The sequence below is a fragment of the Oryctolagus cuniculus genome, chromosome 20, assembly GCF_051225735.1.
Source record: "Oryctolagus cuniculus isolate XC-2025 breed Fujian yellow rabbit chromosome 20, ASM5122573v1, whole genome shotgun sequence".
Taxonomy (NCBI): Eukaryota; Metazoa; Chordata; class Mammalia; order Lagomorpha; family Leporidae; genus Oryctolagus; species Oryctolagus cuniculus.
In genome coordinates this window covers 41,673,893-41,921,662 of record NC_142886.1, presented here as the reverse complement: position 1 = coordinate 41,921,662, position 247,770 = coordinate 41,673,893, and the positions used below count along the sequence as shown (strand labels likewise).

Below are 247,770 nucleotides of genomic sequence, written 5' to 3'. Positions count from 1 at the left end.
ATCTGAAGCCAGGAGCCAGATGCTTCCTCCTGGTCTCCCATGCAGGTGCAGGGCCCAAGCACTTGGCCATCCTCCGCTGCACTCCCGGGCCACAGCAGAGAGCTGGACTGGAAGAGGAGCAACCGGGACTAGAACCCGGCATCCATATGGGGATGCCGGCGCCGCAGGTGGAGGATTAACCAAGTGAGCCACGGCGCGGCCCCTCAAGTGAACTTTAAAAGTGGATGCTAGGATTTTATTTGGTAAAGATTATATAGCTAGGAACTTTAATGACTGCACTTGGCAAAGATTTTTTTCATTTTTTTAATTTAATTTTTTTAATTGAGAGAGAGAGACATATACACAGAGAGAGATCTCCTAGCCACTGGCTTCCCAGATGCCCACAATAGCTGGGATTGGACCTTTAAAAAAAGCTTATATGAATTGTGAAAATCTTTACACCAGAATAGCATTTTTAATTCTATTTTTTCCATGAACTTTTTGAAATGCCCTCATTTCTCTGCAAGATCCTGATTGTCAGTTCTTTCGGCTAGATATCCAGAAGTGGGATTGCTAACTCATGTGACAGTTCTATTTTTAAGATTTTTTTTTTTTTAAAGATTTATTTATTTGAAAGTCAGAGTTACACGGAGAGAGAAGGAGAGGCAGAGGGGGGGCAGTCTTCCATCTGTTGGTCCACTCCCCTACTGGCTGCAATGGCTGGAGCTGCACTAATCCGAAGCCAGGAGCTTCTTCGGGGTCTCCCACGTGGGTGCAGGGGCCCAAGGACCTGGGCCATCTTCTGCTTTCCCAGGCCACAGCAGAGAGCTGGATTGGAAGTGGAGCAGCCAGGACTTGAACCGGCACCCATATGGGATGCTGGCACTGCAGGCCAGGGCTTTAACCCGCCTCACCACAGCGCCAGCCCCTATTTTTAAGACTTTTAAAAATAATCACCATCCCAACAGCTATGAGGTGATAATCAGTACAGTTCAAATAATATGTTTTAAACAAGTACAGATATAGTATTATAGTTACACTTCAATAAAACTGTAAAAACTTTAAAAAATAACCTTTGAGGCTCCAGTGACTGGGAGAATTCTAAAAACACCACCCTGGGTGGGCTTTTGATACAGTGGTTAAGATGCCTTTTTGGGGTGCCGCATTCTATTTTAGAGTGCCTGGGTTAGGTCCAGGCACTTCACTGCAGCTTCCTGCTGATGCAGACTCTGAGAGGCGGCAGCGATGGCTCGAGTCCTGGGTCCCTGCACCCACATGGGAGACCTGGATAGACCCCTGGTTTCCGCCTGACCCAGCCCAGCTGTTACAGGTGTTTACAAAGTGAACCAGCACGTGGGAGACCTCTCTCTATGTGATTTTGCCTTTCAAATAAAATAAATGAATTAAAAAAATTTTCAAGACACCAGAGAAATAGTCTTTAAAAATATTCCTTTTCCCTTGATATATGAAAGTGGGTTGATGAATAATGCATGAAAAATCACTAAGGAACAAAAAAGCAAATAGTGCTGATGAGTAACATTAGGTTGTATTTCTTTTGTTTTCTTTGGTGTATTTTGGGCATATACACTATTTTCAGCCTAGTGTCCTTAAGTCTTAAGCCATAGAGGAATGTATGGGAGGTTTTAACACTGGGTATGTTTCTTTGGAAACATAAATTGCTGATGCCAAGTTGAGTAGAAGGCAATTGAATTTTCTCTTGGTTCACTTCTGAATTTTTAACAAATTATTTAAGTCCAGTTACTGCTTCTTGGGAACCCGATTTTATTCATTGGCTTTAGGCAAAATTGAATTTAGGAGAAATAAGATTACAATGAAACAATACCCCCTAGTTAGCACTTGTTGTCAGAACTCAGGAAGCTCAAATTGACACACATTACAAATTTTAAGATGTCAAAATTTGAAATTCTGTTGACTGTTTGGTGGTAACAAAATTAATGCTAGTTTGTGAAAAGTGCAGTGTTCAAGAAGAGGAAATAGCTGTGCCTCTCACTAGCTGACAGAAATTTCAGTGAAGTAGACCAGAGACAAGCTGGCACAGAGGACGTCTGCCGGAAGTGCGTGTTTGGCCTGTTCCTTCTGCAGGGACTTGTTCCTGAGTAGCTCACTAGCCTCTCCTTCTTGTATTCTGAATTATTGTGATAACTTTTTTTGCACCCATGTATCAAAAAGAATTGAAGGGTCAGCGCTATAGTGTGGCGGGTAAAGCCATCGCCTGCAGTGCCAGCATCCCATGTGGGCACCTGTTCAAGTCCTGGCAGCTCCACTTCTGATCCAGCTCTCTGTTATGGCCTGGGATAGCAGTAGAAGATGGCCCAAGTGCTTGGGCCCCTGCACCCATGCGGGAGACCCTGAAGAAACTCTTGGCTCCTGGCTTTGGATCAGCGCAGCTCCGGCCATTACGGCCATCTGGGAAGTGAACCAGTGGATGGAAGACCTCTCTCTCTGCCTCTGCTTCTCTGAAACTCTGTCTTTCAAATAAATAAATAAACCTTTAAAAAAGTTTTAAAAAAAGATGATATACTTTGAGCTCATGCATTCTTGTTTTTGTTTTTTAAGATTTTTATTTATTTATTTTTTTATTTTTTATTTTATTTTATTTATTTGAAAGGCAGAGCTACAGAGAGAGAGAGGCAGAGAGGGAGGGAGGGAGAGAAAAAGAGAGAGAGAAAGAGGTCTTCCACCTGCTTGTTCACTTCCTGGATGGTCACAACAGCCGGAGCTGAGCTGATCAGTATCCAGGAGCTTCCTCCACATCTCCCACGTGGGTGCAGAGGCCCAAGGACTTGGGCCATCTTCTACTGTTTTTCCAGGCCACAACAAAGGGCTGGATCAGAAGTGAAGCAGCCCGGACTCGAACCAGTACCCATATGGTATGCTGGCACCGCAGGCGGTGGCTTTACCCACTATGCCACAGCGCCAGTCCCTCACGCTTTCTTTAGTTTTGCATAGTTTTGTGCTTCATGTCAAGAAAGAAGAAATTAAATTCCCCAGGGTTGGACCAAGTTTTATGAGTTTTCTTTAATAGATCTTTGGGCTGGGTGTAACACCATTAACAGACTCTGGTCGTACCAAATATGTGCAAAGGGAATTTGTACATGGTTTACTTGAAAATTCTATTTATGGAGGACGTATAGATAACTATTTTGATCTTAGAGTTCTTCAGTCATACCTGAAGCAATTTTTTAGTTCTTCGATAGTTGATATATTAAACCAAATGAACAAGAAAAGCATTTTTCCTTATTCCATGTCTCTGCCAAAATCCTGCAGCTTTTTTTTTTTTTTTTTTTTTTTTTGACAGGCAGAGTGGACAGTGAGAGAGACAGAGAGAAAGGTCTTCCTTTGCCTTTGGTTCACCCTCCAATGGCCGCCGCGGCCGGGGCACCGCACCTATCCGAAGGCAGGAGCCAGGTGCTTCTCCTGGTCTCCTATGGGGTGCAGGGCCCAAGCACTTGGGCCATCCTCCACTGCACTCCCTGGCCACAGCAGAGAGCTGGCCTGGAAGAGGGGCAACTGGGACAGAATCCGGCGCCGCGACCGGGACTAGAACCCGGTGTGCCGGCGCTGCAAGGTGGAGGATTAGCCTAGTGAGCCGCGGTGCCGGCCTTTTTATTTAATATAAATTTCCAAAGTACAGCTTATGGATTACAATGGTCCCCCCCCCCATAACCACCCTCCCACCTGCAACCCTCCCATCTCCCACTCCCTCTCCGATTACATTCGCATCAAGATTCATTTTCAATTATCTTTATATACAGAAGATCAATTTAGTATATATTAAGTAAAGATTTCAACAGTTTGCACCCACACAGAAACACAAAGTGTAAAATGCGGTTTGATCCTGCAGCATTTTGGACTATCACGCTGTCATGAAAAGCTTCCTAGTTCATGACAAACCTGGTTCTTTGGTCTTCCTGCCAGTATTGCTCACTCAGCACATGATCAGTTCTCAGGTTATTTCACCCTTGAGGATCTTGGGCAGGTCAGTTACAGCCGCTTGCAGATCTGATAGAGAAATCTGGTCTAATGAACTTTCTCTTTTCTCAATCTCTGGAAGAAATTAAACCAGAATTCAAACCTGATCATCAGAAAGTGTCTCCTGGTGATCGACAAGGATCTCGGATCTTAGCATCCGTTGTTCTTGAACAATTCAGTGCCATCCGTGTGCTCCGAAGTGTTCATCAGTGTCGCGCTGCTCTCAGCGAAGTCATCAGAGCAACTGCCTCATTGAGTTCAGAAGTACAGAAACTGGCAAGTGCTTTATTAAACAAAAGTGTCCCCTCACATGGCAGAGTAAGTGGGACGCCCTGAGAATCCCTTACAAAACCTTAGAGGCTGTCACTCGTGTCCTTGCAATACGGAACTGGGTAGATAAAGCTGAAAATCAGACTCTTCTCTCTGAAACACTTGACCTATAGAACTCTTGCACCCAGGCACATTTCTTGATGCTCTTCGCCAAGACACTGCACGGGCAGTGGATCATTCTGGGTATAGCCTCATAGAAAGTCGACTTTAAGGTCAGTGGCTTGTTACTGGGAGGGTGTAGTTTTGATGGAAATTGACTTTCTGGAAATTAGCGTGCTTCTCCAAGTGTGTCATCAGTTCCTCCGTGTTTTATGGGCTGGATTCCACAGGGCGTGTACAGCTCCTATGGCCTTGATGAGGGCATCTCTGCCTGTTTACACAGTGCTGAGAGGGGCCTTGTGGTAACCAGCATTGATGGTCCATGTGGAGGCTACCAAGACCAATAGGTTCAGTGCGGAAAAAACAATAAAATCTAATGACAATAAAAGCTGTCTTAGCAAAACAAAATGTGTATTGTTTCAGTTTTAAATAAAATGTGGTCAGTCTACATTTAATGTTAATTCAGATTGAAGGACCCCAAAAGCGGTGTCCTTTTGTGACGACCCCAGAAACACAGACTCCAGACCAGACGATGCAAAAGGCAGGAGGCAATTTTATTTCATTTGCGCAAATGGGCCCTCTACTGCTGCAAGCAGCGAGCAAGCGAGAGGAGCCCTGAACAATCATTTTACACAGTTTTTAAAGGGCAAAACCACAAAATTAACATACCATAGGGTGGCGTGAGTTTATTGGGCAACTACAAGGGGAGGAGGTCGTCGAGGAGGAGGAGAAACGGGGGGGGGGGGGGCTACGTGCCCTACGTGTCTAAGCTTAGACAAGGGGAGGGGGTCCTTGAAGAGCAGAAAGGGGTGGCTACGTGCCCTACGTGTCTAAGCTTGGACAAGGGGAGGGGGTCCTTGAGGAGGGGAAAGGGGTGGCTACGTGCCCTACGTGTCTAAGCTTGGATATGGGGAGGGGGTCCTTGAAGAGCAGAAAGGGGTGGCTACGTGCCCTACGTGCCTCACAGTTTCTTTGTTAAGCTTGAACAAGCACAGGGGAGGGGGCTTAGGTGCATACCAGGATGTTCTGTCGCCCTTATCTCTGGGTAGTAGCTATCTGCTTTCTCTGTGAACTTAGTTTACTCCCCATTTCCCAGGACTGTTTTATTAAGGCCATTTTTTATGGCGGCTCTTGGCTCCTTTCAAGATATTAGCATATTGTTACCCTATGTTGATCTCATTTGGCTTTTATTTGAAACAGTACTTCACACATCTTAAAATGCATGTTTTGCTCAAGGTAAGAAATTAAAATAGTGTTTATTAAAAAAAAAAAGAATCACATTTACTCCCTGCTCTGTATCTACCCTTGACATAAAGAGCAAGCCTCTCTGGCCTGCAGCAGCTGAGGGTGTGGCGATGCATGAAGTAGCAGGTGCTGCATGGCGCAGTGGGGCTCCACCACAGGCACACACACACAAGGCTCGGTGGTGACCCAAAGGTCTGTTTCTCAGCTTTCCAGAAGTCAAGGGAAGAAGCTGTTGTGACTGGAGCAGAGGAAATTTGAGGACATAAGGTGGGACAGGCAGTTGGCCCAAAACACAAAGAGTTTTGGCCAGCATCAAGAAGTAATGGGAAGCCACTAAAGAATTATAAAGAAAATAATAATGATAATATTTGTATACTAAAGAGGCCCAGGGCAGGGGCCAGCGCGGTGGCATCCCATATGGGAGCCAGTTCGAGACTGGGTTGCTCCTCTTCCGATCCAGCTCTCTGCTGTGGCCTGAGAAAGCATTAGAAGATGGCCCAAGTCCTTGGGCCTCTGCACCCACATGGAAGACCTGGAAGAGGCTCCTGGCTCCTGATTTCAGATCGGCACAGCTCCAGCCATTGCAGTCATCTGGGGAGTGAACCAGTGATGGAAGATCTCCCTCTGCCTTTCAAATAAATCTTTAAAAAAAAAAAGTCCCAGGGCAGGTGTTGTGCTGCAGCCAGTTAGGCTGCGCCCCCCCCAACCCCCCCCGTGGCTCTGCCATCCCGTAGCAGAGTGCTAGTTCGAGTTCTGGCTACTCTGCTTCCATTCCAGCTTCCTGCTAATGTGCCTGGGAAAGCAGCCGAATGGCTCAAGTACTTCAGTTCCGCCCACTCATGTGGGAGACCCGAGTGGAGTTCCTGGCTTCTGGCTTTGTCCTGGCAAAGCCCTGGCTATTACAGCCATCTGGGGAATGAACCAGCGGATGGAAGAGCTCTCTCTTGTCAATCTGCCTTTCAAATAAATTATCTTTTAAGAAAGAATCACTGGTCATTATAGTCACAATGCCTAACCTTCAGTAACACTGTTCAATGAACGGAAAAATGGCAAAATCTATATTTCTGAAAGGTCACGGACAGCATTATGAATAGACCCCTTGAGAGTGGAATTGGAGGACACTGATCCGGAAGTTACCAGGAGAACTTGAAATAAGCTGCAGTGTCGACAGAGGGAAGAGAGATTCAGGGATGGAAACGTGAGACTGGGGACAGTTTGTAGTAAGGGATGCCACAGATGGGTTAGGGGGAAGAGTCACGAGGGATGGCCAGGTACTTGGTCTGGTCTGAATGCTCATGTCCCTCTGAAGTTCATGCGTTGAAACCTCCTCCCCACTGTGTTGCCATTAAGAGGCAGGGAGGGCCCTTGGGGAGGGAGGGAGTCAGGAGCAGAGCCCTGGGGGTGAGGGGTTCCCTTTTAAAACGGGCCCCTGGAGAGCTTGTTTGTCCTCCGTCTGCTGTGTGAGGATAAGACTCCACCTTGAGGAGCTGACCCTCACTGGACACTGCGTCTGCTGGAACCTTGACCTAGGCTTCCGAGCCTCTAGAAACGCAGTCTGCTTATGGACTACCGGGGTGTGAGGTGCTTCGTTAGAACAGCCTGCATGGGCTGAGACGGGACTTCATCAACTCATTCGAAGGCCGTCAACTACAGCTTGAAATTGGAGAAAGTGACTTGCAACTGCTGCACTTGGTGAGACTCCTTTCCTTGGTTGGGCCACAATGCGTGGAGAGTAGGACTTTCCCCAGTTGAGGTCTGTAGGTTGTTGTACCTGCACGATGTTCAATCAAGATAACCAGATCCTCCTCTTGTCTTCACTGCAGTCTTCTGCACTTGTTGAACTTGGGTTCCACTGAGTCACCAATGGTCTCCATAGCAACAGCATGGGGGGTTCTTCTCCATGTTGCTTGACTTGGTGGCAGCAACTGATACTGACTGCTCCCTGAACATGCCCTCCCCAGGACTTCCGGATGCTTCTCGGCTTCTGCTTGTCTAGCCCCAGGGCTCAACCCTGAACCCTCAGTCTCTTCCTTTTCTCTGCGTTTTATTCACCTCTTCTGTTTTCAACAAATCCCTGCTCTACACGTAAAACAGTCTCGGCGCTCCAGACCTGATTATGTAACCAATACTCAACAAAAGCACCTGAGTCTCTTAGATATTCCAAGTGCAGCATTTCCAAAATGTATCTCTCCTCTTCCAGTTCTGATCTCAGCCATGGTGGCTGCCAAGACAGGAGAAACCTGGAAGTTGGCGCGACCCCCTCTGTCTCCCTCATTCCCCAGTCTTGTCCAGGCCTCCCGATTCCCTGAGCATCTCTCACAGCGGTCTCTGCACCTTCAAGCCACTCCCCAAGTCCAAACCACCTCAGCCTTATTCAGAGTCCCTCAGTGACAGCTGCTGGCCTGCAGCCTGAGTGGCCTTTCCGAAAGCCCACCTCAGCACCATGGGGCTGGGGTTGTGGCACAGCGGGTGAGCCGCATCCCATGTAGGCACCGGTTCGAGTCCAGGCTGCTCCATTTCCCATCTGGCTCCGCGCTAATGCTCCTGGGAAAGCAGCAAAGGATGAGTCCTTGGGCTCCTGGCTTTGGTTTGGCCCAGCCCTGGCTGTTGAAGCTATTTCGGGAGTGAACCGGCAGTTGGAGGATCTCTCTAACTTTGCCTTTCACAAAAAATACAATCTCAGGAGAAGTGCACCACGACCTGTTTCTAGGTGCGGCATCTGCACCCATACTTTCCCTTAAGCTTCATCAGGCCCCCCCATCCTCCCCCTTCCCACTTCCCCCTCCGGTGCCTCTTGAGGGCTGGGGCACCTACACTAGTGATAAGCTCCCTGATCCTGGATGCTGGTAAGGCAACTAAGGATCCGACCATGGACGCTGCTGCTCTTAGCTAATCTGTGCCTCAGTTTCCTCGTGAGTATACCAGGTGTAATAACGGCTACATCAGAGGTCACTGTATTCGTTAATGCCAAGCACTTAGTGTCTAGCCCAAAGTAAACCCTATCAAAACAATTTCCACACAAGTTAGGCATTGGGGGAATACAGTATTGCCTTCATGACAACTACTTCGATAGGGGAACAGCAAGTAATAGTTAACAATTATATGCAGGTTTCATAAGCTGAAGGTGGAAAGTACAGTGGAAAACAACATGGGACGGCCGCGAGCCGCCCTTATCACACCTCTGGAAACCTAACAATCCATAGCAATGGGTGGGAAACCCAGGAGATCCTCCAGACGGCAGGCGGCGCTGTAGCACCCCACCCGCCCCACGGCTGGGTAGGAGGACGCACTACCGAGATCACGTGTCCCCGCGTCTACCGCCTGGGCGTCCACTTGCTTTTTTGCGCCACGTGACTCACATTCTCGGGGGTGATTGGTCCGCGTAATGCACGTGGGCAGGGGCGGGGCGGGGTGGGCTGAGGGGTGGGGCCGAGGGGGCGGAGCTGGAGGGGGCTTGTTCGGCGCGGGGGGCCGTTGGCTCCAGACAAATAAACATGGAGTCCATCTTCCACGAGAAAGTGAGTGTCCGCGTTCGGTGGTGGCGACCGGGGGCCGTGGTGTCGTCGCCCCCGGCGGGCTGGGTGGGGCCTGAGGCGCTCCCCTCCGGCCCGCGCCGGGCGAGGGGCGCCCCTGGAGCGCTCCGCCTTCTGAGCGTGGAGTGCGGCTTCAGCGACTCCCCCGCCGCACCTTGCGCCCCGGAGGCCCCTGCCGGAGCAGCCGGGGCCGTCGCGGGGCGCCGGCGGGGGCGAGGGCCGGGCCGGGGGCGGCGCGGGCTCCCGGGGCGGGTGGGCGTGATGGAGGATGCTGCTCCCCCGCCGGCTCGCTCACACCCGCGGACGCTCCCCTTCGCCCTCCGGCCCCCGGCCCGCTGGCCTGCCCCTCGCAGAATGAACTTGGCCTTGCCGGGGCTTCTCATTCCATCTTGGAACCTCGCAGGCCCCTGGATCTTTGGGGCCGTGTCCGGGAGCCCCTCGAGGGCGGGCACCGTGGCTCGCCTCCAGTGGGGCCTGACGCTTCGGACGTGGAGACCCCGGCACGCCCCGGCGGGGGAGTCCCCGCGGGAGTTGTGATGACAGGATGTTTGGGTGTGCTGGGGTGTTTGGGTGTGTTTCGTGTGGCATGCCCAGATTTCCGGATCGGGCGGCCAGCTCTGTTGTTAGGGGTCGGGGTGGACTGGAATCTCGTTGCGGGCTTCCTGTCTGGCGCTGCTCCGCGGTGGCCGTGCACCTGCGTGCACTGTTTGGGGCGTGCGGAGAAACTCGCCCGTCCTCAGAGGCAGCGATCGGGCGCGAGTGCAACCCTCAGGACAACTTGGGCGCATTCTGGTTTCGTAATAGTTTCGTGTTTGGGAAGGTGGCAGGTGTGGCTGTTAGTAGGAGCAAAGTTTTTGTTTTATTAAATGCTTGGGAATGTTCATTTATCCAAGCTGGTTAGGAAGTCACGTGCGCGCGCACACACACACAGATAAATCCAAGGTGACAGAGGCATGGCGTGAATCTGCAGTGTACATCTAAACACATTCTTGTTCCATGCGGTGCTTTTCTTTATAGGAAGCCGTGCGGCATGTCTTGGAGCTGGACCAGACCAATTTGTGTGTGGTGGGGGGAGACTCAGTGCTACGATTACCACTAATATTTTGGCTTCAATGACGATTTATGAATTTGGACATGATTTAGCTGCTTGGCTAAGGAGATTGGGTGACAAATACACATGTACTTTTTAAAAAAATTATTTAATTTGTTTGAAAGTCTGAGAGACATAGCGCCCATCTTCTGGGTCACTCCCCCAAATGCCCCAGACAGCCAGGACTTTGCCAAGCCAAAGCCAGGAACCAGAGACTCAACCTGAATCTCCTGCATGGGTAGCAGGGACCCAGCAACTTGAGCCATTACCTGTTTGTCCGGGGGTATGCATCAGCAGGAAGCTGGGACTTGACCCTGACACAGCAGTATGGGAGTCGGTGTCCCAGCAAGGTCTTTGAGTGGAAGTGGGGACACCTGAGCCGTGTCAGCTGCTGTCACATGCCCACTCCCTATTCTTATTCCTAGTTTTCAAAAGTTTGGGTGTAGGAACAATTTTCAACATGGAGGACTTTAAACCTCTCCACCTGACTTCTTCTTCTTCTTCTTTTAAAGATTTATTTTATTTATTTGAAAGAGTTACAGAGAGAGGTAGAGCCAGAGAGAGAGAGGTTTTCAATCCACTGGTTCACTCTCCAAATGACCGCAACGGCCAGAGCTGCACCAATCCGAAGCCAGGAGCCAGGAGCTTCTTCCAGGTCTCCCACGTGGGTGCAGGGGCCCAAGGACTTGGGCCATCTTTTACGGCTTTCCCAGGCCACAGCAGAGAGCTGGATTGGGAGTGGAGCAGCCGGGACTCGAACCTGCACCCATATGGGATGCCAGCACTGCAGGCTGGGGCTTTAACCCACTGTACCACAGCGCTTGCCCTTTCACCCTACTTCCTGAGAATTTTACAATGCGCATAATTTTTAATTATATGAGAGGCAGATAGACAGAGTTCCTGTCTTCTCTTTCACTCCCCTAATGCCTGCAATGATTGGGTCTGAACTGGGCAGAAACTGAGAGATAGGAACTCAGTCCAGGTCTCCCACTTAGGTGACAGGAATTCAATTTCTCAAGCCATTGCCGCCTCCCAGGATCTGCATTGGCAGGAAGCTGGAGTCAGGAGCCAGATCTAAGCATCAGACCCTGGTGTTCCGGTATGGGACGATATGTCTTACCTGACATAAAGATTTACTTAAAAGGCAGAGTTTACACACAGAGAGAGAGAGAGAGAGCGAGCGAGCACATGTGTGCAAGCGCTTCCATCCACTGGTTCACTCCCCAAGTGGCTGTAATGGCTGGCTGTGGGCCAGGCCAAAGCCAGGAGCTTCGTCTGGGTCTCCCATGTGAGTGGCATGGACCCAAGTCAGTACCTGGGCCATCTTTCTCTGCTTTCTCAGATGCATTAGCAGGGAGCTGGATCAGAAGAGGAGCAGCCATGCCATGAGCCAGTCCTATGGGATGCTGGCATCACAGGCGACAGCTAACCCACTGAGCCACAATGCCTGCTTTTTTTCTTTCACCTATTTTTTTAAAGGTTTATTTATTTATTTGAAAGGCAGAGTTATAGAAGCAGAGGCAGAGAGAGAGAGAGAGAGAAAGAGATCTTCTATCCGCTGGTTTACTCTCCAAGTGGCTGTTGCTGGAGCTGGGCCAGCCAGTCCAAAGCCAGGAGCCTGGAGCTTCTTCCAGGTCTCCCAAGTGGGTGCAAAGGCCCAAGGACTTGGGCCATCTTCTGCTGCTTTCCATAGCAGAGAGCTGGGTAGGAAGTAGAGCAACCGGGACTTGAACCAGCGCCCACATGGGATGTCCGTGCCTCGGTCAGAGGCTTAACCTACGATGCCACAGCGGCCCCAGTACACTGCTGCTTCCTAACTGACATCCTAACTGCTGGGCCAAGCATGTGCCCACCATGTGTTTTTGACAGTTGTTACGTAGTTTGATAGCTTTCAGTGAACCATGGTCTCAAAGGAAGCTGGGCACTAGGCTGATGGAAACCTACCGAGCAGACCAGGACTCTCAGCATTAGCTTTGGATGGGCTTAAAGGTGGCTCAGGCGCACAGTCACCCTGCGCATCTACTTCCATGGAGGCTCTTAACAAGTTCAAGTTCTGTGGGCACCTGAACCCTGGCGCTAACTTAATCGTGTTCACAGTCCATTCTGGGACCACTGTTCTCCCACGCTCTCTGTTCCCTCCTGCAACACACTCAACCCGTGAACCAGAGAACCAGCTTTGGCTCTTGAAGAAGCCGTGTCGGGCGGGGTGTCCGCCTACAGAAGGCAGTGTCATGTCCCGTTTCCACTTGAAGCAGCCTGAGTTTTCAGCCGGTTGTCCGCTAGTGCGTCGTCAGGGCCTGGCACGTGACCGCATCAGATTTCCGTTAGTGTGTAAGGTGGGTGTGGTGCTGATGACTGAAGTAAATGACTTTCCTGTCAGTGTTAGGAGGCCTCGCAAGGCACATGTATGCGGATCCAATTTTCTTGTTTGAGTGAGTGTGTGGTTTTCCCCTCAACTATTTAGAAACATCAAAGCCATCATGTAATGCTGGGGCAGGTGGGACTTGGCACACGGCTAGAGTTTGCCCACTCTAACTTTAACTTAAACTCATACTAAATGCTGCTAGCGGGGCTGGCGCTGTGGCGTAGCAGGTAAAGCTGCCACCTGCAGTGCTGGTATCCATATGGATGCCGGTTCAGGTCTTGGCTGCTCCACCTCCAATCCAGCTCCCTCTGCTGTGGCCTGGGAAAGCAGTGGGAGGTGGCCCATGTCCTTAGGTCCCTGTACCCATGTGGGAGACCCGGAAGAAGCTCCTGGCTTTGGATCGGCACAGCTCTGGCTGTTGCAGCCAATTGGGGAGTGAACCAGTGGATGGAAGACCTCTCTCTCTCTGCCTCTCCTCTCTCTGTGTAACTCTGACTTTCAAAGAAATAAATACATCTTTAAAAAATAAAATGAAATAAATGGTACCAGCTGCTGGTTTTGTGGATGTTTTCAGTTCCTTTGACCACTTTCTGTCATTTTTGTTGTTCCTTGTGGCTACTCTTGGTCCAGTCACAGTACAGTCTAAATTGGTCATAAAAATCTAGAAATTTTTATTCTTATTTTATATGAAAGAAAGATACAGAGATTGCCCGTTCACTGGTTCACTCCCCAAATGCTTGCAACAGCCAGAACCGGACCAGACTGAACCAGGTCTCCAGTGTGGGTGGCGGGGACCCAAGCCCTCGGCTGTCATCCCCTCCCAGGGTGCGCAGTAGCAGGAAGCTGTTTCAGAAGTCCGGGAGCTGGGGCTCGAGCCAGGCACTCCTGCTCTCTGGGATGCTGACCTCTCAAGGGGCCTCTTACCCACTGCTCCAAACACCCACCCCAAATCCCTGTCTCTCTCTTTTTTTAAAGATTTACTTATTTTATCTTTGAAAGGCAGAGTGACAGGGAGAGGTCTTCCATCTACTGGTTCACTCTCCAGATGGCCACAACAGCTGGAACTGGGCCAAGCTGAAGTCCAGATCTAGGAACTCCATCTGGGCTCACACGTGGGTGTCAGGGACTTGAGTAGTTGAGCCTTTTTCTCAGGTGCATTAGCAGCGATGGGATTGGAAGTCGCGTCACCAGGACTTGCATTGGCACTACTCTGAGAGATGCCCATGTCCCAAGTAGTGCCGGATGCCCACCCCTTAAATTGAAACTTTTTAAAGTTTTGTTTATTTGAAAGAGTGACACAGAGACAGAAATATTCCAGCTACCTGTTCACTCCCTGAACGCCTGCAACAGCCTGGATTAGGCCAGGAGCCCAGAACTCTATCCAGGTCTCCTTCATGGGTGGCAGGGGCTCAAGTACTTGAGCCAACATCTGCTGTCTCCCAGGGTGCACATCAGCAGGAAGCTGGATTGGAAGCCGAGTGGGTAATTGAACCCAGGCACAGTGACATGGGATGCGGGTGTCCCATGCAACGCCTGCTCTAAATGGGTGCTTTTAACGTAACGACTGGGCGTGATGACTGCTAGAGCAGTGAGAGAGGCTGAGTGTTGACTTCGTGACGTCCATTTTGCTCTTCTGTGGTTGCTGGCTTTAGCCGTTGTTAGGACATCTGGGCCTTAGGAAAAGCCACATCCTGACAAGTGGCTCTAGGACAGACAGCCTTTGTAGCCTCTGCCTGGGTTGCAATCCCAGCCCTGCCGCTGACTGCGTGCGCGATCCTGGGCAGGCTCCAAGCTCTGATCTTCATGCCCCCTTTCCTCCGTACACCGTGAGGCCCCCTCAGAGTTGTGAGGGCAGATGGCGCTGCAGCAGAGCAGACCGTGGCCCTATCACGGTGCTTGTTCCCTGAGCCTCGTCGCAAGTTGAGTTGGCGAAATGTTGGGGGTTTGACGTGGATCCCTGGCTAGTCCATTTCTGACAGTACACTTAGGTTATACCTGGTTTCTGTTGTAGTTTATTAATGGTGTCCCTGGGAATTTCAACTTGTTTCAGGTTGGTCCTGAAGTTGGTGTTAGAGAAATGGTTTGGTCACAGTTACCTTTTATGATTTGATAAAACACCTTGTAGGGGCCGACGTTGTGGCGTAATGGGTAAAGCCGCCACCTGTGACCCCAGCATCCCATATGGGTAGGAGTTCGGGTTCCTGCTGCTCTACTTCCAATCCAGCTCTCTGCCAGTGTGCTTGAGAAAGAAACCGAAGATGTCCCAAGCGGTTGGGCCCCTGCCACACAGGTGGGAGACCTGGATGAAGCTCCTGGCTCTGGCTTCAGCCTGGCTCAGCCCTGGCTGTTGCGGCCATTTGGGGAGTGAACCAACAGGTGAAAGATCTCTTTGTCTCTCCTTCTCCCTTTGTTAATCTGCCTTTCAAATAAATAAATGAATCTTTAAAAGAAAAAAAAGTTTGGGAGACCTAGGAATGCAGTTTGTTCCTTTAAGCGTAGCACAATAAAGTCTGTGCCTGAAATCTTGGGATTTCGACGCCAATAAACTTTATGGCAAAGGCAATTTCTGTTCCACTTTGGTAAAGTTCAGTGAGAATGAGATGCTTGGGGATAGTTGGGGGCAGGAAAATGTGTTATCTTAGGACCACTGTACATTTGGGTGGGGGAGTACATGTAGATGTTAATCTGTCTTGTGACTTGAAGTCATTTTTAATTTTGGACTGAACAGTTTGTTCTTTACTTCCATTAAATCATTTTGTAAGTAAACGACTTGGTTGTATAATTTCCCTGTGGCAGGCATGTTAACTTGGGCAAAATTTTATTTCAGTAGCTTTTTTTCTGTAATTTAGATATTTATTCATTTATTAGAAAGGCAGAGATCTTCCATCTACTGATTAACTCACCAAACGCCTTCAACACTACAAAGCTGGGACTGAGCCTGCCTGAAACCAGGAACCTGGAATTGAACCAAGTCTCCCACATGGATGGCAGGGACCTAAGTATTTGAGTTGTCACTGCTGCCTTCCAGGGTATGCGTTAGCAGGAAGCGGGAATTGGAAATAGAGCCAGATTTCAAACCTGAACTCTTCAGTATGGGTGCGAGCTTCCCAAGCAGCGTTTATTTTTTAAAGATTTATTTATTTATTTGAAAGAGATACAGAGAGGCCGAGAAGGAGAGAGAGGTCTTCCATCCACTGGTTCTCTCCCAAAACGGCCAAGCAGCATTTTAACCACTGTCCCAAATTGCGTTCCCTGAAGATAATTTTTTTATGGAGAAGATTTTTTAATAAAATATCTGGAGGTTGAGTGTGATGGCCATTGTTTGCACGGGACAAAACTAGAACTATTGCCTGAAAACCCAGTGTCTGTTATTGTGTTAGGTAGCCCCTGAGGTACAGAATAGCTGTATCTTAGCAGAGGCTTCTTTCTTGTCATTTGGATTCTTTTGTTTTTTAAAGATTTATTTACTTATTTGAAAGTCAGAGTTACACAGAGAGAGGAGAGGCAGACAGAGAGGGGTCTTCTATCTGATGGTTCACTCCCCAGTTGGCTGCAACAACTGGAGCTGTGCCGATCTGAAGCCAGGAGCCAGGAGCTTCTTCTGGGTCTGCTTTATTTTTAAAAATTATTTGACAGGGGCCGGTGCTGTGGCACAGCGGGTTAAAGCCCCGGCCTGAAGCACCGGCATCCCATATGGGCGCCAGTTCTAGGCCTGGCTGCTCCACTTCCAATCCAGCTCTCTGCTATGGCCTGGGAAAGCAGCAGAAGATGGCCCAAGTGCTTGAGCCCCTGCACCCGAGTGGGAGACCCGAAAGAGGCTCCTGGCTTCAGATCGGCGCAGCTCCGGCCATTGCAGCCAGCTGGGGAGTGAACCAGCGGATGGAAGACCTCTCTGTCTCTATCTCTCTGTAACTCTTTCAAATAAACAAAATCTTTTAGAAAAATTATTTGACAGATACATTCCTATTTTGCAGATAGTTTTAATTAATTCATTCTCATTGTTATATTGAATTCCTTTGTGAAAATATTTCAGTTTACATTTGTACTGTGACCCAAACTGTGCATTTATGTAGTTTCCAATTTGGGGACCATTACAAGTGTTGGTGTTATGAACGTTCTTTTGCATGTCTGTTGATGAACATGTGTTTGCATATCTGGTGTTTGCGTTATATGCCCAGTAATGGAGCTGCTGAATAATACGCTATGTGTATTTAGGCTTCAGTAGATACTGTAAATAGTTTAATAGTTTTCCAAAGCAGTTGTGTTAGTTTACACATCCACGCAGCATATAACAGTTTCAGTGTCTGTAATCCTTTCCACCATTTTAGCCATTCTGCCGTGGTAGAAATAACACACTGTTTTGTCTGGTTAATTTTCTTTCTTCTTCTTGTTTTTTCTTTAAATAAAAGACAGAGACAGAGCGAGCTCCCATCAGATGGTTCACTCCTCGGCTGCTTTTGGTGATGGAGGCTGGGCTAGGCCAAAGCAGGGAGCCCAGAACTCAGTCCAGGTCTCCCATGGGTGGCAGGAAACCCAATTACTTGAACCCTCACCACTGCCGTTCAGTATCCGCATTAGCAGGAAGCTGGAGTTAGGAGCCGGAGCCAGGAATCGAGCCCAGAAACTGCGGTGTGGGCCCCAGGTGTCTGAGCCAGTGTGTGAATTGATAGGCTCAGCAGCCATGCCCAGGTAATGGGTTAGTATAAGTACTACGACGAGTAGTGAAGCTGAGCACCTGCTTAGTATTTTTCGCTGTTTAGCACTTGGGATGTGCTTGTCTGTCTTGCCTGTCGTTGAGTACAGTGGTAAGTGACGAGTAGTGAAGCTGAGCACCTGCTTAGTATTTTTCGCTGTTTAGCACTTGGGATGTGCTTGTCTGTCTTGCCTGTCGTTGAGTACAGTGGTAAGTAGAGCAGCTTTGTACCCCATCATTTAACACATTCCTCAGTGGGCGTTGCTCTTTGACAGTAGAAACCGGGAGGAAAAAAGAGGTGGAGACAAAGAAGTTGCTGTGGCTTGAAGGATAGTGACTTCTCAGCCCCAAGCTGCTTATTCCTTACCAAACCAACGAAATAAACTGATTACACCCCCTGCCCAGACTCAGACAGCCTCGTGCTGCCTTTCTAAGTTTTTATTATTATTATTAACTTTTCTTTATTTAAAAGGCTTTTATTTATTTGAAAAAGATCTTCCATCCCTTAGTTCACACCCCAAATGCTTGTAACAGTTCAGGCTGAGCCAGGCCAAAGCTGAGAGCCCGAAACTCCATCTGGGTCTCTCATGTAGCTGGCAGGCAGCCAAGTACATGAGCCATCACCACCATGCATTAGCAGGAAGCTGGGTCGGAACGGGAGCCAGGCTTGAATCCAGGCCTCCAAACTGGGATGCAGTGTCCCAAGTGGTGGCTTAACCATTGCACCGCAGCGCCTGCCCCAATGCTGCCTTTCCACCCTAGATCTTTTCAGCAGCTACATTTTGTTCCTAGAAAAAAACGATTCATCAGGAAAATGTGTGTGTTTCAAGGTGACGCTCTTTTGGGGTCACCGTATGCCGTGTGATGAGGTTCAGAAGAAGCTGTGTGCTTCCCGACAGGTTGAGTGAAGGAGCAGACCTCGCTGGGGCAGGGAGGAGCTTAGCTGGCCAGGGTTAGCAGGAGAAGAACCGTTGTCACATTGGCCATTGTCTCAGAGCGGCAAGCCCGGGATCCGTGTTCAGGGGAGAACCTTGCAGCCCCTGAGTCGCCCTTGTCGCTGGGCAGCCTGGGAAAGCAGCAGTGTTGGGAGGGGGAGAGCGTGACAGGCAGTCTGGACTTGAACTCAGGGTTCAGTTGTATGAGAAAGAGTTGGGCCCATGGGCGGTTGTAACCTCCTCACCCCCAGCCATGAGGAGGAAGCCAGTCGTCCAGTGGGGAGCTAACCTGGATACAGACCCTCCTCCAGGCGTGGCCAGGAGTCAGCGCCGGAACCCAGTTGGAGAGTTCTGCTCGTTGACTGCACTCTGTGTGCATTGTCTGGAGTTCTCTGAAACAGGCGCCGGCTCTAGAGCTCTAAATCCCTTACTTTTTACATTTTGTATTTATTTTATTTGAAAGGCAGAGAGGTCTTTCATTGGCTGCTTCACTCCCCAAACGCCTGAAGCAGCCAGCAAGGAGGCAGGAGCACAATCCAGCTCTCCACGTGGGCAGCAGGGGTCCAGGCTCCGTACTGCAGGAAGCTGGAATCAGAAGCCGGAGCGGGGAGCTGGTCCCGCCCTCTCTGAGGGAGATGACCTAACCTGCGTGCTGACCGCCAGGCCAGACGCCGGACGCTAGAGCTGCACGTCTTTTTTTCTTTCTTTAAGATTTATTTTAATTATTTGAAAGGCGAAGTTAGACAGAGATGGATCTTTCATCTGCTGTTTCACTCCTCAAATGACCCAACCACTGGAGCTGGGCCAGACTGGAACCGGATTCTTCAACTGGATCTCCCACATGAGGGCCCGGACACCTGGGCCGTCTGCTGTTGCTTTGCCAGGCACATTAGCAGGGAGCTGGATCTGATGTGAAGCAGCCAGGACTCGAACTGGCGCCCATATGAGATGCTGGCATCACAAGCAGCGGCCGGCCCTCAGCTGCAGCTCCTCGTGTGGAATAATTTTTCTCACCTGTGTCAGTTCTTGAGCTTTGAAATACCAGAAACAAGTATATAGAACCGTAGAAAAAAAGTCCAGGGGCTTCAAATTCCCTTTAAGCATAATAATTTGCCATGAATATTCAGAGGTGAATTTCTTTGAGGAACTGAAAATGAGAGGTTAAATGTTTTTGTAGAGTAGTTTTTATCAAAGTGTGAGATTTGATATATTTAATAGTGTTAAATATGAGTCATTAAGTTTTTGGATTGTATAGCTAAATAATTGTTGTTTCATTGATGGTAACGTAAAACAAAAATTGACAAATCAAAATACATGTGCCTGTGGGAGTCACGTTTTTCTAAGGCTTCAAAGGGTTAGTGTGACCATATTGAAAAGTTAATTAAATTCTTTAGTGGAAAATACTATACAAATTAGTTCCTAAGTCACATCCTAATGAATCACATGTGTATTTTTTCTTCTGGAAATACTAGCAAGAAGGCTCACTGTGTGCTCAGCATTGCCTGAACAATCTGCTGCAGGGAGAGTATTTCAGCCCTGTGGAGTTATCCTCCATTGCACACCAGCTCGATGAAGAAGAGAGGATGAGGATGGCAGAGGGAGGAGTCACCAGTGACGACTACCGAACTTTTCTACAGGTTCTGATTTTGAACTCCAGTTTTTTTATGTTCGTACATTTTAGAAAAGGATGAGATTTTTCCTTCAGAGATCTGACTTGTTAATTCTAACTCCGCTCTGGACACTGGAAGTGGGGATGCACAGGATGTGTTAATTTAAATATCCACACTAACGACAGTTCTTATTCTTCTTTCTCTTTTGGTGCTTCACTTGTCCGTCCTGACGAACAGCAGCCTTCTGGAAACATGGATGACAGTGGTTTTTTTTCTATTCAAGTAAGTGGTCCTCACCACATATTCGGCGGTGTCTGTGTCTCTGGTGCTATTTGAACTCAGCTTGTAGTGGATACGAGGTATCTTCTCACAGCCACTCCGAGTCACTGTGATGACGGGACCTTCAGAAGTTCCTCCAGTAGGTTGTGCCCGCAGAGGTCAAGGTGATTGTCTAGAGCAGATGTTTATATAGAGAAACTTGAAAATCAGGGTCACCGCATCTTCATTAAAAAATAGGGCTTTAGGGGCCAGCGTTGCGGCGCAGCAGGTGAAGCCACTGCCTGCGATGTCAGCATCTCATGTGAGCTCCTGTTTGTTCTCCCAGATGTCCTCTTCCAATCCAGTTCCCTGCTAATGGGCCTGGGAAAAGCAGATGATGGCCCAGTCCTTGGGATCCTGACACTCACATGGGACTTGGCTCTTGGGTTCAGCTTGGACCAGCCGTGGCCATGGCAGCTATTTGGGGGAGTGAACCAGTGGGTGGAAGACCCCTCTCTCTCTGTCCTTCTCTTTCTATAATTCTGCCTTTCAAATAATAAATCTTTTAAAAAGATAGGGCCTTTAAAAAATCACTTTTTGGGAGAGGTGGTTTAATTTGCATCTGATGTTAAAAACCTTAAATCTAGTAGATCACAATGTTACCTACTTATTATATCCTGGGGAAATTTGAAAAGCCGCAGTACCCTGCTGCCTTCCGTTTAAGTCAGCCGATCAGGGTCGAATGCCTTTATGATAGGCTGTGGATTTTGATGAGTTTGTAAACTTAGAGCGCCCTTCTAGTTCTGTGATGATGTGTACAGTCAGGAATTGCTTGATGACAAGACACAGTCCGAGAAATAGGTCATTTGGTGGTCTCCTCACCGTGCGGGCGTTACAGAGTGAGCTTCCACAAGCCTCGCTGGTATTGCTCACTACACAGCGAGGCTACGCAGCAGATACACACACATGTTGTAGCCCGTTGCTCCTGCGGGGCCAAATCAGCAAAAGAGAGTGACGCGCTTGAGAGACACAGTTAACGCACAGTGTCTGAGGCTGAGGCTGACGTGGCGTTGCACACTGCGTTACAGTAAACTGTGTTAATGCATAGGAGGAGTACATTCTAAATAGCATAGCACATACTGACAGTCATCTCCACGGTCAAGTATTGCGTGCTGTACGCACGGCTGGAGGCACCGTGGCCTCTGTGCCGCCACACCGGCCCGCCTGGGAGTGAGACACTGGGCTGCAGCGTCACGGCGGCCGTGGGCGCGCCGGGTCTAGAGGTGTCGGCTCTGCTGTGACCTCACGCAGCACCGTCACGGGCAGTGCATCCGACTGAAACGTCGCTCTGTGTGACATGATAATCTGTACCTGGGAGATTGTTTTAGGACCTTTTCTGTGAATGTCCTTATTTATATTTCCCTTGTCCTGGACTCCTCAATCACCAGCACTCCAGCCAGGTCCTCATTGTGCTGCTGTTACAGCTTCCACAGGGCCAGGATCAGAGGGCAGAGCTGGCCCAGCACTTGCCATTTCCGGTTTGTGTGGTGCCAGCTGTGCCGTGGGCTCACGTGTGCCTACCGCGCTGCGTTCTGCACTTGCCGCTGTGTGGTGCCGGTTCAGTTGCCGGGTAACATTTGCCTGTAATATTCTGCACTTGCCGCTGGGTGGTGCAGTGCTGGCTCAGGTATGGGGTCATGGGTGCCTGCCACGCAGTGGTCTCCACTTGCTGCTCTGTTGGCTACTTTGGAAGATAGATAGTGATGTTGCAGAAATTTTCCTTTTTCTCAGACAATTTGAAATAATCGGGTGTGCCTTTTGTTCTGTTGTTTTTTTTTTTTTTTTCAAACTGATGACCATAGAAGTCTGAAATCTAGTAAAACCTCTACTTTAAATCCCCAAAGAGACTAATAGACACATCATTACTTAGGTTGCAAATAAGGAGTTAAATGTAACTTTTCTAAACCAGCGACCTTGCAGCCCAGTTATCATGTGTAGGTGTGGCTGGAATTTACATCTGCATCTCTGAGGATGTTTTATCTAAGAAGTGTGTGGTTCTCTGGAACATCTCAGAAACCTGGTGTGAAAGTCACTTTTAATATGTATGTGTGTTATTTATTGATTTAGCAATGTAGCTGAACAGATACACTTTTTAAAAATCATAGCTGCCTTGGGGCAGCATCGTGGGGCAATGGGTTAAGCCACCGCCTATGCCAGTCCCAACTCGGATCCAGCTCCCTGTTAATGTACTGGGAAAGCAGCAGAGGATGGCCTAGGTGTTTGGGCCCCTGTCACTCCTACAGGAGACTGGATGGGGTTCTGGGCTGCTGGCTTCAGTCTGGCCCAGCCCAGGCTGTTGGAGCCATCTGGGGAGTGAACCAGCTGACAGATGATCGCTCTCCTTTTCTCTGTAACTCTGCCTTTCAAATAAATAAAGTGAAATCTTTTAAAAAAATAGCCTTTTAGGTAAATTTATATATGAAGTACAATTGCTTGCTCAACTAATATGGTTACACTACTTAAATTTGGAATAATGATTTAGTTCATGGAAAGTTGCTGTTTTTTGTTTGTTTGTTGTTTGTTTGTTTTTTAACAGGTTATAAGCAATGCCTTGAAGGTTTGGGGGTTGGAACTAATCCTGTTCAACAGTCCAGAGTATCAAAGGCTCGGAATTGATCCCATGTAAGATTTGTTTTTGTTTTTTTCTACATTTCTTTTCCTAAATTCAATTTTTTTTAAATTATAATTTTTTAAAGGAGAAAAACACGTTTCCCACCTCCCCTTTTGATGTCCGTGAGCACCTGCACATCGCTGGGCCTCCCAGACTGCGGTCGTAGTGCGGTGCCAACCCTGGCTGGCGCCTCGGGCGGCTTGTCTGGGCACCGCATGTCTGAGCTGCTGCACACTGGCTCACACCATCGTGCCGTTCTTCAGAGTCAGTGGCACAGAACTGCAAATGCAGTCCTGCATTAACGCAGATTGTGTATAATGCTTGCTAGTTGGCAAAATAAATGAACATAAACTCCTGAAATTTCAGCCTAATATTGTATATGTGTGTTTGTTTTGCTTTCCAGAAATGAAAAGTCATTTATATGCAATTATAAAGAACACTGGTTTACTGTTAGAAAATTAGGAAAACAGGTAATATTTCTCTTCCTTTTATCTTTTTTCTTATTCTGTCTTCCATTTGAAGTAGAGGGGATTGGTGCTTTTAAAATGAGGAAACTGACCAGTAATGTGTGTGTGTGTGTGTGAGGCACAGTTTCAGTTTTAATAGAAATTTCCCATTTTAAAAGATAGCATCAGTTTCCTTTATAAATTTATGTGTGACAGCTGTGTACAATTTAGGTATATCACAGGGGAAATTTCATATTTAAGGTAATACAAATATCATTACCTTTAAGTGGGATTTTATGTAATGAATATGTCCTGTCAGTTAATTATTAACTTTTAGAGATTTGTGTTTAGCATCATACTGTCACAAAGTCTGCGACAGTGTCAGGCACAAATGAAAACATTCAGCCATGTTTCCTTGATGTAACAAGATCATTCACAGAATTCCAAAATGCCATATGATAAAAATATATGCATATAAAGTAATGTCCATTTTAGAAAACTATGGAATATGTCTTGAGCAGACTTTTTTCTTTAAGCAGAATCATTTAAAATTCTTCTTATTAGAATTTTGAGTCTTTGAAAGAGGGCTGTGTGAGATTTGGCTAGTTTAATAGAAAGGAATGAACTGTTGATCATGCTACCACATGGATGAGTCTCAAAACTTGTTGAAAGCTTTGTTTCCTTTTATATAAAAGACCAGCCAAATTCAAACCAATCCTTAGGAACAGCAAGTGTCTGAACCAGCAGTTGCTGGCAGGTGAAGAGGGCAGGGAAGAGAGAGTCGGCAGTGGGCAGTGGCCACAGAAAGCTGGGCAGGGATGGACACGTTCACCTCCTTGGCTGTGATGGCTTCATGGGTGTATACAGACGTGAAACTTTTCAAGTTACACATTGGAAATAGGTTCAGTTTTTGCAGGTCAGTTACATGTATCAATAGAGCTGGTTAAAAAAACACAGTAAATAAAAAACAAGAAGGTGAAGTCAAGAAAACGTACATTGAATTAAAACATTAAAATAGAATTCAAGACAAAAATCTTACTGTAAATTTTTTTTTTTTTTTTTTTTTGGACAGGCAGAGTTAGACAGTGAGAGAGAGAGACAGAGAGAAAGGTCTTCCTTCCATTGGTTCACCCCCAAATGGTCGCTATGGCTGGCGCACTGCGGCCAGCGCACTGCACCGATCCGAAGCCAGGAGCCAGGTGCTTCCTCCTGGTCTCCCATGCGGATGCAGGGCCCAAGGACCTGGGCCATCCTCCACTGCACTCCTGGGCCACAGCAGAGAGCTGGACTGGAAGAGGAGCAACTGGGGCAGAATCTGGCTCCCCAACCGGGACTAGAACCCAGGGTGCCGGCGCCGCAGGTGGAGGATTAGCCAAGTGAACCGCGGCACCGGCCCTTACTGTAAATTTTTAACTCTGCTACCTGGAAGCAGATTCATCTTCAGTGGGGGTTCCTCCTAAGGAGCTCTGAGCAGGTCAGGAGGTGGAGGGCAGAGGCTCAGCCTAGGCACCTGCCTGAGTGGGTGTTAACATGGGGAGAAGCCAGGCAGGGCACTGCCAAGGTAAGTTAACTTCTGGGTTTTATTTATACCTTCAAATAAATTATGATCCAGTGTTCTTTTCCTGTATAATTGCTAGACGTTTAGGTCTGAAGACTTAGATTCCACAAATTTCTTTGTGTTGATTTGTTAAATTTTGATCTTACTATTTTAAGAGGTTCTTCAAAATCAAAATTTCCCATCATAACTATTTTTATCTTTGACAAGTATAGAAGACATCCAATTTTACTTTATTGTCTGTGGTTCTAATTTATAGTTTTGTTTAAAATTGCATTTTTCACTATAGACTCTTCTCCGAGAGACCTGTATAATGAGAGAGACGACTGCAGTGTCAGAATCCAGCAAAAGTCATTGGTTATGATGTTGACAGTAACTTTTGAAACTTTTTGAATCTTGTGGGTTGAAGTCGGATCCTTAAGAGATAATGTCTAGATCGGGGTGGAGAACATCCAGCCCCCAGGCTCCACAAGACTGGCAAAATCACTGGGTCTGGCCTTGCCAAGGCAAGTGCAGGCAGCACTCAAAAAGCAATGAATCTGTGGCAGGCCAACTTTTGAGTCAATAATTTTGTGTGGTCCATGAATATTGTTAAAAGTATCCGAATAGCCCTTGACAGAAAACAGTTCCCCACCTGGCCCTGGTGGTGATGTTAATTATATGTGACAGTGGGTTAGTGATCTTTGTAAAATGAGTTGGTGACTATAAATTGTCTTCTGGAAATGGCTGACCACCTCAAACTGGAATATTTTGACCACAATTATCAGTAGTGGGAAAATTTTATGTAGTGTCATTTCTCTTCCATATCAGTGTGATGTGATTAGTAATGTTGGACTGATGGTTTGAAAAAAAGTTCAATTATCGCTATCAGTAAGAAGACTTTAAAGTACATTTGGTCCCTAACTTAGGATGGTTCCACTTACAAAATTTTTTCATATCTATTCATTTTTACTTATTTAAAAGGTAGAGAAACAAACAAAAATAAACAGAAAAAGAAAAAAACATTAAAAATAAAAAGCAGAGAGAGTTCTTTCATCCATTTGTTCACTCCCCAAATGGCTGCCATAGCCTGGGCAGGGCCAGGCTTGTGCTAGGCACCAGGAGCCAGGACTCATCCTCTGCCTCCCACAGGCATTGACAGGAAGCTGGATCTGAAAGCAGAGGCGGGAGTTGACCCCAGACACTTGGATGTGAAATGTGGATGTTGCAAAAGGCAGCTTAACCAGCTGCACCACGGTGCCTGCCCCACTTAGCATTTCGTAATTTTTTGATGCTGTGAAAGCTATCCATGTTGAATAGAAGCAGCATATTGAACGCTGGTCTTTTCCCCAGGCTAGCGATATGCAGTGCAGTCCTTTGTCACGGTGCCAGCCAGAGGCAGCAGGCTGAGGCTCCCAGACAGCCGTGAGGTCATGAGGGTAAACCCTGATTCTCAGTGCCCCGAGTCGCTGTACTGATGATGGTATCCTGTGGAGGCCGGGGCTGCTAACTGCATCTTCAGCTTAGAATGGTTTGATTGGGACGTAGCACCTTCGTAAGTTGAGGTGCATCCGTGCTTGATTTACTACTTTATAGGGGGATTTAGAGTTTATGACTTAAAACTTTTTTAAAAAGCATTTATTAGTGATAAATCTGCAGCATTCTATTTCAAGACTGTTGTTTTATATGATGTGTTTACTGAAAGCAGAGCAAGGTTGACTGGCTTTTTGAAGTTACATTGTTCAGTTGTTTTCTCCTGAGTCTGGGTTCATTATATTTGCATTGTTCAGACGCCTCACCAGCTTTTGCTGTGCTGTTTTTAACATGTGAAACTTTCTTCCTTATTACTATAATGCACACTAAAATACTGACTTTTATTTTTTTCCAGTGGTTTAACTTGAATTCTCTCTTGACGGGTCCAGAATTAATATCAGATACATACCTTGCACTTTTCTTGGCTCAATTACAACAGGAAGGTAAATAAAGAATGAAAATTTTGTGATACTGTCTTTCAGAATAACTAAATAAAATGAGCGCGTTAGTTGGGAGCGTGGCAGTGGAACGTCTGTGTTGTAGGTGGGGACTTTGGGCTGTGCTCTGCCATGCTGTTCACTGGAGTTCTCGGACGCCCGCGCTCCTCTGTGGGTGGCGCTTCCCTTGGGCGCCCTTCTAAGTGTGGCTTTTCTCTTGTCTGCCCCGCACCGCAGGCTGAGGGCAGGGGCCAGTGTTCTTCTCGGTCCTCCTTGCTCCTTCAGGTCCTGTTCTTCCCTGTAGACCGCAGCTCCCTGGAAGTGCATGGCTCCAGATAAAGCGGTCGTCACTGAGCCGCCTTCCTCGTTGGCGAGTTTATGACCTGTCTCGCTGCCCCCTTCTCTCTCTCTCTGCCTCGGTTCTTGTATCATGTTCCTGATTTCTACATGATCAACCCATTGCCTCCCTTTTTACTTTCACAGATCACTTTCTTCACCTGCCTTGCGATTACCAATATCCATCACCACCTTCATGTCCAGTTACCACCTTCTTCTGTTTGACACCACTTCCTCGCTTGATTCTATATTTTCTGTTTATTTTACATTCCAATTTTTTTTTAAAGATTTATTTATTTATTTGAAAGAGTTACAGAGATCTTCCTCCTGCTTATTCACTCTCCAAATGGCCACAATGGCTGGGACTAGGTTGGGCCAGAGCCAGGGGTTTCTTCTGGATCTCCCACATCGGGGGCAGGGACTCAGGTACTTGGGCCATCTTCCTTTTTTGTTTATTTTTTTAAGATTGATTTATTTGAAAGGCAGAGTGTTAGGGTGAGAGAGAGAGAGTGAGTGAGTGCATGCTTTAGTCCTTGGGTTCTCTGCCCAGGTGGGTACAGCAGGTGGGGCTGTTGCAGAACCAGAAGCCAGGGACTCAATCCAGTTCTCCCACGTGGGTAAAGTACTAGGTTCTAGGACTGTCGTCTGTTGCTTCCTGGGTGCATTAGCAGGAAGCTGAATTGAAAGTGGAGATGGGACTTGATGTCGGCCACCCCAGTGTGGGATGTCTGTGTCCCAAATGATCACAGGAGGCACTGTACCAGAGTACCCGCCTCTCCCCCGACACCCTTAACACTTCTTTACTTACTGTGCTTATTTTCTGTAATTTGTCATTATAATCATTTCATTGCATTCTTCAGCTTCTTTCCCAATTTCTCCCCCCATCATTCTTTAATGACAAAAGTCCTAACCTTAACCTTGACGTTATCAGTTCCTGTACCACACACCAAGGTGATCATGTCAGCACTTACTTTTGTAAACCTGTAGGCACTTCTCCCACTCCCTTGCACTCTGCTTGTGACCTGCCTATATAGTCTACTGAGAACATGGAAGCAATTGAGAGAGAACCTCGCTTGTCTGCCAGTAGGCCCGTCAGCTTGCTGATGCGTCTGCCCTCCACTCCGGGACCATCAGTTTCCACCCTTACTTTTTGTATTATTCTTATCAGCAGAGAAAGATCTTTATCGCCACTAAAGACTGAAAGGAAAACACTGTCTTAACTCCTGGAATGCCAGCTGTCTCCTCACTTACTTTCAGAGACTTGTCTCCTGTGCTCTCTCCTTGTGTTGACCTCAGGCCAGTCACTCTGTCCATGGCGGCACCGTGCCAGCACTGTGCCAGCGTGCGGCTTTCACGGTGCCTTTCACTGCATCTCCCCATGTGAGGGTGTAGCTGACTAGACCCTTGCTTAGGGAGCAAACAAGCTCTCTTATCTGAACTTTCAAACAAACCAAGAAAACACAATGGGGCAAACCCCCGCGCGGCCTTTATGTAGCTTCAACAGTAACCTCGTAGCCTGTTTGTTGTGTCTGTACCCTGCTCCCTTTTTTCTCCTGGTAATTTTGAAGTAAGTACTAGGCATCTTGTGATTTCCTCTGTAAATATTTTAATAAAATCTCTTATGCAAGGGCTTTTCAGAAATACAGCCCAGGCAGCATGATCACTCTTGAAGCTACAACCACGGCGAGCGAACCACGGTGCGTCCAGAGCATCCGCTCCCCCGCCAGCTCTGCCTCACTGTCTGTCTCGGGTTGGAGTTTGATCCAGGGTGAAATACGGTTCTCTCAGTGCCTGTGGTTAGAGGTGGAGTGTCTCCAGAGGCTAACTGAAGGTGTCCTTTCCTTGTTTTATTTATTTATTTTTTTTTGAAGAAAATATTTCTCTTTACCAGTTTTTAAGAGAGAATTGGTTTCATGATAGCCTCTAAAGATGAGCAATTAACCTCTTGGGCCTGGAGTGTTTTTTTTTTTTTTTTTTTAAAGCAGCATCATAAACTAGTCAATTGAAGCAGTTTTGTTTTAGTCCATTGTAATTACTATTCCTATTTTTTAATTTATTAGAAGAGAGGAAAAGGACAGATGGTGAGAGAGCTCCCATCTGCTGGCTCATTCCCAAATGCCTTGGATGGCCAGCACTGAACCGGATTGAAACCGGGAGCCGGAAGCGCAGTCCAGGTCTCCGTGTAGGTGACAGGGACCCAGTCAGTTGAGCTGTTACTGCTGCTTCCCGGGATCTGCGTTAGCAGGAATCTGGACTCAGGAGCTAGAGATGGGAATCAAACCCAGGCTCCCTGTACAGGCATCCTAACCAGCGTCTTCACCACCAGGCTGGACACCTGTTCCTTGTTGTTCATACTGCTACTCCAGTTGTCCCATGGTGGGCCAGGAGGGACATTTTGAAGTTTACTCTCAAGATGCTGACGTGACTGTTGTAGTTTGTTTTTGTTTTTGCTTTGGAAGGTGTGGGGACAAAGAAAGGTGATGGAGAGGGGGATTGGTTTTTCATCTGCTGACTCACTCCCAAGTGCCTACAATAGCCAGGACCAGCCCAGACTGGAGCCAGGAGCCAGCACTTCCATCCGGGTCTCCTTTTCCCACGTGGCAGGGACTTAAATACTTGAGGCTTCATTTGTGGCCTCTCAGGACGCACATTACCAGGAAGCTGGGTTGGAAAGGAGGAACCAGGCATTCTGCTCTGGGACTTAAGCCACCAAGCCTGATGCCAGCCCTGCATTGTGGTCTGTTTTTTTAAAACAGAATTTTTTTTAAAGATTTATTTATTTTTACTTGAAAGAGTTACACACAGAAGGAGAGGCAGAGAGGCGGGGGGGAGGGAGAGAGAGGGAGAGAGGGAGGGAGAGAGAGAGAGAGGGAGAGAGAGAGGGAGGGGGGGAAGGGAGAAGGAGAGGTGTCTTCCATCCGCTGGTTCACTTCCTAATTGGCCGCAACAGCCGGAGCTGCGCTGATCTGAAGCCAGGAGCCGGGAGCTTCTTCCGGGTCTCCCCTGTGGGAGACCATGAGCCCCCTAAACCATGGCCCAAGGACTTGGGCCATCTTCTACTGCTTTCCCAGGCCATAACAGAGAGCTGGATCTGAAGTGGAGCTGCTAACTTGAATCAGCGCCCATGTGGGATGCTGACATTACAGGCAGCGGCTTTACCTACTACGCTACAGCGCTGTATTTGAAAGGTAGAGATACTGAGAGACAGAGAGAGCTTCCATTCATAGTTCCCTCCCCAAATGGTTGTAATGACCAGGACTGGGACAGGCTGAAGCCAGGACCCTGGAACTCCATCTTGGTCTCCCACATGGTTGCAGGGAGCCATCTTACACTGCTTTCCCAGGCACTTTAGCAGGGAGCCAGATCTGAAGTGGAGCTGCTGGGACTCCAACTGGCACCCATATGTGATGCCGGCATTGCAGGCTGCAGCTTAACCCTGCTGTACCACAATGCCAGCCCCCATTGTAGTCTTTTGAAGGTTTGCTTTCTCCTGTAATAACAAGATTTTGCCAGCTTATCTTATATATTCCCTGCCCTGGACTTGAACTCATTTCTCTAAAAAAACCTGGTTCCTTTCAGTAACAGTATTTAGAGATGTGGGCTGGTGCTGTGGCATAGTGGGTTAAGCCACCATCTGCAGCGCCAGCATCCCAGATGGGTGCCCATTCAAGCTTCAGTTGGTGCACTTCTGATGCAGCTCCCTATGGATGTGTCTGGGGAAGCAGGGGAGGATGGCCCAGGTGCTTGGGCCTCTACACCCACCCAGGTGGGAGACCCAGGAGAGGCTCCTGGCTCCTGGCTTCCCATCTGCCCAGCTCCGGGCATTGCAGCCATTTGGCGAGTGAACCAGCAGATGGAAAATCTCTCTGTCACTCCATCTCTCTCTCTCTCCCTCTCTCTCTCTCTTCCTCTTTCTCTCTCTCTAACTCTGCCTTCAAATAAATAAATCTTTAAAAAATAATATTTAGAGATGATATTCGAAGCCCTGGCATGCTTCTTGCTGCTGAGTTAGTTATCATGTGAGGTGGCCCTCTAGCTGTGGATTCCACCAACCGTGGACAGAAGATCTTAAACATAATTGCATCTAGGGGCTGGTGCTGTGGCATAGTAGGTTAATCCTCCACCTATGGTGCTAACATCCCATATGGGGGCCGGTTCTGGTCCCAGCTGCTCCTCTTCCGATCCAGCTCTCTGCTATGGCCTGGGAAAGCAGTAGAAGATGGCCCAAGTGCTTGGGCCCCTGTAGCTGTGTGGGAGACCCAGAAGAAGCTCCTGGCTCCTGACTTTGGGTCAGCTCAGCTCTGGCCATTACAGCCATTTGGGGAGTTAGCCAGTGGATAGAAGACCTTTCTCTCTGTCTCTCCCTCTCACTGTCTGTAACTAGCTTTCAAATAAATAATAAATAAAATCTTTAAAAAAATTATATCTAAACTGAACATAGTTGTTTTTTTTTAAGATTTATTTACTTTTTATTTGAAAGGTAGGGTTACACAGAGGCAGAGAGAGAGAGTGCTACCATCTGCAGGTTCACTCCACAAATGGCCACAAAGGCCGAAGCTGAGCCAATCCAAAGCCAGGAGCCAGGAGCTTCCTCCGGGCCTCCCACACAGGTGCAGGGACCCAGGGACTTAGGCCATCTTCTGCTGCTTTCCCAGGCCACAGCAGAGAGCTGGATCAGAATTGGAGCAGCCTGGACTTGAACCAGCACCCATAAGGGATGCGGGCACCACAGGTAGCTGCTTTACCTGCTATGCCAAAGGCACTGGCCCCTGAACATAGGCTTTTCTTTATCATTATTCCCTAAATGATACAGTGTAACAACTATTTACATGGTATGAGATTTCTTCAAAAGTCCATAAGGGGCTGGTGTTGTGGTACAGTGGGTTAAAGTCCTGGCATGAAGTGCCGGCATCCCATGTGGGCGCTGGTTCTAGTCCCAGCTGCTCCACTTCCAATCCAGCTCTCTGCTGTGGCCTGGGAAAGCAGTAGAAGATGGCCCAAGTCATTGGGCCCCTGCACCCGCGTGGGAGACCCGGAGGAAGCTCCTGGCTCCTGGCTTCAGATTGGCATAGCTCCGGCTGTTGCGGCTATCTGGGGAGTGAGCCATCAGATAGAAGACCTCTCTCTCTCTGCCTCTCCTCCCTCTATATAACTCTGACTTTCAAATAAATAAAATAAATATTAAAAAAAAGTCCATGGAAAAATAGAATTAAAAGATAAGTTTATTTTACTGCAAAGTATTGTGAACTCCATATAGTTTCTTCATAATATGCCTTTTCCATGAACTTTTTGAAGACCTGTGATATTAGGTATTATAAGTCATTTGGATTTGATTTAAAGTATATCCGAGAATGTGCACAGGTTATATGCCAATACTGCTCCTTTTTTTTTTTTTTTTTTTTGACAGGCAGAGTGGACAGTGAGAGAGAGAGACAGAGAGAAAGGTTTTCCTTTGCCGTTGGTTCACCCTCCAATGGCCGCTGTGGCCGGCGCACCGCGCCTATCCGAAGGCAGGAGCCAGGTACTTATTCTGGTCTCCCATGGGGTGCAAGGCCCAAGCACTTGGGCCATCCTCCACTGCACTCCCTGGCCACAGCAGAGAGCTGGCCTGGAAGAGGGGCAACCGGGACAGAATCCGGTACCCCGACCGGGACTAGAACCCGGTGTGCCGGCGCCGAAGGCAGAAGATTAGCCTACTGAGCCACGGCGCCGACCAAAAACTGCTCCATTTTATATAAGGGACATGCATCTGTGGATGTTGGTGTCTGAGGGCAGGTAAAAGTGGGGGTTCCTGGAATCCATCCCTAGGAATACCAATAGCTACTGTAGTTATTTTTAATTCATAGTTGGGATGGCAGTGTTTTATTTCACTCTTATGATTTTACACTTTTGTATCTCTTTTATACTTCAAACCTTGGGGGTCCTGATTATATCCTTCCCTGTGTGTGTATGTATGTGCGTATATATGTATTAGCAAGGGAGAGAGAGAAGGGTTCCTGTCTGCTGGTTTGCTCCCCAAATGCCTTTGGCTAGCACCAAAGCCAGGAGCCACAGATTCTCTCCAGGTCTCCCACTCGGTGGCAGGAGCCCCGTCACTAGAGCCATCACCACGGCCTCCTAGACTGTGTTAGTCGAAAGCTGGTGCCAGGAGCAGAGCTGGGTGTGGAACCAAGGCACTCCGTCCGGCATGGGAAGTGGGCACCTTCACTGCTAGGCCCACGCCCCTTGTCGCCTCCCTTTCCGAAACACTGTGCACGGGCTTCTTTCAGATAGATTCCTGTAGTGGCTCTTACTCTTCCCAGTCTGTTAACAAATGATCCAGGCGTCAGTTCTTGGACCACTTCCTGATGTGTGTCGTCTCATTACTTTAAATGTCTTTAAAGGAGATCTACTTGTCAGTAATTCCTCATCGTGTATCTTCAGCCTGCACAGCCCCCCTGCTGCCAGGCTCCTAACAGGGACGTCTCCACTCCTGGCCTAGACGTCTCCACTTGAAGTGCAGAAAGTGTTTCAAAGCGAGCGTGGCTGGGAAGGCAGATCGGCTCTCCTCCCTCAGGTTTCCCGGGCCAACACTCCGGTCCATGCGTGTCACGCTGAGACCGCTGCCCGGTGTGCCCGGCATGTGAAGGGCAGCAGCCCGAGGCTTGAATAAAACCACCATCCTGACCGCCAGAGAATCTGCTCTTGATGGAAACTCATGTTTGTTAAAGACCTGGAAACAGTTTTACTGGCAGCAGACATGTTACACCATCTGAACTCTGATTATATTTGCCCTTGTAGAAACTGTTAAGTGTGTTGTCTTGTGTCCTTTTGATCTTTGTTTCTTTGTCTGTTAATGCTTACAGAGGATACCCTGTTACAAGGAACAAAGTTTCAGAAAAATGTGGGAAAACCTGAATTGATTGGGCTGACTTAGGGTCTGCCCACTCTCACTTGGTTTTGTGTGGGACGTCCACCTGGGAAAACCCTGGGTTTCCAGGATGGTGTTCATAAAAAATTACACTGGATCTGTGTAATTCTCTAGGAGCTTGAACCACACATTTTTTTCAGTTATAAGGTGTGTGTGTGTGTGTGTGTGTGTATGTAGGTCGCTGTTCCCACAGGTGACTCATTGTTACACACATCTGATTGTTTCCCTACAACAGCCCTGTGAGGAAGGTGCCAACTGAAGGTAACAGTTGAGGACACCAGAACACATGGGTGAGGTGATTGCCAGAAGCTGTGCAGCTGGGAAGTAGAAGAATCGAGATTTTTTTTTTTTTTTTTTTTTTTTTGACAGGCAGAGTTAGAGAGAAAGGTCTTCCTTCTGTTGGTTCACTCCCTAAATGGCTGCTATGGCTGGCGCGTTGCACCAGTCCAAAGCCAGGAGCCAGGTGCTTCCTCCTGGTCTCCCATGCGGGTGCAGGCCCAAGGACTTGGGCCATCCTCCACTGCCTTCCCGGTCCACAGCAGAGAGCTAGACTGGAAGAGGAGCAACCGGGACAGAACCGGCGCCCCGCCTGGGACTAGAACCCAGGGTGCCGGTGCCTCAAGTGGAGGATTAGCCAAGTGAGCTGCGGCGCCGGCCAGAAGAATTGAGATTAAAGCCAGGTAGACAGGTTCCAGATCCCTTCTGTTCCCCACCCCTTGGCCTGCCTCTGGTGCCACTGGGTGAGTGGCTGTCCCCGCCAGCACTGTCAGCAGGACCCTCAACAGGCCTCGTTGCCTTCATTTCTCATGGTCGCCTGTGAGGCACTAGGCAAGTCGCACAGATGGAGAGGGTGAGGCTCAGAGACTTCCTGTCCCCTGCCCGATCACTCTGCTAGGAAGAATCCTTCTTTGAATCCAGATCTCTCCGAGTCTTCGGCTCATATTCTTCCACTGTACTGTGTTGCCCGTCTGCTATCATTGTAAATCAATTTTGAAGTTTTGACCAGATGTTTCAGTTTATTTTTGCCTTTTTTAGGTTATTCTATATTTGTTGTTAAGGGTGATCTGCCAGATTGTGAAGCCGACCAGCTCCTGCAGATGATCAGGGTCCAACAGATGCAGAGACCAAAACTTATTGGAGAGGAATTAGCACAACTGAAAGATCAGAGGTAAAAATTAAGCGTGCTGTATAGAAGAGAAGATATTTGTGTGTGTTCCCTACAGGAGTCAGAAATCCATGTCACCCTGAGTGTGAGGTCCTGTCGTTGGTGGCGACTCTTGTAGACCTTATTTTTTGTGAAGTTGACTGAATCCATTTGAATTAATTAAATATAGAACTTAGATTCACATTACTACGCGATCTTTATATTACTGGACCTTGTTTGTTGGTGGCCTCCGTTTTAACTTAATGTAAAATCTTTAGTTTACAGATGCCTTTTTATTATGTCTGAAACAGAATGGTCTGCAATCACTGTGAGTGCTTTTGTTCTTTAGAGTCCATAGAACAGACCTGGAACGAGTCTTAGAAGCAAACGATGGGTCAGGAATGTTAGACGAAGAGGAGGAGGATTTGCAGAGGGCTCTGGCACTAAGTCGCCAGGAAATTGACATGGAAGATGAAGAGGCAGATCTCCGCAGGGCCATTCAGCTCAGTATGCAAGGTATAGACATTCCGCTGTGTGCTTGCTTCATTGTTGGAGAACTGATGCAGATAATTCCTAGTTTGTGGAAGTTACTGTACTGCTAGTAGACGTTCTTAGGCAGTTACTGCAGAAGCAATGGTTGTATGCTGTCAGCTCTTCTTTTAGATATTTTGAAACATAAATCACTTTGGACAACCTGTATTATAGAACTGTATTGGCTATATTTAACTGATACAGTTATGTTTTTTTACTTCTGGTTGTTTTAGTTGGTTAAACTACTGTGCTAACACAGCAGTAAGTTACAGAGAATCCTTGTGTGGGGTCAGTTGACCCTTCTCCCAGCCAGCTGTTTCATAAATGTATGTGATTAGAGAATATAAATTGATTTGACAAAAATCCAACACAAATTGGCTATACAGCTTAAAGCTTAAGCCTACTCTGGGCCTATATTATTAGTTCCTTTTTTTTTTTTTCTTTAAGATTTATTTGAAAGTCAGAGTTACACAGAGAGAAGGAGAGGCAGAGAGAGAGAGGTCTCCCATCTGCTGGTTCACTCTCCAATTGGCTGCAATGGCCAGAACTGCGCCGATCTAAAGCCAGGAGCCAAGAGCTTCCTCTGGGTCTCCCATGCGGGTGCAGGAGCCCAAGGACTTGGGCCCTCTTCTGATGCCTTCCCAGGCCACAGCAGAGCTGGATTGGAAGCAGAGTAGCCAGAACCTGAACTGGAACTGCGATGTGGAGTGCTGGCACTGAGCTATGATGTTAGCTCCAAATTTGTCTCTACTATTTTTTTTAAATGTATTTATTTATTTATTTGAAAGGCAAGAGTTAGAGAGAGACAGAGAGAGAGGTCTTCCATCTGCTGGTTCACTCCCCAACTGGCTGTAACTGCCAGAGCTAGGCAATTCTGAAGCCAGGAGCCAGGAGCCTCCCCCAGGTCTCCCATGTGGGTGCAGGGGCCCAAGCACTTGGGCCATCTTCCACTGCTTTCCCAGGCACATTAGCAGGGAGCTGGACTGGAAGTGGAGCAGCTGGGGCTCAAGCTGGCACCCATGTGGGGTGCTGGCACCGAGGCAGCGGCTTTACCCGCTACTCCGCAGCGCCAGCCCCGCTTCTACTTCGTAATGAAGTCATTCATCAATTGGATTCCTTAAATGCTTAAGTAACATGGAGATTCTGTTAACGCAGAGAACTCTTGTGGCTCTGGGGTGCCTCCGAGTGTTTCATATGCCTTGCACTCCCATTTTGGATTAGGTAGATTAGCTAATCTGCTAGATAAGCCCAGGGAGGGACAGACACCAGCTTTGATGATTTTAGGTATTTTTGTGTAATTTGTGTTTTTAAGATTTGTTTATTTATTTGAAAGGCACAGTTACAGAGAAGCAGAGGCAGAGAGGAGAGAGAGGTCTTCCATCTGCTGGTTCACCCCCCAGATGACCACAATGGCCAGAGCTGCACCAATCCGAAGCCAGGAGCCAGGAGCTTCCTCCGGGCCTCCCGTGCGGGTGCAGGGACCCAATGACTTGGGCCATCTTCTACTGCTTTCCCAGGCCATAACAGAGAGCTGGATTGGAAGTGGAGCAGCTGGGACTAGAACCGGTGCCCATATGAAATGCTGGTACTGCAGGTGGCGGCTTTACCTGCTACAGCACAGTGCTGGCCCCCACATAGTTCTTTTTTAGCCACTTTATTTCACAATTTGTGCAGAGTGGTTGGCACAGTTATCACGTGTGACCATAGCAACATTGAAGCTGTGGTAGTTCCGGATGTTTGAAGACAGAGGGGTGTGGAGACTGGGTTCAGGGAATGATTCTCCTCTTGCAGTTGCCTTGAGGGATACCATGCCCCTGAAGGCACAGCTTCGTTTCTGCTAAGTTACAGAGAGCACAAAAGGATGGTGCTAGTGCGTTCTCAAACCAGGCTGGTCACTGGACTTAGGTTCCTACGTGCTTACAGCAGCGGTGGGTGACGACTTTGGCTGTCAGGGACGTATGTCCATGATTAGATTTGGATTGCCTTCATCAGATTCTTCAGGACTTTAGAGCCTTTCTTAAATTTACCGAATAGTAGCAGAATAAGTCTAAATATATTCCTTGAATTGGTAAAGAAAATTACTTTTGTTTTGGTTTGTGTTCAGGTAGTTCCAGAAATATGTCTCAAGATATTCCACAGACGTCAAGTACAGATCTCACCTCAGAAGAGCTGCGGAAAAGAAGAGAAGCCTACTTTGAAAAGTAAAGTAGTTGGTACAAATTAAAATTTCACGTTAAACATTTCTTTGGCTATTTTGTGTGTTTGCAAATGACTGGCGAACATGTGAATGTGTTTTTGGAAAAATTTACAGCAAAGTGAATCATCAAGCCTAAAGCCTTGTGTTGCACCTAGCTTTATATTTGCTCGCCAAGTAGAATGTCACCCTGTACAGACACCTGCTAGTAACTGTCATCACAAATCCGCTTTCCTTTTCTTTTTCTCTCTCTCTCTCTCTCTCTTTTTTTTTTTTTTTTTTTTTTTTTTTGACAGGCAGAGTGGACAGTGAGAGAGAGAGACAGAGAGAAAGGTCTTCCTTTGCCGTTGGTTCACCCTCCAATGGCCGCCAAGGCTGGAGCGCTGCGGCCGGCGCACTGCGCTGATCCGATGGCAGGAGCCAGGTACTTCTGGTCTCCCATGGGGTGCAGGGCCCAAGCACTTGGGCCATCCTCCACTGCACTCCCTGGCCACAGCAGAGAGCTGGCCTGGAAGAGGGGCAACTGGGACAGAATCCGGCTCCCCGACCGGGACTAGAACCCGGTGTGCCGGCGCCGCTAGGCGGAGGATTAGCCTATTGAGCTGCGGCGCCGGCCTTCCTTTTCTTTTTTAAGGGAAATAAAGCTCCATCTTGAAGATTATAAAATCTGTACTAGATATTTAGATCCTGGAATCTAGGTGTCAGAGAACAAAAGGCTGAATGCAGTTGCTATTACTGCCTCCCCGCAGTGGCAAGGTGCACGCACTCCCACATCAGCATCTCTGAAATCTAGAAACATCTTGGAGGCACAATGGGCAGAATTTTCGCAGTATCCGAAATACTGGAGCATTTTACATCTGATTGTATAATGAAGATCGTATTACCTTTTCTGTTTCTGTGGTAAGTCACAGCTCAGCAGTATTTGAAGGAGACTTCTGATCAGCTGGTGTCCCCCTGATGTGAGAGACTTCCAGTCTTTATTCAGTGACTGATAGATGTAATTATATTTAAAATTTCAAAATAGTACTTACGAGTGCTTTTTATTTAAGTTCTTCTCAAATTAACTGTTTCATTTTTTAGTTATGATGAACTTTAGATTCATGCAAAAGTGGAGAATCTAGCATAGTGAACCCCTGTCTATTACCCAGATTTGACAAATGCAACATGTGACCAGAGTTTTCTATGCTCCCACTTGGATTATTTTGCAACAAATCTCAGTCATTATATCATCTAGTTTATAACTGTTTCACTATGTATCTATAAAATGCATAAGCTTTTTATTTTGACTTAGCCAAATGCTGTTGTCACACAACAGTAATCACATGAAAATTATTAATAATTCTATATCATCAAATACCTAATTCCGTGTTAAAGTTTTATTTAGTGTTAAAATGACATATAAAATTAATGTTCTAGAAAATTTATCTTGAGATATCAAAATTTATTTATTTTTTAAATATTTATTTATTTATTTGAAAAGCGGAGTTAAGTTACAGAAAGAGGGAGAGGCAGAGAGAGATCGTCCATCTGGTGGTGACTCCCCAAATGGCTGCAATGACTGGGAATGGGCTGTGTCAAAGCCAGGAGTGGGAGCTTCACTGGGCCTCCCACGTATGTGCAGGGCCCCTAGTACTTGGCCGTCTTCCACTCCTTTCCCAGGTACATTGACAGGAAGCTGGATCAGGAGTGAGGCAGCCAGGACTCAAACCGGCACCCATATGGAATGCCAGTGCTGCAGGTGGTAGCTTAACCTACCGTACCACAGCTCCGGCCACAAGGTACCAACATTTAAAGAAAACATTTCCAGTATCCTTCAGTAGTTTATATTTCTGTTTGGGGCGCATTCTCTTCTAGTCACAAAGTCACACATGCGTTCTATAATAGTTACACTCATTTCCCAGTTTACTAAATATTATTTTTATTGGCTGCATATTTCTTTTTTTAAAAAAAAGATTTATTTATTCAAAAGTCAGAGTTACACAGAGACAGGAGAGGCAGAGAGAGAGAGAGGTCTTCCATCCAATGGATCACTCCCCAGATGGCCGCAACGGCCAGAGCTGCGCCTGTCCGAAACCAGGAGCCAGGAGCTTCTTCCTGGTCTCCTACACAGGTGCAGCAGCCCAAGGACCTGGGCCATCTTCTGCTGCTTTCCCAGGCCATAGCAGAGAGCTGGATGGGAAGTGGAACAGCTGGGACTCTAACCGGCATGCATATGGGATACCAGCACTGCAGGCCGTGGCTTTACCTGCTACGCCAGAGCGTTGGCCCCAAGATTCTTTTTGTTATGAAAAATGTCTCCCAGCAAGGAGGCATGCAAATACCTGACTGCCTAGCACTCTAGTGGCATGGTCTAATTTATCACTTAGGATTCAGACTTCTAGAGGTTATTTGAAAGGAAGAGAGAGAGAGAGCGTGCGAGAGAGCGCGCGCGCGCGCGCTTCTATTCTCTGGGTCACTTCCCAGATGCCACTAAACAGGACCAGGCCTGACCTAATGGGTGGCAGGGACCCAGGTACTGGGCCCTCACCTGCTGCCTCCAGAATGTGCATTAGCAGGAGGCTGCCTCAGAAGGAGGTGGGATTTGAACCCAGCACCGCAACATAGAATGCATGCATCTGAAGCAGTGGCTTACCCACTGCACCACAGGGCCTGCCCCACTGGAGGTGTTTTATACAGAAAATTACTTGACACAGAAATTAGGGGGTTTAATAGCCTCAGGACAAGCTGGAGGGGCTGGTCGAGGCCAGCTTCTGGAATTGCACAAATTGCTTGCAAAACAGCTGCAACCGCTGCCCAAATTGTGATGATCGGGAATCAGGCCTTGGAGGTTAAGAAGGCGCTGCCCCAGCGGTGACTTTGGGAGTAGGAAGCCACCGCCGTGAGTGTTCAGGCCTGGGAACAGGAATCCTGGCCCTCCTGCAGTGACTGCCGCAGCGCTCAGAGACTGGCCTCCCGCGACTGCTCGCCGGCCGAGGCCAGCCACTGCCTCTCAATGCGAGCACTTCAGTGGAAAGCAGAGTTTCTGCAAAGCAGGGGGAACGTCCATACAGTGCCGGTGAAATCCCTGGTCTGGGCCTGCCAAGGCAACCCAGGCAGGACTCGCAATTCAGTCCTCAGGAGGCTCATTTTTAAGTTGGTGATTTTGTATGGCCCTGAATAAGGTAATAAAATACCCAAATTGGCAGAAGTCGGGTTCCTCAGCCGTGCTGTGAAGGACACGTGACGCACGTGGTCTTCCGTTGTGCAGCCCCTGGCTCGCTGAAAGACACGAGAAGGCACAGCGGGAGCGGGTGCTGCTGGGACAGATTCTCAGCGCATCTCAGCTGCAGGCGTCAGAGTTGTTCAAGGTTGACAACGATTTCTCATTTTCCTAAATTGAAACTGGAATGATCTTGGGTTGGCATTGCAGCACAGATGGTTCGGCCACCGCCTGGAATGCTGGCATCCCATGTGTGCCCCGCATCAAGTCCAGCTGCCCCGCTTCCAATCCACCTTCCTGCTAGTACACCTGGGAAAGCGGCGGAAGATGACCCAAGTGCTTGAGCCCCTGCAACCCACATGGGAAACCCAGAGGGAGCTCTTGGCTTTGGCCTGGCTCAGTCATGATTTTTAAATCTTTTTTTAAAAAAAGTAATCCTATAAATATGTACGATTATCTAAAAAAAAATAAAAAGTACAACAGAAGTTATCCCTCTACAGTTGCTGCATCACCTGCCTGCCATTCCCTGAATTCTGCGTGAATTTCTCCAGTGGAGTGGGAGGAGGGCATGGAGGCACACCTGACGTGCCAGAAATCCCTTCACTCCCAGTTGTCTTTGTCATGCCACATTCCCGAATCAGGACATGCCAGTGGGCACACACGACCTGCGTGTGCACCACTAACCCAGTACGCGAGAACCTTACACCCGTACAAATGTCTGCTTGCCGGCTGAAAGGCCAACAGGGGGACCTTGCATTTTCCACCAGTTGATATTTCTTGGTCGCTCATCTTTAAGATTCAGGATTCAGAGGGATCCTAGAAAGAAATGTGCTGTTCTTTGAACAGTGAGGCGGTAGTTTTCAAATTCTGGTCCCTTTTTTTTTTTGTTAATCCCTACATACTTTTTTTAAGTTATGGCTTCTTAAGCAGGTTGCCATCTGTTTTAAGTTTTCCTTTTAGTTTTCTGTGTGTTATATATAGAAATCATTTCAAATTATGTTTTTTAAAGATTTACTTATTTATTTAGAGGTAGAGTAGCAGAGAGGGAAAGACAGAGAAAGAGGTCTTCCATCCACTGGTTCACTCCCCAAAATGGCCGCAACAGTTAGAGCTGAGCCAGTCTAAAGCCAGGAGCTTCTTCCAGGTCTCCCATGTGGATGCAAGCGCCCAAGGACTTGGGCTATCTGCTGCTGCTTTCCCAGGCCATTAGCAGGGAGCTGGATCAGAGGTGGAACAGCCAGGACTTGATCCAGCACCCATATCAGATGCTGGTACTGCAGGTGGTGGCTTTACCCACTGTGCCACAGTGTCAGCCCCTCAAATTATTTTTTAAAGATGTATTTTATTTATTTGAAAGGCAGAAGTACAGAGAGGGACATTAAGAAAGAAATTTTCCATCATATGGAAACCAGCGCCCATATGGAATGCTGGTATCACAGGCAGTGCCTTAACCTGCTGTGGCACAGTCCCAGCTCCATCACGTATGTTTTCTAAGTACAAGCTTTTTTCTCTGCATGTTTACATCATAACCATTTCGTTTAAACTTTCTATCATGTGGATTTTGATGACATTGTTTTTCCTTTGGAAAAGCATGTAAATATCTCTTAGTGCGATAGATACAACCGGAAACTTCAAGTGCATGTTGAGTAGCTTTCTTTCATCAAGTTGTGGTAAACACCGTGCGACAGTCAAGCTTCTAGGCACTGGGGAAACTGAGAAACAAGACTTGTGTTTTTGCAAGCTTACACTTTAAAGGAGGCAAACAGAGCAATACCTGCTGGTGAGGGTTAGTGCTGAGAGTGGAAAGCAAGTGATGACACGGTGCGAAGACCACGGCCTCTCCAGGTGGACTGGGCAGGGGGCGCCTCTCTGGGGAGTGCAGGGCACCCAGCATGAAAGCTCGTGCTTTGAGATGCTTCATGTCCTCAAAGGTGCTGTTTCAGTGCCTTCTAGCAGAATCAGCTATGTGTAAACCAATGCCCCGTTGCATAAGAACAGCTAACGGTGACTCCTTTTGTACAGTGGGTGATTTTATGGTGAAAAATACCTGTTGATCTGTCAGATGAATTCAGATTCTGTACCTTAGCTTCCTAGGGTCAGAACTGCTGTCCTTCAAGTAGTGCGTCTCAGACTGCTTGCCGTTGTGTTGCTGTCCATGCAGTGACTGTTTTATTTGTAGGACAATTTATTTTCCATGTGAATAGATTTTCCCATAATGAATAATGAATTTATCCCTAGGTCTTGGTTTTCGTGGTTTTGGTTTTTGTTTAACACGCATTCACTTTTCAATGTTGTAGGCAGCAGCAGGAGCAGCAGCGGCGGCAGCAGCAGCAGCAGCAGCAGCAGGTAGATGCCCCAGGACAGGTTTCCCGTCCCTGTGAAAAGCCGGCCACGAGTTCCGGAGCCCTTGGGAATGACCTAGGTACAGCCCTCTGACCGCTCACGTTTATAACCAGCATGCTCTGTTTGACACACAGGTTCCGTGTGATTTTTGGCTTGGAATTGTTGTCTTCCCTTTTCAATCATGTGGACACTCCTAAAGGAATTTGTAATCTACTAAGTTTTCCTGGATTGAGGAGCAAGCAGACTAGGGAATTCAGTGTTTGACTTTAAAATTATAGCATAATACTTACAATCTCACAGTCGATACAACCAGAATTCCTCAGAGGTCATGACTATTAGTAGGTACAAAATAAGTACATTTGACCACTCAGAACACTTTTCAAACCCTTGGCTGTCAGGAAGTCCAGGGTGACGGAGCAGGCCTTGCTTTAGTGGTCTTAAACTTCCGGGAGCTCCTGGTAGTGGAGCCGAGTGGAAGGAGACCATGTCAGCGGAATGTGTCTAGCGCTCTCCAGCTGAGCAGTAAGCAAACAGCTCAGCAGACAGGAGGAGGCTTCGAGTTTCTCACCAGGTGAGGTATGGAGATGAGAAACCGGCACATGAGATGCTCAGCCTCAGTCGCCTTTAGACAAATAGGCGTTAGAACACCTATGAGAATGGCTTGATGAAATACAAAGCTTAGAATACCAGGTATTGGCCAGGGCCAGAGCAACCGGGAGTCCCGTGTACTGTTAGTGGGGGTGTAAAATGGCTCGTTGACCTTAGCACGTACTCGTAACCCTGTGACTGAGCAGTCCTACTGCCAGGTAGGCAGCCGAGTGGAGAGAAAACTCAGCTACATGCAAATGCTTACAGCTGCTTGATTTGTAATTACCAAAAGTTGGAAATTGCCTGTTAACTTTCACTTGGTAAGTGGATGCACAAGTTCTGGTCCATCCAAATGAGTGAGTAAGAATCTCAAAAGAAAAGAGAAGCCAGGCTAGGGACCCCTCGACCAGAGGGACAGCGTTGAGGAGGCTCTCCTGGGATTTTCTCTCGGTCTCATATGTATTCTAGACTTGGTGCAAGAGAAGCCACTGGCACAGACCAAGAGAAGAGTGCTCTCTCTCGAGTCAAAACGGGCTGCTGAGCAAAACAAGAACTGAAGAAATCGTTGTTGTTTTTAAATGTATATGTTCTGTTTACTTGTGAGGCAGAGAAAAGGAGCTCCCGTCTGTTGGGTCACTCCCAACATGCCCACAACATCTGGGGCTGGGCACGGCCAAAAGCAGGAGCTGGGACTAGAATCCAGGTTTCCCACGGGTGGTAGGGACCCAGCTACTTGCGCATCACCTTCTGCCTCCCGGGGTGCATATCAGCAGGAGCTGGAGTGAGGACTAGAACCCAGGCATTCCAGTGTAGGACCTCAGCGGTCAGGCCAGATGCTGCCCTACAATGGAACAACAAATGCTCTAGTCCAGATAAACAGTCACGGAATTGACTGCCCTTGGTTCAGTGCACCCCTGTCAGCAAAGGCCAGAAACAGCCTACACTTCTACCCGAACCTCTCCACTTGGCCAGCTGGGGTGGTTCAGAGAGCTGGGGGAGCTGGGATCTTCAGTCCCTTTTCCATGGTGTCAGGGTTCCAGGGAGTGCGAGCCTCCCCTGCCAGTAGTAGGCATCACGCTGGCTTCCCACGTGGACGGTTTCAGATAGGAACCCTGGTGGAGAGTCGAGATAATTGGTGGTACCCAGCAGTAACAGAGCCACCCCTTCAGCATCGGGCAGCCTTGTGGGGAGCGGTCATGAGGCGGTCCTCCCCGTCCCAGTCAGGATCCGCAGCAACGAGAGAGGTGCCGGAGCTCCGAGGTGTTTCGCACTCATGACTCAGGACCACCGCAGCGTGTTATCAGGAAGGGCGCCTGTGTTTCCCTGTACCGCGGGTCGTAAGCAGGCAGCACGCCTTAGCCTCCGGGGCCGTGTCAGGGGAGGCTGCTCCCACAGAAGATGTGCATGAGATCCACAGTCTCCAAGTACAATACTCACGGTGCCCAGGGTTCACCTGCAAGTTGTTTGTCATACCAAGAACCAGGAAAAAAAAGACCTCCCACAGACAGTGCCCCCTAGAGGGTCCTGATGGGTAGTTACCTGATGAAGCAGCCATCATCAGAATGCTGCGTTAGCAGTTAGGTTGAATGTGCTTGAAACAAATGAAAAAATAAATCTCGGCAAAGAAAGGGAGGTGCAAAGAAAACCACTGGATATTTTATTTTATAACTGAAAAATAATAGCGTTTAAAGTTCAGTGGATAGAGTCAACAGCAGAACAGAAGACAGAAGAGAGAATCTGTGAACTTGAAGAGTAGAAACAGCCCATTCTTGCAACAGAATAGACTGGAAAGAATGAACAGGGCCTTAGAGCCCTGTGGCACTAAAATAGAAGATAGAACATTTGTGTCATGGAAGTCTTAGGAGATGAGAAAGAGAATGGGGCTGAAGAAGTATATAAAGAAATATTGAATAACAGTTAAAGAAATAAACATTCCCCAAATTTGACAAAAGAAACTGAGTGAACCCCAAATGGAATAAAGCCAAAGCAATTCACACCGAGACAGACTTCTGAGGACTGAAGATAAAAACTGAAAATCTTGAGAAATAAGCTTTGCCTGCAGCAGTTTGCAGGATGCAGCTGTCTCGTGCAGTCCTGGAGGCCAGCGCAGTGGCACAGCACTTCTCAGGGGCCAAAAGGTATGCCGGAAACTCAGAGTTCTGCATGCTGCGAAGTGTCCTTCATGAACGAAGGGAAAACTGAGAGCGTTTGTTTATAGCATTATACTAATGGCCGACATAAATTCTCTAATTAGGAAAGAAACAATAGAAGGAATTTTGGAATCTCAGGAAGAACAATACAAAGAGTAAAATAACAATAAACATGACAGATGAGTTTCCCTTCCTTTTGAATTTTATAAATTATGGGGTTTTTTTAAGTTTTTTTTTTTTTTTTTTTTTTTTTTGACAGGCAGAGTGGACAGTGAGAGAGACAGAGAGAAAGGTCTTCCTTTGCCGTTGATTCACCCTCCAATGGCTGCCGCGGCCAGCACGCTGCGGCCAGCGCACCGCGCTGATCTGATGGCAGGAGCCAGGTACTTATCCTGGTCTCCCATGGGGTGCAGGGCCCAAGTACTTGGGCCATCCTCCACTGCACTCCCGGGCCACAGCAGAGAGCTGGCCTGGAAGAGGGGCAACCTGGACAGAATCCGGCACCCCGACCGGGACTGGAACCTGGTGTGCTGGCGCCGCTAGGTGGAGGATTAGCCTAGTGAGCCACGGCGCCAGCCATTTTGTTTGTTTGTTTGTTTTTAAGTTTTAAATATTTATTTGAAAGGCAGAGTTACAGAGAGAGGTCTTCCATCACTGGTTCACTCCCCAAGTGACCACAACAGCCAGGGCTGGGCCAGGCCAAAGCCAGGTCCAGGAGTTTCTTTCATGTCTCCCACATGTGTGGCAGGCGCCCAGGCTCTTGGGCCGTCTTCCACTGCTTTTCCCAGGCCATAGCAGGGAGAAAAATCGGAAGTGGAGCAGCCTGGACTCTGGCGCCTACATGGGATGCTGGCGCCGTAGATGACTGCTTTACCTGCTACACCACGGTACCGGCCCCTGTAAATTATGTTTGATGGTTGAAACAATAATAAGGCAATTTTATAAATGAGGAAGGACCAAAGGATGTACAGGCAAAAAAGCTTTCTATATCTCATTTGAACTGGAACAGCCATTTTGGAAAATAATTTGGCTTTTTTATTTTTAAGATTGGTTTTATGTATTTGAAAGAGTTACAGAGAAGCCGGCACCGCAGCTCACTAGGCTAATCCTCCGCCTTGCGGCGCCGGCACACCGGGTTCTAGTCCCGGTCGGGGCGCCGGATTCTGTCCCGGTTGCGCCTCTTCCAGGCCAGCTCTCTGCTGTGGCCCGGGAGTGCAGTGGAGGATGGCCCAAGTGCTTGGGCCCTGCACCCCATGGGAGACCAGGAGAAGTACCTGGCTCCTGGCTTCGGATCAGCGCGGTGCGCAGGCCGCAGCGGCCATTGGAGGGTGAACCAACAGCAAAAAGGAAGACCTTTCTCTCTGTCTCTCTCTCTCACTGTCCACTCTGCCTGTCAAAAAAAAAAAAAAAAAAAGAAAGAGTTAGAAAGAAAGAGGGAGAGACAGAGAGAGAGATTCTACATCCACTGGTTGACTCCCTAGATGGCCACAACAGCTGGGACTGGGTCAGGCTGAAGCCATTATCCAGGAGCTTTTTTGAGGTCTCACACATAGGTGGTGGGCCCAAACACTTGGGCCATCTTCCTCTGCTCTCCCAGGCCATTTACAGAGAGCTGAATCGGAAGTGGAGCAGCCGAAATTCTGGCCCCGATAGGGGATGCCGGTGTCGCAGCTGGCAGCTTTACCTGCTGTGCCACAGGGCCAGCCCCTAGCTGTTTTTTAAAAAGCAGCACACTGACTGTAGGATCCAGCATTTATACCCTTAGCATTAATCCTAGAGAAGTGAAATTTGATGTCCACACAAAAACCTGTGCACAGCTGTTTGTACAGCTTTGATTGTCATAATCACAAACTGAAAACCACCATAATGTCCTACCATAGGTGAGTGGTTAACTGTAGAGACATCATACCACAGAAACCAAGCGCTGATACGTGCAGCCATTGGGAGGGAACTTAGGGGTGTTACACTGCGTCTAGAAAGTCTCAGGGGCGGGCACTGCCAGCACAGCAGGTAAAGCTGCCGCCTGCAGTGCCGGCATCCAATACAGACGCCGGTTTGAGGCCCTGCTGCTCCACTTCCAATCCAGCTCTCTGCTATGGCCTGGGAAAGCAGTACAAGACTGCCCAAGTCCTTGGGCCCCTGCACTCATGTGGGAGACCCAGAAGAAGCTCCTGGCTCCTGGCTTTGGATCGGCTCAGCTCTGGCTGTTGTGGCCATTTGGAGAGTGAACCTGCGGATGAAAGACCCTTCAAGTTCGTTCTCTCTCTCTCTCTCTCTCTCTCTCTCTCTCTCTCTCTCTCTTTCTCATTCGTTCTCTCTCTGCCTCTGCCTCTCTGTAACTCTTTCAAATAAATAAATAAAGTCTCAGCAGGTCTCATGTGATTCCAATTGTGTAATATTCTCACAATGACAGATGTGTAAAGATAGAGAAAATTGAAGATTGCCAGCAGCAGAGAAGAAGGGTGGACAGGGGGCAGGTGTGAATAGAAAGCAGTAGGAGGAGGTGGGTCTTCATGGTGCTGTAACAGTTCTGTGTCTCGGTGGTGGGCACATGGGCCCACTTGTGTGGTAAAGCCATACAGCACTACACACAGCACTGTGCCAATGTCAGTGTCTGGGTTTGGGCTACGCTGGACCTATCTGAACTATCTTTGCAACTTTCTGTGCATTGACAGTTACTTCAAAATAAAAAGCTTTTTTGGAAAGCATGGTGTTGGTAGAACAAATCTCAAATGCAGTTATGCTAAGTCAAAGAAGCTACATCTGTGTCATTGATTCCATTTATATGACATGCAGGAAAGGGTGCCCTCTAGGACAGAGACCATAGAGTGGATGCCAGGGAGCAGCGCAGAGGAATTGGGGAGGAAGGGTAGGGTGGCAATGGGACAATTCTGTATCCGGGTGCTGTTTATGCAAGTGTGCATTTACTAAAATGGAAAACTATAAAAGTGAATTTTACTTTATGTGATTTTAAAAATCAAAGAAGGAAACTAGTGCCACATAGGAATATATTTCCTAAGAATTTAATTCCTTATGGGGACAGACGTTGTGGTAGAGCTGTTTAAACTGCCACTTGGTACCCCTGTATCCATATGGGAGTACCTGGGATCGAGCCCCACCTCTCCTCCACTCTGACTTCCTGCCGTGTGCACCCTGGGAGGTGGCAGGTGATGACTCAGGTGCTCGGGTCCCTGCTGCACACAGGAGCATGGAAGACCCAGTGGGGTTCCTGCCTCCTCTTTGCTCTGACTGTTGTAGGCACTGAGAGAGTGAACCAGAGGAAGGTTTTGCTCTTTCCCTCATCTCTCTGTCACTTCTGCCTTTCAAATAAGTAAGATAAATATTTCTTCAAGTAAATAAGCATTTTGTTTATTTGAAAAGCAGAGATGGAGAAAGAGATCTTCCATCCACAATTCAGTACCCAGATGACCGCAGTGGCTGGGACTGGGGCTGGACCAAGCCAAAGCCAGGGGCTTCATGTGGGTAGCAGGGGCCCAAGCACTCAAGCCATCTTCCACTGCTTTCCTAGGTGCATTAATGGGGAGCTGGATCCAAAGTGGAGCTAAGGACTCAAGCTAGCACTTTGATGTGAGATGCTGGCATTACAGGTGATGGCTTAACCTGCACCACCACGCGAGCCTAAATAAATAAAGCTTGAAGAACTTTACCTTTTGATGACCTTGAGAATTTCCCAGACATTTTTAACAAATGCATGTGTTTTCTTTCCCAACAGATGATGCTATGAGTGAAGAAGACATGCTTCAGGCAGCTGTGACCATGTCTCTAGAAACTGTTCAGAATAATTTGAAAACAGAAAGGAAAAAATAGTACCTTTAAAAAATCATTTAGATACTCATTTTCCGACATGATCCTGTGTGGTGACAGCATAGGATCCTTTTTGGTAACGCATCAAAAAGAACAGTGTTCAACAGAGGCGATGAGACTTTCAGGTGGTTTGCAAACAAAATGATGAAAATGTGTCAGTTGTAGGACTAAACAATAATCCTCCACGTACTAGCCAAAGGCATTCAGCAATTAAAGACATTTAAAATAGTTTTCTAAATGTTCCTTTTTCTCTTCTGATTGTGCAATATCTAACATGTCTAAAATCAGAGCATTTTCCTGGGACCTTTTTGCAGACCAACTCCTTTGCTCTTGCCACAGAACTTTCCCCGTACGGTTTTTCTTTCTTTCTCCTGTTGTAGGTAATTCGGTTCACTTTCATCTAGTAGTTGCTTTATTTCTTATTAACCAAATTAACCTTTGCAGGTTAGTGTCTGTTGTCTGTATGGATAATAGTAATGGTTCCAGAGGATAAGCTGTTCTCCCTCCAATAACCTGTATTGTGAACTTGGATGTTTTCCCATGTCATTTTCTCTAATCACAATTTCTCTGCTATCTAGCTTTCATTATTTTTCTAGAACTCTTAAAATACACTCATCTTTGTCAAGGTTTCACGTTTAAGCCCTCAGTGGTGCAGCCATCATTCATGGCTCTGGTGCATTCCCAGCCTTGCATGGGGAGTTGAGAATACAGGTGCATTTTTGTTTGTTTTTTTAATGTGCGCATGGGCCGTCCCAGATGTTTTGTGAATGTCTTATCAATGACGTCAGAACTTTACAGATTCGTTGTAACCCCTGCTTCTTGGGCCTTATTGTTTCCTAAAATAGAAGCATAGTATGCAAGCAGGTTTCCTTCTGATAGGCGATTTTACACGTATACCCACCATGAATGTATGATAGACAAAATTTGGCCTTCAATTTTAGTAGCAGTTTCATTTTTTCTTTTCCATGTACAATGGAGTCTTTATATTCCATTTATAAGTGAATGTAGACTCTGCTTCACCCCTGTCTATAGTAGGTATAGCTTGCTAGAGGTGGTGATCTGCAACATGAAAATAGTTTACTAATGAAAATATATTTAAATTTGTACTGTGATCTGAAAGTTGCATCATGTTTAAATAACTTAAGGATTATAGAAGTCACCGTACTTAATGTGTGTAAATAAGAGAGTCCTTAGTTTTGATAAGCATTGTATAATTAAGTGCACAGGGAGTTTCTGGCTGGATCAGTGCCGCAGTGTGAAGCTGATGACGCCTGACCGCGTCTCTGAGACTGGCAGGTGTCATTCAGTCTCTGCTCCCATTCCTTAGGAAGCCCTTCTGGATGTTGAGTTGTTTATAAGCTAGAATTCAAGAAGAATTTTCAGCCAACCACTTAAAAAGTGAAAAGTGTGCTGTGTGGCCCTACTGATGTGTGGCTGCACATGTTTAATCAGGGAAAGTTTTCTGATCTATGATTTATTGCTAACTCACTGCAGAGAGAAAATATCTTTTATTTATGACTAAGAAATTTTTTTCTTGGATAGAACAGATTTTTTTAGTTATTATTTTGTGCCAATTAAAGTTTTCTGAAATTCTTTTACATTTACACAAAATTAAGAGTTTTATTTTAAAATGTAAAGTTTTAACAATTGAAAATGTTTCAGAAGAATTATAAAACTTTAGAATTGCAGGGAATGTTGGAGTTTTGTACTAATCCCTCGGGATTTACAAAACTGAGCATTCTAAGACTGAACATTTATGCAAGGATCCCCAGCATGGCAAGCATTTCCATGCATATTTGGCTTTGATCTCTTCCCTTTGGAAAGTTACATCAGACTTTCCAAAAACTTCAGCTGGTGCTCCCTAACATAAAATGAGAAAACGAAAATACACTTGAGAGCTTTTTATCTTCGGAGTCTATGAAACCCCTGTGTGTACACCCTAGTGAAAGCACTTGAGAAAATGAGGCATGCTGACGTGTCTGTTAGGGACGTACGTGTTTACACCAGACCCAAGCACACACTGGATACACTTGAATGTGTTCTTCAGTTTGCTGTGGGATTGTTAAATTGGCAGGCAAATCGGCAGTCACGAGTGAGCTGCCATCTTGCGTGGACGGGCTTACATTTAATTGAATGTTGATATTCCATTTCTTGATTGGACACTGTGAGAAGATGCTGGTGCTTCCTGTCATAGAGTCAAAAAGTAGAAAAACAGGAAGCTGCCGTCCCACATCGGGAGAGGCCGGTCACTGGAAACCACCTGCAGGAAGGCCTGATTGCTGCCTGCCGGAGGACTTTGGAGATTTCCATTCTGTTGTACCAATTGGGAACACCTGAATGTTTAATATTTAAACTGCTGTGTCATTTTTCTAAAGTATAATTTGTATTACTGGGATAAAATGTGTATAGTAGTATTGCAAATGTTATAAGTAAAGTTTAAACCAACTTTGGAAATAACACTTTGATACTTTCAGATGTCATGGATTTAATAAGTAGTTGTGTTTTAAAAATTCAGAGTAACTAAGCTCTGATCTAAAACTTTGCAAAATACTTTTTTACAGTAGTTAACAAATATTTCAGTAAATTGTTTGAAAAGGTCGCTACAGGTAAACACTATAATTAAATTTTAAGATCCTGGCCAAATAATTTAGAATTCTTGGAATATTTTACTTAAGTGTGTGCTTCGCTTTTTCTTCAAACTTGATTTTTCTTAATTAAGGCTTTATTCATGATGCCAAAGTTAATGAGGAAAACAGCCTGAAATTAGTTGAGTCTTATTATTGGCCAAGCTACCAGTAGTCTATATTGTTTCATTTAACGTTAAGTTGAATAATCGGAGCCTAAGTGACATTTTGAATGTCTGCACATCTGATACTGTTTAAAATATCATGCTAGTGCCAAGCATTACTAAATTCTAAAAACTGGTCCAGTGGACTTGGGCAAATCCAAGAAAGGTTTAGATAGTGCACAATCAATCTTCAATTGAAAAATCTTTTAAATTCTTTGGAGGCATCAATTAATTATTGATGACTTCCTATTAAAAATCTGCAGTTGGAAGGGTCTATGGCCACTGTTTTCACAGTAAGTTGTTTGTTGTGTCTGAACCCTAATAAGTATGGCAGTGTGACCTATGTGACCTTAATTAAGAAAAATCAGATTGGATCAGCTAATTTCAGCAATGTAAATAACTTTTCATATTCAAAATAAAAATTTTTGTTCATTCCTAGTCCCTTTATAACTCCCATCTTTTGTTAAAGGAATGAACTGGCTTTTTATTTTTTTAAAGTTAGCCTTATACATATTAAAAACAGTTTTGTTCTGCTTTTATGAAAGAAAAGATTGGCTTGGTTAATTCTTGAATTTTTTTTAAATTGAAAAAAAAATTTTGCTGTTCTATTTTTTAAAATGGTCTGACGCTTTAAGAACTAATGCAATAAGTTCTAAATTTATGGTAATTGGCATGTTTAACAGTTCTCAATCAGTACACTGGATTCCTAGACAAACAGTAGGAAGCATCCATGAAATATACACAAAAAATCCCAGATTCATTTAGAAGACCCTCCAGTTGCCTCTTGCGTAATTCGGAGGGCAATATTTCCTGGAATTTGATGCTTTTTTTTTTTTTTTAAAGAGGAAAACATACATGTGAAATGTGATTATCTAATTTCTACAACACTGGACTACTAGGAATAACTTTTTGAAAGTTACTGTTCTGTATAAATCTTTGAAGTTCAAGTATGAAAAACATCTGAACTAGAAAGCATTGTCTTTTGGCCATGATCCAGGTGCACCGTGGCGGTGCTGTTTGCTCAGGACCCCAGTCTGCATCCCGGTGTGCTCTCTCAGTTCCCTTGCTGGTGGTGCACACGCAGGCCTCCCCTCCTGTCCTTAGAAAGCCGGGCTTCCAGAGCACTGTGGAACGCTGAGGATTCCATTGTTAATGTGGATGTTCCAGGAGTCGTATTTTAAATATCAGATTATTAAATAAAGAGAATGTTTGCTTTTGTATTTCCTTTTTTGTGTTCCTTGTTCCTTCACAGCTGTGAAGTAGTAGGGTCAGAGGTCAGCAGCCTGTGTGGCTTTTGTGCCTTTTGTATGGGGTCCCCGGGGCCGGCGACGACCAGAGCAGCGCTGTTCCTGGGTTCTCCTAACCAGCTGCCTGGTGGCCCCTCAGTACGTGAGCCTCTAAGCTTCCAAAATGACGCTGAGTGCCAAATCTTTATTGACAATCTCGTTGAATGTTTGCTCAATTGTTTTTTCCTAAATATTTTTTTACATTGATTTATTTGAAAGTCAAGAGTTACAGAGAGTCTTCATCTGCTAGTTCACTCCACACGGCTGGGGCCGTGATGGCTGGGGCTGGGCCCGTCCGATCCAAGAGCCAAGAGCTTCCTCTTTTTCTCCTACTTGGGAGGCAGGGACCCAAGCACTTAGGACATCTGCTGCTGCTTTCCCAGGCACATTAGCAGGAAGCTGGATCAGAAGTGTAGCAGCCAGCACAAGAACTGGAACTCAAATGGATGCCAGTGTCGCAGGCAGCAGCTTTATGTGCTACACCATAATGCCAACCATCCTGTGCATCTTTTTAGTAAGGCTTCGGAGCATGGAACAGGACCAATTCATGGAGTTTTGACGGCACCAAACGGCTCTGACCTTGGCACTTCAGCTCCCAGCTGCCAGATGGTTTTTGTTCTGGACGCCCAATGCATCTTAGTTTAGGTTCCCTAGAGGCAGATGTTGCGATGAGGATCCCTGTGAAATGATTTATTATTTTTTTTATTTGACAGGTAGAGTTTAAACAGTGGGAGAGGGAGCCAGCGCTGTGCCAATCCAAAGCCAGGAGCTAGGTACTTCCTCCTGGTCTCCCATGTGGATGCAGGGGTCCAAGCACTTGGGCCATCCTCCACTGCCCTCCGGGACCACAGCAGAGAGCTGGCCTGGAAGAGGAGCAGCTGGGACTAGAACCCGGCGCCCATACGGGATGCTGGTGCCGCAGGCGGAGGATTAACCAAGTGAGCCACGGCGCCGGCCCCAAAATAATTTCTTTTTAATTTGAAAGAATGGCAGGAAGAAAGATTCTGTCTGCTGGTCCACTCCCCTAGAAAGCAGCAATGGCCAGGTCTGGGCCAGACTGGCCAAGAGCCAAGAATTTCATCTAGGTCTCCCATGTGGGTGGCAAGGCCCCCAAGCACTTCCCAGGTGCATTAGCGAGAAGCTAGATTGGAAGCAGAATAACAAGTATTCAAACTGGTGCACTACAAAGGATGCTGGCATGACAAGTCGTGGCTCAGTCTGCTGTGCCACCATGCCAGCCCCCTCCTCCCAATTTTTAAAAACTTGTATTTGAAAAGCAGATCTCCCATCTGCTGGTTCACTCCCCCAAATTCCTGCAACAGCCTCCTGGCCTGGGTCTGGCTAACACCCAGAACTGTCAAATCAATGCTCATCTCCTCCAAGGGTGGCGGAGACCCAAGTATCTGAGCCATCAACGGCTGCATCCCAGGGTGCGCGTTAACAGGAAGCTGTTACTGGGGGCAGAGCCAGGACCTGAACCCAGGCCCTCTGATATGGGATGTGGGTATCCCAAATGCCTGCAGTGTCCCCAGAGAGGGAAAGCCTAGAGGGAGGGAAGCCAGCCCACGCAGACAGGTGGGCGCAGCTTCGCTGTAGACTTCGCAAGGTGCGTGTCCACTCGGCACACAGGCAGGGTGGGCACCCACAGACACAGGTGCTGCTGGCTAATGTGCTTGAAATGGTGTGGTCCAAAGTAGGGACAGAGCGGGCGCTGGGATCAGCCAGGCCAAAAAGCAAGGGTTTGCTGACTACGTAGGGGCAGACAGACTGGGGACCACGCGGCAGCCACTCCCGCGAGTGCAGAAGGGAGGAGAAGTTAATGCAGGAGTGAGCAGAACCACAAAGCTGATTACCCAGTGTTAGCAAGCACGTACGCCCAGGAACACACAGGAAGCATGGCATCTTGGGAGGTGGGGTGAGAGCTGGGCTGAAATCAGGAGGTTTGGTTTACGTCTGCGAGAAGCAAGATTCCCCAGAGAGCAACCACTCATCAGTAAAAAAATATTTTCTCTCATTTGTGTAGCTAAAAGCCGTGGTTTTTGAAAGGGCTCACGGAGTGCCTGGCACAAATCCACACCAAAGCTCACCATGAAGTCCAGAGCATCAGTGATAAAGAGACTGACAAGCTTCCGGAAAGAAACACAGGCCCAGAGAGTCAGAGAGCAGAGAGCAGAGCCTGGGCAGAGAGGATGAGTAAGTGAACCAGCAGAATTCAGTCGAAACTGAATTAGGAGCATGTTTTACAATTCTGTTGGCAAGCTTTACCGACAATGATTTTATTTGTAATGGTAAAACATTGTGCAAGTTTTTAAAAAATGGAATCTGTTAACTTCAGGAAGAACCAAAGCTGAAAAATCAAGGAAACGTAATCTTGGCGCAGCAGCTGGCTCAGCCGCGAGGAACAGGTCAGATCAGGTCGGCCCTGCTGGCTGCACCAGCAGCTGTGCTCTCCCCACACTGAGAGCCCGAGGAAGGGAAGTGGGGACACCAGCGCCAAATCCTTCACTTTTCTCGACAGAAAGCTGGTAATGTTTAAAGGAGAAAAAGGCAATTATAAGCGTAAGATTCTGAAACAGACTAATATGAAGGAGCTTCCAAACTCTGTAGAAAAACAAAGTTGAAAAGTTTATGATGATAGCCGGCGCCGTGGCTCACTAGGCTAATCCTCCGCCTTGCGGCGCCGGCACCCTGGGTTCTAGTCCCATTCAAGGCGCCGGATTCTGTCCCAGTTCCCCTCTTCCAGGCCAGCTCTCTGCTGTGGCCAGGGAGTGCAGTGGAGGATGGCCCAAGTCCTTGGGCCCTGCACCCCATGAGAGACCAGGATAAGTACCTGGCTCCTGCCATCAGATCAGCGCGGTGCGCTGGCTGCAGCACGCTGGCCGCGGCAGCCATTGGAGGGTGAACCAACGGCAAAGGAAGACCTTTCTCTCTGTCTCTCTCTCTCACTGTCCACCCTGCCTGTCAAAAAAAAAAATAAAAAAAAGTTTATGATGATGCAACTTTGCTGAAATTCGTGTATATGAGATGTCTTCAAAAGATTCAGAAAATATGTATTAGGAAAAACTATGCATGGATTTTAAAATTTTTTCTACCAACATAAATTTAATCTCATTTCCATGAACTTTTTGTACCCTTGTATTTTAAAAATGCATGTTTGCTTTACACTTTCATACATAAATCCATTTGGATGGTTTTCCTAGGACAGAGGAACTCCTTTTCCCTAGAGGTATATGGACAGCAAGGAAAACCAGCTTGCAGCTGACAGTATGTGTGTGTGTGTATATATGTCTATATGTTTTATATATATATATAAAATTTTATTTTTATTTTTTTCCTATCCATTGAGGTTTCAGAAGTCACAGGTTCAGCATTTCACCTGGGCAGCCTAGAGCCCGTCACCAGGTGAAGCCCCTGGGCTCTGTCTGGTGTGATATGTGCGACTGTGCTGGGTGAGCTTTGCCACCTGGTGAGGGACAAGGAAGGCCGTCTGTATTAGCCACAGGGATATCTGGCAGGAAGAGGCGTTTTCAGCCCAGATGTTACCAAACTTGGTATCTTTTGTAACTCTTCACCATAAAACATTTCTGAACATACACAAAAGCAAACCTTATTATAAAGAACCCCTACACGCTCAGCACCCAACTTCAACAATGATCAACTCCTAACAAGCCTTTTTTGACGTCCCCTCCCACACCGCCATTATCAAAGACGTGATTTACTGGCACATTTGCAACAGCACAGGAAAAGTTCCCCACGGGGAGGTTTTAGGACATGGCCTTTCCGTTAGCCAGTCAATGAAGTAAAGGCTGTATCTGCATTGGTCTTCATTACCTGCAGCATCTTTGTGGCCTGGGATGAATTCATGGAAACGGAACTTCAGAGATTACGTAAACAAGCAGGAAAAGAGCTCAATTTTCTTTTTCTCTTTCTCTTTTTTTTTTTTGACAGGCAGAGTGGACAGTGAGGGAGAGAGACAGAGCGAGAGAAAGAAAGAAAGGTCTTCCTTTTCTGTTGGTTCACCCTTCAATGGCCGCCGCGGCTGGTGCACCGCCCTGATCCGATGGCAGGAGCCAGGTGCTTCTCCTGGTCTCCCATGGGGTGCAGGGCCCAAGCACTTGGGCCATCCTCCACTGCACTCCCTGGCCACAGCAGAGAGCTGGCCTGGAAGAGGGGCAACTGGGACAGAATCCGGCGCCCCGACTGGGACTAGAACCCAGTGTGCCAGCGCCGTAGGCGGAAGATTAGCCTAGTGAGCCGCGGCGCCGGCCTAAGAGCTCAATTTTCAACAGGTAAAATGCTCAGCATCACTCAGGAACCCAGTTGGGTCCTGAGTTCGTTCACTGCCCATCCCCCTGGGTAAAGCCAGTCCTCACAATGGCTACTCCACCCTGTGCCATCTGCCTCCTCATTGCCTAGAACCTTCCCAGCCCGCTCTCTAGCCATCCTTGCCTTTCTGCAAACCCACCAAGCTACAAGGGCTCTCAGGCCTCAAGGCCTTTGCATCAGCTGCGTCCTTCTGCCTGGCTGCTCTTCCCCGGGTACCGTGCCTCGCTCATTTCCTCCAGGTCTGTGTCCAAAGAGCACCTAACGGGAGGCCTTCCCAGCCCACCTCCCACAGCCTTCCCGTGGTCCTCCGGTCACAGGTCACGCCCTTACCCTCACTGCTTTGGTTTGTTATCTGCAAACCTCAGATCAGGGCTCTCTCTGGCTTCCTTTCCTGCCGCATCCCCGACATCTAGAGCAACAGCAGACACTAATGGTGGTGCACGTCTACAGAAATTAGCATGTATTTTTCCAAGCACTTGAAAATATTGCCTTATTTAATCCTCCTAACAACCACCCAGTAAGCACTGTTGTTATCATTTTCCAAATGAAAAACTGCTGAGTGGGAGTAACCTGCCCAAGGTCACACATCTAGAAAGTGACAGACCCAGGCACTGTAAAAAGGTGAGGGTTAATCCTAGGAGTATAAAGAAAACTGAAAATAGATCTTTGTCAAAAGTAAGCATGGGAACAGGAGAGGGAGCAGGAAGAAGGGTGGGAAGTGTCACTATGTCCCTGACTCCGTACACAGGACAAACATGAAATGTGTGTACCTTAAATAACACTTTTAAAAAAGGCTTATTCAGGGTAGATGATGAGTGACCTGGGCCCTAGAGACACGAGCCCAGCGATGCGTCTTGGCGCTCACACTCATGACACTGACTTTTCATTCGTCTTTACGGGCAGACTGCCTACACTTGGAGATCACTGCCCGTAGAACGCGACTGCTCACAAACACTGGCTCTGAACTGAAGCTGCGGAGACGGCATTGGCTGCGGAGTGACCCCAGGGAGGGCACTTCAGGGAAGAGATAAGAACAAGGGCGTGGCTACTCCGCGGCTAAGATGAAACAGATCTTGCGTGAACATCACGAGGGCAAACTGCCCTGGTGGTCGCTCCTCGGGTCGGCAGGTGTTTCCCTCGGATACATCGCAGACTTGTTAGAGGCATTCGAGTTTTCGAGGCTATGATGTCTTCCGCATAAACACGTGGACAGCACTTAATAAACATTCCCAGAATAAGCTGCACGTTGGCTTTTAGAAGCATCCACGCCCCAGAGCGCAACGATAGCCTGGAGCCACCGGATTCCGAATACCGCAGGCACTGCCCGTAAGAGTGCAGAGCCATCGCATCCTTTTCGGAACACAGAGCCGCGGGCGTCTCCCAGGCTGGGAGCTCGGGTCCCCGTCCCAGTGCAGCCCGCGCTCAGAGGAGATGGCCCTGCAAGCAGGCTGTGAAGTCGGCCTCACGAGCAAAACCCATCGACAGCAAAGAGGCCAGCGTTCCCACCGGAGAAACCGCCGCGGGTCTCCGGGCCGCAGCTCGGCCTTCCCGCTGGGCCCCCGGACCCCACGCAGCCCCCGGCGGCTTGGGCGATCCGTATAGGGTGCGCGTGACGCGTCCCGAGGAACCGCTCGGCCGCATCTCCAACCGCCGCGTTCGCCGGTCCAGTCCGAACGGACACGTTCAAGAACAGCATGACGGCCCTCCGGTTCCCGCGTCCAGGGCTTCGGGCTGGGAACACCGCGGAGGCAAGCGTCGGGAACCGGTGCTTCCGGCCGCTCCTCTCATGGCCAAAGCCCGCGGGCTACGTGGACGCTGACCCTGCCTGGACCTGCAGGCGCCCGGCCCCGCCGGAACGCACCCAGTCCTCCGCGGTCCCACGCTCCTTTGCGCCAAGGCCACGTCCGGCGGCTCTGTGCGGCCCTTCTGCACCGCGGCGGCGCGTCTCTATGGTCCACGGCCGCTTCCAGAGCGAGTGTCATGGCGGCCGGCGTCGAGTTGGCAGGAGTTGCCCACGGACCTGGGGAAAGTCACTAAAGCAAAGGAAGAAGCGGCCCGACTCGGACGGCGGGGAGTCGTGGGGATGAGCGGAGGCTCCTCGGGGTGACTGTGTCACGAGGGCCGGGCCTGCGCGTCCCCGGGCGGTTGGTGGGAGCCCCCGAGCCAGCGTTGCCTGGGAACCCCGCATTGTGCGGTCACGTCCTGAGCTCCGAGTTCTGGCCCAGTCGCGCGGAGGCCGCGGCCGGAGGACGCTTGGCGGCGCCGCCTGCCCCGCGTTGCGCGCTTGTTTTCGGAGCGGACCGAGTCGGCGTCTCAGCCCGCAGCGATGTCGTCCTGGCTCGGGGGCCTCGGCTCCGGCCTGGGCCAGTCCCTGGGTCAGGTAGGGGGCAGCCTGGCGTCCCTCACGGGCCAGATCTCCAACTTTACCAAGGACATGCTGCTGGAAGGCGCGGAGGAAGTGGAAGGTAACAGCTGGAGCGAGCGAGGGAGGGAGGGCTCGCCGGGACCCCGCGGACGCGCGTTTGGTTGCCACCGGCGTCCGTCAGGGGACGCGGCGCCACCCCGCCCTTGCGCTGCACACTCCTCCTCCCCGGGGTCCTGGGGGCGGCCAGGCCCTGCTCCGCGTGCGGACCCTGGTGCGGCTCGGCGCACCTGCGCCCACCGCTTGCTTAGCCCTCATCTGGGCCGGGCCCGATGGTGGTCGTCTAACTGACCACAGGGCCAGTGGCCGCCTCGTTTGGGCGTTTGCTTTGCTGGTCTGTTTGGGTGACAGCTGAAACGACTCCGTGACGCTGGTGACTCTTGCCCTCGGAGGCCCGGGTGTGTGTCTGCTACTGCGTTTTCGGCCTGCTTGGCCGCCCCTTTCTGGGGCACCGCGGCAGGACAGGGGAGAGCCCCCTTCTCTGGGTGGCCTTAGCCCCGTCGCTCGTGGTTGAAGTCCTCTTGTTTTCCCGGTGACGTGGGGACCAGAGGTGAAGTCAGCTGCCAGCTTGGTGTCTTGGCGTGTCCGTTCTGCAGGACCCTCTTGGAGCAGGGGCTCTTCAGTTTCAGTCCAGGGCGGAAGGGGTCCGGTTTATGTTTTGGATGAGAGCGTTTCCTTTGAGACGGGTTTGTTTTCTGTGAATTAACGCTCTGGTTTAGGTCTTTTAAAAATCCCGATTTAACGGAGACCCGATAGGCATTTGAAGCGGAGGCTGCCTCTGTCTAGATTTCCCGCGGTGTCTCTTGTAGAGCCGAGACGGTGGAGCCGCTGAACTCTGCCTTGCTGCTCGGGGCGCCTGCGGGTGGGAAGTGCGGCCGGGCCAGGCTTGGGCCTGGAGTGGACTTCCGTGTGTGCCCAGCAAAGTGTCACGGGCCCTGGAGGCAGGCGGAGAGGGCTGAGTGCCTCTGGCTAGGCATGGCCAGGAAGCAGCTTGCTAGCATCCCTCAGCCAGGGTGTGTGTGTTTGAGGTGGAATTCATTCCGTTCCCTGCCCTGTGTGCTGTGTTCTCCGATCAGCGGTCTCACCGTCCACCCAGTTCCCCGAGTTAGGAATCTCTCCGTCTCCTCCTGCCCGGTGGTCACCAGGTCTTCTGTATCCCAGGTCAGAACTGGCCTTCCCCGTCCACCCTTCCTCTTGGGGTCAGATCCCGAAATCTCTCCCGGGACTGTTTCTCTCATGTTCCATTATCTGTTGTATTGCCAATGACTCTTTCAAAAAAGAAATTGGCATACAAGTAATACTTGCAGATTCCAAAACTCTTAGTTTTTCATGGCCACGGACTTGCCTTGTCTGGGGTCAACTACTGTGTCTAGTCCGGTCCACCACTGGTCACAGGTGCACACATGCTGGGCCCGGAGCTGCCGCCACTCGGAGCCCGGTCAGGTACCTGTGGGATTCCAGGCCTCTGCCCCGAAGGCTCTTCCTTCTCTGTGTCCTTCCTCACCCTCCACTACCTGGAAAACAGTTTCCCTGTGCAACCTGCCCGGCCGTTCTGACTCCCGGCAGGCTGACCGCTGGTGCTCTGTGTTCTGACAACTTTGTGCATCTCTCCCTGAGGCACTTGCCATGTTAATTTCTAATTGATCTTTCCTGGAGGCCCAGGGTGGGCGTGCTTTTTGGTCCTTACATTATCAGTGTGTGGCAACTTTGTGGTGGATAGTAGATACTCAATAAAAATGATGTGAGTGAGTGATTCAAATTCTGTCCTGGCTTGATGCTTTTATTTTTGTTTTATGTTACGCTAGGACTTCCTTAATACCTCACTTATTGTTTTTGTGTATTACTTAAAAGTGGGATCTGAGTGCAGTTCATTTAGTCATTCAACAAGCATTTGTTGTTTACCCTGTACCAGCAGTGGACAAGACAACAGTTCCAAAATAACACTGCTGGTGCACCTTGAAGGCTGGTGTTGGCGTAGTGGGGCAAGCCTCCGCCTGCAATGCTGGCATCCCTTATGGGCGCCAGTTCAAAACCAACCACGTTTTCAGTATTAAAAAGTTGTTCTACCATTCTGTTGATTTAGCCAAGATTGGAACTTTGGGCTTTTAAATGACGAAGATGGGTTGGAATTCCATTTCTGGTACTGGTGCTGTGGCTCAGCGGGGTAAGCCGCCTTCTGTGGTACCAGCATCCTTTGTGGGTGCCAGTTTGTTTCCCCACTACTCCACTCCAGCTCCCTGCTAATGTGCCTGGGAAAGCAGCAGAGGATACCTTGGGCCCTGCACCCACATAGGAGACCCCGATGAAGCTCTTGGCTCCTGACTTGGGTCTGGCCTGGCCTGGTCTTGGTTATTGTGGCCATTTGGGGAGTGAACCAGCGGATGGTCGATCAGTCTGTCTCTGTCTCTCCCTATCTCTGTAATTCTGACTTTCAAATAAATCTTTCTTTAAAAAAAATCCCATTTCTGTGCATTATAAATTGTGCTGTCTTTGGCAAATGTTTAAATACTTAAGCTCTAAAAAGCAGTTTCTGTGTCTGGTAAACAGGGGTCATCCCATCTATCGAACACACACGTACACACACGCACACACACTTAACCATTCATCCACTGATGAATATCGTGAGGTTGTGAGAGAATTAAATGGGAGAGTAAGTGTGAAACGCCTACAGCTGTGCCTGACAGATAGTGCTTGTCAGCGGATGGTAGCGCTTCTGTTTTCCCGCACTGAGGAAGTCAGCATTTTGTCGTCTGCGTGGCACTGCGCCTGTGCTTACGAAGGCTGGGGTTTGTGGAGGAGGGGAGGGACCAGGGTAGATGGGGATCTGCATAAACCTTTTAAGTTGCTCTTTGAAAGAATTGCTGCTTTGAACAGTTCCCTTCCAAGCAGACTGGATTCCACTTTGTCCTCTTCAGAGTAGCAATAAGACCTTTCGCTGTTTAAAGAGAGATGTAAGAACCACAGAAGCAGCCCTACCTGGTAATTTTCAAAACAAGAAATGTGAGTCGCTGTAATTTGTTACATGTAGTGTGTATTTTTTTCTTCCTTTTTTTTTTTTATTTGACAGAGTTAGATGGTGGGAGGTAGAGACAGAAAGGTCTTCCTTCCATTGGTTCACCCCCAAAATGGCCACCACGGCTGGAGCTGCGCCGATCCAAAGCCAGGAGTCAGGTGCTTTCTCCCGGTCTCCAATGCAGGTGTAGGGGCCCAAGCACTTGGGCCATCCTCCACTGCCCTCCCGGGCCACAGCAGAGAGCTATACTGGAAGAGGAGCAGTCGGGACTAGAATCCGGCGCCCATATGGGATGCCGGCGCCGCAGGCAGAGGATTAACCTAGTGTGCCACAGCGCTGGCCCCTGTATTTTCTTTTGATTTAAACTGTAGTTCAGAAATTGTGACTGGGAGAGAAAGCTCTTCAGTCTGCTGGTTCACGCCCCAAATGGCTGCATCAGCAGGGGCTGGGCCCGGCCAAAGCCACGAGCCAAGAACTCCATCCAGGTCTCCCACGTGGGTGTAGGGGCCCTGGGACTTGGGCCATCTTCCGCTGCTTTCCCAGGTGCATTAGCAGGAAACTAGGTTGAAAGTGGAGCAGCTGGGACTAGAACTGGTGCCCATATGGGATGCTGGCACTGCAGGCAATGGTTTAACCTGCTGCACCACAACACTGCCCCAGAAGTTATTTTTAAAATATTTAAATGCTGTAAGTAATTAAAGAAATACTAGTGCCTAGAAAAACATATAACTCTACGGATGATGGTTTTCTGACAGCATCAATGGTTTAATTTTAATACCGCTAGGCTCTGACCCTACTTTTAAAGGGAAATGAAAATAACTTTAAATGAAAATGTACAACAATATACAGAACAAAATGAGTGCATTGTTTTTAAGTATTTTGGTGCATTTTCTTTTTTTTTTCAGATGTATTTATTTTTATTTGAAAGTCGGGGTTACACAGAGAGAGGAGAGGCAAAGAGAGAGAGAGAGAAAGTCTTCCATCCGCTGGTTCACTTCTCAATTGGCCGCAACGGCTGGAGCTGCGCCGATCTGAAGGCAGGAGCCAGGACATCTTCCTGGTCTCCCAATGGGTGCAGGCGCCCAAGGTCTTGGGCCATCTTCTACTGCTTTCCCAGGCCATAGCAGAGAGCTGGATCGGAAGTGGAGCAGCCAGGACTAGAACCGGCGCCCATATGGGATGCCGGAGCTTCAGGCCAGGGCATTAACCCACTGTGCCACAGCGCTGGCCCCTTTTTTATTCTTTGTTTATAGGCTGTTAATTATTTGGTAGTGTTGGAAACAGTTGAATAAGTTAAGTCTTATCTAAGATTACAGCATAAGCTAGCAGGGAAGGAGTTTGATTTTGCAAAACTTCATTTCTCACACAATATATTTTTTTTTAAATACTTGTTTGTTTGAGAGGTGGGTGATAGAGACTGAAGAGATCTTCCAACAGTTGGTTCATGCTTCTGATGGCTTCAACCACTGGTGCTGGGCCAGGCTGAAGCCAGGAGCCAGGAACTCCATCCGGGGCTCACATGGGTGGCAGGGGTGCAAGTACTTGGGCCATCCTCTGCTGTTTTCCCAGACACATTGGCAGGAAGCTGGATTGAAGCAGCGTGGCCAGGATTCACACTGTCACTCTGATAAAGGATGCTCCCATGGCGAGCAGTGGCTTAATCTGCTGCACACAATTCTGGCCACAACCAACAACGAGGATTTAAGAACCCTTCCGAGGGGTAAAGGTAGATGTTGTAAGGTACAGGCAATGGGCAAAATGAACATTCCTAGCAACGGAAGTTGTGATAAATCCAGTGATGTGTCTTCTGAATTGCTCTCATGTAAGCCTGCAGTCTGTCTAAATTCAATGAAATGTTTTCTTAAAATGCCTGTTTATTCCTTCATATGGCGTTGATCAAGATATTCAGTGTATATTGTTTCTTTTATAGCAGATTTATCAAATTCTAGAAGAAATGAAATTGAAGCCATTCATGCAGTCTTAAAATCAGAGGTAAGGAAAATTAAAGACGACTGTGAAGCTGTTCCAGTCCTGTCTTTAAAATGCATTGTTTATGACTTTTTATTTTTTCCTGAGCTTTTTATCATCTTCCCTTAATGAGGAATATATTTACATGATACTGCAGTTTGCTATTTCTTAATACACCTATCTCTGTTTCTGTGTCCTGCAGAGTTGGAATACTGCCAAAGTTAGAAATAATACCGGCAGCAAGTTACATTTATCAAGAGGTTACTGTATTCCAACGGTATTCTAAGTTGTAGTAATGCATTTATTTTTGTGCAGTTTGAAGAATGCAATTCTGTTTAATCTGTAGCTTTTTAATTCCCTAACTTAATATTTGGGTACAAAGAAGTTAAGAATATAGGAACGGCAAATTAATTTTTAAAGGCCAGAATTCTTAGACCTTTTATATCAGACATCTCTTCGTGAGAATCAGTATGTTTCTTAGAATGCCATGCACATAACTACCATTAACAGTTTTCACTTGTAGTCCTTTTGTTGAAAACACTGTTTTCTTTGCTTCTAGAATGAAAGGCTCAGAAAGCTGTGTGTGGATCTGGAGGAGAGGCATGAAGCAGCGGAGCTTCAGCTAAAGCAGCAGTCTGCGAGCTACAGAAGCCAGCTGCAGCAGAAGGAGGTAGAGGTCTCTCCCGTCATTGTCGTGCGTTTAGCAAAGTTATTTTAAGGGTTAAAGCCTTATTTAGATCCATAACGACATTGAAAGGGTGTTGAATTTAATAAGATGCAGCTCAATTTGATATCACTAATTTTAAAAGAATCATGTAAGCTAATTAAATTTATAATATATAAAATAACCTTTATGGAATTTAATTTCTGTTTTCTAAAAGAAAATAAGTTTTGATACAAAATATCTTCAAGTATCCATGGCATGTAATTTGTGACTTTATGAAACCAATTTATTATTTCAATTGTTTTTTAAATTATTTTCTTAAATGCTTATTTAATTTACTTGAAAGGCAGAGTGACAGAGATCCTCTATCCACTGGTTCACTTTCCAAGTGCTTGCAACATCAAGGCTGGGCAAGACTGAAGCCAGGAATCTGAAACCCAGTCCAAGTTTCTCATGTGGGTAGTAGGGGCCTGGACACTTCAGTGGTCATCCACTGCCTCCCACATGTGTTAGCAGGAATCCTTACCCAAAGCAGAGTAGCTGATGCTTGATCCAGCACATGGTGTCCCCTGCGTCTCAACCCACTGTACCACAATGCCCACCCCAGGTTATTAAGTTGTTTTTAAATCAAAGTGTTGCCAGTGACATTTTCTTTTTTAAAAATGCTTTTGAATATAATTTTTACCATTTGTTGGTGTTGGCATGTACTTGATTTTTCATGGAAAATCAATATTAATGGTGGGTGTTGAGCCTAGCAATGAAAGTGCTCCCTGTATCCCGTATCAGAGTGCTTGGGTTGGCATCCTGGCCCTGGTTCCTATTCCACCTTCTTGCTAATGCCTTCTTGCATGCCCTGGAAGGCAGCAGGTGTTGGTCAGGTAATTGGGTTCCTGCTGTCTACACAGGAGATCCAGACTGAATTCCTGGCTCCTTGCTAGGACTTGGCCTTGCTCCAGCTTTTATAGGCGTTTAGGGAGTGAACCAGCAGATGAGCTCGCTCACTCACTCATGCTCTGCCTTTCAGATAAATAAAATTTGTGGGAAATGGAATTAAAATGAGTTTATTTAAAAAAATGCTAAGTATAATTGCACTGCTTTATAAATGCATTTGTTTTAGCTTGATTGAAATAGTTGTTTTAGAATTGGCTTATCTTTTCTGTGTGGAGCTGGTAATAAATATTATGTAATTTAACCAGTGTTTTCCTGAATCCTTTAAAATAAAGACTATGTCCCTATGTGTCATGCTGTTACTAAATTATCTTTAGCTTTTTGTTCATAAGTGGAGTCCAGTACATACTTAAATTGAATTGAGCCATTTCCTATTTTATTATCTAGATCATATCGGTTTTCTTTGCTTGGTTGATTAAATGTTCATTTCTACCATAACTTTATTTGAGTTTTTAAAATTTTTGATGCATAGATTTCTAGTTTATTTAGTCCTGACATGCAAAGATGAAAAATAAAATTTATCAAGGCAAGTGTTCCCCCTAGCGTTTAGTCCATTCTAGAGTATCTGGTTTGATACCCAGCTCTGGCTCCTGACTCCAGTTTCCTGCAAATACAAGCCCAGTGGAGGACAGTAGTGATGGCTCAAGTGACTGGGTTCTTGCCACCCACATGAGAGACCTGGATTGAGTTCCTAGCTCCTGGCTTTGGGTGGGTTCATCTATTGAGAGTATTTGGGGAGTGAACCTGTAGCTGGGAGTTTTCTCTCTGTCTCTCTTTGTATCTATGCCTCTTACATAAATAAACTTATACACACACTCATATTAAAGATAAATTTTTGTGTAAACATTTAAAGTGGAGCTCAAATTTCTAATTTATTGGGAATTGATTTCATAAAATAAAATAAAAATGAATTACTACAAAAATAAAATTAATACAAAAACAAAAACAAAGTTACAAGTTCAAATTAAAGTTACAGGCCCACTGACTTTTTTTTTTTTTTTTTTTTTTTTTTTTTTAAGATACACACAGATGGCCAGCATCACGGCTCACTAGGCTAATCCTCCACCTTGCGGCGGCCGGCACACCGGGTCTAGTCCCGGTCCGGGCGCCGGATTCTGTCCCGGTTGCCCCTCTTCCAGGCCAGCTCTCTGCTGTGGCCTGGGAGTGCAGTGGAGGATGGCCCAAGTGCTTGGGCCCTGCACCCCATGGGAGACCAGGATAAGTACCTGGCTCCTGCCATTGGATCAGCGCGGTGTGCCGGCCGCAGCATGCCAGCCGCAGCGACCATTGGAGGGTGAACCAACGGCAAAGGAAGACCTTTGTTCTGTCTCTCTCTCTCACTGTCCACTCCGCCTGTCAAAAAATTTAAAAAAAAAAAAAAAAGATACACACTGATAACAAACTTATTGCCAAGTCCTTCTCCCATGTCGGTACTTGCTGTGGACTGGTAGCAAACATACATAAGCCCATGGTCAACACTTTGAATAGTGCTAACTTCCATTATGACAGAGCAGTAAATAGCTCCTACCCAGGGGATGTATTTACAGCTGAAGTGTTAGTAATAATTTTAAAAATACACACAATTTACTGGGAAGGAGTCCTGTTGGTATTTTTAAAAGCTCCATAGGCGATTCTGATGCCTATCTCACAGTTAACATGTGGACAATTCTGGCATTTTATTTTCTACTTAACTTGATATTAGCACATTAGGGGCTGGCATTGTGGATTAGTTGGTTAAGCCTCCACCTGCGGCACTGCATCCCATATGGGTGCCGGTTTCATGTCCCGACAGCTCCTCTTCCAATCCAGCTCTCTGCTATGGTCTGGGAAAGCAGTGGAGGATGGCCCAGGTCCTTGGGCCCCTGCACTGACATGGGAGACCCAGAAGAAGCTCTTGGCTCTTGGCTTCAGATTGGCCCAGCCTTAGCCTTTGGGGAGTGAATCAACAGATGGAAGGCCTCTCTCTCTCTCTCTGTAATTCTGCCTCTCAAATAAATTAATTTAAAAAAGAAAGAAAGAAATCACCTGTAAGCAGCCATCAGTATTCAAACCAAGCCTTAGGTACAAGCCTTAGATATGTTTCTTTTTTTTTTTTTTTAAAGTAGCACATTGAACTTTTGAGTTTGGAATGTTTCTTTTAGAAATATGTAATATTTTTTATGAGAGCTTGCACCTGTGTAAATTCACAACATGGTGCAAATATTGTATGGCAACTTTGTATCCTTGCTACATCTGCAGGATGTGGGTTTCAGACTTTTTTACTAGTGTGAAACACAATATTTGACAGTGTAGATCTGCCGTTTTTTGAATCTGCTGCCCTCATTGTCGTGTTCGTGTTCTCCTGAGATGCAGTTTATCGCCTGTTAGCTGAGGAAGAGTGAACGGGAATCCCTGTTTGCTAGGACGTAGAGCATCCCTGTGCTTGGTTTCTGTCGGCCCAGTTTCCTGGCTTCACACACGTGTTAATCCTGCTGCTTGCTGGCAGTCTGTCTCCTGGTCTCAGTTTCCTCAGTTGTGGCAGAATGTCTTCTGGGCTGCTTGGAGTGCAGAAAACTTATTTCAGTTTTCTCTCTCTCTCTCTCTCTCTTTTTTTTTTTTTTTTTTTTTTGACAGGCAGAGTGGATAGTAAGAGAGAGAGACAGAGAGAAAGGTCTTCCTTTTTGCCGTTGGTTCACCCTCCAATGGCCGCCGCGGCCGGCGAGCTGCGGCCAGTGCACCGCGCTGATCTGAAGCCAGGAGCCAGGTACTTATCCTGGTCTCCCGTGGGGTGCAGGGCCCAAGCACTTGGGCCATCCTCCACTGCACTCCCAGGCCATAGCAGAGAGCTGGCCTGGAAGAGGGGCAACCGGGACAGAATCCGGTGCCCCAACCAAACCCGGTGTGCCGGCGCTGCAAGGCGGAGGATTAGCCTAGTGAGCCACGGCGCCGGCCTATTTCAGTTTTCTCTAGATTACTTATTTTTATGTTTTGAGTGTCTTTCACTCAGTGGTTGTGACAGTCGGACAAGTCTCATGTTCATAATTTCTTTGGGGCTATGACTTGGGGTTGCTAGCCTTCAAAGTTCTGCTCAGGGTTTTAGAATTTTTTTTTTTTTTTTTCTTTTTTTTTTTTTTTTTTTTTTTGACAGGCAGAGTGGACAGTGAGAGAGAGAGACAGAGAGAAAGGTCTTCCTTTTGCCGCTGGTTCACCCTCCAATGGCCGCCGCTGCAGCCGGCGCACCGCGCTGATCCTGGCAGGAGCCAGGAGCCAGGTGCTTTTCCTGGTCTCCCATGGGGTGCAGGGCCCAAGCACCTGGGCCATCCTCCACTGCACTCCCTGGCCATAGCAGAGAGCTGGCCTGGAAGAGGGGCAACCGGGACAGAATCCGGCGCCCCAACCGGGACTAGAACCCGGTGTGCCGGCGCCGCAAGGTGGAGGATTAGCCTATTGAGCCACGGCGCCGGCTCTTTAGAATTTTGTATGCTGCTGTTTCCTTAGTCAGTTTCCATTGGCCCCTCTCTGCCAAGGCTAAAGCCAGGGTCTCTCTCAACGCTTAATTTCCTTCTGAGATTCCTGGGCTGGTAATCATGGGCCCACTGTGTTTTCTTACCTAGAAAGACTGGACTTAGGATCGAGGCATTCTTCCAGCTGTGCTGTGCAGGCCCAAGCGGTCACCTCTTGTGGCTGGCACTGAATTCCAGCCGTGATCAGATCCAAGACGTCATGCAGGAGGTATTCTGTGGAAACTTCCAGTGCACAGAATGACATAGCTTTGATTTTTTTTTCCTCATCCTTTAAGATTTGATAGCAAACAGAACGCTAAGAAGTTGCACGTTCTACCTCAGTATGTAGAAGCCGGCAAACTCATATTTACTTGTATTAGTAAACTTATGAGTACAATTCTGATCTTCATGTTATTGGAAGCATTATCTAGGTATTGGTAATCAGTTTTGTTTGAATTTACTTTTTAAAAGCCATTTAAATTTTTTAAAAATTTCATTTGAAAGGCAGAAAGAAAGAGACAGACAGAGATCGTCCATCTTCTGGTTCACTCTAAATACCTACAACATCCAGGACTGGGCCAGCCTGAAGCTGGGAACTCCATCTGGATCTCCCATGTAGGTGGCAGGTACCCAAGTACATGGGCCACATCTGGGACCTCCCAGCATGTCCATTAACAAGAAGCTGGCTGGGAAGCAGAGCTGGAACCCTGGTATGGAACACGGGCATGCCAAGCAGTGATTTAACCACTGCATCCAACGCCTGTCCCAAGTATTTGTTTTTTAAAAAAGTATTGTGGTTAGGATGTTACAAATTCAGTTAATAGAGTATCATCATTGGATAATCTCAAGTTATTATACCTTTTAATGTTATTAATATGGTGAAAAGATCAGTGTGGTCATCTTAAAGTAAATGCCTGCTCTAACTCATGCATTCTGAATGTGCAGGTGGAAATCAGCCACCTGAAAGCGAGACAGCTGGCACTGCAGGATCAGCTGCTGAAGCTGCAGTCCGTGCACTCGGGGGCCGGCAGCGCACCAGCCGCCAGCGCAGCGTCCGCCTTCAGTTACGGGGCCAGTCACCACGCTGCAGCTTTCCGTGATGACGACATGGATTTTGGTGACGTAATTTCCTCACAACAAGAAATAAACAGACTGTCCAATGAAGTCTCAAGACTTGAATCCGAAGTTGGCCATTGGAGGCATATTGCACAGGTAGGTCAAAATTGTCATGAGCTTTTGAAAACTATGCTGTACAGGAAGCTATGGGCAGAGCTTTGAAATCTGAGAGAACTCTGGAGTAGGAAATAGAAAACTTGTGTTCTAATTCTAATTTTTGTGAAAATTTTATTTAAGTTATACAAGTCTCATGTATGTCATATATCTCATTCTACCCATGATTTTGTAAGTGGTTTTGGTCAGATCATCTTTCTTGGCCTGTTCCCTTTTCTGTACAGTATTTGGAGAGAATTTTTTTTTTAACTTCAAGCAAAAGATATTTTTTTTGACAGGCAGAGTTAGAGAGACAGAGAGAAAGGTCTTCCTTTTTCCATTGGTTCACCCCCCAAATGGCTGCCACGGCCGGGCGCACTGCGCCGATCCGAAGCCCAGAACCAGGTACTTCCTCCTGGTCTCCCATGGGGTGCAGGGCCCAAGCACTTAGGCCATCCTCCACTGCACTCCCGGGCCACAGCAGAGAGCTAGACTGGAAGAGGAGCAACCGGGACAGAATCCGGTGCCCCAACCGGGACTAGAACCTGGGGTGCTGGCGCCACAGGCAGGGGATTAGCCAAGTGAGCTGCGGTGCTGGCCAAAAGATCTGTTTTTAAAAATGAAGAGTTACAGAACCAGGACTCAAAAGAGATAAAAACTGAGTTGCTGTAGTTGAACCAACACCTTTCTGGAGTCCCTGAGGACTCTCGGGTGGACACCCCAGGTTCTTAAGGCACTGTGTTTGAAACCACTGCTGGATGTTGCTGAGGCTTTTATTAGCTCTGGTAATATATATAAAAAAATTTGATAATTGCTGTTTAAAATGTATTAAACTATTTTTTTGTTGTTTCTCATGCATTAGAATTTAAATCCTTGTGGAGTGGGCCTTTGGTGCAGCAGATGAGATGTCACTGGGACTCCCCGTTCCACATTTGACTGCCTGGGTTTGAATCTGGCTCTGTTGTCTGTTCCAGCTTTTGCTAACGTTCACCCTGGGAGGCAGCAAGTAATGGCCCAAGTATTTGGGTCTCTGCTACCCACTTGGGAAGGCCAAATTGAGTTCTAGGATCCTGGTTCCGGCCTGGCCCAGCTGTAGTTGTTACAGGCATTTGGAGTATGAAAACAGTGGATGGGTGATCGCTCGCTCTCTCTGTTTCTCTGTCTCTCCCTCACTGTGTCTGTCTTTCAGATAAACAAAAAAGTTATTTATTTGTTTATATATATATTTGGAAGAGTTGCAGTGAGAGGGAGAGACAGAGAGTGAGAGAGATCTTCTGTCCATCAGCCCAATCCCTAGATGGCCATGGCTGGGCCAGGACAAAGCCAGGAGCTTCTTCCGGGTCTCCCATGTAGGTGGCAGGGGCCCACGCACGTGGGCTGTGATCTGCTGCTTTCTCCAGGCCATCAGCAGGAGCTGGATTGGAAGTAGAGTAACCAGGACATGAACTGGTGCCCATATGGGATGCCGGTGTCGCTGTCAGTAGCTTTACTTGCTGTCACACAATGCTAGCCCCAAAATTTTTTAAAAAGGAATTAAATCTTTGTGATTTAAGGCTATAAATTTTTATGTCTGTAGTAGATTTTATGTGGTCTGGAGAGAGTCAGTAGACATGAGACTTAGAATGAGCAAGAATATTGTTCATCTGAATTTAATCTAATCAGTGTAGGAATAAAACAAAGTATATATGTTGAGCTTATTCTATCATTTTGTGAATGTAATCTAGTTACGAAAAGGAGAAATCATCCCAATTAAAATGAAATGCTTACTCTCAGGTTGCTAGACATTTCCAATACCCAAATTAAACTTCATCTTCTCTCCTAAACCAGTAGGTTTGTTGTGTTGTTGCTTAAGATGCATTTATTTATTTGAAAGAGTTACGGAGAGAGAGAGCGTGCTCTTCCATTCATTGGCTCACTCTCCAAATGACCTAAATCTGGGGATGGCCAAGGACAAAGTCAGGAGCGCAGAACTCCATCCGGGTGTCCTACATAGTGTTGAGCTCAGGTACTTGGGCCGTCTTCTGTTACCTTCTCAGGCACATTAGCAGGGAGCTGGATTGGAAGCAGAGCAGCCAGGACTCAAACCAGCTGCTGGGATGGCTGCATTGCAAGCAGCTGCTTAACTCACTGCACCCCACCACCAGCCCCAGCAATAGTTCTTAAATTTTGTATATGTAGGAATGCCTAGGGAGCTTGGTGATATTGTAGATTCCCTGTCCTGCTCTCAGAGATTTTGATTTAGTAACCAATTTAAGGGCCATGGAAACCACCTTCAAACAAATACCCTAGGTGATTCTGACCATCTGAAGCACACTTTTTTTTTTCTTAAAAGATTTATTCATTCATTCACTTGAAAGGCAGAGAAATATCTTCCATCTGCTGGTTCACTCTCCTAATGCCCACTGTAGCCAGGGCTGGGCAAGGCCAAAGCCAGAAGTCTGGAACATCCGGGTCTCCCACATGGGTGGTGGAGACTCAGGTACTCAGTCATCATCGCCACATTCCCAGGGACAGGCAAGTGGATCAGAAGCAGTGGAGGGGCCAGTGCTGTGGCGCAGTGGGTTAAAGCTGCGGCCTGTGGCACCATCATCCCATATACCACTGGTTCGAGACCCGGCTGCTCCGCTTCCAGTTCGGCTCTCTGCTGATGCCCCTGGGAGGGCAGTGGAGGATGGCCCAAGTGCTTGGGTCCCAGCACCCTCATGGGAGACCCAGAGGAAGCTCCTGACTCCTGGCTTCAGCCTGGCTGAAACCCAACCATTGTAGCTGTTTGGGGAGTGAACCAGTGGTTGGAGGATCTGTGTGTGTGTGTGTGTGTGTGTGTGTGTGTATGTATGTCTCTTTCTGTCTCTCCTCTGTCTGTGTGACTCTGACTTTCAAATAAATAAATAGATCTTTTTAAAAAATTAGCAATAAAAAAAAAAAAAAGAGGCAGTGGAACCCGGACTGAAACTGGCACTCCAGGAGGGGGTGTGGGCATCCTAAGCAGTAGCTTCACCCGCAGTGTCACAGCACCTTTCCCTGAATGCCGCATTCTAAGAAATGTTTCTTAAGGCAGATTTTATAGGGAAGCTATGCATATCACAAATGCCTAGTACATAACAGAACTATACTGGAAAATATAGTTGAGAAAGACATAATAATTGGGACCTTTCAGGGGGTTTAATTTCCTAGCACGGTATGATAAAAGTTAATTTTTGTATCATGTTTTGCCAAATGCTTCTTTATATGCTATCCTTAGTAAACTAGGTGACATACTTGTTACCTCTGTTTGGAGACAAGGAAACTAGAAGCTCCTCAAAGTGACCCATCCATTGCTGCAGTTATGGCTCTAATGCTTGTCTTTTTTACTCCAAATTCTGTGGTCTTTCTGTCAGCCATGGAGCAGCTTTGGTTCATTAACATGCTTGAATTGTCGGTGTTCACAGAGACAAGGGAGTGGTGATAGGAGACCTGGGTGAGGGAAGAAGGTTGTCCACACAGACACAGTTACAGCTGAGACTTGAGCTGTGGTGTTCTGATGCCCAGCAGGGTGACTAGATAATAACCATGCAGTCTGTTTTTCAGAATATTCTTACCACAAAGAAGTGTTAACTGGTTAAGAGGATAGATAGTGCCGTGAGTTAAACAGTGCAGTGTGCGCAGGTGTTGAAACATCACATTGTATCCCATAATGTGCCGTTATTGGGTATCAGTTAAAAAATTTAAAAATTAATATAAATGAAAAATACAGTTTGAATGAGAATAATCCAACAGTTCTTTTACTTTTTGTCAGACAAAGGTTATTATGTGTTGGGATAGAGATCTTCAGGGTAAATTAATTTTTTAAAGATTTTTACTGGATCATTAACATTCATATCAAGTAACTTTACACTTTAGGAATTTCCTTATAGAAAACTGCTTATTTACCCTCATGTGCATTTTGTTAAAGTAAGTAAAATAGTGTATTTTTTTTTTGGTCTTTAGATATTTTATAAAACTGTTGTCTCCCCATTCTTGAATATGGTATCTTTTTGTGTGTGTGTATTACTCTCTACTGGACAAGGCTTTTTTTAAAGGATATTTGGCACTGTTTATTGGAGAAATACCCATTTTTTAAAGAGTAGCTTTTAATAAACTTAGTTTGTGGCTTCCTATTTTCCAAGGAAAATGTTTTAATCATTTTCTAATTCTCTTTTTCTAGACTTCCAAGGCACAAGGAACACAGAGTTCTGATCAAAGTGAAATCTGCAAACTGCAGAATATCATTCAAGTAAGTCAGCCTGTTAATTGACAATGGCTACTTTGCATGTAAATGTCTGTGTATTAAAAGCATAAAGAGACAGGCATGTGACACAGTGGTGAGACGCTGCCTGCAGTGCCCTCCACATTGGAGAACCCAGTGCCAGCTCGGCCCGGTTCAAGCTGCTGTTCATTCATGCGCATCCTGGGAGGCAGAGGGGAGGGCTCCATGCCACCTACACGGGAGACCTGATTGGAGTTCCAGGCTCCTGGCTTGTCCTGGCCCAGCTCTTGTTACTGGGGGCATCTGAGGAGTGACTCAGTGGTGGGAGGTGTGCATGTATCTGTCTGTCTGCATTTCAAATAAAATAAATACATCTGAAATAGCGTAAAATAAAACCATAAAGGTCAGACAGGCATCTTGCCTAGTGGTTAGGATGCTCATGTCCCGTATTGAAGTCCCTGGGTTCCATACCCAACTCCTGTCCTGCTCCAGCTTCCTGTTAATGCGGATCTTGAGTGACAGTGTGGTGGCTCAGGTGACTGGGCTCCTGCCTGTTGTGTGGGAGATCTGGATTGACTTCCCAGCTCCTGGTTTCAGCCCAGGACAGCCCAGTGCTGGCATCTGGGGAGTGACTCAGCAAATGGGAGCTCACTCTTTCTGTCCCTCTGCCTCTCAGATAAATGAATAACAGTGTGAAGAAGAAAAAAAAAATGTCTAAGTAAGTCTCGGTTTTAAAAATTATTGTATAGAAAATGATATTCCTTTTTTACTGTCTTGTAGCTTCTTTTTTTGTGTAGTAAGAAATATAAAAATGTCTCCATAAAATCTTTTGATTTTGAATGTTTTTTTATCAGTGATTTGTATTTTTCATGAGTTTCTGCGCTCTACTATGTAATCTTGTAAAACTGTCATTTTTAGGACAGTTCCAAGGTTGCTAAAGTTTCAAAGTTTAGGGTTAAATAAAATGCTTGTATTGTTCACTGTAAATTATTTTATCTTGGTGGGGCTTTTTGTCAGTTACTGGTTTTTTTCGGGCCTTAATTACACATACTTACGACAGTGTGTTGTTTTTAGTGTGTTAAATGCTGTCAGATACAGAATTTTTAACTTTTCCAGCTGTTGCAGTACAAGTGGGGTTGGTTCTGTAGTCAGAGCTGGGTTTGAATCCTGGCTGTTCTGCTTTCTGAGCAAGTTACTTAACCTCTCCAGGCCTCTGTTTTATTATCAATAATGCAGTGTCGTAATACCTAGATTGCAGGAATATTTTGAGATTTTAAGTGTAAAACTTGTAGCCAGGTACTGGCACCCAAGAATAACTTTGACTTCCCTTCTTAGGAACTAGAAACTAGAAAAATTTTTAGATTAGGATTCTTGGTTATAAACCACAAAACCACCTCTAGCTAAATAGAGCCAAAAGTTTACCAGAAGGACCGGGTGGTTCATCCACAGAATTAAAGAGTTGGGCCGTTGCTGTGGTGTCATAGTCTTGAGTCTCCGCCTGCGGCGCTAGCATCCCCTATGGACAGGGGTTCGTGTCCTGGCTGCTCTTCCGATCCAGCTCTCTGCTGTGGCCTGGGAAAGCAGTGGAAGATGGCCCAAGTGCTTGGGCCCCTGCGTCCGCATGGAAGGCCTGGAAAAAGCTCTTGGCTCTTGATTTTAGATCAGCCCAGCTTCTGCTCTCAAATGAATAATAAAATCTTTAAAAAAAGAAAGAGTTGAACATTCTGGCTTGTAGAAGGACAGGAGCAAGAGCAGCACCAGATATCCAGATGGGCAGAGACTTTTTTTTTTTTAAATATTTATTTCAATAGCAGAGTTACAGAGAGAGATGGACATGTACACACATACACACATGCACACATAAACCCAAAGACGGAGAGAAAGATCGCCCATCTGCTGATTCACTCCCCAAATGGCCACAATGGCTGGGGCTGGGCCAGGCCAAAACTAGGAGCCAGGAGCTTCATCTGGTCTCACAGCTGGGTGCAGGGACCCACACACTTGGGCCATCTTCTGCTGCTTTCCCAGGTGTATTAGTAGGGAACTGGATCCAAAGTGAAACAGCCGGGACTTGAATTGGTGCTCATATGGGTTGCCGGTGTAGCAGGTGGCTTAACCTGCTGTGCTACAGTGTTTCAGGGGCAGACTGTTAAGTTGCAGTTTCCTGTCCAACTTGTTGCCCTTTTAAAGGGACTCTGCTCACGAGGCATTTGCCTGGAGGAGACACTGATGGTATCGACATGGGGGCAAGAATCTTGGTTTCCAGATTGGAAGTCCCATCAGACTGGTGGGGGAAAGCTCAAAGGATAGGGATAGTAGGACAAGTACAGACAGCCGGAGCACTGATAATGGCGTTGGTGCTCTGTTACTAGGAACGGAGAAGTTCATGGTCACAGATTCCAAGGAAATGATATTTTTGTTTATCTTTCATTTCAGTGTTTTCTTGCTGCTATTCCCTGATTAAAAGTAAAACAACTGTTTCTAAACCCTAAGAAAGGAAAAGGTAGTCTCTGAGCGTTGTCCTGATTTGGGGACTATATTTAAATGAATTTCAGCCTTAGCATGTTCAGAGAATCACTTTTTTTTAAAGATATTTATTTATTTGAGAGGTAGAGTTACAGACAGTGAGAGGGAGAGACAGGGAGAAAGGTCTTCCTTCCATTGCTTCACTCCCCAAATGGCCGCAATGGCCGGAGCTACGCAGATCTGAAGCCAGGAGCCAGGAGCTTCCTTCTGCTCTCCCATGTTGGTGCAAGGGCCCAAGCACTTGGGCCATCCTCCACTGCCTTCCCAGGCCACAGCAGAGAGCTGGCTTGGAAGAGAAGCAGCCAGGACTAGAACTGCCGCCCATATGGGATGCTGGCACTGCAGGCGGAGGATTAACCTACTGTGCCACTGTGCCAGCCCCTCAGAGAATTACTTTTAATAGAGACTTTTAGACAGCAGTGAGTTACGTTAACTTATTGATAATAAGTGTATTCATAACTTGATTTTTTTTAAGGAACTTAAACAAAACCGAAGTCAGGAAATTGATGACCATCAACATGAAATGTCAGTATTGCAGAATGCTCATCAGCAGAAATTGACTGAGATAACTCGTCGGCATCGAGAGGAATTGAGTGACTATGAAGAACGAATTGAAGAACTTGAAAAGCTGTTGGAGCAAGGTTATTAGTTTTATTAATTTGACATGCAGGTGCAGGGGCTCAAGGACTTGGGCCATCTTCTACTGCTTTCCCAGGCCACAGCAGAGAGCTGGATCAGAAGTGGAGCAGTTGGGACTTTTTTTTTTATTTAAAAATGCCTTTTCTACCATTTTAACTTTCCTCTTTAAGCTCTCCAAATTGTGAACTCTCGTAAATATCTTAGTTAAGTATAGCAAGCTGCTTATAGCCTGGTGCTTGATATTTGACATCCTTGATTTTATGTTTATGTTCTAGGTGGCTCAGGAGTTACAACAGCTGATCATTCTAAAGTCTCAGAATTGCAGAAGTCTGTTCAAGTTCTGCAAACTGAAAAAGTAGAGTCTACTAGAAGAATCAAGGAACTTGAGGAAGAAATAAAAGACATAAATCAAAGGTTATCTTCTGCAGAAAATGACAGGGATGTTTTGAAGAGAGAACATGAACAGCTAAATGTGGAAAAGAGACAAATGATTGAAGAATGTGACAACTTGAAACTGGAGTGTAGTAAATTGCAGGCGTACGCTATGAAGCAAGGTGACGCTGTGGCAGGGAAGGAGGCAGTTCTTGTGCAGAGTCCCGCGACGGAAGAGGTGCTGAGGCTGCAGCAAGCCCTGTCTGGTATAAAATGTTTGGAACTTATTTCCGATTGGCCTTTCATTGCATACTAGTTGTTTTAGAGACAGTCGCTTCAAGAACTGCGTACTTCGTGGAAATGAAGTATTAATGAAAATGACTGTAATTTGAGTAAAATTGTTTGGTGTGGAATCAGTGCTGTAGTTCCTAGATTGACAATAGGAACCTTCTACTAAAAGGGGTTAAGTATTGGCTAGGTGTCTTTCAGCCTCCCTTCCTTGTCCTTGAAGTATTTACATGGAACTCATTGAGGAGACCATGTCGGTTTCTGGGAAATGTTTATGTACCTAGACTTTACAGAGGGTGTGGAGTATAGACCTGTGTAGTTTTTTTTTTTTTTTTGGACAGGCAGAGTGGATAGTAAGAGAGAGAGAGACAGAGAGAAAGGTCTTCCTTTTGCCGTTGGTTCACCCTCCAATGGCCGCCACGGCTGGCGCGCTGCAGCCGGCGCACCGCACTGATCCAAAGGCAGGAGCCAGGTATTTATCCTGGTCTCCCATGGGGTGCAGGGCCCAAGCACTTGGGCCATCCTCCACTGCACTCCCTGGCCACAGCAGAGAGCTGGCCTGGAAGAGGGGCAACTGGGACAGAATCCGGCGCCCCGACTGGGACTAGAACCCGGTGTGCCGGTGCCGCTAGGTGGAGGATTAGCCTATTGAGCCGTGGCGCTGGCTTCTTATTTTTAAAGATTTATTTATTTGAAAGTTACAGAGAGGGAGAGGCAGAGAGAGAAAGGTCTTTCATCCACTCATTCACTCCCCCAAATAGCTGCAACGCCTGGGCTGGGCTGGGCCAGACTGAAGCCAGGAGCTTCATTCAGGTCTCCCACGTGGATGGAGGGGCCTAAGTACGCATTGGTCATCTGCTGCTGCTTTCCCAGGCACATTGGCAGCGAGCTGGATCAGAAGCGGAGCAGCCGGGACTCGAGCCTGCACCCGTATAGGACGTCGGTGCTGCAGGCAGTGGCTTTACCCGCTCTGACCCAGCGCCAGCCCATGCTTGTTTTCATCTATACAGATTGCAGCACTTTGCGATTCCTCAAGGCCCAGACCCTTCATTAGGGAACGTAGCCTGCCTTCTTCAGACACTGTTGCTTCTGGACGTGATCTCCTGAGTTGAAGCCAGAGCCCCACCAGTGATGAGAACCGGGGGCCATCCCTTGTTGCCCATGCTCCAGATGATGGCTAGTTACTCTTTCAGTATTTTGTTCTGGGAAAAATGAGCATTAAACACAATGGGCCAGACACCAGTATTCATTCATGCCAGGAAAACACGGGGGAGCGCTTCACCTCAAAAGATGTATTTTTATTTTGTCCTTTGTCCTCTTCTTACAGTATAAATTCTCACATTGTAAACCTGAATCATTCATTCCTCCTCTGGAGGTTGCCAGGCCTGGTGCACTTTTAACTCCCCACATTAACTCACCCAGTGGTTTGTCATGAACTCCTGATAGGGATGGCCAACTCACTACACACCGCGTGGGCTCTGCAGCCAGAGTCAGGTTCTGGGTGAAGCCAGTGTGCCCTCCCCCTCTTTCCCTGCCATGGCGTGGGTGGCGTTTACCAGTCTCACAGAGCTAAGTTAGAAGTTACCACCAGCAAGCCCTGCGGTTTCTGTTTCCCCTGGTTCAGTGACGTCAATTCTGTCCCAGAGTGCTCCAGGGTGTCAGGCACATCAGTCCAGGTGAGCTACCAGGGCAGCAAAGCAGAGCCGTGCAGTGGCCCCTGGCCCCTTCGATGTGGCTTCAGTTGAAGTAACTGCGCTCTTGTTTGGTGACCAGTGTCCATTTGTCGTTCGGGGTGATCTGTGTGGTTTATTAGGGAAGCACACCTGCTGCCCTCGTCCTTTCCTTCTGTCCAGGGCCGCAGCTTTACTTGTGCTTTGCCTGTGCCGACCGTGGCCGTCTCATAGTGGAGAAGAATGGAACGTAACTGGCTGAACCCCGCTCTGTCCCTAGCTGGCTGATCGCGAGCAAGTGCCTTGGTTTCGGTGGTTGTGTGTGTGTGCGTGTGTGTGCTGTGCGTCTGCAGGGTTTAGGTAATAGTGCCTGCCTCTGCTTGTGGTAAGATTGAGGATTATGTGAGTTTCTACATTTAAGGTTCTATTTAGAACAGTGTCTGGCCCATACTAAGTGTTATAGATCTTGTATTCTCTTGGATCCTTCAGTCTGTATTTTTTTCATTCAACAGCAGAAAAACTGTTGAGAAATGCAGAGCAGGCTACCCCCTGCCTTTGGTGCTTGTTGCGCCCTGTGAACCTCCCCCCTGCACAGAAAATGTCCGTCACGATCGGATCCCTGTCTGCCCTTCAGTGTCAGCGATCATCAATCTTCCCGTTTTAAGCTGTAGCCATCTGTAGCTCCCTGAATCAGCCGTACTGTCTCTTAGTGCTGGTGCCTTGCATATGCTGTTTTCTCTGTATGGAGAGTCTGTGCTTCTTTTAGCCAACACCTAGTATACAGGAAAGAGTTCATGGAATATGGAAGACAGATTAATTTTGGTAAAAATAATTTTTTAAATCCATGTATAGCTTCCTCATAATTCACTTAAAAAAAAAAAAAAGGTTTATTTATTTATTTGAAAGGCAGAGTCACGTGTAGAGAAGGAGAGACAGAGAAAGATTTCTTCTATCTGCTGTCCCACTCCCCAGACGGCTGCAATGGCCTGAACTGGGCCAGGCTGAAGCCAGGAGCCTGGAGTTCCATCCAGGTCTCCCACATGGGTGCAGAGGCCTAAGCACTTGGACCATCTTCCCAGAAGGCCCAGGCACATCAGCAGGGAGTTGGATTGGAAATGGAGCAACCAGGACGTGAACCTATATGGGATGCTGGCATCACAGGGGGCAGCTTAATTCACTCAACCACAATGCTGGCCCTTCATAATTCACTTTTTTTTTTTTTAAGATTTATTTTATTTATTTGAAAGAATGTTACAGAGGAGACATACAGAGAGAGAGATCTTCCGTCTTCCAAATGGCCACAACAGCCAGGCCTTGGCCAGGCAGAAGCCAGAACCAGGAGCTTCATCATGTCTCACACATGGGTGCAGGGGCCCCCAAGGACTTAGGCCACATCTTCCACTGCTTTCCTAGGCGTGTTAGCAGGGAGGTGATTCAGAACTGGAGCAGCAGGGACTTGAGCTGACCTCCACATGGGCTGCCAGGCTTACAGGTGGCAGTTTAACCCATTGCACCACAATGCCAGCCCCAAATTCACTTTTTTTCTAAAACATATAAATATAAATAAATAAATATATAAATATAAATAAATAAATAAAATAATAAATATAAATAATAAGTAAAATATAAACACATACATATTTATATATTTAATACATAATGTATAATTATGTATAATATATAATGATATATAATATATATAAGTATATACATACATATATATGTCTGTGTGTATATATATGTATGTATGTATTTATTTGAAAGAGTTACAGAAAAGGTGAGCCAGAGGCTGAGAGAGAGATCCTCCATTCGCTTTTTCATTCCACAAATGGCCACAACAGCTAGGGCCAGGCCAGGCCAAAGCCAGGAGCCAAGAGCTTCATCCAGGTCTCCCATGTGGATGCAGGGGCCCAAGTACTTGGGCCATGTTCCACTTCTTCCCCGGGCGCATTAGCAGGAAGCTGGATCAGTAGTGGAGCAGCCGGGACTCAAATCTGTGCCCATAAGGGATGCTGACACTGTAGGCAGAGGCTTAACTTTTTATGCCACAGCACTGGCCCCCATAATTCACTTTTTTTTTAACCCAGAAACATTTTATTTGAAGTATACAAATTTTATGCATTCCTTAAAACAATTCACTTTTTTTTTTAAAACAAAAACTTCTATAGTACATTCCTTTTTTTTTTTAAGATTATTTATTTGAAAGAGTAACAGAGAGGAGAGGCAGAGAGCGAGGGCTGGGGGGTCTTCCATCCAATGGTTCACTCCCCAATTGGCCACAATGGCTGGAGCTGTGCCGATGCGAAGCCAGGAGCTTCTTCCGGGTCTCCCACGTGGGTGCAGGGGCCCAAGGACTTGGGCCATCTTCTACTACTTTCCCAGGCCATAGCAGAGAGCTGGATCAGAAGTGGAGGAGCCGAGTCTCAAACTCACACCCATATGGGATGCCAATACTTTAGGTCAGGGCGTTAACTGGCTGCACCACAGCGCGGGCCCCAACAATTCACTTTTTAATGAACTTGTTGGAGACCCTTCTTGGCTTCAGTGCAGATACTACCTCCACTGGGCGCTAGGTAGCACTGGCATCTCCCGGCCATCTTTCTCCCCCTCATCTGGATTCGGGGTTCACTGGTTTGCCTCCTGTCACCTTGTGTTTGGTGCACCACACTGGATCGTCGTCATGGGTTTACTTTTCCCCCTCTGAGTTGTCAGCTCTTTGAGAAGAAGAGCTGCAGTTTTCATCTTGTAGTCTGACACCCAGCCTCTCAGCAAATGCTCAGCATTTCCTGAATGAACGTTAATGAGTTACTTCCGCTGGACTTGTTCCTCTCCCAGATCCTCTTCTGTTTATGGACCTGTTGATGAAGCCAGACTAAATGGTCTTTTTGGCAGCAGTCCTGTCAAAAGATAACTGAGATTATTGTATTATTGGGTTACAAATGTACATTTTTGTACTTTTAGGTTTTTCCTTTCTCCTTAGACCTTTTACTCTGCAACCCAGCTAACCAACTGATTTTGAAAGAGTTGTTAGTGTCTTTATCAAGGAAATAACTTCATGACTCATCCAGTGTGCAGTTGTTAATTGTTTCTTATATCTTTCCACAGAATTGGATGTTAACATGTTTGTTACTGGCATTTATGTTATGGTTTCTTTGATGTAGCCAAAATTAAAATATGAGCAAAAAAAAAGTTATACTTCAAACTGTCAGTGCTTGTTAATTGTGCTTATAAACGCATTTTCTTTTCATTGTGTTGGCCTTTTGAGTTTAATATAATAGGTAATTATTGTTATTCGATGTAATTTTAATGTTAAATTCATTTATTGTTTTTACAGATGCTGAAAATGAAATTAAAAGACTGAGTAATTTAAACCAGGTAAATTGATGATAAGTGAAAAAGCTTTTGTTGGTTTATTAAGAAAAAGTATTTTTGTTTATTATACTTGCTGGTTTTTTTTTCTCTTTTTTTGCAAATTCATGTTAACTTACTCTAAGAACTTTGGTCTCAACAATGTTACGTTTGCTGATTATTAACAGAAACAAACATTTTAGAAAGATTTACTTGGCCGGCGCTGCGGCTCACTAGGCTAATCCTCCACCTGCGGCGCCGGTACCCCGGGTTCTAGTCCCGGTCGGGGCGCTGGATTCTGTCCCAGTTGCTCCCCTTCCACAGCTCTCTGCTGTGGCCTGGGAAGGCAGTGGAGGATGGCCCAAGTGCTTGGGCCCTGCACCCGCATGGGAGACCAGGAGAAGCACCTGGCTCTCGGCTTCGGATCAGCGCAGCACGCCGGCCGCAGCGGCCATTGAGGGGTAAACTAATGGAAAAGGAAGACCTTTCTGTCTGTCTGTCTCTCTCACTGTCCACTCTGCCTGTCAATAAATAAATAAATAAATAAAAAGGTTTACTTATTTATTTGAAAGGCAGAACAACAGAGAGGTCTTTCATTAGTGGTTCACTCCCCAAATGGCCACAATAGCCGGGTCTGGGCCATGCCGAAGCCAGGAGCTCCATCCTGGTCTCCCACATGGGTGGCGGGGTCCAAGTTCTTGGGTCATCTGGTAGATTCCTAGGCTCTATTTGCAGGAAGCTGGATCATAAGCTAAATAGCCAGAACTGAATCCAGCACTCCAATATGGGATGCCCGCGTCACAAGTGACAGCGTAACTCACTGTCCCACAACACTGGCACCAGAAACAAACCTTCTGTGGGATAAATGGACATAATTTTAAAAGTTGCATAATTGAAAAATACAGGTATAAGTTTTTTTTTAAGATTTATTTATTTATTTGAAAGAGTTACACAGAGAGGAGAGGCAGAGAGAGAGAGAGAGAGAGAGAGAGAGAGACAAAGTCTTCCATCCAATGGTTCATTCCCTAATTGACCACAACGGCTGGAGCTGCGCCAATCTGAAGCCAGGAGCCAGGAGCTTCTTGCAGGTCTCCCACATAGGTGCAGGGGCCCAAGGACTTGGGCCATCCTCCACTGCTTCCCCAGACCATAGCAGAGAGCTGGATTGGAAGTGGAGCAGCCGGGTCTCGAACCGTTGCCCACATGGGATGCTGGTGCTTTAGGCCAGGGCATTAACCTGCTGGCCCACAGCGCCGGCCCCAGATATGTCTTCGAAGACAAATGTTACATGTGTAGAGATGGTAGAAACAGGTCCTGTAGCAAAGCAAGGAACATGATTTAATTTTCCTTCATAAATTTTGGGAGTTGTTTCTCTCTGATAATTCAGGTTGTTCTTTAAATATATTTTATATATTTTTCAAATATAATAAGTCCTCCATAAGAACGTCTGCAATGACTAGCTTTAGATGGGCCAGTGTTGTTGCATTTTTATAATTTTTACATACCACTAAAGAAATACTGAGTAGATAATTGTATGACTTGTCTGCTTTTTTTGTGAACTGGGGACTTTTTGTTATCTGGAAACATTGCTGTAACATTTTTGTAGGATAACAGTCTCACTGATGATAATCTGAAACTTAAAATGGAAGTGCAAGTTTTAGAAAAAGAGAAGTCGTTACTGAATCAAGAAAAGGTGAGTGCTGTGACAGCGGGCACAGAGCTGGCGTGATGTGTATGTTACAGTTCATGGCTAAGGGCACAGAGCTGGCGTGATGAGTGTGTTACAGTTCATGGCTAAGGGCACAGAGCTGGCGTGATGTGTGTGTTACAGTTCACAGCTAAAGGCACAGAGCTGGCGTGATGGGTATGTTACAGTTCATGGCTAAGGGCGCAGAGCTGACATGATGCGTGTGTTACAGTTCATGGCTAAGGGCACAGAGCTGACATGATGCGTGTGTTACAGTTCATGGCTAAGGGCACAGAGCTGGTGTGATGTGTGTGTGACAGTTCACGGCTAAGGGCACAGAGCTGGAGTGATGTGTGTGTTGCAGTTCACAGCTAAGGGCACAGAGCTGACATGATGCATGTGTTACAGTTCATGGCTAAGGGCACAGAGCTGGCGTGATGTGTGTGTTAGCTAAGGGCACAGAGCTGGAGTGATGTGTGTGTTGTACTTCACGGCTAAGGGCACAGAGCTGACGTGATGTGTGTGTCGCAGTTCACGTCTAAGGGCCAGTTTCCAGCACATGGAATGCTGGTGATAAAGCTGACCTCATCGATGCTGTCATGCCAAGTTGTAGTACCTGGGCAGGGTTCACCTTTAGAGATAAAGTAGAAGGCACGCAGCTGTGAGCAGAGAGAGAGGGGAAGGCCCTGTGTAGGTTTCCAGAGGAGCCCAGACAGCAGCGGCAAACAGGTGGGTCAGGAGGTCTGTTGTGTGTGCCCCAGAGCGTGTCTCAGGGCGGATAGGAACTTCAGTGGCCAGGGGGTCAGGAGGGACAGTTTGTGTGGTAAAAATAGGACCTTTTTGTGTGTATCGGTACAGCGTTGTGTACAGGAAGAGGTGCTTTTATGTTAGTTACCACTTGATAGTTCCTTGGCTAAGACAGGTGGTTAAACCTAGGACACTTCTAGCTTCTATTGCTAAAGTCCAGTGTTTTAGCACAGTGTAAAGTTTTAAAGTAATACATTTATTGATCGATGAATTAGTAATAAGTAAATGCTGACAAACTTGAGCCAGTGCAGGTGGTGGAGTGGCTTCACAGCTCTGTTTCTGGGCCTTTTTCCCAGTCAGTCTCTTACCAATTTCTGATGCAGCTTTCTAGACTATGTCTATCCTAGTACAATTATATAGATAAATAGCTTTCAAAATACCGTATTTACTAGTCTTACGTACCTTAACATTGTGTTTTCAGTACACAGTGTTTCTCCAAAGAAGGACTATTAGCATTTAAGTGGGTAAATTCTCAGTTATGTGCACTACCCTAAGCATTGTGGATTTTTTTTAAAGATTTATTCTATTTATTTGAGAGACAGAGAGGTCCCCCATCTGCTGGTTCACTCCTCAGATGACCACAATGGCCAGAGCTGAGCTGATCTGAAGCCAGGACCCAGGAGCCAGGAGCTTCTTCCAGGTCTCCCATGTGGGTGCAGGGGCCCAAGGACTTGGGCCATCTTCCACTGCTTTCCCAGGCCACAGCAGAGAACTGGATAGGAAGTGGAGCAGCTGGGACTTGAACCGGCGCCCATGCGGGATGCTGGTGCTGCAGGCTGGGACTTTAACCTGCTGCGGCAAAGTGCTGTCCCCGCACTGTGGAATTCTTGCCAGTACTCTTCCTACCTCCTAACTGCCGCTGTTGTCTCCCAGTCGTTTTTCATTACCATATAATATACATTTCCTGCATTCTGTTTCTGCTCCCGTTGTATTGTGTTCTTTGTCTACCTGGGGTAGGGATATTTGATAGCCTTTAGACCTCCCTGCACAAGTCTAGTAGGGCCAATAAGATTCTCATGTTATTTTTGGCTTTGCGAGTTGAGAGTCCATTGTAGCTGCTCCCTGAGTCTGCTTGCGGATTTGAGGACGCCCGGAGAACCTGCGAGACCGTGTGTGCTCTTCAGATTCACCAGAGAGGACGCTGGTGCTCGCTCCTGAATGGACAGATAACTTCAGAAAGATAGAAGACAATTCCATCTTGTCTGCTTATTTATTTTTGTTCCCTTAAAAGATTTTTTATTCTATCTGAAAGGCACAGTTACAGAGAGAAAATCTATCCACGGGTTCACTCCCTAGAGGGCCGCAACTTGGGCCAGTGCTGGCCCAGACCGAACTCAGGAGCCAGGAGCTTCTTTGATCTCCCACATGAGTGCAGAGTCCCAAACACTTGGCCATCTTCCACTGCTTTTCCAGGCACATTAACAGGGAGCTGGATCGCAAGTGGAGCAGCTGGGACTCGAACTGGTGGCTATGTGGGATGCGGCGCTGCAGGCGGTGGCTTTACCCGCTGTGTGACAACACTGGCCCCAGTCTGTCTTATTTTTAAAGCAGTTTCGCTCTGAGTTGTAGTTCAGAATAAGCGTTTGAACTGGAGGGGAATGAATTGTGATGCAGACATTCTAATACAGCAGCTATTAGTCTCCTTTATTAGGTATATTTAGGCTCTTTGAAGAAATTTGAAATTCTTGTTACTTGGAAGTAGATTCCATAGAAGTTCAATATTTAAATATCTATGAATAAAAGAAGGCTTTATAGCTATATATGTTATATTACAAACATCATAACATAATCAGAGGTTAAAATAATGTGGAAGCACAGCAAATTGTCCTCCTTCTGGGTTTTTGGAAAAAGCATTAAATATCTAGTAATAGACTATAAAATGTGTGTATGTGTCTTTCGGAATACCAGGTTTGAGAGAGGGAAACCTAGTCTGCTAAGGTTAAAGGGAAGGGAAGAAGGAGGGGTACCTTCCTGGGTCAAGAAGAGGTTCCATGTTCTGATAAAAACAGGTAATAGGGGTATTCCATTAATGAGAGAAGAAGCTTTTTTTTGACTGATTTGAAAGGAGGAGTTACAGAAAGGGAGAGGCAGAGAGAGATCTTCCATTCACTCCCCAAGTAGCTGGAATGGCTCAGACTGGGCCAGATAGAAACCAGGAGCTTCATTCGGATCTCCCATGTGCGAGGAGGGGCCCAGTCACTTGGGCGACCCTCCGTTGCTTTCCCAGGTGCATTAGCAAGAGTCGGATTGGAAGTGGAGCAGCTGGGACTCGAACTGGCACTCATATGGGAGCCAGCACTGCAGGTGGCAGCTTAACCCACTACACCACAGCGGCAGCCCCCACCTTCTATGTTTTGATTAGGATAGGACTGTAGAGTGAATTAGTAGTGATTTATGCATTTTTATTTAGTCTGTGGCTGTTGGTGACTGAATATTACAGAATGGAAGTGAAGACTTGGGACATTTTGAAAGCTGTGTGGTTGGCAATGGGGAGAGAACAAAGGGAAGCGGTGGTGAGAGGTCAGAGCAGACTCAGCTGGGAAGGTTCTTGTCTAAGGTGAGGCAGTAGCCCCTGATTTTTAAATTTATTTGAAAGGCAGAGACATGGAGTGGGACGAGAGGGGGCGGTTATCTCTCATCCTCTGGTTTACTTCCCAAATACCTGCAGCAGTCAGGGCTGGGCCAGGCAGAAGCCAGGAGGGTGTGTATTAGCAGGAAACCAGAATTGCGAGTGGAGCCAGTGCTGGATGCAGGCTGGCGTCTGAACTGCCCCAGATGCCTGCCCCAGTTGGCATCGTATCTACAGCTGTGGAGCTGTTTCGTTGAAGCTGCAAATTAAATTGCACGTGACTGAAGGCTGTGATTCGTTGAATTTTTAGACATCATCATTGAGGTATTGTTGAATGAATGATCCAGTAGATTCCCCAGTTGTGTGTGTGTCTGTGTGCATGTGTTTATTTTCATCTTTTGGCTTCTCTTCTTCAGTTATGTTTTTTGTTCTTCCCCTTCATCATTTAAGGAGGAACTTCAGAAATCACTTGTAAAATTAAATAATGAATATGAAGTCATTAAAAACACAGACATGAGAAATTTGGATTCAGAATTACATGACTTAAGATGTAATTTGGAGGCAAAGGAACAAGAACTCAATCAGAGTATTAATGAAAAGGAAATACTGATGGCTGAGTTGGAAGAACTGGACAAACAGAATCAAGAAGCTACAAAGGTTAGACTCTTAAGATAGTGACGTGGCACTTTCTACTCAGGAGACTGAACATTGCATTGACATGAAAAAAATAATGGGTGCAATTTAGTTTTGTGATTTAATATTTTAGTTCATAGAGATCGGCACTTTTTTCATAAAATGTTGGATAGTTAAACATTTTGTCTTTGCAGGCCATATACTCTCAATTGCAGCTGCTCAACCCTGCTTTTTTAAATATGTAAACAAATCTACATGGCTGGCCATGTTTCAATAAAACTTTATTTACAAAAGAGACAGTAGGCCTGATCTGACCCATGGTTTGTTAACTCCTGCTGTAATGTCTCAGAGTTGAGAATACACAACTTAACGGTTTACCATCTTATTTTTTCTTTAAAGATTTATTCATTCATTTATTTTGAAAGAGTTATAGAGAGAGAAGGCAAGACAGAGAGACAGCCAGCTTCCATCCACTGGTTCACTGCCCAGGTGGCTGCAACAGCCAGTGCTGGACCATACCCAAGCCAGGAGCTTCATCCAGGTCTCCCATGAGGGTGACAGGGGCCCAAACACTTGGGCCATCTTCTGCTGCCTTCCTAGGCCATTAACAGAGCTGGATCCAAAGCAGAGCACCTGGGACCTGAAGTGGCACCTGAAGGGGATGCCAGTGTCACAGGCAATGGCTTTAATGCTGTGCCACAACACCAGCTCCCCCTTTTTTGGTTTTAATCCTCATCTCTAAACTGGTAAGAAAGACTTGCTGTAAGTAAATGATTTTGTAGGGGATGTTGGGATAGAAAAATAGTTGTTTTTAAGAAAGGTTAGAAATTTCTGAGGATTCTGTTATGTATGAATTCTAAAATTTGCTTTAGATACTAAAATGAGAAGATGTAAATTTATCAAGCAAATTCATTTTTCTTTCAGCATGTGATTTTGATTAAAGATCAGCTATCAAAACAACAAAATGAAGGCGACATCATCATCAGTAAACTAAAACAAGATCTGGATGATGAAAAAAAGAGAGCTCACCAACTTGAGGATGATAAAGTGAACATTATTAGAGAGTTGGATGTGGAGAAAGAAAAGCTAATTCAGAGTGGGTGGGCACTGAATGATTTGCATTTAGCCAAGCAGAAGCTTGAGGAGAAAGTAGAAGATTTAGTAGATCAGCTAAATAAATCACAGAAAAGTAATACAAGCATCCAGAAAGAGAACCTTGAACTTAGGGAGCTTATTTGCCAAAACGAGGAGGCGCTCTCTAGAGTCAGGAATGAGTTACTCCAGTCTCTCAGTCAAGACTTCCACAGTGATTTTAGTGAGAAGCTCCCTAAAGGAAAGGAAACGGAAGCGCGAAATTTACAGCAGAATCTGTCAGAAATAGAACAGCTCAATGGGAAGTTAAAGAAAGTTGCTTTTGATCTCAAAATGGAAAATGAAAAGTTGCTTTCAGCATACGAAGAGGTAAGACATCAGTTGGAAGAATCCGTTGCTGTTAACCATCAGATTTCTGTGGAAAAAGACAGTGTTGTGGAGCCTCCAAGAAGGGCGGAGGGGCAGGCGGAAGCGGGGTTACGTGGGGCTGAGCAGAGCGGTGAGGGACTGGGTCCCGCGGCCTTGCAGCTGGAGTGTGAGCATTTAATTCAGCTCAGTCAGGAGAAAGACCTGGAAATAGCAGATCTCAAAAAGCACATCGAGCAAATGGGTACCGAGCATAAGGAAACCAAGGAAATGTTGTCATCTAGTTTAGAGGAGCAGAAGCAATTGACACAACTGATAGACGAGAAAGAAAATCTTATTGAACAACTTAAAGAAAGAAGTTCGGTGCTGCAGGAGGAATTAGATAAATACACTCAGGCCTTGAAAAGCAATGAAGTTTTAAGGCAGACGCTGGAGGAAAAGGATAGAAGTCTGGGCTCCATGAAGGAAGAGAACAATCACCTGCAAGAACAGCTGGAGCGCCTGCGGGAGCGGCAGAGCCGGGCTGCGCAGGGGGCCGAGCCGCGAGCCCCCGACGGCGCTGCCGAGCTGGAGTCAGAGGTGTCCCAGCTGACCGTCACCAAGCGCCACCTGGAAGAGGAGATCAGGCAGCACCAAAAGGTCATTGAAGATCAAAACCAGAGTAAGAGACAGCTCCTTCAGTCTCTGCAGGAGCAGAAGAAGGAAACGGAGGCGTTTAAATACCAGTACGAGCAAATGAACGCCACACATGCGCAGCTGTTTCTAGAGAAAGATGAGGAAATCAAGAACTTGCAGAAAACAATCGAACAGATCAAAACGCAGCTGCGTGAGGGACGACAGGACATGCACACCGAGAATTCTGATATTTTCCAAGAAACGAAAGTTCAGAACCTTAGCATAGAAAATGGAAGCGAGAAGCATGATTTATCTAAAGCTGAAACAGAAAGATTAGTGAAAGGGATAAAGGAGCGAGAGCTGGAGATTAAGCTTCTCAATGAAAAGAATATATCTTTAACCAAACAGATTGATCAGCTGTCCAAGGATGAGGTTGGCAAGCTCACTCAGATAATCCAGCAGAAAGACTTGGAGATACAAGCTCTCCATGCTAGAATTTCTTCGCCTTCCTACCCCCAGGACATCCTGTACCTGCAGCAGCAGCTCCAAGCCTACGCTATGGAGCGGGAGCAAGTGTTAGCTGTCCTGAGTGACAAGACAAGGGAAAACAGCCACCTGAAAACAGAGTACCACAGAATGATGGACATAGTCTCTGCCAAGGAAGCGGCCCTCGTGAAGCTGCAAGACGAAAACAAACAAATGTCCACCAGGTTTGAAAGTAGCGGCCAGGATATGTTCAGAGAAACTGTTCAGAATCTGTCACGGATCATCCGAGAGAAGGACATTGAGATCGACGCACTAAGCCAGAAATGTCAGACTCTACTGACCGTCCTGCAGACGTCTGGCGCCAGCAGCGAGGCTGGCGGTGTCAACAGTAACCAGTTTGAGGAGCTGCTGCAGGAGCGTGACAAGTTAAAGCAGCAGGTGAAGAAGATGGAGGAGTGGAAGCAGCAGGTGATGACCACCGTGCAGAACATGCAGCACGAGTCGGCCCAGCTGCAGGAGGAGCTGCATCAGCTGCAGGCGCAGGTGTTGGTGGACAGCGACAACAACTCTAAACTGCAAGTGGACTACACGGGCCTGATCCAGAGTTACGAGCAGAATGAAACCAAACTGAAAAACTTCGGGCAGGAGCTGGCGCAAGTGCGGCACAGCATAGGGCAGCTTTGCAGCACCAAGGACCTTCTTCTGGGCAAACTTGACAGCATTTCACCCCAGCTGGCTCCTGGGCCGGCCCCGGCTTCCGAGGCAGCGGGGCCTGCTGCAGCCGGCGAGGCCGCTGGGGCCTGCGAGGCGTCTCCGCGGCTGCGGCAGGAGGTGGAGGAGCTGAGGAGGTCGCTGCAGCAGAAGGACGCCGCGATCAGAACGCTGCAGGAGGACAACCGCCGGCTGTCCGACTCCATCGCCGCCACCTCGGAGCGGGGGAGGAGGGAGCACGAGCAGAGCGGCTCGGAGATCAGGCAGCTGCAGGAGCGGCAGGACGCCCTGCAGAGCCTGCTCAGGGAGAAGGACCTCCTCCTCAAGGCCAAGAGCGATGAGCTGCGCTCCTCCAGCGAGGAGGTCACCAACAAAGTGAACGAGAACGAGCTCCTGCGGCAGGCCGTCACCAACCTGAAGGAGAGGACGCTGATCTTGGAGATGGACATCTCGAAACTGAAGGGAGAAAACGAGAAGATAGTGGAAGCGGCCAGGGGGAGGGAAACCGAGTACCAGGCACTGCAGGAGACCAACATGAAGTTCTCCATGATGCTGCGAGAGAAGGAGTTCGAGTGCCACTCGATGAAGGAGAAGGCTCTGGCCTTTGAGCAGCTGTTGAAAGAAAAAGAGCAGGTGTGTTCTGGCTGGAGCCCTCGGGAGAAGCTGGGAGGGAGGGAGGCAGGGAGGGAGGGAGAGCGCAGTGCGGTGGCTACTTCTCCATGCTCTCCTTAACAGGATCACGACCCTGTTAACTCGGAAGTATTTATTCCAAGGTAATGTGCTTCGTGCTCAGTAAGTTTTCCTCAGAGAACTCTGGAAGTTTCTCCCTCAAAGTATCAGATATTTCCAGATACTTGGAGGCTTTTGGGAGTAAATTAATTTCTTACTTCCTGCTAACTAGAAAAAAAGAATTTGCTAGCAATTTAGATTTTTCTTGTAAAAAAAAAGATTTTTCTTCAGAAAACAAATTTTCTGCAAGAGGGAGTTCTTAAGTCACCTCAGTTTAACCAGATTTCAGGCATATTTCAGTAGCTGCTCGTAATGATTAATATTCTCGAGCTGCTGTATGGAAGGAGAAGCACTGTGAAGTACACACTGCATCTTTGAACTGCAATAAGAAATCACATGTTACCCCGAGACACGGTAAGTCTGCGTGTGTGTCTGTGAAACCGAGGCACTGCTTCAGGAACCAGGAATCACCCTACCACGACGTGTGATATTCCATGAACATCAACTACTGGCTGGTCTATGAAATTACCTTCTATGGACCTGTTATTAGATGCAGCCTGGAATTTGAACAGCTGTAGCCATGCTGCGTACTTTTCACAGAAGAGGCTCTGTAAGTCATTCTAATCCCAGCTCTGTTACTAATGGCACTTAGTCTAGTCTCCGATGAAGGCAGCAGGGACAGGTACTGGAGCCATCGCCTGCTGCCTCCCAGGGTTCACGGAAGCTTCAACTGAAAGCAGAGCCGAGACCTGAACCCAGATTTTCTTGATATGGGATGCAGGTGTCCCAAGCAGCATCTTAACTTCTGTAGCAAATGCCCACCCTTTTGTGTTTTCATTGACATTATTTTTACTCCCCCCAAAACCTTTTATTTAAGGTATACAAACTTCATGCATTTCATAAATACAGTTTAGGAATATAGTGATTCTTCCCACAGTACCCACAATCCCATCCACACTCCCACCCCTCTTCCTCCTCCCTCTCCTATTCCCATTCTTATTTTTTACTAAGATCTGTTTTTAATTAACTTGATACACATACAGTTAACTCTGTACTAAGTAAAGGGTTCAACAAATTGTGTGAAAAAAATATATTCTTCAACAGTCAAGACAAAGACTGTTCAAAGTCATTGCATCTCAAAGAGTTAATTTCACTTCTATAGGTTACCTTTTAGGTGCTCTATTAATTATCACAGATCAGAGAGAACATAGGGTATGTATCCTTTTGGGACTGGCTTATTTCACTAGTGATGTTTTCCAATTTCATCCATTTTGTTTCAAATGACCAGATTTCTCTTCTCTTCTCTTCTCTTCTCTTCTCTTCTCTTCTCTTCTCTTCTCTTCTCTTCTCTTCTCTTCTCTTCTCTTCTCTTCTCTTCTCTTCTCTTTTCACCACTGTGTACTCCCTGGCATACATATCCCATAATTTTTTTTATCCAGTCTTCAGTTGACAGGTATTTGGGTTGATTTCATATCTTGGCTATTGTGAAATGAGCTGCAATAAACACGGGTGTACAGATAACTTATATGCTTATTTCATTTCCCTTGGGTAAATTCCCAGGAGGAGGTCTGGGTCATACAGTAGGTCTACATTCAGATTTCTGAGGTATCTCCATACTTCCACAGTGGCTGTACCAGTTTACATTCCCACTAACAGTGGATTAGGGTACCTTTTCCCCCACATCCTCACCAACATTTGTTGTTTGTAATTTCTGTATGAAAGCTGTATTAATGGGTGAGGTGAAACCTCATTGTGGTTTTGATTTGCATTTCCCTGATGGCTAGTAATCCTGAGCATTTTTTCATGTGTCTGTTGGCCATTTGGATTTCCTCTTTTGAAAAATGCATGTTTAAATCCTTTGCCCATTTCTTAACTAGGTTGTTTGTTTTGTTGTTGAGTTCCTTGATCTCTCTATATCTTCTGGTTATTAATCCTTTATCAGTTGCATGGTTTGACGTAATTTCTCCCATTCTGTCAGTTGCCTCTTCATTTTGCTGGGTGTTTCCTTTGCAGTACAGAAGCTTTTCAATGTGATGTAATCCCATTTGTCAATTTTGGCTTTGATTGCCTGTGTCCCTGGGGTGTTTTCCAAGAACTCTTTGCCTGTGCTAATATCTTGGAGGCTTTTCCCAATGTTTTCTAATAATTTGATGGTATTGGTTCACAGATTTAGGTCTTTAATCCATGTTGAGTAGACTTTTGTGTAAGGTGTGAGGTGGGGTCTTGCTTCATACTTCTGCAGGTGGGGATCCAGTTTTCTCAGCACCATTTGTTGAAGAGACTGTTCTAGCTCCAGGGATTGATTTTAGCTCCTTTGTCAAAGATGAGTTGGCTGTAGATGCATGGGCTGATTTCTGGTGTTTCTGTTCTGTTCCATTGGTCCATCCATCTGTTTTTATACCAGTACCAGGCTTGAAATCTGGTTTTGTGATGCCTCTAGGATTTGTTTTCATTGTATAAGATTGTTTTAGCTATTCAGGATCTCCTATGTTTCCATATGAATTTCAGCATCATTTTTTCAGTATCTAAGAAATGTCTTTGGTATTTTGATTGGTATTGCATTGAATCTGTAAATTGCTTTCAGGAGTATGGACATTTTGATGATATTGATTCTTCCAATCCATGAACATGGAAGATTTTTCCATTTTTTTGTATCTCCTATTTCTTTCTTTAGTGTTTTGTAATTCTCATCATAGAGATCTTTGACATTTTGGTTAAATTTATACCAAAGTATTTGATTTTTAACTATTTTGAATGGGATCAATCTTAGAAGTTCTCTCAGCAGTAGCATTGTCTGTGTATACAAAGGCTATTGATTTTTTTAAGAAATTCTCTAAGCCCGTCACCTGGGAAGCACACTTACTTTTTTATTTTATTTTTATTTGAAAGCCAGAGTTACACACAGAAGGAGAGGCAGAGAGAGAGGGAGAGAGAGGGAGAGAGGTCTTCCATCTGCTGGTTCACTCCCCAGTTGGCTGCAACGGCTGGAGCTGCACCAATCAGGAGCCAGGAGCTTCTTCTGGGTCTCCTATGCGGGTGCAGAGGCCCAAGGACTTGAACCATCCTCTACTGCTTTCCCAGGCCATAGCAGAGAGCTAGATTGGAAGTAGAGCAGCCGGAACTCGAACAAGCACCCAATATAGGATGCTGGCACTGTAGGCAGCAGCTTTACTCACTTGCCACAGCACTGACCCCAGGCTATTGATTTTTGTGTGTTGATTTTATATCCTGCCACTTTACCAAACTCTTCTATGAGTTTCAGTAGTCTCTTAGTGGAGTCTTTTGGATCCCCTATATATAGAATCATGTCATCTGCAAATAGGGATAGTTGGACTTCCTCTGTCCCACTTTTTATCCCTTTGATTTCTTTTTCTTGCCTAATGGTTCTGGCTAAAACTTCCAGGAATATCCTGAATAGCAGTGGTGAGTTGGGCATCCTTGTCTGGTTTTGGATCTCAGTGGGAATGCTTCCAACTTTTCCCCATTCAATAGGATATTGACTATGGGTTTCTCATAAATTGCCTTGATTTTGTTGAGGAATGTTCCTTCTATACCCAATTTGCTCAAAGTTTTCATCATGAAAGGGTGCTGTATTTTATCAAATGTTTTCTCTGCGTCTATTGAGATAATCATATGGTTTTTGTTCTTTAGTTTGTTAATGTATCACATTGATTGATTTGTGAATATTGAGCCATCCTTGCATACCTGGGATAAATCCCACTTGATCCAGGTGAATGATCTTTCTGATGTGTTGTTGAATTCAATTGGCTAGTATTTTGTTGAGGATTTTTGTGTCTGTGTTCATCAGGGATTCATTGACATTTATACATCGTAAGTGTGTGAATTTTGTGAAGACTCTTCTATTTTCTAGGAAGCTTCCCAAGTTACAATTGGAGGGTGAACCAACGGCAAAGGAAGACCTTTCTCTCTGTCTCTCTCTCTCTCATTGTTCACTCTGCCTGTCAAAAAAAAAAAAAAAAAAGTACTTGTAGATTTATATTTTTTAAAGGCTTATTTATTTGAAAGACAGAGTTACAGAGAAAGAAGGAGAGACAGAGATTTTTTCATCCCCTGGTTCATTCCCCAAATGGCTGGCAATAGCCAGGGCTGCACCAGGCCAAACCAGGAGCCTGGAACTCCATCTGGGTCTCCCATGTGGGTGCAGGGGCCCAAGCACTCAGGCCTCCTTCAATTGCTTTCCAAGGCACGTTAGCAGGGAGTCGGATTGCAAGTGGAGCAGCTGGGACTCAAACCAGCACCCATATGGGATGCCAGCGTTGCTGCTAGCGGCTTTACCCACTGCACCACATACTGCCCCACCCAGCGCTGGTGCTTAGAATATCTATATATCTATATCTATATCTATATCTATTCAGAGTTACAGAAAGGCAAAGGCAGAGAAAGAGTGAGGTCTTCAATCCGCTGTTTCATTCCCCAGATGGTTGCAATGGCCAGAGCTGAACTGATCCAAAGCCAGGAGCTTCTTCCAGATTTCTCCATGTGGGTGCAGGGGCGTCTTCTACTGTTTTCCCAGCAGAGAGCTGGATCTGAAGTGGAGCAGCCGGGACTCAAACTGGCACCCATGTAGGATGATGGCATTGTCAGCAGTGGCTTTACCCACTACACCACGCATTGCGGGCACCTAGAGTATATTTTGAATCTAATAAGTCTTTATGAAATTCTTGTTTTAGGGAGAAAGGGGTTTTCTTAATAGGAGACCTTCAAAACTAACTTTTCAATCATTTGTTTATTCTGTTTAATATGAAAAAAAAATTAAACTGAAAAAACCGTTTTGGAAAATACTGACTCTCTCATGCAGGAGGGAGTAAGTAGATAAAAGTAACAGTGTCATGTTTGGCTTTCAGTTATCCTGGGGATATGTTATATGTTCTTAAAGAAATGGAAAGCTTACCTGAAAACTTAAAATAGATGCTTGTTTAAACCAGGAAAGAATTGACTGTAAATAACCTGACACTTTTTTTGTGCTTTTAAAAATTCCAGCTGTCATCTGAAATTCATAGCCTTAGTTTTTGTAGTAAAGTAGTATTTTTCTGCTGTCCTTACTTGTGTGGAATGCATGTAAGAAGACATTGTCAGCTGGCGCCGCGGCTCAGTAGGCTAATCCTCTGCCTGTGGCGCCGGCACACCAAGTTCTAGTCCCAGTCGGGGCGCCGGATTCTGTCCCGGTTGCCCCTCTTCCAGGCCAGCTCTCTGCTGTGGCCCGGGAGTGCAGTGGAGGATGGCCCAAGTGCTTGGGCCCTGCACCCCATGGGAGACCAGGAGAAGCACCTGGCTCCTGGCTTCGGATCAGCGTGGTGTGCCGGCCGCAGCGCGCCAGCCGCAGCGGCCATTGGAGGGTGAACCAGCAGCAAAGGAAGACCTTTCTCTCTGTCTCTCTCTCTCTCTCTCACTGTCCACTCTGCCTGTCAAAAAAAAAAAAAAAAAAAAAAAAAAAGAAAGAAAAGAAATTGTCATAACTTTCTAGCAAGATGAGTTCAGAAGCTAACTTTTGTTAACTTGTTGCCCAGATGTTTTGCCTTTTTCTCTTTTGGGACCGCTTGATACTGTTGCTTTCTCTGACAGCTGTGGGTGGCTGATGAGTGGACGAAGGTGTGCAGGTGGGGGCGCAGATCTTGGTGACTTTGTGGCCTATGAACACTGGTGTAAAGGGTAAATTTGAAGGGGATTTTGTCTTGGATTCCTTTTAAATCATTTCCCATAAACATGCCTTTTCTTTTAGAATAGTTTAAGATTTATAGAAAAATTGCAGCGATGGTTGAGAGAATTCTCATCTAGCTCACAGCCAATTTTCCTTCCTGCTAATGTCTTGGGTTTCTGTGGCGCATTTGTCAAGACTAATGAGCCAGTGTTGAGGCGTTGCGGTCAACTGTCCGTGTTTTCCCGTTCCAGGATGCCATCCGGGGCCCGCCTTACTGTGTCTGGATGTCCTGTCTCACCAGGCTCTGGACTGGGACCATTTCTCAGCCTGGCCTCTTTTTGTTGACTTTAACATAGTTAACTTATTTTAAAACTATTTAATGAAGAAACTATTTTAATGTATTTTTCTCTAAAGCTAAAGTCATTTTTTTTTCCCTGAAGGGCAAGGCTGGGGAGTTAAATCAACTTTTAAATGCAGTTAAGTCAATGCAGGAGAAGACGGTTACGTTTCAGCAGGAGAGAGACCAGGTCCTGCTGGCCCTGAAACAGAAGCAGATGGAAAGCAGCACCCTGCAGAATGAGGTATGCCGACAGCAGGTGCAGTCTAGCCGAGAACACTGGGAGGATGGGCGGTTAAAGTGGATTTCTCGGGTGATTTTCCTTCGTTTTCTTCTAGTGTGCAGTAGTGGGGTTTTGATCTCCCAGGGTGCCTTTTTTTCCTTCCACTTTTCAAAAATGAGGATCATGGCATATTGTGGATGTAAGGAAAAGTTCTGACTCATAAGTATGAAAAAAACGAGGTTTACTGAAAAAGTATTCTGTCGCAAAGAGCCCAGTACTTTTATGGAATTCCAGTTTCCACGAGAGCCACGGGGAATGGGATCCTACAAAGCACACCTTCCAGATGAGTTTTCAAGATGATTTCAGGGGAATTTTTTCCTAAGTATAAGTAAGCCTTGCAGTATGAGAAATTAATGTACGGTTGATACACTTTAATAATGTGAGAAGAAGTTTGGCAGGAGAGTGACTTGTTGGGGAGGGAGGCGTGTTATGTAGAAGAGAAGTAAAGAGTTGTCCGGTCCTAGGTTCAGCACTTACGTGACAAAGAATCACGGCTAAACCAGGAGCTGGAGCGGCTGCGGAACCATCTTTTAGAATCGGAGGATTCTTACACTCGGGAAGCTTTGGCTGCAGAAGACAGAGAGGCTAAACTAAGGAAAAAAGTCACAGCATTGGAAGAAAAGCTAGTGTCATCCTCCAGCGCAATGGAAAATGCCAGGTAACTCTTTGTTTGTCTGCGTTACCGTTGACAGAAGACGTCTCGAGACGGACTCAGCGGCGTCTTTCACACGCCAGCTGCTTCGCACAGTCGCTCGCTTTCCCCGTTTCACAGGTGAAGGGCTGGGAGTGCAGAGGTGGAGCAGCCAGCCCAGGTCAGGCACACGGGATCTGCCTGGGTCTCACGCCCAGGTCTGTGACGTACACAGACTTGGCGTTCAGACGTTGGGAATCTCGGCCGCTTACCTTTCCAGGAGTGCAGTCTGAAGTTCTGACAGGCTTGATTAGCCCTGGCCAGCTCCCAGAGAACTGGTTTAACTTGTGGTCCTGTTCCCCATCAGCAAATCCAAGGCTGCACTAGGTGTAAGTAAGTGTGAGGGTGAAGTTCCAAGTCTGTGAAGAACAGGGACCGGGCTCTGCTCTCGTATTTTAAATTTTATTTCTCCTAATAAGATATTCTTTCTTATTACAAAAACATGGCATTTTTGACTTCAGCAAAATCAGACAAATGAGAAGAACATATAACAGAGTCCCACCTACCCAGCAGAATCCTTTTTGTGCTTTTAAAATTTATATTTGTGTAAGTATTACATATATTTTTGAAAGCTAAATTGAGATACTGTTCATACTGTTTTGGACTTAATATGCATATCAGTAAGTGTTGAGCCATATATATATCTTCTTTGCAGAATCATGAATTTTCCGATTTCTTTATCCTAGTTATTGTAGGATGTTTATTGTTTGAACTTTTTAGAATCACTAAGTACTGTCATGATATCCTGAGGCATTTTTTTTTTTAAGATTTATTTATTTATTTGAAAGTTACAGAGAGGTAGAGACAGAGAGAGAGAGGCCATCCATTCATTGGTTCACTCCCCAGATGGCTGCAACAGCTGGAGCTGCACCAATCCAGAGCCAGGAGCTTCTTCTGGGTCTCCCATGCGGTGCAGGAACCCAAGCACTTGGGTCATCTTCCACTGCTTTCCCAGGCCATAGCAGAGCGCTGGGTCAGAAGTGGAGAAGCCAAGACTCAAACGGGTGCCCATATGGGATACCAGCACTGCAGGCGGCGGCTTTACCCACTGTCCCGCAGCACCGGCCCCCGCGTGTGTTTTTGTGGATGACAGATTATTTCTGTAGTGTAAATTTTGAGAAATGAAACTTGTAGGTCAAGGAGCATTTTAAAACTTTTTTGAGATTGTACTGCTGACTTATTTTCCAGAAAAAACTTTGATTCACTCCTGTTTCCATTAGTGGTGCGTCCCCCATTCTGCATTCTCACTGTGCATGTTTCTGAGGGAGGTTTAAGGAAGCAGTGGAGACATCTCCGAGGGTGAACCCCTCTGTCTTCCTTTGCCACATGGATTTTTTTTTTTTTTTTTTTTTTTTTGACAGGCAGAGTGGACAGTGAGAGAGAGAGACAGAGAGAAAGGTCTTCCTTTGCCATTGGTTCACCCTCCAATGGCCGCTGCGGCCGGCGCACCGCACTGATCCGAAGGCAGGAGCCAGGTACTTCTCCTGGTCTCCCATGGGGTGCAGGGCCCAAGCACTTGGGCCATCCTCCACTGCACACCCAGGCCACAGCAGAGAGCTGGCCTGGAAGAGGGGCAACCGGGACAGAATCCGGAGCCCCGACCGGGACTAGAACCCGGTGTGCCGGCGCCGCAAGGCAGAGGATTAGCCTAGTGAGCTGCGGCACCGGCGCCACATGGATTTTTATACCTTCAGAATCAGGAAGAAAACATGTTTAAGATGGGAATTAATAACAGTGAACGTTCACTTCTGTGTGTGTTTCACATTGACAGGAATGCCAAAACGTGCTTAGGTTATAACATTACGTATCACAGTTCTTCGTAATTTTCAGGCTCTGATTTTCTCTGATAATTAAGATAATTTCTATTCTCTGCCCCTTTCGTGTGCTCTTCCTAGTAACTTCCAGAACAACCTTCCTTACGCAGAGTTGTGATCTTGTCACTTCTTTCTCAAAAGCAGTCTTGACTCCCATACTGCAGGGAGTGTCCTCACCTGTCCACGCGAGAGGTGAACTTGGAGAAGAGCAGGTACACCCACATCTGTTACAGAGGGCAGTTTACAGCCCCTCCCTTGGTCCCTCACTGGCCGAGGACTGCAGGCGTACAATCTTGGGTGACATGACCTAAGTTACAAAGTTACTCCTCCTTCCTTCTCTGAAATTTGATTTCCTCTTGTGAGCGGGTTACTCCTTAACCTCCGGCTTGCCTAGTGAGTTTTGCTACATCTGCAAGTCCGCTCACAGTAATTCTCCCCTCTGTCTGTGTTGAAAGTGGCCCCGGGCGCTCTGCAACACTGCTGTGCACACTGCTGTGCACGTGCGGCCCAGCCTTGTGTCAGGCCCTCAGACAGAAGAGCTGCTGTTCTCACTGTTGCTGTTTCCCCACTTCTTTTCAGATTATTTCTTCTACCTGAAGAGTATGTCTGATCCCTACTGGCTCTTCTATGGCTCCTGCCTAGTCTTTAAATTCCACTTTCTTCATGCAAGATGCTTTATTCTCATATCCAAACATGAACTGTGGTGTGCTAATTTTCCTTTGCACTTAAATAATACTTTGTATCTTTAATAGGACTTACATTTTATGCAAGGTGGTTGCCCTGTCTTGTACAGACTCCCATCCCATGAAATGTGAGGTTGCTGGAGGCGGGAGAGATGGCGTTCGTTCTGTACCACCCCCACAGCATGTCTTACACATAGTTTAATAAGCAGTATTTGTTGTATGACTAACTCAGATCTGCAGACCAGGTCCTGGTGTGTTGAGCCCTTACTTAATAGTCACACCTGGTATTTATCGGCTTTTTGAGTGCTGTCATAGCTCATTTCATCCTTTATATCAAGCCAGCAAAGTGAGTAAGTCGAGTTCGAGTCTTCTAATTATCAATGTATGCTCTTGCCACAAGAGGGTGCTGTTGGGCAGTCTTTTCAAATAGACTGCCCTTGAATAAGAATTTAACTGGATATTAAAAACCTAGAAAAATCATTGCAATGTTTTGAATGTAATCATTATACATGAAGGAAGTGTACCAGCGATAGAAGCCTGGATAGCTGCTGTATAAATAAATCTGTTAGCAATTTCTGGATTATTCTTTGGGGCGGGGATAGAGGTTGTTGTATTTCATGTAAACAGAAAGAGATAACCAGTGCAGTTCATCAGTGGGTAGCCTCTGGGAAGTTGGGAGTCCACTGCCGTTGTGAGGTGTCAAAATCCAGGTGGTGTTGAAATGCATTCCTGCTTAGGTTGGAAGCTGGACACAGTGACATCAGAGGTCCCTTGCAACCTAAAATTTTTGACACTTTACATCGTAGAGTTTAGCCTGGAAACACTAAAGTTGTAAGCTGTCTGTAAATTAGGCTAAACATTTCTCATTTACCTAATTCTTAATTTTTTAAAAAAAATTTATTTCAATTTTATTTGAAAGGCAGAGAGACAGAGATAGATCTTTTATCTGCTGGTTCACTCCCCAAATGCCTGCAAAAGCCAGGACTGTGCCAGGCCAAAGCCAATAACCAAGATCTCCTTCCAGGTCTCCCACCTGACTGGCTGGACCCAAGTGCTTAAGCCGTCACCTGCTGCCTCCCAGGATGCACATTAGCCCACAGCTGGATTGGAAATGGAGTCAGGACTCAAACCCAGGTGCTCCTGTATGGGATGCAGGCGTCTCGACTGACGCTTCAACTGGTGTGCTAAACACCCACCCCTAATTCTTAGTCTGTATAGGAGTGCCCTGGTCCAGGGTGTGCTGTAGCAGCTGAAGCCACTGCTTGTGATGCCAGCATCCAGATGGGTGCTGGTTCGCATCCTGGCTGCTCTGCTTCTGATCCAGCTCCAGATAATAGGCTGGGAAAAGCAGCATGCCTGCCACCACCTAGGTGGGGGACCCGGAGGAGGCTCCTGGCTCGGCCATCGGGAGAGGGAACCAGCAGAATGAAGCTTGCTTGCTCTCTGTCTCTCCCTCTGCAACTGTGACTTTCAAACAAGTCAATCTTAAAATAAAATAAAAAGTGCTTTGTTCAAAGAAGTCAATTTCACACGAAAGACGATTGAATTAAAACAGGCTACCAGAGAAGGACTTGGCACGTTTGTTTGCAGTCTAATTTGTGTTGAATGTACCAGAGACAGGGGAGTGGCAGTTGCCAGGGAAGGGAGCCTCCGTGAGGGGCACTGCAGTCCGGGAGCCGAGAGAAGCTTCTGGATGATGCCAGTGATGCGTGCACAGCACAGTGTGCGTGTACCTAGCGCCAGGGAACTGTGCCCTTGAGAGCGCTCAGTGCGGTAGGTTTCACGTGCTGTACGCATTATCACAATAAAGAAAGGTAGGAGAGAGCTTTCCTCTTGTTACAGCATCTAGATACTTTGAAATCCAACTTAAATTGACGCAGTGCAGTGTATAAGCTGTTTCTTGTTCGGTGCCTAAGAGATGGAAGCAGCTGACTTTCGCTGTTTCGCTCTGAAGCCACCAGGCCAGCGTGCAGGTGGAGTCGTTGCAGGAGCAGCTGAACGTGGTCTCCAAGCAGAGGGACGAGGCCGCGCTGCAGCTGTCCGTGTCTCGGGAGCAGGTGAAGCAGTACGCGCTGTCCCTCAGCAACCTGCAGATGGTGCTAGAGCACTTCCAACAAGGTGAGCTGGGAGGCGGCCTGGCGGTAGGCAGTTGGCGCGTGTGGGCCGTTCTGCGCCGTTTGGGTGCTGTTTCCGATCAGGCTCGGGGAAGTCTGAAAGCGTACCCATTCGTGGTGATGGCAGGGAAGGGAAAGAGCTGCCGGGTCGATGTAGAACAGAGAGCACACGGCATCCAGCGATTCGTAAAATTTATCTTAGTATCTTCCTGCCAATCAAGGTGAGAATCCAGGCATTATAGGGTGATCAGGTGACACGGGGGAGTGCAGATGTCGAGAGAGCCACCCCTAGAGCAGACAGTGAGGTGGAGGTCGAGCCCCCTCGGGGAGTTCTCACTATCCGTCACTGTGGTGCTTTGAGGACTGACTGACGTGCTCTTAACCCTGCGCCTGCTCTGGGGCAGCTGCTGTTTCAAGTGGAGACGCAGCTGCGATCAGCAGAGCCCTTTGCCCTGAGCCACTCTGCTGCCCACTGCTCCTCCCGTCCTGAGCTGAACCCCACTCCAGTCAGCCGCTCGCCCACACACTTCGTAACTCTTGTCGCGACTTAGCTGCTCGCGGGATGGTGCCCAGGGGATGTGAGGTGATAAATACTAGGGTTTGATGCTGTGGGCCCCGAGGAGCTTAGGTTTATTCCCATATGGCCCTTCAGGGTTACTCGTATGGTTGGAATCTGGAATTTTAAATATAAAATTTTTCTAGGTCTGCTTTATCATATTATCCAGTGACTGCTGTGAGAGTATATACAAAGTGGTATGGTGCTGAGGCTGTAGAGAGTCTTGCCGGAGAGGAAAACCTCTGGTGGAGACCTGCGGGGAGAGAACACTGTGCAAGATGCACAGGGTGGGAGAGCAGGCCGTGGGCACAGGGTGGACAGGGTGGGGTGGGGTGGGAGAGCAGGCCGTGGGCACAGGGTGGACAGGGTGGGGTGGGGTGGGAGAGCAGGCCGTGGGCACAGGGTGGACAGGGTGGGGTGGGGTGGGAGAGCAGGCCGTGGGCACAGGTGGACAGGGTTGGGTGGGAGAGCAGGCCGTGGGCACAGGTGGACAGGCGGGCAGGGAGAGCAGGCCGTGGGCACAGGGTGGACAGGTGGGCTGGGAGAGCAGGCCGTGGGCACAGGGTGGACAGGTGGGCTGGGAGAGCAGGCCGTGGGCTGTGACCTTAGTCCTGCCTCACGTCATTGCCTAGGCATGTGTCGTGTTCTTGTTGAACTGCTTTTGTTGAATTAAAATTTCAATGTTGAGATTCCAACTTTGTCACACATTAACAAAATACTAATATAACTTTCTCTTCTCTTTAGAGGAAAAAACTATGTATTCTGCTGAGTTAGAAAAGCAAAAGCAGCTTATAGCTGAATGGAAGAAAAAGGCAGAAAACCTGGAAGGAAAAGTGGTGGCATTACAAGTATGTCAAGCAGTTTGCTCTTGTAGATTGTATGTTCATGAGTAGTTCCTTGTTTTCTTTTTTTTTAATATTTATTTTTATTTATTTGAAAGTCAGAGCTACACACAGAGAGAGGAGAGACAGAGAGAGAGAGAGGTCTTCCACCCGAGTTCACTCCCCAATTGGCCGCAACGGCCGGAGCTTCCTCTGGGTCTCCGATGTGGGTGCAGGGGCCCAAGGGCTTGAGCCATCTTCTACTGCTTTTCCAGGCCATAGCAGAGAGCTGAATCAGAAGTGGAGCAGCTGGTTCTCGAACCGGTGCCCATATGGGATGCCGGCACTGCAGGCGGCAGCTTTACCCACTACGCCACAGCACCGACCCTAGCATTATTCTATTCTATTCTATTCTATTCTATTCTATTCTATTCTATTCTATTCTATTCTATTCTTTTCCCTTTCCTTTCCTTTCCTTTCCTTTCCTTTCCTTTCCTTTCCTTTCCTTTCCTTTCCTTTCCTTTTTCCTTCCTTCCTTCCTTCCTTCCTTCCTTCCTACCTACCTACCTACCTACCTACCTACCTACCTACAAGCAGAGTGGACAGTGAGAGAGAGAGAGACAGAGAGAAAGGTCTTCCTTTTGCCATTGGTTCACCCTCCAATGGCCACCGCGGCTGGCGCGCTGCGCCGGTGCACTGCGCTGATCCGATGGCAGGAGCCAGGTGCTTATCCTGGTCTCCCATGGGGTGCAGGGCCCAAGCACTTGGGCCATCCTCCACTGCACACCCAGGCCACAGCAGAGAGCTGGCCTGGAAGAGGGGCAACCAGGACAGAATCCGGAGCCCCGACCGGGACTAGAACCTGGTGTGCCGGTGCTGAAAGGTGGAGGATTAGCCTATTGAGCCACGGCGCCGCTCCTAGCATTATTCTTTAAAATATTGCTGCTTTTTTTTTTTTTTTAAGAATTTATTTATTTATTTGAGAGGCAGAGTTAGAGAGGGAGAGACAGAGAGAAACGTCTTCCATCCACTGGTTCACTCCTCAAATGGTCACAATGGCCTAAACTGTTCTGATCCAAAGCCACTGGTCACGTAGGTGCAGGGACCCAAGCACTTTGGCCATCTTCTACTGCTTTCCCAAGCCATAAGCAGAGAGCTGGATCAGAAGTGGAGCAGCCCAGACACAAACCGGCACCCATCCAGGATGCCAATGCTGCAGGCCAAGGCTTAGCCCACTATGCCACAGTGCTGGGTCCTCTTTCTTTCTCTCTTTCTCTTTCTCTTTCTCTCCCTCTCCCCCCTTCCTCCTTTTTCCTCCCTCTTTTCTTCTTTCCTCCCTCCCTTCTTTCCTTCTTTATTTCATTTATTTGAAAGAGTTAGTAAAAGGGAGAGAGAGAGAGGGAGGGAGGGAGGGAGAGAGGTATGAGGGAGAGAGGTATCTTCTCTCTGCTGGTTCACCCTCTAAGTGGCTGCAACACCCAGTGCTTGACAGGCTGAAGCCAGGAGCCGGGAACTGCATCCGAGTCTCTTATGTGCGCGGCAGGAGCCCAAGCACCTTGGGCGTTCTCATCTGCCTTCCCGGGGGCACCAGCCTTGAACCTTGCTCATGTGGGAAGCTGGCGGCGTAGGTGGCAGCCCAACCCGCTGTGGCACAATGCCAGCCCCCTAAAATGTTTCTATTATATTTTATAAATACAGACATTTTATATAAAATGTAAGTGAAATGAAACCATATGAAGAAACCCAACATGAAAGTGACTTGCTTTTAGATTTGGGAGAAGCTTTTCTGAGTCATAGGTAGACTCCAGCTGTAATTGGTAGAAAATAATAAAATCCGTTTACCTGGCACTAGTGGTGAATATGCTGTTCAGGAATAGTGATGTGCCAAGTAAGTGGGGGTATAAGTCCTGTAAAGTCTAAAAGTTTTTATTAAATGGTAAGTGGCTGTAAAACTATTTAGATAAGAGGCATACGTCGAGGGTAGCGATGCAGCAGAGCCCCAGTGTGGGAAGCACAGTGTCCTAAGTGCTCCAGGGGCCCTCTGCAGCTCCCCACCCCGCCCCCGCCCCGGGGTACCGCTCTTTCAAGCTATTGCGGTTGTCACCCTCTTGCTTTTTGTGGGCTTATCACACAGGTTTGTCCAAATAATACATTGTTTGGTTTTGCTTGTTTTTGAAGTTATGTAAATGGAATTTGAACTGTATATAAACTGACTAAAATCTCTTTTGAGATTTGCTTTTTTTTTTTTTTTACTTAGTGTTATGTGTGTTTGTGTAGCTGATTCGATATTTTCCCTGCCATAATCGTTGCATGGACCTGTAATTTATGCCCATTTCACTGACTGATGGAGCGCTGCTCCGATCTCTTCTCTACAGACTGTGGTTGCATACTTGCTTATTTCTCTCTACTAGTGTGCACACACAGGAATTCCTTCTGGGTGTACGTTTTGATGGACACCGCCGAGTCTGGGTGTATGTGGGCAGTGTCAGCACGCTGTTCTCTAGCCTGGCTGTGCTTATTTACCTCAGTTCCTGTTCTGCATCCTCGTCAGCTCTTGGCATTGTCAGACCTTACACTTTGAATTCCATTTTCCATGAGCTTTTTTGAAGTAATCTCGTTTTATCCAACACTTTTCCTGGTTCCCAGTGGGTCAACATTTAGAGTACAGATCTTTTAAAATTAGGGTGTTTTTAAAATTTAAAATGTAATATACATTTTGAAAAATCAGAGTAGATTAATAAAGTTAAAAACTGATTGAGGCCAGTGTTGTGGCACAGTGCGGTTAAGCTGCCGCCTGCAATGCTGGCATCCCGTGTGGACACCGGTTCAGGTCTCAGCTGTTCCACTTCTGATCCAGCTCCCTGCTGATGTGCCTGGAAAGCAGAGGAGGATGGCCCAAGCCCTTGGGTCCCTATACCCACGTGGGAGATGTGGATGGCGGTCCACTCTCTGTACCTCTGCCTTTTTTTTTTTTTCTTAGAGGGATTTATTTATTTATTTGAAAGGCAAAGTTACAGAGACAGAGAGGGAGAGACAGAGAAAGAGGTCTTCCATCCACTGATTCACTCCCCAAATAGCCACAAAGGCTGGGGCTGGGCCAGGCCAAACCCAGGAGCTAGGATCTTCCTCTAGGTCTCCCACATGCATGGAAAGGACCCAAGGACTTGGGCCATCTTCTGCTGTATTCCTAGGATATTAGCAGGGAGCTGGATTGGAAGTGGAGCAGCTGGTACTCGAACCAGCACCCATATGGGCTGCTGGCATCAAAGGCAGCTTCACCTGCTACGCCACATCACTGGCCCCAACTCTCCCTTTCAAATAAATAAATCTTAAAAGAGCAAATGAACAACAACAACAACAAAACCCTGAAACTAGAAAATTAAAACCAAACTAACGGTAGAAAGAATAACAATACAATGCTGATTTTTAAGAAAGCCTTAGTGTAGTTTTAAGCTTTAATAATTTCATAAGTATAAATGCTACAAATATTTAAAAATTATTTAAATTTATTTAAATTTCATTTAAATTTAGTTTTGTGAATTTTAAACAACGTTTTATTTAAAAGTTTAGTTTCTACTTGTCAGGATTCAAACCCTGGAAGCAGAACCAGTAGGGGTGTGTTTGTGTGTAAATGCAAATTTGTCTATGGGATACATGTGGAGACACACATTTGCAGTTTATTACCGGGAATTGGTGACGTAATTGTGCAGCCAGCTAAGCAAATCTGTAAGGCTGCCATCCGGGTGGGAAGGCCACATCAAAGGCAGCTGGGCCTCTGCAGCACGGGCCCCAGCTGCTGTTGTCCTCAGAAGAGTTGCAAGTGGGATGGAGCTCCTTGTGCACAGGCGGGAACTGCTCTGCACAGAGAGAATTTTTCTCACTTGGGGGAGAAGCCCAAGTCTTGCTTTTAAGGATGTCCCACTGGTGCAGGCAGGCCCGCCAGGCTGTCCAGAATAGTGTGCCTTCCTTCACTTCTGTGGAGCAAGGGCTTTGATTATATATGCAGAATACCTTCACAGCAACATCTAGACTGTGTTTGATTGACTAACTAGAGACTATAGCCTATCCAAAGTGACACATCAATCACACTGATTGCAGATGGCCTGGAATTTACGTGGATGAATGCTTGGGAATAGCCAAGAAAATTATGAGAAAAAAATAGCAGTGAGTAGGGGCCTTGCCCACTAGTTGTCAAAATAGAGCCATAAATCAATATGGTGTTACCTAGGTTAGTAGAGCAAGGGAGAACCCAGAAATAGGGATTTTAGACTAAGCCCTGAAGTAAGCTAATTTTAATGTAATGAAGAAAAGGATAGATTATCTAATAAATGACTTTGGCAAACCGTCCATACAGAAGAAATTAAAATTGGACCCCATCTTGCATCATATACAATAATAAATTCCAGTTGTATACAAATGGGGATTCTCAATTATAAGTGTACTAAGTTTTTGGGTATGCTGGTTGGCACTTCTGACATTTAGTGTCAAAATCACTCCCACTGGAAAATGCCACATGAAGGATTTAAGTCTAAGCATTTTTGCAATGGGCCAGCGTTGTGGCATAGCCGATGCACCTGGAAAGCAGTGGCAGATGTCCCAGTTCCCTTGGGCCCCTGCACCCACGTGGGAGACCTGGTAGGAGCTCCTGGCTTTGGTCTGGCCCAGCCCTGGTTGTTGGCGGCCATTTGGGGAGTGAAACAGCAAATGGAAGATCTCTCTCTCTCTCTGTGTGTGTGTGTGTAACTCTACCTTTCAAATAAAATATTTTTGAAAGTTTTTTTTGCAAGAAACTCTAGAAGACTTTACAGCCCTGGGGTGAGGGGATCCTAAGCAGCACGAAACTCACCAAGCTGCGAAAGCACGGAGGGCACGGCTGACTGCACTGCTGTGAGATCTTTGTGGGGCAGAAGACACCGCGCTCAGACAGACGCGATCTGCGACGGGGGTTCACATCTGCTGTCAGAGGCACTCGCGAAAACCGAGCCGTGAGAGGCGGCTCGGTAGGAGCGTACGGGCAGTATGTGCAGAGGTTTTCACAGCAGATCCACTGTCCCGCAAACATGAAGAAAGGGCTCGGGTTCACTAGTAGGGAAATGAGATTTAAAGTGATAAAGTCATAATGAAATATCACCTCCTGTAGTAGACTTGCAAAATTCAAAAGAGCAAGGATGTTTGTTGCCATATTTCTTGCCTTTTTGTATCTGTTCTGTTTTTTTGTTGTTACTTTTTTTTTCCACCCATCCTGTGTTGGGTTTCAGTAGCGTCCCCTCTTTTCCTTCGGTTCCTGTGAGTAAAAGGCAGCCACGTTGGGAAAGCGTGGGGTCCGCGGGGGCTGCTGCTCCGTCCCGTGCAGGCACGGCGGTGCCGCTCCTGCAGCAAAGGTGTACGGCACTGATGGCCGCTGGCTCCCGGCACTGATGGCCGCCGGCTCCTGGCACTGATGGCCACTGGCTCCCGGCGCCGCGGTTTGGGAGGCGGTCTTTGCCTGCTGCTTTTTAACAAGCTTTTCTCCTTCAGGAACGTTTGGATGAAGCAAATGCTGCGTTGGACTCAGCGTCAAGACTTACAGAACAGTTAGACCTGAAGGAAGAACAAATTGAAGAACTTAAAAAACAAAGTAGGTTTGGTTTGTTTGCTTTGTTTCCTCTTCTTCCCCTGGTACTAGTGCTGGGTCAGATGTTGCCTTACATCACGCGTTGGCAGCGTTGGGTGAGGCCGACTGCACCGGGGACCTCCGTCTCCATCTCGGTCTCCGTCTCCATGGCCAGTTTGCCTCCACTTGAGTGGGAGCCTAGTGGAGGTGGAGTCCCTGAGTTGGCCTGACGAGTTTGTTTTCCTGGATGTTGCGACCATGCTGTGGTGTTGCTGTCACTCTGTGGACATGATTGAGGCTGATGGGATTGTTTATGGTGGTGGCCTCTTCCCGATCTGACCTAAAGCCGGCTGATTTGTCAGGGCACGAGTCCCATTTGAGTGAATGTCTGGGAATGGCTCCGTCTTTACGGTTGTAGGGGTGCTCTCCACAGACACTCATCCTGTATCTCGTGAGCTCTGTCAGTTCCTGAAGTTGTCCAGCGCTTAGGATTGAGAGCAGAGGTCATTGGGTAGTTCTGAGCACCTTGTTGCATCGACCAGTTGACAAAATGACACTCCTCAGTTAGTCTCTGATTTAGGTGCAACCAAGAAGTTGAAGCTGTTGTGTGACTGCATTTCTTCTTGGAGCCTAGGACTGTGTCTAGATTAGGCACACTAACAAGGCACAGAATTAAGGAGTTAAGAAATACATACCATATAACATAAAATAAAAAGTAGAAATAGGTAAAAATATCAGACATACTGTCGAAAAGTAGAAACATTCCTGGCTGCTCCACTTCTGATCCAGCGCCCTGTTAATATGTCTGGGAAAGCAGTGGACGACGTCCCAATTGCCTGGGCCCCTGCACCCATGTGGGAGAACCGGAAGAAGAATCCTAGCTACTGGCTTCAGATTGGCCCGGCTCTGGCCATTTTAGCCATTTGGGGAATGAATCAATGGATGGAACACGTCTTGCTCTCTCTCCCTCTCTGACTGTGCCTTTCAAATCAATAAATAAATCTTTAAAAAAAGAAAGAAAAACAGCAACTTAGAGCTTGAGAAGAATGTAGGTAAGAAGCACTGATGCGTGGATGCCAAAGGAAGCTGGCCTAAATCCAGAGGAGAGAGGGGCTGGGAGATGGCTAGCAAGACAAGACAAGACAAGACAAGTAGTAGGCGGTTTCTTTCAAGTTAGTTCTGAGGCAGATGGCTGCCCAGCTGAAGGTTCCCTGCTTGGCAGACTTGGCCAGCCTGGGGCCTGGGGTGCAGTGGGATACCTGGAAACGCACAGCAAGGAGCAGTTAGGTGTGGAGTACCTGTCTGCTGCTCGACATAACCCGTCCTGTGCCTCTCAGCCTTCGTTGACTCGCTGCTCATCGGCAGCTCCAGGTGGTACTAGTTCCATCTTATACGTGAAAGGAAGGGACATTTCAGCTCTGGTCTTTTTCGCGTGACCAAAGCTCGTGATTGGTGTATTCTTGGCAGGAAAGTGGCTGTTTGTAGCCTGACTTGTATTCTGTGCCTTGTGTCTCCGTCTCCTTTGAAGAGATGGTGGCACTCTCTGTGTTGTGCCCACATGTCGAAATGGTTGCCTTCACCAAGAGGCAGTTTTTATCGGGAAGCACTGTGTGTAGATCGAAGGCCATGCAGCTGCAGCATTATCGCAGAAGGCAAAAGGGCGGTGCAAGGGAGAAGCGTGGGCACCTGAAGCAGGTTAGCAAAGGAGTTGCTGTCCCAGGGTTGGACCGGCTAAAGAGGGTGGAAAAGCTTAGTTCTGAACCAGCCCTTGGTCTGTGTTAGCTCAGCGTGTGTGTGTCACACTGCTGTAACATCTGAGGCCACAAGGAGACAGTGAAGAAGTTCTATGCAGTAGTGGATTTTCTTCATTATATCCAGTGAGGCTTAGGTGGTCTAGGTTCCTATTCATGTAAAAGAAAAATTGCAGTTAGTATTTATCATAAATGTATAGAAACACAAATCCATCTGGAGGAGTCAGAATTGCTACAGAAAAATCTCAAATTATGCTTGTACAACTGGTGTTTGAAAGAGCAGGCAAGAAGCCAGTGCTGCACAGACAGGAAGGGGAATGAGGAGACAGTTGGTTCTGTTATGGCTTTAAGTCATTCTTGCCATTTACAGCTCCTCTTGACAATCCGTTTTCTTATGTTACCTAAGTGCTTCGTATCGCTTTTTTATCTCTAAACACAAGTGTGATTTTATTTTCTCAAAGCTACACTCTGGATTTGATAATATAAGCAAAAGCATGATTGGCCTGCTTGTTTCAAAAGAATCACTGTGTATTTTCTTTCCTGGATCATTAAATGCTTTAAATGTTGATTGATGTTGTAATACTGTACTTTATTTTTAACACAAAACTTGGCCAGACAGCAAAAATATTTGCCAGGAGAAACAATTTTGAAAAAGACAGATTGGCTTTTGTTGCAAGAAAGTACATAGAGATTTAAGTTGTAGAGGCAAAGTATTGTTTTATTTCTCAGCGTCTGTAGACTAATGATTAGTTGATATGCTGTTTCAACATTTTAACAATATTAGGAAACACTTTAAAAAGTGGTATTTTATTCAAAATGGTTGATTATGTCACTGCTACCAGAGAAGAGATGATTCAGATTGGTCAGACTTAGGAAGAGAGAACTACTGTGGTGACACCAGTATTAAAATGGAAGATTGTCGATGATTTCAATCTTTCTGTGTAATTTTTAGTGACATATCTGTGCAGCTGTGGTTGTGAATTAAGGGTATTTACAGATCTTGTCTTGAAAGTACAAAGATAGATGCCTTGTCATGCTTCAAGTTCTTAATGAGAAGCAGCTCTCTGGCTTCATGTCAGAAGCTATGTGATACACTAGGTAGGATCCTTGTTTTTTTTGGTCTCATTTTTTTTTCTTTAAGATTTATTTTATTTATTTGAAAGGCGGAGATCTTCCATCTACTGGTTCATTCCCCAAATGGCCGAGCTGGGCCAAGATGAAGCCAGGAGCCAGGAGCTTCCTCCAGGTCTCCCATTTGGATGCAGGGGCCCAAGCACTTGGGCCATCTTTCACTGTTTTCCCAGACACATTAGTAGGGAGCTGGATCTGAAGTGGAGCAGCTGGGACTTGAACCAGTGCCCATATGGGATGTCAGCATTGCAGGTGGCAGCTTAACTCATTATGCCACAATGCTGGCCCCCTTTCTTTTTATTTTATTTGAAAGGCGGAGAGACAGAGAGCTCTTGCATCCACTGCTACACTCTCCAAATGCCCAACTGCAGTCAGGCTGGTCCAGGCGGAAGCCAGGAACCTGGAACTGAATCTGGGTCTCACTCGAGCAGTTGAGCTGTCATCTGCCAGCTCTCAGAGTGCACATTAGCAGGAATCTGGATCAGAAGCAGAGCTGAACTCAAAGCTGGGAACTCCAGTTAGGGATAGCGTCCCAAGCAGAGTCTTAACCACTGTGCCAAGCACTCCCCCATAGGATTTCTTTTGCAGGGAGCTTAGCTAAGGAAATGACATATAGCATAGACGTATCACATGTTAGTAATTTAAGACAGTGTATATCTAGTTCCACTAGAATGCCATTAAGTTGTCAGGTGGTGTTTAATGGAGAAGAGGAACTTGAGAGGAGCCTCATCTCAGAAATACTAAAAACTGTTAAAGACTCTCCCCACCGTGGGCAAGTGACAGTGGCAACAAACCAGTCGTAGGTCCTGTAGGTGCTGTAGTGGATCATCCTGGCCAGTAGAGGGAGTACTGCTGTCCTTCCATTTAGAAATTCAGTATGCCAGCATTCTACCACAAACGCAGGCACATTACTCCCCGTGCCATCCTGTATTTTACTGCCTTTTCAAACTTAATGCACTAGTCTATGGAGCAGACAGGATAATGTCTTTCATTAGCTGTTTTGAGTTATCAGAGTTTAGAATTTTTATGGAATGGTTATTGATGAGAAAATAGGTACCTGCTTAAGCCTAGACTGAAGCTGAACCATGAAAAGAAGTTTCTTGGGGCTGGTACTGTGTTGTAGTAGGCTAATCCTTCACCTGCGGTGCCAGCGTCCCACATGGGCACCAGTTCTAGTCCCAGATGCTCCTTTTCCAATCCAGCTCTCTTCTTATGGCCTAGGAAAGCGGTGGAAGATGGCCCAAGTCTTTGGGCCCCTGCACCCATGTGGGAGACCCGAAAGAAGCTCCTGGCTCCTGGCTTTGGATTGGCGCAGCTCTGGCCATTGCAGCCATTTGGGGAGTGAACCAGTGTATGGAAGACCTTTTTCTCTGTCTCTCCCTTTGTCTGTGACCCTGCCTCTCAAATAAATAAATGAATCTTAAAAAAAAAAAAAAGATTTATTAAAAAAAAGTTTCTTGCTATATATGTAGCCAAATTTGACAGTTTCCTTTTTTCTTTAGATTTATTTATTTATTTGAAAGGCAGAGTTACACAGAGAGAGAGAGAGAGAACGAAACAGAGAGCTTCCATTTGATGGTTCACTCCCCAAGTGGCTGCAATGGCCAGATGAGTAGCCCAGAGCTTTTTCCAGGTGTCAGGGGCTCAAGCACATGGGTCATCTTTCACTTCTTTCCCAGGTGCATTAGCAGGGAGTTGGATTGAAAGTGGAGCATCCAGGATTCGAATTGGCACCCGCGGGGGATGCTGGCATTGTAGGTGGCAGCTCTACCCACTACACCAATTGCTGGGCCCCAGTTTTTCTTCTTTCACTTCTTGTTTTCTACTGTTATCCTTGAGATAAATTTCTGCTTAAATGAAAAGTATTTGATAAATTGAAAGAAAAAGCACAAAATAGTTGTTGCTTCAACCACTCTTAGTCAAAAGGGTGGTGAATTTTATGATACGCAAAGAAAAATAAGTTTTCATAAGGAATACAGATTTCGTTGTAGCATTGAGAAAGTCTCTTAGTCTGCAGGTTTATACCTGTGTTTTAAGGGGCCTTATAACTTATTTTTTGTAAGAAGACTTAGTGATTGCTCTTTTTGAAAATCTGGTTGAGAATGGAAAATTTCCTTAGAGTAGTTCTTTTAAAAACAACATGTAGAAGAATGTATAAAATGAGTCCCAGTAAAACCTACTGTAATATGAAGCATAAGACCATGTTTTAGAATTACAAATATAAAAGAAGCTTAAATTGTGTTTCATGGAACTACCTTATGGTGCTGGATGGTAGAATTTTTATTTTAAATAAAGACATTCCATTTTCCAGGACATGATTTATACAAGAAAACATATAATGTCCTGTTGAACATAGGCCAAATACATTCCCAGACGCTTTGTTACCCAAACCTTTTGAGGGATTTCTTTCTAGATGTTTTTGGCAGAAGTGGCGATTTTAGAGGAAACATATAAGAAGTACCAGATGCAGTTTTCTAAATTGCCATAAATGGTTAAAAGTTATTTGTGATGATAGAAACATCTGGGCATACTAGACAATGCCAAAATTTGAATTAAGAAAAAAGTCTATATCAGCCAGGTAAATAAGCTCTCACTCGACTTGAAAACTTTATTTTTAAAATATGTTTCCCTGATACTGATATTTAAACTGAGCTCTGTTTTAGAAATCGCAGTTTAAGAAAAATAATTCCTCTAGATATAAAGGGCCAAATAAGTTATGTAGTAAGGAGAATGTTTTGAGTTAATGTTTTGTGTGAGCTTCTCTTGTTTCTTTGTGTATGGATGCATAATTCAGAATGTAAATCACTCTTTTTGTCCTTCTCAGATAGTCTCCTGTCCCAAGAAAATCAAGAGTTGTTTTGTTGATTCATCAGATATTCATTGTGTGTCTGCCGTGCACCAGGCACAACAGTAGGAACTAGACGTAGGCAGCCAGGCCCCTACCTTCAGAGGGTTTGCCGTCAGGCAGGAAGAAGAGGGCAACATGGAACCAGAAACAGAAAGGAAAGAACTCTCGGTCCGTTCGTTCTGGTGGTGGTGGTGTGGAGTGGCAGAAGCGGCTAGGAACCGGTGCACGGTGCACGGTGCACGGTGCACGGTGCACTAACCTCCCCTGGTCACGTCTGCGTGCAGGAGCCTAGGCTGGGGGAGGAATTCACATGAAACTGGGTGGCATAATCTGCAAACTGGCTGGAGATGCGATTGCTGGGAATAGGCAGAGCTGTGGGTGTGGGTGTGGAGTGCGCCTGAGAAGGCAGAGGTGGGAGCGGGGGGCCGTGTGGATCCAGACGATTGCATAGAAGAGCATGCAAGGCTGAGTGGAGACTGTGCGTCTCTTCTGGAGGTCGCAGGCTCTCGGCTCCACCAGCAGCTGCCACCGGGACTGTTGGCCTGGTACTGCCCATTCTTCAGATCTTTCGGAAACACTGAAAAGCTGGACTTTTATTTGAAATATATCACTTTTTTAATGCGATGCCTGATTGGAATTTCTGTAACAACCCTGAGAAGGCTGAGGCTGAGTGTGGTCCACGCTAGTTTGCAGAAATGAGTTGGGTTTCAGGCTACAACGTCAACAGCCCTTTGTTGTGAGTACATTATCTGTACTGATGATGATGTTCAGTGTGGAGACATTGCCATAGGTTTACTTTTTGCTGGCAAAATTGTTGTCTTTTCTTCTGGGGAAAAAGGCTGATCTGTGTAAACCTATTCAAATTAAATATTGTATAAATTTATACTATTAACTTGCTAAAAAACTTTTCTGTTTCAGTGTTGAAAAATACAGTACCAATTATCTGAGTGTGTAATAATGGGTTCAGGAAAATAAGTTTGGTTTGGTTACATTAAAAATATTTATATAAAATCTCTTTAAGTACACATAGTATTTCCAATTAACTGTATAAATAATCCAGTATATTTCTGTATCGTGTTTTAATCACAGATTATGATCTACAGAATTCAAATTAATGAAGTCATGCTGTATTAATAAAATTCATTCCCTATGAATTCATTTCCTAAAAGTAGAATTTTGAAAGTTACTTTTGGGGGCCAGATGTCTGCCCCATCTCAGGGGAGTTCCTGATTCCTGGGTTCAGTACTCAGCTCTGGCTCCTGACTCCAGCCCTTTGCTAATGCAGACCATGGGAGGCAACAGTGGTGGCTCACCCGGGTCCATTGCAGGCATTTGCAGTGAGCCAGCAGGTGGGAGCTTCCTCTGTTTGTCTCTTCTGTGTCTCTGCCTCACAGATAAACAGGGTTTTTTTTTTTTAAAGTTTGTACAAAAAAGGAAATAAAAGATGTTTATTTGGTGTAAAAAATTATGAGATCACATATACTTTTTTCATGATACACATTTTCCATGAACTTTTTAAAGAACACTCATATATCATAAGTTCACATTGCAAATAGATATGATAGCTTTTATTTATTTAGGAGAGAACAAAAGAGACACAGAGCTCCCATCTCCTGCATTACTGCCCAGATGCCCACAACAGCTAGGGCTAGGCCAGGGCCAGGATTAGAGGTGGGAAAGCAGTCCAGTCTCCCGTGGGAGTCACAGGAACCCCACTATCTGAACCACCACCCTTGCCGCCCAGGAAAGAAGTTGGAGTCAGGAGTGGAGACTGGATATTGAACCTAGGCAGATATGGTAACTTTTAAAAATACATTATTTTAAAGATGCATTATTATAAACATAAAAGTGATGATATATAAGCTGAACTCGTGTAATAAAAAGATCATGTAATTTCTAACTTTTGATTACATTTAATTAAATGAAGAAGCTAAGTTTCTTTAAGCTAAATATCAGATGTAAATTTACTTTTAGGTAGTCAATGCAAAGGGGACACAAAACCCAATTTTTTTACTGACTTTTCTGTAGTATAAATAAAGTCATCTGTGTAACTCTTTTCTTAATTCCATCCTCTCTATTGCCCTGTGTGTTTTTTTTTTGTTCTTGTTTTTGTTTTTGTTTTTTGAGATTTATTTATTTATTTGAGAGGCAGAGAGAGAAGGAGGTCTTCCATTGGCTGGTTCACTGAAGCCTGGAGCTTTTTCTGGATCTCCCATGTAGGTGCAGGACCCCAAGCACCTAGGCCATCTGCCACTGCTTTCCCAGGCCATAAGCAGAGAGCTGGATCAGAAGAGGAACAGCTGGGACTAGAACTGATACCCATATGGGATGCCGGCCCTCTAGGCAGAGGCTTAAGCTACTACACCACAACACTGGCACCAGGGCTATATTTTTAAAGAATTATTTATTTATTTGAAAGACAGAGTTACAGAGAGGAGAGACAGAGAAATTGATCGATCTTCCGTCTGCTGGTTCACTCCCCGAATGGTTGCAATAGCTGAGGCTGTGTCAGGCCAGGAGCCAGGAGCTTCATCCAGGTTTAACTGCATGGGTACAGGGGCCCAAGTATCCTTGGGCCATTCTCCACTGCTTTCCTAAGTACATTAGCAGAGAGTTGGATCGGAGAGTGGAGCAGCTGAGATTTGAAACAGAACCCATATGGGATGCTGGTGTCTCAGGCGGGGACTTAAGATCAGCTACACCATGTTGCCGGCCCCAGTGAGGACTTTATTGAATGATGGACTCCTGGGGCCAGCGCTGTGGTGAGCAAAGCCACCGCCTGAAGTGTTGCCATCCCATATGGGCACCAGTTAAGTCTCGACTGCTCCACTTCTGATCTGGCTCTCTTCTATGGCCTGGGAAAGCAGAAGGTAGCCCAAGTCCTTGGGTCTCTGCACCCACATGGGAGACCTGGAAGAAGCTCCTGGCTCCATTTTGGCTTCAGATCCCCTCAGCTCTGGCTGTTGCAGCCATTTGGGGAGTGAGCCGGTGGTTGGAAGACCTCTCTGCCCCTGCCTCTCTCTAACTCTGCCTTTCAAATAAGTAAATAAATGTTAATAAAAAAGAAAGATGACTCCTTAGTATTTTAAGAAATCAGATGAATGAGCACTCTCACTTTGTTTAGCATTTTTCTGTTTTTTACAATTGATTTTTTTTTAATTTTATTTATTTAACAGATAGAGTTATAGACAGAGAGAGAGAGACAGTCGGTTCACTCCCCAAATGGCCGCCATGGCTGGTGCTGCGCCAATCCAAAGCCAGGAGCCAGGAGCCAGGAGCCAAACACTTGGACCATCCTCCACTGCCCTCTCAGGCCACAGCAGAGAGCTGGACTGGAAGAGCGGGACTAGAACTTGGCGCCCATATGGGATGCCGGCGCTGCAGGCGGAGGATTAACCAAGTGAGCCATGGCGCCGGCCCCATCACTTTTCTGTGAAGAAGTCACATTTGGGGGCCAGCTCTGTGGTGCAGTGGGTTAAGTCGCCTCCTGCATCACCAGCATCACATATGGGCCCCCGCTGGAGTCCTGGCTGCTCCACTTCCAATCCAGCTCCCTGCTAACATGCCTGGGGAAGTAGCTGAAGGTGGCTGAAGTGCTTGGGCTCCTGCACTCCCATGGGAGACCCGGATGAAGCTACTGGCTTTGGCCTGGCCCAACCCCCGCCATTGCGACAATCTGCGAGTAAACCAGTGAATAGAAGACCTCTCTCTGTGTCTCTCTCCCTCTCTCTCTTGCTCTGGCTTTCAAAATAAATAAATCATTTAAAAAAGGAAGTTGCATTTGATCATTCAGTTGCTCTGACAGGGCAGGTTTTACTGTGCCCTGCAGTCAGAGAGATGTTCTCCCAAACTGGCCTAAACTCAGCCACTTTATTGCTTAATTTTAAAGTGCCCTCCCCCTTTTATGGTTTAACTTCCAAAGAATTATTGTGGCATGTGAGATTATTTCATAGCAATATTGTATTTGGCTTAAAACCCATTTCTGAATAACCATATTTGCCTGCCCATGTAAATACAGTTCTGATTTCAGTTGCGGTTTAAGTTAGTCTTCAGTTTTTGTAGAGAAGTAGTCAGAGCCTCCAAGAATGAGGATGTCTGGAGAAAAAGAGGAGTCTGGGGGGACCCTGGAAGGGGGTGGTTGACTTTCCTTTCTTTTCCATGTCTCTCCTCCTTAATACCGTCCTACCAGCCCCTTTCCCTAAATTCTACGAGTTGTCTTCCCTAGATTTAAGTATCAGAATGCACTTAAACCACCACTTGAATTTGAAACAGCCCTTTGCCTTGACGTCACTTTAGCTCAAGGTCTAACTATGTCTCCTGATAGCGAGTTTAAGAAAAAAAAATGTATTTACCTTTTATTTGAAAAAGAAACACACAGAGAGAGGTCTTGAGTCTGCCGACTCCCTCTGCAGATGCCCAGAAGGTGCAGGGCTTGGCTGCCCAGAGCCAGAAGCACGCGGCGCCTCTAGTGGCGTCCTAACTGTACCAGAAGCCTCGCTACAGAGGTTTTAATCAGCACGAGACCGGCTGTGTGAGTTTTGTCAAAAAATAGTTTTTGTCTTTTTCTTCTTTGTAAGTCCGTTACTCTTGAGACAGCATCCCACAAGCGTGGAAGTGGAGAAGGAAGGAAGGAAGGGGGCGCACGCCGTGGACGCGAGAGCAGGGTTGTGCAGACCTGAAGGAAATTCAGTCCTTTGTCTTTTCTTTCTTTCTAAGATTTATTTATTTATTTGAAAGGCGTTTACAGAGAGGCAGATGCAGAGAGGGAGGTTTTCCATCCGCTGGTTCACTCCCCAAATGGCTGCAGTGGCCAGAGCTGCGCTGATCCGAAGCCAGGAGCCAGGAGCTTCTTCCGGGTCTCCCACACGGGTGCAGGGGCCCAAGGACTTGGGCCGTCTTCTACTGCTTTCCCAGGCCACAGCAGAGAGCTGGATTGGAAGAGGAACAGCCGGGACTTGAACTGGTGCCCATATGGGATGCCAGCACTGCAGGCAGCAGCCTTACTGGCTATGCCACAGCGCCAGCCCCTGTCTTTTTCTTCTTTATAAGGAAATATTCTTTAAAATTTTAACGACTACATGAAAATTTGTCTTTATGGAGTACCACGTGATGTTTCAAAACATGTGTACAATGTGGAATGTCTAGTTTAGGATAAACGTGTCTGTCTCCTCAAGCATTTAAAATCATTCCTTTATGATGAAAAGAATCCTAGCTTTTTATAAAGCACTATCTAGTACCTTACAGCCCTCCTACCATGCAGAACACAGGACTTCTTCTGTCTTTAAGTACCTGCTAATCAACCCTTTCCCACCTCTCCCTCTCCCCCAAGAAAATATTTTTTACTTGAACTTCGAAAGTTTGATTCCTTGATCAGTTTGTCATAGAGCAAAATTAAAATTTTCTAGCTTATTTGACTGAAATAATTTTTATCAAAATCAACTCTTTGTGAACTTTACTCTGAAGATGTTTATTTATCATTCAATTTTGTTTCTTTTTTTAAATGAGAGCCACTGTAGTGCTGTAGCCTGACCCTGTTCTGAAACAATAATGTCTCATAGAAATACAATGTGAAACATGTGTCATTCAATTTTTAGTTGCCATATTGAAGCAGTAAAAAAATAGTGGTGAAATTAACTTTTTGATATACTTCATATAGCCCAGCATCTCCGGGTGATCACTTTGACGTGTAGTCAGTGCAGCAGCTGTTAACTGTAGAGGAGAACAGACAGTGTCGGGAACTGTGCGGGGCTGACAGGAGGGTGGTGGGTAAGCTCGGCCTCTTTCTCTGCTGTCTTTAGCCTTGGTCAGGAGGGGAGGATGGGAAGAGACCAGGTCGTCTGCACTCTGGCTCACGAGTGGGGTGGTCAAGTCAGAGCGGTCACAGGAGATGAGCTCGCTTACTTGCTGTTCCTTCACTGAAGAGTTCAGAGTTCTGTGTACATTCCGAACGGGCTTAGTTCTGGAAAGGCCCGGATGGCGCCAGTGCCCGTCGTGGCTACACGTGCACGCATTCAGAGTGTAGTGTCTCACCGACTGAGACTTTAGCAATAGTCCTCTTTCTCCCCCACCCCACTCCTCCCTCTCTGTGTTCCCTCCCACCTCCCACCCCTTTTTAATGTCCAAGTTTAAATTCCTGACAGGAAAGACAGGAAAGGAAAAGTTTGTAGTAGATTTTCCAAACAGAACCTGGCGTTATAATATGGTTATGGCAACCAGCTCTATTTTGGTAAAGTTAGACTATTCTATGAATGGCATTTTACATTTTTTTTTTTCTAAACGGCAGTTTAGATTTTTGTGATTTTGCAAAACCATAAGCTGTTGCACACAGTTGTGCTAGATATTCCGCAGTTGCATTTACCACTGCAAATCGGAATTGGAGGCGTTGCACAGCAGAACAGAATGGTGACATAAGCAGACAGCCTGGCCTGGTCTGTGAGGCCTGAGGAAACTTCTCTGAGGAGGTGACTCGGGGACTGGGCGTGAAGGCTGAGTCGGAGTTAACCGTGCTGAGTTTTTCCCAGCAGAAGGAAAATCCTTGCAGTGGGGGTTGAGTCCAGAAATACACCATACGTTTATGATCAGTTTATTTTTTGACAAGAGAGCCAAATACGAGCATCGTCACCAAACAGTGCTGGAACAATTGGATATCTTAGAAAAAAAAAAAAAAGAATTGGACCCCTACTTCATAGTGTGCACAAAATCTGATTCAAAGTGGATCATAGACCTAAATTTGAGTTATAACTGTGAAACTTAGAAGAGAACATAGGAGTAAATCATTCAGCTCTTGGGTTAGGTAATAGGACCTTAGATACAGTACTGAAAGCACCACCACCACCAACAACAAAAAACTAAATTGGACTTCATCAAAATTAGTCGAAAACTTCAAAGGATACCGTCAAGAAAGTGAGTATCGACCCATGGGAAACGGTGTTTGCAAGTCGCCTGTCTGATGAGGCAGCTTGTGTCCAGCTATGACCAGGAAAACGCGCCACCACTCAGAAGGAGCAGGTGTGTGGGCCAGGATCCGAGTCTACTGACTTGGGATGTGGTTCTGGGTCTGAGAGGCAGTGCTGTGTTAGCAAGGTGGTCTCCATTTCTCAGAATGAAAACTGCTAGTCAAGCGTAAAGTCGGTGAGCGTCTCCTCCAGCTCACGCCGTCCGCTGCCTGGGGACCAGGTGTGAGCTCCGCGCGTCCTCAGTCCCGGAGGCCCTGTGCCTGGTGCGCTGCAGTGCGGCTTCATGCAAGTCTGGGAGAAAAGAATGCCCACACTGCCCGCGCTCTGCCAAGGTTCACAGCATTTGTGTACTTTTTAAAGCAAGAATATTAAAATAGGCCAAGTATCCTCCTAACTGCTCATTAGCTGTCACTTAACCAGTGTGTTGGAGCCAGCGCTGTTGAGTTGCATTGTGCAGTTCCCTTGTCTGGAATACTTTGCCCTGTCAGCTGCATCTTGGTCTTAGCTGTGTTAGATTCTCTTCTTAGATCACCAGAAACTGAGTCCAGCCAGGAAAATAGAAAAAGGAAAATCTAAAACTGCTGCTTTTCCATTTCCTCCCATTAAATAAGAGTGGCTCTGGAAACGCTTCCTGCAGGAAGGCTGTGATGGAATCCTTCCTTTGCCGTTAGGTTTCTAAAGAGGATGAAAACTTTTTTTGGTTTTTAGATTTTTCTGTTAAAGAACCGTTATTTTATAGGGGATAAACCATGTGAATTAATGCATACCCTAGCTTCTGGGTAATTTCTGTATCAGCCTAGTTCCCTGGACCAAAGAAAAGATGGTAATAGTCGAGTGTTCTCATTAGAATACAGGCATATTTTTAATCATAGTAAAGGATGGTGTACATCTCATTATGTATGCACCCAGATTATTTTAATCAGTTAATGGCTATCTTTATTCACATATTTTAAAACAGATCAGCTCCGACAAGAAATGCTGGATGATGTACAAAAGAAATTGATGAACTTAGTAAACAGCACAGAAGGAAAAGTGGACAAGTATGCTTTTGTCTCTTACTTTTTAGATTCTCTTTATGGTAAAAATAACTTCCATGTGTCGGTGTTTACATGTGATTGTATTTTTTTTTAAAGCCTTTTTCTTTTGGCCAGTGCTGTGGCATAGTGGGTTAAGCCACTGTCTGTGGCGACCACATCCCATATAGGCACTACTTCTAGTCCTGACTGCTCCACTTCCAATGCAGCTGCCTGCTAGTGTACCTTAGGAGGAGGATGGACCGGGTGCTTGGGCCCCTGTGCCCACATGGAAGACCCAGGGGGAAGGTTCCTGGCTCCTTGCTTTGGCCCAGCACAGCTCTGGCCATTGTAGCCATTTGGGGAGTGAACCAGTGAGTGGAAATGAAATGAACCAGTGAGTGGGAGATTCTCTCTCTCTTTCTCTCTCTCTCTCTTTCTCTCGGCTCTGCCTTTCAAGTAAATAAAAAAGCCTTTTTTTTTTTTTTTTTTTTTTAAGATTTACTTATTTATTGAAAGGCAAAATGTGGCAGAAAGGAAGAGAGAGATCTTCATCTGCTGGTTCACTCCCCAAATGCCCACAGCTGGGGCTGGGCTAGGCCAAATCCAGGAGGCAGAAACTCCATCTGTGTCACCCATGTAGGTGGCAGGAACTCAAGGACTTAAACCATCATCTGCTGCTTCCTAGACACACTAGCCAGAACTGAAACTGGCACTCCAGTACGGGATGTGGTTATCCCAGGCACCAGCTTAACACGTTGAACAACAATGCCAGAGAGCCTTTTCTTAACATGAAGAGATGTAGGTAGTTTTACAGAAATTCAGTAGAATAACTTGTCTTTTTTTTTTTAAAGATTTATTTATTGATTTGAAAGAGTTACACAGGGAGAGAAGGCAAGGCGGGGTGGGGGGGGTCCAACCGCTGGTTCACTCTCCAATTGGCCGCAATGGCCAGAGCTGCTCCGATCCAAAACCAGGAGCCAGGAGCTTCTTCCAGGTCTACCACACAGGTGCAGGGGCCCAAGGACTTGGGCCATCTTCTGCTTTCCCAGGCCACAGCAGAGAGCTGGATTGGAAGTGGAGCAGCCGGGACTTGAACCGGCACACCACTGTAGGCGGTGGCCTTACCTACTATGCCACAGCACTGGCCCCATTTTTTTTTTTTTTTTAAGATTTTATTTGTTTGTTTGAGAGGTAGAGTTAGAGAGAGAGAGGGAGAGACAAAGGTATTCCATCCACTGGTTCACTCCCCAAATGATCTCAACGGTCAGAGCTGAGCCAATCCAAAGCCAGGAGCTGGAAACTTCTCCCAGGTCTGTCATGCCAGTGCAGGGGCCCAAAGACTTGGGCCATCTTCTTTCCCAGGCCATAGCAGAGAGCTGGATCGGAAGTGGAACAGCGGGGACTCAAACCAGCGCCCATATGGGATGGCAGCACTGCAGGCAATGGCTTTACCAGCTACACCACAGTGCTGGGCCCCAAAATGGTTTATTTTTAACATTGTTTTCTTCTTCCTTTAGTGAGCATCTTCTGATTATGTGTCACTGAAACTATGTATATACTTGATGTCCCATCTAATACTGAAATTCAGATATTAGCAAGTTTTTAATAAATGAGGACGGGGAAGGAGAGGCACAGGAACAGTAGTTCCCACCCAAGGGTCTGCTCCAGGGACCCTCGGCCCAGCGAGGCGCAGGGATTCTGCAGGGTGCCAGCTGTTCACTCGGCTGAAGTGGGTGGCTAGCCAGTGATGGTTCTGAAATACTCTTAGACTTGTCAAGGTGTTTTTTTTTTTAATTATTTTAAACTATTTTTGTTTAGTCTTTATGTTTAAGTATCTAATTATTTATAACTAAGTACTCATTTTCTGGTGTTTGCGTACATTGATGTTGATTGAGTCTGAGCTGTTCTCTTCACTTTGCAGAGTCCTGATGCGCAACCTCTTCGTTGGGCATTTCCACACACCGAAGAGTCAGCGACACGAAGTGTTGCGGTTGATGGGCAGCATCCTGGGCGTGAAACGGGAGGAGATGGAGCAGGTGACGGGCATCGGCAGCTGCGCGGCAGCCTCCTAGAACAGCATTTGCTCTCTCTCTGCATAGTTCTACCGAACATGATGTTCTTTATAAAGTGGAAATGGAATCGTTTCCTACTACGTCAAAGAGCTGGATTTTTTTTACGTTTATATATTAGTTTAACTGTTTTGTAGCTTAAAAACCGCCTCTTGTGTTAGGATGCTGCAGTGCTGAGATGTGACTGTCCTGCACTGTTTGTTGGGGTGTGGTTGGCATAGTGCTGTATTTGTAGCCTTCGTCAGTAGGAGGATTCAGTGAGAACTGCACTTGCTACCACCTGAAATCATGTGAGAATGTTCTTCTCTTGCATTGATAATGTTTTCCTGTTTTTCTTCAGTTGTTTAAAGAAGATCAGGGTGGTGTGACCAGGTGGATGACAGGATGGCTTGGAGGAGGATCAAAAAGTGTCCCCAGCACACCCTTGAGACCCAATCAGCAATCCATGCTTCACAGTGTAAGAAGGGATTCTGTTCCCGCCGAGTGAGGGTGGGGTATTGCCTAGCACACTTGCCTCCAGACAGAGTTCACGTTCAGGGTACATGGAGCCGTGGAACAGAGCCAAGGAAGCGCTTGCCTTACCGATGACAAGCTGTTTTAGTCATTTTATTGCATGTGGATTTTCTTGAAGTGTTTGTATACAGTACCTTTATTTTTCAGGTTTCTAACTGTTCTTTCTTCGTGTTTGATTATGCTACCACTGGCAGTCCTGCTATTAAATTATTTAATGTGTGTGTGTATGTTCCAAGTCACTGAGCCAATCAGTGATACTTACTGAGTACCTGCTGTGTACAAAATGCCCTGAGTCCTGAGAACACAACTCTGAACCAGACAGACAAAGGGTCTGCCATTAACACTGATGAACACGACACCACGGGGTCTGCCACTAACACGTGATGACATGACACCACGGAGTCTGCTGTTAACACGTGATGACATGACAACACGGGGTCTGCTGTTAACATGCGATGACATGACACCATGGGATCTGCCTTTAACACGTGGTGACATGACAACACCGTGTCTGCCTTTAACACGTGATGACATGGCAACACCATGTCTGCCGTTAACACATGATGACATGACACCAGGGGGTCTGCTGTTAACACATGATGACATGACACCATGAGGTCTGCCACTAGCACGTGATGACATGGCAACACAGGGTTTGCCGCTAACACGTGCTGACATGACAACACCATGTCTGCCTTTAACACACGATGACATGGTAACACGGGGACTGCCGTTAACGTGTGATGACATGACAAGGGATCTGCCTTTAACACTGATGAACATGACACGCTGGGGCCTAGGATGTCTCAAGGGGTGTCACTGAAGAGTTATTAGTTATTAGGTTATTAGTTGGTATTTGGAGCTGCTTTCTTTTATTGTTTTAATGAAAAGGTGCTGAAGGTAGATGCCTTACCCAGAGCTAGTTAAGGATAAAAGATAAGACTAGGGAAGATATAAAACTTAATTTAAAGGAAAGATCTCCACTATGTTATTCCAATGTTCCTGGTGATCTGCTATATTTACTGATTGGGTCTGTCTTTAGAAAATTGTGTTTATTCTTGCTGTCCGTTGGAACCGTTGGCATGTCTATGCAGACAGCTGTTAGGATGCTAAGCCTCGATGTCCGAAGTGCCAGTGATGGCAAGAAATGTGAGCTTTGTTTCATCTAGGCTAATTCTGACTGGAAGGTGTTGGAAATGACTGTTGTTCTCAAAGATTATTGACTAATTATTGAAATTTTATAATGATAATCTGTGTAAGTAATGTGCCAGCATTTTCTATTATTCAAAAGATGATTTGTAAAGAAAATGATTCAAATGATAAGTAGTTTTTAGTTTATAGGTGTATTTTCTTAGTTGCATTAAATATAATTTTATTAATAATGCAATCAAAATACTTTTTCTTAGTCTTTTTCAGAACTTTTTGTTAAATTCCTAGAGACAGAATCTCATCCATCTGTTCCACCACCAAAACTTTCTGTTCATGACATGAAGCCTCTAGATTCTCCAGGAAGAAGAAAACTGGATACAAATGCACCAGAAAGTTTCAAAGGTAAAACCGAACTATTTTTTCTACAACTTAAAAATATGAACATTTAATTTATGAGTATTCTTTATATCGATATTAGCCAAACTGTTAGTGTTTAAGTATGACTGTTCCTAAAATTCTGACATCAGATTTTGGCTTCATATATTCTTGTAGCAATCTGATATTTAATTGGCTTAGGTTAATTTAAATAGTATGAGTTATTTTCCCTTTATATACCAGAATAATTCTTCTCCCTCTACATAAGCCATTTTGAATTACTCTTCTGAAAGTGTGGAAGTGCTGATGAACTGGTTAAACCTTTGCTTGGTCACCTTTTTTTTTTTTTGTAAGTATTTGTTTGAAAGGCAGAGCTACAGAGAGAGAGAAGTCTTCCATCCGCTAGTTCACTCCCCAAATGGCTACAACGGCCAGAGCTGAGCCTATCCGAAGTCAGGAGCCAGGAGCCAGGAGCCAGGAGCCTCCTCTGGGTCTCCCATGTGGGTGCAAGGGCCCAAGCACTTGGGCCATCTTCCAGTTTTCCCAGGCCATAGCAGAAAGCTGGGCCGGAAATGGAGCGGACGGGTCTTGAACCCATGCCATATGGGATGCCAGCACTGCAGGCAGCAGCTTTTCCCACCACGCCACAGCGCTGGCCCCGGTCATCTGTCTTTGTCCTCATTACCAATCTGAGGTAGAAGTGTAACTTACAGTTTGAGACAAGTTTTTTTTTCTCCTTTAAAAAAATCGTAAGTGTTCTACTCAACAACCAGGACTTGACAGGTTAGTAATCTATTTAAGCACAGCTGGTACATGGACTTAAATCCCCAAGAATGCTGTGAAGGACCCTAGGTTGAAAGATCTGCGTGTTCGTATGGGGCAGTGGGGGAAGATATCTTTCATCCACTGGTTCACTCACCAAGTGGTAACAACAGCTGGGGCCGGACCAGGCTGAAAGCCAGGAGCCAAGAGCCTCATCCAGGTCTCCCACATGGGTGCAGGGGCCCAAGCAGTTGAGCCATCTTCTACTGCTTTCCCAGGCACGTTAGCATGGAGCTGGATCGGAAGTGGAGCAACTGGGACTTAAACCAGTGCTCATGTGGGACGCTGGCACCACAGGCGGGAGCTTAACCTATTGCACCACAGTGCCAGCCCCTGTAGTCTTCGTATTGTAATCTAGACGAATATGCTGGCTAGTTGGACTGCATATATGTTATCTACTCTTGTATTTCTTTTTTTTTTTTTTTTTTTTTTTTTTGACAGGCAGAGTGGACAGTGAGAGAGAGAGACAGAGAGAAAGGTCTTCCTTTGCCATTGGTTCACCCTCCAATGGCCGCCGCGGCTAGCGCACTGCAGCCGTCGCACCGCGCTGATCCGATGGCAGGAGCCAGGTACTTCTCCTGGTCTCCCATGGGGTGCAGGGCCCAAGCACTTGGGCCATCCTCCACTGCACTCCCTGGCCACAGCAGAGAGCTGGCCTGGAAGAGGGGCAACCGGGACAGAATCCGGCGCCCCGACCGGGACTAGAACCCAGTGTGCCGGCGCCGCAAGGTGGAGGATTAGCCTAGTGAGCCGCGGCGCCGGCTACTCTTGTATTTCTATCATGTCAAATACTTAAATTTGTAAAATATTTAAGAATTTATTTCTGAAAATTTCAAAACTTTCTACATATGTCTGTTTTTGTACACTGACAGAAGGTGGTAAATTTACCTGTTATTGAGATACAAGACTGGGCTGCTAAATTGAGTGAAAACGGTGACTTTGTCTAAGGGACGTGGGCGATACTGAAGGCATTTTCTTGTTGCAGTCAGCAGACTCCAGGCTCACTGGCAAGGTGCCCTCCCTCTCCTCCATCTCCCTTTCCTCCCCTCACCTCCTGCCCACTTTGACTTATTTGTCAGAAAGGGAAGCCAGTGACAGTCTGAGCTTACACCGGTTTTGCATGAGAAGAACTAAGAAGCTCGCTTCGTCTAATCTTAGACTGGGAAGATGCGCTCAGGACGGCGCTGCGGGAGCTTTCCCAGACTTGAGGAGGTTGTTCACAGGCAGAGCCACGTTGGACGCAGGGGCGGGATGACCAGTGGAAGGATGACCTTGCCACGTGCTCTCCTTGGGTTGAAGGCCTCCTCTGTTGAGTTTCCCATTGCTGAGGTAGACACCTTCAGAAGGTTGCTTGTCTCCTGCCATTGAGGTTGGTGGCAGAGTTGGGTCCCCTCAGACATGAGCTCATAAACAAAAACCTCTTCCAGTAAAAACTGAGTGCCATCAGCCTGACTCCACAGAGAAGTAATCTAGCCAAGCATTGTTCTCCGGCATCAGAAGGCCTGAAAGTTAGCCGTGCAGCAGATGTCTATGTTCCTTTTCTTTTAGTAAGTTGGTAGTAATCCCGATGTTATCACTGTAATGTGGTTGCCAGTGTTTTTCCTGACCACTACAATTGTTTGGGGAAAATGTCAGTACTTGTTTTGTTTTGTTGAAGATTTGTTTGTTTATTTGGAAGGCAGAATTACAGAGAGGCAAAGGAAGAGACAGAGACAAAGAGAGAGATCTTCCATCCGCTGGTTCACTCCCCAAATGGTCACAACAGCTAGAGCTGGGCCAGTCCAAAGCCATGAGCCAGGAGTTTCTTCCAAGTCTCCCACGTGGGTGCAGGGGCCCAAGGACTTGAGCCATCTTCCACTGCTTTCTCAGGCCATAGCAGAGAGCTGGATCAGAAGTAGAGCAGCTGGGACTCGAACTGGCACCCATATGGGATGCCGGCACTGCAGGCGGCCGCTTTACCTGCTGTGCCACAGCACCAGCCCCAGAATGTCATATCTTAAGTCCTTCATCTTTCAGATGGATAAGAGATTCCTTAGCATCCAGACAATACGTTTTGAAAAGCTGTTGTTAGGGGCCAACATTGTGGCGTAGCGGGCAAAGCCTCCACACAAGATGCCAGCATACCGTATGGGTGCTGCTTCGAGTTACGTTGCTCCACTTCTGATCCACTTCCTGCTGTTGCGCCTAAGAAAGCAGCAGCAGATGGCCCAGGTGCTTGGGCCCCTGCACCCACAAGGGATACATGGAAGAAGCTCCTGGCTCCTGGCTTTGGCCTGGCCCAGCCCTGGCTGTTGCAGCCATTTGGAGAGTGAACCAGCAGATGGAAGATGCCCCCCCGCCCCCGCCTCATTCTGCATTTCAAATAAATAAAATAAATCTTTAAAAAAAAAAAAAACTTGTTGTTATAGTAAGTAAAATTCATCAGTTACACAACTGGCGTTTGACTACAGGCAGGGGCAGCGTAGCTGCGAGATGCTTGGCCTGCAGGTTAAGGCTGCACAGCAGAGTCCACATGCCCGAGAGCCTGGTTTCAGTCCCAGCCACTCCGCTTCCAGCCCAGCTTCCTGCTGGTGCACCCTGGGAGGCAGCAGTGATGGGCGCCTGCCACACAGACAGGAGACACCTGGCTTTGGCCCGGCCCAGCCCTGGCTGTTGTGGGTGTTGGGGAGTGAGCCAGCAGGTGGAAGACTTCTGTGTCTTTCTACCTTTTGAAAAAGATGAAAATAAATAAAAATCTGAAAATCAGTAAATAAGTGCAAAACAGCAGTATCATTGTGTTTGGTGAAGTGCTAGGCGTCCGTCTGGCTCGCGTTCCCTGCGTTTCTCGTCCTTGTTCTCTGTCTGCATCTCCATAGGCGCAGCGTCTGTGATCCAGAACCCAGCAGCGTATGGGTTCTATAAGCTGCTTTGTGAGCCCAGTCTAGGAACCCAAAACACATGGGTCACTTGTTGTGACAGAAGGCCGTTTGAATCACCAAGAATGAACTTTAATCAGAATTACAATACAAACTGGCATTTGTATTTAGACATTAAGGCCGCCTGTGCTCTCATTTTAAATAATTAAAGAGGGGCAGCGTTGTGGCACAGTGGTAAAGCCATCTGCAACGCCAGCATCCCACGTGCACAGCAGTCCGTGTCCCAGCTGCTCCACATCTGATCCAGCTCCTTGCTGATGACCTGGGAAAGACAGCAGAAGGTGATCCAAGTGGGGCCGGCGCTGTGGCCTAGCGGGTAAAGCTGCTGCCTGCAGTGCCGGCATCCCATATGGGCACCAGTTCGTGACCCAGCTGCTCCAGTTCTGATCCAGCTCTCTGCTGTGGCCTGGGAAAACAGCAGAAGATGGCCCAAGTGCTTGGGCCCCTGCACCTGCATGGGAGACCTGGAAGAAGCTCCTGGGTTTGGATAGGCCCAGCTCCAGCTGTGGTGGCCAGGTGGGGAGTGGACCAGAAGATGGGGCCTCTCTGGCTCTGCCTTTTAAGTGAGTGGGTAGATCAAGTGCTCCGGGCCCTGCTACTCGCATGGGAGCCCTAGAAGAAGCTCCTAGACCCTAGTGTAGGCCTGGCCCAGCCTCCACTCTTGCAACTGTCTAGGGAGTAAACCAGCAGACAGATCTTTTTCTCCCTAACTCTTTCAAATAAATAAATAAACCTTAAAAGAAAAAAAAACCTTAAAGAATGGCCCAAAAAACATGTTAAATCCCAGTGTTATTACCAGTAAGATGGAATTCTCGAAGCTAATGGTGGTGTAAGTTGGCTATTCATATGTACGTGTGTATGTGGGTGTGGGTGTATGCGTGCTAATCAATGATACAGGGTTAACTTTATGCCCCTATTCAGAGGGTTATTTCAAGTCAGTGTCTTTGCAAAGAGTGAGAGATCAAATCATCCCTGTTTATCATGTAGATCCAGCGGAGTCCAGGTCTGGTAGAAGAGCTGATGTGAATCCGTTCCTGGCCCCCCGCTCTGCTGCCGTGCCCCTTGTTAACCCAGCTGGACTTGGCCCCGGGGGGCCTGGGCACTTGCTCCTCAAACCCATCTCAGATGTTCTGCCCACGTTCGCCCCTTTGCCGGTGTCGCCGGACAACAGCGCTGGAGTTGTGTTGAAAGACCTTTTAAAGCAATAAAGGACCCTCCAGCCAGAGCCAGAGACGACACAGCACTTTAAAGAAACCGTGAGCGCTATGCGATGTCCGTTATCACAAAGTGCCCTTGGGAAGACATTCATGTGTATGTTTGTAGTTGTACTTTCTCTAAGTTTAATAAAAATGTTCTCAGTGCTTTTAGAAATCGGCAGGAGTCAGAGGAACAGCTGTTCTTTTCCTTCTCTGATTTGACCTAATACAAACTAGAAATACTTGATTTACCCTTTTCTTAATTTACATTTTAAAAAGACAAATCCTGGTCGCTGTACTATACATCAGCTTTTTATTTCCTTCTCTGGTTTTCAAGCTCTCCTAAGCTAGAGACAAGTGATTCACCTTTCAAAGCTCAGAGTCTGGGCGCTATGTAGCAGAGAGCTGAGGCACGTAGTGCGTGCGCAGGCCCCGGAGCCCGGGAATGGCAAGTGTGCGAGGGTCTGTGCGGCATCCGCCCGGCTGTGCTCACGTGACCAGCACCCCAGTCAGGGTGCAGGCCTTGGTCCATCGTAGCCTTAACCCCCTCGTCTACCCCCTCCTCGCTCCTGCCGTAACCCCTGGCGGCCGCCCAGCGAGCGTCCCTTCATTGGCAGGTGCATGGTGTGGGCACCCTTGCATTTTAAGGCCTCTGGCGTCTGCTTAGAGGTCGCATCTTAAAGTCAGAGCTCCCTCACGCAGGTGCGCAGAGCCCGCGCCCGCGCCTCCACACCCGCCCGCCCTGCGGTCGCTCTGACAGTACCAGCGCCAGGTGTTTGTGACCTAAGAGGACGAGAGTATTGCTTTAATTTTGTGTTAAACTATCATGAAAAACCCTGACTTGAAACTTAATTGTATCAAGATGTTCAGATTTGTGTTAGTTGTTGAAGTTGTACATTTAAAATGACACTTCTCGTGTATGTTGTGGATTTCAATATGCCTTTAAAATAGCAACATTTTGTATAGCAAGGAAAGGTGAAAATAAGACTAATCCAAGTATGTAAATAGGCCTGGCTCTGGCCAGAGCTTACTTTGGTTGTTTGTATGTTTTGCTGTGGCTCACGGAATATTTCTAATGTATTTGAAGACTGTTGACGGCAGGTGAAACCTGTATCCGCCATCCCTATGTACCCTGGCGGGAAGCTGGTGCACAGATCCTGTGTAAGAACTTCTCAGCTGGCCCTGGGCTTACGCTGAGCAAGCGCCGGCACTCACGGCTGCAAGTGACGCACTGGGCCTCCCAGATACCCCAGCTCAGCGGCACCGGGCCTCCGGGACACCCTAGGTCATTGGCACTGGGCCCCCGGACACCCCAGCTCAGTGGCACCGGGCCTCCCGGACACCCCAGCTCAGCGGCACCGGGCCTCCCGGACACCCCAGCTCAGCGGCACTGGGCCTCCTGCGCCGCGCGGTGCCGCCCCTGGCCTCTGCCTGCACACAGCACGGGAGAGGATCGAGTTTCAGACTGCGTGTGTGGAAGGCGGAAGAATCGGAAGTGGGGGCCGACTGTCACTCCTGGATCCCTGTGTGCTCCTTCCGAGGACGTTCCCGCTGGCCGTCCTGAATCACCTGCTGCTTCGCCACTGGAGTTTTAGTTCAGTGCGGAGCAGCTGAAACACTAGGTTCAAGTTTAAAACAAAAACGGTTCTTCATTTTGAGGACATGCAGAAAATGTTTTATTTTGAAGAGGACGTGCATGGTGGGTATGTAAGTAGTATGTCACCATATTTGAAATGCCTTTTATGACATTTTGAGTATTTCCTTCCCTGGTCAGAACAGCCTGTCTCCCCCCACCCCGCCCCCCAACTCGGCAGTTCAGCGTTCGTTTGAAAGCTGTCGTGGATGGACTGCATATCCACAGAGCACAGAGCACGCTGTTACAGAGCTGCTGGTTAGTAAGTGCGTCCCAGATAGTCTTGTCCTGAAGCTGTGTCCCAAATGCTTCCTCCGTACCGTTGAAGCTGCGGCTGGCTGACTCGCTTTGACCCCAAGCAGACACAGCTCGCCCGCTGCCCTGAAGCCGAGCCGTGTCAGAGGTGAGCCGTCTGCTCAAGGAATCTCTCCTGTCGAGACTGAGGGAGCCTGCCGTCCCAGTGTTCGCCACAGGCCGCTGCTGTCAGTACCTGGGCTGCGGTATCAGTATGCAGCTGCGGTCATTTTACTGTTTGTGGTTGATCTCTGCCTGAGCTGCCCGTTTTTCACAACATTCCTGGTGGTTTTCAGCCGTGTGTAGCTGAACGATACTGCAGCACAGCTTCCCTGCAGGCGTGGGTTGGACCCTTCTGGTGTAGTACTGTGTCCCTCGGTGGTGTGAGTTAGTTCCTACCATTCTTGATTTGAGCAAATAAAGGAAAAAAGCACAACAGAACCATGGGAACAGAGGAATGACTTTCTCGCAGCTAATCAGCTAAAGCTTTAAGTATCCCACCCCAAATAAAGCCTTCCGTTTCGTTTAACCTCCTAATGGTTACCTGAGAGGGACCCCTCCCGAGTCAGTGGTTTGGTGAGAAGTACTTAGAAAGTGCTGTGTGGCATCAAACGTAAGAGCATTTGAATTTGATTTCTAAAGCTAGTGAAGTTTTTCATATGTCCAAGTATGTAAAACATCTTCCATCAATGAAAATATAATTTTGTAAATACCAAATGAGCTGTGATATTTATTTTATATATTCCTATGGGAAAAAAATAATGTTCTGATATTTGTAATTATTTGCCAATCTTTACTTTTTAACCTATTAAGTTATCTCTATTTAAAAATTTCAAATTTTTGGGCTCAGTGTTATGGCGTAATGGGTCAAGCCCTAGCCTGCAATGCTGGCATCCCGTGTGGGCTCCGGTTTGTGTCCTGGCTGCTCCACTTCTGATCCAGCTCCCTGCTATGGCCTGGGAAAGCAGCGGAAGATGGCCCAGGTGCTTGGGCCCCTGTGCCCACATGGGAGACCTGGAAAAAGCTCCTGGCTTCAGCCTGGCCCGACCCTGGCTGTTGCAGCCATTTGGGGAATGAACCAGCAGATGGAAGATTTCTCTGTCACTCCTCTCTGTAACTCTGACTTTATCAAGTAAATAAAAATAAATCTTAAAAATAAATAAAATTATAAATTTTCTCTTGATTTTTAGAGAAATATCTAAATGTGGGGAAATTTCCAAGCCAACCTTAATATTAATTATGTTTTATAGCGCTAAAGTCAATGCATCTTTTAATTTCTCAGGAGCATTGTAAGGCAAAAAATATTCCAAATAAAGATGATATATGTAAGTTGGCAATGTCTTCGTCCACAATATTTTTTTCTTTTTTTCTTTTTTAGCAAACAGCTAAGGGGGGATGATTTACACATGTTGTTTACAGCAGTGGCTGATGAACTACTGAAGCCAAGGTCTTCAAGTGCTCACTGGATGTCTTGGGAATTTTTTAAGTGTGAACAGTTTGAAAGGGGCTCCGGGGACAGGCGTTTGGCCTCGCAGTGCCCACGTCCACGTCGGGTTGCCTGGGCCCGGTGCCCAGCTCTGCTCCTGCCTCGGCTTCCTTCCAGTGCAGATCCTGGTAGCTGGGTCCCTGCCTCCCACTTGGGAGACCAGGCCCTGCCCAGCACCAGCCATGGTGGGCATTTGGGAAGTAGCCACCGGCTGGGAGCTTGCTATGGCTCTTTCAAATGATTAAGTAGAAACTAAACACGTGTGTGTGGATACTGCACACGTACTCCGGGTTCTACGTGAAGTCGAAAGGTTGCAGCGGCCTGGTTTCCCTTTCTCATTAAGATGCGGTGTCCATCACTGGCGAATCAGCCCGTCGTCGTCCCTTCGACGTGGAACTCAATAGTCTGAGTTGTTGAGGTGACGGAGGCGTTGGAAGACCCAGGTGGACTGGGGGAAGTACTGAATCTGAGCCTTTATGTGGGGCCTTTAACAAAATCACTTCTCGATGGGCCTCGTTTTTCTCGTCTGAAAAGTAATCTCAGGCTGTAAGAGTCAAGTGACATGTTTATTCATAAGGTTTATTAAACGAGCGAGTGTGCCACGTGTGGAAATGCTGGCTGAAGCCCACGGGGCCACACGTGGCGGAGTGATGAGCACCGTCCAAGTGGGTAAGAGCGTCAGAGGTGGGGGTGCAGCCAAAGCCAAGGGTTGCTTCCCGAAGGTAAGGAGCTACCGAGAGGGCTGGCGGAATAGTTTGTGAGAGACGTGAGCTTCGGGGAGAGAAGGTGGCTGGCTCCTCCTGGGTGGGAGCCGTGGTGGGACGGTGTGCCAAGAGCAGTCTGGTTGGTGATGAGCAAGTGGAGGATGGTGGAGGCAGCTGTGCCAAGATCCTGGATCGCAAAGCAGAGACGGGACTGGGGTCGGAGGCCAGTTGGGTGGAGGGAGAGGTGTCCTAAGCAGAGAGACTTGAGCATGTGTGTGAGCTTGCGGGGACCCAGAGTGGATGGAGAATCAGGAAAGGGGGATTGGAGGGGGCACTGGAGAGTCCGCAAGAAGGGAACCAGGGCCAGGGAGGGAGGAAGGGGAGCGGGGGGCAGGATGAGGGTGGCGGGAAGTTGTCGATTGCTCTGAGGTTGGAGGGGACCTATGCTGAAAGAAGGACAGGGTAAAGAAGTTCAAGGTCACCAGGGGAGCCACACTACATTTCCAGGCTACAGGAGAAGTGAGAGGAATGCCGGCGGGGCGCGCCCAGTGCTGGGGGCCCCTGGCTGGAGCCTGGCCTAGAGACGGGGGCAGGGGAGCGGTTGATAAGCACGAATCTGGAGGGAAGTTGGAGCGGCTCTAAGGGGCGCAGGCTAGCACATTCCAGGGCAGCCCTAACCCAGTGCAGCCAACACCAAGTGTAACCTGACCTTTCACTTCCTGTGCTTGGGGCTAAGGTCGTGTGAGCAGTGATACAGCCGAGGTTTCACAGCAGGTCGTTGTCATAATTTAGTGTATCTAATAAATTAATAACCTATAATTGCAGTACTATTTGTCTTCGAGATGGAGAACATTTTTTGAATGTGAACAAATGGATCACTTAGGGTGAATAGTTGACCCTCGGTTTGTTTTCCGCCTGGGCTCCCAAGATGGAATCTTACTAGTAGTGCATCGCTCTTCTCCTTGTGGGGTGAAGAAATTGCTACTCCGTGCTCTAAGCAGGTTTACCCGGCGTCCTTTTCGGCTGCAACTGTTCTTGCAAGAGTAATCTCCTCTCCAGCTCTTAACATTCTTTGACTTCAGTGAACTATTTTTGACCCTCACAAATTAAATCGCAATGATTTGAAAATATTTTGACTGTGAACTTCAGTAAGAGTTTGGTAAAGTTGCTTCCCTAGATATCCTTGGGCTCTTAGCAATGTAAGATGCGCTCTTCCTGTTGGTCACAGACGGCGTCTTGGTGGGAGCTGTCCCCTCCGGCCATGGACCAGGCTCAGCCCTTGAGAACGCAGAAGTGGACACCCGTCCTTCAAGGTCTGCATTTCCCGAAGGGCACGGGCCCGGAGGCTGAGGTGAGACGAGACGTCTTGCCAAGAATTAGGAAGAGCTGAGACACATTCGCTCCAGGCTCCCCTGCAGGTCCCCCGCTGAAGCGAATTTGTAAAACCCGGGTGTTGTCTGAGGTGTCACGGTGACTCCCCCGCACTATTCAGGCCCCCCGTGGACAAGGGGACAGTGGTGATAAAGTTACGAGGTCAAGACTAGCTTTTTTTTTTAAAAGTTGGATGGAAACGTTTCCTGACTCTTTAAGGTCTTCTCACGGGAGCACGTCCATGGAGCCGGCAGACGCCGGGGGTCTGCGGGTCCAGGTGCTCAGTCTGTGTCCTCTTGGGAGTGGTGTGGGGAACTCGGTAGCTCCTGTGCCGGAGGATATTAACGATGGCAAAAATCAGTTCTCCACAGGCGTGGTACTGGAGAAATCAAGCGTCTCTTTATCTTTTATTTTCTTTTTAGATGTCAGGTTTACTTGCTGAGATCGTTTTTAAAAGATTGAGTTATTTGAAAAGCAGAGCAAAAAAGAGGGAGGGAGGGAGGGGTGGGGAAAGAGAGAGCGAGCGAGCTTCCATCCATTGGCTCACTCCTCAAATGGCCACAATGGCCAGGGCTGGGCCAGGCTGAAGCCAGGAGACAACAGGACCTTCTTGAGGTCTCCCACATGGGTGCAGAGGCCCAGGCACTCGGTCATCCTCCGCTGCTTTCCTAGGTGCTTACGCGGGACGCTGCATCAGAAGAGGCGCAGCCGGGACTCCAATGGGCCCTATGACACAGGGCGCTGGTGTCCCAGGAGGCAGCGTAACCCACTGTGCCGTGATGCCGGCCTCGAGCTGTCACTGTCACAGTATTGACAGCATCTGAGAGGAGGCAGTTAGGGTTCCAGAGGACAGCAGCACAGTGTGGAGAGAGGTGAGCCGTCCTCCCGAGGTGCACGTCGTCAAAGACGGCAGCTGACCACGGTCAGAGAGGAAACGGAGAATCGTCTCTGTGTGAGAAGCTCCCAGGGCTGCAGGTCGTGACTTGGAGCCTGGGGCCCTCCTGCCGGGGCCCCTCAGCTTCCCAAGCCTCCTGGTTTTGCTAACACCGACTTGATCTCAAAACAGCAGGAGGTGGACTCCATGGAGGAGTGAGGGCCATGCAAAACCCGTGATCTTGCCAATGAAAGGGGGTGAGCTTGGGAGGAAACAGAGGGAGAAACTCAGCCCAAGGCTGCAACAACAGAGAAGACAAGCGATGGGCAGAGCGTGATGGGGAGGTGTAGCCGCGGTGGGCGGGAGGCTGCCCTCTGAGTGAGCTGCGCACCCCTACATGGCTGTTTGGCCACCCCAGCACTGGCTGGCAGCCTCAGGGGCTCAGATGGCCTCTGCTGACCCCAGGGTGTACAGGAGTGGCCCCAGGGGAGGCAGAGTGAGAGTGAAAATCAGACTAAAGCTGGGCAGAGACTTCGGCAGCCACACACTCCTGTGGGAAGTCAGGTTCTGTGACTTGAATCTTTTTAAGCTAAAAAATAAAAGTACAACAGGATTAGTAGTTGCCACAGTATAATCTGAGCTGTTGAAGCCAGGAGCTGGAGATAATGCCAAGGAGACGGTGTGACCCCTTGCTACGGTTTGAGTGTGTCTTGGAGACCCATGTGTCAAAGGCTTGGTCCGCAGGGCCATGCCCTTGGGAGGTGGTAAGACCTGGGGGAGCTGGGGCCCAGTGGCAGGTCCTGGGCCCAGCCTCTCTCAGCATCCCGGGCCCCCACGTGGCCCCTCCTCTGTGTGCCTCTCCAGCCAGCATCCACTACGGGCCCTGGCCAGGGCCACAGCCTGCGCCGCGCGTTTGGATTTTTAACCTCCGGGTCTGTGAACTACACCGACCTTTTCTCTGTGGAACTGCCGCAGGTGTTTTGTTAGCGGAAGAGCAAAAGCTGACAGATACACCCGTACTCAGGAAGAGGAGCCAGGCTGTGGGATTTAAAGGAAAAGTGTGTTCAAAGAATACACAGTAGGGTACTACGCGTGAGGCTGGCGTGGTGGCGCGGGGGTTCGGTCACTGCCTGCGACGCCAGCCTCCCAGCTGCGTGGCTGCTCTGGGTCCCGTCCTGCTACTGCGCCTGGGAAAGCAACAGAAGGTGGCGCCAGTGCTTGGGCCTCTGCACCCACGTGGGAGACGCGGGCGGAGTCCTTCACTCCTGGCTTCAGCCTGGGCCAGGCCTGGCTGCCGTGGCCCTTTGGGGAGTGAACCGGCAGGCAGGCAGGCAGGCAGGCAGGCGGATAATCATTCAATCCATATCTCATGCTCTGCCTTTCCATTAAATACGTCTTAAAAAGACACCGAACAGTAGCATACTCATTACTCAGCTTTATCAAATCTTAACGTTATGCTATATTTTCTAAAGAATCCTAAAGAATTCAATTTTTCTATTAAATTTTTTGAGCACAGCTGTAAAAGTGGAGCAACACGATGGCTCCCTGGGCCACGCTGGCCTGAGCAGCTACAGCTCGGGTTTATCAGCTCTTGTTTCAGCTGCCACCACCACTCCCTCCTTCTGATTCTGAAAGTGTCTTCCATTGCGCGTCTCAGAACTCCCTCTTGGCACTGTGTCACAGAGCACAGACAAGCAGGCACTACACGCTCCGTGCACAGTTCTCCAATTAGCGTGAAGACCACAGGGGACTTCCCGTGCACCCCCAGTCCGGAGCCAACCATCGCCCGCTTTGCCAATCTCATTTCTTCTCTCCCCCACCATTCCTTTCGTATGCGCTTCTCACTGATCAAGATACATGTGAGACAGTAGACATTAGCCATATCCCCAATTATTTTTTTAAAGATTTATTTTTACTTGAAAGTCACAATTACACAGAGAGAAGAGAGGCACAGAGAGAGAGAGAGAGGGAGGTCTTCCATCCGCTGGTTCACTCCCCAGATGGCCGCAACGGCTGGAGCTGTGCTGATCCGAAGCCAGGAACCAGGAGCTTCTTCCAGGTCTCCCACGTGGGTGCAGGGGCCCAAGGACTTGGGCCATCTTCTACTGGTTTCCCAGGTCACGGCAGAGAGCTGGATTGGAAGTGGAACAGCCAGGTCTCAAACCGGCGCCCATATGGGATGCTGGTACTGCAGGCGGCGGCTCTACCCACTACCCCACAGCGCCGGCCCCCATAATCCCCAATTATTATCTGACAGCCAGTCCACACTAAAATCTCCGATGGCCTCGAAGATGTGTTTTCACGCCGGATGCAGACGTTGTGTTTGCTCCCCACGTTTCTGCGTGGGTCGTTGCCTCTGTGGTGGGGGCCTGTCCACCGTCCCCGCCCTGTCCACCGTCCCCGCCCTGTCCACCGTCCCCGCCTGCCTGTCCCTTCTCTTCACTGTGTTGCTCGGGCTCCCTGGCCAGCTGCCTTCCTCTTAAGCTCAGTGGGCGGGAGGCCTGAGGCAGAGGGCCTTTTCATTTTTTCCCCTTCTATTTTCTATTTTTCTTGCACACTCATAGTCAAGTCAGGTGCAGACTCCTGCCGGGCAGTGTGAGAACCGCTGCCACAGGTCGCTGTTTAGACATAGACGTAAGTGGGTGGCATGTCAGTGAGGTCGGAGTCTGCTTCCTCAGTAGCACTAGCCACGCTGCCGGCACTCAGCGACCACACGTGGTCAGTGGCAGCCACCCTGGACTGTGCAGGTGTGGAGGACGTGCCCATCATGGCGGGAAGTCCAGTGGCACGTCGCTGGTCTAGGAGCCTGGTTAGGTTCAAGTTCAGTACGTCTAGGCAAGAAGGTGGCTTTCTGTGGGGAGGACATAGTGGCTGCTTAAAAGTCCTTTGGGGCTGCTGAGAAAGGCACAGGCTCCCAACAGAATCACCAGGGTTTGCTAAAATGCAGCCAAAATGCAGTCTTGTGCCCCCATCCCTGTAACATACGATCAAAACCTCTGGAAGGGCCAGCGTGGCGGCTCACTAGGCTAATCCTCTGCCTTGCGGCGCCAGCACACCGGGTTCTAGTCCCGGTCTGGGCGCCAGGTTCTGTCCCGGTTGCCCCTCTTCCAGGCCAGCTCTCTGCTGTGGCCAGGGAGTGCAGTGGAGGATGGCCCAAGTCCTTGGGCCCTGCACCCCATGGGAGACCAGGATAAGTACCTGGCTCCTGCCATCGGATCAGTGCGGTGCGCCGGCCGCAGCGCCCTGGCCGCGGCGGCCATTGGAGGGTGAACCAACGGCAAAAGGAAGACCTCTCTCACTGTCCACTCTGCCTGTCAAAAAAATAAATAAATAAATAAATAAAAACAAAAAACAAACAAATAAAACTTCTGGAAGTAGGGCCTGCTGTGTGACCTTTTTTAAAAAATTTTTTATTTGAAAGAGCATCAAAGGGGGGGGAAGGGGGAGGGAGAGAGAGACCTTCCACCTGCTGGTTCATTCCCCAAATGCCCACAACAGCCAGGGCTGGGCCAGGCTGAAGCCAGAAGCCTGGAACCCCATCCAGGTCTCCCACTTGTGTGGCAGGATCCCAAGCATTTGGGCCATCACCTGCGGTCTTCTCAGGCCATTAGCAGGCAGCTGGGTCAGGAGCAGTGCAACCGGGACTCGACCCGGTGCTCTGATGTGCGATGCTGGAGTCCTACGCGGTGGCTGGAGCCTCCGCACCACCGCACCGGCCCCTGGCGTGGGCCCTCGCATCACCGCCGATGGTCCTGGTGCACACTGGCTTCTGGAGCCACGGGGAGCTCTGCCATGCTTGCGTTCTAGCTGCTAAGAACAGGCGCAGTGAGGAAGGAGCTACGAGCACCCCAGAATGGCTGGAGGTAGCTGAAGTTTGTGGGCGTGGGGATACGCCTGTAACTGGAGCAGAGCCGGTAGAGTTCAGCACCCACAGCTGCCTTATGTTTGCTAATTACGGGCAGCGATCCGTGCAGGTCTCTGCAGGTTTTCATCGGCCCACTGAAAAACGAGAAAAGTCACAGCAGCAATATTTCATTAAAACCAAGCATTTAAGTTATGGGGCCGGTGCTGTGGCGCAGCGGGTTAAAGCCCCAGCATCCCACATGGGTGCCGGTTCTAGTCCCGGCTGCTCCACTTCTGATCCAGCTCCCTGCTGTGGCCTGGGAAAGCAGTAGAAGATGGCCCAAGTCCTTGGGCCCCTGCACCCGTGTGGGAGACTGGAGGAGGCTCTCGGCTTCCTGGCTCCTAGCTTTGGATTGGCACAGCTCTGGCCGTTGTGGCCATCTGGGGAGTGAACCGGCAGATGGAAGACTTTCTCTCTCTCTGTGCCTCTCTGTAACTCTGCCTTTCAACTAGATAAATAAATCTTAAAAAAAAAAAAAAAAAGGACCAAGCATCCAAGTTTTGAGAGCCTGTCTCTCCTGCATTTTCTGTTACAAGTCCTTTCTTTTATGAAAAATGAGAATATATTATATTTTTAATTTGGCAAAATTAAAAGGTGGCCACATAGTATTGTCCCCTCCATCTTTTCCAGGGGTGGGTTTTATTCGTCTTATACATTCAAGCATCGAGGAGCCACTCCTGGGATCTGCGTTACACGGATTATAAATAGGAAGTGGGGTCATCTGGACATCATGCCATTTTACAGTCGTGGTAAATGCCCTAGGCTTGCCCCAACCTCAATCCATATTAAGTGTCGGAAAACCAAAAGACACTAACAAAACAGAGACAGCAAATAGCATGCCGTTAGCTGTCCTTCGAGCACAATCCTGCAGGGAAAAGCATTATTGACAGCACAGATCCCATGCTTTGCACGTGGTTTTTATGTTAAAACCACAGTCGGTTAAAGCCATCCTAAGAGAAGCCCAGGTGTTTGTTTTGTTTTTGTTGTTTTTTAAGATTTATTTTAAAGACAGAATTACAGAGAGGTGGAGACAGATAGGTCTTCCATCCGCTGGTTCACTCCCCAAATGGCCGCAATGGCCAGAGCTGTGCTGATCCAAAGCCAGGAACCAGGTGCTTCCTCCTGGTCTCCCATGCGGGTGCAGCGCCCAAGCACTAGGGCCATCTTCTACTGCTTTCCCAGGCCACAGCAGAGAGCTGGATCGGAAGAGGAGCAGCCAGGACTAGAACTGGCACCCATATTGGATGCTGGCGCTTCAGACCAGGGCGTTAACCCGCTGCGCCACAGTGCCGGCCCCGAAGCCCAGGTGTTTAAATCAGTGGCTGAGTTTCCTGGATTTCCAGGCCCCTGTGGAAAACCAGCAGCATTCTCAGATGGGTTCCGCCCTGGAGCTCAGTGGAAGCCACAGGCACGGGGGCGGGGGCGGCCTGGAGCAGAGGCTGGGGAACCCGAGAGGGTCCCGGTTCTGCTCTGGCTGTGTGCTCTGGGCACGTTAGTCTCTGGGCTGAGCGCTCAGTTTGTAAAGTCAAGCAAAGGCTTTCTGAGGGTTGGGACTCAGACTCCTCCTCCTAGCGGCATCTGTGCACAGTTCCCTGTACTGTTGGCCAATCAGAGAGAGCGAGCCGGCTAGCCATCTGGTGCGGCAGGGAGACGCCTGCGTCCGTGTCAGGGCACCTGGCTCTGGTCCTGACTCGGCCCCTGACTCCTGCCAGTGTGCACCTCGGGGAGGCAGCAGGGGATGGCCCCAGTAGCTGGGTCCCTGCCACTGACACGGGACGTCTGCGTGGAGTTCCCAGCTCACTGGCATCAGCCTGGCCCAGCCCCAACAGCAGCAGCAGGTATTTGCAGGATGAACCCGCAGATGGGCGAGCTCTGTCTGCCTCTGGCTCTGTCTCTCTGCCTCTCAGATAAAATGAAAATAAAGAAAAACTTGGGGGAAACGGACCTCACCTTTGCTGAGGACCCACTGTGTGTCAGCACCTGCTGGGTGCTTTATGAGAACTGTCTCCTTTACAACACCGTAATACGGTTTTGCCCCCTTTTTACGACTGAAAAAAAAAAAAAAAACACCTCGATCAGGTTAAAGAATTTGCTTAGGGTTTCGCAAATAGTAGCAAGGAACGACTCAAACTGGCCTGACTTCGAAAGTCCATACGCTTGTAACCGCTCTTAAAAAACTTGAAATACTTGACTGAGTGCAAGTCCACGTAAAGTGATTCATGAAGCTTCGTGTGGGCCACGCGAAAGCTGAACGCGGGCACAGATCTATCACGTGCGTGAAATGATGATTCTCCCTGCAAGACTCTAAAGAAATAATAGAACTCAAATCAACACCCAGTAGGGTTATTCTGCAACGTGGTGAAGTAATTCTCAGCCTCATTTGGAAGAACAGACAGCAGTCAAGTGCATACATATTTGGAGAAGAGTAAATGCAAGGAGTAGACACTCCCCGTGACTACCAGACAGCAACACGCATTTTCAAAGCTACAGCAGATAAAAGCGGTCCTGGCCTGGGCGTGGGCAAGCTGACAGAACACGAGGAACCGACTGCAGCATGTGAACAGTACATAGGAGGTGGCCTTGCAGCGGGAAAGGGGCCTTATCCCATTCATGGTCTTATTCCAAAGGATTAACCATTTGAAGAAAAATTATGTAGATGCTATCCATATATTCCATACTAACGAATTCCAGATGAGCTAGAGATTTAAGGATAAACATGCAGCCATCCAAGCATTAGAACTAGGAATGTACATGTTTATAATTTTTAAAAAAGATTTACTTATTTATTTTGAACGTCAGCGTTACAGAGAGAAAGGGAAAGAGAGGGAGAAAAGAGATCTTCCATCTGCTGACTCACTCCCCAGATGGCTGCAACAGCCAGCGCTGGGCCAGGCCAAAGCCAGGAGCTTCTTCTGGGTGCTGCACTTGGGTAGCAGAGACCCGAGCACTTGGGCCACCTTCCGCTGCTTTTCCCAGGTCATTAGTAGGGAGCTGGATCGGGAGTGGAGCAGCCGGGACTTGAACCAGCGCCCATGTGGGATGCCAGCATTGTAGGTGGCAGTGTTATCCACAAACCACAGCGCCGGCTCCACATGTTTATAGTTTTAAGTTCACCCAGCTAACGTGGGCTATGAGTGGACCTCGGACACACACCTTCTCCCTACCAACTCGCCTCGTGCCGCTACCCAGGCTTTTGGGAGAAGGCCCAGTGTCCCCTCCATGCAGCTTGCCTCTCCGGAGCAAAGGGATTTTGTGGATTTACTTTTAAAGGTCACTGTCTAAAACACAAACCCAGCACTGAGGGCAGCAACCACTCAGGGTGAGATAGGACGTGAAAATACACCAACAGGAACGTGTACCTGTTTCCCAAAGGGCCATAAGCAGGTCTGAAGGCAGGAGAGACCGAGGGAGAGATTTGCAACCTGAATGGGAGAGGATTCGTGTCTTCCCTGTAAACATGCAGGCGGATGAAGAAAGCAGGCAGCGGGGCTCCTGGAGCGTCCAGCGATGACTGCCGCTTGTCCTCCTCCGTCTCTGATCTCACGCGGGGCAACTCCAGGCTGTTTCGGAAAGACAGAGACAGGCAGACAGAGTTCTCCCACCCATGTCACGCCTTGAACGCCATCCAGGTCTCCTCCACGGTGCCACGCCCTGCTGCCACCCCAGGTCTCCATTAACAGGAAGCTGAGTCAGGAGCAGAGCTGGGCTCGAACCCAGGCCCGCCAGTAGGGGATGCAGCGTTCCCAGATAGAGTTAGCAAGAGAGAGACAGAGAGGAAGGTCTTCCTTCCGTTGGTTCACCCCCCAAATGGCCGCTACGGCCAGGGTGCTGCACCGACCCGAAGGCAGGAGCCAGGTGCTTCCTCCTGGTCTCCCATGGGGTGCAGGGCCCAAGCACCTGGGCCATCCTCCACTGCCTTCCCGGGCCACAGCAGAGAGCTGGACTGGAAGAGGGGCAACCAGGACTAGAACCCTGCGCCCATTAACCAAGTAAGCCACGGCGCCGCCCCCTCCCCAAGTGGCGTCTTAACCACTAAGCCACATGCCCACCCTGTGAAGCCCAGATTTTGAGCTAAGCAGGTACTCGGTTTTGCAGAACATAGACCACGCCTTCCAACCTCCCTTGCTGTGCTGGCAGGGCTACCATCTTCTTCCTCCCTACTTCCTGCACATCGGTGTGAGGGGAACCCCTCGGACCATGCGGGTCCACACCTTGGATACCTTCAAGGACAGAGATCCCGCTCCGGCCGAGACCACCACCCTACAAAGAGTAAGGTGAGACTTTGTCTCATCTCATCATCAGACGTAACCACGGAGCTCTTCGGATTTTGAAGCAAAGCACGCAAACCGCAACCACCCCCTACTGCAAAGGAGGCTCGCCCCGCGGGGAGGAACTCTTCGATCTGTCTGTGAGCTCACAGGGAGTGAGGCAATCACTCTGATAAGCCGGGAGCAGGAATGATTCGGGAAAACCTCTCAAGGGGTCGAGCACGTGCATAGGCAAAGCAAGAGGGACGTGAAGGGCGGTGGGAGACTGGTCTGCAGGACGGTGACAGTGGGACTATTCCCAGAGGACAGGAGGGGCGCAAGACGGTGGGGAGGCTGCGTCTCACTTAGGAGGACTCCGGCTAGCTGGGAGGGAGAGGAGGAGGGGCCGGAAGAAATGCGGTCGGCATTATAAAGTCCGGGACACAAGTGAGCAGGTGGCCATCACCACCAGCTGCTTCAGAGGGACTCGGGAGCAGGCAGCGACGGAGAAAAGAGCGCTGGGTTTGGCCGCGAGGGGACACCAGCAGACTGCAGGAGCATCACTTTGGGCGGCATTCGGTGGGCTGTGGAGGGTGGAGGCGGGGCTGGGCGGGCAGGAGGTGGCTGAGACGCAACCTCTGGGCATCAGGCACAATCGAAGCTCCCCCTGGCCCCAGGAAGGAAAGACCTGTGGAGCGGAGCCAGGCCCAGCCCTGAACTCGGGTCCTGGCTGTTGTGTTAGCTTTCGGATGGTTTGGGGCCAAGCCGCATCAGTGGGAGGCGTCGCTAGAGCTAAGAGAAGACAAAGAAGAGGCAGGATGGAGGGGCCTGTGGAGCTCCGGAGTGTTCCGAGGGAGCCCTGCGGTGGGGAGAAGCAGCCGGAGAATGCGGTCAGTGGGTTAACTGGAGTGAGGGTGCCAGGGTCCAGGAGGCCTGCCCCAGGCTGGGGCTGTGCTGCTTGGTTTCCAGGTGGCCCAGGTCTCAGGGGAGGCTCCTCACCTGCTCTACCATTCCCAGGGTCACTGTGGGCATCACAGAAGACAGCAGGGGCGGCGTCCCCACAACCGAGGGCATTTTATAACATCCCTGGCCCTGTGTTGCATTCTCTTCTAGAAAAAGGCTCTGTGATGTGCTTATCTGGGGGAAGTGAAAAGATAACCAAATTAATATTAATGGTGGAAGTATGTCATCAGAGGCTTAACTTGGCAAGTTTGCCCCAGTTTGATATCCACCTTTAAACAAAGTCTTCACAGGGCCAGCGCCGTGGCTCACTTGGTTAATCCTCTGCCTGCGGCGCCAGCATCCCATATGGGCCCCGGGTTCTAGTCCCAGCTGCTCCTCTTCCAGTCCAGCTTTCTGCTGTGGCCCGGGAGGGCTGTGGAGGATGGCCCAAGTACTTGGACCCTGCACCCGAGTGGGAGACCATGAAGAAGCACCTGGCTCCTGGCTTTGGATCGGCACAGCACCCTGGCCGTGGCGGCCATTTGGGGGGTGAACCAACGGAAGGAAAACCTTTCTCTCTGTCTCTCTCACTGTCTAACTCTATCTGTCAAATTAAAAAAAAAAAAAAAAGTCTTCCCAAGCAGGGCACAGAGGGCAAACCGGAATTCCTGGAACCAAGCAGCTCCTCGCATAGGGGATGCTTGCCCACACCCACGCTGCGCTGGGTAAGATGGTTGGGCATGTGTGGTTGTATTTGATTGGTGATGGAGGTGGTGCAGATATTGGGGTGCCCTGTCTTGCGGCTGAAAAAGGCCAGGGCACAGGAAGGACGTCACGAGCCCAGGAGCAGCGAGGGTCACTCCGCAGCTCTGCCCAGCAGTCGCATTTTCTTTTCTAGGCTTGCCGGGTCGGGAAACGCTGCAGAGCGCCCGGCCCTGACGTTAGCAGCACACGTGACCAACTCCCTCACAGAGTCGTGTGGGCAAGGGGCGCTGTTTTTCCACAACAGGAGAGGGAGGAGCCCATGGCTGCAGATGGGAAGATCCGGGTCCGGGGGCAGTAACTCGTGGGGAAGCAGCTTTGGGTTCGTGTCAAGACAGCACTTTTTGGAAAAAGATTCATTTATTCCAAAGGCCCCGTGTCAGAGAGAAAGGGAGAGGTAGAGACAGGTCTCACTCCGCAAACGGCTGCAACAACCAGCCCTGGACCACGTGAAAGTCATGAGACAGGAACTCCACCTGGGTCTCCCACAGAGGTGGCAAGGGCCCAAGTGCTTGGTCCACCTGCTGCTGCTTTCCCAGCTGGATCAGAAGCAGAGCAGCTGGGACTCCAACCAAGCTCTGGGGGGATGCTGGCATTGCAGGCAGCTGCTTAACCCGCTGCGCCCGTGCGCCGGCTAAGACGGCTCTTTCTAACTCTTGGAGCTGCTTAACAGTGAGACAGACTATCTGGTGGGAGAAGCTGGTGGCCTCCAGAGAAATAAGGGACTTGTGCCAGCCAGGAGAGAGTGTTTCATCCCTGCTGTCCCCTTTGGGACTTCACTAATCCACTCTGATAAGGTCACAGAAGTCGGACTCAGCTGATGTGTCCCGGTTGAACCTGGGGGTGGTGCTTTACAGCCAGATGGCTGGATTCATGGTGAAGAAGGTCTGAACGATGGACAGATGTTCACGGAGGACTCACAGAAAAACAAGAATCAGCCGTCCAAGAACAGCATGGAAGGAGACCCTGCGGAGCAGCCTGCGTCCCGCACGTCGTGAACCAGAGCAGAGGGCTTGGCTGCCTTGGGGTCACGTGATGCACGAGGCCCAGTTGAAAGACGCGAGGCTGCTCAGCCCGGGGAACAGCGCACTGGGCTCCCTTGTCCGCGGGGAAAAGGTCCCCCCGAGGGTGCCTGAAACCGCCGGTGGTTCTGAGTCCTCCGTGGATCGCTCCCTATCCACGCTTCCTGATTTGGGAGTTTTCCTTGAACAGTAGGCACAGTAAGAGATTAACGACCACCACGAATAGTTTCTAACTCATGACTTTGTACTGTAATCAAATTGCCAGAATCACTACTCTTGTGCTTTGGGGGCCATTGCTAGGTAAAATAAAGGTCACTTGGGCACAAGCCCTGTGATACTGCAGCAGTGGCCACGATGACCAAGACGGCTGCTAAGTCCGCCAAAGGCAGGCGGTGTATACACTGGACGGAACTGAGCAGTGTCGAGTCACGTTCGGACAGCCTGCAGCCAGGCAGCATGAGGCTTCAGCACACGACTCAGAACGATGCACACTTGACAACTTACCAGTTGTTATTTCTGGAACTTTCCACCGATCCTGTCTGCCCAGGGATCATGGGAAGAGGAGCGAACAGCACAGGCAAAGGGCAGAACGGGCTTCCTTGAGTTAGAACCTTGTCAGCAGAAGAGGGAGTCGCCACAGGCCGCAGCGGGGGAGAAGGAAGGTCCAGGGAGGGTAGTTCTGTGTCCGGTGCAGACTGAGGGTCATGTAGACAGCCCGGGCAGGCACTTCGGCTGGCGCGTAAGGTGCTTGCGTTCCAAAGCAGAATGCCTGGGTTCGATCCCTGGCTCAGGCTCCTGACTCCGGCTTCCTGTAACGCAGGCCCTGGGAGGCAGCAGCGATGGCTTGGGCAGTTGGGTCCCTCCCACCCATGTGGGAGACCTGAGTTGCATTCCCAGCCCGTGGCTGCAGTCCTAGCCCGGTCCCAGCCATTGTGGGCACTGGGAGAGTGAACCAGCGGATGGAAGCTCGCCATCTCTGTCTCAATCTCTCTGCCTCCCAACTAAATAGGAAATGATTTACAGTAAAATGTTTAGAGGTGGGCGCATTGCACAGCGGTTAGGACACTGCTTGGGATGCCCACCTCCCATATCACAGTGCCTGGGCTCAAGTCTCCGCTTCCTGCTAACGCATACCCTAGCAGGCAAGTGTCTGGCTCCCTGCCGTTCACATGGACGACAACGATCCCCCGTCTCCTGGCTTCAGCCAGGCCCACCCTTGACTACTGTGGGCATTTGGAGAGTGAATCAGTGAATAAAAGACCTCTCCCTCCTGCCCTGTCTCGGCCTTTCAAATAAAGAAATTTACTACAGCATTGTCTAATAATTAGCAGTGTTGCGCTGTGAGGCTGTGGTCTCTGTGGAAGAGGGTCACTAGTTAGTAAGGATATTTGGGGGAAGCTTGTGTAGGGAATGGCAATTTGGACTCGTGCAGTCATGAGCATAGCTTTTATTTAATCTCCACAGTCACCAGGGAGGTAAGGATCATCCCCGTCTCGCAGATGACAAAACCGACGTGTTGAAAGGTTAAGCAACTCGCCCAAGTCACCCAGCTGGTAAGCGGCCGCGAGGAGGCAGGCCCAAGTGTTCCGGCAGTGGCACCCCTCCTGTCCGCCTCTTTCCAGCCCTGCCTCTGAAGATGGAAACCATCTCTTTCCAAGATGGGCTTCCGCACAGTTCTGCCTCCAGGATGCTCTGTGTTCTGTTGAAGGCCAGCACTTTGGGGGCCGGGGCGGTGGTGTAGCAGGTAAAGCTGCCACCTGCCTCGCCGGCAGCCCGTATGGGCACCCAGGTCATGTCCTGGCTGCTCCACTTCCGTTCCAGCTCCCTGCTGATGCACCTGGGAAAGCAGCAGAACACAGCCCAAGGGCTTGGGTTCCCGCACCCACGTGGGAGACCAGGATGAAACTCCAGGCTCTGGCTTGGGTCTGGCCCAGCCTGGGCCATTGTGGCCATCTGGGGAGTGAACCAGCGGATGAAGGTCTCTCTGTCTCTCTCTTCAACTCTACCTTTCAGATAAATAAATCTTTTTAAAAATAAAAAAAATTTTAAAAAAGCAAGCAAGCATTTGATTTCCTCGCCGTACCAACAGGGAGCGAGATAAATGGAGAAGGTAATTTACTCCCCCTGCGTCTGCAATCGCTCTACGAGGCTTGTTTTTAACTCGCTATTCTGGGTAGGGAAAGCGTACCCATCCAGGGTCCGAACGCCAAAGTACACAGGGCGAGCGGTCGGGGCCCCGCTGCCACCCTGCTTTGGCTCCCTGGAGACGGCCAGGGGCCCAGCGCTGGCTCCCCTGGGCCGCCGCACCCCGCCGGGCGGGTGCAGCCCTGCCGAGCGCCATCCGCGCCCTGCGGCCAGGGAGCCCCAGTCTCCCCTCTTTGCCACGTGGGGCTCCCGCACGTGCGAAGCGCGCGCGCGTCCGCGCTTGAAGCCGCCGGGGCCCGTGCCCCTCCCGCAGGCCACGCTCCGAGCCGCCTCCGCGCCGCGGGACAACAGCGGCGCGCGCGCGCGCAGGGCCGCCCCTTCCCCGCGCGCCCCGGGCCACGCGGCTTGCGCGTGACGGCCCCGCCCCGCCCCCCGCGGCCCCGCGCGGCCGGCCCGGGCTCGGCTCCCAGCGCCGAGCACTTGGCCCTGGCGGGCGCCCCGAGATTGTTGTGAGGAGTCGCGCCAGTGGGTGAGCGCTGTAATCCGAACCAGCTGTGTCCAGACCGAGGCCCCATTTGCATTGTTTAACATACTTAGAAAATGAAGTGTTCATTTTTAACATTCCTGCTCCAATTGGTTTAATGCTGAATTACTGAAGAGGGCTAAGCGAAACCAGGTGCCTGCCGCCAGGGCTCTCAGTGGCTCCGAGCAGCCCCGGCGCGCGCCCCGGTCCTCGCCGCCACCCGCTCGGCCCCTCTGAGATAAAAAGCCCGGCCGGCCCCAGGGGCCCCGCGCAGGCCGCCGCGCCGCCGCTCCGCCGAGGGTCCCGCCGGGGAGCCCTCCGTCTTCTGCCCCTTCGGCTCTCCGCGCGCGTCTCGGACATGCCAGGATTCGGGAGGTAAGCCCCGGGCACCGCGCTTTGCCTTCTCCAGGGTCTGGAAACCTTGCTAAAAACCTGATGGGTGGAAAATAGCTGTGGCTGCGATTCAGGCTGTGTCAGGATATTGGAAAAGGCAGGAGCCAGTGATGCAATGATACTGTTAATTATAAAAAGCTGCGCCGCGGCGGTTCCCGTCTCGAAGCCTTCTTTGGGGAGTGGGTGTTTTCGCACAGTCGCGGGAGTCAGCGGCCGGGACCGGGCTGCAGGGAGCGGGGCTTTGCTGCTGCTTCAAGGAACGCGCGAGAACTTTGTGTGCCTTTTTTTTTTTAAACGCATTTTTGTAAAAGTATGTTTTTAAGAGTTGGGAGCCCAATGCCTAGTTGTCTGGCGATCCTGTGGCCGCGGCTCGCTCCCCGCGGTGGGGTTGCGTTTGCTCCGTGGCCGTGCGGGATTCACAAAGGCACAGGACCCAGCTCCGAGCCAGCGGAACATGGGGACCGCGGGCAGAGATCCGCGTGAGCTCACGCTGGCTGCCGTCGCGGGCGAGTGATCCCTCCGCTTTGACGGACTAGGTCTGGATGCCTGCTGCGCTGCGAGTCGGGTGGACTCTTGAAATCGCAGCTGCTTTGAACAAATTGTGTTTGTGCGCTCGCGCGCGCTGAACACCAGCTGTCCTAGTGGCATCCTGGCCCCGGGACCAGCACGCTTCTGACGGGCTGTCCTGACACCTAGCTGCTCTTTTAGCTGCCCTGTGTTGTAGGGTGGCGCACAAAACGGGTGGTCTCAGGACGGCTTGTGAGCATTGCCCACCCCCACTCCCAGTATTCTGTGGTTGGTGCATTGGTGGGGTTTGCTAGAGTTTTTTCCTGACAAGGTGCAGCTCTTGGTGCGGCTGTGAGAGCAGTGGCGTTGACTGTTATTTCTTTTTGGAAAACCATCTCTCTGCGCCTGGAACTCACTTGGCCCCCAGAACCCAGCTGTGGCTCTTCCAGGAGGTCGGGCTTGAGAACTGGACCCGGCCCGGCCCGGGGCTGCTTCCAGCCGAGGGAGACGGGGGAGCGGGGGAGAGACGGGGTTAGCACGCCTTTTCCACTCGCTCTCGAAGTCCACTGCGTGCAGTCAGTCTGTTCTGTCTCCAACATAAACGAGACAGGATTTTATAACCAACCGAAAGGAAACTTGATGTGAAGAAACAGGAAAACATTGAAATTCATAATATACAGACTGGAAAATAAATTTGTTATTGTTCTTTCATTCCTTCCAGATATAAATCTGGCCCCTGCAAATATCAAAAAGCCCTGGGATTTGGCTCTGTACTTTACAGGGTCAGAGCTGTCTCCAGCCTTCTAGAACCTGGCTCAGGCAGGCGCTTCGCTGAAATGCAAGCTTGCGGGGTCTTTTTCCGCTGGATAGAGGACTGGGTGGAGGAGTGGGCTTGCATCTCCAACACCACTTCGGGGCTCTGGATGTCGCCTGACTGTGGGCGCTCCCGGTACCTCGGGGGCCGCTGACTCACAAGGGCTGTGTGTCATGCATGTGAGTGAGCTATGTCATCTACCAGACATTCTTCTTATAAAGAGAAGGATCGCAGAGCGGCTGTGCGTGTTGGCAGTCACGGGCCACGGAAGCCAGCCAGGACCCCAGGTCCACTCTCCTACTGGAAAAGCCTGCAGGATCACCTGCAGCAGGAGATCTTCCCTGACCGTGCTGTGCCTGGCCCCAGCCTGGCTCTCCCGGCATCCAGTGGGTGTTCCTGCCAGTGCCCTCAGCGCGGTGGCCCCGTGGCTCTGCAGCCAGCCCTGGAGGGCAGGGGTTGGGTCATGGTTTTGCGGCTCTTCTGCGCAACGCCCATGCCTGCAAACAGTAGTTGTTTGCATAAATTACTGTCGAACCCAATACTAGTAGTGCTAAACAAAGTTTTGCATTTGCATAGACTGTAATTTTTTTTCCATCTCAGTAGCAACCAATATCCAGAAGTGTTTTCATCTTGTAAAACTAGAACCATTCCCTAAACACAAACGTTGCCTGCTTTCCCGCTCTCTGGCCCCCGGCAACCACTGCTCTCCTTTCTGGCCCTGTGGTTCTGCCGGCTCCGGGTCCCTCGGCGGAATCGGGCAGTATCTGCCGTTTTGCAACTGCGCTGTTTCACTGGGCACGACGTCCTCAAAGTGGCCGTGTGTGTCCGAGCGCCCTTCCTCATCCGTGTGCACCCCATTGTCCTGGCCTGTTGGTGGGCGCTGCGCCTGTGCCTGCCTTCTGGCTGTTAGCACCGTTTCTGCTTTCAGATCTTGGGGTGCATACCCAGAAGTCGACTTGCTGGGGCACGTGGTGGTTCTGTGTTTAATGTGGGGGACTCCCTACTGTTTTCCGGGCAGCTGCCCAGTCTGCCTGCCCACCAGCACTGCACGAGAATTCCAGCTCCTCTCCCTTGTCCCTGACACTTGTTATCTTTGGCTAGCATCTTAATGCCTGTGCGGTGGTACAGACTTTGACTTTTCTAGCACATCAGTGGCCACAGTCTTACTGGATGAAAGCCCGTGGGTGGCGCAGGGTGGACGGCAGGCTCAGAGCGGGTTGGTGGCCTGTGGCAGGCAGCACGGAGGGCCCTGGTTTCCTCTTCCTGCTGGATTTCGTCCTCTCTGGTCTGCGTGGGTCCCGGCATCTTCTTTTCCATTGGCTGGTGACAGCGTCTTGCTTGCCACACCCAGAGGGACCACACTGGAGGCCTGGGCATCTGAGCCCACCCACTGACCGAGGAGTGCCCTGAGTGGGGCCCGAGGGGTCCGAGCTCTGGCCGAGTGACACCTTTCTTTGGTGGAACTCCAAGTGCCCCCCTTTCTCACTTTCCTCTCCTTCCATAGGGTGAGGTGTGGTTTGAGGTTCACTGCAGTCATCGGTGAACAAAGGTGTGTGAGATGCAGTTGCATGAGGAGCAAGGCCAGTGCAGTGGGCAACACATTGTGAATCCCACAGCGGTGGCTTTTGCATTTTTTTTTTTTTTGGAAGCAGCAAAACCCTTTATAGTGATTCAACTCATTACCCCTACAAATGGAGCAAGCAGAACACGCAAGGCCGTTTGGGAGGGTCAGGGTGTCCGGAAGCCGCCTTGCGCTCCTCGGGGAGTGTTTGTCCCCCGATGTGTGGTGACATCGCCATTGTGACAGCACGCGCAGCCTGAGCGCCAGGCTCCCCCAGCCCTGAATCCGCCAAGGGACTCACGTTGGGTTTCTCGCCCTCCACAGGATACTCACTGTCACCATTCTGGCCCTCTGTCTGCCAAGTCCTGGGAATGCGCAGGTAAGACTTCCGTGTTTTTGAATTGCCTGCGAGTGTGCTAAGAAGCCAGGATGTGGGAGTCCAGCCTTGCATTTGAGACCCCAGGGTGGTGGAGGCCCGGGGGCTTTGTAGCTTTGTAGCTTCCCTCACCTGAGTGCCTGGTGACAGCTGAGGCTCAGAAAAATTGAGTCTTGGCCCAGGAGACAGACTTTGTTTTGGTGGGGCAGGGACCAGAACCCAGTGTCCTGACTCCCAATCCAAGGCTCTCTTAATCGAGGTTGTGCCGTCGCGGTAGGCTTTAGGCACAGCTGTTAAGACGCTGGTTGGAACACCTGCACCCCCACCCCAGAGTGTGGGTGTGAGTCCCGGCTCTGCTTCCAGTCCCAGCATCCTGCTGGTGCTCACCCGGGAGACAGCAACAATGGCTCCAGTGCTTCCTGCCGCCCATGTGGGAGACCTGGATGGAGCTCCTGGCTCCCGGATTCAGCCTGGCTCGGCCCTGGGTGTTGTGGGCATTTGGGGAATGAACCAGTGGATGGAAGAGCTCTGTCTGCCTCTTAAATAGATAAGTATTTTACAAGACGATGCTGCCTCCTGATTTATCTGAAATGTTAAAATACATTTTAAAATTCATAAAATTGTAGCTCAAGTTGCATGCCAGACCGGCAGCCCTCTGGACCGAGAGCCGTCTCTCTGGAAGCATCTTTCAATAATTGTCCTGCTCAGGTTGAAAGGGAGGAAGCTTCCTGTTGTCTTTTTCTTAGCAAATGGACTGCCCGTGCCGGCCAGGTCTACTTTGCAGACCTCAGAATCAGGAGCGGAGAACTCTGAGAAGCTGAGAATGAGCAGTGCTCCCGAGTCCTTTTGCGTCAGGGCAGCCTGGCCGTTCCCCAGAAGGGGGGAGCCTGGAGCGTGGGGCCGGGGGTGCCCAGAGGTGATCAGCATCGCTCTTCCTAAAGAAGTGTTTTAAAGCCGGATGAGGGGCAGGTGTTGGCCTGGCCGTCCAGGCGCCCACATCCCACTTCGCTGTGCCTGGGTTTGATTCCTGGCTCCTGACTCCAGCGTCCTGCGAGTGCAGACCCCGAGAGGCAGCAGCTGTAGCCCAAGTGGGTGGGAGGCCTGGCTTGAGCTTTTGGCTCCCATGGCAGGCATTTGGAGAATGAACCCGTGAGTGGGAGCTGTCTATCTCTGTGCCTCTTGCAAGAAAAAATGTTTTTCTAAAGATTTAGTAAATTTGAAAGGCAAGGAGAGAGAGAGAGAGAGAGAGAGAGAGAGAGACCTTGCATCCTCCCCAAATGCCTGCAATAGCCAAGGCTGGAGCCAGGCCACGGCCAGGATCCAGGAACCTCCATGTGGGTTTCCCACGTGGGTGGCAAGGTTCCACAAACGTGGACCGTCTTCTGCATTAACGTGGAGCTGGATCGGAAGTGGAGCAGCCAGCACTCAAGCCGCTGCTCTGATATGGGATACCCACCGACGTCGCAAGTGGCAGCTAACCTGCTGTGCCACCCTGCAGGCCCCGTAAACGCTTCTTTTAGAAAGCGCTTCCTAAGTGTCTGTTAAGAGTGGGCACTAAGACTCGAGATGTGCAGATTCTGGAAAGCATGCCAAGGATGGAGTGATTGTAAGGAAGAGGCGTGAGAGCTAAGGGGAGCTGCAGGGCAGGTGTCGCTCACAATGCCTGCATTTGAAACACCGCTTGCCAGACGTTCTGCAATGCAACTCGAATGCTTTTGTCATGAAAAGGGCCTAAGAAAGCCTGAAATGACCTCACCGGGGTCTCCTTTCTCCTCTCCCACAGCAACAGTGCACAAACGGCTTTGACCTGGATCGCCAGACCGGCCAGTGTTTAGGTATGAGCCCACGCAGATCTCGCTCCGGCCTGGGAGACTCGGGGATGGCCCACTGTGGGGGCCACGGTTGCTCATCGTCATCCAGCCTTTGCTGCCCTGTCCATGGCCACAGCCGGAGACTGTGGTGGCTGAAGTCATGGGTGCCCCTTCCCCCCTCCCCTGCTGAGCCCCGCCTCCAAGGAGATTTCTGTCTGGATTCATCTCCCGGGGCTGCTGGAGTGAGCGAGCGTAGACTTGGCGGCTTGCAGGACACACATCTAAGGCCTCCGTGTCGGTTCCATGGGGGGCCGGCGCATGTGGGCCACGGTCAAGGTGTCAGCGGGGCTGTGTGTCTCTCTGGAAGGCTCCCCTTCCTCGCTGGCCGAATTCAGTTTCCTGGGGCTGCAGCACGGAGCCCCCCTGCTTCCCTGCAGGCTGTCAGCTGAGGACCCCTCCCAGCTTCCCCCATTACTTTGCTGAGGCCCCTGCTCCATCCTCAAAGAACCCCCAGTGAGTCAAGTGCATCGGACGCTTTCCCCCTTGCAGCATCTCCCTGACCCATCCTCTGCCCGTCCCGCTGGTTTTAAGGCCTCGTGTGGTTACCTGGGGTTCCCCTCCCCCCATTTGGTCCAGGATAAGTGCCCCAGCTCAAGGGCAGCTGATTGGCAACCTGCATTTGGTCTACTCCCTTAATTCCCCTTTGCCTTGTCACCTAACCTACTCACATGTCCTGAGGCCTGGGGAGAGGGTGCTGGGGGCAGGGCATTCCCTTGGTACGTTGTCTAGTGGGAGAGAGAGACGTAGACCAGGAACATGGTGACGATGCATTAAAGGCGTTGCCATATGGAAGCAAAGACTACGCTCTGCACTGAGGAGAGGGCGATGCCTTCTGTGCGGGGGGTGTTGAAGCATGAGTAGGCTCCAAGAACAGGGACCCCGGCTGCACGAGCCAAGGCCAGGGGCGGGGAGGACACTGGAGAACATAACTGTTCCCCGCGGAGGGAGCAGACAGAAGCTGAGCGGCAGGCTGTCCCACTCGCCCCCTCCTCGGGCAAGTTCTTCTCTTCTTAGTTACGTTGATTTGGGCCACTTCATTTGTGTTTGTGGAGCTCACATCAGCTAAGAGCCAGCGGGGAGGGAGATGGTGTGAAAGGAGAACTCGCACCCTGGGCACTCTGGGCTTGGCTGTGGCTTGCTGTCAGGCACTTGGATTTGAACATGTACTGTGGGACGGAGATGGGGCCATGGCCTTCTGGCCGATGTCATTCCAGGCTGTCGCCCCTGAGCCTCACCAGCAGGGCTTGGCGTGGGCTTCTCAGGCAGGACGGTGGGCTGAGCGGCCGTTGGGGTTCGGGCGTCTCTTCCCCAGCCTCCCGTCCACACGGAGCAGCCTCCGAGGCTGGTCACGGGGCCCGGGATGCGGAATCAGCTCTGCTGCTCGCTGCCTTCAGCGTTCAGGTCCCTGAGCGCCATTCACGCCCTGGTCAGGCTGATTTTCCGGAGCGCACAGCCCTCGCTTTGCAGGCATGCCAAGCTCTGCACCAGGCTGGCTGCAGGCGGCTCCTGTTTGCTGGCACGGTGGGCGCTGCCTGCAAAGTAAGGCTTTGCTTGCTTAACAAGAACCAGCTCTGGGCCTCCACATCTTCATGCAAGGAGCTCTTTCTCTTCTGTTGGAACAGAAACGGGAGCAGTCCTCGGGCGCATCTCTGTGTGTCAGAGTGTGGTCTGTGCACACCAGGGCTCCCACTCCCAGATACACGCCCTTTCTTTGAGTAGTTAGCTGTGTATTTGCAGGTTGCCTTCTGTTTATGCTAGCTGAGGGTGCTTTTCCTGTGCTGTGGTCGTATAAGATTAAAAATACATTTACATGGGTTTCAAATGTGCGTTCGTTTAAAGAAGGGGTGGGAAACCTTTCTTCTGCCAAGGGCCACATGGACTCTATGGCATCGCCCGCGGGCCGTACAAAATCATCAGCTTAAGAAGTAGCCTGCTGGTGATTGCATTTCGAGTCCTGCCAGCGGCCGCCTTGGTGGGGCCAGCCCGAGTGATTTGGTGGACCTGATACGGCCCGTGGGCTGGCCGTTCCCCATGCCGGGTAAAGGAAAGTAGGAAGCATGAGTTGGCGCAGGGCTGTGCAGACGTGGGCAGAATCGCGATGGAGATATTTGACCAAGTGAGGTCTGGACGATGCCAGCCACTCGGACTTGGTGGGCGCCACCCTGGGTTTTGGGAGCAGGTGCTGGCGCAGTGTGTTTTGGGGTCGTCCCCGGGGGCTGTTGGTCTCCAGCGCGCGGGGCACAGCATGGTCAGGGCCGGCTGACGCTGTCTGTGTGTGGCCCCCGCAGACGTGGACGAGTGCCGGACCATCCCCGAGGCCTGCCGAGGAGACATGATGTGCGTGAACCAGAACGGCGGCTACCTGTGCATCCCGCGGACGAACCCGGTGTATCGAGGGCCCTACTCCAACCCCTACTCGACGCCCTACTCGGGTCCCTACCCGGCAGCTGCCCCACCACTCTCTGCTCCCAACTACCCCACGATTTCCAGGCCTCTCATCTGCCGCTTTGGGTACCAGATGGACGAAGGCAACCAGTGTGTGGGTGAGTAGCCGCCACCCTTGCGGCCTTGCCTGAACCCAGCCTCAGGCGCCGTTTGCTACCCTTCGGAGCAGCCGGGAGCCCTCGGCCGGCCTTCCGCAGGCTCCTGTCCCTCTGAGCGCCCGCGTCTCTGCTCCCGTCCCAGCCACAGGATTCAGTTTGCTGTTCCGGTTACAGGCCTCCCAAAAGCCATTCTGTTCTCTGTTACCTTTTGTCCGTCATCTGTGTTTGAAGACCAAGCTCGTGTTTTTTCAGTGAACCAACAAACGCGTCCGGTCAGACTTAGGATGTGAATCCCAGAGAGAAGTTCTAGAAGGGGTCAGAGCTGTGTCTCCAGCAGCCGTCATCTGTGAAAGGAACGTGTGCACCTGCAGAAGGGGCCACTGTGGGAAGAACCTGGGTTTCCTGGGTGGGAACCGAAGCTCTTAGGAAAAGGGGCCTTGTCACTCCCCCTCTTCGTGGAGGAACGACACAGGACCCTGCGCTGTTCTTTCGTCTGCTCGGCCCTCCCCGGGTTTGCTGCTGGTTCTTCCCGGGTTGGCTACCGTCCCTTCCACCTCCGTGGAAGGGCGGTTCCCCCTGCCACTTTCCCCACTTCCGTGGGGGAGCGGCACACCGCCGGCCGGCTCTCTCAGGGGCTGCACAGGTGTTCCTTCAGATAGATGTTCCTGGTGCATGTTGTCTCTCTCCTCCTTTATAGTCCTCTTCCACCAATCCCAACTCTGCTACCCACAATGCCGAGTACGCTGCTCTCCTCCAATCAGGAGCAGGTCCTGCTGTTTATTGGCTGAACTGGAGGCAGCTGTGTAGAAGCTGTTTCCTCCTCTCCCAGCGCCATATTGTGGGAGAGCAGATGCATAGAATAAGTCTTAATTCCAGTAACTTAGTCTAGTCCGAGTTGCTCCCCACAGGGCCTCCCTGTGGGTTCTCAGAGCAGGGAACTCTGGGAAGAGGATGGTGTCAGATGCCAGGGCCCCCGAGGAGGTGGCGAGGGTGTGGCCACACCTGGGAGTTTTACCTCCATTGACCAGTGTGGCCTTGGAGGACACTCTCCTGCGGTCTGTGCTGGTCCCTTTTCCTGTGGTTAAAGTCTGTGACTGTCTCCAGCTCGGGGAGGCGGTCTAAAGGAGGGCCACAGGCTTTTTTGATCGTGTACCCCACCTGCACAAGCTTTGTGCTTGGATCCCCCGTCCTGTGCACATCGGCAAGTTATGTGCATGTCCTGTGGTACACAGCTCAGAGTACAAAGCGCGCATGAAAACTTAAAAGAATTTGGTGAAACCAATCGGAATGGAAGTTCTAATATTTTCCTTCCTATAACCTTGGACTTGGAGAGACCGCTGGGCTACCGTGTCGGGAGGTACGTGTCGGTTTCAGGGTTCTGGCGGGTTCTCCTGTGACCAGCAGTTGGAGAGACTGTGCTGGTCGCCTCATTAAGGTGTCTGTGTGTTTGTGTGAATGTGCATTTGCACTCAGCTGTGTGTGAACGGTGCGCACTCAGGCGTCCTTCAGAGCGACAGGGGAGAACCCTGACCCTCATCGTCCACCTTCCTGGTCTCGAGGGGCAGGGGGTGTGTGGAGGGGGGAGGGCGAGTGCACACGCTGGTTGGTGTTCACCGTGAGTGTCAGTGAGTGTGCAAAGGGAAGGTGTGGACCTGGGCGAGCTGAGCCCCCCAGCCTCGGTGGTCGGAGGGTGCCATACTCCCTTGGGACCCGCAGCAGAGCAGCAGGCCACCGTCAGTGAAAGGACCTCTGCAGCCGTCCTTGTCTCCTGGACGGGGCACGCGCACCCCACGGCTGGGTAACCGCAGAGCGGGGTGTGAGTCTGGCTGCCCTGACTTCCCAGCTCCAGGCTCCTAGCTGTGCACCACGGCCTTTCCCTTCTGGTAGAAATGATCCCCAAAGAAAGCGTGGCATCGCAGAGTGGGGCAGCGCTGCCCTCCGGGATTTCACGTGGGGCCGGATAAGCCCGGCGGCAGGGACCCAGGTTTGGGACGGGAGCCCCGGGTGGTGGCGGTGCAGGCAGCTCTGGCTGTCTCGGGCCCTCCTGCCGGCCCCTGTTTGCAGAACAGCTGGGAGCTGCTGCCAGGCTCTGCAGTGTTGCCCTCTCTCTTGCCAGGGTCTTAGTGCCCTTGACAATGAGGACACGTCTGGGAAGCCTATTCATCCCCAGTCCCTGTGACGTCATGCCATGTAGGGCTCTGAACCTGCCACATAGGACATACAGCGCCTTCATAATGGTGCCTTTGTAATCTAGGAACCCTGGGGAGGACTGGCACCAGGCCCACCCCGGCCAAAGTGCCTGGCATTATTCATTTGGCAGCCCGGGTTCCTTCTGACTTCCCTTCGCCCCACCCTGGTTTCCTGACTTGCAGAGGGCTTTGAGCCCAGCCCGGGGCTGTCCCTCTGGGCATTGTGAGATCGGGCCTCCGGGGCAGTGAGCAAGAGCAGGGGTGGACAGGCCAAGCTCTTCCTCCCCGGGACTGGGATGGGAGCAAGGGGGCCTGGGAACAGGCTGTGGGGATGCAGGGCGCCAAGGTGGCAGAAGTGAGCCGGGGAGGTGCAGCCCGGGTGGGCCCTGCATGGCGGGAGGAGGCCAGGGTGTCCCGGATGCAGCTCTGATCTGGCGCAGGCAGCACCCAGCAAGCCCTGTGCAGTCAGGAGCGCTGGGAAGAGTCCCGGGAGAGGAGGACGATTCCAGAGGCATCGCCCCCGCCCCCCCGCAGTACAGCGAGGGCACGGCAGCCATCGCAGTAACAAGGAGGTGGCTGCAGGGGTTGAACGCTGACCTGGTGCTCGTGTGCCAGGGTCTGGGCAGGAATTAGCGAACTGAGCCCTCACAGCAGCGCTAGGAAGGAGAATTGCAGGTTATTCCTGTTACACCTGCAAGGGCAGCGCAGCACAGAGAAGCTAAAAACCTGGGCAGGGTCACACAGCGAGTGAAGAGCCGAGCCGGGATTGAAGCAGTCAGGAGAGGAGATGGAAACGCAGTGAATGAAAGGTTTGTCTGTGAGCTCTTAGAGGGGCGGTTCTGAAGAAAGAGTGAAAATAAGGGCTTTTCCCTGCTCACTCTGTATTTATTTATTTGAAATCCAAAGCCAGAGAGAGAGAGGGAAAGACACAGAGAGATCTGTCATCCACTGGTTCACTCCCCAAATGCCTGCAGCAGCCAGAGCTGGGCCAGTCTGAATGAAGCCAAGAGCCCCAAACGCCGTCCGGGTCTTGGTGTGGGTGGCAGGAACCTAAGAGGTTGAACCATCGCTGGCTTTCCTCTCAGCTGTGTGTTAGCAGGAGGTTCGATTGGAAGTGGAGCAGCCACGACTCCGAGCAGGCGCTGCGACGTGGCACGCAGGTGTTGCAAGAGGCGTCTGGACTGCTGCACCCCACACCTGCCCCTGGCCTGAGGTCTGAGTCCACAGGCCCCCAGGTGTACTGCTGGATCGTCCAGACACTGTCACAGGTGGGGGAACCATGACCCACAGTGGAGGACATGTCGTGTCACAGAGGAAACTGGTGTCTTGGCTGGAGTTCCCGGCTGGTGGGAACGTGTCCCCCAGACCCCAGACCCTCGGGAGAGCCGGCACCTGGGGAGCCCCATGGACCTGGTGGCTGGGGGGAGGAAGGAGCTGCCGGGCAGCCATCCCAACTCTTCTGGCCAGAATTCTCTTGTTGATGGTTGGTGTGTACAAGCTGGCAGAGGCCGACACCTGTGGACGCTTTTGGAGGATGGCTGGAGTTGGCCTGAGGCTTTCTTTGGAGTTATGTTTTCCTGAAATCTAGCCTCTGTTTAGTCCGCCGATGTTTTTGAAGTGCCTCATTGGTAGCAGGCTCTGTCCTGTGCACCACGGGGGCCTCGGGCCTGGGCTCAGCCCCTGGGCTCTGTCCAGGGCTGGTGGGCAAGGGGAGAGATGAGCACAGCAGCCTCTGGGAGGGTCCTGAGACAAGGCAGACCTGGGGCGGCTGCTGGGGTGGAGGCCGCTGGACTTGGCCTTGATGTGAAAATGTAGTGAAGGCTTAATTTTTAAAAATTTTTTATTTATTTGAAAGGCAGAGTTAGAGAGGAGGAGAGACAGAGAGAGAACTCTTCTATCTGCTGGTTCATTCCCCAAATGGCTGTAGAGGCCAGGACTGGGCCAGGCTGAAGCCAGGGGCCTGGAGCTTCTTCTGGGTCTCCCCTGCAGGTGCAGGAGCCCAAGTACTTGGACCACCTTCCACTGCCTTCCCAGGCCATAGCAGGGAGTTGGATTGGAAGCAGAGCAGCCAGGTCTCGAACCAGCACCTATATGGGATGCCGGTGCTGCAGGTGGAGGCTTAACCTTCTATGCCACTGCGCCGGCCCCTGGCCTAATTCTTTAAAACCTTTAAAATGACCTCTGGACACACTCACCTGGCAGGCCTCAGAAGGCTTTGCCCGGCTAAGGCCTGGGGAGACTTTGCTCAGAATCTGCTTCCAGATGCCAGTGGGGCCTGGGTTTATTTCAGTTGTGGAACTGAGCCGTGGGAAGCCGGTCGGTACAGCGTTTGTGGGTAAGACAGGGCTGGGAGTGTGACCATGAGAGAAGAGTGGGCAGCCTTCAATCCTGCAGACCTTTCGCGTTCTCCTGGGGGCCCCTGGCTGGGCTTGTAACTTGAAGCCGAGTTCTCAGGCTGAGAACAGATGCAGAACCCGCGAAGCCAAAGCCGTGCGGTTCTTGAGCTTTCGAGGGTGTTGGGACCAAGCAGATCCAGGAGGGAGGCGGGGGCTGCACCTGGATTGAGGCGGGGGCTTCACCTGGATTGAAGCAGGGGCTGCAGGTGGAAGTGGAACAGCCGGGTCTCTAGCCAGTACTATGAAATGGGATGCTGGTGTCACAGGTAGCCCACTGCACCACAACACTGGCCCTGATGGTTGAATCCTTACTGCTCTGCAGCAGGGGGAGTTGGGGTTAACCTGCGTTTCCGGGGACCTCAACAGAGAGGCCCCCGGGAAGCTGTCTGGAGCAGCACCGCTGAGTGCCAGTGTGTGGGAATCCCCAGGAGAAAGATTCCAACCCAGGGGGCCTGGGGTGGGGCAGGTGCCAGCCCAGGGACCACACTTGGAATAGCAAGGCCTCGTCCATCGGGCTGTTCTTAGAACTGCGTTTAGAGAAAGCCAGAAGCCTTGTTTTGTTTATGTAACTCCTGGACTGCTTGAACTTGTGAGAAGAACTTATTACTTTTGTTTAGAAATAAACAAAAACTCAAAAGAAATGACCTGACAGTTTCATGGGGAAGGGGAGCAGGTGAGATGAGGACTCTGCAGGTGGCTGCTCCCCGGCTGTGCGGCACTCGGAGGGTCCCTGGGCCTCCCCGGTCTAAGTGTCATTATCTGTAAGATGAAGGGGTGGTCTTCCATTAGGGGGTCCGTGAATAGAAATCAAGGCATCTGTTTTCATGGATTTTTGCGCTGACTTCTCACTGAAATTCATCACTACTGTCCAGTGTGGAGGCAGCAAGCCACAGGACTGTCAGCAGCTCCTGGGACAACCAGAGACTCGACTAGTGACACCTCACTCCCCAGCAGTGGCAGTGGTTTTGAAATACTTTGATGTGTTTGCAACAAATTTTGAAATGCTATTCATGCATATCACTACGTCAAGGTGTAGAAGATATTAGATCTGCTGCCTAATCTTGTTTTTTTTTTTTTTTTGAATGTTTGTTTATTTATTTATTTGAAAGGCAAAGAAAGAGAGAGATCTTCCATCTGCTTGTTCACTCCCCAGATGCCCACAACAGCCAGATGCGGGCCAGGCGGAAGCCAGGAGCCAGGAGCTAGGTCTCCCATGTGGGTGGCAGGGATTCAAGCCTGCAGGCCATCTTTGCTGCCTTCGTGGGCACATTAGCAGGAAGCCGTATCAGAAGGGGAGTAGCTGGGACTTGAACCTGCTCTCTGATAGGGGCTGCCAATGTGGGAGGTTTTCATTGCAAGCCACGGGTTCACCTGCTGCACCACAGTACCAGCCCCGATCTTGTTATTTGATGACACTGATTAAGAAGCATAGGAGAAGTCTTCAAAAAAAGGTCTTGGGAATGTACATTGTGAAAAGACTATACATTTTTTTTTTTTTTTTCACCAGAGTAAATCTGTGTTTTGATTCCATTTCCAGGACATTTCTGACTCCCCGTGTGTGACACTCTCTGCGTGGGTGTGACTTGGGCACACCTTTTAAGAGAAAGTTTTGATAAACGTCTTTCAGTGTGGTTGGCTTCCTTTGTAACCCTATGCATTTGATTTTGTGCAAGTAAAAACCTTTTCCTAAGCGAGGGGCCTGGGGCTTCCTCACTGCAGGACAGGTGCGTGGCACCCACACCGCAGGCCCTCCCCCTCCCCCTTCCCAGCGTCAGGGAGCATCAGCTTTGTGTCCAGACGGTCTGGGTTTCCTGTAATCTTTCTAACCTGGGCAGCGGGGGCTGTGGCTCTCTGCTGCTCGCCAGTGTTTTGGCAAGTTCCCCATTCGTGAGGCGGCCCCGCCCACGGCGGCAGCTGGGCCGGAGCTTGGTGAGGTCAGTGCGGGTGGGGCCTCCGCTGTGGGGCCAGCCCCGCCTCGAGTCGCCTCCCCAGGGCCTAGTGAGGCGGTTTTCTCAATGACCTCCATATTGTTCTTGGCTCTCCTCTTACGCTGCTGGGTACGGTCGTGTTTCTTTTCATTATATTTCACTCTGGAGTTGGCCCGTTGTGTGGGAAGAGCAAGAGGATGGATCAAGTGTGGGTTTTTAACAGCGGGACTATTCAGTTCTGCCTCTGATGGTCCTGGCAAAGGGGCTGGTGACCGGGACTCCAGGGAGTGGCGGGCGGGGGACAGGAGGTGGCAGTTGCCACGTAGCCACAGGCTGCCCGAATCAGTGGGCGGGTGTGTGGGGATCCATCTGTTAGAAGTGTAGTGGTGGCCGGCGCCGCGGCTCACTAGGCTAATCCTCCGCCTGCTGCGCTGGCACACCAGGTTCTAGTCCCGGTCGGGGCGCCGGATTCTGTCCCGGTTGCCCCTCTTCCAGGCCAGCTCTCTGCTGTGGCCAGGGAGTGCAGTGGAGGATGGCCCAGGCCCTTGGGCCCTGCACCCCATGGGAGACCAGGAGGAGCACCTGGCTCTTGCCTTTGGATCAGCGCGGTGCGCCGGCCACAGCGGCCATTGGAGGGTGAACCAACGGCAAAGGAAGACCTTTCTCTCTCTCTCTCTCACTGTCCACTCTGCCTATCAAAAAAAAAAAAAAAAAGTGTAGCGGTTCTGCCTTCTCTTTTGTTGTCAAGCCTGGTGGTAGATGCTTTTTTCCTTAAAAACTTGTTTATTTGAAAGGCAAAGAGAGAGACAACAGGGGAGGGAGAGATCTTCCATCTGCCGGTTTGCTTCTCAAATGCCCTCAGCAGCCAAGGATGGGCCAGGCTGAATCCAGGAGCCAGGAGTTCAATCCGGGTCTCCCCCATGGGTGGCAGGGATCCAAGTGCTCAGCCCACTTTCTGCTGCTGTGGCTGGAATTGGTGGTGGAGCTGGGACTTGAACCCAGGCTCCGCTACTACGGGATGAGGGCATCCCAAGTGATATCTTAACTATGATACCGACATCTAGCCCCAGATTATTTTTTTTAAAGATTTATTTATTTTATTTGAAAGGCAGAGTTGCAGAGAGGCAGAAGCAGAGAGAGAGAGAGAGAGAGAGAGAGGTCTTCCATCCGCTGGTTCACTCCCCAAATGGCCTCAGCGGCTAGAGACGAGCTGATCTGAAGTCAGGAGCCAGGAGCTTCCTCCAGGTCTCCCACCTGGGTGCAGGGGCCCAAGGACTTGGACCATCTTCCGCTTTCCGAGGCCACAGCAGACAGCTGGATAAGAAGTGGAGCAGTAGGGACTGGAACCGGGACTGTGGGCAGCGGCTCTACCCGCTATGCCGCAGCACCGGCCCCCAGCCCCAGGTTTTTTTCAAGCATCCTTTTGGACCTGCATTGACTGTGCCATTGTGGGTGGTGGAACAGAGTCACTCACATAGGTTTCTGTACCCTAATCAGCGGCTTCTGCAAGTGTCCTCATTGCTGTACCGTGTGTGGATGGTGGCCACAGGGCGTCTGCTGCTCCACTCCTGCCCCACGCCATGCACAAAACAGAGTGATTCTGGACGCCTCTGTGCTATCAGGAATGGATTAAAGGAAATGAAGAAGTGAAAAGGCCTTGAGTTGTTTGTGGTTGCACAGAGTGAAGCTTGTGACACAGGCGGGCATCCCATACTGGAGTGCTGGGTAGAGTGCCTGCTACTCCTCTTAGGATCCAGCTTCCTGGAAAAGCAGCAGATGCTGGCCCAAGGGCTTGGGCCCCTGCCACCCCGTGGGAGGCCCAGATGGAGCTCTGGGCTTCAGCCTGACCCACACAGGGTTGTTGTGGCCATTTGGGGAGTGAACCAGCAGATGGAGATCTCTCTCTCTCTCACTCTACCTTTCAAATAAATAATTTTTTTTTTTAAAGGAGCGACTAAAAAGACATACTAATGTAAGGCATTCGCTTGGTGGAAAATATATGCCCAGATACGCTACAACTGATGGAAACTGTGCATTAGGGACCACAGCTGATGTTGCAACATAAATCACGTCTGATAGGCCCAGGCTGTAACATCTGCTGTTAGGAAAAGAAAAGGAGCTCTTCATTTTTCTTTTTTTTTTTTTTTTTTTTTTTTTTTTTTGACAGGCAGAGTGGACAGTGAGAGAGACAGAGAGAGAAAGATCTTCCTTTTGCCGTTGGTTCACCCTCCAATGGCCGCCGCTGCAGCCGGCGCACCGCGCTGATCCGATGGCAGGAGCCAGGATCCAGGTGCTTTTCCTGGTCTCCCATGGGGTACAGGGCCCAAGCACCTGGGCCGTCCTCCACTGCACTCCCTGGCCATAGCAGAGAGCTGGCCTGGAAGAGGGGCAACCGGGACAGAATCCGGCGCCCCGACCGGGACTAGAACCCGGTGTGCCGGCGCCGCAAGGTGGAGGATTAGCCTATTGAGCCACGGCGCCGGCCCTAGCTCTTCATTTTTCAAAGGACTTGGGGAGCGAGCCGTTTGTCGCACAGGGAGCAGTGGGAAGGAGTGTGATGCGGGGTGCAGAGCCTGGCTTAGACTCATGGCCAGGTGCATGGTACAGTACTTACCTTGTGGGCTGTGTTTTGTTTTCTTTTTAATTACCAGATTTGAGAGGCAGAGAGAGGAGAGTTCCACCTGCTGGCTCAGGCCTCCAGGTGCCTGCAGGTGGCCTGGCCTGGGCCGGACACTGGGCACTCAAGCTGGGCCTCCCGTGTGCGTGGCAGGGACCGGGCCCCTGAGTCATCGCTCCTGTATCCCAGGGTTTGCATCAGCAGAGAGCCGGAGTCAGAATCTGGAGCCAGGAGCCAGAAGTCAAGTTCAGATTCTCTGATATGGGTGGGATGGGCCTCTTAACGCTAGGCCAAACACCTGCCCCAAACGGCTTAGTTTTGAGGTTTGCCTGCCTGTCTGATGGCCCGGTCTGTGCTTCCCAGGTGGCCGCTGCCGTCACTTCCCGCACCTGCAGGCTCTTTCTGTTGCGGGGGCAGAACTCCGCTTGCCCCCGTCGTAGCAGGCTCTGCGCAGTCGCGGGGCCAGAGGCGTGGTGGGCGTGTGCTGGCTGCTGTCTGGGAGGGTTGGCCGGGAACTCCTTCCCCTTGTGATCTCTCCTGGGCGCCGCTGTGCTCTGACCCTGCCCAGCCTTCCGCTGGGCCCTTGTAGGCTCTGGGAGTGCTCAGCGGCAACAGGGGTGCCCTTGCTCTCCTCTCCCTAGGGCTGCCAGCCTCTCAGGACTCATGCACTGCACTGGCCACGGGGTGCCCCAGCCCAGCAGGCAGACCCCCCGCAGAGAGACCCACGAGCCACACAGCCTCCCTCCCTGGCCTTGAGCTCGGGGCCAAGAAGGTCGCAGCTCCCTGGCAGCCGGGGTGTGTGCACTGTCCACAGGCTCTCACCTTTCATAACGGAGGGACTGGGTGTCAGGGTTGGGGAATGGGTGGGGTGCTTTGGGGGTTCCTGGAGCGCAGGCACTGCACCAGCATCCACTGCTTATCCATGGCAGCTGGCAGAGTGAGCGCTCAGTGAGTGATGTTTGTGGCCGGCACTGTGGTGTAACAGGTCAAGCTGCTGCCTGTGACGCTGGCATCCCATATGGGTGCTGGTTCGAGTCCCAGCTGCTCCACTTCTGATCCAGCTCCTTGCTGGTGTGCCTAGCATAGCAGTGGAAGAATGCCCAAGACCTTGGGCCCCTGCACCCACGTAGGAAACCCAGAAGAAGCTCCTGGTGCCTGGCTTTGGCCTGGCCCAGCCCTGACCATTGCGGCCATTTGGGGAGTGAACCAGCGGATGGAAGTTCCCTCTCTCTCTGTCCCCCTCTCTGTGATGCTGCCTTTCAAATAAATAAAATAAATCTTAAAAGAAAAAGTCAAACAGATGGGTGGATGGCAGGAAGGAGGGAGGGTGTGGGTGCTGTTGAACTCAGGCGAGTGGGGAAGCCTCCTTTCTCTCTCTCATGCTCACTCTACCGCACCCCCTGCTCCTGCCTCGCCTGGCGCTGGCTGCCGAGAGGGGCGCCGTGTCTGGCCACGCCCTGCCTGGTGCCGGGCACCGCTGGTGCTCAAGTGAGTGCTGTGTGGACTCCAGCAGAGCTGAAGGGTGGAGGAGATGCCAGGGGAGACGCCGCAGCGTGGGTGAACTTCACAGACTGCCAGAGCCACGCTCCCTCCCCCCGCGGGCACCCTGGGTGCCTGTGCCCTTCACCCCAGGCAAGGACCTGTTAGAAGAAAGACCGGCTCTCAGGTGTCCACCGCCAGCCACACCCAGCTCCTCGCACAACTCCAGAGGGCGCCGTTCAGCTGGATTACGTGTCACTGTCACCCCTGGAGCCCAGCAGCCACCCCAGGGCTCCTGCCTGTCCTGAACTCAGCGGGGCGTGCTTGGGGACGCCCCGATGCCATCTCCCTGGGGCTGGCAGGGAGAGAGCATTCACAGGATTCCTCCCCTCAGGGGGCCTCAGACAGCGGCCTGACCTCCCACTTCCCTGCAGCGTGGCGGGGCTGGGCCGGCGGGGCGGTGACCCTGGGGGGCTGGTGGGTGCCGTCTGACTTTACTTGGAGCACGAGCATTTGCGGAAACCCAGCCAGAATTGATTTACGAGCTGCACATATTTCACAGGTCTTTACGCGGCCCCCGGGATCAGTGAGGTCAGACAGAACAGACTTCGCATCCGGAATCAGTATGAAATTGGCATCTTGCGCCGTTCCCATGGGGCGCGGGGGATAATGATTCAAGGGAGATTATGTGAAACAAACGCAAAGACACACAGCAGTGCCAACGGTGCCTCATCCGCTGTCAGAGGGAAGACAGCGATGGTTTCCGGCGTCGGCCGAGTGAGGGGTTGGCCATCCTTGGCTGGATCCACAAGGAAGCCCGAGGGGCCGGCATTACTTGGAGAGTGGCTGAGCTCAGAGCAGACTTAGCAGTGAGCACGGCGCCCTGTGCCCCTCCTCTGGCGTGCGCTCCGGCGCTGTGATGAGCAGACATTTGGGATTATTTATTTAACATCTCTCCACCCAGCAGGAGAGGAGACTGGCTGTCTTGCTCAGTGTTGTTGTGATCCTGGTGTCTGATAAATATTTGCTCAGTGAACAGAAAAGCCGCAACGTGGAGGAGTGCATGTGTGGGACTCAAATGAGGAAGAGAAATTGATTGTCTCCCGGGTGGAGTGCGTTGTCCAGATAGGCCGATTTGTTATCGCTCGTGGGTGTGTCTGTTCAGTTACTGCTCGAGTTGGGGTCTGTGCTTTGCATCCAAAGGTCAATCAGACATCACCACCACCCTGGGGGCATCCCAGTCTCTTGGCAGGACTTGAGCGGGTTGGTAGGAAATCCAGGGGCCAACGCATGAGTGTCAGCCCAGTGGAAGGGGATGGCAGTGAAATGCGACCCCAGGACACTGGTCAGCCCTGGCTGCAGTGACCACAGAGAGATTCTGGCCTTGTTCATGACGCAGATGCTTGTTGACCACTTCTCTGTGTGGACACCGCCAAGGGCTGGGAGGAGAACTCAAGCCCCCTGAGCTTCCCAGCTGAGCGGGTGGGGGTGGGGGTGGGACAGGGTGCCCGTACGTGAGCACTCAGCGCCTTCCCACATGCCAGAGGGCGAGAAGTGATGGACGAGAGCAGGTGCTCTGGGTGCCTGCGTGGGAACGGACAGGCCGGCCCGGAGGGGAATCTGTGCAGGATTGAGGAGGATTTCGTCTCGGTGGGGAAGGGCGTCTGGGTGGGGAGCAGCGTGAGCACAGGCCCGGAGGGGAGAAAGTTCCCAGCGTGGGGTGGGCGTTGGCCGGGCGGCCGTGGTGCTGCTTCGGGAGCTCACATCCCGTATCCCAGTGTCTGGGTTCAGGTCCCGGCTCTGCTTCCTGGTCCAGCTTCCTGCTCGTGTGCACCCTGGGAGGCTGCAGGTGATGGCTCAAGTAGTTGGGGCCCTGCCGCCCACAGGGGAGACCCACATGGAGTTCCTGGCTCCAGCTTCAGCCTGGTCCAGCCCTGGCTGTTGTGGGCATTTAAGGAGTGAACCTGTGGATGAAAGATTCTCTGTCTCTTGCTCGCTTGCTCTCTCTCTGTGTCTCTGCCTTTCTTTCTTTTCTTAAAAAAATTATTTATTTATTTGAAAGTCAGAGTTACAGAGAGAAGGAGAGAGAGAAGAGAGGTCTTCCATCCTCTGGTTCACTCCCCAGATGGCTGCAATGGCTGGAGCTGTGCCGATCTGAAGCCAGGAGCCAGGAGCTTCTTCCAGGTCTCCTACATGGGTGCAGGGACCCAAGCACTTGGGTCATCTTCCACTGCTTTCCCAGGCCACAGCAGAGAGCTGGATTGGAAGTGGGGCAGCCAGGTCTCGAGCCAACGCCCATATGGGATGCCGGTGCTGCAGGCGGCGGCTTTACCTGCCTTGCCACAGCGTCAGCCCCCACTCTGCCTTTCATAAGGAAATGAAGTTCCTGGCACGTTGAGGAGTACTGGTGGGAGCCAGCCCTGGGCCTGAGCCCCCTGGTCACCTGGCTGCAGGCGATGCCCAGCGTGACTGTAGCTTGGATGCAGATTGGAGGCAAGGCAGACGCAGACCGAGCGAGGAGGCTAAGAAGGGTGGCTGAGCTGGGCCGAGGGGCCCTGAACACCAGGCGTCCACAGGGACTTTGTTCTGGGACTGTGGGTGTTGATGGGGCAGTGGCAGGCCTGCCTGTGTTTGAGGATTCCGGGGCCTTGGCCTCACCGCAGCACAGCAGTGAGCTTGGCGGGGCTGGGGGTGGGGGGCTCCGGTTGCTGCTCTTTCTGGGCTCCGTTTCCTCCTCTGTGCCAGAGGGGCTGCACCGTAGTCTCCAAAGCTCCCTGTGGCCCGGACCACTCAGGGTGTGAAGGTGCGGGGACAGCCAGGTGAGGGGTGGCTCCTGGGGCCGTCTCCTTTCCCTGGAGAGGGTGATCTTGCAATTCGTTCATGCTGTAGCGTGGGGGGATTACTGGGCTACCTTGTACACGTATCCCTGCCATGTCCCCGGGTCCTGGGCCCAGCCGGCCTCTAAGCGTGAAACAGAGATGCACCCGGTACCGAGTGCCCCTGGGAAAGGTGACAGCCCCGGCCCCAAGCACGATGCGGGCACCTGGCACTGCCTTGGTAACACCTGGGGAGAGTTGGCAAGCAGCCGGAGTGGAACACAAGAACCCTATTAGCTTCACCAGCAGGCAGGACGCCAGGACCCCACACTCAGACGCTGCCGGGAGAGACACTCCCCCCCCCCCCCCCCCCCCCGGCACCGGACCATGGAACAGAATCTTTTCCCAGGATTATTTTTAATCTTGTTTCGCTCCAGAGCGATGAGCAGCGGCCAGGGAGCAGTGGCAGGGCCTGTGGTCTGTTGGTTTCTTAGTGTGGGAGGTTGGATTCTGTGGTTACATCCTCAGCTGACTCCCTCCGTGGCGATGATTCCTGCTTGAACACTGCCTTCCTTCCCAGACGCTCCCGTATCCCCGGCTCGCTGACTCGCAGAGCAGCCCTGTGGGGAAGGCGGGCGCAGCGGTGACTCCGCAGCAGGGCTCCGGGCTGTCCCGGCGTCCCAGGGCTCTTTCTGTGGCTAAGGCTGTCCAGCATGCCAGGGCTTGTCCTCTTGCCCACGTTCGGGTCCTGCTTGTCCCGTGAGGGCCCCGCTGGTTCACAGCCCGCCCTGGCCTCCTTTCCCTTCCTCTTGCCCACCTCAGGGCCCTTGCACAGGCTGTCTGGTGTTGGGAGCTAGCCCTCCCCCGCCTCTGCACTTTGCTGACTTGTTCCCTTCTCTCAGGCTTCATCTCAGTTTCTGGTCACCTCCTTAGGGGACCCTTCCCTGACTGCCCTGAGCCAGGGACACCGCAGCCCCTGTCGTTATCTGTCACAAACTAGAGCACATGTGAACCGTCTGCGGAGCTTTGACCGTGACCTGCTGGGTTTCTGATTCAGGTGGTCTGGTGCGGGTGGGGGCGGGGTCTGCCGGTGGGTGCCACACCTTGAGAAGCCCTGGCTGACAGCTCCCCTCCCTGTCATGCCTGGTTTGTTATCCTTTCATTCTCTTAGCTGTAAACTGTGGGACGGTGAGAAACTCGCCTTGTTTCCTGCTGTGCCCAGAGCCTGGTTCACCACTGCTGCCTGATGAGTATTTGGGCACCGACCACACCGAAGGCCCAGTCAGGTCCCTGGCTCTGTACTACAGGTCATCCCTCAGTGTCTGGTGGGCATTGGGTCCAGGATCCCCCCTGAATACCAGAATTCATGGATGCCCAAGTCCCTTCTATAAAGTGGCACAGGATTTGCCTATGCCCCGTGCACATCCTCCTGTAGCCCTAAGTCATCCCTGGGTTACCTACAAGACCTAATACAATAGAAACGCGAGCAGCTGTTGGTCTGTCTATGTCACGTGCAGTACAGGTGCAGTTTAAAAACTCATTTGCACCAACGTTGGTTGACCTGTGCACGCGGAGCCCTCTGGAATGGACAGGGAGGGCCAGCCCATCAGCCTGCCCCCGAGAAGGAGGGACGCCAGGGAGCTGCTTGGTCTGGTCTCTCTACTGCCTTCTTCTTTTCTTAAATGACTTGAGAAACAGCGTGCGCCCATCTGCTGGCTCCCTCCCAGCTGGGGCTGGGCCAGACTGGAGCTGGAAACTAGGGACTCCGTCCAGGTCTCCCACGTGGAGGCATCACCACTGCCCCCGAGGGTGCGCGTTAGCAGGAAGCTGGAGCCCAGGTGCCCTGATATACCGTGGGCGTCTTAGCTGCTCGGCCGGATGCCCACCCCTCCATTACCTTTCCCTTTCACTGCTTCTCACCTGGGCCTTTTCTTAGAGGGACTATTAATTTTGAGTGTAGATTGCCTGGACAATGTTTATAAAACACCAGTTGAGGAATTGGATTCTCTGCTGTCAGCGGGCTGAACTGCAGCTAGCCCACAGGACATCTGGGCAGGTGCACACCCCCCCCCCATCCCGGGTCTGCCCCGCCCCGGGTGGTGCACAGACCTGGAGGCACACCCACCGGCCAGCCCCGCCTCTGGGGTGGGGAGGAGGCGAGTTCGGCCTATGATCCTGGCTTGGCGGAGCGAGAAGAAGCCTTGATCCTTGGCTTGTTTCTCGGAACCACGTTGTGAGACACAGACTGCATTGTCCCAGCCCAGACCACCGTGGGAAACCCCCTGGGAATGTTCTGGGTGAGGAAATACAAGATTTATGTCCGGCACAAAACCCGTCTCATCCTTCCCCACGTGGGACTTTTGGAACCCTGGGTTGGGTTCCACCACACTAGAACTGGGGTTTCCCTGTAAAATGTTAGCTTCCCTGACAAAGGTGGGGACTGAAGATGAGACCCGGGGTGACTGTGGGTCCCCAGAGCTGTGGCTCGGGGACCCTGTGGGGTTAGTTGAGGTGCTCATACGTGGTGAGGGACTAGGGATGACCAGTGACCACTGCAGGATCTCAGATATCAGATTGGTGTCCTGGAGGCTCTGAGTCTGTCACAGTCAGGTGAGTCAGGCCACAAAACAGCTACTGTTTTCAAGTATCTATTCGTTTAATATATTTGGAAGGCAGTGCGACAGAGACAGAAAGAGGGGGAGGGAGGGAGGGAGGGAGAGAGAGAGAGAGAGATTGAGTCTTCCATCTGCTGGTTCATTCCCCAAAGGCCTGCACCAACTGCAGCTGGGCAAGACTGAAGCCAGGCTGCTGGGATTCAATGCAAGTGTCCCACACGGTCGGTAGGGACCCAGCGACCTCAGCCATCACCTGCTATCTCCCAGGTAGTGCGTTAGCAGGCAGCTGGAATTGGTGGCAGAGCCAGGGCTTGAACCTGGGCATTCTGATCTGGGATGCGGACAGCCCAAGTGGAGTCTCAGCTGGTGCACCAGACGCCTGTCCCCAGAGCTATCTTTTTAAAGTGGACTCGTGGCATAGCTTCAGTTCCTTTAACTAGATCCTGGTTTCGCAAGAATTCTCCTCCAACCTCAGTCCTCTTTGCAGGTCGTTAAGCTCTGTTCTTTCCATATTCAAGCCCAGTAAAAGGCTGTAAATTTGGCTGTTAGCACTGCCTCCTTCCAGAGATGCAAGGAACTGGGGCAGGAGATCCCGGGACGCCGGCAGACAAGCCACAAATGAGTTAATGGAATAGAAAGTCATTAAGGCCACAGGAGATGGTGCAGCTTGGCTCTGGCCCTCAAGAGGAGGGAGCGCTTGCCAGGACCGCATTCCAGCGCAGCCCACTGACCGTGAGGATGAGTCTGTGGCTTCCAGAGCCAAGTCCAGAGCGCCACACGCACACCAATAGGGTCTTGTCCACAAGGACCCCGAGACCAGACAGGGGAGGGAGAGGGTGGGGCAGTCTGTTCCCCGCTGGCAGCCTGGGAAGCAGTCTTGGGAGTGGGAGGTGCTCGGGGTCAGGGGGAGCTCACAGAACTTGTTCCTCTGCCAGTGCTGCCATACCAGAGACCACAGCCCTGGCGGCTTGAACGACAGGCAGTCCTGGAGGCCAGAAGCCCAAGATGGAGGTGCTGGCAGGGCGGCCAGGAAGATCCATTCTGGTCGCGTCTTCCTTGACTCGCAGCTGACCGTCTGCTCCCTGTGTCTTCAAGGCTTTCCCTCCGTGCCTGTGTCCCCTTCTCCTCCTCTTATGAGGACACCAGTCCGGTGGGCTTCGGCCCCCCTACCACCCCAGGACCCCATTTTAGCCTGATCACCCCTTTGAAGCCCTGAGCTCCATTTGGAGGGGTTGTAATGCTAACATGTGAATTTGCAGGGGACGTAACTCACCCTGTAGCCAGAGCATGGTCCTTTTCATTCCGGGGGGAGGGAAGGGAGGGCTCCTGGGCTGGAGACCCCCCCGAGAAGGCCTTTCTCCTGCTTCCTCCCCAGGGAGATTTGCCACCGTCTGCCCTAGACTCCAGACTGCGGCTGCGTGCCCTGGTGATGGGGGCCTCGTGCCTCAGTTATCTCGTGTCTGTCTTGTATCCCTTCCCCTCCTGTCTCGCATACACGAGGGGTCTCCAAAAAGGTCACGGAAAACGAAGATTATGAGAAAACTATGCATGGATTTCAGAAGATTTTTTTGCACCAAAGTTAGCTTATCTTTATTTGCATTTCTCCACGCACTGCCTGAAGTCCCCTTGCATGGTGGGTGGATGTTTGTTGGCTTGTTGGTGGGTCGGCCGTCCAAGAAGGTTGGGTAATAAGTGCAGGGTAAACAGGAAGATGCAGCTGTCAGGAAAGCGGCAGCAGCCTTCCCAGGGAGTCTCTGCGCTCATCCCCAAGTCCAGCTACTGGATTTACAAGGACAGGAAGCCCTTCATATCCTTCCGTCCTGATCGACCACAGTGGGTCAACAGAAGAATCTACAGACTGGGTGCTCAGCATTCTTAAACCCCCAGAGTTCAAGTTCAAAGACAATGACTTCTCTGGCCAGTCTGGAAGAAACTCTTCAATCATTTCTTAATGGCTTTCCCTTGGCCCTGCTCCGCGGCCACTCCTCCCTCCGCCCCCAGTCCAGTGACCTCCTGCCCCCTTGTTTCTTGGCCGAAGGTCTGGTTTTGCTGCTGAGAGCAAGGCACTTTGAGCAGAGCTGGGGTCCTTCCCACGGGTCCTGGGAGGCTGACTCTGCAGAGGCAGCTGAGTTTAGGCAGGCTGGCGCTGGGCAGCTGCTCGTGACTTAAAAGCGCTTTGTTCCAGAAGGGTGTGTGGAGAACGAGGGCTGCACTGTCAGGCAAGCCAGCTCCTAGGGGTCAGGAGAAGATCCCTTGAGGATTCGCTCTGCTACAAACTCCCTCGCCTCCCACCTGTGCCTTGCCCCGGACCTGGGCTTCCCACCTGGCTCATGGGTGGTAGGTGGGCCTCAATCACCACTCCTAGCTCTTGGGATTGGCGGAACGTGGGTTGCCCGAGTCCTGGGCCAATGACCTCTGTGCATTCCCTGGTGTCTTCCACGTGTGTGTGATGGTCCACGTCCGTGTTCTGTGTGTTAGGAGGATCTCTGTAGACCGAGGTGTACTGCAGACATTTCCAGGAACACAGGGCAAGTTTCTCAATAGTCTCCTTTTAAGATGGACCATGTGCACTGTGGACTTGCGATGCTCTGGCTGTTGACGGTGCAATGCCACCATGATGACTCTGTGGCCCTGTAAAAGCTGCAGCAGGGTTTATGGTTTGCTAGTCACTGGCATGTTTTGGTAGCAAGTGACAGACACCCAGATCAGGGGCCCGGCGCTGTGGCATAGTAGGCTAAGCCTCCGCCTGCAGTGCCGGCATCCCATATGGGCGCCAGTTCAAGTCCTGGATGCTCCACTTCTGATCCAGCTCCCTGCTAATGCTCCTGGGAAAGCAGTGGAAGATGGCCAAATTCCTTGGGCACCTGCCCCCATGTGAGAAACCCAGAAGAAGCTCTTGGCTTGACTTTGGATCGGCCCAGCTCTGGCCATTGCAGCCATTTGGGGAGTGAACTAGCGTAAGGAAGATTCTCTCTGTCTCTCTCTCTAACTCTGACTTTCAAATAAATAAATAAATCTTTTTTTAAAAAAGAAACCCAGCTAAAAGTGCCTAAGCAAAGCAGCAAAAGATTCCACCCACCCAATACACACACTTTTTTTTTTTTTTTCATAACTGAAAAACCCAAGATAGAGCCAGCTTCAGACACGGCCGGATCCAAGGCTCAGGTGATGGCCAAGCCTTGCTCTTTTCAGCCACCTCCTTGCATCTCCAGGATGGAGGCATCTTCATTCTCAGGACAGGCGCTCTCCAGGGTGGCCCCTGCCAGCTCTGGGCTAATGTCTTCTCTGTTTGGCAGCCTGACACTACCCCCATCCCTGGAGCTCAGGCTAAAGGACCCAGCTGGACTCTGGGGAGTGGCCAGAGCTCCCAATGTGGCTGGCAACACGGGGGTGCTCTGAGTCTGCAAGCTTAGGTCACAGTGGGTGGAAAGCTGGCTGGGCTCATGCACTGAGTGTGGGCAGGTGGCGCCTCAGGAACACTGGGGTGCTGTGAGCAGAGGAGGGAGGCTTGGATGGTGGGTGCATATGGCTCCCCTTGGGATCCCAGCTTCCAGGTGGAAACGGAAGAAGCAGGAGGACCGAGAGTTTGTTCTGAGCCAGGGAGGACAGGTACTGTGTTCCTTGGAGTGTACCTTGGGGGGTGGCGGCCGCAGAGAAGGGAGGACCTGTAGTTGCCATCCAGGCTGGTCCTGTCCTCAGGTAGACACGGCCCCTCTAATCAATGCTTTTATATTTTTAAAAATAATTTTATTTGAAAGGGAGAGAGAGATTGATTGATTGATTGATTGATTCCATCCACTGGTAGCAGGGGCTCATGAGCCATCACCTGCTGCTCTCCAGGCCCGGTGGCAGGGAACTGGATCAGAAGCCCAGCAGCCAGGGCTCCAGCAGGTGCTCCGCTAGGGGGCTTGCTGCGCCGCCGCAGTGCCGGCCCCGCCCCTTAAGGACAAGCAGTTCCCTTCCTTAAAAGTGGTTGAGGACGTGATTCCGAGGCTGCTCCGTGTGGAACTGTCAGGATGTCCCGTGCTCCGGGTCACGACGACTTGCCTGGTGCCTTGTCTGAGTCTTTGTGCTGCCGTCTTTCTCATTCTGCCCTGGGGAAAAATAAAATAAGCAGAGAATGGTAGACGTGTAGCCATCGTCATCGTCGTCATCGTCACCCCACATCCGAGCGCTTCCTGCGTCTGCTGTCACTTTATGTCACTGTGGCGGTGCCCTGGTCATGCCTGGACTCTTGGCCTTTCTTTATCTGCTGGCCCCTTGGTAAAGAAAGTCTTGGGAACAGCCCGGGTTTCCTTATCTATGAGAAAGGGGATTATGCCTCTGCCAGCTGTTTTTGGCGAGGATTAGGGAGAATGTATACAAAGCACATGACATTAGGTGATGCGTTGCTGCCTGTAGCCGTGTGTTTTCCCAGACAAGTTCAACTGGAGGCACTTTGCCCTTGGGAAAAAATGGGTCTTGTTGGTCACTTAAAAAGTACATGGCACAGGGGCTGGCGCTGTGGCACTGTGGGTTAACGCCCTGGCCTGAAGTGCTGGCGTCCCATATGGGCGCTGGTTCAAAACTGGCTGCTCCATTTCCCGTCCAGCTCTCTGCTATGGCCTGGGAAAGCAGTGGAAGATGGCCCAAGTCCTTGGGCCCCTGCACCTATGTGGGAGACCTGGAAGAAGCTCCTGACTCCTGGCTTCAGATCGGCTCAGCTCTGGCTGTTGGGGCCATTTGAGGAGTGAGCCATTGGATGGAAGACCTCTCTCTCTCTCTCTCTCTCTCTCTCTCTCTCTCTGCAACTCTGGCTTTCAAATAAATAAATAAATCTTTAAAAAAATAAAAATAAAAAAGTACATGGCAGCTTCCAAGAACTTGGGCTGAGCTGCTGGTCTAGGATGCCCCACTGCCCCATGGCGACAGACGGCAGAGTTAAGCAGTTGAACAAGACTGTTATGAAAGTGGTCGGGAACCACCCCGGGAGCTCAGCACTGATGGCTCAGAAGTAACCCGGAGTCTTCCTCGCAGGTGTTCACGAGAGAAGCAGCTAGGGACAGGGGCAGGGGTCTGAGCCTCTCACTAGCTTGGTGACCGTGGACACGTCCTGAACTCCCTGAATCCGCTCTCCGGAGAGTGGGGATGACAGTTCCAGCCTTGCCTGCTCACAGGATGAGTGGTGAAGCCCGAGACCCCGTGGTTCCCATGCAAGTCGTCCACAGTCTGGATTTGTTCCCCGAGCGGTTTTTAAACATCTCCCCGTTTCAGTGTCTCCCAGACTGTGCCGTAGCTGCTGACTCACAGCCGCTCTCTGCGGGGATCGCTTGGTACACAGTTAGGTGTAAAGCAGACGGAGGGCAGAGCTCGGGAATGCTGCTGGGTGAGGACCCAGCCCCCAGCCTCTGCGCCCGCCCAGAACGGCGTTGCTTCTGCACCACCGCGCCCGCGGCCGCCTCCCGGGTCCTCTGAGACGCGCTCATTTCAGGAGGCATCCCCTTGCTGAGGCTCCCGCCGATGGTGTTGTGGGCGCTGTGGTTCATTTTCTGCTTTTGTTTACTTTTCCACGGTGAGGCTCGATTACACCACAGTTTACGGTTTTTAGTTTCTCGACATTGCACAGAATGGTGCCGTGAACCTTCTGGGTGCCACATGGCTGGACTGACTGTAAGGTGCAATCCAATCGCGTATTACCATTTTCCAAAACAGTGCCAATGAGTTGCGTACGGATTGGCAGTGCAGGAGGGTCTGTTTTGGTCCACAGTGTCCCTGACACTTGGTATCCACGGACTGCTTAGTTTTTGCCAACTGAGTGGCTGTAAGATGCTCCTAATCACACCTGCCAGGTTACTACTGAAGTTGATCATCTATTAATACAGTTAAGGCAATTTGTGCATCCTCTTAAAATTATCTGGGCTGCCGGTTGCTTTTTTTTCTACTAAGGTTTCTTTCTTTCTTTCTTTTTTTTTTTTTTTTTTTTGTACTTTTAATTTAAATGGGTGCTTTATGTATTGAGATACTAATCCCTTTCTAGTATATGGGTCACAGACATCTCCTCCCAGTTGGTGGCCTAGCTTTTTGACATCCTTGTGGTGTGTTTGAGCACAGATAGTCCTACTTCCAATATAGTTGTATTTACTAATCTCTTCCGCAGTTAGTGTTCTGCTGGTGGCTTGTTTGGGAAATCCCATACCCTAAGACCATCGAAGTGTTCTCTTCTGTTGGATTTTCAGAGTTGGAAGGGTTTACCTTTCCGTGGAAGTCTTGAATCGATTTGGAGTTTCTTGTGTATCCAGCGGGAAGTGCTGATGTGGCTTCAGCCATCACGAGGGACAATAACCGGTTACCCGGCACTTTCCTTGCCTTGCTCCTGCCTTCCCCGGCTCTGCAGTGCCCCCTGTCGAGTGTCCACGGCTCTGCTCTGTCTTCCTGCTCGCTCTATACTCACTGTCAGCGAGTGCACTGGTGCCACTTGGTATTAATTATTGTAACTTTATACTAAGTCTTGTTATCTGATAAGACAGCTTCTTCTGTTTTTTGTTGTTGTTGTTGTTTGTTTGTTTGTTTTTCCCTTCAAAAGGTCCTGGCTGTTTTGGGGCTGAGGACCTTCAGAAGTGCAGCCGAGATCCCGGCTGTCGCTGCATTGAGCCTTAGCCAAGGTGGAAGAGAACGGACACGCTCGCTTTATTGTGTCTGCGCATTCTGGACTACTCGGTCTTGTCCTTTCAAAGTCTCCTGTATTGTCTTTCTGTTAACATTTTCTCTGAACAAGTCTCCCATACCTTTGTCTAGATTTATTCTTAGGAGGCTTGCTTTTTCACTTGCTATATTAATGGTATAATTTTAGTAATTTGGTATGGGATTTTTTTGGGCTAGGGTAAACAGAAAACAATTTACTTTTAATATTGATCTTATATCCAGAGGTTTTTGAGATTCTCTTATTTCCAATACTTTATAGAATATTTTGGGTTATTCTGGCAATCGTACTACCTGAGAATAGTGAGTTTTGTTTCTTCTTCTTAAATTAGTACACCTTTTATTTATTTTTCATGTCTTACTGCACTGGCTGGAACCTTTAGGCTCATGTTGAATATCAGGATACCAGTAGGCATCCTTGTCTTGTTCCTGATAAGAACGGCACCGTGCCTAATGTTTCATAGTTCAAAATGAGTCTCGCTGAATTTTCTTTTTAACAAAAACCACTCATGGGGCGAGTGCTTGGTGCAGTGTTAAGATGCTGCTTGGGACACCCATGTCCTGCGTCCGAGCGCCGACGTTGAGTCCTGGTCCCACCTTTGACATAGCTTCCTGCTAATGTGCATCCTGGGGGCAGCAGGTACCTGGGTCCCTGCCACCCAAAGGGGAGATTCAGACTGCGTTCTGGGCTCCTGGCTTCAGCTTGACCCAGTCCTGGGTGTTGCAGGTATTTGGGACATGATGGTGGATTGAAAAATCTCTCTTTCTCTCTCTCTGTGTTTCTGTCTCTCTGCCTTTCAAAGGAAAAAAAAAACTTTAATTATTGAAAATAAAAAATAATTCATGGGTGCTGAATTTTATCAAATAATTTTTGTAGAGTTACTGAGATTATTGTATGCTTTAAAAATCCATTTATAAGGGGAATTAAAGTGGTAAGTTTTCTTATTAAACCACCCTAACTGACTTGGTTCTGATGTAGCATGATTTCTTTAAATATAATGCAGTATTTGGGCCGGTGCCGTGGCTCAATAGGCTAATTCTCCGCCTTGTGGCACCGGCACACCGGGTTCTAGTCCCAGTCGGGGCACCGGATTCTGTCCCGGTTGGCCCTCTTCCAGGCCAGCTCTCTGCTGTGGCCCGGGAGTGCAGTGGAGGATGGCCCAAGTGCTTGGGCCCTGCACCCCATGGGAGACCAGGATAACCACCTGGCTCCTGTCTTCGGATCAGTGCGGTGCGCCGGCCACGGTGGCCATTGGAGGGTGAACCAACAGCAAAATATATATATATATATATTACAGTATTTGATGAAATTTTAGGAGTTTTCCATCAATGTCTGTAAACTAAGGGGGCCTGTTCACATTCTGTTTGCTGGTTTTCAGTGTATCGGTTTGATGGACTGCGATGTTCTTTCCTGTCCAGTCTCTGGAGGGATAAAGTGATCAATTTATGGAAAGTCTATTAGAATTTGCCTGTAAGATCACTGGGAGCTGGTATTTTCTGTGGGGGATATTTAGCTACTAATGGAATTTGTTCATGGTTATGGAATCTGTGGACATTCTACTCCTTCCCAAGTCTGTCTGTAAAGTTGGGATTTTCTAAGAATTTATTTATATTAACTTCTTTTTTGTATTCTTTGTGTTACCTTTTTAATTTCTGTTGAATCTGTAGTTCTGTCACTATTTTCTTTTTGTTGTTGTTTTGTTTTGTTTTGTTTTTCTTATTTTATTTATTTTATTTTTTGACAGGCAGAGTGGACAGTAAGAGAGAGAGACAGAGAGAAAGGTCTTCCTTTTGCCGTTGGTTCACCCTCCAATGGCTGCTGTGGCCGGCGCGCTGCGGCTGGCGCACTGCGCTGATCTGAAGCCAGGAGCCAGGTGCTTCTCCTGGTCTCCCATGGGGTGCAGGGCCCAAGCACTTGGGCCATCCTCCACTGCACTCCCTGGCCACAGCAGAGAGCTGGCCTGGAAGAGGGGCAACCGGGACAGAATGTGGCGCCCCAACCGGACTAGAACCTGGGGTGCTGGCACCGCAGGCGGAGGATTAGCCAATTGAGCTGCGGTGCCAGCCTCGATCACTATTTTCATTCCTAATATTATACTTCTTGTAGAAAAACAAATTGATGTGCTTCTAGAAACATATCAATTTTATCACTTTCTAAGAACCAAATTTTTTATTGATCTCTTTTTGCTGTTACCTTCATTAACATTTATTTTTCACTTTATTTGAGAGGCAGAGAGGCAAACAGAGAGAGAGAGAGAGAGAGATGTTCCATCTGTCGGCCCACACCCCACATGCCATGAATGGCCAGGGCTGTGCCAAGCTGAAGCCAGGAGCTGAGAACTTCAGTCAGGCCTCTCATGTGGGTGGCAGGGATTCAGATACTTGAGCCATCACCTGTTGGCTCCCAGGGCGTGCATCAGCAGGAAGATGGGTGGCAAGCGGAGGAGCCAGGTCCCTAAGCAGGCGCTCCGGTGTGGGAGTCGTCACCCCAGCCGCGTCCTAGCCTTTGTGCTGGACGCCGCCCCCAGTATCTGCTTCTGTCTTGATGATCTTCCTTCCAGTGTTTTGAACTCCTTTTTTCCTTCCCTCATTTCTTCAGCTAGATGCTGGGGTTATTAATTTAAGCCTTTTCTTTCCTAATAGCAGAATTTAAGGCTATACATTTCTCTGTGTGTCCAAAAAGTGTGGCTATGCAGCAGTTTCATTGCCATTAAGTTCTAATAATGCAGCTCCCATTGTGGTCACCTCCGTCCCTCCTTGCTGGGGGCATCTGTCCCAGGACTCTCAGCAGATTTGTGAAACTGCGGATCGCATTGAACCTTATATATGTTGTAGTTCCCCACGCGTGCATGCCTGGGACGAAGTTCCATTTATCAAATAGACACAGTGAGAGGGTAACAGCTGTAACTCATAATAAAGTAGAACATTATAGAAAACAGGCTGTAATAGAGCTATATGAATGTGATCTGTCCCAAAGTATCCTGTTGCTCTGAGCTCCTCCTCTTTCTTGGGATGACCCAGTGCCTGTGTGACGAGGTGAATGACGTAGGCGCGGTGACACGAGTGTCACCAACACTCAAAGGGTCGCGCGTACCGAGCACTGTGATACCAACGATGGCCATTGACGTGGTAACCAGGACAACTACCAAGTGACTGACGAGTGGACGGCATGTACAGCAAGATGTGCCGGACAAAGAGGGGAGTCCCAGCCGGGGCGGGACAGAGTGTAAACTTGGGTATCGTCTGCTTCCGGAACTTCCCATGTCACGTTCTCAGAGCACACTGACTAACTGTGACTGCAACTGTGGAAGAGGAAAGTGGATGGGGGAGGGGCCACGGAACTTGATGCAGTCCGTGATTTATGGAGTGGTGAGTTCTTCTGCACGTTAAGAGAGTCGGTTTATATATCTGTTACTGACTTCTGACTTAATTGCGCTGTCATCAGGGACTGTGGTCTGCGTGATACTGACCCCGTGAAGCTTGTTTGGAAAATGATTCATTCATTCTGGTATCTGCTGTGCCCAGCCCCGTGCCAGGAATGTGACGACGTTTGCCAGCGTAATGAATGACAGATGAAAGAGCGTCTAGGGGGCAGGCATTGCAGGCATCCTCTCCTCCTGCTCAAGCTGTCCAGTCCTGCCAGCCACATCTATTCCAAAACGTCCGTGTAAACGAGCCCCAGAGACAAAGCCGCCCCAGCTGCCCGTGTCCTGCCCAGCCTCTGGCTGCTGTGGCCTGAGTGGGTAGGTGAGCGGCTGCTGGGGAAGCTTGAAACGGGAGACCCTTAGGCCACGCCCCAGACGCTGCCGGTCTAGATAATGGCGTTCCCAATGATTTCCTCTGTGCTGTGGAGAAAACCATTTCTTCTCTGATGGTGACAGGTGTTACAAGGGTTTTGAAGGTGGCATTTCCTTCCGTGGAATCTCCTATCTCACTGAATCTCCCAAACTCAGGCATGATACCTCCTAGTGTCGTGGTGTAATGGGTAAGCTGCTGCCTATGACAATGGAATCCCATATGGGCACTGGTTCGAGTCGTGGCTGCTCCACTTCCAATCCAGTTTTCTGCTAATGGCCTGGGAAAGCAGTGGAGGATGGCCCAAATGCTTGGGCCCCTGCCATCCATGTGGGTGACCCGGAAGAAGCTCCTGGCTCCTGGCTTTAGCCTGGCCTAGCCCCAGCCTTTGCAGCCATCTGGGGAGTGAAACAGTAGGTAGAAGACCTCTCTCTCTCTCTCTCTCTCTCTCTGTTTCTCCCTCTTTCTCTGTGACTCTGACTTTCAAAGAAATAAGTAAATCTTAAATATATATATGATATATATTATATATATATATATATATACACACACACACAGAGAGAGAGAGAGAGAGAGAGAGGGAGAGATGGGCACCGGTTCAAGTCCCAGCTGCTCCACTTCCAATCTAGCTCTCTGCTATGTCCTGGGAAAGCAGTGTAAGGTGGCCCAAACCCTTGGGCCCCTGCATCTGTGTGGGAGACCTAGAAGACTTTCCTGGCTCCTGGCTTCGGATTGGTGTGGCTCTGGCCATTGTGGCCAAATGGGGACTGAACCAGCAGATGGAAGACTCCCCCCTACCCTTCCTCCCTTTCAAATAAATAAGTACATATTTTAAAAAATTAGGGAAACTGGGGTGGGTGTTTGGTGCAGAGTAAGCTGGCCCTTGGGACATCCCCCACTGGAGGGCCTGGGGTTGAGCCCCGGCTCTGCTTGTGAGCGCAGCTTCCTGCTCGTGCGCACTGCTGGAGGCAGCAGGTGATGGTTTAAGTAGCTGAGTCCCTACCGCCCTTGAGAGAGTGGCTGAGTTCCTGGCGCCTGGCTCCAGTGCAGCCCGGCACTGGCTGTTGTGGGCGTTTAGGAGGTGAACCAGTGGAGCGATCTCTCCCCTCCTTCCCTCTCTGTTACCCCCCTTCTCCACCCACCAAACGAGAGAATAAGAATTACAGACCTTTAAAAAGGAGGGAAACTGACGCAGACCCAATTAGTGTGGAGCCAGCTGAGTTCCTGGTGCCCGTCTATTCTGTGTGCCAGTTGTCTCCACCCTCAGGGAATACAGGACAGTAAAGACATCGGGCTGAAGTCTGTTGTAGAGCACACTGGAAGACAAAAACTGAAAAGTGCAAATCCATTCAGCCAGGGCCTACAGTTTAAGTGGAGGACTGAAGAAAAGAATGAACAAATGAGCAGTCCTGCGTTTGTTTCTTCTTCTTTTTCTTCTTAGAAAAATGATTTTATTTATTTGAGAGGCAGAGTTAGAGACAGAGAAGGAGAACCAGAGAGAAAGGTCTTCCATTCACACCCCAGATGGCCGCCATGGGGGCCAGAACTGAGCCTGGGCCAGGAGCTTCTTCCGGGTCTCCCATGAGCTTCTTCCTGATCTCCCAGGTGGGTGCAGGGACCCAAGGGCTTGGGTCATCCTCCACTGCTCTCCCAGGCCACAGCAGAGAGCTAGATCGGAAGTGGAGCAGCCAGGACTTGAACCGGCGCCCATATGGGATGTCGGGGCCACAGGCCAGGCTTAGCCCACTATGCCACTTTGGCGTCTGGAGGCGGAGGAGTGAGCCCCTGGGAAGTCCGCTCCGCAGGTCTCCCGAGAGGCCGGTGAGCTGTGGGCACGCTTCGTGCAGGGCCAGCCACAGCAGGAGGAGGCCACGATGTGGGCCCTGTCACTGCTTGTCATGCTGATGGCGTGCTCCGTGCTCCAGCGGACGTCTGTGGGGACAGACACCTGGCTGGGCGCGCCGGTGGGTGAGCGGCGTCTCGGTGCTCCGAAAGCTGTTGGTGGCGGCAGCAGGTGAAACATCAGGCAGCCAAGGTTGCGGCAGCAGGCACAGTGCCGCCCCCAGCCGTGGCCCGCGGCAGCCACGCTGCACCTTGCACCCCTGCACCCTCCCTGCATGGGCAGGAGGGGAGGAGCGGGGGAGGACATCCACCTGGGGCTCCGGGGATCCCCCTACCAGCCGTTCCTGGCGCGGGAGACCTGGGCCTCACCGTCTGGAGGAGAAAGGCCCCGCCAAGCCACCCTGGAGCTGGGGGCAGGTTCTGGGCTCCGGGCTTCCCACTCCTCGCCTGTGCCTCAGGAGGTGGGCGCCTCGGCTCCCCCCACTCCTCCTCCTGGACCTGAGCTGTGCCGTCCGGCTCCACGGCCTGTGCCTGTTGCCGGTTAAGGACCTGGGATGTCGTGAACGGAGGGCCGTCCTCAGTTCCTGTTACAAACGATGAAGCCAAGGGCTTTAGGGGCTGAAAAATGACAAGAGCTTGTTTAAAACATGGGGCAGCAGGATACGAACCCTGCCCTCACCTGCCACGGCTGCCCTGTGACCCCCTTCCCAGGGAGGGGCGCTCGTGACACCCCATTCACTTTCTCCCCCCTCCCTCTTCGCCCCAGTTCTCTCCTCCTGTCTGGCGGTACCGGCCCTCGGTTCCTTCTGGGGATGGCGTCACAGCAAGTGCTCTGCCTGGGCTCTGTGTCTAGGTCGCAGCTCCCGTGTCTGCTTGTGTGGGAGCAGTCTGTGAGCTCTGGAATGGGATTCGTGGAGAAGCTGACGTTGGTTCTGTAAAATGTAAAATACACAGAGCAGAACTTCACCAGCTCGGCCGCCTTTCAGTGAGAGGTCGAGTGGTGCTTGTGAAACGCATCTCCAGAGCGTTTGTGTCTGGCAAATCTGGGACTCCGTGACCCCCCCTTTCCTGGAACCCCAACCCTTGGCGACCACCATTGTGCCGTCTGTTTCCATGAATCTTTAATCTTTAGATTCTTTTTTTTTTTTTTTGAGATTTATTTTATTTATTTGAAAGGCAGAGGTACAGAGAGGCAGAGGCGGAGCGGGGGGTCTTCCATCCACTGGTTTACTCCCCAAATGGCTGCAATAGCCAGAGCTGTGCCAGTCTGAAGCCAGGAATCCTCCTCCAGGTCTCCCATGTGGGTACAGAGGCCCAAGCGCATGGGCCATCTTCCACTGCTTTCCCAGGTGCATTAGCAGGGAACTGAATTGGAAGTGGAGCAGCCGGGACTCGAACCAGCACCCATACGGGATGCCAGCACTACATGCAGTGGCTTTACCTGCTACGCCCCAGCACCGCCCCTGAACCTTTAGATTCTTTGGATACGTGGAATTACATGGTTTGACATTGATCACTGGGCTACTTCATGTGGCATAAGGTCCTCCACGTTCATCCGTCCAAGGCCTGTGATTACAACCTGTGCCAGCCCGCCGGTCACCTTCCAACCCGCCCCAGAGCAAGTACTGACTCACAAAGCTTTGCTGGGTGGAACGGGTGAGTGAGGCTGCAAAGCTGAGTTCAAGCTTGGCTCCGCCAGTGACCGCCTGTGCCGTCTTGGGCGTGCTACTTAATTTGCCCAGGCCTTGGTGTCCTTACCTGTAAAATGGGGACAATGCTACAGCCTCCTGGAGTGGCTGGGGGATGCAGTGAGACAACGCATGTAATGCATGTGGCCCAGCGGCTGGCGCGTGGCAGGCCCCACAGTGCCCCAGGCGTGAGTGTGATTGTCACCACCCACCGGTCAGCACGCAGCCAAGTGTGTCGGGCAGCTTGCTGGGGTGCAGAAGGGGCTGGGCTGTGGTCGCGTTCCTGAGGAGCTCGTGTTCTGTGAGAAAGGAGAATCCGTTGTGTGTCCGTCCCCAGGAGCCTCTCAGGAGCCTGGGCCATGCGCTGGCCGGAGCCCCTGCTTTCCAGGGTCTTCCCTTGTCTCCGTCTCCTGCCTCCCGCAGGGGACAGCCACGCAGGTGGAGGAAAGCGTGGGAGATGCCTACGCCCTCCCAGCGCTGGCTCAGCTTCATTTCCTGACTCCAGTCCCGTCTGAGATGAACTAGGGGTGTCCTCAGCGGGGAGAGAGCAAACCATTGAGCCACCTGCCCACCCCATCCAGGTCCTACCCAGTGATCACGACCCAGCTGGACCCTAGGCCCAGGCTGCTTGCCACTGGCAGCAGATGCGGGGCGAGGCACTGAGCAAAGGCAGGGCGTGGCCCCGCGGGCAAGAGGCGGGTTTGAATTCAGACAAGGGTTCCCCAGAGAGCCCTCTGCCCTGGGGAACACAGGTAGAGGGCTGACTGTGTTTGCAGAGAGAGCTTTACTGCCTTCCTCTTCATCAAACATAGAGAGGGAGGAATATTACCCGTGATGCCAGGACTCGATTCAAATCCAAGGTTGACCCCCTGGGAGCTGAGCGGCAAGACCTAAACGTCTCGGTTTTCCCTCCAGGGAGCTGCTTGGAAGACTGCGGCTAGCAGCACAGGCAGCCGCTTAGCACTCCACACCACAGCGCCAGCCCCAGCCTGCAAAACAGCTCTTGGAGGAATGTGCCTCGTCCCCCTGTTTCCCTCAGGAGGTCGACACCCACGCAGGCCTCCCACGCTGGGGCACGGCCTTGAGTCCTGGCTGCTCTGCTTGTGTCCAGTTCCCTGGGTCTGGAGCTGAGCCAAGCCGAAGCCAGGACCCAGGGACTCCCACGTAGGAGGCAGGGCCCAGTTCTTGAGCCCTCATCTGCTGCTTCCCAGGCCCGTTAGCAGGGAGCTGCATAGAAAGTGGAGCAGCCGGGACTTGAACCAGTGCTCCACTGTGGGAAGCCGGCATCTCGAGCAGTGGCTTAGCACACTGAGCCACAACACCAGCCCCTGTCTTAACTATCTTTTTTTTTTTTTTTTTTTTTTTAAGATTTATTTACTTATTTGAAAGGCAGAGTTACAGAGAGAGGTAGAGACAGAGACAGAGAGAGAGAGGTCTTCCATCCACTGGTTCACTCCCCAGATGGCCACAACAGCCAGAGCTGCACCAATCCAAAGCCAGGAGCCAGGAGCTTCCTCCAGGTCTCCCACACGGGTGCAGGGGCCCCCTTCCATCTTCCACTGCCTTCCCAGGCCACAGCAGAGAGCTGGATCAGAAGTGGAGCAGCTGGGACTCGAACTAGCACCTATTGGGATGCCGGCACCACAGGCAGTGGCTTTACCGGCTATGCCGCAGCACCGGCCCCTTAACTATCTTTGAGTGTTCAGTTCAGTGATGTTGGGTACACGTGCGTTGTTTTTCCAGTCTCTGCTCCCTTCAGCCCCTTGAAATCACATTCTGATTTCTGTCTAAGACACTGGCTGTTTTAGATGCTCCCTTTCAGTGAGATCACTCAGCGTTTGTCTTCTTGGGCCTGGCGTGTTTCACGTAACAGCACGCCCTTCAGGTTATTGCCCACTGTGGCCCACAGTGTCCTTCCTTTGTGAGGGTGGGCAGTGCTCTGTCGTGTGCATGAACACATTCGCTCGTCCATTCATTTGTTGATGGACTTTTGGGCTCCTTCTACCTCTGTGCTATCGTGAACAGCACTGCTGTGAACACGGGGGTGCGAATCTCCCGGCAGCCTTGCTTCCCATTATTTTGTACGTCTGCCCAGAAGTGGTTTTGCTGGATTCAGTCATGGGGGCGGGGCTGTGCCACTTCACAGTCCCACCCACAGTGCGCCCGCAGCAGCGCTTAGTTTGTTTCACTGTTGTGCCTTGGTAGCCACCATCCTCTTGGTGGGTTTGGAGATGATGAGCAGTCGTTTAAGCAGTCTGTGCCAGGCACCCTCCTGGAGCAGGGGGCTAGCAGGAGAAGTATCATGTGGTCCCCACCAGGGCGTCAGTTGGTCGCAGCCTGAGTGGGCTTGGCCATGTATCTGCAGGTGTGGACACCGAACCAGCACCACCCGCTCCTGGGCGCCCCCCCCCCCCCCCCAGGCCTCCTGCACTGAGAGCTCTTCTCATTTCTTGAACGAGCTTCCTGGGAGAGCGTTATGCTGACCACTGGGCTACATCCGTGGTCCTCTGGTTGGCTGCTCGTGGGTCCCTCCCAGCAGAGCTGACGTCCCCAGCCTCAGGCAAAGCAGAGCTTCCTGGGTAGTTCGGATGGACAGCCGCGGTGGAAGGGTGTTAGACCGGTTGATTTCTAAGTTCCTCCTGGCTGTGCAATTCTCCCATCAGCCTCACTCGTTAGTTCAGTGATGATCAGCTTGTCTTGGGGGTCACCTGGGGTGTAGGGAACGCAAGCTGGGATCAAGTACAAAAGGCTTGGGTGTGTCCTGATCCGCCCTGCCCACTGGGACAACCTCCCAGAAGTCCCCAAACCAGGCGGGGCTGGCAGCGGTGTAATGAAGGGGGAAGGGCTGGGACCGAGACTGACCCGTGGGAAGTCACCGGGGACCTTAAGGAGCGAGGCCTTAGAGGAAGGAGGAGGCTGGAGCCTGCCGGGGGTGGAGTTGAGATGAGGTGGCAGGAGCCTGTGGCAGAGGGAGCAGAGAGAGTGGCTGCTGGGGCAGGGCCCGGCTCGGTCACCGTGGCTATGTTTATCACAGTGTCCCGCACTCTGGCTGCTGGCGTGCACAGAGAAAGCTCTTAGTTAGAGTCCATGGCGCAGGCGCAGGCTCCTGCCCACACCCTTGGATGTCAAGGAATGAATGAATGAATGATTGAATGATGAGTGTGATTGAAGCTCATAAACACATCAGACTTCATGCCAGGTTTTACCCAACTGGGAAGGGCTGGGACGCCTGCCGGAGAGGGGGCTCCCTGGGGGAAGAAGCTCCTGAAACCGAGACCCAGCTCCCGCGCGCAGGGCCGGACTGGGTTTGTGCCTTTCTCTCTCTCTCTCTCTCTCTCTCTCTCTCTCTCTCTCTCTCTCTCTCTTTCTCTCTCTCTTCTTTTCTCTCCTCACCCGTCTCTTCATTTTTCTTTTATTTCCCCTTTCCAGTTCTTTCTCCTCCTCTGGGCTGTGGAGCGTGGCAGGCACCCGCCCAGTGCACCTGCTCAAGGCCGACGCCTCTCGGCTCTGTGCCCTGCAGGTGCTGTGCCCTCTCTTCTTCCTAATTTCTAGTCATCTGAGCTGGAGGACACGGGAGGCTGCTATAACAAAGGGACTTTCAGAAACCGATTCAGAGAAGACAGACTTTTATTTCCCACTTGTATTCAGAGTCCAGTCCAGAGACAGATGGTTCAGGGCTGGTTGGGTGCTTCAGTGTGTGGCTTTCATCTCAGGACCCAGAATGACTGCTGCAGCTGCCACCATCACACCTGTGTCCCAGTCAGGGGTGGAGAGGCAGGTTAAGGGGACCACACAGCTGTTGTTTTGAGTAACCCAGGTGTTGCGTACATTACTTCTGCTCACTGTCAGGGAAGCTAAACCTGCAGTCTTCTGTTGGGAGAATGCCCCCAGAATCCGCAGTCTCTCCCGCATGGCCCTCCGGCCAGGAGAGAACAACATCTGGCCCACAGGCTGTAGCCTTTGATGTGCAGTTGCCAAGGCAACCGCACGTGGGACCCAAAATTCATTAAGTCGCAGTGGGCTGATTTTTTTAATGGTTTATTTTATTTATTCAAGAAGCACCGTTACAGAGAGATAGGTATCTTCCATCTTCTGGTTCATTCCCCAAATGACCACAGTGGGTAGGGTTGGGCCAGGTCAAAGCCAGGAGCTTCATCTGGGTCTCCCACGTGAGTACAGGGGCCCTGGCACTTGGGCCGTTCTCCACTGCTTTCCCAGGTGCATTTGCAGGGAGCTGGATTGGAAGTGGAGCAGCCAGCTCTCCACCAGCACCCATAAGAGATGTCGGCATTACAGGTAGCAGCTTAGCCCACTGTGCCACAACGCGAGCCCCCTGTAGCAGGCTATATTAAGTTGATAATTTGGTATGGCCTGCAAATGATGTTATAAATACCCCAATGGCCCTTGGCAGAAAAAAAATTGTCCGCGCCTGCTCTCGATCCACCCCAGCGTCTCTGCGCAGGAAGTCTGTCCTCCTGGTGGTGCCTGCTCGTCTCCCCGGCATGGCGCTTGCCATCCTGAGCCAGGAATTCTGGTTGCTCGTCTGTCTACCAGGCTGTGAACAGACATGGCCCCTGTGTCATTTATCTTCCTACTATGAAGAGTCTTTGAAAAGTCCATGGGAGGGGAGTGTCATGAAAAATCTGTACATGGATTTCAAATCCATGGGAAGATTTGCACCAAAGGAAAAAACAAAAGTACTTCCTAATGTTATCTTTCCATGAACTTCTTGAAGCACCCTTGTGTAACAGTGTTGGCCCGTGGTAACTGTGTGTGGCATAGATGAATCCTAAACAGATGTGTGGTTGGCACTGGGACACAGGCCCGGCGCCTGCTGGGGCGGGAGCGAGGGCTGCAGTGGTCCGGCAGGTCAGCCAGGGGCTGGCCCCACACACAGCCCGTCACCTCCCTCTGCCTCCTCTGCTCTGCCCGTGACCGTAGGGGGCTGGGGGAAAGGCGGCCCCACTCCCCCAGCCAGGTCAGCACACAATCCTGAAACATGTTTAATCTGATCAAATATTTATTTGTTTTAGGCCTGAGTGAGGTAGTCCAGGGGGTGGTGGGAAGCAGGGCGTGGCCGGCCTCTCGCTGGGCTCCTTTCTGGAATGTCAGGAAGTGTGGCCGCCCTGCCGCCAGGAGGCAGTGTCTGCCCAGCCTCTTTGTGGTCCCTCGCCCCTGGGCTCCCCGCCTGCTCTCCTCCTCGCCTCTGGAGTCACAGCCTGACAGTCACCCTCTGACATGCTGGGGTCCTGCTGGAGGTGAGAGCAGGGAGCCTGGGGCCTGCCGGGGCGGGGGCCAGAGAGGAGCCCGGCAGAGTGGACAGGTGTCAGGCTGATGGGACTGTCTTCCACACTGGCTGGCCCGCTCTGGTCACTTGTGATGTTGAAAGAGCCGCCTGTGCCTTTTCCGCCCTTGTCGTGGGGGGCTGTGGGTTCAGGCAGGGTGCACGGGAGGGGACCATTCCCCTCTGGCATCCTTCGGCACCACGACCTGCCCTCCCCTTCCGGGTGTGAGATGTGCAGTGACTGCCAGCGCCCGTGCCAGCTGTAGGAGGGGGGTGATGGTGGTTCCGATTCAGAGGGAGGAGGCTACCACAGTGCAGGAGGTCAGACCACCCCCGTGAGTTAGTGATGGAATCCGACGAGGTCGTGGGGACCGCTGAGCCCGGCTGTGGGAAGAAGGCACCTGTGAGATCTCCTGTGCCCGGGGAGTGGCCCAGCAGCAGTGTGCTTCTCACGATGGGCTTACCCAGTCTCTTGCGCTGGATTTGCACACCTGGGTCTGCCCGCAGCCAGTACAAGGCTGGGGATTTTGTCCCAGCCTGAAAACAGATTGGATTTCGCGGTTGTGCCCTCGGGAGGTCTTGCTTGTTCCGAGTTTCGCAGTGGGAAGAGGGGTATGTTCTCTCTTCTCCGACGACCCTGCCTCCTGCGGTTGTTGAGAGTAAAGTTCTTTCTCGTCTTGTATGTTGAGCCCTCTGGGGAAGAAATAGGAAATGTGATTACTCCGCCAGGCCAAGTCCATCGCGAGGAATGTCTGCGTCCCCCAGCCTGCAGGTCAGCTGTGGACGTGCTAAAGCCGTGGGTGGAGTTCCTCCGTTTCCAGTGGAGTTTACTTCAGGGTCTGTAGTGTGCGAGGCACTGCACGGGATGCGAATGTGAATAGAGCCCATGTCGCGGAGCTGGAGATGTGCGGGGACTGCACACGGCCCGCGTGTGGTTCAGTGCACACGGCCAGTGGGTGGGTCAGTGCACACAGTCAGCGTGTGGTTCAGTGCACACGGCCAGTGGGTGGGTCAGTGCACACAGTCAGCGTGTGGTTCAGTGCACACGGCCGGCGTGTTGTTCAGTGCACACGGCCTACAAGTGGTTCATTGCACACGACCGCGTGTAGTTCAGTGCACACGGCCGGCGTGTGGTTCAGTACACACGGCCGCATGTGGTTCAGTGCACACGGCCGGCGTGTGGTTCAGTGCACACAGCCTACGAGTGGTTCATTGCACACGGCCAGCATGTTGTTCAGTGTACACGCCACATGTGGTTCAGTGCACATGGCCGGCGTGTTGTTCAGTGCACACGGCCTACGAGTGGTTCATTGCACACAGCCGCGTGTGGTTCATTGCACACAGCCGCGTGTGGTTCAGTGCACACAGCCGGCGTGTGGTTCAGTGAGCATTGCCCGTGTGTCCGTAGAGAGAAGGTACGACACGCCGTGCTGCTGACGTGCAGAGTGCCACCGGCTTTCTGAGGAGGGCACGTAGAGCCACCAGCCGTTCTGGTCTCTTGGAAGGTTCTGGAAGGCTGCGTGTAGTGTACTCTCGGCAGGCGAGACTGGAGGCTGGCAGCTGAGTCACAGCTTTCACCGCCTTTCAGAGAGCAGGCGGCGCGGCCCTGGAGCCCTTGGGTGAGACGTAGAGAGAGGAGGGTGTGGCGGGTCATCAGGATACTTGCCTGGCCTCGGCGGTGCTGGGAGGGGAGGGAGTGGGAGCCAGGTTTACGGAGGACCCAGGCTCCTAGCCCAGGGTTCCTGGAAAATGGTGGTGCCGCTCACTGAGAGCACTGGGCGTGGGGAGCTGAGTGGGGCTCGGGGGGAGGGGCGGAGGGCCCAGCTGTGACAGTGCAGATGGCAGAGATGGAGGCCAGGACGTGGGTGAGGTTCAGAAGGAATGAGGAGGAGGAGCCCGCGGGGAGATGGGGGGTTGTGGGATTCAAGCTGCACTGTGGACAAGGACTCGCCCGGAAGGGGGTGCTTCCTGCTGGCTGGAAGAGCCGGTCCTCGCTCCTGATCACAATCCTTTGTACCTCTTGTCATCGCTTTGGGGGAAGTGTTTCTAAGAACTTGAAGAGTTAGGGAATTGAGTAAGCTTGTAGGAAATGAAACACCACCCCTGAGCTGCAGGGAGGGAGAGCCTTGGGGAGGCGCATGTGCCCTGGCTCCAGACGCTGCTTCGGTGACCCCCGGCCCCTGCAGGGTGGAGCCGAGAATTGGCTGTGCCTGTGCACCAGGAAAGCGCTCTGTTTTGGCTGGGCCGTGCTGCCTTTAATCACAGTGTGTTGCGACCAGCAGGTTTTGTCTTAGAGAGGGGAGAGGCCAGCTCGCATCACTGCTCCACTCTTAACACTTAGCCGCCCTCCCGGTCTGGTTTGAACAGCTCTGCAGCTCTGAGCAGATCTCATGGGTTCACAGTCAAATATGCTCAGCTGCAGTGCAGTGCCCGAGCCGGCGGTGTGGCGTCATCTGCATGCTTGTTAGAAATGTAGGGCCCACTGCATCAGAATCGGCCTTTGACGAGTCTGCTGGTGGGTGAAGGTTGAGACGTGTAGGTCTGGCTCAGTGGGCTTCAAGAAAGGGTTTAGCCCTGGGTTCATGTAGGCAGCTTTAAAATGATACGTGTAAAATAGCGTAGCTTTCCCAGGCTCCACCCCAGGCATTCAGGTTTAGGCACACAATTCTCTTGGATAGTTAGGTTTGAGGGAAAAAACTTGTGTGTCTAGAATTGAAAATCTCGGGGCCAGCCGCGTGGTGCAGTGGGTCAAGCCGCCACTTGTGACGCCAGCGTCCTGTATCAGCCGGGATGGCTGCTCTGCTTCCTGTCCAGTCCCCTGCTCATGTGTCTGGGAAGACAGCAGATGGTGGCCCAAGCACTTGGGCTTCTGCCACCTCTGGGGGAAACTGGGACAGAGTTCCAGGGTCCTGCTTTGGCCTTGTCCAGACCCAGCTGTTGAGGCCATTTGGGGAGTGAGCCAGCAGACAGAAGAACTCTTTTTCTGTCTCTTCTCTCTCTCTCTGTTGCTCTGCCTTTCAAATAAATCTTAAAAAATAAAATCTTCTCTGTGGATAAACACATGGCAGAAAGCTTAGTGGGTGGGGAGAGAGTTTGAGCTCCACGTTCATTTGTTTTTCAGTCACGGTGACAGCCCAGACCTCGTGTCCTTGAAGAAGATGCCTGGATTGACAGCAGTCGCGTGTCCTTACTCCCAGGGAACCTTGAAGCACAGTGCTCAAAAAGAAGCGTGTCTGGGGGCTGGTGCCATGACTCACTTGGTTAATCCTCTGTCTGTGGCGCCGGCATCCCATATGGGCGCCAGGTTCTAGTCCCGGTTGCTCCTCTTCCAGTCCAGCTCTCTGCTGTGGCCCGGGAAGGCAGTGGAGGATGGCCCAAGTGCTTGGGCCCTGTACCCACATGGGAGACCAGGAGGAAGCACCTGGCTCCTGGCTTCAAATCAGCGCAGCGCTGGCCGTGGTGGCCATTTGGGGGATGAACCAACGGAAGGAAGACCTTTCTCTCTGTCTCTCTCTCTCACTGTCTATAACTCTACCTGTCAAAAAAAAAAAAAAAAAAAAAGAGGTATGTCTGGCCTCTCGCCTGCTGGGCAAAGCTGAATGGGCTTGGCCAACTCACTGCCCACATTGAAAGCAGCTGAGGTCAGCACTCCGTGCATGAGAGCAATCACCAAGGGGCCAGCGCTGTGGTGCAGTGGGTTAAGCCACCGCTTGCGACAGCAGCGACTCCTCCAAGCACCTTCTAATCTGGTTTCCTGCTTATGTGCCTGAGAAAGTGGCAGAAGATGGCCCAAGGTACTTGTGGCAGACCCAGACAAAACTCTTGGCTGCTTGTTTCCACGTGGCTCAGCCCCAGCCGTTGTAGCCCTTTGAGGGAGTGAACCAGCAGATGGAAGCCCCCCACCCTTTGTAACTCTGCCTTTCAAATCAATCAATAAATCTTAAAAAAAAAAAAAAAAAGAATGTTACAAGACCCAAACACACCTTCCCCATCCATTGCACCATTTGTTTCAATAGAAGATGGAAACGAGATGGGGGCCTTCCAGAACGCTCTCCCAAGCTCTCACGTTACGAATAGAAACAGAGAATCTGTGGCAAGGTCGGACCTGAATTCCAGCTGATTTCCTCCAAGAGGGATGGATTATTTTGTTTGTTTGTTTGGAAGATGAGTCCCGTATTTGTTGTCTAATTAGAGGCGCAACATGAGCAAGCCCGGCCTTCCACGCTTACTGTCAAGCACTGGGAAAAGTACTGCACACACGAAACAGTCCGGTTGCTAATGAGCACCCAAGCCCAGCGCACACATGGAGTGCAGATGTCCTGGGAATCCAACCAGCGAGTTCTCCAATGCTGAGGTCTTTCATTAAGCAGGTGTTTGGGAAGAAGGTCCCGTGGAGCTTCCAGCCTCGGCTGGACTTGTCTGGCTGAAAAATGGCACAGACCCAGCCTAGCAGCCGGCCCGAAACGGGCTCCACGTGGAGGCTTAGGAATGTGCCATTGTTATTTTCTCCTTTCTTATCAAGCCCCATTAGCTTGAGTGAGGAAGGAACAAAACCAGGCTGGGAAAACATGTTATTTCACTTGGTAAAAATTTACTACCAAGGAAATGATTTTTGTGGAGTCCAAAAAAGGAAGAGTGGCGGCCTTGGGGAGGTGTAGTCTTCCAAGGGCTTTGGACGGCCTTCCCCAGTGTCACCCAGCGAGAATGCCCCCTTTGGCTGATGGCCGTGCCCACCACAAGAGCAGAGACGGTCAGCCGGCGGTGGGGCTGCAGGCTCCCGAAGCCAGCCCTTGCCCGCTCCTGGTCATGGAGCAGAGGAGGTGCAGGAAGAGGGCGGAATCAGACGGTGTGCAGGTGCCCACCTGGGGCTGTGCAATTCCAGACGACACTCACGGCCGTACACTCGCAGGTGCCTGTGGCTCTGCAGTCATGGATGGGCGCCTGGATGCCCAGTGGAAACATCCCCCACGAGGAAATGGACCCCACCTTTTCCCACCTCACAGCTCAGTCTCCTACCTTGTGGCTGGAGCGGGAGGGGAAGTCCCTGGCCTTGGCTGTCTTTAAACCCCAGAACTAACGCCCTACAGCCTACCACGTCCCAGCGCTGTCCTGTTGGAGACTTTGGTGAATTCCAGACTAGCGCTTCCTGGAGGCAGAAGCCAAGATTCCCCTGTCGTCCCCAGCTGTTCTAGGGCAGGGAGCAGCTGTCATTGGGGAAGGGGACTAAGCTTCCTGGGCACCCACTGTGTGCCAGGCAGTGCTGGTGGGACCCCGTGGGAATTAATTCTCCAACGCTCCTGACCACCCACAGGCAGGCCGCGTCACTGGCTCTGTCATGAACTTGCTCAGCGTTGCTCAGCGCGAGGGCAGGAACCCCGGGCCCACACCCAGCTCTGCCCCCACAGTTCCTGTTCTGTTGTCCCGTAGCTCTTCTCGGGGGCTTTCAGTCCTTTGGGCTTTTGTGCTCATGAGGGTTGGTGCTGACAGCAGTCTCCAGTGAACAACGGGGAACCTTAGGCACTCTGTTTTGCTTTGTTCATTTTTTGATTTTGTTTTAAAGATTTTATTTATTTGAGAGGCAGTGTTATAGATAGAGAGAGAGGTCTTCCATCCGCTGGTTCACTCCCCAGATGGCTGCAATGGCCAGAGCTGCACAGATCCGAAGCCAGGAGCCAGGAGCCTCCTCCAGGTCTCCCACGTGGGCGCAGGGGCCCAAGGACTTGGGCCATCCTCTGCTGCTTTCCCAGGCCACAGAAGAGAGCTGGAATAGAAATGCCGCAGCCAGGACTTGAACTGGCAACCATATGGAATGCCAGCCTCATAGGCAGTGGCTTTACCTGCTACACCACAGCACTGGCCCCTTGTCTGATGTTTTCTGCAAAGCAGTCCCCTCACTTGCGGGGTGGGGGAAACATGGGAGGGGCACAAGCCACCTGCAGGGTCCTCAGGAGGTCCTGGGACTGCCGGTCTCCACGGGTCTCCACCGCAGACTCGTGCTCCTCGGACTCAAACTTGCAGTGGCTTTGTGAGCTCTGGCCGCCTCCTGCGCGGCCTCTGGGTCAGCCTAGTGGAGGATCCTCTGCATCTGGTCCACCCCGGGGTTGTCGAACAGTCGTGGTTTGGTGTCACCACCCAGTTCCTCCCCCTGGTGCTGCCGTGCAGCCTTGCCCGGACTCACAGAATGGTCTCAGCGCCCCTGCCCACGTGTAGCTCCTTGTCCGTGAGGATGAAATCCTAGAGGAGCGCCTCTCAGGTGTGGTCCTCTGCCCTGAGGCCCCAGGGCCCCCTCTGCCCGTGGCCTGCTGGGAAGGCATCAGTGACCCTGCTGAGCCCGAAGCTGTTGGAGGTGCAGCGGCCAACTCTGGGGTGGTCTGAAGGGATGAGGGGCAGCGCAGGTAAAGCTGACCATGGGGTCAGAGAAGTCCTTCCCGGGCAGGCACAATGCTGGGCTTCTCCAGGTTCTGGAAAGTTCTGTGAATGCTGTCCTCCAGTTGCTAGGGCGCTGGTGGCCCGGACAGCAGCCAGGCGTTGCCCCCCAGAGAGAAACAAGCTCGCGTGGCGAGGCGGAACCCTCCCAGGGCTCTGGCGGCTGCCCCTGGGGCTGCATCGGCACTCTCAGGGAAGGCTGCTCTGGGAGTTCTGCGGTGAAAGGGACCACGCTGGGCATCAGCTGTGCCCGTGGCCTGCAGGTGTGGGAGGGCACGCGTGTGCACGCACACACACACACACACACACACACCACGGAGCTGTCACGGAGCATCAAGTGAAAGAACTGGGTGCAGCCCACCGCCGTTTCTCGTAGGAGGCACTTCCTGTTACACAGGCTCGGTTTGCACGCGTGGGTGACCTGCCCAGGTTCCCGTGATGAGAAGGAGGCGCTGTCCTTGGAGCAGCTCAAGGCCCTTCCTCCCGTGCTTTGTGTCAGATGCACTGAAGGCCAGCGAGTAGCTGTGGGCCCGTGGGGAAGCGGAGGGTGAGCGTTTCCAGGTGTGGCCCCCTCAGGTGTGCGGCTGTGGTTGTTTCCACACCCACGGAGGCCTGGCAGCCACTTGGCCGGGCACACCCAGCCTGGGGTTTGAAGGCGTTCGTGGGTTCCTTCATTGGATGGCGACTGCGTGGTTGCCATGGATGTGGTGCTGTGGCAGATGTGAGACTTCCCTGCACAAGAAATCCCAGGCACTTAATGAGCTCTCAAACTGTGTCACATTGACGATCCACTGAATGACGTAAAGTTAAAATTTAATTTTTTGGCTGGCGCTGTGGCATAGTGGGTAAAGCCACCGCCTGCAGTGCGGCATCTCATGTGGGCGCCAGTTAAGTCCCAGCTGCTCCACTTCCGATCCAGCTCTCTGCTATGGCCTGGGAAAGCTGTGGAGGAAGGTCTAGGAGCTTGGGCCCCTGTACCCACGTGGGAAACCCACAGGAAGCTCCTGTCTCCTGGCTTCGGATCGGCGCAGCTCCGGCCATAGTGGCCATTTGGGGAGTGAACCAGTGGATGGAAGACCTCTCTCTGACTCTCCTTCTCTCTCTGTGAAACTCTAACTTACAAATAAATAAATAAATCTTTTAAAAAATTAATTTTTTGAAAGGCAGAATTAGAGGGAGAGACAGAGAGAAAGCTCTTCCTTATGTTGGTTCACCCCCAAAATGGTCGCCACAGCCTGCGCACTGCACTGATCCGAAGGCAGGAGCCAGGTGCTTCTCCTGGTCTCCCATGGGGTGCAGGGCCCAAGGACTTGGGCCATCCTCCACTGCACTCCTGGGCCACAGCAGAGAGCTGGACTGGAAGAGGAGCGACCGGGACAGAACCGGCGCCCTGACCGAGACTACAACCCAGGGTGCCGGCGTTGCAGGCGGATGATTAGCCTAGTGAGCCGCGGTGCCGGCCCTAAAAAATTAATTTTTAAAATAGATTATCATTAGAAAAGGGTATGACTGAGTTCCTTCTTCAGTTCAAAGTGGTAGAGTTATTTTTAAAGACTTATTTATTTATTTGAAAGACTTACACAGAGAAAGGAAGAGAGAGAGAGAGAGATATCTTTCATCTGCTGATTCATTCTTCAAAGGGCTGCAACAGCCAGGGCTGGGCCAGGCAGAAGGCAGAAGCCAGGAGCCAGGAGCTTCTTCCGGGCCTCCCACGTGGGTGCATGGGCCCAAGCACTTGGGCCATCTTCTGGTGCTTCCCTGGGCCATAGCAGAGAGCTGCGTTGGAAGTGGAGCAGCCAGCTCTTGAACTGACACCCAATGGGATGCTAGCGTCATAGGCTGTGGCTTTACCCGCTGTGCCATAGCGCCGGCTCCTGGTGGAATTTTTCAAAGAATGAGCTTCAGAGTTTTTGTGTCTCAGCTCAGATACTTTGTACATGCTTGTCTGCGCGTGTGCGCGTGTGCGCGTGTGCGTGTGTGTAAAAGATAAAAGGTAAGTTTAGGGCTGGGGGTTTGGCCCAGTGGTTACAATGTTCCTTAAGGGGCCCTGGTCCCCCTGTGATGGTTGCTGACTGATACTGCCTCCAGCTCTAGACTCCAATCCCTGCTAATGCAGACCTTAGGAGGCAGCAGTGACAGCTCCTGTGACAGGGTCCCTGCCACCCACATGGGAGAACTGAATTGTGTTCCCAGCTCCTGGCTTTGGCCTGGCCCAGGCCTGGCTGTTATGGGCATTTGAGAGTGAACTTGCTGATGGGAGCTCCCTCCCTCTCTCTGTCTCTGTGATAAATACATTTTAGAATATTTTTAATAGGAGCGGTCATGGTGGCACAGGGGCTTAAGCTGCTGCTTGGATGCCCACGTCCCATAGCAGGATTTGCCTGGGCAAATCTGCTTCTGATCCAGCTTCTTGCTAATGTCCACCCTGGAAGGCGACAGATGGTGGCTCAAGTTCTTAGGTCCCTGTGACCCATGTGGGATGCCCTGATGAAGCTCCTGGCTCCTGACTTTAGCCTGGGCAGCCCTGACTGTTGAGGGCATTTGGGGAGTGAACCAGTGAATGGAAGCTTTCTCTGTATCTCTTTCTCTCTGTTGCTCTGCCTTTCAAATACATAAAAACCAATCACTAAAACACTTTTTAAAATTGAAGTTGAGTTTATTTGGGGGGCTAGTGTTGTGGCATGGAGGGTTGGGCTGCCACTTGCCTGCTAGCATCCCATATCAGAGTTCTTGGTTCAAGTCCCAGCCATTCTGCTTCTAATCCAGCTCCCTGCTAATGCACCCGGGAAGGCAGCAGCCGATGGCCCGAGTGCTCGGGCCCTGACACCCATTGGGGAGGCCAGGATGGAGTTCCTGGCTCCTAGCTTTGGCTTGGCCCAGACATGACTGTTGCAGTCATTTAGGGGGAGTAAACCAATTCATGGAAAAATCAATGTTATAAAAAAAGAAAATCACACATGTTTCAAATTTTTTACACCAAAATCAGCTTATCTTTTAATTATATTTTACATGAACTTGTACTCATGCATCCAGCTTGGTCTCTTGTGTGTATTTGGTTTCTCCGTGTAGGGCTCGCTGTCTGTTGGGCGTGCCGTGTGATCCATGAATTACACAAACACAGCCTTGGGGACTTGCTGCCACGGGCCCTCTCACGGCTGCCCCCTGGGGGACCCCTCACCCTATGTCCTCCTCAAGACAGGAAAAAGAACAGAATTTCCCAAGGCATTGCTGTTCCCAGGGCACAATGGCCATCCGTCACTGCCCGCCGGGAACATGTAAACATGTGTTGGCCGATAGTGGCGTTATTTATTGCTGCGGGCTTCGATGTGGATTTGAGCAGGAGCGGCTGCCGGCCAGGCATTCTTCACCCGCTCCCAGGGGAGGCTTGGCTCGGTGGGCAGAGCTGGGGTGAGGCAGGCCAAGGGCAGCGGCAGGAGTCCTTGCCATGAAGACCAGGGCCGGCTCTCTCCCTGAGGGCATGCAAAGTTGACACATGGGTGGCCCGAGCGGCTGCAACCTGGGAGCCAGTTCTCGTGTAGAGCGGTGCTGGCTGGCTGCATGTGATGTCACTTTGGGGCGGGGTGGGGGTAGGGACGGATCAGTGCCCTCCAGTGTTGAGTCCTCGCAGGTGGGTGGTGGACTGTGGTGACATCACTTCCCTGGACGGGTGTCTCACGTCATCAGGGGTGCTGGCTTCCTGAGTGTGCAGCTTGCAAAGCCTCAGGGAGGTCACGTGCTGGGGTTCTAGACACCCCTCACGCCCACCTCCCACCCGCAGAGTCATCTGAGAGGCTGCTAACAGCATGCACAGTGTCAAGAGGCAGGCGACTGGCAGGTGGGTAGGAGAAAGGCGCGAGCCCCCTGTTCTCTCCTCTGCCGGACCTGCCAGCCCTTCCCGAGCCCGCCTGGTCCCGGGCACCAGGACCACTACCGTTCCGGGACAGAGTGGACTCAGAAGCAGCTGGACTCAGCTCTTGGCTTGATGCGAATGAGCTCTGTGAGCTGTTTTCCATGTGGGAAGCGAGGGTCCTGAGTCCCACTCGCAGGGTGGCTGTGAGAGCGGATGCGGCGAGAAGTGAGGTGTCAGGTGCACCAGGCGGTGAGCCGCTGCTTTTCGTATGGTTGCCGGCAGCAAAGCGGGCCCTGCGCTGGAGGTGGGGAGGAGGTGCGGCGTAGTGAACCGTGCTGCCGTGATGAGGCAGGGAACAGGACGGCGTCGGCTCAGGTGCAGGCAGGTGAGGGCAGGACCAGCAGAGAGGGAAGGCGTTGGCGGACCCAGCGTGGGTAGCGTGAACTAACACACGTGTGTTTCATGGAAAGTTTTCCCCTTTAGTTCCCGCTCAGAGACAGCGGGAGGCCCTGGGTCGGGATCCGGGGTGCTCTGCCCCAGGTGCAGTATGGAGAGAAGGGAAAGCGACCACTTCCGCTGTAGCACAGCTGTGAGCACTGCGTGTGCACGGTGCCTGCGCCTTGGAAACGTGAGGATACGAGCGTGGACGCAGCTTGGTCCCCTTGTCTGAAGCTGTCTGAGAGGTGGCCGGGACTGGCCTGCGTACACGCCTTCACTCCAGGGCAGCCCCAGAAGCACTGAGGACTCAAGGGCTCCATGAAGCTTTAGGAAGGTGCAGGAGCCGAGCAGGCAGATTTTCCTGGATGAATGCAATTCAGCAACTGGACTGCCAGCTTCGACTGGCAGGGAGCATCCTTCTTACTGTCAAAGTCTCCACGAGGGGGCCTGGCGCTGTGCTGTAATAGGTTTAAGCCACTGCCCGCAGTGCCAGCGTCCCACTGGCTTGAGTCCCAGCCGCTCCACTTCCCATCCAGCTCCCTGCAAATGCACCTGGGAAGGCAGCAAATGATGGCACAGGCACTTGAACCTCTGCCACTCACATGGGAGACCCGAATGAAGTTCCTGGCTCCTGGTTTTGGCTTGGCCCAGCCTCAGCCAGTGCGACCATTTGGGGAGTGAACCAGTGGATAGAAGACCTCTCTCTCTCTCTCTGTCTCTGTCTCTGTCTTTCAAATAAAAAAATTTTTTTTAAATGAGGTAATGGTTCATGTCAAGGTCATGTACTTTCAGAGAGTGATGGCCTAGAGTGGCCGAGGAGAGCTGGAGGGTGGGTGTTCCCTGCTTGGCCATTTCCCTTCCGGATTCTGGTGAGCTGAGTAGCTCTGTCACTTCATGGGAGGTCAGTGTCTCCAAAGGTACCGGTCGAGGAGTGCATCTCTGTCCTTGGGAATAACCCAGTGATGTTACCAGCTGCCTCCTAGCCAGCACAAGCAAGCGACGGGGACCTCTGTGGGCTCGGGGGCTCCAGAAACACATGGGTGACTCCCTCTGGCATATTTTTGTGTTACAGATGTGGACGAGTGTGCAACAGATTCCCACCAGTGCAACCCTACCCAGATCTGCATCAACACTGAAGGAGGGTACACCTGCTCCTGCACTGATGGATACTGGCTTCTGGAAGGCCAGTGCTTAGGTACCAGCTGTCCTGGGGCGCATGGCACTCTTGGGAGTTCATGGTTCCAGGCTGCTGTGAGACGTGGGCGTGGCTGGTGGTAAGAGTAGTGAACCTTCCTTTGGTGGGGAGGGGTGGGGTAGATGCCTGTGGAGCTTACGGATATTACCACTGTCATGCCATCATCACAGTTCTTTAAACTTCATTTATAAGAGAGGTGGAGAAAGAGCTCCGTCTACCATTTCACTCCCCCTCAATGCCCACGATGGCTGGGATTTGGCCAGGCCACAGCCAGGAGCCAGGAGCTCAATTCTGGTCTCTGAGATGGGTGGTAGGGACCCAGTTACTTAACAGGAAAGTGGAGTCAGAAGCCAAAGCCAGGAGTCGAACTCAGGCACCCGGATGTGGGACGTGGGCATTGTAACCCGCATCTCGGCTGCGGGGCCGAATGCCTGCCCCAGCACTGTGTGGCTCTTGGCTGTGCCTTTCAGGATTTTATCTGGGGCTTCCTGCCCTCAGGGACTTTCTCCTAAGCTGGGAAGTGATGAGGGAAGGCTACTCTGCCCTAGTTAGAAATCGTACTAAAGAGAAATGAGCACTTTTGCCTAGAAGAGAACGTTCCAAGTCTCAAATGTGGACTAATAGGTCCAGACAGACATCGCATCCTCCCAACACCTTATCTCCGTCTCTGCCCGCCACGCCTCTGCTCGCCGTGACCTCTGCCTGCCACGCCCCCTCTGCTGGCCGTGACCTCTCCTTTCACTGCTGAGGGGTCCGCCGTCACCCACCGAGGATGGCGTCCTTGCAGTTGGCATTGGCTCTCTGATCTTTCTGTTTATTTTTACTGGAGAGCTCTCTTCCTTCCCTCTCCTCTGGTTTTGGGCTCAGCCAAGGGAATGAATTCATAGGAATATCCAGCTGTCACTTCAAGTTCTATTTCTAGGGTGTGATTTCTATGCTGTGTTTTCTTGGAAAAGTCCTGCCGGTTTGAGTTGTCTAAGACACTGTTCTGTGGCCTGAAAGCCGGTGCCGGAGCAGCAGAGAAACCGATCCAAGCAGCATCATGGAAACAGAACAGAACAGAAACTGCTTCTTTCCAAGGCTGGCTTGATTGAGGCAGAAATCGGGTCCACCCTGGAGGCCTGACCGACCAGCCCGGCTTGGCTTCCTCTGCTTTCCAGACACGCACGGCAGAGTGGTGCATGCGGATGTCTGAGGATATGACAGTCGCAATGCATGTAAACCGACCTCTGTGCCCGTGGGGAGTTGGATACTATTGATGTGAACATACGCAGATCCCTGGGAGGGGGCTGTTTGTATAGGAACTGCATCTGTAGAATGCCAGAGCTGGAAGGGATGTAGATCTTATGTCAGAGTTGGAGACTGCGACTCAGAGAGGAGGGACAATTTGGACTACGTTAAAGTGAGTGGGTTGAGTCTTCAAGTCTCCTGGTCCTCAGGCCAGTGTTCATTTCCACCACAAGGGGCGCTAGGGAGGCAGAGGCAGCCAGGATACCCCTGGCCCCCAGGATAGACTTTGAGGCCAGGAACCTCCTTAGGCTCTAGGACCTTCCTCTGCCTGGGAGGGATATTCTCTTCCACAGAGCACAAGAGACCTTTATTCCTTATGGCTGAACACATGGCTTGCCCTGGTCAAATGCGTCTTTCTCTTCTAAAATACAAGTGCTACCCACTACCCGCTCCAGGCACCTAGGGAGGCCTTGCTTTTGCAGAACAAGGGACAGGTGCCCAGCTGCACCTGGGGAAGAGGAGCAACTGTACAGGCAGTGGGCTTGCCGTCCTTCTTTTTTATTTTATTTTATTTCTTCATGTGAGAGGTAGGGTTACAGACAGGGAAAGGGAGAGACAGAGAAAAAGGTCTTCCATCCACTGGTTCACTCCCCAAATGGCTGCAGTGGTTGGAGCTGAGCTGATCTGAAGCCAGGAGCCAGGAGCTTCTTCCACTTTGTTTGTTTGTTTTTAAAGATTTTAACCAATAGGCTTACGTCGCACAGTGGAATGCCTGGTTTGAGTCCTCTCTCCTCCATTTCCAGTCTAGCTTCCTGCTAATGCCCTGGGAGACATAGGTGATGGCCCATTGGGCCGCTGCCACCCTGTGGGAGACCCAGATGGAGATCCCTGGCTCCTGGCTTCAGCTTGGTGCAGCCCTGACTGTCGCAGGCATTTGGGGAATGAACCAGCAGATGGAAGATCGATCGATCGATCGATCTTTCTTGCTCGCTCGCTCGCCTGTCTCTGCCTGTCTCTGTCATCTTTCAAATAAAATGAAAATAAGTAAATAATTGAAAAAGAAGTAAGTGGACCTTAGAGATAAAAGAGAGCCTAGGGGCAGGGCACGGGATCCGAGAAGGGCTGAACAACGGGACAGGGGAGCTGGGGTCCTTTCTGGCAGAGAGACCAAGGTTCTGAGTCAGGGGCCAGAGCCCTGGATGGCTGCACCCTGGTTCCGTGGAACTGGGGTCCAGGGAGGGAATGCGGGTGGCGTAGGGTGAGGAAGGATGAGTTAAGGACCAGCTGCAGCCACCGGCAGGGCAATGGGCCTCCACGGGAGCTGGTACAGGTGAGGACTCTGTCTCCCCCTGGAGGCTGGTGGTTCGTTCCAGGCGCCCGGCCTCGGAGGAGTGAGTTCCCCAGGCTGTCAGCTCCCGGGGTTGAGAAGCGCTTTGCTGACAGTGTCAGGCGCCGGTGTCAGCAGGGTCCCTGTCGCGCAGCTCTGCTGGAAGGATCCACTCAGCCACAAGGCTGCTGCTTCCCTGGAAGGCAGAGTGGCTTGAAGACATTTTCCATCTGCTCTGGTGCAGGAGAGAGCCAAGGTGAACCGCAGCATCCTGAGTTCCTGGACTTGGGTCTTCGGACCGTGGTGCCTCCCAGGTCATGGTGGCCTGCACTAGCTCCTCAAGCTGAACGTGCAGTGGCCGGGAGCCTTTGGCAGCGGTGTTGTGGCTGCTGCTTACGTGTTAAGCTCACCTGTCCCTTCTCAGGGCAGTGAAAAAGTCATAGAGAGTCTTGGAATTGCATCTTAAGACTTGGGTAAAATCTGAGAGGGCCTCTTACCCAGTCCCACTCAGCAGAAATTCCTTCTGCGACCATCGACCTGCAAGAAGGGCTCAGGTCTTCAGGGACCAGGTGGTTCAGGGAGATGAGCCTTTGTCGGGAGACTGAGCCTTGAAAGCAGGGAGCATCCTGGCACTTAGTAGGCATGGTTTTAGCACTGGCTGCCTCCTCTGCTTCCTTGTCCGACCCTGCTCCGGAAGAGATGGGCATTAATGCCACGCTGGCGGTGGCATCGGCAAGAGAGACGGAGACCCGTCTCACCCTGCCTGTGTTTCTGTTTCCAGACATTGATGAATGTCGCTATGGTTACTGCCAGCAGCTCTGTGCGAATGTTCCTGGATCCTATTCCTGTACATGCAACCCTGGTTTTACCCTCAATGAAGATGGAAGGTCTTGCCAAGGTAGGTGACGTGCGAGATAACTTGGACAAGATGCAAAGCCCCAATGCAAAGCCCTGTTGTTATTCTGCATTCCTGTCCCCTGTCCCAGCCCCCCTCCCACTGCACTGCTTACAGAAACCCGACACCTGCACTGAGCTCCATGAACCCACTCAGCAGTGCTGTGAGTCCTGCTGAGGTTAGAACCGCAGCCGCCGGGCCAGGGAGCTCACCGCTTCCTGGATGTGATTCTCCTCCTGGGCCTGCTGTCGGGGTGACCTGGCTGGAACTTGCTCACAGGTCCCGTTGCCTAAGTTCAGTGCCCGAGGCCCAGCGAGAGGCGCTCAGGGCCCCGGCCCTCGGTGAGTCATGAAATGAAGGCCTGCACCCTCTGTGGGGTTTTGTGGGCGATTTGAGGCCTCGTCCTGCAGCTGCCCTCCATCCTGGGCCAGAGGCTGTTGCCTAAAAAGAACCAACGTGCCCAGCAGGCCCACAGGGCACACTCAGCACACCCACAGGGCACACTCAGCAGGCCCACAGGGCATACTCAGCAGGCCCACAGGGCATACTCAACACACCCACAGGGCACACTCAGCAGGCCCACAGGGCACACTCAGCACACCCACAGGGCACACTCAGCAGGCCCACAGGGCACACTCAGCACACCCACAGGGCACACTCAGCAGGCTCACAGGGCACACTCAGCAGGCTCCACAGGGCACACTCACCAGGCTCCACAGGGCATACTCAACACACCCACAGGGCACACTCACCAGGCTCCACAGGGCACACTCACCAGGCTCCACAGGGCATACTCAACACACCCACAGGGCACACTCAGCAGGCCCACAGGGCACACTTACCAGGCTCCACAGGGCACTCAGCACGCTCCACAAGGCACACTCACCAGGCTCCACAGGGCACACTCAGCACACCCACAGGGCACACTCAGCACACCCACAGGGCACACTCAGCACGTCCCACAGGACACACTCACCAGGCTCCACAGGGCACACTCAGCAGGCCCAGGGCACACTCAGCACACCCCACAGGGCACACTCAGCACACCCACAGGGCACACTCAGCACACCCCACAAGGCACACTCACCAGGCTCCACAGGGCACACTCAGCACGCCCACAGGGCACACTCAGCAGGCCCAGGGCACACTCAGCACACCCACAGGGCACACTCAGCACGTCCCACAGGGCACACTCACCAGGCTCCACAGGGCACACTCAGCAGGCCCAGGGCACACTCAGCACACCCCACAAGGCACACTCAGCACGCCCACAGGGCACACTCAGCAGGCCCAGGGCACACTCAGCACACCCCACAGGGCACACTCTGCAGGCCTCTCAAAACAACAAAGGCCTTCTCTGCTTTTCAAACACTGATAAGGAAGAAAAACAAGCCTTTGTGTCTACTGGGCTCCTATCTGAAGGTTTCTTGTGCTCAGGAAGTGAATGGGGACTTCAGACCCAAAGAAGCAGCGCAAGGCCTGCCCGCTCGGGTCTAGGCCCCAGGCTCTGGCGGCCGCAAGGTCCAGGCCCAGGGCGGAGACTCAGAATGAACGCTTTGTCTGGAGCCACAGGTTGCGCAGGGCCCACTTCCTTGTCACCGCTGGGCCGCCAGCAGGCGGGCTCTGGCCCAGCCCCTTGGAGGATTTTCTGTCTCCATTAGCTTAATCGCATCTCAGTCGTTGGGTAAACAGGAAGGCATCAGCGTTGCAGTTTGATCCTGGATTCTTGCTAAGTCTCTCCTCCCGGAGTTGGGTCTGCTGATTGTTCCAAGAAGCTCCTGCTGGTTGCCAGGGGAGGTCATTTTCTCCCAAGAGCAGAGGCTGGCCTGGGGGGCTGGGGGGAGGAAGCTGTCAGAGCCGGCCCTTCCTGCCCACTGGCGTGGAGGGCGGGCACCTGGCTCCCTTGCTCCTGAGATAAGCGGCTTAGGGCAGATGCAGGCTTCTCAGTGCCAAGGCCAGAGGGTGGAGCCGGCAGCCACGTTCCCCCCCCCCCCCCCAGGAGGCCAGCAAGGTGCACCCAGTGCCTGAGGAGCATCCATGAGGAGCAGCCGTGAGCAGCAGAGCCCAGGGAGACGCACGCCACTCCGCCCCCCCACTCCCCCCCCCCCCACCCCAGGGATGAGTCTGAGACACAGAGCAGACGGGACACATGGTGGTGCCCGGTCCGGCGGCAGGATCAGGCTGTGGGCACACACCCGGGCCTGGACACGGGGCCTGGGCCCCTGGAGGTTGCATTAGCAGGGCCGTGGGCCACAGTGTATTTAGTCCTGCATGGAGTTTTTGCCATCCCAACACCTCATGCATGGGCAGGTCTCTTACTGTCACAGAGTCCCGACAGCAGCCTTGTGGGCTGCACAGGCGGGAGGTTTGTGACCCTGCTTCACAGATGAGGGAACCAAGGCTATAGAAGGTCACTGGGCTTGGCCAAGGTCACACAGCCAGGCAGCAGCACAGCCGAGAATAAAGGCCCAGGCCTCGCTGTCCTGGGCTGTGGTTGGGCTGTGCGGGTGCCCACACTCAGGGTGGGCAGGAAGGGGCCCTACGGCCACAGGGGGCAGGGTCCTTTGGGTCCTGTGTCCTGTGCTCTGGACTCCACCAGCAGTGTGGGAGGGGGGACTGAGCACAGTCACATCCACGTGGCCAGCATCTGGCCGGAAGTGGGGAACGCCAGCCTATACCTTGCCGGTGCTGTCCCGCCCGGGCCTGACTCAGTAGTTAGCACTGTGGACATTTTCCTTCCCATCCTGCCCCTGGTGGGGATGCTGCCACCGGCCAGGGCACCAGGGGAGGCTGCATCTTCTGGGCCCTCCCCTGTGGCTGTGCCGTATTTGATGAGCATTCCTCTGAGAGCACCAGGAGCTCGTGGGCGGGGCACCAGCCCGCCCCTTTGAGAAAAGCCATCAGGCTGCCCAGCACCATAGCTTTGGCCGCCCAAATGTCCATGGGCTTCTCTGCAGTGTGGCTGAAGAGGATGGAGCCTCTCAGCTGAGACTTCGTTACTTGTTTATTCATTCTTTTTGCTTAAAAGGGAGAAACAGAAGGCGAGATTGGGAGCTCCGGTCTGCTAGTTCACTCCTCAAGTGCCTGCGACTGCCAGGGCGGGGCCAGGCCCAAGACCGGAGCCAGGAGCCCCATGCAGGCCTCCCATGGGGGTGGCAGGAACTCAAGTACCTGAGCCCTCGTCAGCTGCCTCCCAGGGTGCACCCTGATGTAGGGTGTGGGCGTCCCAAGCTGTGTCCTCACCACTGTGCCCAGTGCCTGCCCCTCAGCTGGAGCACGGATTAGGGTGCCCCTGTGGAACACGGGATGGGGTGCTTACATTGGATCAGCCCGTGCCAGTGTAGAAGGGGCTGCGCACCTCCCCTGGGCCCCTGTCTGGGTGAGCTGTGCAGAATGAATCACGGGTATTGTGGGAAGACCCCTGGCTCCTGTTCCAGTTCCAACCGGGCCCTTGTTGACTTCTGGATGTGGGCGTATCTGCCAATCTTCAGAAATGTTTGAACAGCTTTATCCACGTGTAGTCAATATACAATACGTTGTATTATTATAGGACGTGGTGTCATTCATTTTGATAGACGTTTACCCCGTGAAACCATCACTACACTCATCCCATTAATCCTTGTTCCCTTTGTGGTCCTCTTCCTTACCTGCTCCACCTGTGAAATGGGCAGTGGTCCTGGAGCAGGGCTACTGGAAGGCTTAAGTGAGTGTGAGATCCCTTCCTAATCCGTGGTGGTATTTAGGTGCAATAACACAAATGTTATTAAAATTGCTGTGATTATTTGTTTGCGGGAGGCGTCCAAGTGTTGAAGGTGAGAGAGGAGCTCGGCGGGTGAGGGGTAACCGCAGGTATGGCCTAGACCGCCTCGTGGGTGGCCCTCTGAGAGCAGACCTGCAGGTCTATGTGCACACAAGTGGAAAATGGAGGTAAAAGAGAAGCTTCTTTTGCTGTCCTCCCCCCAAAATTGAAGTCCATGCAGAGTTTTTTCTTCCTATTCATTTTGATTGATTGATTGATTTGAAAGTCAGAGGTACACAGAGAGAGGAGAGGCAGAGAGAGAGAGAGAGGTCTTCCATCCGATGGTTCACTCCCCAATTGGCCACAATGGCCTGAGCTGTGCCGATCCGAAGCCAGGAGCCAGGAGCTTCTTCTGGGTCTCCCACGTGGGCGCAGGGACCCAAGGACTTGGGCCATCTTCTACTGCTTTCCCAGGCCACAGCAGAGAGCGGGATCAGAAGTGGAGCAGCCGGGACTTGAACCGGCGCCCATATGGGATGCCGGCGCTTCAGGCCAGGGCGTTAACCTGCGGCACCACACGTGCCAGCCCCTATCATATTCATTTTCTACGAACTTTTTGAAGACCCCTTGTTTGCCTGGATCTCACTTTTTTTTTTGCACCAAATGAAGCCCATGCTTGAATTGCATGTGGCACAAACAGTGGGAGTACCCTGTAGATGGCGAGTACACCTGCTGTTTTCTTTTTTAAAAAATTATTATTATTGTTTAACAGATAGTTAGACAATGAGAGAGAGACAGAGAGAAAGGTCTTCCTTCCGTCGGTTTACCCCCTAAATGGCCGCCACGGCCAGTGCGCTGTGCCAATCCGAAGCCAGGAGCCAGGTGCTTCCTCCTGGTCTCCCTTGCGGGTGCAGGGCCCGAGCACCTGGGCCATCCTCCACTGCCCTCCCAGGCCACAGCAGAGAGCTGGACTGGAAGAGGAGCAGCTGGGACTAGAACCGGTGCCCTTATGGGATGCTGGTGCTGCAGGCGGAGGATTAGCCTAGTGAGCCACTGTGCTGGCCCCCACACCTGCTGTTTTCTCTCTGCCTGAGCCCTGAGGGACACGGACGTGAAGGCATTTGGAGCCTGAGACCACGACCCGCTGCACCCTGGAGTGGAGATGCCTGGTATCCATGAATCTGGTCTCCGGCTGGTGGTAGATTTTGTGGTCAGTGCCGTGTCGTGCCTGGTCAGAGCAGATGTTCTGTGTGAGGATGGCCAGTGACATGCTTTGCTTTCTGCAGATGTGAACGAGTGTGCCACGGAGAACCCCTGCGTGCAAACGTGCGTCAACACCTATGGCTCTTTCATCTGCCGCTGTGACCCTGGATATGAACTTGCGGATGACGGTGTTCACTGCAGTGGTAATGAGCTCCCGCCTGGACCAGGGGCCTGGGGGTGGAGGGCGAGGGCGTCCTGCACAGGTGTTTCCTCTCATTTCCCGGACACATGTCCAGTTTGGGGCATTTCCTGGTGCAAGAGGGTCCAGGGCACACAGAACGGAGATGAATCAGTCCCTGAGAGGTGGGGGAGGCAGCGTCCTCCTCTTGTCACCTGACAAGGGGCAGGGACCTGACATGGGGTTGAGGAGGGGAGGAGTTTGAGTCACCTGTCCCCAGCCCACGCTGACTCAGGTCCTAGAGAGGATCAGAGCAGGATCAGAGCAGACTCGAGACAGGGTGGGCGGGGCGCAGGAGGCGTGGGATCATGGACATTCCCACGTACACTTTGTGAACTGCCACCATCCCTACCGGTCACCGGGGCCCGGCTCCGAGCCTCCAAGCCTGGCAGACCGTGGCATGCAGTGAGCAGGGCTTGACATGTGAATGAACGATTGGATGTCCAGTGGTTGGAAACACCATCCTTTGCTCTGAGAACGTAGAAGTTCCGTCTACGCCCGAGGACTGTGACTCTGTGCCCATGCTGGCTTGTTGACGCCATTAGAATTTTCTTAGTAATCCCCTCTTTTTTTCCCCTAGAAAGTTGGGTTTTATTTTCCTAGGCAGTTAGAAAGCTATTGCTAGACTGTTCACTCCTGGGGAACAGGAATCCATTTCACTGCTGTGACTGTGGGTAGCACCTTCCCAGAGCTGTGTACCACTCCTTCCCTTCCTCACCCCCACCCTTTTCTGCTTCCTTTTTTCTTTGTTTCATTCCTTGTTTACTGTCAACGTCCAAGTAAAGAAAACTCCAAGCATCTGCTTTCGGCATCATCATCCAAGTTGTGCATTAGGAAAATCTAAACTGATGCTGCTTCACTGGGCTTTTTGGAGCAGGGGCCATGCCTAGGGCGAGAGGGTGTGGCTGCCCTCATCTTAGATTTCACTGTAGCAGGAGCTGCCTACATCCCAGGGACCAAGCTCCCCGAAACCAATGAGCGCTTCTCCCTGGGGCCCGGCAAGTCAGGCCACATGCAGGCAGCTACAGAGAGCCTTCAAGTGGGCAGACATGAGTCCCAGAAACAGAAGTAAGACACCCCCAGGCAGGAATAGCCGCTGTCTTCCCAAACTGCGGCACCCTCCACCCCTCTGCTCCCCTTGGGGAATCCAAGTTCCCCCGGGCGCCCTGCAGAGCCGCAGGTGGTGGGCCGTCTGCAGGGACAGTGTGGGAGGCACAGTGGGAGCTGGGTGGGGCTGAGTTCAGATTTTAGCTTTACCCTTGACGGCTGTCTTCAGCCAAGTCATGTCCTAAAAATCCACCAGCTGGTCAACCAAGGGTGAACCAGGCGGGTGTATCTAAGCGGCATTGCAGGTCACTTTGCCCGCCCTAAGTGGAGGTGTGAGAGACTTCGGGTTTCTCAAGGAGTTTGCACCCTGCAGGGTTTGGGACGGACGTGACGTGACTCTCCGTACAGCCTCGCCTGCGTGGGCACCGTGTGTCTCCTGCACTTTCCTCCTTCCTTCTCCATTCCCCGCAGCCACAGCTCGCGTGGCCCCTGGGTGCAGCACCAGACCCTTCCTTGTCCCCTGGCCCCTCAGGGGTTTGCTGGGCCGAGCCGACCTTAGAAAAACCTGGTGGGTTTTCACGTGGAAGAAGGAAAAGGGCTTCATGTGTGCGTCCTGCCAGAAAGCAGGCTTGTGCTGCAGCTTCTCGGAGCAGGGTGGAGCCACAGCCCTTACAGAGTCTGGGAACTGCACAGCCAGAGAACTGGGTGGGGTCCGTGGCAGCCCCTCTCCGCCCTGTGGGAGGCACTGGCACCTACCTCCAGTCCCAGAATCCCCCAGTCCACCACCCATTAGTCCTGAGCACCGTTACTCAGGGAGGCGCCATAGCATCCTGCATGTGGGACCACGAGGAGGGCTGGCTGGGTTCAAACCCCAGATTCCCTACTTCTGCATGGTCTGTGGACTTGGCGTAGAGACCTAACCTCTGCAAGCCTCGATTTTCCTTCCGGACGCAGTGGCAGCACTCCCCCCCCATAGTGCTGAGCTGGGGGTTCCGTGAGCTGAGGCACAGAGAGCATTTCCCTGGTGCTTGGCCCGCAAGGAGCCTCCAGAGCTGACAGGTGTCACTGCCCACCCGAGGTACGATCAGTCTGCAGACAGGACCAAAGCAGGGCGCTCTGCTGTGATGGCGGGGCCAGAGACCCGGGCCTCTTGGAGCTTCCTGGGGAGGCAGGAGGAGGGGTGGCAGAAGCACACCTCCACTTTGAAATCTGATGCAGCTGGCTAATAACGCAGCACCTGAAGACCCCCGAAGGAAACAGGAAAGACCCTTCCTTCCCGGCTGCGAGGCCTTAGGCGTGCGATTGGAGCCCCGTGGTCCGGGGTGAGAGGGAGCAATCCAAGGATGTGTCACAGAGGGAGCAATCCGAGGACATGTCACAGGGGAACAAGTGAAAGCAAGTCTTTTGGGAAACAACAAATGCAAACATGTTTTCTTTGGCGTGCTTATCGAGTGAGGCTCACACAAGGGCTCCAGTGCCAAACTGCGTGTGAGGCAGAGACGGCTTTGCTGGGACGCTTGCTTCTGCATTGACTGTCACATCTCACAGGGATGCGCTGTGAAGTCACGTGACCGCCCCACCTCTGCAGCTGGAGGAGCCTGGTCCTCCCTTGTCCCAGCGAGATAGCACCCACACACTCCAGACTTTGTCTTTCAAGGTTTTTTGATGCAGTGACTTTTTTAGAAAAATTTTTATTTGACAGGTAGTTATAGACAGAGAGAGACAGAGAGAAAGGTCTTCCTTCCATTGGTTCACTCTCCAAATGGCTGCTATGGCCAGCGCTGTGCCCATCCGAAGCCAGGAGCCAGATGCTTCTTCCTTGTCTCTCATGCGGGTGCAGGGGCCCAAGCCAGTGCCACAGGCGGAGGATTAACCAAGTGAGCCACGGCACCGGCCCCTGATGCAGTGACATTTTTATATATCACTGACTTCCCCTTCCCCCAGCCTTCCGGGTTGTCCCTTTTATCCGGGATTCTAGGGACAATCTTGTTCCTCAACTTACTGGGAAGGGGAATTTGCTAAAGTCTCTGGCTCTTGGGGAACAGTTCTACACCCCCAACCCCCCAGCAGGCAAACAGATGTCAGGTCCTTGGCAGGTCTGAAGTGGAGGTGGGCTCACCTGCAGAGCCAGTGGACTCCATTGCAAGGAGCTGATGTGACGGCGCCCACAGCAGAGGCTGCTGGGAGCTTTGTGGAGGCAGATGAGAGCTGTGGCAGGGTCAGTGAGTGGCCACAGCAGGTGGTGAGCGCCCCCCCCCCACCACCACCAGAAGAGTTCAGGGAATGAACGAGGGTCTGGCACTGTGGTACAGCAGGTAAAGCTGCCACCCACAACACTGGCATCCCGTATGCACGCTGGTTCATATCCTGGCTTCTCCACTTCTGACCCAGCTTTCTGCTAGTGCGCCTGGGAAGATAACATTATGGCCGAAGTGCGTGGGCCCCTGCCAACCTTGAGGGGTACCTGGATGAAGCTCCAGGCTCCTGGCTTCAGCCTGGTCCAGCCGCAGCCATGGCAGTCATTTGGGGGATGAACCAGTGGCTGGACGATCTTTGTCTCTCCCTCTCTTCTCTGTAACTCTGCCTTTCAAACAAGTAATCAATAAATCTTTAAAAATGAAGCGAATTAGCAGCTTGCTGACAGTAAAGCCGTAGTTTGTGTCTGGAGCACGGAGCTGAGTAGCTGACTGCTGAGCTGTCGTGCCCAGGTCACCTGTGATCATACACAGCGCGTGTGCACCTGTCGCCCCCAGATATGGACGAGTGCAGCTTCTCTGAGTTCCTCTGCCAGCACGAGTGTGTGAACCAGCCCGGCACATACTTCTGCTCCTGCCCACCAGGCTACATCCTGCTGGACGACAACCGCAGCTGCCAGGGTGAGGCTGTCTGAGGGCTCGGCCTGGGGGAGGGGAAGGTGGCTCTGACCAAGGTCACACAATTGTCTTCACCTGAGGCATCTGGTGGCAGGGATGAGATGGGAGTGGGTGCTGGCGGCTCCCAGAGCAGCAGCTCTGAGCAGGATGCCTGGGCTGGTGCCTCCCCTGCCGTGCCTGGTCCTTTGGCCACTTCTGTAATGAACCCTGCAGGTGTAGGTGGCCATTTCTATGGGCTGGTTCCTGCCTTGGCAGGTGAATCCCTGTGGCTCCTCCAAGGCCGCTCCAGATCCACCCCTGGGACCTGGCCCTGCTCTCTCAAGTGCCTGGAGGGCAGCTTGCTCCACTCTCCTCTGCCGATGCTGGGGAGAACAGACGCTGGGGAGGCTCCTGCACCTCACTGCTGAGTCCTTGAAGGGCCAGGACCTCAGTCCCCTCCGGATCGGCTGCTTGTCCTGATTGCCAGCCTCATACTGCACTCGCTGGGGGAGTCAGTGCAGGGGCGACTGGGCCTGTTTTCAGCCTCCATGAGCCTGCCTGGTCCCAGTACCAAGCAAGGGTTCTCCATAGCAGTGCTGGGCAGAAGAGGCACCGCAGGCGCTGCCGGTGTGAACCAGCAAGGTCACATTTTCTGGTAGCCAGCGTGAAGGAGTAAAAGCAAGTTAAGTTACTTATAATACCATATTTTATTTCATGCAATAGGATCCAAGCTATTATTGTTTCAACATGTTCTCAATATAAAAATGATTGAGATGATTTACATTCTTTCTTAGTCATAGAAATCTGGTATGTGTTATCTCCTTACGGCACCTCGCTGTTTAGACTTGCCACATTTTGGGTGCTCAGTAGGTAGCCACATGTGACCAGTGGCTGCCATATTGGACAGTACAGCTCCAGAGTAAGCCCCCCATCCCAGCCGGGGGGCCGACATGTTGAAAGTGCTGTCTCGCTTCAGTTTCTCCTCCACCCTGCATTTCAGACATCAATGAGTGTGAGCACAGAAACCACACGTGCACCCTGCAGCAGACCTGCTACAACTTGCAGGGGGGGTTCAAGTGCATCGACCCCATCCGCTGCGATGAGCCTTATCTGCGCATCAGTGACAAGTAAGCCCTGGCTTCCCCTGGGGAATGGACACGCGGCGGAGGGGCCTGCTTCTGGGGGCTGGCTGTTCCTGTGGGGGGGGGGGCGTGCACCTGCCAGGGACCCAGGAGGCCTGGCGTCCGAGCTGCTGCGCCCCACTCGTGCCGCAGCTGTGTGAAGATTCTCTAGGAACCAGCCATGCGGGGAGGCAGGGTTCACAGCCTTCTCCCAGTGTAAGTGGACAGAAGCCTCCAGGGGATGTTGCTGGGTACAGGTTCAGGGGCGGGGGGGGGGGGGGGGTTGGGCAGGGCCCTTGCTTCTACTCTCTGACCAGCTCCAAGGCGAAATGCGGGCTCTGGTCTCCTCGAACCACTTACCGAGGGTCAAAGCTAAAGGGTTTGCTAGAGTTCTCGATACCTCAGTGTGTTGCGCACACTCTGATCAAGTTTCTGACATCGTGGGGAAGATTTTTATGAAATCACCAGAAGGCAAATGTGGGAGCTGAGAAAATTGAAGTGAAGACAGCCTTTGCGGGTGACGGCACCGGGACAGTGATTTCCTGTCCCTTGCGTCCTAGAAGTTTCTTTTCCTTTTCTTTCAGCCCCTGTTGAACCCCTGTTGTCCTCCGTCTCTCCACATGCCACACATGCACGTGCATACACATATACAGTGTGCACACGCACACACATGTACACACATGCATACACACACGTGCACACACACATGCACACACAATGCATACACACGTTCATACACACACGTGCATATACAGTGTACACACATACATACACAGATGCACACACAACATATACCTATACACAATGTACACACACACACACATATGCACGCATACACAGTGTACACACATGCACACATGCACACAACCTCCAACTTCAGCCCTCTTTCCAGCAGCCCTGCCGTCACTAGCCCTGCCCACCTCGGGCTGAAGCAGATGTGCCATCCTGCCCTCTCCAGGGGAGGACTGCATGGCTTCCTATCCGAGCCCCACTCTGATCAGAAACCAGCCAGCCACTGCCCCTGCCCCCGCCCCGTGCCTTTGGAACAGGGCTCTGACTTCTGCTTTAAGGACCCTCTGCGGCAGGGCAGAGCTGCAGGCTGCTCCCGCCAGCGTCCATTCCTGATTCTCTCTGGTCTGCTCTGGCTGGTTCCAGGCCAGGGAAACTGTGTGGCTTTCTGTCTGCGGCCAGGGGCCTGACCCAGTTCACCTCAAAGGCCTGAGCAGGTTTCCTGATGGAGTCTGTGCTGTGGCGGGGAGAATGCTCGCTGCCCTCCCTCCCCACCCCCGCCCCAGGCCCCAGGCCCCAGGCCCCAGGCCAGTGTGACTGCTGCTCCTTTTCCTGTGCAGGTGCACTGAGTGCCTGCCAGCCCGAACGGCCCCTCCCCGGCACCCCCCAACCCCCAGCCCTGCTTTGTGCGCATGCGCCTTGCCCTAGGAAGCCAGACCTGCCCCACCCTGCACATCATGGCTTCCCTGCCACCTCCCCCACAGTGTGTGACTCGCTCCAGCTGGGAGCCATCGCTTCCTCCTCCAACTTTCTGTTGGGAAACAGTTATTTTCCATGTGACACGTGACATTTCAGTGCGGCTGTTCTGGCACCAGGGGCATTTTGACTTGGCCATTTTGATGAAACCTTTAAAAAAAAAGAACTCTTAGACATTCTGTCTCTATTCAGTTGCTCAGTATTACTTGAGTCCCTGTTGTGTGATAGATGCTGTGATTTTTCCCCCAAAGATTTATTTATTTATTTGAAAGGCAGAATGACAGGGAGAGAGAGAGAGAGAGAGCGCGCACACACTGGATTTTCCATCACTGGCTTACTCACTAAGTGGCTGCAATGGCCAGGGTGGGCCAGGCTGAAGCCAGGAGCCTGGAGCTCCATCCAGGCCTCCCACATGGCCATCTCCTGCTTCCCTCCCACATGCATTAGCAGGGAGCAGCACTGGGAGTGGAGCAGCCAGGACTCCAACCAGCACTGCAGCAGGGAATGCTGGTGTTGTAGGCAGCGGCTTAATGCATTGAGCCACAACACTGCGCTGATTTTTGCCCTTAGGGGGCTTAGTGAATGTGGAAGGAGAATGACACTAAGCAAATGGTCACATAAATGATACATGATCATAGATTGTGATCAGTGCTATCCACACAAAGAATGGAGATTTGTAAAAAGAAAGACTAGCTTGGGCCTGTTCTAGCCAGGAGCGTCCAAAAAGCCCTCAGAGGAAATGACCTTCAGTCTGGGCTGGGGAGGTGCCTCAGTGTGAGCCAAGAGTGGAACAGCAGAGGGAACAGCATGTGCAGAGGCTTTACGGCAAGAGAGGCCTCGATGCCTTCAGGGAATGGAAGAAGTCCAAGGTGCTGCGGTCCAGGGATTCTGGGGACAGTGGCCCGAGAGAAGTTGGAGAAAGTGGCCCCGGCCACACGCTGTGGGTTCCTAGAGGCCACGGTGGGTATTTCATTCGTAGTCAAGCTGCAGTGGGTAGCCCCTGAGGAGTGCTGAGCAGGGCAGGATGCAATATGATTTCTGTCTGAAAAAGGGCACCCTGCCCTGTTAGGAGGCCGTCACCGAGGTCCAGGTGAGAGGGGTGACAGCCTGGGTGACCGGGCAGTGACACCGGGGTGGGGTGAAGTGGTTGGATTTGGAATCTGTGTTGGAAGTAGAACCGACATATGTCATAGATGGATAGAAAATTAGAGAAGAGTGACAGACACCAGGCTGACCCCCAGTGCTGGCCACCAGAGGTGTGTGTCGGAAGTCCTCTCACATTGCGAACTCTGACCTCTTGGGAGTGGGGTCTCTGGGAAAAGAGGACAAGAGGGAGGTAGGGATAAAGTGTGTCTATCACAGGCATTCTGTAGTAAGTCAAAGCCGTGACTTACTAGTATTTCAGGTTAACTGCTCAGCACTAGAGACACCTGTGTTTATGATTAATTTCTTCTGGTAGGTGGTGAAGGATTCATTTCTCCTGCTTGAGATCAGGATCTTATTTCTCATGGAATTAGCAAGGTGTCCAATGTCGTGTCTCACACATGGGGAGTTCTGAGTTCCTGTTCCATTGTGTTGTTCCACAGGGACTGGGCTAAGTGTGACAGGTGACCAAAGGATCCCCAAGGCCGCTCAACCTAATGTAATTTCCCACTTTTAGAATTTCTCCATGAGGATCTACAGCTGCGGAGGGAAGGGCTGCGTGTCCATGACATGACGGATGTCAAGGGCGTTGGAGACTGTCCCCGTGTTCTGAGAACCAGAGATCCAAGGCTTGACCTCTAGTAGCCGGGGTATCTGGTGGGCTAGACAGAGCCGTTCTCTAGGAAGCAGAGCTGGCCTGTGTGCAGAGAGGGTCTACAGTTACATCACTTGGATGACAGAAATGGCAGGCCCCCGATTTGGTGTGTTAAGGGAAGACGGCTGTGCTAGGTTCTCACACAGTCTCCCTTCCCACCAGCCGCTGCATGTGTCCTGCCGAGAACCCCGGCTGCCGGGACCAGCCCTTCACCATCCTGTTCCGAGACATGGACGTGGTGTCAGGACGCTCCGTTCCCGCGGACATCTTCCAGATGCAAGCCACCACGCGCTACCCCGGGGCCTACTACATTTTCCAGATCAAGTCTGGGAACGAGGGCAGAGAATTCTATATGCGGGTAAGAGGCGGCGCTGAGTGGTGCGCCCCGCTGTCTTTAACAATGGCCTTGCGTCCTCTCTCCTAGGAAGCAGCTCATGGGAGCAGCTGAGGGTACGGATGCAGGGGCCAGGCATGAAGAGAGAGGAGTGGGGGTGGGGTCAGGGGTCCAAGGTCCTGCCCGCCCGCCGTCGCTTTCTGTGTGACCCTCAAGACCCTCACCTGTGAAACGAGAAGCTAAGCAGGCTGTGATCTTGGGTCATTTCCTCCTAAAATGCTGTGGGAGAGGCCTCCATACCTCCGTTTGCCTGCCCACCCATTTGACAAATATTTACTGAGTTCCTCGTAGGCACTTGTAGAAACTGAGCACACAGGTATGGAGCGAACGCCCCACCCCCACCCTCATGCGGCTTCGATGACAGTGGCTGTCACTGCCTGGCTCACACAGGTTGGCTCCTGCCAGCTTTGTCCAAGGCGCTCGCCCCTGTGCTCCCTGAACTGCAGTTAAAGGAGGTGGAGGATTCCGTTCCCCCAGGGTGGTAGCCACGTTGCTGGTGCTCAGTGTGTGGCTGCTCCGAGACGGAAGTGCGTGTCACGGGAGGAAGTATAATTAGACTGCACTGGCTCACCCCTCTCCATGGAGCACCTTGGAGCGCACCTGCTACAGCACGCTTGCTTTCTGTGAGCTGCAGGTGCGAAACTGCACCATTTGCAGTTCGCAGCTTTGGCTCCTGCCACCCCGGGGGTGGCCCCGCCTCCTTAGAGACCTCTGACCACGCCTCCTTAGAGACCCCTGGCCGGAGAGCAGTGTTTGTCCCCTCTCCGCTGGAAGGTGGCCACTTAATCCCACGGCAGCTTCCAGAGCTTCCTCTTCTGGGACTCTATGGGAGAAGGCAGCAAGGCCACGCAGAGGAGTTCCCTGTGGCTGCTGTGTCAAGTTGTAGCTCAAGATGACGGATGGTTCCGGAAGCCGGGAGTTGGAAGTCGGCTTCCCTGGGTGTTGGGGGGGCTGCGTACCCTGCGGAGGCTCGAGGAGGATCCTGCCCTTGCCTCTCCCTTGCTGGTGGTGCCAGCATTTCTCGACCGTGGCCATGCCCCACACACCCCCCCCCCCGCCGCTGCCACGCTCACACTGCCACGTCTGTGAGCAGCAAGTCTCCCCTCACTCCCTTGGTTAGGGCTAGGGTCCAGCCACATAATCCCAGATAATAACCCTGTGCCCAGATCCTTACCACTGTCCATACAAGGAAGTATTTACAGGTTCCAAGGATTAGGGACGTGGGGGTCTTTGGGGGCTGGTATTCAGCTGTAGCACCCAGAAATCTGCATTTCTAGCAAATACCTCCCATGATCCTCCAGGGCCACTGTGGGGAGCTCTCCTCAGAAACACAGGCCCGTTTTTCCCAGAGGCTGGCCCAAGGGTCAGGAGCCATGTATCTGAGCCCTTTAGGCCCCCTCTTCCACCCCCTGCAGAATTTCCCGGGGCTTGCCTCTGGGGCTGAGATGGTCTGAACACAGGAACGTGTCAGATCAAGGTGAGGGGAGGCCCCAGGAGCAGGTGAGTCCAGAGCTGCGGCCCCTCCCCAGGAGGCCTGATGTGGGCTCCGCAGCCGGGCCCTGCTTCCCTCTGCACCCTGGGGTGCCCAGCCGGGCGACCTTGGTCCCACTGCCCGCTGCCTTGGAACCTTCACTTCCGCGTTTCTCAAGAAGAGACAATGACAGTGTGTACTTGGGATTAGAGATGAGGTCATCTGCGTAGCGCCTGTGCCTCACAGAAGGGCCTTTTATCAGACAAGTCGGGGCTGAGGCGGAGAGTCCGGAACATCCTTTTCCTCCGCTGCTGCCTCAGACCTGCGCATGCCTGAGTGATAGTCTCAAGTGGCCCGTGACACCTGGCACTTCTTTCTTTTTTCAAGATTTATTTGTTCATTTGAAAGGCACGGTTTAGGGAGAGAGAGAGATCGATCAATCGATCAATCTTCTATCCGTTGGTTCACTCCCTAGATGGCTGCAATGGCCAGAGCTGGGCCAATCCAAAGCCAGGAGCCAGGAGCTTCTTCCAGGTCTCCCACATGGATGCAGGGGCCTAAGCACTTGGGCCATCTTCTACTGCTTTCTCAGGTGCTTTAGCAGGGAGCTGAATTGGAAGTGGAGCACCCGGAACTGGAACCAGCGCCCATGTGGGGTGCGGTGGCAGGCGGCGGCCCCTCGTGGGCACCTTCTCTTGCTGCTGCTGTGTTGCCGCGTTCTCAGGTGAAAGGTCCATGCTGGTGTCAGTGGGAACGTCAACCTCTCAGCCCCTCAGTCCATGTAGTGTCCTCCCCACCCCCTGGCTCCGGGTGGGGGCGGGAGGGGAAGGGTGTGCTCGGCCTCTCCGCCCCTTCCTCTTCTGCCCCCAACCATGGTGCTGGCTCCAGTCCCTGCACTGGAACCAGGTGTAGGTGCTGCCTTGGGGGAAGACACCCAAAGGCTGTCACCTCCACGGGATGCTGTTTGGGAGGTTTGCCGGAGGACTTCAGCCTGACATCGCTGATGTGGGCGGCAGGGCCTCGGGTGACCTCCTGCACCCCAGGCCCCTTGCTGGCACCATGTCCCACACACAGTCTCCATGGGGGTGGTGGTGGTGGGTCTCACTGCACTCACACAAGCAGCCCGGACACAGGGCATGAGCACCAGCTCCCAGCAGCCCTTCTGCTCACCGGGCTGGGCTGCCATCTGCAGACTTCTCCAGGAGAACCCAGTACCGCTGTGTGTATCCTGCAACTTCAGGGCACCTGCAGCTCCAGATAGTTCTCTTGAAACCCCTTCTGCTTGCTCTGGGGGCTGGCAGGTATGTTTGATGCAATGCACGTAGACTGGAGGTGTGATGAAGTGCAGGCAGCGGCTGGCTTTGGGTCCCACTTTGCAGTCACGTGTGCAGTGCCCACACACAACACACAGCAGCAGCAAACACAAGGCCAAGTGTCTCCTGTGGACCAAGCCTTTGATCCTCACAACAACCCTCTGAGAGAGGACTGCTTTATCCTCCCAGCTTTACAAGGAGGAGCACCGAGGCACAGAGGCTAAGCAGTCTGCCCACACTTTCATGGTAGCAAGTGCCAGGCCGTCTGGACCAGCATGTACACTCTCACCCTGGTCTTGAGGATGGGGGATGTGTTTACCCAGGCTTCTAGCTTTGGGGGCCCAGCAGAAGCAGAGATAACAAGAGAGGTCTGTGTTACATCCAATAAGGGTGAGAAGCAGTCGGGAAGTGTTCTTACTGTTGCACAGATGTGGCTTGGCCCCTGTTGCTGCTGCTATGGCTATGAGGGAGGTCGTGAGCTCTCGGACCTTGGAGAAGTTGGGAGAGCTGCCCCGTGGGCTGGGGCATCAGGGGCGGGTTTGGGCTGGGAATGACCTGCGCGACCCTGCAGCTGCCTCACCGAGATATTCCTTGACTTTATTACAAGTGCTTGGGTAGAGCTTGTTCTCACCCAGCAGGAAGACGACACTCAACGCACACATGCCTGCTTTTACGTGTTCACACACACATGCCCCTTTCACAGGCCCTGTCATCAGTCTGCCCCACAGCAGGCTGTGGACAGAGGATGGGCGCTTGGCTTTGATCAGGTGGCTCGGGACACAGTTAGGGCCAGAAGAAGGAGCAGGGTCAAGGGTTCCACTGTGCTGAGTGTTTCTCTCGTGACATGCACAGAGCAGGCGGCAGGGCAAGGGAAGCTGACTTGCAGTGGCCTGGCTGCTTGCCACGTGCCAGACAATGCTACCCCACAGGTGAGCCAGAGAAAGCCTGCATGTGTACGTGGGAGCTGGGCCGAGAGGATGCTCATCGGCTGGGCTGCTTGCAGCTGACTCCCGCTGCGGCCGCCTCCGCGGGGCTTCGGGCCCTCCCGTGCTTTCCTCCGTCACCCCCATCCGTTCAGCGCCTGGCCTGCAGCTGAAGTCGGACACTGAGCGTTCAGAAACAAAAGACTGCTGGTCTTGGGGGCAGGGGACAAACAGCGTAGCAGACTCAACACCACCCAATGACTCACAAGCCAAGCAAGGGCCACAGGACAGTAAAAGTGGAGAAGTCTTGAGACGTGGCATAGAGCGTGCTGGTGAGAGGCACAACGTTTGTACCGTGTGCTACTTTTGTGAGCTTATACTGAATTCTCAGCTTACCTGCCCTGTCGGGTTATGAGGATTAAGAGATGCATGAAGGGGCCTTAGCAAGTGCTTAGCACCACCACCACCACCATCATCATCATCACAGCCCACACCATCCTCCTCATTTCGCACCTGTGACCACAGTGACCAGGGGCTCTCAGGAGGTCTGTGCCCAGACTGTGCTCTGCAAACCAGACGTGGAGTGGGCAGGGGCTGGCCTCTGCTCTCCTGGCTGGCATTGAGACCTCCCAGGTGCTTGTGGGTGTAGCTCTGACCCAGGCAGAGACGGAGCGATGGCCTCTAAGGTTCCTTCCGTAAGTGAGGGTCTTGGAGACTTCCACACTTTACCAGGAAATTGCCACTTGCCTCATTCTCCCTCCTAGGCCCCGAGCAGATCTTTCGGAGGGCCGCCTGCAGTTTAGGGTCTCCAGCCCTTGGCCTTTGTCCATGCAAGCAGTGAAAGCTGGCCAGGGGTTTGCATATGTGAATGTCATGGGTATTTCCCTGAGCGGCTGTACCCTCTGGAGTGCTGGCCCCGGGCTCTGAGGTTGTGCAAGGGCTGACAAGGAAGTCCGACCATCCTCTGCGTGAGCAGGTGCCAGTTACGCCAGTGCTGACGGGAACACGGGGAGCCAAAGCCAAGAGGAAGTTAGGCGGCCGTCAGGCGGCTGATAGCCCAGTGAACGGGGAGGAGCCGCACTTGGCCTGCACCTGTCTGCCAGCCCTGCCCTTGGCCCTGTGGCAGGTCTTAGGGATGTTGAAAGCTTTATGGGGGCCCTCCCTTGTGGAGAGAGGGAAACCACCTGGTGTGGCCTTCGGTCAACTCAGTTCCTTAATGGAGCAGGGTCTGCTGCCTCCAGCTTGGGGGCCCAGGGCTGGGCCGTGCAGCTCACTGTTTCTCTGCAGGTGCCCTGCGGCCTTCATCCAGTGTCTGTCACACTGCCCCGTGCATCTGGCCTGGAGCTCAGGGCTTGGGAGAAGAAACAGAACACACACCAGACCCTTCTGATGATGGTTGTGAAGTGACGAAGGCCTGGAGCCTGGGCTCAGACAGAAACACCCAAATGGAAGCCCTTGGCTCTGCCCCTTAAGTAGCTGAGTGACCCCAAGCAATTGTGTAACCTCTCTAGACCTTATGTAATAAGTTTGCTTGTTTATCGAATGGGGATAATGAGACCCACCTCCAGGAGGGCCCTCGGACGGAGCAGCTGGGGTCCCTCACTCAAGTCCTGTGCTTTTACATCAGGACTCACAATTCTCTCTCTCTCTCTCTCTCTCTCTTTTGACAGGCAGAGTGGATAGTGAGAGAGAGAGACAGAGAGAAAGGTCTTCCTTTGCCGTTGGTTCACCCTCCAATGGCTGCCACGGCCGGTGTGCTGCAGCCGGCGCACCACACTGATCCGAAGGCAGGAGCCAGGTGCTTCTCCTGGTCTCCCATGGGGTGCAGGGCCCAAGCACTTGGGCCATCCTCCACTGTGCTCCTGGGCCACAGCAGAGAGCTGGCCTGGAAGAAGGGCAACTGGGAAAGAATCTGGCGCCCCAACCGGGACTAGAACCCGGTGTGCCAGTGCCACTAAGTGGAGGATTAGCCTATTGAGCCATGGCGCCGGCCACAATTCTCTCTTTCTCTCTTTGTTTTAAATATTTATTTACTTAGAAGAGTTATAGGCAGAGAGAGAGAGAAAGAGATCTTCCATCTGCTGGTTCATTCCCCAGATGACTGCGACGCCCAAGGCTGGGCCAGGCAGGAGCCAGGAGCTTCTTCCAGGTCTCCCACGTGCTGGCAGGGGCCTAAGCACTTGGGCCATGTTCTGCTGCTTTTCTCAGGCTATTTGCAGGGAGCTGGAGCAGAAAGTGAGCAGCCGGGACTTGAATCGGCACCCATATGAGATGCTGGCACTACAGACAGCCACTTGGCCCGCTACGCTCCAACGCTGGCCCCAGCATGTCGCAATTCTTAATGTGCACACGAATCCCTTGGGGCTTGTGTTATGCTACAGATCTCAGCTTAGGAGCTCTCAAGAGAGACCTGAGATCCTACACTTCTCACAAGCTCCCTGCTGATGCCGGTACTGCTGGTCCACAGACCACACTATGAGCGGCGAGGCTGGTCAGGGCTTTTGCAGGGATTCAATAAGTAGATGCACATCGTGGCTCTAAGGGCACATCTCCCCTGTGGGTACCCAACAGGTGTCAGTCTTCTCTCCCTACCTCCTTGAAAGTTTCAGAAAAATAGTCCTTGGAGGAGAGAAGCTCACATAATCAGTTAGATCCACAGTGATGGGGCAGAGAGTGTGAAGGCCGGAGGTGACTTCAGGCTGGATGGGTGGGAGTCTCTCCCCAGATCTGCTACTGAACAGGAGACCTTGGAACGGGGCCCTGGGGTTGTGAGCTTTTATAAAGCCCTGCAGGTGCATTTGATGCCTCTTGTTTGCAGTTGCTGATCCAGTCCAACCCCTGATTTTCCAGGAGAGGTGACAGCCTTGTCACCCATGTGTTTTGTGATTCATTCATTCATTCAGAATACGCAGTTGTCCCTTGGTATCTGCAGAGGACTGGCTTCGAGGACCCCTGCAGATGCCGGCTCCTTTGGACGCCCAGGTCCCTTGTATAAAATGGGGTCGTATTTGCCTAGAACCCGCCACCCCCTCAGCTGACTCGTCATACCTCGTGCAGTGCGCATGCTGTGTAAACAGTTGTTCTGCCGTAGTGGTTAAGAACAGAGGTTGGTACACCATAAGGACGGGTTCAATTGTTTTCTGAATTGTCTTCTGTCATTGGTTGGATTGGTGGATGTGGAACTCACGGATGTGGGGTCCTGACTGTGTTTCCTGAACACCTGCTGTGTTCCAGGCACACCTGGCTGGGATCTGGGGGAGGGGGGTTCAGTAAAGAGCCTGACCTTGATCCTTGACCTTACAGAGCTCATGACTAGTGGGGACACGCACCAAGTAGGTAGCATAGACAATTACACATGGCCGTAAGATCTTTCCATTCTACGCAAAGGCAGAGGGGCCACAGGGGACCAAATTTAGATTGGGGATAGTGGAAAGCTCCTCACGGGAAGTGGATTATCAGGTGATACCTGAGGGGTTGGCAGGAAAGAGCCAGGCGGAGGATGGGCAGAGCCAGGGGAAGAGCGTGGTACAGCCGAGGCAGCGAGGAGGCGTCAGCCTGACCAGGGACATGCGGGCACGCCCCGGTAGGGGTCGCGGTGCCACCAGCCGGGCCTTTTCTAACCAGCGTCCTCTGGGTCTGTCCACAGCAAACAGGCCCCATCAGTGCCACCCTGGTGATGACGCGCCCCATCAAAGGGCCCCGGGACATCCAGCTAGACTTGGAGATGATCACCGTCAACACCGTCATCAACTTCAGAGGCAGCTCCGTGATCCGCCTGCGGATATATGTGTCGCAGTACCCGTTCTGAGCCGCGGGCTGGAGCCGCTGACACTGCCTGTCACCAGCGCCACAGGACAGGAGGAGAGAGGAAGCGAGAGGGAGGAGGAGAGTGAGACAGACGTGACGCCCTTCCTGCTGAGCGTGGCCCCGAGGAGTCAGCCCCGGCGTCCTGATCCCCCCTGCACCGCCGCAGACCTGTCACCCTGAAGGGCACCCCGGGCCCCAGGTCCTATGGCACGGTTACCCCAAAGCCTTGTTGTTGGCCCCAGATGTGAGATCACCGGCGGTTCTCGGGGCCTTCGGTCTATTTCCATATTTTTCAAAGAAAATAGATTAGGTCTGCTGGGGTTTGAGTCTGCGTTGAAAGACTGTGAACAGCTTGCTCCCCCCACTTCCATGCCCTCTTGCTGTCCTCGCTGTGTTGCTGCTTCGCAAGTGCCCCCAGGAGCTCGTGGGCCACACTGGCTGTAGCTAGTTTGCTTCTTGCCTGTACCGAGGAGGCTGTGGAAACAAACCACGGCAGGAGGTTAAAGAGTCGATTTCCAAACCATGTCTGGTATTTTCCACCATAAAAGAAGTTGTAGTTGTCCTTAAATGTGTATAACTGTTTAATCCTTTTTGTTTGTTTTGAGTGATTCTTTTGTTTTAAAGTGAGCGGTAGAATTCACCCAGGAGGCTTCGACACATATTATGTTGTCTCCCCACACCCTGTCTACTCTTCATTTTAGCCCCATGTTTTCTCGGCGACCCCCTAATCATGCTTTCTTTAGAGTTTTTACCTAACTGGGTTGGAAGGCGGAGGTTTCCAAACCGATTAAATATTTGAAGAGACCTTGTGTTTGGTTCATTGTGACACTCTAGACGACGCTGTATTTGGGGCTGGTTCCATTTCTGTTTCTTTTTTTTTTTTTTTGACAGGCAGAGTGGACAGTGAGAGAGAGAGACAGAGAGAAAGGTCTTCCTTTGCCGTTGGTTCACCCTCCAATGGCCGCCGCGGCCGGCGCGCTGCGGCCGGCGCACCGCGCTGATCCGATGGCAGGAGCCAGAAGCTAGGTGCTTTTCCTGGTCTCCCATGGGGTGCAGGGCCCAAGCACCTGGGCCATCCTCCACTGCACTCCCTGGCCACAGCAGAGGGCTGGCCTGGAAGAGGGGCAACCGGGACAGAATCCGGCGCCCCGACCGGGACTAGAACCTGGTGTGCCGGCGCCGCTAGGCGGAGGATTAGCCTAGTGAGCCGCGGCGCCGGCCCATTTCTGTTTAAACCTGCTTATCGTGCATTGGTGTGGAGGACTCTCCAGAGAGCTGCATTGCCAGCCGTGACCAGGGCAAACTGACACGGGGCAGTGGACAGGGGACTGGGGGTGGTGGAGAAGGCAGGGCAAACAACCCTAGGACACCTTCATTCCATTAGGAAACAGCTAACAGTCCCTCTGCTGGGGGCTTACTGCTGGCACACTTCTAGAACAGGTGTGTTTGCATTGCTTTAAATCTGTGCACCTGTGGCTACATGGACGGCAACGTGTCAAGCTTTGAAGGGAAACTGTATTCCCTGAGACCATCTCCAGAGACACTCACGTTGTTCTTAGGTGAGGCCCGTACGTCAGTATTTTCAAAAACTAATAGATTGCCCAGCCCTGGATGTGGAGGCCATTGGAGGAGTGAACCAGCAGATGGAAGATCTCTCTCTAAGCCTCTGTCTCTCTTGCTGTAATGCTACCTTTCAAATAAATACAACTTTTTTTAAAAGATGTATTTATTTATTTAAAGGTAGCATTACAGTGAGAGAGGGAGAGACACAGAGAGAGAGGGAGGAGAGATCTTCCATATGCTGGTTCACTCCCCAAATGGCTGCAACCACCAGGGCTGGGCCAGGCCGGAGCCAGGAGCCAGGAGTTTCTTCCAGGTTTCCCACTTGTGTGCAGGGGTCCAAGGACTTGGACCATCTTCTGCTGCTTCCCCAGGTGCATTAGCAGGGAGCTGGATCAGAAGTGGAGCAGCCGGGCCTCAAACCAGAACCCATAGGGATGCCGTCACTTCAGACGGCAGCTTAACCTGCTACACCACAATGCTGGCCCCATAAATAAATCTTTTTTAAAAGTCTAATAAATTGCGAGTTGAGAACGCGTTGTTTTGAACCGTATTCATTCATATTTCTAATGAAGTTCCTGAGCAGAGAAAAGAGCTTTGTGTTGGCGGAGGGCCACGGCCCAAGGTCAAGGGGCCACATCTGGCAGTGGCCGCCTTGCTGGCAGAGTCCCGAGGCGGCACAGGGCATCACCTCGCAGGGTACAGGGGGCTCCTGTGTGTCTGTGCTCTGGCCTGTGTCCCTCTTCTTGTGAGGACGCCGGCATTCTGTCATGGGAGCTCCCCCCAAGGACCTTATCCAGCCCTAATCAACCCCCCAAAATCTTCCCTGTAAATATCATGTCTGGGTCAAGCTTCCACCCTCCTACCACCTCACAATGGAGATATTTTTATTGTTGTTAAAGAGATGTATTTTAAAGAGGAGAGAAAGTTATCATTCATCTACTTGTTCAAATGTCTACCATACCCAGGGCTGTGCCGGGCTGAAGCCAGAAGCCAGAAGCCAGAACCTCCAGCCGGGTCTCCCATGTTGGTACAGAAACTCAAGCACCTGGCCATCACCTGCTGCCTCCTAAGTGCATTAACAGGAAGCTGAATTGGAAGCGGAGCAGCAGGCACTTGCACTGGGGATCTGATATGGCACGTGGGCGTTCCAAACCCTGGCATAACCTGTTGCGTCACAAGCCTGCTCCCATACTGGGAGTTAAACTCCAGCCTGAGTTTCAAGGAAAAAACCATATTCAAACCATAGCATGAGCCTGATCAGGGACTCTGGATCTCCCCTAAGTCCTAGAACCCCTGTTGAGTCACTGATTGGAGAATGGGCTGGGGCAGCAGGCTTTATGTCCCAGCTGGAGGTTTTGGAAGGAGACAGACACCTAGCTAGCGTGGTGGCGTCTACAGAATCCATCTGTGGAAGCTCCCATTCTGCCTGTTGGCCATACACATGGGGAATTCAGAAAGTGTGCAGAGAAACAGAAAAGTGTGAGTTTCTTTTGATACAAAAGAAATTTTATTTGAAAGGCAAAGCAATGGGGGTAGTCAGGGGAGAGGTCTCCCATCTGCTGGCCCACTTTCCAGGTGGCTGCAATGACCAGGTCTGGGTCCAGAGCCGGGAGCCAGGAAGTCCAGCCTGGTTTCCCATGAGCTGGCAGAGGCCCAGGTCCCTGGGCCATCTTAAGCTGCCTTCCCCGGAGCATCAGCAGACAACTGGATCTGAAGTGGAGCAGCCGGGGCCGAAACCAGCACTTTGATAGGGGATGCGGGGATCACAGCGGTGGCTTAACCAACTGTGCCACAACGCGGACCTTGCAAAAAAAAATTGAAATCCATGCACAGATTTGTCATAACATGCATTTCCTGTGTATTGTCCTAACTTTGCCGTTGGCTGGGTTATTTTCTTCCCGAGCACGCCCCGCATGCCCCGCAGCGCGCCTTCAGTTAGGCTCAGCTGACGCTGGCTGTGACGTCAGCACCTTGGAAGGCTGCAAAGCAAAGGGGTGATTTCCTGCAGGTGAGCTCCGCGGGGCTCCCCCGTGTGGGGTGCTGGGGTGCTGGGGACGGGGTACACAGCGAGGGGTTTCTGTGAGCTCTGCACCCAGCCACTCTGAGCCACAGGGCTCAGCTCTCCTTTCGCTGCTGGTAAAACCTCGTCCTGGTGGTTCGAGGACCCGCTGGTTTCCGAGGTGTCACATTTGGAACCTGACCCGAGTCCCCAGGGCTTGCGTTTTATGGGTTCATGTCAGAATGTGGCTTCCTGCTTCTAAGAAAAAAGGCATGGAGAGACTCATAAAAGCAGACTCCGAGGGCTTCTTGGCCTTTGGTTTGCTCTTTCAAAACATGGTCTGGTGAGTCCAGCGTAAGTGAATCAGAAGCATGTGGGATCAATTTACCTTAAAAGACACGGAGGGCTCGAAAGTCGGAAAAACAGCCCGGGGAGAAGTGTGTCCTGTACGGCCGAGCCCCTAACGTTCAGGAACTGGTGCCACAGCGCCCAGGACCCTGAGAACTGCCTGGCCTACCCCCGGGGAACCTTCAGACGAGGTCAGGGACAGGCCTGCTTGGTGGGTCCCTGCACGAGGCTCCCACGGGGACTCTAATGTGGCCAGCTGTTCCTGGTTCCCCCATGTGTCGAGGCTCCCCAAACCTGGCCTAGAGCGCACCACAGGAGCCTGCACTGGACTTCTCCACGCAGCCCCAGAGAATGAAGGGGCCTGTGACGGAGCAAGAGCCGGGAACCCGCAGACGTCCTTGAGCTGCCACCAGATTTGTGGTTCCACATGGGGGAAAGCTTCCCTTCAGTTAGTTCTAATTTGAGTTTTGTGATTCCTTGAAATGTGCTTTGGGGAGGACAGGCAGCTCTCCCGTGAAACCGCCAGTTTGGAGGCTCCCCGTTCGCCAACCCTAACACTTTCTAATTGGCACCGAGTCTGCCTACCTGTTGCCTCTCGGGCTCAGACATTTTCTTAGGTAACAGCCTTGGCCGTTGGCTGTTACTTGCCCAGATGGTGAAACTATTGAAGTAGGTCTGATGGCGTCGTTTTCGGTGGCTTCGGTGTGTTTTGGCGGCTGGGTGTTAACTGTAACGGGCATGCGTTGTTTGAGCTGCGCCAGGAATGGTTGCCGGGAGGGGGGCAGGGTGACCAGGGAGCGACTTTGCTTTACCCTCATGCCAGGTGAAGTCCTGTTGGTGAAAGCTTGTGTCTTACGGCGGTGACTGCTCTGCCGGAGGACCCACTGGGAGCCAGTTGCTGGTTGCAGAGAGAACACCACCATGATCCACAGATAACAACGCATTGATCCCAGGGTGCACACAGCATAGGAGACGATACCAGAATACAGTCGGAGGGTTATTAGCAGTGTGCACACAGTCATTTCATTTAGCTATCAATCACTATGAAGACATATCTTTTATACAACAAATTCCTGTGAACATCCACAGACATGTGTTTGAAATTCAGAACAGATGCCTCTGTTTAGAATTATTAAATACACTTCAGGGAGGCACAAAATAAATGTTAGGTAAGAAATTTCCTTTTGGTGCACTTTACTGTGTTCTTTGAAATGCACTGTTTTCGGGGGAGAAAAGTGAACATTTAGCAAGCAAAGCTCTCGCTATTTTGGAATTGGCCAGTGCTCAGCCGCTACAAACAAATACACAGATTGTTTTTTGGGTTGATATTTTTGTTCTTGGATTTCTTAGTCCCTTTATTTAACAGATGGCTGATATCTTCATTAGAATCCCCGAGGGCAACTGAAAAAAATGTTTAAAAAAAAATTAACCAAGAGACTCCAAGACAAGGGAGAGTGCTCGGGGCAAGATTCGTCCCTTGGGAGGTTTTCTTGGGATGACAACCCTTAGTTAAAGTCTCTGACTTGCTCATCGTTTCTAATGTTGAATTTTAGCCAGCAGCCATCAGAGAAATAAACCATCAAAAGGAGTAGGTAGGTGTCAACACAGGAATGATCTATTAAACTGACATCATTGGTGCCCTGTCACAGAAGAGTTACAAGTGGACAGCCTGTGACTAACAGCACATTTATCAGGAATTTGGAATATTCTTGAGCAATAATGCAAAAATGAAGGTGGGGTGAGTTTTCCATAGATGCAGACATTCAGGTCATAAGGATAGCCCTCTGCAAGGGTTTGAGAGGCTATGTTGCTTTAAGGCCAGAGAGCTGTTAGGTGGCTCGATCCCACATACAAGTGGCTTTTGCTTGGAAAGAATGGCTTTTTCTAATTCTTATTTCCCAACTTCCTACTCAGAGTGAATTTGCCAAACTGGCTTAAGTCACAGGGTGACGACTGACCCCCTTCAAAACAGGCATCGCGAGGTCTGGGTTTTCACGTGGAACCAAACGATGGTATTTGCCGCTTCCTTAGCTCTTCACGGTGATCCTGCAGTCTCTTGTTCTAGCGCCATATTTTAAAGACCTCCACGGAGGTTCCTGCCCCAGCCTCCTGCCAGTCTTTCTAAGTGGCAGCCCTGCCAGCCAATAGCATGGCTGCTGGTTTATTGCAAAGCGGTTCAGACTTTCAGGAAAGCCGCTCCTGAAGGATCCTTCGAGCTCAGAGCTCATGAGCGTCTGGGGTGATCACGACTCCTTGGCTGGCTGCTGGTTTTCCTGTCGGAACTTGGAATATATTCTCTTCCTGAGGCTTTTTTGGTAGCATTTTTTAATTGCTCTGCTTCCTCTTTCATCACAAAAGCCAGAAATTCACAAGTTGGTGAAGAACTCCCAGTTGCGATACAAGAATTTGGGGGTGTGGAGGGTAAAGCTGCCACCTGTAGTGCCAGTATCCCATGTGGGCACTGGTTTGAGTCCCAGCTTCTCTATTTCCAATCCAGCTCCCTGCTAATGTGCCTGGGAAAGCAGCAGAAGATGGCCCAAGCGCTTGGGCCCCTGCATCCATGTGGGAGACCCAGATGAAGCTCCTGGCTCCTGGCTTTGGATCGGCACAGCTCTGGCCATTGCAGCCATCTGGGGAGTGAACCAGCAGATGGAAGACCTCTGTCTCTGTCTCTCTCTCTCTCTCTGTGTGTGTGTGTGTGTGTGTGTGTAACTCTGCCTTTCAAATAAACAAATCTTTAAAAAAGGATTTGGGGGACAATAGAGCACAGCATTAAGGAGCAGGTGGCTTCATGGGAACACCCGCAGAGGTAGGAAGGACCATGATGCTTCTAGAAGTTCATGGACTAATTGAAAGGTAAGTTTATTTTGGTGCAAAAAATTTCCAAATCCATGTACTCTTTTTATAATGTGCATTTTCCATGAATGTTTGGAAGTCCCTTTGATGACATTCTAAGAAATGCATTGTTAGGGCATTTTGTCGCTGTGCAAACGCTTAGAATGCACATGACAGGAGGTCCCTAGATGATAGACTCACAGGGTGCCACTGACATCCATGCAGTCTGTCGCTCACCAGGGTGTCCCATGTGGCTTAAGACTTGAGCTCTTTGGAGCAATTTCTGAACCAAAGCCGCCCTGTTCTTCACACTCACGAAATCCTGGAGGCTGCTCTTGTTAATTTCCTCCCATTTCAGCCCCACTCTCCTCCCTTGTTTGTGCTTTGACCACCGTGGAAGGCTGAGAGGAGGAGGCTGGAGCCAGACTCCTCCTCCTTCCTGCCTCCCTCCAAGGCTGAGCTCGGAGGCTGGGCTCCCCTCTTGAGCCAGAGCGTGGAGAGAAGTCCTCGGCTCCACCCTTCGGCCGCCCACTTCCTCCGTTCCTCTTTCCCCCTCTTCTTTCCTCCTCGGCACTGCCCCACCAACCCCCCACCTGGTCTCCGTCCCAAAGCTGGAGGGAGGCGGTCAGGGATGGTCCTGTCCAGTGCTCACAGTGTGGGCAGAGCAGGAAGCTGTCCACGTTTCTATCTCTTTCCTCTCCAACTTCTCTCCTCTCCCAGCCACACAGAACCAAGCTCTGGAAGATCCCTTCCTCAGCAAAGCCGTGGCTTCCTTTTTCTGTCCTCCTGTTGTCCCTGCTCCCGAGGGAACGTACGTGGAGCCACCTGGGCGCCACGGGTCTTCCTTCCTGAGGATTCACTTTCAGGGTGCTGCTGGTCTCGTCCTCCCTCCATTCCAGGATCTGCCGCCTTCAGTCCCACGCCCCTGTCCTGGGGCCAGGCCGCCCCCACTCGTTCCCAGAAATGCTCTGCTCTATCTTCCCAGCACTCCCTTGGTCCCCCATCCCTCCCGGTGTCCAGTGCCTTGACATGGTGCCCACATTCATCACGTAATCTGGGGCAGGGGCCTGGGAAAAGCTGGAGTCCCTTCAGATACGGAACAGTGCGCTCTCCAAAGCCTGCGGTCCCTGCCAGTAACAAATAACCCTGACCTCTCTCGGTGCAATGTGCTCTCCGCACATTGCAGAATTACGTGTCCCAGCGATTTCCAAGTAGTCCACAGAGCCGTGTCCTGGACAGCTTTAATCAGCCTGTCGTCTAATCAACCTGTAGCTCTGGGAGTGCATTAGTCGGTTTTCTGCTGGGACTGCGTAGCTTACAGGAAAGAAGTTTGTTTTGGTTCATGGTTCAAGAGGCTAGGGAGAGCCAGGGCGTGGTGCCAGCCTCCCTGTGCGGTAACCTGGGGGAAAAGCCGAAGGACAGGCAGGTGCACAAGGAAGGGACAGAACGCAAGGCGCGGCCTCTCTTAGCGCAGCCCACTCTGGCAATAACTAACCCACTCCAGTGAGAGTGACATCAGTCCCCTCCCTGAGGGCTGAGTCCCCACGATCCAAGCACCCCTCAAAGGTCTCACCACCCTGCACCACTGTTGCATTGGGGACCAAACTTCAAGGTGAGCTTTGGAGGGGACAGACCATACGCAGACCTTGGCAGCATGCACCACTCATTGGCACCAGGGTGGGCACATGGCTAGGACTTAAAGGAAGCCTAACAATTCCCCAGGCATGGAAGGAGGGAAAGGGTGCTACAAAGACCAGTGTGTTTGGAACAGGGGACATGGGCACGTGTCCATGTCCGTGGCAGGAAGTGTTGGAAGCTGAGGCCAGGGTACTTGTGGCTACGTTCATCTAACTGAGATTAGACTTCCCACTAAGATGCTAACCAGCGCACCAAGATCAAAGAGTTCATCCGTTTCAGTAAGGTGGGAGATTCTGAACGCTAAACTCCCTTGTAAACATTCACAATTGATTTTGGACAGCAAAGGCTCTGAGAAGTTCTGCAGTGCATGGACAACCTGTTTAGTTTTGTGTGAGGTTGCTCAAACCGTTTTGCCCCTTTGCCACCCTAGAGCGGCTGTTAACACCTCTAGGGACAATTTTTCTTAGGGTTTGGGAATCGCTGCTGTCTGCTCTTGGGAGTCACGGCAGGAGTTTTATTTTGCTTTTCAACTGGGGGAAGGGACATGGTCTTGCTTTTAATAAGATCGTTTTGCAAATGGTATGTGGAAGTGTGGGAGGGAAGCTAGGAAAAACATTGTGTTGTCCACATACTAAGTGGGTTTTTTTTTAAATATTTATTTATTTGAGAGGTAGAGTTACAGAGAGAGATATGGAGAAAGAGACAGAGATATCTTCCATCCGCTAGTTCACTCCCCAAATGCTGCAACAGCCAGGGCTGGGCCAGCTCGAAGCCAGGAGCTTCCTCTGGGTCTCCCAGCTGGGTGCAGGGACCTAAGCATCGGACATCTTCCGCTGCTTTCCCAGGCCATAAACGGGGAGCTGGATCAGAAGAGGAGCAGCCGGGACATGAACCAGCACCCATATGGGATGCTGGTGCGTCAGGAGGAGGCTCAGCCCACTATGACCCAATGAATCTAAAGAAGACGACTACTAGTTCTTTCCGTAGAACTCTTTACTGACATCCCCTCTGCCCACAGGCTAAGGTCCACACTCCTGAACGGGACTGGCAATGCCTTCTGTGACCTGGCTCCTGCCTGCATCTCCAGCTCCGGCTCCCACCTCTGTCCTCCTCTTTCATGACAAATTCTCAGACGAATGCCCAAAACCAAAATGGTGGCTCCACTACTCCTTCCCAGTCTTCTTGCCTGCGTGCCTCTCGTCGGCTGGAGTGCCTGTTCACGTTCAGCCTTCCTGTGAGAGCTCAATTCCTCCAGGAACATTCCAGACCCAACCCCACCCCACCTGGGCCGCCCACCTGACCTCTGCTCCTGTCTAGAGTGTACTGCTGGTGCTTCTGTGCTGGGGTCACTGCCTGAGGTCTGTGACGCGCACTCCCGCCTCACCCTGTTCAGCTGAGGTTGGCTCAGCATCACAGAGGAGCCAGCCGGCACGGTGCCCACAGTAGCCTGTCATGTAGGGGTCATTTGAATGAATGCAATGATGGGAGTTGACAAGAGAAATCAGAGAGAAGAGGAAATGTGCGAGCTAAGTGCAGGACACAGAATCAGCATGTCTATGGGGCGTGGAGACACAGGGCCAAGGGCCACCTGGCCCTAAAGACTTGAGGAGGAGGAATTTTGGTGGTGAGGAAAGAGGAATTTCATTTTCCAAAAAAATAACTTTTTTATTTTAAAAATAAATTATTTTATGTATTTGAAAGGCAGGGTTACAGAGAGGGAGGGAGAGAAAGACAGAGGGAGAGAGATCTTCCATCTGCTGGTTGACTCTCCAAATGGCTGCAATGGCTGAGGCTGGGCCAGGCTGAAGCCAAGAGCCTGGAACTCCATCCAGGTCTCCCACATAGGTGACAGGGGCTCAAGTACTTGGGCCATCTCCCACTATCTTCCCAGATGCATTAGCAGGAAGCTGGATCATAAGCAGAGCAACTGGGACTCAAACCAGCATGGGATGCTACTGTTGGATGCAGCAGCTTAACCTGCTGTGCCACAACACTGGCCCCAAGAGAGTAATTTCACTTTAAGAATTATTTTATTTATTTGAAAGACAGAGTTACAGAGAGAGGTAGAACGAGAAAGAGAGAGAGAGAGAGAGAGAGAGGTCTTCCATTCCACTGGTTCATTCCCCAAATGACCACAATGGCCAGAGCTGAGCTGATATGAAGCCAGGAGCCTCTTCCCAGTCTACCACATGGGTGCAGGGGCCCAAGGACTTGGGGCATCTTCCACTGCTTTCCCAGGTTAGCAGAGAGCTGGATTGGAAGAGGAGCACCCAGGACCAGAACCAGCGCCCATATGGGATGTTGGCGCTGCAGGCTGGGGTTGGTATGCCACAGCACCAGCCACGGAATTTCATTTTAAATTTGTTTCTTTTTGATTTTTTCTCTAAGGTAAAACTTACAGCTAGTGCAAAGCATGCATCAGTTGGACAGATGAAGCATGGTGAATCTGAGTGAGAGTGGACGTGCCCGTGCAGGTGTGAAGATGGGTAGCAGGCTGGGCCTAACGGCTGGGCTCTGGTTCACTCCCCAAAGGCCCTCAACACCCAGGTCTGGGCCAGGCCGAAGCCAGGAGCCAAGAACTTCATCCAGGTCTCCCACATGGCGGGGGCCCAACTCCTTGGGCCATCTGCTGCTGCCTTCCCAGGTGTGTTAGTAGGGAGCTGGATCTGAAGCAGAGCAGCCAGGACTTAATCCCACTCTCATGTGGGCTGCCAGCACTGCAGGTGGCAGCTTAGCCGCTGCACCCAGCACCAGCCCCTGTCCTGAGAGTTAAGATGATGCCGTGTGTGAGGCGTTAGGTGCTTCTCTTTTCTATTATCCTAGCAAGCAGCAGTGGCCCCTAAGCGCCTCTGCACCCCTAAGCCCTGCTCCTTCATGCCCAAGCTGCCACCTGAGCCACACTGTGATCAGTTCCTGGAACCCGGGACCAGAGTGGCCCCACTTCCCTCAGTTTACCCGCAGCACTTGCCTCCCTCCTCCTCTAGTCTCATGTCATCAAGACTTGACACCAGGCCTATTTTATCTCCACTGTCTGCAAGCCAGGACAGTGGTACCAGGACGATTTTTACTCTTTCAATATGCTGTTAAGACAATTTAAATGAAATTTTAAGGCCGGCACCGCGGCTCACTAGGCTAATCCTCCGCCTGCGGCGCTGGCACACCGGGTTCTAGTCCCGGTCGGGGCGCCGGATTCTGTCCCGGTTG

At 50.7% G+C, this 247,770-nt stretch overlaps 3 protein-coding genes across 15 annotated transcripts; all 3 read left to right on the top strand.

Annotated features, from left to right (window-relative positions):
• Positions 1 to 9,061: 9,061 nt before the first annotated feature.
• On the top strand, positions 9,062 to 53,979 carry ATXN3 (ataxin 3). 12 transcript variants are annotated; one of them, XM_008271913.5, is made up of 11 exons: positions 9,062 to 9,164; positions 19,735 to 19,899; positions 20,110 to 20,154; positions 22,727 to 22,812; positions 23,205 to 23,271; positions 26,670 to 26,757; positions 35,033 to 35,165; positions 35,491 to 35,657; positions 37,777 to 37,873; positions 43,363 to 43,487; positions 49,880 to 53,979. In XM_008271913.5, the coding sequence occupies exons 1-11, from the start codon at positions 9,141 to 9,143 to the stop codon at positions 49,972 to 49,974; spliced, it is 1,092 nt and encodes a 363-aa protein (XP_008270135.4). In that variant the 5' UTR covers positions 9,062 to 9,140; the 3' UTR covers positions 49,975 to 53,979. The 12 variants fall into 12 exon arrangements, 9 of the variants coding, with proteins under 9 accessions (XP_008270135.4, XP_051682406.2, XP_017204848.3 ...); XM_051826446.3 differs by having other exon boundaries at positions 9,071 to 9,164; positions 20,113 to 20,154; XR_011385016.2 differs by having other exon boundaries at positions 9,074 to 9,164; positions 37,777 to 37,885.
• A 6,343-nt stretch (positions 53,980 to 60,322) lies between these two features.
• TRIP11 (thyroid hormone receptor interactor 11) lies at positions 60,323 to 139,396 on the top strand. 2 transcript variants are annotated; one of them, XM_008271914.5, is made up of 21 exons: positions 60,323 to 60,836; positions 65,740 to 65,798; positions 66,334 to 66,444; positions 71,814 to 72,080; positions 76,261 to 76,329; positions 79,304 to 79,469; positions 79,743 to 80,105; positions 85,132 to 85,172; positions 86,752 to 86,838; positions 90,659 to 90,865; positions 91,766 to 94,744; positions 100,940 to 101,080; positions 101,584 to 101,777; positions 106,262 to 106,425; positions 107,722 to 107,825; positions 113,316 to 113,415; positions 127,036 to 127,117; positions 129,015 to 129,129; positions 129,503 to 129,619; positions 131,082 to 131,226; positions 135,924 to 139,396. In XM_008271914.5, exons 1-21 carry the CDS (start codon positions 60,698 to 60,700, stop codon positions 136,142 to 136,144), a joined length of 5,871 nt encoding a protein of 1,956 aa, XP_008270136.1. In that variant the 5' UTR covers positions 60,323 to 60,697; the 3' UTR covers positions 136,145 to 139,396. The 2 variants fall into 2 exon arrangements, with proteins under 2 accessions (XP_008270136.1, XP_002719641.1); XM_002719595.6 differs by having other exon boundaries at positions 65,737 to 65,798.
• Positions 139,397 to 155,933: 16,537 nt separating this feature from the next.
• On the top strand, positions 155,934 to 236,987 carry FBLN5 (fibulin 5). Its single transcript, XM_002719596.6, has 11 exons — positions 155,934 to 156,414; positions 159,639 to 159,693; positions 161,474 to 161,525; positions 163,850 to 164,104; positions 211,218 to 211,340; positions 214,679 to 214,795; positions 219,818 to 219,937; positions 223,773 to 223,895; positions 224,872 to 224,998; positions 228,438 to 228,633; positions 236,023 to 236,987. Exons 1-11 carry the CDS (start codon positions 156,398 to 156,400, stop codon positions 236,182 to 236,184), a joined length of 1,347 nt encoding a protein of 448 aa, XP_002719642.1. The 5' UTR covers positions 155,934 to 156,397; the 3' UTR covers positions 236,185 to 236,987.
• Positions 236,988 to 247,770: the final 10,783 nt, after the last annotated feature.

What these genes read in the sequence shown, in the direction of transcription:
- FBLN5 (XM_002719596.6), top strand. An exon ending in CCAGACCGGCCAGTGTTTAG is followed by an intron (nt 161,526 to 163,849) that starts GTATGAGCCCAC and finishes TGGCCCCCGCAG; the next exon opens with ACGTGGACGAGTGCCGGACC. An exon ending in TATCTGCGCATCAGTGACAA is followed by an intron (nt 224,999 to 228,437) that starts GTAAGCCCTGGC and finishes CCTTCCCACCAG; the next exon opens with CCGCTGCATGTGTCCTGCCG.
- TRIP11 (XM_002719595.6), top strand. Translation starts at nt 60,698, where the DNA reads ATGTCGTCCTGGCTCGGGGGCCTCGGCTCCGGCCTGGGCCAGTCCCTG. An exon ending in AGAATCAAGAAGCTACAAAG is followed by an intron (nt 90,866 to 91,765) that starts GTTAGACTCTTA and finishes TTTTTCTTTCAG; the next exon opens with CATGTGATTTTGATTAAAGA. An exon ending in AACGGGAGGAGATGGAGCAG is followed by an intron (nt 129,130 to 129,502) that starts GTGACGGGCATC and finishes GTTTTTCTTCAG; the next exon opens with TTGTTTAAAGAAGATCAGGG.
- ATXN3 (XM_008271913.5), top strand. Translation starts at nt 9,141, where the DNA reads ATGGAGTCCATCTTCCACGAGAAA. An exon ending in AGGCTCGGAATTGATCCCAT is followed by an intron (nt 22,813 to 23,204) that starts GTAAGATTTGTT and finishes TTTGCTTTCCAG; the next exon opens with AAATGAAAAGTCATTTATAT. An exon ending in AGAGAAGCCTACTTTGAAAA is followed by an intron (nt 37,874 to 43,362) that starts GTAAAGTAGTTG and finishes TCAATGTTGTAG; the next exon opens with GCAGCAGCAGGAGCAGCAGC.